The 244,109-nt window shown below is 41.8% G+C and overlaps 3 protein-coding genes and 2 long non-coding RNA genes across 9 annotated transcripts; 3 read left to right on the top strand and 2 right to left on the bottom strand.

Annotated features, from left to right (window-relative positions):
* Nucleotides 1–15,772: 15,772 nt before the first annotated feature.
* LOC308522680 lies at nt 15,773–32,240 on the bottom strand. Its single transcript, XR_013996251.1, has 3 exons — nt 31,852–32,240; nt 28,105–28,152; nt 15,773–16,054 (listed from the first exon to the last, which is right to left on the bottom strand). It is a non-coding gene; the product is annotated as an uncharacterized lncRNA (long non-coding RNA).
* Nucleotides 32,241–32,365: 125 nt separating this feature from the next.
* Nucleotides 32,366–62,732, top strand: TMEM33 (transmembrane protein 33). 4 transcript variants are annotated; one of them, XM_081096166.1, is made up of 9 exons: nt 32,366–32,508; nt 32,683–32,762; nt 36,683–36,777; nt 37,461–37,648; nt 38,320–38,387; nt 39,341–39,474; nt 41,084–41,167; nt 43,097–43,217; nt 44,071–50,861. In XM_081096166.1, exons 2-9 carry the CDS (start codon nt 32,718–32,720, stop codon nt 44,074–44,076), a joined length of 741 nt encoding a protein of 246 aa, XP_080952292.1. In that variant the 5' UTR covers nt 32,366–32,508; nt 32,683–32,717; the 3' UTR covers nt 44,077–50,861. The 4 variants fall into 4 exon arrangements, with proteins under 4 accessions (XP_080952292.1, XP_080952289.1, XP_080952290.1 ...); XM_081096163.1 differs by lacking the exons at nt 43,097–43,217; nt 44,071–50,861 and adding an exon at nt 60,953–62,732; XM_081096164.1 differs by lacking the exons at nt 43,097–43,217; nt 44,071–50,861 and adding an exon at nt 53,954–54,903.
* A 187-nt stretch (nt 62,733–62,919) lies between these two features.
* On the top strand, nt 62,920–140,391 carry SLC30A9 (solute carrier family 30 member 9). Of its 2 annotated transcripts, XM_081086549.1 has the most exons (18): nt 62,920–63,148; nt 77,197–77,364; nt 84,647–84,694; nt 87,282–87,381; nt 89,363–89,455; nt 89,840–89,922; nt 92,595–92,653; nt 95,833–95,900; nt 98,425–98,527; nt 103,583–103,638; nt 107,016–107,151; nt 112,065–112,104; nt 113,744–113,815; nt 114,244–114,351; nt 117,312–117,477; nt 123,540–123,669; nt 127,297–127,410; nt 139,263–140,391. In XM_081086549.1, exons 1-18 carry the CDS (start codon nt 63,037–63,039, stop codon nt 139,305–139,307), a joined length of 1,701 nt encoding a protein of 566 aa, XP_080942675.1. In that variant the 5' UTR covers nt 62,920–63,036; the 3' UTR covers nt 139,308–140,391. The 2 variants fall into 2 exon arrangements, with proteins under 2 accessions (XP_080942675.1, XP_080942676.1); XM_081086550.1 differs by lacking the exons at nt 98,425–98,527; nt 103,583–103,638.
* Nucleotides 140,392–178,543: 38,152 nt separating this feature from the next.
* BEND4 (BEN domain containing 4) lies at nt 178,544–212,922 on the bottom strand (the record flags this gene model as incomplete). Its single annotated transcript, XM_081100168.1, has 5 exons — nt 178,544–178,761; nt 182,280–182,520; nt 189,618–189,709; nt 203,960–204,526; nt 212,460–212,922. The coding sequence occupies 5 exons, from the start codon at nt 212,920–212,922 to the stop codon at nt 178,544–178,546; spliced, it is 1,581 nt and encodes a 526-aa protein (XP_080956294.1).
* Nucleotides 212,923–213,157: 235 nt separating this feature from the next.
* LOC308530270 lies at nt 213,158–229,645 on the top strand. Its single transcript, XR_013996834.1, has 3 exons — nt 213,158–213,197; nt 228,729–228,827; nt 229,459–229,645. It is a non-coding gene; the product is annotated as an uncharacterized lncRNA (long non-coding RNA).
* Nucleotides 229,646–244,109: the final 14,464 nt, after the last annotated feature.

Here is a 244,109-nt window from a genome sequence, read left to right as displayed (position 1 = left end):
GGTCCAAATGGTTCCAAAAGTTCACAGGGACTGGTGAGGTGGCTTTGGTGATACTTTGGTTTTCCTGAGCTTAACTTTCAACCTCAACAAGAAACAGTATTTAGCGGCAGGTAGCAGATCCTTCAGGGGGCTGGGCTTGCTGGTCCGTCTTATTTTTCAGGAAGACCGGCCTCAGTGACAGCCACACTCTACAAAACAGATTTGACTGGCCTCCTCTTTTTTAATAAATAAAGGACATTAAAGAGCCTGGCAGTTCTGGGAGGCAGGGTTTTATGAGCTAACCACACCCCTGGGGGGGATTCGGTGGTGTGCAGTGTAGTCTCACCCTAGGGGTGTGATTCCGCTGTGGTAACCACACCCACCCGTCATGCTTTATTTCTCAGCTAATAAATCACTACAAATGATGTGATCTGCGCAGCTCTATCCCGCGGACCTCTCCAGGCACACACACAGAGCCCCCTCCGGTGACACCAGCAGGGGGAAGCCATGTCCTCCAAACCTCTATTTCCCATCTTGCCCTATTAAAACAAGCATGTGTTTTAGGCATGCGAATTTTCCTCTTCTTCTATTATTCAGGCTTCTTTTAAAAGGTGGCTAATGAAGTGAGATTTTATCCTTTCATTTTATTTTATTTTTATTTTACTTCCCCCTACGCTCTCTTCAACTGCCTCTTCACCGCCCCCCCCCTAAAATCACCATACTGTTGTCCATACCCATGAGTTCTCTCTTTTTTTGCTCAATCCCTCCATCCCCCACCACCTCCACCCCCCAACACCAGAGCTGTCTGCCTGCTCTCTATATCTATGGGTCTGTCTCTATTTTGCTTGTTAGTTCAGTTTGTTCATTGAATCCTACATATGAGTGAGATCATATGGTACTTGTCTTTTTCATACTGGCTTCTTTCACTTAGCATAATGCTCTCCAGGTCCATCCCTGCTGTCGCAAAGGGTAAAAATTTCTTCTTTTTAAATTTTTTTATGGGCGAGTTGTATTTCATTGTGTGAATGTACCACAGCTGCTTTACCCACTCATCTCACTGCTGGACACTTGGACTGCTTCCAAATCTTGGCTATTGTAAATGACGCTGTATTATTCGGGCATTTAAAACAGTCATTGACTCCTTTTTTGCCACTTGAGATCCTATTAGATCAGGATTACTCCGGAAGAGAACCCAATCTGGATTCCTACTAGATTTAAATAAGAGGTTTCCCTCAGAATTCTGGTTATTTGCCATCCTGGGGTGAGCAGGCCAGGCTTTGTGTCCTTGCTCTTATTCAAGGCTCTGCGCGGATCTGCGGATCTGCACTGTGCTTTCAGAGTTCTTGCAGCACAATCGGTGTCACTCCCATTGTACGCGCACTCCTCCAGCCTCGCTCCTCTCCCTCCCCATGTTCCATCTTCCTCGGCACAGCATTCTTTCACTTTAGCTTCACCTTGTCTAATTGACAGGATCCATTGTTGTCTGCCTAACACTTTTGTGCTTCTTCTCTTTAATCCCCCCCCCCCCTAAAGTGGGGAATGCTGTGCCCATCTTTCTTTTTTTAAGATTTCTGGGCCAATTCTATACAGGGCAGCATTCTACATGAAAGGCAATGGTTAACCCAGGACAGAGAAACGTACAGATGCCAGAAGCCCAAGCTGGGGCTGGACACCAACCAGAAAAAGGGCCCCCCATCCAAGGTCGGGCAAGGGTCAAGAAAACATCCATAAGTTTACAGAGCGGCGTTTCTTCTTGGGGTTTTGCAAAGATCAAGAAAGAAATATAGTTAAACAGGAACAGAACTTGTACTCTACCTACTTGAGACAAATTTGAGAACTTGCTACCAAATCTGGAGGAATTACACTGGGGTAGGAGATTCGCCTCCAATGTAAGCCCTGAGGGGAGGTGATCATTGTGCCAGCATCAGTGGCCAGGACAGCTGGAAGATTTGCCTCGGAATCGCCACAATTGCCTTGGCAGTTGACCTGGGCTTCCTGGTAACGAATCTCCAGGCAGTGGTTCCGACCCCACTGCCCAGGAGCCACAGGGCCTGCTGTGTTTGGGCAGGAGGGATAAGGAGAGGGCTGGGTGAATTGTCCCTGGAAGATAATGAAAAGGGGCCTCCTCCAGTTTATGATTAGCTAGAGAATCTGATCTCCACTTCTCAGATTACTTCACATTAGGGACATGTCACTTTCTCAGAGGTGAATTTGGAGCTCAGGGGATATCCATTAGCGTGGCTAGTAAAATGTTTGGTTAATGGATTCTACTAGACATTCTAATTTAGATTTATTCTCTGTTCCATATTACACTCTTGCTAAGTACAAAAAATTTACCAAACTGTTCTCAGCCTCAGAGGCACACATCTCTGTCCAGCAGTAATTATCATCAAGGAAGTTTTACCCGAGAGCCGCCTGCCAGGCTGATTAATTTCGCTCCTCAGCTTCCACGGAGATATGGGGTAGTCAGACAGTGTGACTCTGTAGGGACCAGTTCTTCTTCGGTGTCTGGTCTAGGGGGTGCCTTATGCTGCCATACTTTTCCCCACGTCTGGAAAAGTGAACCATTCCATGCACTTGATGCTTTCTCTCTAGTTTGACTCCTCTTCAGCCTGTCTCCTAAACTTTACATTTTCCTGCCAGTCCACTTCTTCCATCTTTATCATTTTTTTTTTAACTTGTGCCCGGGTGAAACTGTGGCCTCCCTTCTGTAGACTGCGAGGGTTGACATGTGGCAGCAGAAAGAGCACTGTATGTGGAGTCAGAGGACCTGGCTTTGAGTTCCAGCTTCACACTTTCTCACCGAGGATGGAGAAGAGGAATAACTCTTACAGGGCATTCTCCTTTAATTAGACTGTTATAGACTCTGAGCCTCAGGACTTTTTACAACTCACCAGGGCATTCTTATGCAAACAGAAGGTTAAGAACTTCTGCTCACACCTTACACTTACACTACATTATATGTTAATGATATCTCAATAGAGCTGGAGTGCCGGGAGCTGGTCCATCCTTGCTGTTTCAAGGGACCTGGCATATATAGCATACTGTTGTTAATATGTTTGCTCCCCTTAGCGCTGTGTGTTTTAACCAAGGTCACCTCTCCGAGAAAGGTTGTTTCCCCAGGTAGGAATTTTTCCCTGAAGTTAGGGAGGGAATAAAACCCCTCAACTAAGTGCCAGGCGGGTAATTAATCACTTTAACTATGAACAATCATGCTTAAGCTACATAATCTTTACTCCCTGGAATGGAGATAAGAAACGCCCTAACCTTTGTAATAGAGATTGACAGGATTAAAATCAACTGGTATAAATACAGATGTAATAAGACAGCAAGACACAGAACTTAGGAGACAGAAAGAAGACAGCACCTACACAGAACCTACAGACAGAAGAACTTCGCTGGAGAGAACATGGCAAAAGATCCTGGACTGAACCTGACTACAGAAATTGGCAAGAGAACCTGACTAGAACCTGGTGACTGAACTTGGCTGGAGAACCTGGACAGAACCTGGCTGGAGAACCTAGCGAGGGAACATGGCTACAGAACCTGGCTGGAGAATCTGGAGAACCTGGCTGGAGAACCTAGCAAGAGAACATGGACACAGAACCTGGCTGGAGATCCTAGCCAGAACTTCGCTGGAGATCCAGACCAGAACTTGGCAGGAGACCCTGACAAGAGAACCCGGCTATGATGATCAACTGAACGCTGCCTCCGTGTCATTCCTTCTTCGCTGACTCCGTCCACATCTTTGGGGACCCCTGGACCCGCTGGGGTTGGACCCCAGCATATGGTGCCCGAACAGGGACCCCTAGGTAAGCACCCCACACTCGGGACGGATAGGACTCCACCGTAGGAAGAGGGTGGATAGTCTTCGCCGACTCCGTCCACACCTTTGGGAACTCCTGGAACAGGATTCCCCTAGGTAAGCCCTCCACCCCCATTGAAAACCCCACACTCGGGACGGATAGGACTCCACCAGGGTACTGCAGACCCCCCTACAGAGGATAAGTAGGGTAAGAAGGTGGATAGTACAGAACTCAGATTGAGAAGATGTGCCATACTGATTCCAAAGAAAGAAGACTCTGTATTGATCTTTAGATTAAGAAGATGTGCCATACTGAGTCTAAAGAAATAAGACTCTGTATTGATCTTTTAACACATATGCTTGCTAGCAGAGGAATTAAGGTTACTCCCAGTCAGAACGTTTTATACAAGAAATATGTCCATGCTTTTCTGAGGAAGGAAAGGTAAATGTAATGGCATGGGAGAAGGTAGGCCCAAGGAGCCTTATCCTTAACCCCACTGCAGCCTTTCCACCCTGGGAAAGTGCAGGATTGGCAAGCTCTCCCTGGGGTGATAGATCATGACTCAGGTAATAGCGGAAAGCGTCAATCCTACTCTTAAAATGGATACAAGAGAGCATTTGGGGTTTTTCTTTTTAATGCCTGCTTTTAAAAAATAAAAAAGGGGGAATTTGCCGGGAGCCGGTCCATCCTTGCTGTTTCAAGGGACCTGGCATATATAGCATACTGTTGTTAATATGTTTGCTCCCCTTAGCGCTGTGTGTTTTAACCAAGGTCACCTCTCCGAGAAAGGTTGTTTCCCCAGGTAGGAATTTTTCCCTGAAGTTAGGGAGGGAATAAAACCCCTCAACTAAGTGCCAGGCGGGTAATTAATCACTTTAACTATGAACAATCATGCTTAAGCTACATAATCTTTACTCCCTGGAATGGAGATAAGAAATGCCCTAACCTTTGTAATAGAGATTGACAGGATTAAAATCAACTGGTATAAATACAGATGTAATAAGACAGCAAGACACAGAACTTAGGAGACAGAAAGAAGACAGCACCTACACAGAACCTACAGACAGAAGAACTTCGCTGGAGAGAACATGGCAAAAGATCCTGGACTGAACCTGACTACAGAAATTGGCAAGAGAACCTGACTAGAACCTGGTGACTGAACTTGGCTGGAGAACCTGGACAGAACCTGGCTGGAGAACCTAGCGAGGGAACATGGCTACAGAACCTGGCTGGAGAATCTGGAGAACCTGGCTGGAGAACCTAGCAAGAGAACATGGACACAGAACCTGGCTGGAGATCCTAGCCAGAACTTCGCTGGAGATCCAGACCAGAACTTGGCAGGAGACCCTGACAAGAGAACCCGGCTATGATGATCAACTGAACGCTGCCTCCGTGTCATTCCTTCTTCGCCGACTCAGTCCACATCTTTGGGGACCCCTGGACCCGCTGGGGTTGGACCCCGGCACTGGAGAAACAGAAAAAAAAAACCTTCTATACTCTTGGACAGAGATGTGGGCCTGTGAGGCTGAGAACGGTTTGGTAAACTTTTTTGTACTTAATAAGAGTGTAATATGGAACCGGGAATACATCTAAATTAGAATGTCTAGTAGAATCCATTAACCGAAACATTTTACTAGTCACATTCATGGATTTGACTTTCCCTTTGCTCAAATGCATTGGCACGGCACTTGGGGCCCATGAATTCCACGGCCAGAAGGCTGGGAAAGCCAGTGGTGGGGCATCGGACTTGGACTCTCGCGTTGTTATATTCTTTAATGGGGAAAAACCTCTACGATATGTTCGTGTTTATTGTGAATGGTGTCTAGGAACATCCACTGAAAGAGGAGAAAGCGTGCATGCGCTCAAGTTCAGGCTCTGTGACCTTGGACACCCACTTATTTCTCTTGGACCCCAATTTTTCAAAATCTGGCCGCGTGGAGATGGCAGCCTCTAGTGCACAGGATTGTCAGAAGATCCAATTATAACAACAGCTGCCTCTCATTGCACGCTTGCTCTGATACCCAGGCACCCTCCGCGGGCTTCATGTGAATAATCTCTTTGGACTCTGGCAAGATCCCATCTGAGGAAGGTCTATGTATGGGGAGGCAGTGCATTGAAAAGTGCTTTGTAATTGGGAAAACTTTATGAATATATGATATGATCATGCTCCACATGGTAGGAAAACATACAGATCTGACTTGACTTTATTTCTTTTTTATGCCTTCAATTATTAGCCCTTCATCGTTTTCCAAAACTCTCTTACCTACCTATGCCCAAGTCTAACTGAGAAATAAAGACACTAGGATTTCCATTCGGCTCTTTTAACAGTGAGATCATTGCTATTTCCAGGATATTTGACTGGTTCCTGGTTCATTGCAAACTGTAGCATCTTTGAACCCAACTGTCCCTTAGTTCCTCGCTATGCAAAGGGTGATCCTTCGAGTTGCAGCACTGGCTTCGCCAAAATCCAGAGAAGGTTTAACGTTTAAAATGTTTAGTTTCGCCCTAGCCAATTTGGCTCAGTCAGCCTGCGGACTGAAGGGCCCCAGGCTCACCTCCGGTCAAGGGCACATGCCTGGGTTACAGCCTTGACCCCCAATAGGGGGTGTGCAGGAGGCAGCCAATCAATGATTCTCTCTCATCATCAATGTTTCTATCTCTCTCTCTCTCTCCCTTCCTCCCTGAAATTAATAAAAATATGTTTTTTAAAAAGGTTAAATAAAAATTTTAATTTCATTCTGACATTAAGTTTATTTTATGGTAGTGAGGCACATCTATTCCAGGCCTAAATGTCAATTCTGGGCAAACAGAAAATGGTCATTTCTTTGGATGCGAAGTCCTTCAGATTTGCCAAAATGTGTACCAGTTAAGGATGGATTTCTTAACTGAGATGCCCATCATTGTTCTGCTTTTACAGATACTGTTTTTCTCACCACGTTTTGGGGGAGGTAGGAGGCATAAAACGCCCCATGATGAACATGTATGTACTATAAGCCTTGATTGTCCCCCTGTCACTAGTTCTTTTGCATTGAAATCCTGTTCATTATAGTGAATTTAGCCTTGTTCCATTTCACTTCCTAGAGTACACCTTGGCCCCTCATTCATCCGCTGGGCTTTGAGACTGGGTTGCATATCAGTACCACCTCTTGTTTTCTCCTGACTCTTGATCGTCTATCTGCCAGGGAATATGAACAGAGACCAGTTCTGCTATGTGGTTGTAGCTCTAGTAAAAGGTTTATGGAAACAGACACTAATTTAAAATGTTATTTTAAAAAAAATTATGGATTTTAATTTATTGTCATTTCTGTCCTTGGTTTTAATGAATGGACTGCCCCCTGGTGGGCAAGAACTGTAAGCTCACATGAAAACTACTATTTTTGCTACTTGAGCTAATAATCTGAATTATTTCCCTTCAGTTACTATGGCTTCTAGTCACCTGAGCAGTAAGAATTGAATCAATAATATCTCCAATTCAATGAAACACAGAACTCTAAGATTCCTTCAGATAGTCTTGGAACACCCTCCAGCATAAGGACAGGGTCTTTCTTAATCTTTGCAAGTAAATTTCCAGTTTTCTGGATCAGTTGGGGAGTTGTGAGTTCCAATTAGTAGGTTATCCCAGAGTCGCTGATGTAGCTTACGTAAAATAATCATCTGCAAAAAAAAAAAAAAAAAATTAGTACACAGTTTGCAACAGAACACACGCACTGCTAAATATCCATTTCAGTAGTACTTGATAATAGCGAATACTTACATAACTCACACTGCTTGAGTATTTCATTCCTTACATTTCCCCTTTCCTATGAGATAGGTGTGGCTGCTACCTTATGCAGGGGAGGAACTGAGACCCGCCACACAGCTAGGAAGTGACAGAGCTGGGATTTAAAACCTTGGTAACTGGGCTCCAGAGAACATTGCCTTCTTCTTCTTTTTAAAAAACAAAATATATCTGGTATTTTTTGGTGACTTAACAAGTGCTAGGCATCGTGCTATTGGCTCCTCATGGCTGCCTGTGGAGGTGGGGACAGGAGCCCCATGTGACAGATGAGGAAGCGGAAGCGCAGAGAGGCGAAGTTCCTTGCAAGGTCACACAGCCACTCAGGTGGAACAGGGCCTGATTCCAGAGCCAGCCCTTCATCACACACTCTGATGCCTGGGGCATAGTTCCTCTGCAGCCAAGAGAGAATTTCGGTGGTGCCTACAGAGATCAGAACTGGAGAAAGCGAATGTGCTAATAATGTAACTCTGAGTATTAAGAGGCAAGGAGAGCTGATGCTCTGGGTACATCCTCCCGGCATTGCTCCGGGCAATTGCCAGGGAAAGATTGTGTGATGGGGGCCACAGAGCATCTCCTTAACCCTCTCACCCCCACAGCACACTGCAGGATGCCACAGGCCTCTTCGAGGTGCAGCTCGTCATGCTGGGCTATCGATGTAGGCGTTGCAGGAGGTTAGTATGAACCTATGGCCGACCTTCCTGCACCTCCCACTACCCTCACCACTGTGACGCGTACCAGAGGCATATATCAGAGGTGCAATAAATATCTCTTGTCAGTGAGCTTAGATTATTCAAAGTTTTGTGGGGGGTTTTTCAAAAATCTCAGCTCTCAGTGTGTCCTTCATTTCTACTTCACAAAACTATGGTGGGTCCTCTATAACTCAAATCTGGTAATTTGACTGTTTAATTAAAGATAACGGATTAGGTTCTTCCCACACGTTGGAATCCCATGTGGCACATCCAGGCCAAAGCAGGCCTTACCCAATGCGCCAAAGCAGGTTTCATCCTTTCGAGGCAATTTTTCTTGTTCAAGTCAGATAAACTAGGTCCGCACACAACAGCTTAAAGGGGATCTGTGACACCAGACCTCATTGAGGTCATAAAGGGTTTATTGAAAATCGCTGAAATCCGGAATGAGATCTATACAGCAAACTCTAATATCACGTGGTCCACTCTCCCAAGGGGGTGGCTGGGGAGCACGCCCAGCCCTGAATGCCATTCTGGGTGACCTTTTTTGGGTAGCCCATGTCAATTTTGTTGGAATATTTGCTTCTGGTTCCAGGCTCCTGTGACTTACTCTCTGTCCCTCCCTCCTGACTGCTCTGCAGCCTTGATCTTCGAAGGGGTTTGATCTCTCTTTTGGTAACAAGGGCCATGTCCTATTCAGAAAACCAATGACATCTTCCATTACACAGAAATATGGCCTCTCGGCATTTTCCAAGCCACAGTGCTTAATCCCTTGGTGTCTGACACGGCGTGGATACCCCTGCACACCGCTCAGTGTGCAATAGCATCCATAAATGATGTTGGCCTTCGCACATATCTGGGAGCACTCCACAAACCAATTGTTTTTTATAACCATTTTCCTAGGAATCAGTGAGGCTCTTGGAAACTGCTTCAGGACTCTGTATACAATCACATACTTCAAAGATATTTTTGAAGATACTAAGCAAAGGAATCTCTCTCAGTGGCCTAAGAAGAAGAACTTGGCTTCAGAATACTTCACAAAACCATGGTGGGTCCTATAAAACTCAAATCTGGTAATATTTCTAGTAACACAGGTGTGTCACCTTGCCTTTAAATCAGTGGTTCTCAACCTGGGCTGCACATTAGAATCACCTGGGAATCTTTTTAAAATCCTGATTTCTGGGCCTCATCCTCCGGAAATTCTGTTTCTTTGTTACTAATGTTGTGGCCCCACCCCATAACAAAGAAACAGAATTTCCGGAGGATGAGGCCCAGAAATCAGGATTTTAAAAAGATTCCCAGGTGATTCTAATGTGCAGCCCAGGTTGAGAACCACTGCTTTAAATTAAATATGAAGGGACCCAGAAATCCCCCTGTTTGTCCCTGCTTCTAATAAAGCTTATTTTTTATATGGTATTTTGCTGGGTTTTAGTAAGCCTAGAAAGAAAAACACACTTCCGTTAATGATGCAACTTTAAAATATTACATTTTCACACATACGAAAATGAAATGCTAATACTTCTCAAGCCTGAAGTATCGACATAATTAATATGGGCTTTAATTAAGTTTCCTTTTTTCCCCCTTAAAGAAAAAAAAAAATACTTAGCATCTGCATTCACCCAGAAGCACATTCATGGTTGAAATCAGACAGTCTGGGTGTTGTGGACACAAAAGAAACCTTTGAAAACTCTGATTTGAGCATATGAGTGTCAAGAACCCCCACAACAGAGCCAGGCCCAAACCTGCTACAGTGTTCCCATTCAGAGAGCATCAATGTGCTTCTTTAATGGTTTTTCAGAATCCCAGGAAATTGTGATTACATGGCATTAGCTTTCATTTTCTAAAGAATGGATGAAAAGCATGAAAGTCCTCTAAACAATGTGAAGAAAAGTATTTTTGGTTCTGGTCAACTTCTGCTGTTCTCCGATAAAACTACACAGAAAAACGCCTTTAAGATATCACATCATTATATATACAATTGTAGCTCGGTAGTGCGGGTGCTGGGGAAACTACAACCTTCTCCGGCCTGAAGGAAAAAGAAAACCCAAATGGCTATTGTTCTCCCTGAACAGTCACTTAGTCAAGGATGGTATTCATTCTAGCGATATCGTGAATTTGATTTTCTCTGTTGGATGTACTTACTTTTCCACGGACTTGAGGAGGAAATATTTCCAAGTAAATCACTGTAGGTTTTGGTAGAAATTCATTTCATCCAGCGGACTCTACATTTGCTACACCAAGGAGGAGAGTACTCCGTACTCCGTGATGTGAAGCTGTGGGAATGACATTGACCTGGCTGTATTATTTATGTACTAGTCGTATTTACTGAATGTCAACAAAAAGCACCAAGACCAGGACCAGATCATCAGTGACTTCTAAGGACATTTCCATGAACCCAGAGATTCCTTCAAGGTTTAGGTGAGAAACCACAGTCTAAATCCCGGAATATTTTAGGACAAGATAAGGATTGGGCCTACCACCACTCACACCATTATCAATTCAATGTACCGTTATCATCAAATGATACAAAGTCTTATCGGAAATCTCAAAGGCTCTAAATTCATGCCCCTTGAATTATATTGTGTTTGTTAACCCTCACCCGAGGATAGAGAGAAAGAAAAACATTGATGTGAGAGAGACACATTGATTGGTTGCCTTATGCACATGCCTTGACCGGAGCCAGGATTGAACCTGCAACCCACATACGTGCCCTTGACAGTGAATTGAACCCACATACAAGGGCCTATGCTCCAACCACTGAGCTATACCAGCCAGGGGTGTGCCACTTGAATTTTAATGTGTAATGATTCCTTGGATAGGCGTTTTCTTATTAGAAACTAGAGGCCCGGTGCATGAAATTCATGCATGGGGGCATCCCCTCAGCCCAGCCTGCACCCTCTCCAATCCAGGACCCCCATACTGCCCCCACCTGCCAGCCTGGTAGCCCCCAACTGCCCTCCCCACTGGCCTAGTTGCCCCTTACTGCCCCCCCCCACCAGCCTAATTGCCCCCAACTGCCCCCCTTGCTGGCCTGGTCACCCCTAACTGCCCCCCCCTCGCCGGCCTGGCCTCCCCCAACTGCACCCCCCTGCTGGCCAGGTTGCCCCACACAGCCTGCTGTTCAGTCGTTTGGTTGTCCCTCACTAACCCCCCTGCTAGCCTGGTCATAGGCAGTCATCTTGTGAGGGTGTGAGGGTTAATTTGCATATTACCTCTTTATTATTTAGGATGCATATTCTCAGCTCCCACTTCACCTCCCCACAAAGATTCTGGCTCATTATATCTGGGGTAGAATTCAGGCTCCAGATCTGAACCAACATACTAGGTGATTCTGATGCAGTGGTCAATGGTGGACTCTTAAAGAAATAAAGAAATTTCCGTAACCCTCTTTATAACCACTTTTCATATTCACCTAATCTGAACCTTCAGATTATGCCCACGTGTCAGCGTGCTTTTACTTATCTTGTTGAGATTAAGCTGCCTCAGAGGGTGGATAAGTAATTTTTATTTCCTCTCTACATAGTCATATAGTCAGAAATGGCCATTCCACTGTCACCCAGAAGGGGAGGCTAAGGGACAGATACTTGGTGGAGAAGTTCTACCACAGCCACAGGTAGCTTGGAACAATTCAGTTAGAATGGGCTTTCCTAGGCCTGCACCTCTGTTGTTTTGCAGTGATCTGGGGAAACGTTACATGTATTTTCCCATGTCGTATAATCTTGCTACTCAAAGTGCGGTCAGTGGACCACCATCAGCAGCAGCTGGAAGTTTATAGAAATACAGAATCCCACACCGATCCAGACCCACTGAGTCAGACTCTGCACTGGACCAAGATCCTAGGCTAGCCCTGTGCTCGTGAAAGATGCATATGATGGACAACAGCCACTTTCAGAAAGGAATGAATGGAGAGAATAGATTTCTTGGCAGCAAAGTCAAGCATGCCCTAAGTATTATCTCATCAAAATGGCCTGCCCGGCCGGCGTGGCTCAGTGGTTCAGCGTGGACCTATGAACCAGGAGGTCACGGTTCGATTCCCAGTCAGGGCACATGCCCAGCTGGCGGGCTCCATCCCCAGTAGTTTCTCTCATTGATGTTTCTCTCTCTCTCTCTCTCTCTCTCTCTCTCTCTCTCTCTCTCTCTCTCGCTCTCGCTCTCTCTTCCTCTCTAAATCAATAAAAACATATATATATATATATATATATATATATATATTTTTTTTTTTTTTTTTTTAAATGGCCAAATAAGTTCTATGGACTGAGGTGGACACTTTTTTCCTTCCAAGATCACTTATTTGACATATTGCAAATGGTCAGTCTGACCACCACCCCCCAGTTTTTTGCCCCTGAAGCCCAGAGAAAGCCCTGACATAGATTACCTCCAGTTTCCCATTGCTGGGACAGGATTTCACCGGGATGTGCTATCTGCCTCCCCCAGCCTCCGCCCAAATCCCTCCAGATGCCAAATCTCACTTCAGCAGACCTGACCGGCCTCTCCTATAAGCAAAGCCCTGGGAGAGGGGCTGGGCAGAGGGGAGTGCAAAGAGACCCAGAAGGCCTCTGCCCCCTGGAAGACTGTGCTAATAATAACTAACCTGGGGCTAAGGGCTGCTGGGCCTCATCGTTAGCTCCTTGCAAGTGTGAACACAGTCAGTCTCCACAACAACCTGTGGAGCATGAGAGCCTCACTGGCCAGACACCACCCAACCAGGGAGGTCACACATCTGGGCAGGGACAGAGGGCTGGCTGCGCGGCCCCACGTAAGAGGGCAGCAGAGCTGAAGGTCGCTGCTGCGGGGAAGGGGTACATTGCACTCCCACAAAACCTCCTTCATGATGAGATTCATTATGTCCAGTCTCATGCAAAGCCCCCCAAACTCCCAGCCCTACCCGGACTCCTGCACTAACTCTTCCTAGAGGAGGTTCTGGAATTCGCACTGAACATTGGGTGTGTTTGCAAACTACATCACTGCAGGGTGGGCAAGTGCCCTGGAGAGAAAAGCAGAGCATTGTGCAAGCCCAGGAAGTCCTAATGCCCGTGAGGGAATCAGGCCTTAAAGGATCTCCCTTGCACATTGATTTCCAGGCTTCCTGGAGGAAGCGGCATTTGAGTCAAGCCTGTGGGTCGTGCAGGCGGCTAAGGGGCAGGAGGCCTTCCAGGCGGTTGGGCACAGCATGGGTCGGGCGTGGGACTGGACATCTGTAAGTTCCATCTGATGTAACGAGCTGTGTCCAGGGGCTCGGAGGGACAGGGGAGGGGGCAGCAGGAAGCACAGCCGCCCTCTCCTCAGAGCCAGAGAACAGAAGTCTCAGGCCCACGTGCTTGTTCATCAAAGCCAGGTGACTCGGTCTTCAGGTTAGCCAGCGAGGGAGGTGGGAGCCCATCATCACAGCTCGGCCAGGCATGCGATGACATCACTGTCAGAAGAAAATGACGAAAGAAGTGGAATGGGCGGGGGAGGGGGCGGGGAATTCGTGCTAAAGAGAGTGGCAGCAGAGATGGCAGGTACACACGGCGGCGTGAAGAGCTGTCAGTGGCTGTGGTTTTAGCACGAGTGTTTCTTGTTCTGTGGGTGGTGGGGGTGGTTCAAGTGGCGGTATCTGAGCCCAGGATGGCGGCAGGGGTGGCCAGTCCCAGAGCATGATCTGGGCGCTACTCTAGCTGTGCCCTTCAGGTGAGCTGCTCAGTATCCTTTAATACATTTCTTTCCTCCTTAAAACAGCCAGATTTGATTTCTCTTGATTGCAACTAACAACCCTGACACTTTCGGGATGTTGGGAAATGGAGGGTATGACTATAAGCATTTCAGAATTGAGCCCTTCAAGATCTGTGATCTTGCACAGAAATTTGAATAGTCAGTCACTGTGTTGATTCCCCAAATCACTTGATGACAATGTTTGTGGAGAGCTGGGGCTGATGTTTGGGGGCCTGTCAGACAACTGTCAGGAGAAATGTAAAGAAAACGAGGCAATCCTTGTATGAGATGGCTCAGATCCAAGGTGTTCTCTCCCGTGGGCCTTTCATGGAACTGAAAGAGGAAGAGGAAGGGCTCAGACTCTTCGCTTCTGTGGTCGGAAAATGTATTGTGCAACTTGTGTCCCTTTAGTACCTTTTTTGGACGCCAAGATTTATCTACTCTCCACCAGCAGAACGGTCTGGACTGGTGTAAACAAGAGAAGCCCTGCACAGAAAGCCGGTGTTTACACTTGCTGTGGGTGGTGAGCACGTCAGTGTGATGAAAAGAATTCTCGAGAACATCCATGGCCGGTTCTTTTAGGTTAAGCTGCCGACTGAACCGCACCAGCAGTAAATGCCACCCATGACCGCCATCATCGCCCCCGAAGACAGAGACTTTAAAATATGGCTCTAAATTTACAAATGGGATGGAACCATCAAATTCACTTTCTCATGTGATGCAATTCATAATTTTAGTTGCAAAGGTTAAGTCCTTAAGCAATTGGATAGGACATAGAAGAGAACAATATACATTGTTTATCACCTCCAGTACCACGCAAGCTCCATGAAAAGAAGCCTTTCGTTGGTTGTTTCAATGCATATGCGTTCCAGCACATGGTAGGTGCTAGGTCAAACTGGGTTAGCAAGAAGAAGTCAGACATAATCCTTTAGAATTTGTGTATTATATTCGCTTACTATCCTGACCGTATCTTTGCAGCAAACTCTTATCAATGAATATTTTTACAGAGTAAAGCATGTTACTTTACAGCCTCCATTTCCCTCCATTTTCAGGTAAAGGGGTGCTAACCAGCAGGTCATACCTCAGTTAGGACTTGCTTATTCTGCACATCACTGCTCTCTTTAGGATTCTGTGCTTTCGGTATTGAACACAGAGATTACTTATACAAAAAGGAACGTGACTTGGCATTCTTGGATTTTTCCACACATGTCAATATGTTCTGCTTTGTGATGGGATGAAAGAATTTTTTTAACTTCAAAAATGATTCTGGTGAAGTGTGAGGCTGTAGAGACCTCTCTGAATCTCCAATATTCTCCTTGTATTTGAAGCAAGCAGTCCTTCAGAGACACCTCTTAGACTTTTCAGCGAGTAACTCCCAAATTGGCAGTTTATTTGTGAATCTGATATCCTCCTTCTACTTTGCATAATAAATACTGTAAATAATACTAAGAATGTTCTTTAATATTAGAGTTGGGAATGAAAATTTCATTTTAAATGTATTCCACAAATAACTTGATAGCTGATTCTGTAAATGTCATTTTTAATGTACTTACAACTGTTCTCCCAACAACTGCTCTGGCAAGAAACCACACTGTGCAGCGAATGCTCTTTATTTTCTTGGATTAAATAGCACATGTAGTTACCTTTGTCTTCATTTGGTTTTTACTTGCTGGGACTCATTTTGCCAGCTCTGAACATTAAAAATAAAAAGTAAATTTACCACCTTTTGTTTTCTTAGCATATTTGAAAAAGAAAGGATATGTACATACTCAAAATAAGAATATAAAATGCCTCTTACTATTCTATTACAACTCAATTGCAGAAGACAGACGACGTATTCATTTTGCAGGGCTCCCATAACAAAGTACTACACATAAGGTGGCTTAAAACAACCAAAATGTTTTGTCTCATAGTTCTGGAATCTAGTGAACCCAACACCCGGCCATCTGCCCTCAGAAACCTGTAGTAGAACCTTCTTTGCTTCTCCCTGGCTTCTGGTGGCTTGTCAGACTCTTTGGCATTTCTTGGCTTATAGATGCATCACTCCAGTCTTCTGTGTTCACATTCTCTTCTTGGCATTCTCCCTGAGTTTCTATCTTCACTCAGTCGTCTTCCTATAAGGACACCCGACATATTAGATTAGCCCTATACCCCACCCAGGTTGACCTTACTTAACTAAATACATCTGCGCCAATCCTACTTCCAAATAAGATCCCATTCTGAAATACTGGAGGTTAGGAATTCAACATATCTTTTTTATTTTCTTTGGGCGGGGCGGGGGGGGGGGCGGGGGTAGACCACAATTCAACCTGTAACAATAATTGTTTTGCTATTACAAATTAACAAATATGTGTATAGTTCTGTTACCACTAATTATATTATTAAGAGTATTTGTGAGTCAGAAGAAAAATTTGGTTTAGCAATTTGAGAGGAAAGCTTGAATGTGGCTCAGCAAAACCCCAAGAAGAGACAGTATCATGCCAGTCAATACATATGAAGGAGAGCTGAGGTTTAGGAGGCAGGTGAATGCATTCCTCTCCTCTCCGTTCGTGACCACGTCATCAGCTACAAGTATTTGGAAGGAAGTAAAATCTGGTACATGTGGGTTTATTGGTTTCTGTGGACTGAATGGTGTTGCCCCCAAATTCATGTAGAAGCCCTGACCTCCCATGAGACAGTATTTGGAGGTGGAGCCTTGGGGAGGTGATTAGGTTAGATGAGGTCCTGAGACTTCTGACTCGCTCTGCTATGCTGCCACATGGTAAAGTTCCATATTCAAAAATCAAACCACTAATCTCTAAGCAATAATAAGATACTTTTTCTCAGTAACATGATTCTCTTGGGTAATAATACAAATATCCTGGTATGTATTAGCTAAAAGATTTTGTGTAATTTCTATTATTACTCAAAAGAAGCATGTTCCTGAGAAAAAGGGGGGGGGGGAATAACCACAACCCCACATATCACCAGAAATCATCATAATTCAAACAACTATTTTGAACCACATCCAATTTATTTCAAATCAATGTCCTGAGAGTTTCCTTACATTATTGTCTGGACTTGGATGTACTGCAGGGTAACAAATACACTGACTTTCCTTTTTAGAAAAAGAGGGTCCGGGTTAGAAGAATAATTAAGTTAGAGTCTGTCACCAACACTGGACAAAAGATGGCTGTTGCAACAGTTGACGTTCTTTCACAATCTTGGATTATTCACATTAAACACACATCTTAGGTTGGATCATTTTTCCTTGGTATAATTGCCCTAAGGTTTAGTACTAGATGGTATAAAGTCTAAGAATTGACAACTGAACCTAACAGAAGCATTGATACATTTTTTACAAATACCTTGAAATATTGATAAGTAGCCAATTTGCCTTGATTTCTTTTCCAATACATTTAGCAGTGTTTATATTGTACATAGGTATGTTATTAATGCTGTTTAACTATTGATGATCTTTATGTATTAGATAATACATTAACATATTTTATATTTGTATAAAGGGTATCTCCACTAATAAAAGAGAAACATGCAAATTGGTGTCACTCTGCTACACTCACCAGCCAATCAGGATGAGTATGCAAATTAACCCAACAAAGATGGCGGTTAATTTGGATGTGCAGGAGCAGAGTAAAGACTGAAGACGACTGAAGACTGAAGAGGCTTGGCTTCTCTGCTGTGGTTGGAGCAGAGAAACCTCGAGGCTTGGTTTCTCCACAATGGCCAGACCAAAGGCCTGGGTCCCGGGTACTGGAGGAAAACCGGTACCGGTACCGGCAGCCAGAGGAAGGAAGATCTATTACATGAATCTCTTCATGCAATGGGCCTCTAGTATATTTATAACCATAAATGTGTGTGTGTACATGCACAGATTTGTATACACACATATTTATGACCATTTGTGTACCCATTAGAAGAGCCTGAGTTGTGCACACAAGTTTTTGAACTCTTTGGACTATGACCAAATAAATATACTCTGGCCGGGTAGCTCTGTTGGTTAGGGCATCCTCCCAGTACACCAAGGTTGTGGGTTCAATCCCCAGTCAGGGCACATACAAGGATCAACCAATCTTATATAAGAAAAGCCTAATAAGCAAATTGTCCCCTTGACCGGGAGTTCAACTCCTCACTATGACATGCACAGAACATGGCGGCGCAGAACATGGCGGGCACCGGTGACATGCTGTGACCTCTCCCCGACTACCTGGGGACGGAGGTGTGGTGATAATGCAGAGCTCACTCTCACTCCCCCTGCTACACTCCCCTGGGACAGGAGGGCTTGCATGCTGGGGAGCCCCCCCTCACCCCACAGTCAGGTGCTGGGCACCCGCTAGGAGCCTGCCCCGCACCTGTGCGGTGTCTTCCAGGTGAGCTGGGCTGCAGCCACTGGGACTGCAGGTGCCAGTCGGGCTCCCCATGGGTTTGCACAGAAGCTGGTCTGCGAGGCCAGCCAAAAGAGGGTGCGCTGCCCATCCAGCTTCCATGTGGCACCGCTGAGAGGCCCAGAGGCCCACACTGCACCCCGGCCGGTGGCATCCAGCTGTGCTCACTGCATCTCTGTGTGGGGAATCGGGCGCTATGACTCAGGCAGACAGGGGTGTGCGGGGGCCTGGGGGCCCAGGTGCTTCCCAGAACCCAGACATCAGCTGGGATCTGCCCTTCCACGCCAGACGCTTGTGCTTCGATCGCTGACCAGGCCTAGGGACCGCACCCATGCATGAATTTTGTGCACTGGGCCTCTAGGGAATGCATAAATAAGTGGAACAACAAATCGGTGTTTCTCTTTCTCTTCTTCTCTCTTTAAAAATCAATCAATAAATTAAAACAATTAATAATTAATAATTAAAATAATTAATAATTAAGTAACTGGTGAGCAAAGAATAAAAGTAGAAAAGAGGCATTTGGTAATTACTTGATATTCCAGCTATGTTTTAAGAATGTGTCCCTCTCGACAGCATGGGTAGACTTAGAGGGTATTATGCCAACTGAAATAAGTCAGTCAGAGAAATACAAAAACCATATGATTTCACTTACATATGGAATCTAAAGGACAATATAAACTAACAAACAAAACAGAAACAGACTCATAGATACAGAGAACAGACTGATGGTTACCAGACAGGAGGAGGTTGGGGAACTGGGTGAAAAAGGTGAAGGGTTTAAGAAATACAGATTGGCCCTAACTGGTCTGGTTCAGTGGATAGAGCGTCGGCCTGCAGACTGAAAGGTCCCAGGTTCGATTCCAGTCAAGGGCATGTACCTTAGTTGTGGGCACATTCCCAGTGGGAGGTGTGCAGGAGGCGGCTGATCGATGTTTCTAACTCTCTATCCCTCTCTCTTCCTCTCTGTAAAAAATCAATAAAATATGTTTAAAAAAAGGACAGAAATACAGATTAGTAGGTAAAACAACAACAACAACAACAACAACAACAACAACAGACCCGGTGGAGATCATGGTTCCATTCCTGTCATTGTGGGTTCCATCCCCAGAAGGGGGCATGTAGGAGGTAGCCCATCAATGATTCTCTCTCATCATTGATGTTTCTATCCCTCTCACCTTCTCTCTTCCTCTCTCTGAAATCAATAAAAATATATTCTCTCTCTCTTTTTTTTTAATGTGTCCCCCTCATGGAGTCAGGGAGCACTGCTGGTTGGAAGGACTTGCTTGACAGTGAGCTATGACTGTCAGATCACTTTGTGAGACTGAAGTCTTGACTCCTTACTTCTCTGGGCTGAAGCTGTCCCATCTGTAAAAGGTGATATTTGAGGACTCTTTTATCTCTAACATGCTATGAATTTTCAGCATTATTAACTATTGATACTTTTCATGACAGCAAGTAGTTGAATCCTAACTGCATTTTCTTTTCTGTGTTAGTGTGTTTCAACCTTCTGAGATTTTGTATTAGATAAGAAATATATTGGACTCTCTTCTTCCTGACATGAGGGAATGCAGCTGGCAGAGTAATTTGTGTCCCTTTTGGGGACTTAGATCAACTATTTCACGTTGTCGGGCTGCTTCTGAAGACATCAGGCGTCTGGAAGGAATAGCCCTAAAGCCACTGCTGGTAAAGACCAGACTTAGAGAAACATCCTCTGAATCTGCAAACTAGAACACACAGTGTTTTAGTGTTTAAGATGTTTAAACTCACTAAATTGGGTATGAGTGGTTTTCTTATTATCATATGGTATCTTATTTTGAAGCTTAGGATTCCTGAGAGACCTTCAAAGTCATCTCAGCATTCAGTGTGAATGTCTCCAGGATTCTTGCCATTCTGTTAAGAGTTCTCTGCCCAATCTCAACTCCCCTGTCTGCTCCCCTGACACATATACCACATGCTTCCAGATGGCTAACTTTTAAAAAATGTTTTTTTATTTTTATTAATTTCAGAGAGGAAAGGAGAAAGAGATAGAAACATCAATGATTAGACAGAATCACTGATCAGCTGCCTCCTGCACGCTCCCTACTGGGGATTGAGCCCTTAACCCAGGCATGTGCCCTAGACCAGAATCCAACCTGGGACCCTTTAGTCCACAGGTGGATACTCTATCCATTGAGGCAAACCAGCTAGGGCCCAGAAGGCTAACTCTAATTCAATTCAGTAAGTATTTATGGACTGCACATTGGGTGCCCAGAACTGTGGTAGATGTTAGGGATATAAGCATATCTAAAATAGGAACCTACCAACATGAATTAACCACAAAGCACTCATCTAGGTTAAGTGAACAAACTGAACTCCTGTGTACCTTCATTTAACATTGAACACTTAAAAATTAAATCAGATATTTAATTTAAATATTTTAAACTAGAGGCTCGGTGCACGATATTCATGCATGGGGAGGGGGGTCCCCTCAGCCCAGACTGCACCCTCTCGCAACCCAGGACCCCTCAGAGGGTGTCAGGCTGCCAGTTTAGGCCCAATCCCGTGGGTCTAAACTGGCAGTCGGACATCCTTCTTGCAATCTGGGACCACTGGCTCCTAACCACTTGCCTGCCTGCCTCATCACCCCTAATCGCTTGCCTTCTTGTCTCATCACCCCTAACTGTCTCTACCTTGGCCCCTGCCGCTGCGGCTTCATCCGGAAGGACATCCAGAATGACATCCGGAAGGTCATTCGGCTATCTGGTCTAATTAGCATATTACGCTTTTATTATTATAGATTTTTATTTTGTTAATATTATTTTTTGTTTTCTTTTTTTCACAGGTAATGAGGATCCCTTCATCTTGCTGATACTAGAAACTTTGTCTTGTAGTGCTATGGCTGATTCATGACAACAGAATAACTCCATCAGCGTCTTCAAGGACACTCCTATTTACTATTTCAAGAGAGAAGGTAAATGTTTCTATCCTTTCATCCAAAAGCGATACCAAACTATTAACATACATTTAAAGGAAGAGGTACTCAAGACACATTGTTTATAATCACACTTACAATAAGGTGCTCTGTCAAGAAGCCATTCCTGCCCGCCCTATTTCTGTAGATGGTATTAGAAGGTCGAGTCGACAGTAATATTAATACCAGGAATCCAAGTAAAGTTCATAAACTCTTGGCCCAGCTGGCTCCAGCTCACCAAATCAAAAGCTGGTGAAAGGTGAGTAAAAGTTGGGGGAAAGTTTTAATTTGCTTTGCTACATTTCTTTACGAGGTGAAAGAGGATATAGCTAAGTACCTCAATAGTAAAATAATTAAACGGACGTCTACTTACTTCTCCTGAAAAGTACTGACCCTGCATTTTACAAAGAAGAATGTTGACCTCTAGTTTTAAGAATCTATCTAGCAAATAATCGGTCTGTTTCTATGAGAATATTTAGAGGTTGGATTGTGTAGACATGCACAGTCTCATCCAATAGTCACTAGTTGCATGTAGTTAGTGAGCACTTAAAGTGTGAGTAGTCCAAACTAAGAGTTACTCTAAGTGTGCTTTAACACACTGGATTTTAAAGACTAATATGAAAAAAAATAATTTAAAATATCTGATTAATATTTTGTTATGTAGATTACATGACAAAAAGATAATGTTTTGAACATATTGGTTAAATAAATATATTAAAATTAATTTCATGTGTTACTTTATTTTAATTAAATATATTTTTATTGATTTCAGAGAGGAAGGGAGAGGGAGAGATGGAAACATCAATGATGAGAGAGAATCACTAATCGGCTGCCTCCTGCATGCCCCCCACGGGGGATCAAGCTCACAACCCAGAGCCCTTGACTGAAATTGAACCCAGGACTCTTCCGTCCACAGGCTGATGCTCTAGCTACTGAGCCAAACCAGCTATGCCTCATGTGTTACTTTTTACTTTATCAGGATATTTTAAATTACGTACCTGGCTTACATTATATTTTTATTGACAACTCTGATCTATAACCTACTTTAAAGCAGTAAGGACAATGTTATCACATATGTGTGTAATATGTAATATGTTAGTTTAATTACATCCTACAAATGGATATTTGAAAGCCAACATTCTGGAAAGGTATCTTACAAACATTTCAAATATCTTTATCTCTAATCTTTCTCTCTAATCAACCCCAGAAGGCTTATGAAGTAGACTGTATTATTGTTCTAAATGTGTACAGCCATATTTTTAGAGTCCTTCCTATTGGATAACTATAGTCCTGGCTTCAGGCTTGGTCATGCAACTTACCGTGGCCAATGAAATGCGAGTGACAATGACATATACCATCCTGAGCAGATGCTTTACCATCACATGATCTGCCAACTCTCTTTCTCCTGGGCCACAAGGGGCAGCTTCTGCAACCTGAGTAAAGATAACACAAGCAGGGCCACAGCTGACCCTTGAGGAATATGTTACCAGAGTGAGAAGAAAAACTTCTCCCAGAAGATGGTTAAATTTTTTTCCCGGAAGATGGCCAAAACATCTGCTTTCTCTTCTGCACCAAAACTAAGTTTAAGCATTTCCAGTTTGGCAGGTGTGGGCCAGAAATTGATGCAACTCTTCAGGAGAGACTCTAAGAAACTCTAGGTAGGAATTCAATGAAGCAGTCAGTATCTGATTGCTCATTGCTGTGTTCTCAGCACCACGCAGTGCCTGATACATAGCAGGTGACCTACCAATATTTGTTAAATAAATGAATGATGACTAGGTTTTAATGCGCTTGAAGCTCACATATATTTGGGGACATTTTGTAAGAAAAAAAAAAAGTCCCACATTACTAATACAAAGTTAGGTTACAAAAGTGAAAATTTATTTAGACTGAGAAAAAAATCTTAATATATTAAAAGATCTTAGGACAAAAATACTACAAATATCATGCAAACCTAGGAAAATAACATGGTATATTTACTAATTAATTGCTTGACTCACCTCTATATTAAATTTTTCCATAAATGTTTTGGCTGCAAACTCTTTAATCTTCTCTTTAGAAGACAACCATTTGCAAACTTATTTTCTATAGAAAGATCAGAAAGATCATTTAATCTTTCCTTTAGCATGATTGATTGAAAAAATTATTACCAGTAATTTAGAACATTTCCTTTAAGCCTCACACAACCTTATTGGTAATTAAACTTTTTTAATTATTGGCAAATTTGAGCAAACCTCAACCAAGTTTCTTTCATATATGACTGTAAGACCATATAAGGGCCTTTCAAATAAGTGTTCTTATGTGGTGAATACATAATCTTTGAACTGATGAGACTCATGGTAGTGGGATATTATGAGTTTTATGTTATTTTCATTGATGATTGTATTATATGTCAAGCAGAAAGAAATTTAAATTTAAATATTTTCCCAAAGCATTTATATGATTTACTAGAGGCCCGGTGCACAGATTCATGCACATTGAAAGGAAATTAATTAGAAGAAATATTTTAATATCTCTATTTGCCCTTTCTCTATGATAGAAGTGTCAACCAAATTCACAATCGACAATGACAGATCAAAACACATGTGTGCAATTGGCGCCAGTGAGAGCTTTATATGTATTGTGCATGCGTGAGTCAACTTAGCCATATATATATATATATATATATATATATATATATATATAATAAACTTGCTTAATTAAACGTGCTTTCTGATTTAGCTAAACTTTTTCCAGCCCAGTGAAGCACCCTAACTTCTCTTTCAGGTAATTGTCAGCAACACAGCAATAAATGTCAACAAGAAGCAGATTATTATTATAGATCACGCAGGGAGAACAAAAGGTAACATATTTAACTGTAGCAGTGTTTGTCTATATTCTGTGCAGTGAGAAAACCTGAAGTCATCTTTAAGGTTCACCATTTCTTGCTTCTTTCAGTTGGGTCAAGTTTCTAAACCTTCTAAATTTCTGTTTTCTGGCTAATGAAAAGAAAGTAGGATTCTACCAAGTCTCCTATCTAACTACTCCAGGACTTCTGTGAGGATCAAATGAAATTAGGCACATGAAAATGCTTCACAAACATTTGGTTAAAGTGTAAAATGTTTGCACCTGGCTATAAAGCAAGTCGTGTTACTGTGCTGAAGAAACTCCAAGGAGGCTAGTCGCTAGGGAGAGGAAGCTGAGTGTTGCTATGTGACATCATTACCCAGCGCCCACAGCGACCATTTCCAGGCTGGGCTGGGCTGTGGACCGCACTTTGCACCATGGGGTCTTGGCAGCATTGGCTGCAATTCGGTGGGCTATCGCTCTGGAGTGTGGCGGGGCCTGTGTCCCATTTGGGGGAAGCCAAGTGTTGCTTTGTGGGTGCCAGATCCATGGTGCTGTTTCTTTGTAAATGGCCAGTGCGCGTCACAGCAGCTCCTGTGTTAAGCATCTGCCCCCTGGTGGTCAGTGCACATCATAGCAACCGGTCAGACGGTCGGACAGACAATTAGCATTTTAGCCTTTTATATATAAACATTCCTCCTCATTAATTAGTTTATCAAGCAGTCTATAGTGGCACATTTTTAACTGCATATGCTGCATTATTGAGTATATTGCAGACAGAAGAGAAATTACATTTTGACTAAGCCTTAATGAAAACCCAATTCCTCACTTACAGTTTTACATGTGAGATGATGAGAACAATTTTCCACAGACCACCTTTCAGTTCATAGATTTTAGATGTTTTTTTCTCTACCAGATGCTGTAGGTTATGTCCAAAGTCATCTCTGAATGTCTTAATATAACTAACTTAACTATACATCAAAGTGAGTAGGAACTACTTAACCACATCCTACTAAACCCAGACAAAGTGTATTTGCAAACTGACTTCCCTTTGGCTGGATTGCCAAAATTCCTACAGCCTGGATATGAGGGGCAGCGTGTGCAGAGGAAGCTGAGGTAGGAAGAGATAGCAGCAACAGCTTTCATTGTGAACACAACCCTCAACCTTTCCCAGGGTCTTGGGAAGAGGCCGTGCAAGTAATAGAGAAACAAGCTTAAGCTTCCTTAACGTCACAGTAAACGCACCTCTGATGAAGGGAGAGCTGCTCTGCAAAGCTCAGTGACCAAGGGTCCAAAGCAGGCCGTTTTCCCCACCCCTGGTCACAACAGAGCACTGGCATCTGAGCACTGGGAAGGTTTGGGGAGGACTGGAGGTTTGGATGGATAACGTCCTGTGGCATGGACATCAATGTTTACATGAGGAGCAGTGTCCAGGGTGAGCCTTTACCAAAGGGGCTTTCAGGCAGAGATTGGGATGAGGGGCCGCTGCTGCCAGGCAGGAAGTCAGCCATGAGATGCCTAAAGCTGACAGACTGGTTTGATAATAATGCTAATGATCGCAGATATTATCTGAGTGTTTTTCCTCCCTCTTGGCAGACAAGGAAACGCAGTCATACAATGACTTTTTAAGCACAAGTGAAGTCCCCCTTGGAAGAACGAGTGGATCTACTGAAAGCAGGAATTTTAGGACACATGTGAAACATAAGCATAGAATAAAATTCTGGAAAAATCAAATCCAGTCTGTAATTAGGGTCTATGTCTGGATAGATTATGGTAGCTTTAATAATTATTATTGCTTATCTATATATGCTGAAATGCTTTACAAACAACATGTGCCCCTTTTGTATATTTTATGTTATTTTTAAAAATTTGCTAACTTTTATACATGTAAGAAGAAATACATGAGTTTCCCCAAAATATTTAGGGAGAACCTAGGGAAAGTTGTGAAGCCCTGTGGAAAACTGGGAGATGTACCCAGAAATAGCAAGGCTGACCCTTACTGTGGTATATGGGAGATCCAGACCAAGGACCTACAATCTGCACTTCGCTGTCTGTGGAAACCCATCCAGGCTTTGTTAAAGCTATACTGTCAGTTTCAGCCTCCTGGGGCAGCTGAGCCAGAACATGGGGCCTTGGACTCAAGAGGTGCTGCTAAACTAGCTTGGGGCCAGGGTATGCCCATATGATTGACCCTTCCTAAACCTACTGGGTCACAGTGAGACTATGGACCACAGGAATATATCCATGGTATAACGCCTAATAGCTGTGCATTTCCTATTCCTTTAATGAAATTTCATTTTGCAGGAGGGGATGTTTTTATTAGTTTACAAGCTGTCAAAAAGGATACATTTCTATTTCTGGCTGTAAATAGAAATGTTAACACCCCAGAAAGGTAACTAGGAACTGTTGTACTAGGGGTGTCTTGGGCTTAAACATTATCTGGTTTGTTCTCTCTCCTATGCATGCATCAGGCCTGTCTTTTTGGCTTTAATTCCTGCTCTTCCTTTACATGTGATAAACACTCTAGCCAAGGAATAACCACTAGTTCCATGCAAGGTCACAATATGTCCTCAGCGTGAAATGCCCTCCTACTCCATCTCTGTAGGTCCCCCTCTAAATATCCCTCAGGTGTTTGCTCAAATGCCTTCCTGGTCTGCCATCCTCTGACCCTCCCAGAAGCACTTGATTAGAACATTTTCACAGCACACATTCCTTTCTTCTTGGCATTAGTTTCTGGAGGTAGGGAAGTAGAGCTTTCTTTTTAAGAAGTAGATTGTAAGACTTCCAGCTAGGAGTAATAAACAGGTGATTTTAAACAATTCCTTTGAATTAATGGTGACACAAACTGAATTTCAAATGTAGGGGATGGGGGGAGGGGTAACCTGATCTCTGGCCTTCAACCAGTAGGCATTCATTCACAGCCAGGTCCATCTCCTGCACATGCTGAAATTTATAAGATGGAAGGGAATGGGGAATATGCTCATTTTCTGAAGCTCTAGAACATATTTCTAGTGTACCTATATATTTTTCTATCTTGAGTAGCTAAGTCTCTGATAAATTTTCAAAACAAGGTAAAATTGTGACATGTATAAGAAATACGTTATATTTATAAAATAAGAGATTATACCAGCATGGCTCAGTGGTTGAGTGTCAACCTATGAACTAGGAGGTCACGGTTTGATTCCCAGTCAGGGCACATGCCCAGGTTGTGGGCTTGCTCCCCAGTAGGGGGCGTGCAGGAGGCAGCCGATCAATGATTCTCTCTCATCACTGATGTTTCTATCTCTCCCTCTCCGTTTCTCTATGAAATAAATAAAAAACATGTTAAAAAATAAAAACTAAGAGATTATTTTATAGTATGTATAAAATAAACACATGTCAAAGATTTTTATGAAATTCATGAAATAATGAGAGAACTGGGGAATTTGTTAAAATCGATTCAAAGGAGGAGTCAAAGAACTACAAATTCACATAGAGTAAAGGAATGTTGAAATAAATTTATAAATAAAAGAAAAATTGAATTTTTCTACAGGAGTGAGTGGGTGATTAGAGAAGTCAATTCAACCTCCACCAGGTAGAACCTACCTGTGTGTCTATAGATATGAAAGACAGAACGATGCCTCCCTTCCTGCACCTCCAAGATGCCCACATCGTAATCCTCAGACCCTGTGGATCTGTTAGGTTACATGGCAAAGGGAATGGAGGTTGCAGAGGGGATTAAGATGGCCAATCAGCTGACCTGATCATAGAGAGATTATCCTGGATTATCCATCTGGGTCCAATGTAATCACAAGGGCCCTTGAACGTGGAAGAGAGTAAGCAGAAGAGAGTTAAAGGGAGCTGTGACCACTGAAGAAAGGCCAGAAGGATGCAAGATTGCTGGCTTTGAAGGTGGAAAAAGAGGTCCAAGAATCCAGGATGTTGTGGACTCTAAAAGCTGGAAAAGGCAAGAAAATGAATTTTTCCCTATAACCTCCAGAAAAAAAAAGTGGAGCTCTGCAGATACCTTGCTTAGTCCAGTGAGAGGCCTGCGTGGGACTTCTGGCCTCCAAACCTGTAAGACAGTAAAGCTGTGTTAAATTTTTAAAGGAGCAGTAGAAAATTAACATAGTAGACAAGAATTAGTGACATTGCTATCAGTTATCTACGAGTCAGAGTTTGAAAATAGCCTGGAAAAACAAAGGTGCGGCCGAAACCGGTTTGGCTCAGTGGATAGAGCGTCGGCCTGCGGACTGAAGGGTCCCAGGTTCGATTCCGGTCAAGGGCATGTACCTGGGTTGCGGGCACATCCCCAATAGGAGATGTGCAGGAGGCAGCTGATCGATGTTTCTCTCTCATCGATGTTTCTAACTCTCTATCTCTCTCCCTTCCTCTCTGTGAAAAATCAATAAAATATATTAAAAAAAAACACACACACAAAGGTGCACACGTTTTTGTTTTTGTTTTTTTGTGAGATTCATAGATCACACACACACACACACACACACACACACACAATTAAGACCTCATACTTAAGCTACATCAGCAGAGCTTATGGAGCTTACCTTCCAGGCAGCAAATAAAAGCTGGAATGCACTCCTAATGAGATGAATGACTCAGCACTTAGCAATTACAAAGATGCCCTATCCAACCACAGGATCATTAATCACTGATGGAAGCAGAAATGAGCAAATTGATGACTTGATGGTTCAGTAGATCTCCCTTGAAAACTGGGGAGAGCCAAATCATCAATAACTCTGGAAGCAATTCTTGCTCCATCAGCCAATTTCTAGCCAAAAGGAGTAATAGCCTCTTGGTATCCAACTGCTGCAGCTTCAGGGTTTATGTTACAGCAAAATTTTCTTTCCTTCAATTAAAATAAGCTGTGTAACACTTATGACTGGACTCTTATCCTATGGAAATTCTTATCAAGTAGAAATTGAATGACAGACACTGGAAAAAAACCCACAAAAATATAAAAAGCATCAGATAAAAAAAAAAAGAAGATTAAAGCAGAATCATGTGACTTTTGCTTTCCTGGCATCTATATCTCATTCTTTTCATAACAACACTTAAGAGTGTCAGAGGAAGCTGATCTCATACATATTCCTCTTACCACTCCATTCAGACAAGAGTGGGTGAATGATCCAAGCCTGGCCCATCTGTATCAATGATAGGTTTAAGAATTTATGAGCCTGGCCAGTGTGGCTCAGTGGTTGAGCATCGACCTATAAACCAGGAGGTCATGGTTCCATTCCCGGTCAGGGTATACGCCTGGGTTTCGGGCTTGGCCCCCAGTAGGGGGTGTGCAGGAGGCAGCTGATCAGTGATTCTCATCATTGATGTTTCTCTCTCTCTCCCTCGCCCTTCCTCTCTGAAATGAATAAAACTATGTTTAAAAACAAAAAGAATTTAGTGGACCAATCTGACCCACTAAGAATCAAGCCTGGATCATTATTTGAAAAGTATCAGGTAAGAGGCACTTTCTATGGTCTAGTCTTGCTAACGTGGTAGAATATGGACTTGAGTTGAGGGAGAATCAGCTTGACAATGAAGTCAACTCAGAGGGAAGCAGAAAGGAGAACACAGAGTCATTTGATATCATTTGTACTCTGTTGGGTTTTTTTTTAATGTTTTTATTGATTTGAGAAAGAGAGAGGAAGGGAGAATGATAGAGAGATAGAAACATAAATAGGCTGCCTTCTGCACTCCCCCTACTGGGGATCGAGCCCGAAACGCAGGCATGTGCCCTGACTGGGAATTGAACCAGGGACCCCAGGATTCATGAGTCGATGTTCAACCACTGAGCCACACTAGCCAGGCTCATTTGTACTCTTAATTCCAGTCATGTCTATTATAAGATCATCTACCTCTGGTTTTTCCAATGTAATCAATTATTTCGTCCCCTTTCCCTCATAAGTCTGTCTGGGCTTAATTTCTGTTACTTGCCATCAGGAGAGTCCTGGCTAAGACAACCATGTATATTTGATAAGTTATCTCACTACTGTTAAAAGATAACCCAAGGAAAATTAAAAATTTTAAGTTTATTTGAGCAAAAATTAATTCAAAGCAGGTAGTGCCAAACCATAAGTGGCTAGAAGCACTCCACTGACAGGAGATAGAGAAGACTTTTATATAGAAATGGCAGAAGCAAAGCAATGGAATTAGTTGATAGGCTATACTTTAAATACTTGCCTTATTTGAAAAAATAAGACCAGTTGGCTGTTTGTGGTTGGTTGCCCTTAAGTTTTGCCTTCTTAACCTTGAGGCATGTTTGGGCTTGTGTTTTGGATGGCTAAAGTATTAGAATTACCTTGGTCTAATGGCTTCCATATTTAATTAATTTAACACTACCAAACAGGCTGGTCAAGGAAGAAAGTAAATACACTGGGGTGGGGGTGGGTGGAGAAGACAAATTTCAATTGTTAAAAATAAATAAAAAAGGACCAAATATCATCTATTCATGATACTTCTTGATAATCACTGCATTTGATAGTTAACACTAACCACTAAAAGCTCTTACAGAAACCAATGCCTTGGCAAAGTGGCTTCAACTCCTACCATGATCACGATGTATTTTATACTGTTCCTAAATCGCCTGAAACACTGTCTTGGAATCCATATCAGCATCTAAAGCCTGGGGGAATGATACAGAAATGGAGAAAATATAGTCTGCCTGTCATATACTTATGCTCTAGGGAGAGATAACGGAAGAAAATCTAGCTGTTACTAAGAATGAGTGCTATTTGTAAGAATAACTATAGCACAGTTTGATAAATTGTTATCCCTTATTTTCATCCATTAAAAACAGATTATTTCTCCTTTGAAACCTTTTTAGAACCTCCATTGTAGGCCTATATCTGTGGTGCTTTTTAGTCTATCTTCAGCACATCTGAGAATGCAGAAGAAGCAAAGAGAATGAAATCAAAATAACTCAATTATTAGAATAATATGATTAAGGTGATTCACTCAGCAAAAATGAAGTCAAACTATTAAAAAGAGTTTTAATGGGGAGTATCATCTTTCATAAATCAAGAAAGCAAACCATGAACCATTTGGAAAGCCACCTGGTTTGTGTCCCCTTTCATTTATCTTAATTTAGCAGCTTCAGGGAGCATGGCCTGGCAGTTCAGTGTGAGGTCTAAGGTTGTAGAACAGAGTGTTCCTCCACCTTTCCCTCATATATAAACTTAGATTGTTGTCCCTCCCCCCCCCCCCCCAGCTTTGAAAGGGAAAGGAAAATTTTCAACTCATAACAAAAGACTAGCATCAAAACATAACTTTAACATTTAAGTAAACATTTTTTAAACGCTAACAAGCCAATAATAATGGAGAGTAATAAAAGGCAAATCTTGGATGGCCTCTTCAAGTCAGCTCTTCCCCCACAACATTGCCTCCGTTTAGAATTAATCCATCACTTCTCTCCTATATGTATGTAATGGCCTCCCAGTTGATCTCTGGGCTTTTAGTTTGCCCTACTGATCATCTTCTATCTGGTTGCCAGAATGACTTAAATTTCACGAGGTCACACTTCTGCTTAAAATTGTACCTGGATTTCAAGGTTAAATTCAGATTGTCTCCTTAGCACAGCTGCATGACTCTGTATGACTCTGTAGCTCACACCTTTCATCTGCCTCACTGGCACCTTCATTCTGGCCACACTGAACTAATCACCCGACTCCCGTTTGTTGCTTCCTGCACTTTGTTGCTGTCAGGAATCCCCTCCCCACTTAGCCAACTTCGCCTGCCCTGCAAAACTTAGGGCCAGTATTACCTTTTCCAGGAAACCTTTCCAGTTCCTTCGGACCTAGGTCCCCGCCTAAGTGCTCCCTGTGATTAATTAGGCTTCTGCTGGTATCACACAGCACTGTGCGTGATTTCGGTTTACTTGTCTGTCTCTCCTGCAGTCTACAATACTCATCTTTTTATCTTCTGTGCCAAGCTTCGGGCCTGTCACATAGCAGCCGCCTGAAGTGCCTGTTGAAAGAATTCATTTCAGAAGTAGAACCATGGGGCTGAATGAGCCCCCAGAGAAAAACATCAAAGAAGAGGTTGCTGAGCCTTCTATATTAGGGAGTAAAGAGATTTCGTGGTCTGGAAATGGCAGGAGGCGGGGGGCATCTGTGAGCTGGAGAAGAGAAAAAAATTGTTTCACCCGGCCTCGATTTTTAGCTTACTGAGCCAATAGGCGTGCAGGGCAGGTGGAGCCAAAACGAGAAAAACTACATTTCCCATTATGCCCCGGGGCACCGCTCGGGGTTTCCCCTCTTCAGCACCACCTCTTCCTCGCGGAAGTGAAAGGAGAACTTCCGGTCCCGGCAAAACCCCGCGCCGGCGGCGTTAGGTCAGCCCCGTAGGGCCTTGCTCGGAAGCTCCGCCTTCGCTCAGGTCTTTCTAGAAACCCAGCTTTGCTCCTGGCGGTGCCGGACAGGTACTTCCCGGCCACTACGGGGTCCCCGGGGCAGTCCGCCGCACTGGTGCTGGGGGGAACTTGTCTCTCTGGAGGGGGTTGGAGTTCTCGCGGGGCGCTCCCGGCTTGTGGCACCGGCAGAGAAGCCGGTTACGGGGGCCGGGGCCCCGCGCTGACATTTGTTTCTTTTCCTAGTTGCAGCGTCCCGGACGCGTGCGTGTGCCCCCTCCATGGCGGATACGACCCCGAACGGCCCCCAAGGGGCGGGCGCAGTGGTAAGTGAGCCGGCCAGGTGATCTGACTTGATTTGCAGGAGTTAGGAAGGAGCAGGAAGTGTTGCCAGTCGGTCCGAGGGCTCCAGAAGCTCTTTGCTTTCAGGACTGGGCTTAGTGATTGGGGAAGGGTTGACGGTGGGGCCGCGGGAGGTCGTGAGCGAAGATGTAGAGGCACCTGCACGTTTCTTTTTCAGAAACGACCTCAGGCTAGTTGTCGGGCCCGCCTGGAGCAGGTGGCCCACACCTGTATGCCCTGGAAGTTGGGCCTTCTTGCCTCTCCCGCCCCTCGGTCTCTATCCCAGGTCCCAAGGTTGAAGATGCCAAGTGGGATCGTGCCAGGACACGCCTCATTCTGCACATGCGTGCTGGCAGAGAATGTGTCTGCTCAGTTTATGCCATTATCTCTATTTATATATACCTCTTTCTTTTTTCTTTATTTTGCAGAACCTTTTGAGAGTTAGTTGCATACATCATGATGGCTAACCCATCAATAATTCCGTATTCTACATGACTACAGTACAATCATCACTGCAATTTTTGCAGTTAAATTTGGGAAATTTAACATTGATACGTGTTATAACGTAATATTCAGTCCATACCCAGACCCGTTCTGCAGAATACTCTTCAAATTGGAGTTGTCTGATAAGTGATATTCTATCCTCAGTATATTATATATATCAGGATTCATTTTATGTTGATTTTTCTCATCATCTGAGATACTAAGTTTGATTATCTGGTTAGGGTGGTATCCACCAGATTCTCCATTGTAAAGATATCTTTTTTTGCCTTTGTAATTAAGTAGTTTGTGAGCCCTGGCCTGTGTGGCTCAGTTGATTTGGCATCATCCGTGGGTCCACCTCAGTTCCCAGTCAGGGCACCTACCCCAGTTATGGGCTCCATCCCTGGTAGGGGGCATGCAAAGTGGTCAGTTGATGTTACACTCTCACATCAGTGTTTCTCTCTTTCCCCCTCCTGTCCTCTCTCTCTGAAAATCAATGAAAAAAAAAATTTTTTTAAGTAGTCTATGACATAGTAGTTTGACACTCTGTTAATACTTTTTCACCTTAATAGTTTTTCACTCAAAGATCCATTGATATTTTTTGCCTGAACTATTTATAACATGATTGGGCAGTTCACTCTTAAAATTTAAACCAATACACCTTTTTAAATCTTTGTTGTATAATAATGTTACATACACATAAAAAATGAACAAAATGGAATGCATAGCTCAATGATTTATCACAAAGTGAACACCCTAAACACAAATAGGTTTTAAGAAAATGTTCTAAAATTAGAACATTTGTAGAATCTGAATATTATATAGAAACAGCATAGTGAGCTAGATTCATCCTTTCACTTGGCTACTGATGATCATTTAAACTTAATGGCGTCAACAGTATAGTTGGATAGAATAAACTAGAGGCATATTTCCAGAGTTACTGGCATACTGTTTAAAAGACATGCAAAGCCAGCCAATAAGTCTGCTTACCTGAATGTGTTCTGCAAAAATTTAGAGAAAGCTGGCAATAGTAAAGCCATGTTACGAGCCTTAAAGACATTGAAGTCATTAAGGTCCCTGAAAATGGCTATAAGAAGTAAAAAAGACATGCAATAAAATGTCCTTGAATTTTAACATGTACTTGCATTTTTTCCAAAAGTTTTTTACTATATCTTCTCGCAAAAGATAATTATATTAGACTAGAGGACCAGTGCATGAATTCGTGCACCAGTGAGGTCCCTCAGCCTGGCCTGCAGGATCAAGCCGAAACCTGCTCTCCGACATCCCCTAAGGGGTCCCAGATTGCGAGAGCGTGCAAGCCAGGCCAAGGGACCCCACCGGTGCACGATCGGGCTGGGGAGAGACACAGGAGGTTGGCCAGCTGGGGAGGGACCAGAGGAGGGCTTCAGGGCATGTCCGGCCGATCTCACTCAGTCTCACTCAGTCCTTTTTGGCCAGACCCCAGCAGCAAGCTAACCTACCAGTTGGAGCGTCTGCCCCCTGGTGGTCAGTGCACATCATAGTGACTGGTCTACCAGTCAACTGTCTGCCCCCTGGTGGTCAGTGCACATCATAGCTAGCGGTTGAGTGGCCTTAGCATATCATTAGCATATTGTTCTTTAATTGGTTGAAGGGATGACTGGACACTTAGCATATTAGGCTTTTGTTATATAGGATTGCTTAGACTAGTGTTTCAGACTCCAGGTTAAGGTGCATTAGTGAGTTTTGATATCAGTGTCATGGAAACACTTTAAGTCTTTTTCTTTTTTAATGTTTTTATTGATTTCAGAGAGAGTAAGGGAGAGGGAGAGAGAAATGGAAACATCAATGATGAGAGAGAATCATTGATCAGCTACCTTCTGCACGCCCCCTACTGGGGATCTAGCTCGCAACCCTGGACATGTACCCTGACTGGGAATTGAACCATGACCTCCCCATTCATGGGTTGACACTCAACCAGTGAGCCACACCGACTGGGCAACACTTAAGTATTTTTTAAACATTAACTAGAAAGCAAAATACCAAAATCCATCACACATAGTATGGGTAAGTATTGTTTTGTGAAACTTTTTTTATATATTCACACATTTGTGTTGGATCTTAATGTAAAAATTACTTATGTAGATCCTATCAAAAATTTGAAAGCCACTTTAGAATTTGAATACAAGTTGATTTTTCAATGTAAAAAGAGATTCCAAGTTATTGAAGGGCACATCTATTTGCAAAAAGCAGCAAGAACAGAGAATGAGAAAAAAAACAGAGAAGAAAATGGTATATAGAAGCTTAATTAATCTAGAGCCACTGAAACCAGGGTAAGACCGGTAGGGGAGCTTCCTAGGGATGAGCAAGTTATAAAATCGAAGAGGCAGGTGCTGTTTAACACCAGACAGCCATATTTTGAGCACCTAGAGCAGTGGTTCTCAACCTTCCTAATGCCACAACCCTTTAATACACTTCCTCATGTTGTGGTAACCCCCAACCATAAAATTATTTTCATTGCTCCTTCATAACTGTAATTTTGCTACTGTAAACAATATGTAATTATATATGTGTTTTCCGATGGTCTTAGGCGACCCCTGTGAAAAGGTCATTCGACCCCCAGAGGGGTCGAGACCCACAGGTTGAGAACCGCTGACTTAGATTATGTCATGCCCTTGTGTGTACATCGGCGAATCACCCTCAGGCTGAGTTCAGTAGTGATTGACTGTTAGCATGTTTTACATTTCTACATTGTAAGGTTTACTTAATCTAGACTAGCTTTGTATACGTTTTTATTCAGATCTGAGACCGACCTATTTCAATTTGAGATTTTTGTAAGAATAGGCATTCTGGTTCTCTTGAGAGCAGTTCTTATTTAACAGTCTTAAAGTAGATGAAGTCAGTTTTCTAAGTTTAGAAAGAATACAGACAACTGTAGTTAAATCTCTGAACAAATTTTTCTTTCCTAATTAGTCTTTTTTTAAATCGATTTTAGAGAGAAAGGGAGAGGGAGAGAGAAACATGGGAGAGGGAGACATCAATTGGCTGCCTACTATGCACCCCCTACTGAGGATTGAGCCCACAACCAGGGCATGTGCCCCGACCACAGGGAATCGAACCAGCCACCTCTTGGTGCATGGAACAACGCTCAGCCACTGAGCCACACCGGCGGGGCTCCTGATTAATCTCTTTATTTTTTTATATGTCTACTGGTATTTTCCTATTTAAGTACTTTCTGTGCTTACCACATCAAAACAGTAGGGTGTTCAGACTTGTTAGGTGAAGTGATTGCTTTAAGAGGCTTCACCTAATGATCTTAAAAAAAAATGTATTATTATAGAATTGTTCAAACATTTTGAATAGGAATAAAACTACATAATTTTCATCTTTAAAAACATTTTGCAGCCTTAGTTTACTACAATATTTTTCTTTTTAAATTCAGCAATTCATGATGACCAATAAACTGGACACAGCAATGTGGCTTTCTCGCCTGTTCACAGTGTACTGTTCTGCTTTGTTTGTTCTGCCTCTTCTTGGGTATGTATTATATCTATTTCTGTCTTTGTTATTCAGTTGTTCAGTCAGTTTTTATGGAATATCTTAAGTGCAAGACTTGCTAAACTGCAAGGGATTCAGGGACAAATAGACAAGTCTTATCTTAAAGGCACTAATAACCTAATGTTCCTAACAGGAAGAATATTTTATATTATGTACTATGTGGAAACTGACATCACATTGAAATCTGAGAGAAAATAGATGTGTGGAAATGAGAAATTTTTTTTTTTTGCATTTTTTACTTAATAGGAAAAATGGCTGCTTTGTAAAATTCAGTAGGGCATATATATGAAATGATGCTTCTAATAGATTCTAGTAAATTCTAAAAATGTATTTTTATTGATTTCAGAGAGGGAGAGGGAGAGAAACATCAATGATGAGAGAGAATCATCAATCTGCTGCCTCCTGCACGCACGCACGCACGCAAACACACACCTTGGGGATCGAGTCTGAAACCCGGGCATGTGCCCTGATGGGGACTTGAACCGTAACCTCTTGGTTCATAGGTCAATACTCAGCCACCAAGCCACACCGGTGTAATTTTTTTCTGTTTATAATTAAGTAATAGATTTAGGTGTTGTGCAATTATGATGCAATTCACAAAGGAGGAAGAGGCATGGTAGTTGTTTATGTCTCATGATAACCTCTCCTCTGGTAATTTGCAGGTTGCACGAAGCAGCAAGCTTCTATCAACGTGCTTTGCTGGCAAATGCTCTTACCAGTGCTCTGAGGCTGCACCAAAGATTACCGCACTTCCAGTTAAGCCGAGCATTCCTGGCCCAAGCTTTGCTAGAGGACAGCTGCCACTACCTGCTGTATTCACTCATCTTTGTCAATTCCTACCCCGTTACAAGTATCCTTTGTACCTTTTGACAATGAAATTGCCCATTTCTATGGACAGAGTAGAAAATAAAGTCACTGGATAATCTCAGGAGCTAATGAGAATTAAAGAGCTCATTTGGAATTTGTGTGTTTACACATTTCAAAAGTGTTGTGGGATGATAATAGGTATTCTAAAAAATGAGGGGAAGGGATAAAGAAGGGGGTGTGCTGTTTAGTCTGGGAAGCACGAGGTTAACCCATAGGTTTCTTTACTGTAGGACCTTTGAAATGCTAATGTACTTTGTGAGACTAAAAGTTACTAGTGTTTCCTAAACTTAATTGTTATTTTCCTCCTGTGGATCATCTCTCAGGAAAGTGGTTTGTGCTTTGAGAAGTGCTGCTCTTAAGAGTTTTTGAGTAATTTATACAACTATACATAATGGAAGCACAATAAAATATACCTTTAAAACTAAATACTACCTTTTTAGATAATAAGTCTTAAAGGGAATAGGGGGGAAGTGAAATTTTTTCGCCAATGTATATGAATTTTACATATTTAATCCTTGCAACACTGAAAAAAATTGTCACTGCACTCATTTTAGCAGATGCCATTTCAGATGTGAATATTTGGACATAATACAATAGCCTGTTTTGCAAAGTACTTGATGAATTTAAAATGTTTTCCTTAATGGTTTTTTTCAGTGAGTATTTTCCCAGTGTTGTTATTCTCTTTGCTTCATGCTGCCACATACACAAAAAAGGTTCTTGATGTAAGTAAAAATATGCAGGGATTTTTTTTTTTTTTTTTTGGTTTTTGTTTTCTTTTTTACTCCTGACATGAATTTGAGCTAGTTGATGTGAATTTGAACACTAAGACATTTTGACGTTTGTTACAAAAAGCTCCTCTAATTCTTACAAACTTGTCCTAAATTATTTAATGATTTGAAAGTTTTAAGTTTGAAATATTTTATTTATATTTCATAATACAGTATATTTTGTAGATAAAATATTGCATTTAAAATTATCCCCCAGTTGCCAGAGGAATTTCTGAAGTTGAAATCTCTTCATTATTTAAAGGAATTGAATCTTTTAGGTTTGATAAGTTGTTAGAGAGCTCTTGTTCTGTCAGGGTTTAATTCTAACATATCAGGCAAGTAGAGTGTACTGAATTTCTTTTACTCTAATGTTCTGAACTGCTATTTTACTAAAATTTCTTATGTTTGGGTTGGAACATTAAGCCCAACGTAAGTATGCTGGGCAAATTGACTGCATATGCACCAGAATTTGAATTAAAATACCAAATTTGCCTGTGTTGGCCTTTTTCTTTATCCCTATTGTTCTTTGGTCACAGCAGTAATTGGACTCGGTGATTTCTACCTTTAGTTAGCTAAGGAGTCACAGATACTTTAACTATATTACTGGATAGTCAGGTTTTGTTATGGTTGGAGATAAATAACCACCATTTTTCTAATCTTAAGAAATGTAAAGGACTTGTATTAAAGTTGTTTTTATTTTTAAAATCTTCAAGTACATAAAATATAACAAAGCAGGAAAATACACTAACTTTTGTCCTTACATAGTTTCTATATTTTATGTCATCATTTCCAAATATTTGTCTTTTGCTCGTATGGCCTGTTGAATATGCTATTTATCTAAAGAAAGAAAATAATTGAGTGATCAGAAATGCTTTGTTATTTTTAATGTTTGTTTTCTTATGTTTTAGGCAAAGGGTTCAAATAGTTTACCTCTGCTGAGATCCCTCTTGGATAAATTAAGCGCTAATCAACAGAATATTCTGAAATTCATTGCTTGTAATGAAATACTCTTGATGCCTGCTACAGTTTTTATGCTTTTTAGGTAAGAATGAAAATACATTTGTTTTAGGAGGTTGATAACTAAGTGACTATAATAAATATATTAACTCAAATTTTATCCTGCTTCAATCTGTTGAAGTAGATCCTGATATGTAGAGCTAGATGGATCTTAGCAATTCTCTTTTCACTTTATAGTGGAGAACCTGAGACATTATAGTAAACCTGGGAACATGTCTTTTCATCATTCCTTGTCATGTATCATTTAACATTTGGAAAGTTAATTTCAGAATAACTACCTTTGAAAGAATCTTGGGAAGTGTAGTCCATTCTATTTTTAAGATGATTTTTCTTTGTACTAGAGAAAAATCTGGAATTAATTGTTGCCTATTGTTCTTCTCATTAATTATGGTCTAGAATTAATTGTTGCCTATTACAACCTCAATAGTTTATATCTTAATTGCGGAAGTAAGGCAGAAGAGAGAGAGAGAGAGTAAGAGATACAAATAATACATGAATAAAGAAAGTCTTCCTTTTAAAATTTAAGAAAAAATAGAGTATTGACCACTCCATCAATATTCTTTTTTTATATATATATTTTATTATTTTTCACAGAGAGGAAGGGAGAGAGATAGTCAGAAACATCGATGAGAGAGAAACATCGATCAGCTGCCTCCTGCACATCTCCTACTGGGGATATGCCCGCAACCCAGGTACATGCCCTTGACCGGAATCGAACTTGGGACCTTTCAGTCCGCAGGCCGACGCTCTATCCACTGAGCCAAACCGGTTAGGGCGACATATAGAGTTCTTATTTGTGGCTGTATAGTGTTCCATTATGTTAACATGGAACATTTTATTCTGCATTCCTTTATTCATGGACATGTTTCCAACTATTTACTTTTCCAAATATTGATGCAGTAAACATGTTTTTATTTGTCTGCTTACTAGTATACTTTTCTCTCAGTGTTATCTCTAACATAGATACCCAAATTGATTTTGCTGAGTTTAAGCTGGGTGCATTTTATATTTAATAGACCATGGTTTATGAAGTATTTTAATTTTCGTTGCCTGAGGTTTTTATGTACCTGACAGTTACTCCTTTCTTTAACACACTCTTTTCAAGGTAGTAAGAGTTTTATAAATTTTCTCATAAAGGCATCTGTTCCATTCCTTTAAGTTATGTTTTCCCCTGAAAAAAACAGAATCACCACATATTGCTTAAGTTGCTGGGTCCAAAATAGATAGTATAACCTAAATATAATTCTGGAATGATATAATGGATTTAGATATGATAGGTATTACTATGACCATCTATATATATGAAAGCCTAAGCAACCATCCCGACCATTCGCCCGGTAGCTATGACACGCAATGACCACCAGGGGGCAGACGCTTCAACCAGTTGAGGAGGGAGCCTGATTCCTTGTGGAATCGGCCATGGTGCTGTGGGGCACTGTCGGCTCCAAATCTGCTTCACCCGCACCCCAGATTGCAAGAGGGCACAGGCCAGTCTGAGGGACCTCACCGGTGCTCAGAGGGCCTCTAGTTTGATTAATAAAGACACACCCTCCAATTAAATTGCCTTTAAGTTTTGAGAGTATGTATATGAATTAATGGTGTATACTTATTACCTCTGTATTTGTTTCTTTTAGCGGTCAAGGAAGTTTGCTCCAGCCTTTTATATACTATAGATTTCTTACTCTCCGATACTCTTCTCGAAGAAATCCATATTGTCGGTAAGCTGGGGATTAGTTCAAATCTGTTTTATTTGTTAAGAGTATTGTGAAATACAGTATTTATAACGTTTAAGTTATTTTGCTTTTTTAAATATATATGTTTTTATTGATTTCAGAGAGGAAGAGATAGAAACATCAATGATGAGAGAGAATCACTGATTGGCTGCCTCTTGCACGTCCCCTACTGGGGAGTAAGCCCACAACCTGGGCATGTGCCCTGATCAGAAATTGAACCATGATATCCTGGTTCATCATAGGTCAAAGCTCAACCACTGAGTTAAGTTAGTTCAGTTTTATGTTAGAATTTAGAAGCAAACAATGTTTTTATACATTTAAACTCTAGGCCTTAGAACTGTCCAGGGTTGGTGAGAAGGTGGTTGTATTTTCTTTTTTAAAAAAATATACTTTTATTGATTGCAGAGAGAAAGTGAGAGTGAAAGACAGAAACATCAATGAGAGAGTATCATTGACTGGCTGCCTCCTGCACGCCCCACACTGGGGACTGAGCCCACAACCCAGCATGTGCCCTGACTGGGAATCTGTGACCTCCTGGTTCATAGGTTGATGTTCAACCACTGAGCCACGCCAGCCGGGTGGTGGTTGTATTTCTTTTTAAAAACTGAGATTGGCCCTAGCTGGTGTAGCTCAGTTGTTGGGCATTGTCTCATGCACCAAAAGGTTTCTGGTTCCATTCCCAGTCAGGGCGCAGCCTGTGTTGTGGGCTCCATCTTTGCTAGGGGCATGCTGGAGGCAGCCAATTGGTGTTTCTCTCACACATGGATATTTCCACATTTCCTTCTTGTCTTTGTGTGAGGGCATATAACATCCCCCTTTTTAAAAAATCTTCACCTGAGGATATGTTTTCATTGATTTGTTTGTTTTTTTGAGAGAGAGAGGAGAAACATCTATCAGTAGTCTCCCATACGTACCGTGACCAGGGATTGAACCCACAACCTTTTGGTGTATGGACAATGCTCTTAAGTAGCTGAGCCACCTGGCCAGGGCTCCTTTTTCATTTGTTAGTTTGAGCAGTAGCTTATTGCTTTTTCCTAACCATAAAAATAACATGGAAGATACAGAAAAGTATAGCAGGAGTTGTCTTTATACAGGATGAGTCAGCACATAAGGTGAAAATTATTACCGTTGATGATCGATTACGGTACAAGATACATGATATTGTGTCTGCTAGCCTGTACAATATATGTGTGATGTGTAGCGTGTGTAATAAAGAGTACTTTGTAGGCAACGAGCATAATTAATGCAAAGTCAAGTCTTCAACCTGTTTTGGGCACAAACATGCAACATAACTGGAACATGGGAGTCGTGGCAGAGAGTGGCAGGAGATGAAGAAAATTTGATTGAGACCAGATTCTGGAGGGCATTAGATGTTAAGGAGTTGGGCTTTAGTCTGAAGGAAGACAAGTGCCAGTTTGATCAGTGTAATGATCCAACTGGGAACTAACATCCATTGAACATCTTCCGTGTTATCTCATTTAAACTTCACTACAACTCCATAAAGTGCCTATTAGAGAAAACAGTATGTTTATTTAAGGAAATAGTAGGTGGGATTGCCCATGTTACATAATTTTCACTTTCTTGTTCTCTTTTTTAGAACTAGTTGAATTTGCCTAAGTATGAAAATGATAGGATTCTACTGTAAAGATATAAATCATCCCTAATCTCAGCCCTCAGAGGTAGCCATTTATTAAATGCTTTTGTTAAATGAACTTTTCTCCCCAAAAGGACAGGTGTTGATTTGAGAATTTTATTTTGTGTTTTCTAGGGGAAATTGTGGGCATTGCATTCTAGTTATTTTTTTTACTTCTTCAAATTCTTTAATGGCTGTGGGAAATTCCTTCATTAGCATTTGCCTTGCATTGCGTTGCTTCTTCCCTTGTGTTTCTGAAAGAAAACTATTTTATCTTGCAGGACCTTGTTTAATGAATTGAGGATTATTGTTGAACATATAATAATGAAACCTGCTTGCCCTCTGTTTGTGAGAAGACTTTGTCTCCAGAGCATTGCCTTTATAAGCAGATTGGCACCAACAGTTGCGTAGTTTAATATCCAGCTAAGTTATATATGATATAAGTAAGCATTATTAGCAGCTGGTACTTCTGCCAGGGGTTGTGAATTCCAGGTGTGAAACTGACCTCAATCCAACTTACATAATTTACATAAATGCATCTTAACGGAAAAATAATATTTTCCTGGCATGTTAAATCAAGCCTTTATAAAAAAAAGTTTCCAAGAAAATTCTGTGTTGTGTTGTTAATGGTTAAGGAAGTTTGTGTTTTGTAATAAATGTATCACTTTTTTTTTAGATGCTACTGTGCCTTTATCATGTACATTTATTTCTTTTGTGAAAATAGTTCTAAAATTTGTTTCAACCTAATTGGTAATCTGAATTTATTTATATCTGGCATTAGTTCATTATGGTAAATTTACATATTCAGTATATTTTGAGACAGTATTCTTTTGCCATTTATGAATTTTGGTTGATGATTTTAACAGAAGCATTTCCCACTGTATTTGGTTTCAAATTGTCATTAAATTGATTTTGTGCTGCTTTGTTAGGACAGATTTATTTTGGATGTGCCATTATAAGATGAGTTCTGTATGTGTCTTACACTATGACCTAAAATTTTATTTCCATAATTCTGTGGATTTGAATATTTTTTTAAAAGGCTCAACTATAAGCTTACTAGTCAATTAAGTAAATATCTGGAATTACCTAACCATTTTACATCAGAGAGCAGTAGTCCTACAACTTTCCTTTCAGACCCATTGAGTAACATTTCTCAGACAGGAAATCCTTTTACAGTGTGGACACGTAGGTTATTAGTATAGTTTTAGAATTGCCTAGATCAGATTCTTGACTACCAACTTTCTCTGTTTCTTAGGCTTGAATTTTCATGGACAGTTGCGGCAGTGCAGGTACCTTTTGAAAAGAATATAACTGAAGATCATATCACTGATACTTAGTGTCTGTTCTGAAATAATAATGAAGACTATCCCGTAGATTATATACCCAGCAAATCATATTGAAAGGTTAAATGGAAAGGTTTATGGGTAAGGTGATTGATTGGGAATGATGCCTGAGGAGGCATTTTGGGAGAATAGTGTACATTTCAGTTTCATGCTGGATAAATAAAATTGGGGGAATTAGATGTATTATGCAACTGTGACTTGAGTTGTGTAATATGTTAAATCCTACTTGTTGAGCTTCTATCAACTCTATAAAATTTATTTTGATCTTTACTGTTACATGATTAGAAATGTGTAAAATGTTGCAAAAATTTTAGTACAGAATAATGTAATGGTTTTTGTAACCAATTTTCTTCTGTCTGCATGTAATATGGATTCTTCAAATACATTCATTGGTAACTTATTAGTAACATCAGGTTTTTTGTTGTTCAACTTTCAGATCTATAGAAATGTGATATCTATTTGATAGCTCAACCATAACCAGCTCTTTTTGTAATATTTTTCTACTAAGTTAGAGAAGCAGCCTCATAATATACAGTTGATTTTGTGTGTATACGTGTTTGTGGCTAGCCTCGTTATCACTATATATGTAATCTGATGATTTCAAGAACTAAATTTTCTAGAGCAATAAAGTGACTCTAATGTTAAGTGAACAGTATATTATTGATTTCTAATGAGTTTTTAAAAATTATGTCTTGAATTAAATCAAGAAATTTTGGCAGTGAAGGCATATTTATTTTTAAGTTTAGTTCTTTTTTGTTTTTTGCAATTTTTTAAATCTTGAGATACTTTTAGATCTATAGAAGAATTGCAAAAATAATACAGAGAGTTCCTATATATCCTTTACTTCCCTTTATGTTAACATCTTATATAACTATACAACATTTTATCAAAATTATGAAATTAACCCTGGATAACATTGTTAACTAAAGTATAGAACCTATTCAGGTTTCACCAGTTTTTACATTTGTTAATATTCTTTTTGCTCTGTTTTTACCATGGTTATTATGGTTTACTTTTAATGCCCTTTAAGTGTGCCTCTTGTTTTGAGTTTTTCTTTTTTTTTTTATTTATTTGTATTGTTGAGGGTATTACAGATGTTCCCTAGTTTCTCCTCTTTTGTCCCTGAGTTTTTCTTTTGAAAATTACTGTTGGTCAAAAAGATTTTCTAAGGAAAAGAATTCATGTTGATTTTAACAAAAAGAAAGTGAACATTTAGACCCTTCAAGGCTTTCTATCAAAAACAGGATTGTATTTCTGACATGCTCATGTTTGACTTAAAGGAAGGCTTGATTTATAAATAAAACATTTCTATACTCATGCCAAAGTAAATTTTACAATTTGAACATTACCAGATGTTCAGTTTGCATGAAATTCTATGGTATGAAAACGTACAACCGGCTGATAACAGCATTTGAAATTAGAGTGTAACGTATACCTATTAAATCAAAATTAAGGAAACACAATAGCAGTATATAAAATGAATGCAGTAGAAAAAATAGCAGTATACCTGAACTTATTTCTACTAACAGGTTTTTAAAAAGTTGATTTAACATCCAAAATAGCGAATTCTTTAAGAGGTGGTACAGTGCTGCTGTTTTTCTAGCATTTTTAGATATCACATCCTTTCAGGCAGGTGGAAGCATCATACAAAACCTCCTTTATCTAGCAACAAGTCTACATTCCTTTTCTCTGCTTGATCCCTCATAAATTTAAACTCTAACATCATTCCAAAGAGAAATTTCTTAAATAACAATTTGTAGTTAAAGTTACTTGGAATAAAGTGACCAAGGTAGATGCTCCTGCAAGTAAGCAAGAATGAAAGCTAGCTTTTATTTTTTTATTTAGATATTTAAGAACCTCCCTTACAGGAAAAATCAAGGCATGTTAATATTAGACCAGAAGTTATTAAAGATTCATGAGGTCTTGTATAACAAAGAATTATAAAGCTGTCAGAATACTTCCTTTCTTCCTAAAAGTCAGGATCACAAATTCAAAATAAAGTTTGTAAATTCAGATTAAGTTTGTAAGTTTAGGACATAAATATTATTCATCTGGAAAAAGAAAATGAGTATATGTAATAAGATAAGTAAACTGGTTTAGTTTTTTTAAAGTTTGCTATCAGAACAAATGAAATTAATTTTGAGGGATTGTGGGACTTATTTTTATTAATATAGTTATTCTAAAGCGTCTTCCCTACCCAAATCCCCTTAAGATTTGCTAGCATCAATGCTATTACCCAGATTTAGATTAACTTTGCTACCTATTTTGTCCAAACCCTCAAGGGAGAAAATAATTACAGATAGGTATGAAAATAATTACAGACGGGTAATTACAGATCAGTAGGTGGCACTCTTTCCTCAAGTAGCCTCCGTTTCACAGGCCCTGTTGGAAGGTTAAAAGCCACTAAACGGGCCGAGTCAGCCATAAAACGAAGGATCTTAATCCCATGACCTTTTAAAATATGTAATTACTCAATATTCAACCAATATTTAGCAAGCATTTATTCTGAATACATTTTTTAAATATTGAAATACTCAAAAGCTGAAAGAAGTATCCTGCTAATACCTGCGTTCTAGGTAAATAGTAAAATAGGCCACAATTATGAGTGGTATTATGCAGATCATGGTCTCTCTTTTTTTAAAATTTCATTGTAAGTTTCTACATCACCTAAACACATCAGTTATAAAATTGTTCTTTCTCCTTCATTTTCAGGTGTGTAGAATAATGGTAAATAAATTTTTTTCATGATCATTTTGTAGGTACACAAGGTTATAGGCAGTTCAGTGTCTTAAAATTTAAACTTTCATAGAAATACAAATGCATATTGAAATATTTGGATATTGTATTAGGAATGGTACCTAGCCCTAGCTGGTTTAGCTTAGTGGATAGAGCGTGGGCCTGCGGATTGAAGGGTCCTGGGTTCGATTCCGGTAAAGGGTACATGCCTGGGTTGTGGGCTCAATCCCCAATGGGGGCCATGCAGAATGCAGCCAATCAATGATTCTCTCTCATCATTGATGTTTATCTCTCCCTCCCTCTCCCTCTCTGAAATCAATAAAAATATATTAAAAAAAAAATTTTTTTTTTAAAGGAATGGTACCGAGACTTGTAAATTCACTTTGAGTTGCAGAGACAACTGGTTTCTCTTAACACCTCATTGGAATTTCTCTAGGATTAGGAGAATTCTACAGAGGCTTAATGATAGGGTAGCTCAACAGATAGTATACAAAAACATGTTTATATCCAGGGGTTATTTTCAGAGATTGTTTTAATGAGCATTCCTCTTATAATATTCCAGGTGGGGAGTTGTTATGGGATCTGAAATTAAGGATAAGAAAGGAGCTGCTAAAATTTTGGGAGGTGACTTGGGGTGAACACTACAATATACAGATGATATATTATAGAATTGTACACCTGAAACCTATATAATTTTATTAACCAGTGTCACTCAAATAAATTCAGTTTAAAAAATTTGGGCAGGGGAGGTTTCCTGACAGTAGGAGTCATTCTAAGTAGGACATGTTTTCCTCCTAATGTGACATTCGAGTGGGTTCTTAAACACACTCCTGTGTGAGGGATTAACTTAAGTGGCCTTTCTCTCTTTGTGTAGTGCAAATAGGAAAACCGACCTGCGTTGACTTTTAGATAATGTGAGAAGAGTATTTTTTAAATCTAAAGTAGATTATTTTTCTTAGAAAGTGGTGGTAAAAAATTATTGATGGATATCTTTGCTGGAATCTAAAAAATAGCTCATATTCCAGGACAAAAGGGCCCCAAAATCATTTCACTTTTTCCTTCCTAGCCTTCTGAAGCTACTTTTTCGATGTGTTCAGCATTTTTTAAACATTTTTTTCTTGGTTCATGACAGTTTAGCTCCAAACTTGGACTATATTTTTATAACTTTAAAATAAAACAATTGCTTTTGACATGAATTTTTGCATACATACATAAGTTAGACCAAATGGGCAAAGTCTTGGGCAGGTAACATTTGTGATGTGTTATATTGGAAGAAATGTTAAAGGGTTGCAAAGATTAGAGTCATAAAAAAAACTGCTTGATTTATAAATGCATTACTTCTGGTGCTCTATATAATGGGATATATTGAACTAAAAATTTGTATAAATGATATGTCAGCATTTCTTAGTAACTTCTTGAATCCATTTTTAATATCTAATATTGTACAGGTTGGGGAGTTATACTTTTCAGGCCAATACTATCCAGACTGTATAAATTTATAAAATAAATTGAAAAATTCATCATTCCCTGGTATTCAAGACCAAAGCACATAAATGCTAATGTAGGGCTCAGAGGGGAAATATATTTCTCCTGAATATTTGAGAAAATGTGAAGTCCTTTCAGGAAAATCTAATAAACATAATAATCATAGCCTGCTGACACTAAGGAAAAAGGACCTCATTTGCTCATTCTTTTATGCAGCGATTTACTGGTCCCTACTGATTTCCAAATTGGATCACTGTAGTAAATTATCTATGCTGGTACCTGTGAAAGTAAGCCCTGGGATCCACATTTGTTGTGTGTTCTGCTTAAATCAGCAAGAATGATAAATTTGCTGGTGTGGAATTGGAAGTGTCAAGGGCTTTCTCTGGTGATTGAGCAAAATAATGTCTCCACTTGTAATTTATTGTGCCCCTTTTTCACTGTATGTTCTTTGTATATCTAATATTTATTTCAGTGCAAATTAAATTGTTGTTCCTTCATCTGTATTGTTATATCTAAGATTTTATTGATGTAAAAATCAAATTGTGTAATAAAAACCTCTCTGGATTTAAGCAGATTTGAAAATGTTACGTTGCAGAAAACATTTACAGTTAGAATTCAGCTTTCCATTGTGCTTCATTGCCTTATTGTTAGGATAAGGAGAATTTGAACATTTCTTTGTCCTCAGTTCATCACAAATAATAGAAATGGTAGAATTTTGTGGTCTAATATGAAACTGGAAAAAGAATTACAGTGGATCTCTCCGCAGCTTGCCTGCTTCCTTCTGTACTTTTTTTGTTAGTGAAATTCACAGCCTACTGTAAAAGTTTTTTATAACCATAAAGTGATTCACAATATACAATACATCCAAAGTCATAAGTCAATACAGGACAACACAAGAATATATTTTCCATCTAGGTGTTTATAGTTGGCAGATACTTACTTTTTGTGTCAATTTTTAACGTGTACTAAGCAAAACACAGTATAACCAAGTTAAACAAATCTTTGTCCATTTAGAGGTCATAATGTAAGAGACATTATGGAATTAGTTGTGCAAAGATCATTCTAACAGTTGAGTAAATACTAAATTAGTACATGAATTATCCACATAAGGGGAAACGAGTATTAGGAAAATTGATTTCCTAAAGATTTAATGGTGAAGAGTCTTCCCTAAGAGTCTTATACATTGTTGATTCATATGCTCTTCCCTTTATTGTGTGGGAATACATGGAGCTGTTTTATAACATAATTCTGTGCTTTGAGAAGGGAAGGGTCATCATTCCTCAAGGCTGGCTGAATGGAGAGACCCCTCAAAGAAGTGGCCCACCGAGATCCTTGAGAGTTGTCAGTCTAAGCAGGTGATTTGTCAAGTGTTTTAGTGTTTTTAAAAATTTATTATGGTGAGTTATGAACTTACATAAAAATAGAATGTTAATGAACCTCCCTTCTATTACCCAGCCTTAACCAGCCCTGCAACCCTGCCTTATCCTCACCTGTGATCACTTTCCCTTTTGATTTAAGTAATTTCACATTATTTTACACTACTTAATAAAATTTTCATTATATGCCTCAAAAATTCCTTTTTAATATCAATATAAAAAATAATTAACAGGTTTATTTAGACTGGATGACTAGAAGTGACTAAGAATAATGCCCTGGTGTGAAAAAGGCTTCCACAATTTTATAACAAGCAGGAGATGAAGGGAGAGGGAAAATTTGCTATTTTTCAGAAAAAGACTTTTCTCCCTATATTTGTGCCCTCAGAGAAAGGCCACCATCCTCTTGGCAAAATGATAGATTTTTGCCTTCCCACACTATACTATCCTCCCCTATAGGAGATAGTTGAAAACATGGAAGTGTGGGATTTTGGTGGTCTTACCAGAAACAGTGGGGCAGGTAAGTTCTTTAAAAAAAGCAAGTACTGTTAACCAAAGAAGGGGATAAGTAATTTGGGGCTGTGACACTAGATTAAGAAAGGGATTTAAGGTGGGAGAATGCATAACGGGGATAAATGGTGATGGAAAAAAATTTTTTTTAAAAGGATTTGCCGAAACCGGTTTGGCTCAGTGGATGGAGCGTCGGCCTGCGGACTGAGGGGTCCCGGGTTCGATTCCGGTCAAGGGCATGTGCCTGGGTTGCGGGCATATCCCCGGTGGGAGATGTGCAGGAGGCAGCTGATCGATGTTTCTCTCTCATCAATGTTTCTAACTCTCTATCTCTCTCCCTTCCTCTCTGTAAAAAATCAATAAAATATATTTAAAAAAAAAAAAAATAAATAAAAGGATTTAATATTAGAACCATTGTTCTTGTTAAATTTCCTTGTAAGTAGTTCCAAATAATTGTGAGATTTAGGTCAGTTCATTCCCAGTTTTATTTTTAAATTTATATCCTTTAAAAAATACCCAATAGTTTGTAGTTTGTGTTGTTTGTTTTTTCATTACATTCTTCAAATTTGGAGCTCTACAAACATTATTACTTACAGTTCCAAAAGTAATAGGACAATTCATTTAAGTAACAAATCAAAATCCCTGGAGACAAAAGAATGAAATTTGCAGTGATCCAGAATAAAGTGGATATATCTTTTTTTTCAACTCATAAAAGATACAGTTATATAAACAGGCTTCTCCAATCTGAAGTAACAATCTTTGACACTGAATTACCAGGTTCATGTTTCATAGTTCAATTTAGTAAAAGCATAATCTTTTTAAATGCTTAGAAATTACATTTTCGTCCCTTTACCTAAAAGGTTAAACTTCCTTTTTGGACTTACTGTACTATTGGGCTTATTTTGAATTAGTGTGGTTTTTTTAGGTCAACTTTTTTTATTTATCCTCACTGGAGGATATGTTTTCATTGGTTTTTAAAGAAAAGGGCAAGGAGAGAGAGAAAAACATCAGTTGGTTGCCTCCTGAGCAACCTAGGTATGTGCCCTGATCAGGAATCGAACCTGCAACCTTTTAGTGTATGGGATGACACTCCAACCAACTGAGCCATCCAGGCAAGGCTTGAATTAGTGTTTTTTATATGAACTTTATAGTTCCCTTTCCTGAGGACAATCCTCAATTTCAAAATAAAAACAGAACATTTCTTACAAAAATATTGGAACAATGTTTAGAAAAATATTTTAATTTGGGCCCTTTCACATTTTCAGTTATATGAATATATTTCTGGGAATAAAATATATTTCAAAGTGAGTAGTAATTAAACATCCTAATAATTAAACCTACCAGAGGGTTTTTTGTGTTTTTGTTTTGTTTTGCCTTTTTAATATTGTGGTAAAGTCAAAGGATATGTAAGGCTTATTGCAACTTTTTTTATGTTTGTTATGCTCAAAAGGTTTTGTGGAAGTTATAGTTAACTATAAGTGTTTATATTGTACTAAAGTGCTTTCAACAGCATCATAATCTTTTAATCCTTTGACATTAAGATGTACAAATAACCTTGAAGCAGGTTTATAGTCTTTCTTTGTCTATTCTCTATATACTATTATCAGATTCTCAGATTTTAAGACTGGTCTCAGATTTTAAGACCAGTCAACCAGTCGCTATGACGCGCACTGACCACCAGGGGGCAGTCAACTTGAACAGATGAAAAGAGAAACAGGTGATTGAGTCTATGAAAGATCACAAGCAGGTGGAGCCAAGCTGCAGTTCGCATTGGGAAGCCAGGCCATCAGCCCAAATTCCACCACTCCCAGGCACTGCTCCAGAGGCACAGCACCCCCGACCCCCATCAACCCCTCCAGCCACATCCTCCCCGGGCAGCCGGGACCAAGGGACGGAGGGAGGGAAAAAAGAGACCACAAACTCCGTCCCTAGTATCTGCCTCCTCCTATCAGACCGGAGCCACCCCAGGACTTGCAGGACAGCGTGTAAAGGCAGCCTTGCCACACAGCTACGGAGACTCCCTGGTCCACCTGGGGTGCCCCTCGGGCACTCACCCCACTTCTCCGAGCCTCAGTCTGCACCCCTAGAAAGGCTGTGGGAGCTCCACCCTAGGGACCCACTTCTCCATAGCTGTGTGTGGCAGACCAGGAGATGCAAGAGGCGGTGGGGGAAGACGGGCAGTTGCTCAGCTGACCAGGATGAGCAGGAGCAGCTCCTCCCTGGCCGCCTGCCGCTTCACACACTACTGCATCCCTTGGGGGATGTTGGATGCCACTTTCAGCCAGATACCCGCAGGCCATGCTGAGGGACCCCACCAGTGTACAAATCCATGCACTGGGCCTTTAGTTTTAATTATAAACAAACTGTCCCCTGGTGGCAACTTTTCTGCAAAATAATTCTAGTGCCTCTCATTTTGCATGTAATAATAACTATAGGGGTGGGGAGGAAAGGACCATTGCTTGGCTTTTGATTTTATTTCCAGTTGGTTTTTACATTAAACACCTAACCAAGGTTATGAGGGGCTTATTATGCTTTCAACCTTTAATGTTATAAAAGTTTTTAGACCATTATCACTGGTTAATACTTACTATTTGTTTTCAACATGCCTAAGTAAGCTAATAATTCTTCCCATTACATTTATGACAAGTATGCAGACTTTTTGTCTCTATTTTAAGAGTGAGAAACCCAAATTCCACAGATGAGTCAGTGGGAATTCCTGACTGATAATTCCTGACATAAATCATTACAGAGTACAACCCTCATTCAGGCCATGTTCACTGAGTATGCATTTTAGAGTCTAAGTGACAGTCTTAGGAAACAGCAGCCCTCGTGGATGTTCTTTGGTGTACTATCCTAATGGGTACTCATACAATTAGCTCATTCTTTTTTAAAATTTGTAGAATAAATGATTCAATACTTAGGAGATGCCTCCATCATATTTGCTGTTTGCCCAATCTCAGAAGGTCATCTTAGACATTTACATGTCTTCCAAGTTTTGAGCAAATTAGGATAAGTGGAGATACTCTTCTGTAAATGAACATTTTCTGGTTATCAATATTGGTTCTCTTATAAATGGATGTAAGTACCATGCCAAGAAAAAAAGTACTGCATAACCATTTACACCAAATATTCCAATTCTTTCATTGAGTTAGCATATTATCATTCCCAGACATCAGAAGAACTTAACACTGGTTATATTAATGTCATTTCTGTATAATATTTGGTTGGGTTTTGTTTTGATTGGCTTTTTCCATCCCATTTCCCCCCATACCGCCTACCATTTTGAAATTTATACACATTTGCTACTGTATTGTTTTCATTAAACTTTAGAAATTTGAACATGCATACTTAATAAAGTTTGAGGTTATAAAGATTTACAGCTGCTTCTGCCAGATGCCTGGGGCACTACCAAACTGGGAACACTTTAAACTAAATTTTTAGCTCTGGATATTATTTTTCTGTATAGGAATTATAAATTTGGGGCACAATGTTATGAATACTGGCTTGTGGTTATGACTTCTCAGGGGAGATTTTTCTTCACTACACCTGGCACACAGGTAGAAAAAGGCAACTTTCCTAGATGTCTCATTTGACTTCAAATACAGTGGTTATGCAAATGTCTATTAGATTTTCCTCCTTGGATGGGCCTTCTATATATATATATATAATATATTTTTTTTATTTATTTCAGGGAGGACTGGAGAGGGAGAGAGATGGAAACATTAATAATGAGAGAGAATAATCGATTGGCTGCCTCCTGCATACCTCTCACTGGAAACCGAGCTTGCAAGTGCCGTGATCAAACGAACTCCTGGTTTCATGTATTGATGCTCAACCACTAAGCCACATCAGCTGGGCTGGGCCTTCTTTATCTCCTGCATTCAGTGTCCCAGCCTTTACCCCACGTTCAGTAGGAGCTAGAATAGATTACCTGTGTGCATTCATGTATTCTGAAAATTCTTTACATTTTGCCTTCTTGGGAATTGCTTTTAAGGTGTGCATTTTCTATCTATCTATCTATCTATCTATCTATCTATCTATCTATCTATCTCTATCTCTATCTCCATCTATCTATCCAGAGATAGATAGATGGAGATAGAGATAGATCCTATCTAATAAAAGAGAAACATGGTAATTGGCATATGACCGCTACCCTTCCCATTGGCTAATCAGTGAGATATGCAAATTAACTGCCAGCCAAGATGGCGGCTGGCAGCCAGGCAGCTTGAAACTAACATGAGGCTTGCTTGCTTCAGTGACGGAGGACTCCAACATTCTCCGCCTGCCGTTGCAGGCCTCTGAGCTGCAACTCTAAGCAACTATGTAACAAATATAGAAGCTAAACAAACCTGCTTTAGTCCGCCGGGCTTCAGCCAGCAGGATCGCAACATTGTAAGGGAAGGCCAGAAACCTACTTTCTGCAGCGGAGGCCTAAGAGCTGGAGCCAAGCCTCAGAGCTAAAGCTGGCCCAGAATTAAAAAAAGAAAAAGAAAAAAAGGAGTGGTTGGGAGCTTCAGTCACCCCCAGCCTGAAAACAACCCTCAGCCCCTCACCCAGACTGGCCAGGCACCCCAGTGGGGACCCCCACCCTGAAGGGTGTGTGACCAGCTGCAAACAGCCATCATCCCCTCATCCAGGCTGGCCAGGCACCCCAGTGGGGACCCCCACCCTGATCCAGGACACCCTTCAGGGCAAACCAGCTAGCACCCACCCGTGCACCAGGCCTCTACCCTATATAGTAAAAGGGTAATATGCCTCCCAGCACCGGGATCAGAGTGACAGGGGGCAGCGCCCAAACCCCCTGATTGCCCTGCGGCTGTGTGTGACAGGGGGCGGGGCCACAACCTCCCTATCAGCCCTGCTCTGTTTCTGACAGGGGAAGGCGCCCCAACCCCCTGATCAGCCCTGCTCTGTGCCTGATAGGGGGGAGCTCCCCAAGCCCCTGATTGCCCTGTGGCTCTGTGTGTGACAGGGTGCGGCGCCCCAATCCCCCCACCCCACGGGCCCTGCTCTGTGTGTGACGGGGTGCGGCGCCCCAAACCACCCCCCCCCCGCACGGGCCCTGCTCTGTGTGTGACAGGGTGGAGCCATAACCTCCCCATCGGCCCTGCCCTGAGTGTGAGAGTGGCGGCGCCCCAACCCCCTGATCGGCCCTGCTCTGTGCGTGACAGGGGGCAGCGCCCCAACCCCCTGATTGGCCCTGCTCTGTGCGTGACAGGGGGTGGTGCCGCAACCTCCCCATCAACCCTGCCTTGAGTGTGACAGGGGCGGTGTCCCAACCCCCCAATCGGCCCTACCCTGAGCGTGACTGAGGGTGGCATCACAACCTCCCAATCCGCCCTGCTCTGTGCATGACAGGGGGTGGTGCCCCAACTCCCCAATTGGCCCTGCTCTGAGCTCGACCAGGGGCTGCACCTAGGGATTAGGCCTGCCCTCTGCCACCCAGGAGCAGGCCTAAGCCTGAGGGGTCCCAGACTGCGAGAGGGCACAGGCCTGGCTGAGGGACCCTCCTCCCCCCCAAGTGCACAAATTTTTGTGCACTGGGCCTCTAGTAGATATATAAAAGCCTAAGCGACCTTTACAACCAGATGACTGGCTGGTAGCTATGACATGCACTGGCACCAGGGGGCAGACGCTCAACGCAGGAGCTGCCCTCTGGTGGTCAGTGCGTTTCCACAGCCAACCTCCCGCAGCTGGACAACTCATGGTCCCTCCCCCCAGCCCGCCGACCCTGATAGCCCCGATTGGCCCTGATCGCCACCCAGGCTGAGGGACCCCACCTGTGCACGAATTCGTGCACCAAGCCTCTAGTTTAACATATTTTTGGTTGATTTTAGCTGAAAGATTATTTCTAGTGTGTCTAGTTCACCCTGCTAGTAGAAACAAATCAGTCCAAAGTTGGGCTTTGAGATTTGAGAATCAGTAAGCATACAGAGAAAGGTTTGTTGGGTAGGGTTTTATTCTGAAGAATCTGAAGTACTCAAAAGTTTCTCCAAAGATAGATAGCACCTGAATGATCCTTTATTGCCCATCAACACGGAGATGGGAACCTAATGGGAGACAGAGGGCAGGAAAAGATTTGGAAGATTGGATGAGTAGAGGGAAGAAGATGGTAGAAAGGCAAGGAGCCAAGAGAGAAAGGAAACTAATATCTATCTGAGGTAGACTCTGTGATCTGATAAGAGACTCCATGGGAAAAGTAAATAAATGTTTCACCACATTCTCTGGGCTCTTTTTAAATTCAGGATGTCTCAGCTCAAATGTTACAAATATAATATGGCATCAGGATAATGTCAGGAAGCCCACAGTGGTGCCTCCAACCTGTACACATTCTTTTTGTTTCATTGGCCTTCAATTTCTTCATTCATAGAATGTGGTCAGCATAGAATTATGTTGAGAATTGTTGAAGGTGAATAGCTACATTTTATAATATGCTTCTCATTTTACCTTAGGAAATTCTGAGACTCTTGAAATTTAAAGAACTTCCCTACTTGATGAATCAGTAGTGGTTTAAACTTATGTTGCTATGCTTTATGTCAACACTTTTCTGGGCAAAAAAGAAACTTTGGACCTGTTAAGAGAATTTTTTTCCCCCTTTCCCTCAGTAAAGTACACAACCTTGTGTTGACAGTTGCTTTTTTTTACTCTCAGGTAAATTCCAGGGACAGAAAGCAAAAGTGCTGTTATTTATTAATAGCAAAATCAGATCAGTTTCTGTAACAAGAGCTCTAACAGAAGTACATCTTCAAAATCAGTAACTGATTAAAAGTCCCCTTCGGTACATGCTTTTGTAAACTTCCCCAAATGAATGCATAAGATGCAAAAATAGTTTATAAAATGCTCAAAACTAAATTTATCTATAATGTGCACAGAATGAAGCCCAGAATTACAACTCTGTCTTCTTTAGGGAATCTGCCAAAAACGGGGAGTGACTTGATTCTTATCCCAAGTGAGACACCTAGGAAGTAGAGGAAATAAGAATATCATCAGGAAGGCACGGGAGCCTGGTCAAACTGCAGGGTTCCGTCACTTCTTAGCTGTGTGATCTCTGTTTCTCCTATAAAATGGTGATATTGCCGCATACATCGTGAGATGACAAAATGAGCCAACCATATAGAATTTTAAAATAGTGCTTCAGATAAAAGGGCTCAAAACATTTTGGCTGTTATGATCTGTCATTTAGAACAATTGTATGGAGTGCTTTACTGAATAAATTGAGTAGTTGTTATCATAATTTCCCAATTATTTATATCCCAAACAGTTAGAAAATAACAAATTATTTTCCAGGTACTGTTGAGTACTAATTGATATTTGTAGTGTTGACCATATCCCGTTTTCTCCCCTACCCAGGTGCTGTAAATTTTTTAATTGTCAAGGAAAGTTTAAATTTTGAAGATTACAGGATATCCTATAGAATAAAGAGGTAATATGCAAATGGTCATCACACCCTCATGCCATCACGCTGTAATGGCTCAGACACTAGACACTGGGGAGAGAGGAATGGGGACCAGCCAGGAACAAATGAGCTTGCGAGAGAGAGATGGGGACCAGCCAGGCTGCAGTCTGGTACAGGGACAAGCCGCCCGCCCCACAGTTCCAGGTGCCAGTGGCTGTGCCTGTGCCTGTGGCCGGGAAGGGGACAAGCTGCTCGCCCTGTGGTTCCAGACGCCAGAGGCTGGGGCTACGGCCTGGGAGAGGGACAAGCTGCATGCCCCGTGGACCCGGACATCAGCGCCTGCGCCTGTGTCTGCGTCCTGGGAAAGGGACAAGCCGCCCGTCCCACGGTCCCGGGCATCTGCAGCTATGGCCTGGGCGAAGCTGCCTGCCACGGTTCCCTGTGGCGGGCAGCCAGCCCGGGTGAAGCTGGCCTGGGTCCTGGGTACCTGTGGCTGGCCAGAGGGAGGGAAGCCCAGGTCCCGGGTACAGGGTGAGGCAGAGGCGGTTAGGGGCGATTAGGCTAGGAGGGGAGCAGTTAGGGGAGATCAGGCTGGTAGAGGAGCAGTTAGGGGCGATTAGGCCAGGCAGGCAGTGGTTAGGAGCCAGCAGTCCCGGATTGCGAGAGGCAGTCGGACATCCCCCAAGGGGCCCCGGATTAGAGAGGGTGCAGGCCGGGCTGAGGGACCCCCCTCCCCATGCACGAATTTCATACACTGGGTCTCTAGTTGTAATATAATGGTAAGAGCATAGAATAAGGGTCAGAACCAGATTTCAGTAGTTAACTACTTCATACAAATCTATGACCATGGGTAATACATTTAACCACTCTTCATGTCTGTTCATTCTTCTGAAAAATAGAGCAATATAAAATGAAAATTATTTATGTATGATGGGATGGGGTGTTCTTCCCAGCCATTCCTTTCCATTTTCTAGAACACTGAATTCTAGAGGCTACATTAATAGAAGGGTGTTTTTTTTGTTGTTGCTTTTTAAAAAATAGAAGTGTGGTACCTTCTCAGACCTGTCAGAATGGCTATTATCAACAAATCAACAAACGGCAAGTTCTGGCAAGGATGTGGAGAAAAAGGAACCCTCGTGCAATGCTAGTAGGAATGCAGATGAGTGCAGCCACTGTGGAAGACAGTATGGAGTTTCCTCAAAAAATTAAAAATGGAACTCCCATTTGACTCAATAATCCCACTTCTAGGAATATATCTCAAGAAACCAGAAACACCGATCAGAAAGGATATATGCACCCCTATGTTCATAGCAGCTCAATTCACCTTTGCTAAGATTTGGAAACAGCCTAAGTGCCCATCAGCAGATGAATGGATTAGAAAACTGTGGTACATCTACACGATGGAATACTATGCTGCTGTAAAAAAGAAGGAATTCTTACCATTTGCAACAGCATGGATGGAACTGGAGAGCATTACGCTAACCTTGGTTCTAGGCTTTATCAGCTGTGTATTTTCCCTTTTGACATCCTCACAAATAGCCAAAACCCACTGTCTAGAGTACAGTTTCCATCAGAGACCTGTACTTCTTGGCTGGGGGTGCAGTGACTAAATAATTTGATGCTTTCTTTACTTATGGAAAAGGAATAAGAGTACAAGCCCATTATCAGAAAAAAAATAGCGAGGGTGTAAAATATTGGACCGTCTCAGGGCTTCTCACTTGTTACCATAAAAACCACTGTTTTCAACAATGAGGTCAGTGAGCAGCTGCTGGCCAGTTTGAATGTACCAGTATACAGTATTAGATTCTATGACTAGTCGTGATACTATTTAACCACTTTTCCAATAAAATGTTTGGTTTTTTTTGCAAGTATGGAACAGGAATGACTGCTAAATGATTAGATACTTAAGTTTAGAATTCTAAGTCATTACTGCATAATTCAGTTGCTGAAATAACATGTAGCAGATGCTACAGTGCAAGTTAATGAGTAATTATTTTTTTTGTACTCTGGCCTTTCATTTGTCACAGCCATGTGGGTTAAGTAATTATTCTTTTGCTTCTTACTTTAAGATTTTCTTTTGTTTATTTAGTTCTTTTTTGTTTGTTAAATTCTCCCATTTACCCCAAATTCTTTGGAAAGTCTTATGGCTCTTAATAACCTACTTCTTTTTAAGTAAAAATAGAAATTTGAAATTCTTAATTGATTTACTCATTATTGTTAATAAGCCAAAACCACAGTCAAGCTTGTTTACTATTTCATGGGTATTGTGCGGGCCTCAGCTTTCAAGGGCATCTATATATTCAGCTTTTTACAAACCATGCTTTGGCTCCCCTTCTCCAAAGCTGGCTCCTTCTTAACCAGGAAACAAGGCAGGGACAAGCTTCTTCCCTCTCCCCCACCCCACCCCCTTGTCTCAAATTTCTCTGTAGCTGTTTGTGTCCAGAAGTAAATGTAACCAAAATTAATACCAGAATCAACTCAATTCAACCTACTTTTTAATTTAAAAAAAAAAAAACAAGCTATAAAATAAAGGCCTGGATATTTGGTGTAAACTTTCACAGAAATCTGATACATGTCAGATGAAAGTTTCCAGCAAGCTACCCAAGGACAAGGAATGTTGGAGGTGTCAGGAGAAAGTGTACTAGAGTTAGTGGGAACAATGAAACTCTAATGAAGATGTCCATGCTGTTGAAATATTTGGAAGATGGGTTCACAGAAGGTTGAAAATAAAATAGAGCAAGAGTCTAGGCCTGTCCTATCCCGCTTGTATAGATATTTGAGGCAAAAAGAGGAGGAAGCCCTGGCCAGTGTGTCTCAATTGAGTGTCGCCGCAAAAGGTCACCAGTTCAACCCTCAGTTAGGGGTGCGGGAGGCAGTAAATCGATGTTTCTCCCTCTCCTTCTCTCTTCCTCTCTCTCTGAAATCGATATAGTACATAATAGACTCTAAGAAGCTTTGATCAGTTTGATTAAAATGATAGTTGAAACCAGGGGCTATTTTTAAGAATTTAAAGCATTTAAATAGCATTATAGCAAAGGTTAGTGATATTTACATAGTTACCATAAAATTAAGAGTTAAGCCCTTATGTATTTTATATCATAAAGTTGAATTTCTGTTAAAGTCTATCTTAATAGTAATATTCAGATATTTGAGCCAATTTCAGATTATGAATATTTATGGGACAGCATTTTTTGGATATGTAATAAAGGTTAACTTTTATTTTCATTATTATTAGTAGTAACAGAAAACAGCAAAGGCCAGTTGTAATGTCTATTAATTTGCTTGTTTTACCAGAACAAACTATCAACAGACTGGGTGTTTTCAACAACAGAAAATGTATTTTCTCACAGTTCTGGAGGCTGAAAGTCCAAGATCAAGGTGTGGCAAGTTTGGTTTTGATGAGGCCTTCTCCTTGGCTGGTAGGTGGATGCCTTCTCACTGTGCCTTGGCATAGTCTTCCCGCTGTGTGTGTGCACATCCCTGGTGTTTCTTTGGATGTCCAAATCTCCTCTTCTGCTAAGGACACCAGTCAGATGGGATTAGGACCCACTCTAATGACCTCAGTTTAACTTAAATCACCACTGAAAAGGCCCTGTCTCCAAATACAGTCATATTCTGACGTGATGGCAGTTTGGGCTTCAACATATGAAGTTGGGGGGATAGCACATTTCAGCCCACAACAGAAGCCAATCTCAGGGCCAGGATCTCTGAGGGTCAGACAGAAAAGGCCCTCCTAGGGAGCCAGAAATAAAAGTGGGACCCAAGCATGTCTTTGGGAGCAGTGGGCCACACTGTGGCTGCCCAGGCAACTCATCCCCTTGGACCTTGCCCTGGTGCTAAGTGTAGTGCATTTAGTTTTACAGTCCATGGTGGGTTTGCCTGACCCCCGCCTGGCAGGTGTGGGTGAGATCAGCTCAAGGGGTAGCATGAGGAAGTGAGTATGGGAGATGCTGAAAGGAAAGAACACACATATGGTGGTGAACAGCACTTTTCAATGTTTGACCACTTAATGTTTAAACTATGTTTGCCTTAGGAAGTGAAATTTGCTTACCAATCTGTGGTAATTTAATCACCATGACTTCACTAATTTAGCTTTATCTCAGTCTGTATAAGACTGTTGATTCTTTTAAAATTAGGAATAGGCTCATTAGTTTCCCCTTGAAATAGCTATCGTGTAGTAATACAGTTAAGTGGCCGAGATTAATTTGAAAACAAACTACTGTGCATTCCATTCAACCACTTTATCTGTGCCACACATTGTTTTAACCCCTGGGAAACGGCAATGTACAAAACACAAGATTCCAGCATCATGACACTTTATTTTCTATTTTGAGACAGAAAATAAAATAGTTTCACACAACGATAAGTGTCTTGAAATGTATACAGGGCGACAAGGCAAAGAACAGCAAGGGTGGTGGAGGAAGGCCTCTCTTAAGTTTGAGCTAAGACCTGGAGAAGATAAACAGAGAGAAACATGTCGGAGAGAAACACGGTTAACGCCGCGGTGAATATGGGGCGGACTCTCTCTCTCTCTCTCTCTCTGGGCCCAGACTGATGCCTGCTGTCGATGTCTGCACATCTCGATTATGCAGACACATCTCGAATTTATAAAATTCTTACTCTGCTGTATTACAGACGAGAATCTGCGGTTCAAAGGTTAGTAGGACAGGTAACTGATTCCGAAGCCGGTCCCTGCCTCCGTGGTACTGGGTACGAAAAGGCATTACAGGCGAAGAACGACGGGCTCCGGTGAAGGTTCGGCAGCACCGAAGACACGCCGGCCTCCTCTGGGACTTACCCGGGAAGGCACGGGAGGGAGAATCAGAAGACAGCGTCCGTCCGTCCGTCCTTCCTTCCCACCTTCCTTCCCACCTACAACACCTGGCCCGGGTCTTGAGTTCGGAAAGAAGTAAAAAGGCAAGCAAAAGCCCCACAGGCTGCCACTTCTCTCCGGCTGCGACGATTTCAAGGCAAGGAGTGAACGTGCAGGCGCGGAGGAGACAAGAACACACCCGGGGGGCGGGTTAGCGGTGGAGGGGTCAATGGGCAGAAAAGGGACATCTGTGATACTTTCAACAATAAGATACCTTTAAAAAAAAAGGATACACACCCAAATTCACCTGCAGCCACGCCCTCCCCACACCCGCCCAGTCTAGGTGCCCCGACTCGGAACTTCGCGATTCGCGCTCCGCGTGACGTCACGTCCGCTGCGTCGCGCCGGCGTTAATAAATGACGTTGCCACTTCCGGGTCCCCGAGGCCGCCAGTGGCGGCGCAGGCGTCGTCGCTCGCCGGTACCCGGTCTATGGAGTCCGCTGGTGCCGGTGGTGGCGCGGCGGCAGGAGACGCAGTCCGAGTAGGGGCCTCTGCCCCGCCAGGATGTTGCCGGGCTTGGCCGCCGCCGCTGCGGCCCACGGACGGGGCTGGGCCTCCCTGTGCCGGCTCCGTCTGCGCGGCGGGGCGGCGGCCCGCGGCTCCGGCGGGCTCCCGGGTGAGTGTCGCGCCCCGGCGGCCGCCGGTTCCGCGGAAGCCGGGCCGAAGGAGCAGGCGGAGCTGGGCGCCTCTCCTCGGGCCGCGCGCCCGCGAGCCCTCCCCCAGCCCCCAGCCTTTCGGGTCTCCGCCTCTGCAGTGGGGCCCGCCCTCCAGGGGGCCTCCTGACCGGCCTTGGGGACCCTGGTGTCGTTTCGGTCCTAGCGCAGGTCAGGGCTCACAGAGCTTGCGGACAGGGTCGCCACCTTGAAGCCGCCCACTTTGTAGCTAATCGCGCATTGAGTGCACATCGCGGTGCCGGCAGTGACCCCTCTCCTCGCACCCCAGGCAGCCTCGTGGGAAGTGGCCGACTCCTCAGACTCCAGGGCTTTCGAGCTCCCCATCCACCTGCGTTGTAGCCGAGGAGGTTTTCCTGCCCTGCTCCTGCCTCGAATTCCCAGTTGTTTTCTTGCATTTCCTAAAAGGATGAAGGCGCGCGGGGTTGCAATTTGACATTTGCGAGTCATTCAGAAGTATGAGGCTATGGCCATCTCACCGTCATTGAACTGAGCCCAATTTTTGGCGGAAAAACAAAAGAACGCCTCAGTTCCGTTGAACAATCCTTTTGGTGAAAAAGTATCTACCGGAGCTGTTATTTTTATCCCTCTACTTCAACATTCGTTTCTAATGCAGATTGTCCGATCGTTTCCAAAATAGCTTTGAGCTTGTAAGTTTTAATCAGGCTTCCCTCGCTTTTGGCCATAGATTGGGCAGCCATAGCGTGACACTTGAAAACTGAGATAGAAACAGTGAGGGCAGAGAGTGAACCAAACCCACCCTTAATCTAATCCTCCAGATTCCCGAGGATGCAAAGAGTATTTGCAGAAACATTTTTCAAAAATTCATGTTTGAAACACTTGTAGGATGTTTGTGATCTGGCCATAGAATTTGTAGTCAAGTTATTCAAATCTATACTGATAAAAGGATAATATGCTAATTAGACTGGGAGACCTTCTGGATGTCCTTTTGGACAAAGCCATGGTGGCCGGGCAGAGGCAGAGGCGGTTAGGGGCAATCAAGCCAGGAGGGGAGGGCAGTTGGGGGCGATCAGGCCCTGGGGGGGGGGATGTTGAGGGCAATAAGGCCAGAGAGGGGGCAGTTGGGGGGCGAGCAGAGTGGCAGGCAGAGTGGTTAGGGGTGATCAGGCAGGCAGGTGAGCGGTTAGGAGCCAGCAGTCCCTGTGGGATCGGGCCTAAACCAGCAGTCGGACATCCCCTGAGGGGTCCCAGATTGGAGAGGGTGCAGGCTGGGCTGAGGGCCCCCCCCCCCATGCATGAATTTCGTGCACTGGGCCACTAGTGTATAATACAAGCTTTGGTAACGCCTATGCTGTGCAAAGAATACATTTGTATTTTTTTATTGGCAATAAATGTAAAAGTGGGCTCTTAAATTTTCAGAAATGTTCTTGAGGCTTTTTGGTGGTGATGGAAAGTATAATTGTTGAGTTTTTTATATTGGCAATATACCTGATTCTCTTATGAGCAGAATGAATCATTTGGTTATACTCACTTTAAAATACACAAATAAGCCCGAGCAGGTTTGGCTCAGTGGTTAGAGTATCGGCTGGCGGACTGAAGTGTCCCAGGTTGGATTCCAGTCAAGGGCACATAACTCAGTTGCAGGCTCAGTCCCCACCAGGCCCCTGCAGGAGGCAACCAATTGATGTGTCTTTCTCACATTGATGTTTCTCTTTCTGCCTCTCCCTCTCCCTTCCACTGTCTATAAGTTAATGGAAAAATATCCCCGGGTGAGGATGAACAACAACAAAAAATACCCAAGTAAACTTTGTAGCATTGCTTCTATTGACCACATAATTTATGTACTTGGCATTTAAATTAGCTGTAGTGGCTGTTGAATTTAGGCAAAACTGCCCTTTAAATGTTGGTTAAAAGGAGTTGAAATAGTGTAATATGTAATTCTAGTCTCTGTAACTGTCATGTCAAAAATTATGTTCTCTTATCATCTGGGAACCATAAATAATAATTTCCTATCTCACCAGTCAGAATGACTTGGCAGAGTTCTTTGGAATGTTTATTATTAAAAAATTAAAATGTGTTTTCACACTTAAAAACACTTAGTGGGTTTTAAAAATAACCTTGTTTGTGAAAATTTAGTTTCAGTAGTACTGAAACTGTTTTAAAAGGGCTACCATAATTATGGTAAAATTTAAAAATAATTTAGAAAAAGAGTACTGTTTAAGTGTAAGAAGAAAACAGTATTTGAAGAACTTTTGGGAAAAATTCTAAAAACATACTTTTTTGTCAAGAAATAAAGTTTAGTCTATGCTTATAAAATTCTTGTGTGGGAGAATATGGGGTTGGGAAAAACGTATGAAGAGTAAGGAGAGGAGGAAACCTTGAGGGAAACAATTGCTTCATTTGCATACTTAAAGTGAGAAATAACTGTTTGTCAAACTAACCTGGAAAATATTTAAAGGTGAAAGGAAAACAGTATTCTAGAGCAGTACTGTCCAAAAGAAATATGTGAGTCATGTATGTAATTTTCAGTTATCTGATAACCATATTTTAAAAAATAGAAGAAATTTATTTTATCCAGTATATTCAAAATATTTCAACATGTAATCAATATAAAAATTGAGATATTTTACATTATCTTTTAAAAAATATTTTTAATTGATTTCAGAGAGGAAGGGAGAGGAAGAGAGAGATAGAAACATCAATGATGAGCGGGAATCATTGATTGGCTGCCTTCTGCACACCCCTTACTGGGGACCGAGCCCACAACCCAGGCATGTGCCCTTGACGGGAATTGAACTGGAGACCCTTCAGTCCACAGGCCAATGCTCTATCCACTGAACCAAACCGGCTAGGGCTACATTATCTTTTTGTACTAAATTGTTGAAGTCCAGTGTGTATCTTACACTTACAGCACCTCTTAGTTCAGAGTAGCCACATTTCAAGTGCTCAATGAACAGTGACTACTCTATTGATAGTGCAGTTAGAGTTAGTATCCCTAATTTAAAAAGAATTTTTACAAACCAATGTACATTTCAGTAGAAAAGTGGGCAAAGAGTTCAAGTGGCCAAAAAAAATGCAAAAATGTTTTATACTCACTAATAAACATAGAACCATAAGTTTAAAGGATTTAGTACTCATTGCCTGGCTGTGTTGGCTAAGTTTTTCATAATGATGCCTCATATTGAGGGTGCAGGAAAGCAGGAACTCTCTTACTACTGATTGGGACATATAGTTGAACAGTGTTTTTTATGTCAGTTATTCTTTGTATAAAAATAACTTTAGCCCTAGCTGGTTTGGCTCAGTGGATAGAACGTCGGCCTGTGGACTGAAGGGTCCCAGGTTCAATTCTGGTTGGGGGCACATGCCTGGGTTGTGGGCTTGATCCCCAGTGTGGGATCTGCAGGAGGCAGCCAATCGATGGTTCTCTCTCATCATTGATGTTTCTATCTCTCCCTCTCCCTTCCTCTCTGAAATCAATAAAAATAGTTAAAAAAAAAAATAACTTTAAAGGTTTATGCCTTCTGACCCAGCAATTCTACTTAAAGGGATTTACTTTAATGGAATAATCAGGTATGTATTAAAATGTGTGCATAAGTTCATTATTCATAGTAATAAATTGGTAACATAGTTATAATTAGAAACGGAAATATTATTATAGTAAATTTATTATGGGCTGGTGATATATGCAACCATTTTTTAAAGTAATAATTTAGAATATTTAGTGACATAGAAAAATGCTCTTGTACTATTAGTTAAAATTAGAAAAAAAATTAGTAAGAAAATATACTGCGATGTTAACTGAGTTTCTCTAGAAAAATTTTTTAGCTTTGTGTTTTTCAAATGATCTACAATAAACATATACTTTTAAATAATAAGATGTTACTTAATTTCTATAGTGAATATATCCTTTTTATTTTAAGTTTCTTTGGCTTTGTATAGAGCACTTAACTTTTAAAAAAATATATCTTTATTAATTTCACAGAGGAAGGGAGAGGGAAAGAGATAGAAACATCAATGATGAGAGAGAATCATTGATTGGCTGCCTCTTGCACGTCTCCTACTAGGGATCAAGCCCACAACCCAGGCATGTGCCCTTGACCGGAATCGAACCTGAGATCCTTCAGTCCACAGGCTGACGCTCTATCCACTGAGACAAACCAGCTAGGGCTTATTTTTTCATATATTTATAAAAAATTTGACAAAAATTTGAGGTCAGAGGATGCTCCTTTAAGTACTGCATATCAAATGAACAGACACATGCTTTTGCTTAAAACTGAGATTAATGAAAGTTTTTAAATAAAAATATAGAAATTAAAGCTTTGTATTTTATTCCTATCTGTAATGTGCTCATATTTACTACCATAAGAAAAGTAGAGTAGGGATTTTAACAATTTAACTTTTGTCCCCAGAATTCACTCCCTTAAATAACTAATAGGAACATTGACAATTATAAAAGACCATTTTGGTAGACTGACAGCATGATTCTGTGTAGTTCAAGTTAATGATAGGACTTATAACTGTAAAATGAGTATGTTCTTCATAGAGTTTTTGTGAGTAAAAATTATTCAATAAAGAGGTGGTAGACATTATAGTTACTATGGTGTAATGCTGAATAAGAGACACAGTTTTCACCTTTATTGGGCAGACACTAGGAATGAGAAAACATAAGTGTTGTGTAAGAAAGTAGCCAGCAGGGACTGTTTCATTACATGTGCTGGTCTGGGACTCTAGCTTTCCTGTTACTGTTTTTACTTTTTTAAAGCAAATATTAACAAGAATAAAGCAAGGCAATAGAGATGTATGCCAAGAAGCAATGCAGGAAGTTGCCAGCATCTCATATACTTTACTTGAAAAAAAAAAAAAAAAGGATTTCCTATTGCTTACTCTATTTTGGAGAAAAATCAAATCAGCACTAGTCTTTTAGGTTGAGCTACCCGGTCAAAGTCACACTTTTGCTTGTTAGCTGATTAGGCATAAAAGAGATTTCTCTGCATTTTTGCCTGGCTGAAAGCATAAAAGTAAACTAGAGATAGTGTGTTAATATTAGCACTAATAATATTAAAAGTAATCGAGCAATGATAATATTTTTAGTTTTTAAAAATTTAGGCATTTTTTGAAAATACAGAAAAGTATGGAGAAAAAGTTATGCAGAATCCAAATATTTTACCAGTAACATTTGTAATAGTTGAATTCAGACTTTATTCTTTTGTCTCCTATAAATACATTATAGCATGAGTATTTTTACATGTTATTAAAAGGTTTTGATGAATACACAATGAAAATACAGGGACGTCTGATAATGTAATCATTCTCTTGGGGAACATTTAAGTTGTTTCTAGTTTTTGCTATAATAAATAATACCATGAAGAACAGCTTTTGCATTCTAAATAATAATAGTATGTTATATGGGCCTAGCAAGCTTTTGCTGTGCTGTTCTACTTATTGTCTTATTTTAAATTCACAATCACTGACCTCTTTGAAATTAAGTGATTTAGTAACCATGACTTAGTTTTCAGTATGTCAGTGCTTTAGAAATTTTGGGGGAAAACTACTGAAATCGTTTCTTAAATAATGAGACTGACCTCTGAAAGACAGGGTGCACATTTGACTCTGATTCTGTTTGTTTTTAGTTATTGTTACTCCCTAAGCAACATGTACAGTATGTCAGTTTACATGGGAGAAAAAGTGTTTCTTGTGTTGTTTGTTGTTGTAGTCTGAAAAAGAAGGCTAAACTTCCTCTGAAAGCCAGAGTAAGTGGTAGATGACAAACCAGGTTGGAGAGAGATGACAAGTGGTGATCAGTAGCAGTGGTCATTAGGAGCTACAGAGCTACAGTAAAATAAAAGCGGAGAAGAGTAATTGTTATGACCATACTGATAAAAATTCCAGTAGCTTGCAGTCTTGATGAAGAAACCACCCTTATTTGTACAGCAAAAAGAAGGTCCTTGCCTAGACCTGCAGAAGAGTGAGCACCAAACTTAAGACTGATCTTCTGTATGTAGCTTATTTTAGAAGTCACCTTGAAGAAAGGGTATTATGGTGGGTAATATTTTTCTGCCACCTAGAATTAATTAATGAACTCAATCATTTATTTGACAGATGTTTGTGTTTTTACTACTATGTGTGAGGTATTATATTTGCTTATTGACTCAAATGTGGTCCTGTGTATTTTTTAGAATATAAACTGTTAAAGGTAGTAATGCATTCTGTAAGTTTTGTGTAATTTTTTAATTGTGTAAAATTTTAATGCCACAAATTTTTAATGTTTTTATTGATGAGAGAGAGAGAGAAACATCAATGTGAAAGAGAAACATCGATTGGTTGCCTTCTGTACGCATCCCATCCAGGAATTGAACCCACAACCCGGGTATGTGCCCTGACCCGGAATCGAACCAGTGACCTTTCAGTGCACAGGACAATGCTCAACCAACTGAGCCACAGAAGCCAGAGTCCAAATGTGTACTTTTAAAGTTGCTGATACCTGAAATTTTCCTGAAGTTAAAAATTAAGGACTTTTCAAAACAGCTGGCAAGGAAGCTATCAAAGATTACTAGGATAGTGCCAAAAGAACACAGGTGTCAATTTGAAGAGAATACCAGCCAAAAATGGGACAGTTTGAGCATTAATCAGGATAATGACTAAAATGGATTAAAATACATCAAATAATTTTTAAATCTGTGAAATCATAACAGTACATGCACACACAGAAATTAATTGTCACTAACTACAGGATGGTAATGAACTCATTATTTTGAGAACTAAAAAATAAGGGGAAGAGTTAATTACTTAGCTTGATTTTCCTATATGAACTATACTGCTGAATAACCAAATAAATGAAGGGAACGTTCTCTTTGTAGAAGTATTTGAATAATAATGAAGAAGTGATAAAATTAAATTATCACCATTTTGTAACCACCTAATGAATAAATGGTTCTAGGCTTTGAACAACAGCATGCACTGTCACAGATAGACAGTCAAATATTTTGTGGCTCCTGATGAAAGAACTCCACCACCGAACAAGTAGTGTTGCCGTAATAAAAAGAACCAGAATTTGGATAAAGCCTTTATTTTTTTATTGATTTTTAGAGAGCGAGAGGGAGAGAAATATCGATTTGTTTTCCATTAATTTATGCATTCATTGGTTGTTTCCTGTATGTGCCCTGACGGGGATTGAACCAGCAACCTTGGTGTATCAGGATGATGCTTGAACTGAGATACCAGGCCTGGATAAAGCCTTTAGACAATTTATAGAATGTGATAAACTATACAGGGAATTAAATCAGCAAAATTTAGACTGGAAAACTACCAGAACAAAATTTTAGGGCAAACAACTTGGTCTCTTCAATATAAAAACTGCTCTTAAAAAAAAAAAAAAGATATCCGGTAGCTTAAAAGAGACTTAAAAGGTATCTGTCAGTCACACAGTTTGTGGACCTTGTTAGGATCTGTTCACACACACAAAAATTATAATACCTATAACAACTGGAAATTGGAAATTGATGGTATTTGATGATATTAAATTGTTACTAGTTTTTACTTTTAAAAGTTCTTGTTTCTAAGAATTCATATTGAAATGTTTATGAATGAAACTAGAGACCCGATGCACGAAATTCATGCAAGAGGCTTGACTCCTGCCACGGTGGCTGTCACTGCCTCTACCACCACTGTCTCGGCCCCCACCTCCACGGCTTCATTCAGAAGGACATCCAGAAGGATGTCTGGTCTAATTAGCATATTACACTTTTATTATTACAGATTATTTTATGTCTGAGTTTTGCATCAATTAAAATGGAGGTGAGGAGATACTGGTATAGATAGAGATGAGACAAGGTTGACTATGAGTTGATACTTATTGAAGGTGGGCATTAAGTATGTAGACATTTATTGTTCAGCTTTTTCTACCTTTGCATATGTTTGAAAATCTACACTAATAAAAGACAAACATGCAAATTGACCATACCTTCGCTACGCCTTAAGCCATGCCCACCAGCCAATCAGAGTGACTATATGCAAATTAACCCAACCAAGATGGCGGCTGGCAGCCACGGAGCTGGAGCGAGCAGGAGGCTTGGTTGCCCCAATGATGGAGGAAGCCAAGCTTTCCACCTGCCGCTGCCGGCTCTGAGCTCCACTCAAAGCAATAAAGTTTCAATTATAGAAGATAAATAAACCCCAGATACCTGCTTTCAGTGGGCCGTGGCCACGAAGCTGGAGCCTTGGGTTGCCCCTGGCGATGGAGGAAGCCAAGCTTCTTCCCTCGCGCTGGCCCTGGCCAGCTCTGAGCTCCACTCCAGGCTACAAAGTTTCAATTATAGAAGGTAAATAAATCCCAGAATAAAAAAAGAAAAAAAAAAGAAAGGAGAGGCTAGGAGCTTCTGTCGCCCAGGGAGCTTGGCCAGCCTGAAAATGGCCCTCAACCCCTTACCCAGACCTGCCAGGCAACTCAGTGGGGACCCCCCACCCTAAAGGGGGTGTGGCCAGCCTGAAAACAGCCATCAGCCCCTCACCCAGGCTGGCCAAACCTCCATGGGGTGAGGGTCCCCACTGGGGGTGCTTGACCAGCCTGCAAACAGCCATCAGCCCCTCACCCAGGCTGGCCAAACCTCCATGGGTTAAGGGTCCCCACTGGGGTGGGGGGGCTTGACCAGCCGGCAAACAGCCATCAGTCCCTCACCCAGGCTGGCCAGGCACCCCAGTGGGGACCCCCACCCTGAAGGGGATGTGACCAGCCTGCAAACACCCATCAGCCCCTCACCTAGGCTGGCCAGGCACCCCAGTGGGGACCCCCACCCTGATCTGGGACACCCTTCAGGGCAAACCAGCCGGCTCCCACCTGTGCACCAGGCCTCTATCCTATATAATAAAAGGGAAATGTGCAAATTGACCGTAACAGCAGAATGAATGGGAATGACTGGTAACTATGACACACACTGACCACCAGGGGCCAGACGCTCAATGCAGGAGATGCCCCCTGGTAGTCAGTGCGCTCCCACAGTGGGAGTTCTGCTCAGCCACAAGCCAGGCTGATGGCTGCCAGTACAGTGGTGGTGGTGGGAGCCTCTCCCGCCTCCTCAGCAGCACTAAGGATGTCCAACTGCAGCTTAGGTCTGCTCCCCGCTGGCAAGTGGACATCCCCTGAGGGCTTCTGGGCTGCCAGAGGGATGTCTGACTGCCAGCTTAGGCCCGATCACCCTGGGAGCGGGCCTAAGCCAGCAGGTGGTCATCCCCCGAGGGGTCCCAGACTGTTAGAGGGCACAGGCTGGGCTGAGGTACCCCCCTGAGTGCACAAATTTTTGTGCACCTGGCCTCTAGTTTCTATAATAAAATGTTTTAAAATGTAAGGAGGAAAAAATGCTCAAGGATCAAATCATGGAAATGTTATCTCCTGAAGAAGGATTTTAGACTGTGGAGTAATCCCTCTTTCAACACCTTAGTGCAGTCTCTATAAAAGCATTTCATCAGTGGGTGGGGAAAAAGGTGTTGTGGCTTATTATCTTTGTTGGTAATAATCACAAAGATATTTCTAATTGGGCTGACAAGACGACACTATTGGCCTGCTGTGAAGATGCTTTCCTGGAGGATGGGTTTCTTGGGAGGATTTGCTTTAGCCTTTGCTTCACTGATTTTTCTGGTAGCCTGCATATTTTAATGTGCAAGAAGATACACTGTTATATTTGCTTTTCCCAGCCTTTAAGAAATAGAGGCAAATGACCAAAACTATACTGAGCCTTCAACAGTTATTTGCCAAATGAAAAAAGTAAGTTGACATTAAGAAGTTTTTAAAGCATATAAGTTCCAAGCCTGAAACTTGAGTGAATGCTTATGCTGCCTCTGTTCCTCATACTTTTCAAATTATCTTCAACATTTACAGTAATTTATTGTGAGATGCCACGTCCCACATGGCTTAGGGTTTGGGATCTGGAGAAGGGCCGCGGGCAAATGACGAGACAAGACAAGAAATAATAATTTGGAAATAATGAGGGGCCAGGTGGAGAGTCCAATGCAAGGGGAAGGACTTCACTGGTGCCCAGGCCCTGCCAACCTTTTATTCAATTTTGGATACACATATTGGCCTTAGGCAGGCAATTCCGGTAACAGACTGACTATCTTAAAGGTCAGTAAATATTAGTAAACATTTACTTTTAGACTATTTGGTCAGGAAATTGCTTGAGCCACCATTGTCTCGACTAAACAATCAGTGCATAGCTCTGGCCCTTGCCAGAGCTCTAGGTTCACGAGCCTTCTGTGTTCCTTGTTTACACTTTTCTGATAGTGAAGACAATGGGTAGCTTCCAACAATTTATGTTCCTGATGAATTTGCTGAGTCATGAAGAAAATATTATTTTCGTTTCAGAAGGCATATATCTGCACATGCACATATATGAACTTACATTTTGTAAGATCATTATTAAGCATTTAGAAAAGTCTTAACTCTTAAATACTTAACCAGCCACTCTTGGAAAAACAATTATCTCATGATATAATTTCATTAATACACCTAAACCTTTAGAAAATACAGGGGGTCCCAAAAAAATGTATACACACTTTATCAACTGATAGCTCAATTTTGAAAACGAAATGTATTGTAATAAACACTGTCTTTATAATTATTCAAAGTGGCTCTAGCCAGTTTGACTCAGTGGATAAAGCATCGGCCTGCGGACCAAAAGGTCTCAGGTTCAAGTCCAATCAAGGGCACATACCTCGGTTGCAGGCTCCTCCCAGCCTGGGTTGCCTCCCAGATCAGGGCTCGTGCTGGAGGCAACCAATTGGTAGGTTTCTTTCACAACAATGTTTCTCTGTCTTTCCCTCTCTCTGCTGCTCTCCCTAAAAATCAGGGAACAAATATCCTCAGGTGAGGATTAACAAAACAATTATTCAAAGTGTGTGTATACATTTTCTGGGGACACCTGATATATGTTATAACTAGACAGGGTTTTGAATTCTTTTAGAAGGAATTATAAGTAGTCATCCTATCTAATAAAAGAGAAACATGGTAATTGGTGTACGACCGCTACCCTTCCCATTGGCTAATCAGCGAGATATGCAAATTAACTGCCAGCCAAGATGGCGGCCGACAGCCAGGCAGCTTGAAACTAACATGGGGCTTGCTTGCTTCAGTGACGGAGGACTCCAACGTTCCCCGCCTGCCTTGCTGGCCTCTGAGCCTGCAGTTTAAGAAACATTGTAGCCAAAACTGGTTTAGCTCAGTGGATAGAGCGTCGGCCTGCGGACTGAAGGGTCCCGGGTTCGATTCCGGTCAAGGGCATATACCTTGGTTGCGGGCACATCCCCAGTGGGAGGTTTGCAGGAGGCAGCTGGTCGATGTTTCTCTCTCATCGATCTTTCTAACTCTCTATCTCTCTCCCTTCCTCTCTGTAAAAAATCAATAAAAATATTAAAAAAAAAAAGAAAAGAAACATTGTAACAAATATAGAAGCTAAACAAAACCCCGGAAATCTGCTTTCAGTGAGCCGGGATCTCAGAGCTGGAGTTGATACAGAGTTTCGATTATAGAACCGAAACAAACCAGATACTTGCTTTCAGGAGCGGAGGCCTAAGAGCTGGAGCCTCAGAGCTAAAGCTGGCCCAGAATAAAAAAAAAAAGAAAAAAGGAGCGGTTGGGTGCTTCAGTCGGCCTGAAAACAGCCCTCAGCCCCTCACCTAGACTGGCCAGGCACCCCAGTGGGGACCCCCACCCTGAAGGGTGTGTGACCAGCTGCAAATAGCCATCATCCCCTAACCCAGGCTGGCCAGGCACCCCAGTGGGGACCCCCACCCTGAATGGTGTGTGACCAGCTGCAAACAGCCCTCAGCCTCTCACCCAGGCTGGCTCGGCACCCCAGTGGGGACCCCCACCCTGATCCAGGACACCCTTCAGGGCAAACCAGCCGGCCCCCACACATGCACCAGGCCTCCATCCTATATAGTAAAAGGGTAATATGCCTCCCAGCACCGGGATCAGTGTGACAGGGGGCAACGCCCAAACCCCCTGATTGCCCTGCGGCTCTGTGTGTGATGGGGGGGGGGGGCACAACCTCCCTATCGGCCCTGCTCTGTTCGTGACAGGGGAAGGCGCCCCAACCTCCTGATCAGCCCTACTCTGTGCCTGATAGGGGGGAGCTCCCCAACCCCCTGATCGCCCTGAGGCTCTGTGTGTGACAGGGTGCGGCACCCCAACCCCCCTTCCCCCCCCACGGGCCCTGCTGTGTGTGTGATGGGGTAGAGCCATAACCTCCCCATCAGCCCTGCCTTGAGTGTGACAGTGGTGGTGCCCCAACCCCCTGATTGGCCCTGCTCTGTGGGTGATAGAGGGTGGCGCCCCAACCCCCTGATCCGCCCTGCTCTGTGTGTGACAGGGGGCGGTGCCCCAACTCCCCTATCGGCCCTACTCTGTGAGTGACAGGGGGGAGCTCCTCAACCCCCTGATGGGCCCTGCTCTGTGCATGACGGGGGAGCTCCCCAACCCCCGATCATCCCTGCTCTGTGCGTGACAGGGGGAGCTTCCCAACCCCCTGATGGGCCCTGCTCTGTGCGTGACAGGGGGGAGCTCCCCAACCCCCTGATCAACCCTGCTCTGTGCGTGACAGGGGGCAGCGCCCCAACCCCCTGATCGGCCCTGCTGTGTGTGACAGGGGGTGGCCCCACAACCTCCCTATGGACCCTGCCTTGAGTGTGACAGGGGGCGGTGCCCCAACCCCCCAATCGGCCCTACCCTGAGCGTGACTGAGGGTGGCATCGCAACCTCCCAATCCGCCCTGCTCTGTGCATGACAGGGGGCGGCGCCCCAACTCCCCAATCGGCCCTGCTCTGAGTCCGACCAAGGGCTGCACCTAGGGATTGGGCCTGCCCTCTGCCACCCGGGAGCAGGCCTAAGCCAGCAGGTCGTTATCTCCCGAGGGGTCCCAGATTGCGAGAGGGCACAGGCCGGGCTGAGGGACCCCCCTTTCCCCGCTGAGTGCACAAATTTTTGTGCACCAGGCCTCTAGACTATATAATAAAAGCCTAAGTGACCGTTACGGCAGAACAACCGGTTGCTATGATGCGCACTGACCACCAGGGGCAGGCGCTCAACGCAGGAGTTGCCCCTGGTGGTCAGTGCACTCCCACAGGGAGAGCGCCTCTCAGCCAGAAGCTGGGCTCACGGTTGGCAAGCACAGCAGTGGTAGTGGTATCCTCCTGCCTCCGTGGCAGCACTAAGGAGCAGCGAGCCGAGCAGTAAGGAGCAGCGAGCAGGCGGGTAGTAAAGAGTGAGGGGTCCCAGACTGCGAGAGGGTGCAGGCCGGGCTGAGGGACCCCCCTAACCTCCCAGTGCACGAATTTCATGCACTGGGTCTCAAGTATAAAAATAAAAGAGAAGGGTCACATGAGCCTAGAGATAGACAGATTTGCTTTTCTACCACTTCAGGGCAAGTGTGGAATTTTTTTTTCCTTCTGTATTTTAGCCCTCTAAAGCTCATAGCCAACCCAGATGCAGCAGCTGAAATGCTTCATAATTAATATCCTGTTCCCTCAATTAAAATTCCCATAACTCACTTATTGATTATGAAATGAAAGGAATAAATCTGCAGCAAGTAGAAAGAGAACACTTTAATTTTGAGTAGTATAATATATGGGAATTTTGAGTAGGAAGCCCTCCTGATCTCCCACCTCAAGATTTCTATATCTGAAAAGTACATGCCTTTTTTTTTTTTTTTTAACATGTAACCAGCATATGAGTATTTCAGAATAGCTGAATAGTATGAATTTTTAAAATATATTTTAAAGGTTTTCATGTGATTAAGTTTACAAATGAGAGGAAATAGGAGTATTATCCTTTACTTTTTTCTTTACAGAATTGTATACCTAGGTGTCAGGGAAACACCTCCAGTGGAGAGAGTGGTTTGGCACTGTACATTTGGGTATCTTGCAGTATGAAAGTTTTATCGTTATTCTGTAAAACTGTTCTCATTCTAATCATAGTAGGCATGTTTTATTGGGTATAAAAATCCTTGTGAGTTTGTTTGAAATTAAAATAATTTTTTTCTTTTAGAATGGCAGAATTTGGTGACATTTGGAAGCTTTTCAAACATGGTTCCCTGTAGTCACTCATACTTTTGTACACTGAGTCAAGTAAAGTTGTACTCTACGAATGTTCAGAAAGAAGGGCAGGGATCAAAAACTCTCCAAGTGGAAAAAATACCATCACTTGATGAAGCAGGTATGTATAAATCTTTTAAAATAATTCTGTATTCTGGAATGGTTTAAGAATATTTGTTTCTTGAATATTTGATAGAACTTACCTATAAAAAATCTTATTGATATTTTTATACAGTTCTGGAATTCTGGAATTCTCTGTCATTGTCCCTTCAAATATTGTCTCTTTCCATTTCTCTGTTATCTCCTTTTGGAACTCTCATTAGAAATATGTTACCTTTTGCTTTATTTTCCATGACTCTAAGCCTGTCATATTTTCTATTACTGAATTTTGTATTTCTATTTCTGTCATTTTTATATTTCTATTCTGGCCTGAATTCTGTATTATTTTTTTAGGTCTGCCTAATTCACTAATTACCTCTTCAGTTACCTCTAATCTGCTGATTGATACATATGTTGGGCTTTTAATTATTATAGTTTTCATTTTTAGAAAGTAATTGTTTTTTGTTACCTTGCTTGGTTAGTCTCATGTTTCTTGCTGATATTTTCAAACTTTTATTAGCCACATTAAACATAATTTTTATATTCCGACAGAAAATTATACTATCTGAAATCTTTTGGTTCCAATTATATTATCTTTTTTCTTTGTTTCTTGCTTTCATTCATGATACCATATTTGTGTTTTTTAACCAAGAGTTGTTCATTTTCTATGCAGTTCTATATCTTGGAATTATTTGATGTCTCTGGATTGAAGATGTCCTATATTGAGAGTTTGCTTTTTGCCTTTTAGCTGCTAGAATACAACTTGGGACCATATTAAATTCTCTGCTTTACATTTTTAGACCACATTTGGTAGCATGAATTCAGAGTGCAAATTTGCATGAGGGCTGGTTTATTCTTAGGGTTTTCAGGGAATTCTCCCCGCCCCCCCCCCCGCCCCCCCCCCCCCGTCCCTCCCCGCTATGTTACAGGAAAGTAGAGGCAGGCATGCTTCCCTGTTGTTCCCTTCTGTGTGTATTATTTTAAATTCACGTTTATACCAGGTGTGTGGCTTTTTTCCTGAGTATTTTCTGTTAGCAGACACTTTTTTTCTGAGTGTCTCCATCTTGAGCAGAAATAGTCTTCTTCTCTGGTCTCCCATGCCCCTTGTAGCCATGAAGTTCTGTAGAAGCTCAAAAAGTATAAGCTCAACAGAAATCACTAAGGCAAAAACTGGCTTTGGTGTGCTCACTTATTCTATAGAGGCCCAGCTTTTCCTTTGTTTTGCCCTCTTAAGAAAACTTTTTGCTACTTTAGCAATGCATTTGAAAAGATTTTGTTCAGGCTGTCTAGTTTGCTGTGCAGCATTAAAAAGGAGTCCTTTATTCACGTTTTTGTTATTTTATTCAAGAAGTATTTATTGAGTACTTTTCATATGGCAGCAAGTAAGAATGACTCTTTGAGTTTATAGTCTATTGCTAAAACAGAAAATTAAGCAAAGAAATATAATACTGTATAGTAAGTCCTGTGGTAGGAGAAATACTGTGTGCTGCAGGAACATACTGGGAAGGACCCCTGAGCTTACTAGAAAGTGGTTAGGAAAGGTTTCCCATAAGGAAATATCTAATTAGGGAACTGAATGATATCTAATTAGGTATTGGTGTGATGAGCAGTGGAAAAAGAAGGTAAAATTCACCAGTAATATAGTGTGATTGAAGTAGTGAGTAGCAGTGATGGCGAACCTTTTGAGCTCTGTGTGCCAGCATTTTGAAAAACCCTAACTTAACTCTGGTGCCGTGTCACATATAGAAATTTTTTGATATTTGCAATCATAGTAAAACAAAGACATATATATATATATATATATATATATATATATATATATATATATGTATGTATTTTAAATATATTTTATTGATTTTTTACAGAGAGGAAGGGAGAGTGATAGAGAGCTAGAAGCATCGATGAGAGAGAAACATCAATCAGCTGCCCCCTGCACACCCCCTACTGGGAATGCACTCGCAACCAAGGTACATGCCCTTGACCGGAATCAAACCCAGGACCCTTCAGTCCGCAGGCCGATGCTCTATCCACTGAGCCAAACCGGTCAGGGCAAGACTTATATTTTTGATATTTATTTTATATATTTAAATGCCATTTAACAAAGAAAAATCAACCAAAAAAATGAGTTCGTGTGTCACCTCTGACACGCATGTCATAGGTTCGCCATCACTGGAGTAGAGGATCCTGGTGTTGAGGTTGGTAGGTTTGAAAAATTCAAGGGATGTAACTCAAGAGGTAAACAGAGTAATCAGATCAGGGTTTTGTTCAGGAGTTTGGACTTTGTAGGCAATGGGACTCTATTGATGTATTTTTAGTAGAGGAAATAATTGACCAGATTTAAGGTTTTAGAATGAACTAGTTGCAGACTGGAAAACAGATTGCAAAGGAGGCAGCAATACAAATGAGGATCTAGATCAGGCTAATGGCAGTGATTCTTTTAAAGGAGTAGATAAACTCAGGAGATTTAGGAGGTGGTATAATTAGGGCTTGGTGATTGAATTTGGGGGAATGAAGGAAGGGGTCAAGTAAAGGTCAATGCCTGGTTACTGCATTGGGCAGTTGTGTAGTGATTCCATTGGTTTCTAAAATTAGCAATACCAAAGCTAGATGGAGTGTATTTTGAGAAGATGATTTAATTTTGGTCATCTTCTAAATTGTAGGTGTCTCTGAGACATCTTAACAGATATCTAATAGGCAGTTGGGTATACTACAGACAATCCTCAGAAATATTGTGAGGTCAGTCCAGACCACCGCAATAAAGCAAATATTACAGTAAAGTGAGTTATAAACTTTTTGGTTTCCCAGTGCATATAAAAGATACGTGTACACTATATGTAGTCTATTAAGTGTACAATGGTATTACGCCTAAAAAAGGTTTGCACCTTAATTAAAAAATACTTTATTGCTAAAAAATGTTAAGTATCATCTGAGCCTGCAGTGAATTATAATCTTTTTGTTCATGTTGATGAAAACTCATTGTCTGTGAAGTGCAATAAAGCAAGGCACAGTAAAACAAGCTGTACCTGGTCTAGTCCACTGTGAGACATCATCATCTCTTGACTGGATTACTGCAATAACCGTTTCCCTGGGCTCCCTGCTTCCACTCTGACTTTCTTACTATGTTTCAGTCAAACCATCTCCTTTTCGTTTTTAGGAAACCAAGCTTTTTCTTATTTATAGGGCCTTTGCTCTAGTTGCTTTCTCTTTCCAAGGTGTATTTCACCTGGCTGACCTCTGCTGGTCATTACATTGGAGTTGAAACGGCATCTCTGCACATCATTCTTTAATCACTCAATCTAAAGTAGCCACCTAGTCAGTCTTTAATATTATCTTACTTTTAATTCTCTTTTAAATTGTACTCATTACTGACTAGTATTTTCAATATTTATTTACTTCCCACTTGTTTGCAAGCCTAATGACAGCAGGCACTTCATAGTGTAGAGCAGTGGTTTGCATATAGTAGGGGTTTAATAAATATTTGTAAATAAATGCATGTGTAGAATTCTAGCGTGGAGATACAGATTTAGGAGGTGTTAGCTATTCCTAGGTGGTGACTGAAGTCATTGGTATGTTTGATATAGTGCAGGGTGAGTGTTTGAAATGAGCTAAAAATCTTTTAGTACAAAACCCCCAGTGAGTAGGGACAAATGGAAGAAGAGGAGCTTGCAAAGAATTATTAGGAGGAGCAGCCCAGAGAGGTGGGAGAAAATCCAAGGAGAGTACACTGTTAGGAGAAGAGAACGTTTGAAGAAGAAACCTTTTAAGGCCATCTTTCCCTTTTGAATGTCTTTCACAGGGGAAGGTTTTACAGATTAATTGAGAAACATATATTCTTGTAATGATGTCTTTTTTTTCTTCCTTTTCCCTAAGTCTTACACTCCCTTTAGGCTTACTGTGCTATTTTAGCAATTTCTTTTCTTTTTCTTGTGGTGATGGAGAACTGCTGGGGTAAATATTGATTGAGAATTTTGATATTAAAGGATGAAGGAATAGAGAGTGTACTGAGTCCTTACGTTCCAGAAAGCCTATTTATTAGCTCATCAAAATGGAAGAAGAAACAAGGGATGAAATAATATAATTAAGGGTAGATTATGTTATAATGCTCTTCTGAGGTGAACTTAGACTCAGGCAAAAATACTTAATGTTGGTACCTCTATACAAAATGCTTGAAATTGAAATCTGTGAGTAGTTTCTTTCTTCTATGCTGACTGAAATAAAAATGTTAGTTTATTTTCTTATATTAGAAATAAATTGTTTGTGATGGTTTTATTTTGGGCTCAATATTTCAGAATTAGCTTAGGCCAGATTAGATTTTGTTAGCCATCAGGTAGACAGCAAGTAATTGCTTGATTGAAAGATAATTTGTATATTTAAGAGTTTGAGATTGACTTTTGAATAATTCAAATTGCATGATACAGTCAGGCACAGCTCATTAAAAGGCAGAGATTTGCTAAGGAATCCTTAAGTTTTTAAGGAGCATTCAGATGTTTTAAATTTTAGTAAAATTAGTTTTAATTTTGCTAATGACAGCAGATGTGTGGCAAACAGCCAGGACTTGAGCTTAAAACAAAATGTCTAGAAATATTCATGCATAAAATGTCTGGTTATTTATGAAATCATAAAGATTCTACTCCAGTGATACATGTAAGTTTATTAAGATGGCAGTGTGCAAAATAGGTATCAATACCTATTTTTGAGCCATTTGCTAGCATTTCTTGTTTGTAATTCTTAACACTACATAATTCGTGACATCTAGACAGTCTGTAGTGAGAATTATATCCAGAAATTCTTAGAGGACCTTATTTTCTGTGTTTGGTTGAGTGACTTTGGTCATTGTGGAAAGGAGGGCTAGTGAAATGTTTGACAGTAGATTTCAGTTGTTCAGATATTAGGTGAGTGTTGGAAGCTCATTATTCCACCACCCCATTCACTTTTCTTTGCCCTACTCTTTGTTCACCAAAGGAAAAATTTAAGAAATTGATATATAAATTCTAAAAAGATGCTTTAGAATTTGCTTGCTGCAAAGGTAGACAATAATAAAATCATAATAATCATTTAACTGTTAAATGTCAAATGTTAGAAGCTATAGTTATTAAGTAGAAGTGTTTTGAAGCCTATTTTAATTTATCAATATGCTATTGTAACCTACTTAGGATTTGGTGAATAGTTAAAGCCTTTTGGATGCCCTAGCTGGTTTGGCTCAGTGGATAGAGCATTGGCTTGTGGACTGAAGGGTCCCAGGCTCGATTCCGTTCAAGGGCACATGCTCGGGTTGTAGGCTCAATCCCCAGTATGGGGTGTGCAGGAGGCAGCCAGTCAATGATTCTCTCTCATCATTGATGCTTCTATCTCTCTTTCCCTCTTCCTTCCTCTCTGAAATCAATAAAAAAATATATATATATTTTAAAATCCTTTTGGAATTTTCTGTAAATGTTTTGGTTATCAAAACATAACAAATATACTATTTTAAGTCATTTGATCAGTGGCTTTCACTGAAAAATAATCAAGACATATACTGAAAGTTACATAAAAGATTTTTTACTTTTATTTCAAAGGGAGTTTTACCTTTGTTAGTGTCTAGTCTATTGATATTTAATTTATCCATAAAAGCCATGAAAGAAGATAAATCAGAAATTCTGATCAAGATGGCGTTGTAAACAGATGCTTTAGTACCTGTTTCACTTCTCACTCATTGGCGTCATAGATAAAATGTAAAAAGAGAAAATTGAAGGAACAACTGGATTTAAAAAAAAGACATGCTTATGTCCAAGAAATGGAACAGAAAATGCCAAACTCTGTGTCGCTAAGTAGGCACTTGCAACCAGGAAGGAGTTTGGCTTGTTTGGGGTAATGGATTTGCAGGTGCTGCATTCATAGTGAGGTACTGGAGGCAGACTCACTGTTTGAACTTATGCACATATCCTTATGCAGGAGGCTGAAAATAGTCTCTCTATTTGTTACCCAAGGCTGTGTCTTACTGGAGGTGGTAGGAGGGCAGGGTGGTAAGAGGGAACAGGGACCTGAAAACTGCCATTTGCTGGCTTGGAGACTTGATTGAGTGGTAGGAATTCTAACTGCCAGTCTGGTATCTGGTTCAGAACAGACTGAGTTCTGAGCCCTGAAGCTTGAGGAAGAGGGAAAGGATATAGCCTATTCAGAATAACATTGCAAATTCCCAAATTAAAAAATATAAGAAGGATCATATTGCAATATATAAATGTTTTTCTGTTCAATTTTGTTTTTGTCTTCTGCCTTTTTTTTCTAGTGAATTGTCTTTTATTGATCTGGAGGAATTCTTAAATAGTCTTGATACTTATCATTTGTTGATTTGAATTATTGGAAATATCTTCTCAGTCTGAGGCTTTTCTTTCTTTTTTAAATGGGACCTTTTGATGAACAGATGTTCTGAATTCTAAGCAGAATTTATCAATTTTTCCTTGTATTGTTTATACCTTGTTAAGAAATCTGACTCTACCATAAAAATAGGCTTTATTGTTTTGTTAGGCATGTAAATATTGTAACATTAAAGTCATTAATCTACCTGGAATTGGTTGTTGATGATGTGAGGTGGATTCCAATTTACTTTTTAAAATTTTTTTGGGGGGGCGGGGAGGTGATTATACAGTAGTTTTAGTAACTACTTCATTCTTTTTTTAAAAATATATATTTTATTGATTTCTTTACAGAGAGGAAGGGAGAAGGAGAGGGATAGAGAGTTAGAAACATCGATGAGAGAGAAATATCAATTCAGCTACTTCCTACACACTCCCCACTGGGGATGTGCCCGCAACCAAGGTACATGCCCTACATGCCCTTGACCGGAATCGAACCTGGGACCCTTGAGTCCGCAGGCTGATGCTCTATTCACTGAGCCTAACCAGTCAGGGCTTCATTCTTCATTGAATAATATTTCCAGGACAGTTTTAGGTAGAAGAATCAACAGTATGTCTGTCCCTGTTTTGTTCCTTATTTTAAAGGAATGCATCTAAGTTTCACCATTGAATACAATGTTTAGATTTGTTTTACCCTTTAAGGAAGTTTCTTTTTGTCCTAATTTTCAGAAAGGGTTTGAAAACTTGCTTGGGTGTTGAATTTTATTAAATGCTTTTTCTTTACCTCCTGAAATGATTCTGTAGTTTTTCTCCTTGAATCTGTTAACATTTAACTACTCTTAACATTCCTAGGATAAATCTAACTTGTCTATGATATATTATCTTTTTAACACATTGCCAGATTATTAGCTCATAAATTTATAGGTTTGTATGCAAGCCACTGCTTAATGTAAATTTTTTGAAACTTTACAGCAGAACTCAAAGGTCCACATACTAAGCAAGAACCTCTCCAAGTAAGAGGTAAATATATTTTAAATCCTATTTTTTGTTATGATGTTTTGAATTAAATATATAAAATTAGTTTATATAGAGGTCTTTATAGTTATTTTATCACTAGAGGCCCGGTGCACTGGTGGGGTCCCTCAGCCTGGCTTGCACCCTCTTGCAATCCAGGACCCCTTGGGGAATGTTGGACTGCCGGTTTTGGCCCAATCCCCACAGGCCAGGCTGAGGGACCCCATTGGTGCACGAATCTGTGCACCAGGTCTCTAGTATGCATATAACATACTAGGATAAATCTAACTTGTCTATGATATATTATCTTTTTAACACATTGCCAGATTAGTATGGTTAATCTCTATGGTTAACCATTAGTATGGTTAATCTAGTATGATTAATCTCTTCCCGTCCTCCCCACTTCCCTCTTCCCTCTGAGATTAATCAGTCTGTTCCATGTTTTCATGCCTGTGCATTGAGTGTCTGTCCCCTGTTGGTCAGTGCATGTAATAGCTACTGGTTGAAAGTTCGCTCAGGCTTTTATAGCTTCTTCTATATATATAAAAGGCTAATATGCAAAGTGCCCCCTTGGGAGGTCAACCAGGAGATCGGGAGTTTGCTCACTCGCTATGACATGCACTGACCACCAGGGGGCGGCACGGAAGGAAGGGAGGCCCTGGCTGGCAGCTGGAAGGCCCAGATCGGCCCTGATCGTGGCCAGGCCTAAGGAACCTACCCATGCACGAATTTTGTGCAACCAGGCCTCTATTACATAAATGAGGGCTAGGGTTAGGGTTATTGACCATAAGGATTTAGTATCTGATTTATAAGCTAATTTTCTACTGAAGTTTACTTTGCATTTTCGTCACAAATTTTGTGGTAATTGTTTTTTTCAAAAGCCCAAGGAAAAGAGTAATGGCAAATAAAGATTATCAATTACTTTACCATTTTAGAAAAGTAAGGTGATTAAAGAACAAAACAAGAGGTCAACACCTTTCAGCTTCAACTTTTTCAAATCTAGGTAGAGATTGGACATTTTTGTCTGACTTTCTTTTCTAGGAATAATTGCAGCTCTGTTCTTTATAATGAGCTATGACTCCCATTTCCAAATCAGTATGTTTCACTGAGGCAGTAACTCTGTGATTAGGAGCACTATGGCTTTGGAGTCAGACAAAACTGGATTCAATTTATGGCCCCAGCATGTGCCAACTGTATGGCTTTGGGCAATGTACCTGACTTCTCTAAGTCATAGTTTTCTCCTCTGTAATATGGTGCTAAAAATGGAATTTCTTTAATAGGATAATTTTGAAGGTGATACATACTAGTAGTGTGCAGTTACAAATAAGAATAATTAATATTATGATAGCAGTCATTATCATTAATAATCTGGGCCAGGACAGGCCAACAGGGATTTCTAGCTACTTTGAAGAAATTTTACAAAAGTAATTAAAAAAAACCCAACTAATCATTTAAAAGGGAGATGTAATTCCCCTCTCTGCTCCAGAGGACCTCATCTGGATTTTGAGTTTGAGGGTTATTGGAGAAAGGCAGTTCAGAGACTTGAACTCATTTAAAAAGAAACTTGAACTTCTTTATATATTGGTTTTTTCAAATAAGGTTTTGATTTTTATATTGAACTTTATTTTTGAAATGTTCTTAAGTATTTTTTGTACATTTGATTTTAAGAGTTCATGTGTTATTTTAAGAGTCTTTTTACCTACTGCAGTGATACATAGTTTTAGTCTTAATTTGCTCTTTGAACTTGAAAGTAGAACAGAAAATTTATGAATTAATAGATATAAGACTAGAATGTGAAGTGACTAGGTGACAATTTGTAACAGAACATACAAGTTTCTTCTGTTGTTTTTCTCTTGCTCTTTAGATATTTGCTTATATTATTTATATTGTGACCAAAAGTCCACTTTATAATAGGACTTATCAACATAGATCAATGTTATTGATGTGTCTGGCTTTTTTATGAACATTTGACCCTTGATAGGTAAATAATTTAATAGAAGGTAGTACTTTACTTATAATCTATAATAAACTTTATAATTTTTAACTGATAAAAATGTACCTTTTGTTTACTCAGCTTTGTTGCATTATGTGAAACAGTCCAGTGGCTTTCAAACATATAGAGATTATTTAACTGTAGCAAAAGTGTTCACAAAAAGTACTTGTTCTTAATTTTATGCAGTACTCTTTGATTGCTTCTTATTTTCATGTTTTATAAAGTGCTGGTTTTACTCCACAGTTTTAAAAACACTGAACTAGCCAGTAATTTTTAACTGAAGCTTAAAATCATTTTCATTTAGAACCTAAGCAATTTAAATTGTGTTAATACAATTTAAACCAACAAGTGATATATACAAGGTGTCCATTATGGCATTTTGGCATCAGTTATAGATGAACTATGGAAATAAAACCTAGATGGCTACAAATATTCCATTCTATTCTGCACTTGGAGAATATTTTTTTCTGATGTCATTCAGTGCATCAGGAAAAAGATTGATATTTTATGGAATTCATTAGTGAAGCCTCAGTTTATGTTAATATTTAAGTATGACTTTTGTTGTGCATACTTTTGTTTTCCTATGTTTTTTGGTTTTAGTCAAAGCAGTCCTTAAGAAGAGGGAGTATGGACCAAAGTATACTCAGAATAATTTCATCACTGGAGTCAGAGCAATAAATGAGTTCTGCCTTAAATCCAGGTACAGTTATTATTTTTAAAGAGTAGTTTTACCTATCTAATGTAAATAACCATTTATTTCTTAGAATGTGTTTCCTGTCACCTTCCATCCATGTGGAAACTTTCCCATAGCTTCTTCCTAAATTAAATATGTTTAGCCCTAGCTGGTTTGGCTCAGTGGATAGAGTGTCAGCCTGCAGACTTAAGGGTCCCAGGTTCAATTCTGGCCAAGGGCACATGCCTGGGCTGTGGGCTCAATCCCCCCCAGTAGGGGGCGTGCAGGAGGTATCCAATCAATGATTCTCTCTCATTATTGATGTTTCTATCTCTCTCTCTCTCTCTCTCTCTCCCTTCCTCTCTGAAATCAATAAAAAAGTATATATTAAAAAAACAAAAAAAGAAATATGTTTATTCAGTTAAAAAAAATGTTAAAATTATTTGTTAACAATATTGAATTCTGCTCCAGCATAAGCAATTTCAGGCTTTCTGGGCTTCTTAAATTCAAAAAGGCAAGTTTTTCAAAACCTCTGTGTCACACAAGATCATAGGAGTTTTATTGTTATGTTCACATGTGTCAGAATTATTAACAATATAAGATTATTTACTAATTTTCTTGCAGTCATTGAGATTTATGGAAATTATATTTGTCACATATTTTTAAATTTTCCCTCCCTTTATGTGTTTACCTAGAAAAGTCATATTTATATGGAAGATTTCTTGGCTTTTCAGAGCTATCAGATGTGATCTACTCTTTTTTCCCCCCTCTCCCTCATGGTCATTCTCTATGGTATAGTATCGAGAAATAGGGAATCCAACAATCTGCTTTATAACTTATACAACTAACAAAATAATAATCAATTATAACATTGTTATAAAAATATATTCTGTTTCACGTAGAGTATTTCATTTAGTTCTCCAAAAATTTTGGGAATTAAGTAGGTTAGGTATTGCTGTCTCCACATTATAGGCCAGGAAACATAATAAAGATGTTAGTGATGACCCAGCTTATTTAGTGAGTCAGTGACAGAGAGGAAACTAGAATAATCTTTTGGTAGCTGGTCCACACTGTCTTACCTATGTGTGATAGTTGGTTGTTGATATTTTTAAACTCCAGGTTAAGTTTCTAGAACTTAGTAATAGTCCATCGTCACCACATTTTAATTTATAGGTCTTTTCATTGCCATTACAGAATTTTCTTAGGAACACCAATAATCAAATATTGAATGACTATTTAGTTGTCACTTGATGAATATATAACCTTTTTGGAATATAAGAGAAGGGACAATTATTAAATAGCATGAAATTGACATATAAACCTTTGTGACTTGCTACCTTTGAATGGTACTAACACCTAGTATTAATCTGGATGTAAACAAATAGGGCTGTAAAATTTAAATTCTTAAATAAAGGGATGATACTCTAATCCATGTTCTTTCTAGTTTTCACATTTTTTTTTTTATGCATGAGACATTGCAGCGTTGCGTCCATAGCAGATAAAATCTAAGCACTTAGGAAGGAACTTAATCTCTACATTGAACATCAGGAATATTTCCCTTTCTTCCTCTCTCTCCTCTCTTTCCCCTCCCTGCAACCCCTCCCTCCCCCCTTCCTTCCACACTCAAGGATGTGTTTAGAAGGAGGGAGGGAGAGGCAGACACATCAGTTGGTTGCCTCCTGTTTGTGCCCTGACTGGGGATCAAACCCACAACCTAGGTATGTGCACTGGCCAGGAATTGAGCCTGAAACTTTTTGGTGCACAGGATGACGCTCCAACCAATTGAGTTACCCAGCCAGGGCAAAAATAATTGTTTCTTCACTGTCTCTAAACCAGTTTTTGTGTACAAAGTGCAATCTTTATAAACTGATCTTTAAATGCTATGCCGATCTATAGTCTTTTAAGATGAGGATCAATGTAGTGGTTTTTATCTGCTCTTAATAATTCCTTTAAGTACATAAACTGTATGAATATTGCCTGAATAAATTTAACATGTTTATTTCTTTAGTGATCTGGAACAACTTCGAAAAATCAGACAACGAAGTCCCCATGAAGATACTGAATCCTTTACTGTATACTTGAGATCAGATGTGGAGGCAAAGTAAGAACATAGTTCTTTTAGAATAAAAGTACAGGCTGAAATTGGGATTAATAAAAACACATCTTAGATTCAGAATTTTTTAAAGGATATATTTTATTTTTTTAAAGGTAGACTTTTTATATTTGTAAATTTTTCTGGGAATTACTAGTATATACTACTTAACTAAAAATATGTTGTAATTTATAAGAAAATTTGCTGTTGAATTTACTATTTTGTTTAGATTTAGTTTAGAAAAGTTTCTTAAGTGCTTTATATTTTTTTCTAAAGGACCTTATGTATTGCTGTAAGGTCCTCATATGTTATTTAGATGGTTCATCTAGATTTAAATATGATTACAATAAAGTCATTAAAATTGTTCATTGTTGGTTATATGTTCATGCATAGATCTTTGGAAGTTTGGGGAAGCCCTGAAGCTCTTGCCAGAGAGAAAAAACTGCGTAAAAAAGCAGAAATAGAATACAGAGAAAGTAAGTATATTCAATTTAAAGCTATTGCAGGTTCATTTCCAGACCACCACAGTATTTTTGCTGGTGGTGGTGAGGCGCGGGGTTGCCTTCAGTTTCTGAAATAAACCATTTGTGAAGCACAGTAAAGCAAAGTTCAATAAAACGAGATGTGCCTGTAACTGGTAGGTAAGAATAGTGCCTGTAATTATGTACTCCCTGATGGTTGCATAATTTTGGCTTTGGCTCTTTTGGTTGTAGCAAATAGCAATATCCACTTGGGATTCAATTATTTTATAAAAAAAAATACCTATTTTTTTTCTCCTCTGTAGCTTTTTAAAGATGATGAGAGGAAGTGAAGTTAATTTATGGTTTCCATAAGACATGAATATTAAAACCAATGGTCTAATTTGAAGATTATGCTTGTTTTAGAAGTGATAGAATAGATGGTGCTTTTGTAGAGAAAAGTCTGTTAATTCAGCTACCACATTTCTACTTTAATTAATTAAATCAGCAGATATTTATCGAACACCTATGAACTGGAAACTGCATGGTGCTTGAGATTTAGATGTACATAAGACTCTTAGGGAATTTAACAACCCAATGGTTTAGTGACAAAACCACCTTGATAGAATTTATATAATATAAAATAGATTTCAGATAATTATTTTATTTACATATATATGTACTTATAATGACGTGATGCATACCTGTGATTTTAAAAAGGATACAAAAACGTGAAGAGGTCACCTTTTATTTCTTCTAGTAGCTGTCATTTTTCTTCCTAGACATAACTGTTGTTGACATTTCTTTGTGTAAATAAACCATCAAATAAATATAAAGCATGTACATGATTCCAAAGTCACATCTTACAAAATATTTCAGAGAAATTTAGCTTCCATCTGAGACCTTTCCACCCTTTCTCTCACATAGGTAACCACTTAAAAAGTTAGTCTTAGGGTTATTTTTTTATTTTTAAACATATAAAATAGTATAGGTACATGCATATATTACATACAAAATATAATAAAATAACCACCTCCCTTTCATACATAAGACAACTAAACATACTTTCTGCCCTTGCTTTTTTTCATTTGAGAGTATGTCCCAGGGAGCATTCTATATTAATAAATAGAGACTTTTCTTTGTTTCTTTTATAGTACTCCATTTTGGTGGGTATACCATAAGTTTATTTAGTCATTCTCCTATAAGTTGTTTCTGGTCTTTTGATATTTCAAATAGTGATACCATGAATAGCTTTGTGCATATATTAAAGAAAATATTTAAAGTAACAAAATTTGAGGAAACACGCTAATAGAAAAATATTTCATCCTATATTTTTAAACTTGGAGTTAAAAGTGAACAATTGGTTCTTATATCAAGCTTAAATAACTCATTAATTTTAGGTAATTTTAAGAGCATCTTATCAGACTGCCTTTATCTCATTGCAAATCCAGATTTCTCCCTGCCTTTGTTTTTATTGTGATTAAAAAATGCAACATAGAATTCATCATTTTAACAATTTTTAAGTGTAAGTTCAGACGTGTTAAGTATATTCACATTGTTATAAAACAGATCTCCAGAAAGTTTTCTTTTCCAGAACTTTTTCATCTTACAAAACAAACTATACTTGTTAAACAAGAACTCCCCTTTTCCTCTCCCCCATCCCCTGATAGCCACTATTCTACTTTCTGTTTCTATGAATTTGACTACTGAAGATACCTCATATAAATGGAATCATACAGCATTTGTGTTTTTAAAAAATATGTTTTTATTAATTTCAGAGGTGAAGGGAGAGGGAGAGAGAGAAACATTAATGATGAGAGAGAATCATTGATCAGCTGCCTCCTGCACACCCCTTACTGGGGATCGAGCCTACAATCTGGGCATGTTCCCTGACCGGGAATTGAACCCTCACCTCCTGGTTCATGGATCGATGCTCAACCACTGAGCAACACTGGCTGAACAGCATTTGTATTTTTGACTGAGTTACTTCATATAGTGTCCTCAGGGTTCCTTTTTAAGTCTGGATTTCCTTTTTAAGTCTGAGTAATATTCCATTATATGTACATACCACATTTTGTTTGCCCATTCATCCATGGACATTTTGGTTGCTTTTACTTCCTGGCTATTGTGAATAGTGCTGCTATGAACATAGGTGTGTAAATATCTCTTTGAGACCCTGCTTTAATTTGTTTTGGATATATATCTACAAATGGGGTTGCTAGATTACATGGTCATTTTTAATTTTTTAGGAACTTCCATATTGTTTTCCATTGCAGTTGTACCATTTTACAATCCCACCAGTGTACATAAGGTTTTCAGTTTCTCCACATCTTCGCCAACATTAGTTATTTTCTGTTTTTATTTTTTAAGGATAGTAGCCATTTTGAAGGGTGTGAGGTGATACTTCATTGTGGTTTTGATTTGCGTTTCTCTGATGACTAGTGATATGAACATCTTTTTATGTGCTTGTTGGCCATTTGCATATTATCTTTGGAAAAAAGACTTCAAATCCTTTGCACATTTTTTAATTTGGTTGCAAATCCAGATTTTTTTATAATAACCTGATGTTTTTGCTGGTAGCTAATGGAGCATTTGTAACATAGTCGTAAAGAGAATACTTGTGTTAATCTAAAATGTGACTGATAAGAATATGTATGAGCTAAATGTGTTTTGTAATTCTTTGCTTATAGGGTTATTTAGAAACCAAAGCATATTAAGAGAATATAGAGACTTCCTGGGAAACACCAAGGTAAGGACATCTTTCTGATAATGATATGTAGGTGTTGCAAGTGAAATTCTAGTGTTAGTTCATTGCGAAATACTAGCACATCTGTGGACCTAATTCAAGATTTTCTTGAGCACATTGTAATTTACAATCTATTTTTGCTTCTGTCTGTTTATTGAAATTTTAATCATTGGGACGTAAGTTCTCTTTAAATTCAGGACTGTGTTGTAAGCCTAAGATATAGTTAAGAGAGAAAACTATTTTCTCAGGTTTTTAGCAAGATTTAGCTCTCTCATATCCACTTTTAATTTTCTTTTCTCTTTTTAAAATATCTTTTTATTGATTTCCGAGAGAGAAAGAAACATCAATGATGGGAATCATTGATCACCTGCCTCCTGCACGTCCCCTGTGGAGATCGTGCCCACAACCGGGGCATGTGCCCTGAACTGAAATCAAACTGTGACTTCCTGGTTCATAGGTAGATGCTCAACCACTGAGCCACACTAGCTGGGCCACGTTTAATTTTCTTTGTCCCCTGTCCTAGTCATAACATTTATTTATTGTCTTTAATTAAATTAATTTTTATTGCATTTATTGGGGTGACACTGGTTAAGAAAGTTACAGGTTTCAGATGCATAATTCTACAGCATATCATAGGTATACTGTATTGTGTGTTCACCACCCCAAGTCAAGTTTCCATTCATTGCTATTTATCTCTACTATACCCTCCTCTACCTGTCCCCACTCCCAGCTTCCTGCCCCCCTAGTTACACATTTAAACTGCCAGTTCTCTGCTTATACTGAAGTTCAGCCCCTGGAGGGGAAAATTACACAGCTATTTGGATTGTTCTTTCTTTATTATATTAGTGGGCACTCAATATTATTTGACAGCCTTACTAAATTTTCAGAGTATATTCCCTTTTCCACTCTGAGATAGCTATTGAATTTCTTTTCCTCTTTCCAAATGTCCTACAGCCTCACTCTTTATTCTTCAACTGATGCCCTTGCTTTGTATTTCATTGACAAAAATAGATGTAATCTGATAAAAGTATCTCACTTTTTATCACCAAAGTTATTAACTTATCTATATGTGTGCCAGAATACTGTGTTTTCCTTTCTACTAGGAGGAAATTAATATTGGCACCTGTATAGAAAGTTTGCCTTTACTATTCTACCTCTTATTCTCTCCTGAACCCTTTTCAGTTGGGCTTTCATCTCCACTACCACACTGAAATGGAGTCACCAGCACCGCCAAAATGCCAAGTAGTCATGTGCAAAGTCAACTTTGCATTTACACTTAGCTTGGAGATATCTCCTATCAAGAAGTGAAATTCACCCTGGCTGGTATGGCTCAGTTGGTTGAGCATCATCCCTTGCACCGAGAGGTCTCCGGTTCAGTTCTGGTCAGGGCATATGCCCGGGTTTTGGGCTTGATCCAGGGGGCATGTAGGATTTTTCCCCTCTCTTTCTCCCTCTTGCTTTCTCTCTCTCTAAAATAAATAAAACCGTATTTTTTAAAAATTGAAAATACTTATTTTTTAAAAAACAACAACACGTGGAAGTCATATCTGGAGAAAGGCTAACTGTGCCAATTGTTTTCTTTTTTCTGAGTTATATTTGAGACATTGCTCCCTTCTTGAAAAATTTTGAAATTGCCAGTGATGAAATGCTCCCTCCCTCCCCGCATTTGTTACATTCACAACTGATTTTTATTCCTTTCTGAGCCCTGTGTTTCTGGCACTCCAGTGCTGCACTGAAGGTGTGGACTCTCTTCAGTGGCAGAACCTTCTGTGAACCAGTGTTTTCACTTCTGGGCTGTGACAGCTGCTGCCACTGCATGTTGCTGTGGAATAACAGGCTGGTGAGACTTGATCCTAGGAAAGATTTACTCCTTTCCTCCTATCTGTTTCACATGGAGGATCATCTTCAACAAATATTTGACTAGTAGCCGTTGACTTCTGAAATCTGTGTCACTCGAGGCCTTTTGAAGATTAGTACTTGTCAGCCTTGAAATGTTCTAGGTTTTGAATCAAATTTCTATCTACTACACCCTTTTTTGTAGTAATAGGATAAGACTTTAGTATTTAATTTCCCTCTACTGTTCCAATATTCCTGTTAGGAACACTTGCCCTCCTACTGAAGGTGGTGACACTTGGCCAGGCATGGAAGAGGATGAGTAAAACTGGATAGATTGCAGTGGAAGATGATGGCATTCTAGGGAGAGGAAAGAGCAAGAGAAAAAAAACACAGAAAGTATATATTCACAGAACAGCTAAAGAACATTTAACTCAAAAATATTTTCTCTGAATATGTTTCTCTACTTATTTCCTTTTATTTTGGTCTGTTTTGGAATTAAACACTTTATTATCACTTGAGGTCTTTGGTTTTTAGTGAGGAGGTAAATTAGAGCAGCACACTTGTTGGTTTGGGTCATTCTGTGCTTAAAAGTTAAAAAATGCTCAAGAAATAGAAAAATTTTAGAGTTGATTTCCATTCAGTATACTTTTATCACTTTATCCCTAGTGTTTTTTAAGTCCTCACCCAAGGATTTATTGATTTTTAGAGAGAGAGGTAGGAGGGGAGAGATAGAGAAGAGAGGTCAGTTGCCTTCTGGATCAAACCCGCAACCTAAGTATGTGCCTGACTGGGAATTAAATCTGCAACCTTTGGTATATGGGATGACTCTCAGCCAGCTGAGCCACCTGGCAAGAGCTATTTCTAGTTTTTTAAAAAAATATATGGTTTTATTGACTTTAGAGACAGAGGAAGGGAAAGGAAGAGAGAGAAACATTAATATAGGAAACTTTGGTTGCCTCCCTCTTGGACCCCTATCGGAGAGTGAACCTGAAACCTGGATATGTGCCCTGACCGGGATTCGAACTAGTGACCTTTTGGCGGATGGGAGGATGCTCAACCAACTGAGCCGCACTGGCCAGGGTCCTTTCTGGAAGTAGGCAGGAAGTCAGTTACAAGGAAACAAAATAAATAAATAAGGTTCTGGAATAGGACCTAGATGTCCTTTAGATTTCCATCTTCCCACTTTTTATAGAGGAAATTATGGAGGAACTGAATTAAATAAGTAAACCTAGTTGTTTAGAGCTATTGATAGAGGAGATACTTTCTGGTGTGTCAGAATCACTTATAAGCATAAAAATGCTTCTATAAATTTTTGAGATTTATAAAACATTGTTTTTCTTTTATAGCCACGTTCCAGAATGACATCAGTTTTTCTTAAGGGGCCAGGAAAAGTGGTGATGGTTGCCATTTGCATGTAAGTACTGAAAAATACTGATTTTAAAATAGACATACATTATTTTATGTATATATTCTTTTTGTTGTTTTTCCTACTGGTTTCAGAGAGGAAGGGAGAGGGAGAGAGAGATAAAAACATCAATGATGAGAGAGAATCATTGATGCGCTATCTCCTGCATCCCGCCTATTGGGGATCGAGCCAGCAACCCAGGATGTGCCCTTGACTGGAATCAAACCCGGGACCCTTTTGTCCACAGGCCGACGCTCTATCCACTGAGCCAAATTGGCTAGGGCAGTATATATTCTTTATTAGTCGGTATCTTAATAAAGAGAGGCTTACATTGTTTTAGGAGGAAGTTGGATGTCTTTGTTTTTGTAAGTTGATGGGGGAAGAGTCTATATATATATATATACCCATGCTTGTACTGTGTATATTTTTGATGTGGTTAAGATCCAAGAACAGTTGCTATCTGAAAATTCTTACTTTGATTGAAGTTGATAAGTCTTTTTTTTTAAAAGTTGAGATAGCCAAGGTTATTTTAGAGTAATTAAATCAACTTGGGTTATAGCTATCAAAGAGTATCTGCACTATTATTTTTCTCCCACTTACCTTGGTGTAGAACATAATTGGTATTTTTGCCATCTTTTGTCCTCTGTCTTCTTGATTCCTATTGTTTTGTTTATCTTTTTTCCATTCTGTTGAATAACCTATTTTAAAATATTTAAAAGCATTAATTTCATAAATCATTAGTTTGTTCTTTTATTTCCAAAATATATATAATATGTGAGTCAAGAATTATGATAGGGTCTGAAAATACAAATTTCTTATCTTCAAGGATTAGAGGGGCACTAAACTAGAGGAAGTCATTTACAATTATACAGAAAAGAGATGATGTTACACTAAACTAAGATAGTGGTAGTATGCATGAAGGATGGGGAGGCTTGGTTAGGTTCAGAAAGTACTTAGGAGGTATGGAAAAAGATGTTGCCCGTATTTCTGAACAATTCGATAGGTATTGCACCGTCACTGAGAGAAGGACACTGGAAGGAGGAGCGGGGTGGGAGCAAAGGAAATGTTGAGTTTCGAATTGGAGTTTTTATAGGACTCCCAAGTGGAGTTGGTCAAAGGATTAAATTTTTCTTTTTTGTCAGTAAAACTCTGTTAGTAATTAAAGTTTTTTCATCAGAGGAATGTATGTAATATATGTAAACTGCTTAGCGTTGTACCTGGTACATAATAAGTACTTCATAATTACCGTTAATATTTATTGGTCTGAAGCTTAGGAGGGAGATTTGGATTAGAGATTTAGGGTTGAGAGTTATTAGTATATAGGTAATAATTAAAGCCATAGAAGAATGTGTATAGTGTCAGGAAGAAAAAGCCCTCAGGAAAAAAACTTGATGAATGCTTGGGTAGAAGGAAAAGAGCATACTGGAGAAGAATAAGGAGCAAGGTAGGAAGAAAACCGGGAGCTTCATGGAAGCCAAGGAAGGCAGTGATTTAAGGAAATAGTGGCAACCCTGGCCAGTTGGTTGGAGCACAGTCCCATACACTGAAGGGTGGTGGGTTTGATTCCTAATGAGGGCACATGCCCAGGTTTCGGGTTTGATCACCCTTGGGGGCCGGGGGGGTACATGCAGGAGGCGCTTGTCTCTCTCTTTCTCTCCCTCTCTCTTCCTCTCTCTAAAATCAATGAAAAATATATCCTCGGGTGAAGATTAAATAAAAGAAGAAGAAAATAGTAGCAGAAGCTTCTGTGAGATTAAGAAAAATACTAAAATGTTTCTAAGAACTTTATAGCAAGAAATGGTTGGAGGTATTAGAGGTAGAAGCCATTATTTAGTGCATTGAAGACTGTACAAAGTGGAGAGAATGGAGAAACAGGAGCAGATATGCTTCTTTCAAGACATTATTTGAAGTGGAGGAAGGGGATGTACACTTTTCTCATTTATGAAATGAGGATGATATTATTTGTATAAAAGAATTTTAATAAAACATGGTAAATGACTAGTATAGTGCCTGAGATAAATCATGCTAGTCATTACTGTTGGAATCTGAGCAGCAGGCTTGCTCAGAGCTAACCATATTTATTTTAACATCTGTGGTCTAGTATGACTCAGAGACTGCTTGGTCTAGATTTGTCTTCATCTATTTAAGTAAACAGACCTTCACCAAAGTCTTGCCTTTTACACTGCTCTACTGGACAGTATTGATGCAGATCTTTTACCTACCGAAGACACATAATATCCTTTCTAATTTTATTTTTTCCAAATGTAGAACATCCTCTTTTCTTATCAGTTCTTAAAATGCACTTAATTTGCTTACACGCGTCATGCCTCTTCATTTGAATATTTAATACAAATTTGTATTTTTGAAATTTGTACTCTTGTTACCAGAAACATAGTACGTTTTTGAAGGCTAGAGATTCTTTTTAATTTCCTTTGAAACAATCTAGTATAGAGGTATAGATGGGTAGTTAAATAAGTTTTAGATGAATATTTTGTCTAAACCAATGCTAAATTGCTTTCTCTTTCTCTCCTAGCAATGGATTAAATTGCTTCTTTAAATTTCTTGCTTGGATTTATACGGGTTCAGCAAGTATGTTCTCCGAAGCTATACATTCTTTATCTGATACTTGTAATCAGGTGAGGGATAAAAGCTTTACTCTTATTAATTTTAAAGTAATTTTTTACTGCTTTAATCTAAAAGTTGGCCTGTTTTAAAAACTGAATAATTCCTATAGTTGGCATGTGGAAGAAAAAGAAAATTGTTTTACTTTTGAACAATGAAGCACATAGAAATATGATCATGGTATTTTAAAGCAGGTTTTTAGGCTTTAAGGACTTCCAACAGTGGAATATGAAGTGTAAGATTATCATTCACTAAGTGTTTGGGCAGAAGTTTTTATAGAAGAGATTCTTACTTAAGGTGGAAATTTATATCTAAACGTAAGTTCTTATGGTCAACGAATTTAAGAGCCATTGAATTTAAGTATTTTGAATAACTATGTAAATTATTCCCATCTGATCGATCTAATTTCACATTAGACTTGTACTTTGAATTCCTTTCCTGAATTTTCAAATGAAGAAAGATTTTTATAAAATTAAAATACCTTCTTTAATCCAAATTTTGAATACTGTAAACTTAAGCCTTTTTAAAGAACACAATAAAACTTTCTGCTTGTGTTATTATTTCACATTTTAAAGAATGTGTTGTTTTAAGAGAGTACCTTTTCAGTATTTATTTATTTATTCCACTATTATGTAAGAATGAATTTGTGAGAACTTACAATAAAAGACAGCAGGTTCAATAAGAATATTTAAGACAAAGTTAAAAATAATAAAATGGTAGGGAGTAGGGAGAGCCATCTTAACTAAAAATTAAACCCAAGAACTTGCCTAACTCACTGTCAAATAGATTAAAACCCTTTGCAAAAGTAAGGAAACAAGTCAGACATTTGCTATCAGTACTCACAAATCTTTCCCTTGAATTAAATTTTTTTGCAGTAAATATTTAATAACTTGTATCAATATAATATTTTCCCAGTTGGTTGTGGAGTGGAGAGAGAGGAGAGTGGTTGGGGAGAGATACATACCACATAATGTCTATTTTCTTAAAAGCTTATTTGGACTTACGAAAATTGAAATGCAAAAATATTTGTACATATGGGCAAGGAGATATGTACAGATGATTAGTTTCATTATTAGCTGTTATTATTAAAACATTAAAGATAGTTTTTCAGTGTCCATACTCTGAAAGACTATTCAAGGGTTTAAAAGAATGTGGTAATTATAGTGATGTATGTACTGTTCTGAAATGATAACATGATAAATTAAGGAAAAAAATCAAATTGTAAACCATTATGTAAAGAACCTTTGCTTCCCGCTATGATGAACTAAGGGGAACTGAACTTAGTCTTTTTCTGTAAACAACTAAAAAACTACATAAAATATATGAAACAATATTTTTAAACTTTGGACAATAGTCCATGATCCTGGATAAGACCATGATCCTGGAGAGAAAGAAAACAAATGAGTTGAACTCTGATCTCTCTGGCTTTTGTTGGAGGCACATGTGGGATGGTGTGTATAGTCGGAGATAATGGTCTCATTAAGCTGAGAAGGCAGAAATTAGAGTTTATCCAGTCTGAGGAGGCCAGCAATGACAAGGCAGAGTTCCACAGAGGGTCAGAGCTCTAAAGGATCAAATTGTAACTTAATTACCTGCCAGAACAGAACCCCACACTCTAGAAGGAAGACAACAAAATCCAGAAACTCAATATAACATTCATGGCATTCAGCATTCAATTAAAAACAAAAAAGAATTTGACATCCAAGAAGCAGAACATTTGACTTATAACCAGGAGAAAAATCAGTCAATAGAAACAGACTTAAATGACATATGATAAGGATGTTAAATGGCTATTATTCATGTATTGAAAGGAAAACATGTATATATTGATAAGAGAAATGGAAGATATAAAAAAGAGTGAAATGGAGCTTTTAGAGCTGAAAAATATGTCTGATATGAAAAATTCACTGTGTAGAGTTAAAAGCAGACACTATAGAAAAAACAATAAATCAACTTAAATATATGGCAGTAGAAAACATTCATACTGAGGGAAAAAGATTGAAAAAAATGAAGGTAGCTTCAGTGACCTGTGAGACAATATCAAGAGAATACAGTGGGGCCTTGACTTATGAGTTTAATTCGTTCCGTGACGGAGCTCGTAACTCAAATTACTCGTATGTCAAATCTTAAAGTGAACAAGTGAGAAACGTGATACTGGGCTGATGTTGTGGCGTTCACTGTGACGCTCGCTGCGCCAACTAGCGGTGGGGTATCTGAAGCTGGCTCGTAACCCGAATTTTAGCTCGCAACTCAAAGCAAAAAAATCGGCCGAGAGACGACTTGTATCTCGAAAAACTCGTTAGTTGGGACACTCGTAAGTCAAGACCCCACTGTACTATCAAACATTTAAGGAATAGGTAATGCCAATGTACAGACTTTCAAATATAGAGAAGAAGGAAATGCTTTTTAACTCCTCTAATAAGGTCAGCATAACCCTGATATCAAAACCTTACAAAGACGTTACAAGAAAGAAAAATGCAGACTAATATCCCTCAAGGAAATTGATGCAAAAATCCTTAAAATATAATTAAATTGAATCTAGCAATATACAAAAATAATAATATATCATAATCAAGTGAATATTATCCTAGGAATATAAAGTTAATTTAACATTCAAAATCAATAGGAATAGAAGGTTAACATGCAAAAATCATTTGCATTTCTACTATCAGCAAACAAAAGGCAAATTAAATTTTTAACAAATTTTATTTAAAATCATAAAACTAAATACCTAGGAGTAAATTTAATGAAAGATGTGCTAAACTTTTACAGTGAAAATTTAAAATGTGTCTGGGAGAAATTAAAAAGACTTAAAGAAATGGAGAGATATACCATGTTCATGAATTGGATGACATGACGTAATATGTCAAATCTCCTTAAATTGATCTATAGATTTAATATAACTGCAATCATCCCAGAAGACTTTTTTTGATAGAAATTGAAAACTAAATAAAGTCTAGAACTTACAATGGAAATACAAAGAACTCAGAATATTCAAAGCAGTTTTAAAGAAGAGAATTTGAAGGACTTCAAAATTTATAAAACTATAGTAATTAAGACAGTGAGATATTGGCCTAAGGATTGATAGACCATTGTAACTTAATAGAGGATCCAGCAACAGAATCACAGTTACATGTGGTCAATTGATTTTTGATAAAGGCCTCAAGGAATTGAATGAAGAAAGGAAACTCTCTAACAAGTGGCACTAGAAAGGTTTGGATAGCCTTATGGGAAAAAATCAAAGTACCTTGATCCCTGCCACAGATCATATAAAATTTGAGGTAGGTCATAGGCCCAAAGATAACAGCAAAAACTATGAGGATTCTCCTAGATATTGATTTATATGAATTTTTTGCACACTTTAGTTTGCCATGTATTAAGTGTTTAGAAAAAGAAGACAGTCAGTCCTTGCTCTGCTGTAAGCAGGTCATACACACAAAACAGCTACTAGTAGAAAAATATTCTAAGACAACATTTAAATAGTTGCATGATAGTATGGGGAAAAGCTTAAAAGATAAAAATGATCACAGAAGGGGAAATATTAATAATGCTTCTTAACCACTAGGTGCTAATAATATTCATTAATGCTATAAACCAAATAAATGTAGGTTATATATGTAGCATATATATGCACATATATACATATGTTGTGAATGAGCAGAGAAAGGTCTGGAAGGACATATCAAACATAACTAATGCAACCTTGCCTCTGGGGAAGAACAGGATTAGAGGATCTGTGATATTTTTATAAGAACTAATAAATATGGTTCAAATTTAGTTTATAGAATACTTGATATTTCTCTACTTTATTGCAGAGTCAACCTTAATATTAAAGATTTTAAAAATAATTGAATCCTCATTGACTTTCATAAACATAAACACACATACATATATACATAGTGTGAATTAATGAATACTTCAGTTTTAATGTACAGGCTTAAAAATTATATGTTCTTTATTTTTATTTTCTTAGTTTAATTCATTGAAAAGCCATTTGTTTTTAGGTAGTTTTAACCTTCTTTTCCTTTGGAGTCCAGTAGAAAAAACCGAAATTGTAATAGTCTGTATATTTAGGGTGGAATTTCCAGTATCAAAACTTAAAAATTCATGGTGTCATTTTTGCCATATTTATGTTAGGTGTTTTTTGTTTGTTTGTTTTTTTGTAAAGAAGTAAAATCTTATTTATAACTAGTCCTCCATCTTTATTTCCACCTTCCACATCCCTGATAATCACTGCTCTGTATAATTGATATGTAAAATTCCTGTGCATGGTTTTGCAGTTTTACTAGCAATGTATGTGTCCATAGACAATATATACTGTTTTAAAATTTGACACTTTTATTTGTACAGTTATACAATTCTTTATATATAAAGAAAAGATATTACACACACCACTAATCCTGCTTTTCTCCTCAGAGGTAAAAATATAGTTAAACGTGCATTTTTCTAGACCAGGGGGCCATTTGGATATTTATAACATCATTCGCAGGCCATATAAAATTATCAATTTAAAAATTAGCCTGCTATACTTCATCAAACATTTAATTAACTCACCCCCAATGCCTTGGCAGGGCCAGACCAACTGATTTTGTAGGCTGGACTTTCCCCACCCCTGTTCTAGACCTTTCCTTATGCTATACATTATATGTAGTTTTAAAAAACTACAAAACATAAGTTCTGTACTGTAAATACTGTTTCTAAATTCGCTTCTCCCCCTCTCCCCTTACACCTAATGGTATGTGTAGGAGCTTTTAGCATTCAGTACATAAAGCTCTATCCCAAATCCATTCTTTTAACTGTTGTAGAAGTAATTTATGGTTTTATTTTGCCATTCCTCAGTGATGGATTTGAGGTTGCTTTCAGATTTTTCATCTTTATAAGCAGTGGTGTTCTGAACCCCTTTGTGTTCATTTTTATTTCTCTCGGGTAAGTATTAGAAACCAGGTAGCTGGGCTGCTGGACATTGTATTTGTGTTTGTCATTTTCAGATTGCATCCTCCAGATTGGCTTTACCATGTTATACTCCTCCTTTGCTAGTGATTATTTATCTTTCTGCTTCTTCTCCATAGGGTTTACTGGCATTGGGCATCAGCAAGTCTATTCAAACACCAGATCCTAGTCATCCGTAAGGACATTGCCTTTCTCTTTTTTGTTTGTTTTGTGGCAAGTCATTGAAATAAAAGCAACTTAATTTTAGAAGCCTGCTGTTTCTGTACCTGCAGTTCATGTTAAAGATTTGGTTATTTCTTCCACTGAAGTATACTCACTGCTGTGTCAAAGTAAATTTAAGATATAATTTGAAAATAGAGTTTAAACTATTCATATGCTTTGTAACATGGCATAGCGATCTTGTACTTTTTATATTTGATAATTAAAAACAAAGCTCATATTTTGATCTTAGAGTTCTCTTTTATTTGGTCAAAGGAAACATATTTCATATTTCATACTGAGACAAACAGACCACTCTATCTAAAATCTTAGTAATAGCCCTAGGCAGTTTTGCTCAGTGGCTAGAGCATTAGCCTGTGGACCAAAGGGTCCCAGGTTAAATTCTGGTCAAGGACACATACCTTGGTTGCAGGCTTCCCAGCCGGGGCCATGGTTGGGGCTCATGCAGGAGGCAACCAATCGATGTGTTTCTCTCACATCGATGTTTCTCTTTCCCTCTCTCTTCTACTCTCCCTAAAAATCATTGGAAAAAATATCCTCAGGTGAGGATTAACAACAAAATAAATAAATAAATAATTTCGTTGTCTACATATGTAAATGAGAATGCAAGGCCCATGAGGACTGAGCTTTAAAAAATATAAATAAAATCTTAGCAATAACTCTTACTAAATTCATACTTAATCTACTTTAATCCTCCTGTTGTGATTTGGAAATAGCATTGTTAATATTTAAGATTATTTATTTGTAAAATGAGTATGCTTTTTAGAATATATTATTTTGAATTCTACCAGTTATTTGATACAGAGATGTTTTTTGTTGCTTCTAACATAACCAGAAAAAATTTTGAATTCTACATGCATCATTTTTAAAAAACACTCTTCAGTAGTAGAATTCAATGAATCTTAAGACAAAAAAAAAAAGCACTTTTATTGCTGTAAAGGAGTCTACCTCTATCCTTTATATAAATGCCTTTCTTTACTTGAAAGCAAGACACTACTGTTTTCTTTTTTTTTTTTTTAATCCTCACCTGAGGATATTTTTCCATTGATTTTTAGAGAGCGTGGAAGAGAGAGGGAAAGATAGAGAAATATCCATGTGAGAGAAACACATTGTTTCCTTCTGCACAAGCCCTGACCATGACCAGGGCCAGGGAGGAGCCTGCAACTAATCTATGTGCCCTTGACCAGAATTTAACCTGGGCCTCTTTTTTTTTAAAAAAAATATATTTTATTGATTTTTTTACAGAGAGGAAGGGAGAGAGATAGAGAGTTAGAAACATCGATGAGAGAGAAACATCGATCAGCTGCCTCCTGCACATCTCCTACTGGGGATATGCCCGCAACCAAGGCACATGCCCTTGACCGGAATTGAACCTGGGACCTTTCAGTCCGCAGGCCGACGCTCTATCCACTGAGCCAAACCGGTTTCGGCTAACCTGGGCCTCTTTAGTACGCAGGCTAACTCTCTATCCACTGAGCCAAACTAGCTAGGGCGGAACACTACTGTTTGTTTGTTTTTTTACAAATAATAACATTTTAAAAATATTATACTTCCTGAACAGCTTTGTTCACCAAAATTTTAAAACAGGATAAAATTTTAAAATTGTAGGTTATGAAGATTTCTTCTTAAGGTATTTTCAATAACCTACATTATTGCTGCCCAGTAGAATTTTCTACAAAATCTGTTCATTATGATAGTCACTAGCGACATGTGGCTATGGAGCACCTGAAATGTGGCTAGTGCAATTAAAGAACTACATTTAAAATTTTACTTAGTTTTAATTAAATAGTCTTATGTGGCTAATTATTTATTTTGGACAGTGCAGATCTACTGAATTAAAAATTTTAATAAGAACCTACAGATTTCTTGAAAATACATAATGAAAGTAATGCTATTTAATTTAGATCTTCATTTACTGTAACTTATATTTATCTCCAATATTACTTTGGTGGGGGAAATTTTTAGAAGCAAATAAATTTTTTAAATCAAGCTTGTAGAACATTATTCCATCTATAAACTAAGAATTCTGTATGTCAAGATTATATACTTACAACAGGAATTTAAAAATTGGTTTTTAATAAGAATTCTTGTTTAAATTTTCATCTGCCAAAAGGGTGCCATAGCATTTGGGTTTGGGAGTAAATTTCCTAGGAAATATTTTTATTTATTGAGTGGTTATTTTCCTTTTATAGTATGTCATATTTTTAACTTAGTATTTTATTGGTACATATAGAAATACAAAAGAATGCACATAAAGACCAAATATGCTTGAAAAAATAATTTAGATTTTATTTTTATTTTTATTTATTTTTAAATATATTTTATTGATTTTTTTACAGAGAGGAAGGGAGAGGGATAGAAAGTTAGAAACATCGATGAGAGAGAAACATCAATCAGCTGCCTCCTGCACACCTCCCACTGGGGATGTGCCCGCAACCAAGGTACATGCCCTTGACTGGAATTGAACCTGGGACCCTTCAGTCCGCAAGCCAACGCTCTATCCGCTGAGCCAAACCAGTTAGGGCTAATTTAGATTTTAAAAATTGTCATTAAAAACACCCAGAAAACTGAAGCTGTTAGTACTAATAATAGTAGTCAGTTGCTCTGTGTTAAACTATATAGAACCAGAAGCAAGTTCCCAGCATCAAATATGGGTAATATAAATCATCCATTGACTGTACAAGAAGATAAAAATAACCCAATCGGAAGCTGCATTACAAGGAAATTTAAATAATATCCTGCTCATTAAACATCTGATTGCGCCGAAACCGGTTTGGCTCAGTGGATAGAGCGTCGGCCTGTGGACTGAAAGGTCCCAGGTTCGATTCCAGTCAAGGGCATGTACCTTGGTTGCAGACACATCCCCAGTGGGGGGTGTGCAGGAGGCAGCTGATCGATGTTTCTCTCTCATCGGTGTTTCTAATTCTCTATCTCTCTCCCTTCCTCTCTGTAAAAAAATCAAAATATATTTTAAAAAAAACAAAAACAACAACAAAAAAGCATCTGATTGCACTTTTTAAAAAGATTAATTTTACCAGCATTTGTTGTGGTACATGATAGTAAAGTTCTAAATCAAAACAGACTGTATGGAAAAGGAATTAGCAGATACTTATACTAAATTGTATTCATTATATTTATGTATTTTTAAATATAAGTTTTAAGTTTTTTCCACTTTACATGTTGATTTTCTGATTAGATTTGAGTTTGGCACTTAAATATAAAACCATAACACCTTAATATTGTAAGAAGCTTTTTATTTTCATTATAGACATGTATTTTAAAAGGAAACCATTTGCATTTCTTGTAAACTATATTACCATTTTTACTTTCCAGGTATGGATTTTCAAATATGCGTTATATTGCTTCACTAATTAGTGGTGTTGGTATTTTCATGATGGGCGCAGGATTATCTTGGTACCATGGAATTATGGGATTGCTTCATCCTCAACCAATGGAATCCCTGCTCTGGGTAATTATTCCCCCCACCACCCCCCACCCCTCAGTTTTGAAGTTATATGAAATAGTATTTAATTATCGTGGAATACCTTTGTGATCTTGATGTTAAAGAACGGGACTAATATACCTTCTTGACTGTGTTATATAGTGTTATGTATCTGTAGTTGTATTTTTTAGAATATGGTTGAGCATGACTTCTAAATACATGATTCAGTGATGTTGAACAGGATCATCTTTGTAGGTACAGTTATAATATTGAGCAGTCCCATTAATTTTTCTAATTTCTGTTGAAAAATAAGAAGAAAGACTCCTGTTCACTTTTAGTCCCAAGAACAATTACCTATCAGTACTTAAAATATCCAGTCCCATGTAATAGTCATATGTTGAAATTGTTATAAAGTTAAAGCTTCTCATTTCCCTCATCCTGGTAAGCTACCGGTATACTGGAGGAATGGGGCAAGGGGAGCATAGTCACTGTATATGTTCTCCCTCCCCTAGGTTGCCTTCCGGCAGCATTGAAAATAGGGGACAAGAAAGTACTACCTTTTGGCATCAATGTCATTTTGCATCAGTTTCCTTTGTAGAGATTTAAAGCTGTTTTTTGGTTTTTGTTTTCTTCTGTCATGGGCACTTCAAGGAAATTATCCTGCTTTGGCAGTGCCCTTGATGAGCACAGTTGTGTTTATGTGGGCTAGTGGGTTTGGAGCTAAGAGTTGTAAAATCAGGCATGGACTACCTATGCAAGGCTTGAATAAATGGTATTGGCGCCTCATTTTGGAATGTGGGGTGCTTGTAACCTACTTTGTTCTCAACTGGAGTGCATCTCATTTTAATATCTTGTTACACCTATATACCTACATAATAATCACCCTATTAAACTAGGCTTTTTCTATAGTTCTTACTGATTAGTCTCTTACTATAATACATTTCAGATAATTAAAATGAATAAGGGTATTTCCTCCATTCTGCAGAGGTTTGACCATGTTATAATTATCTTATTGTCTTAGCATTCATCTAATTTGTACAATATTATTTTATAGAGCAAAGAAGTTAATTGCTATGGAGTTAGGGATTGATTATTAAATTTTCAATTGTGTGTATAAGTTTTAAAGCTTCTAGAAGCTCTTCTTTTAGTAACTAAATGCGGTTCTCAACCTGTGGGTCGCGACCCCTTTGGGGGTCGAATGACCCTTTCACAGGGGTCGCCTAAGACCATCGGAAAACACATATATAATTACATATTGTTTTTGTGATTAATCATTATGCTTTAATTATGTTCAATTTGTAACAATGAAAATACATCCTGCATATCAGATATTTACATTACGATTCATAACAGTAGCAAAATTACAGTTATGAAGTAGCAACGAAAATAATTTTATGGTTGGGGGTCACCACAACATGAGGAACTGTATTAAAGGGTCGCGGCATTAGGAAGGTTGAGAACAACTGCATTAGACTGTGACTGTTTGTTATAAAAAATAGATCCAGCACACCATAAACCAGCTTATATTTATTAGGTATTATTTTGGAATCTTGGTGGACATATGGTGTCTCCCTTTATTAAATCCTTTCTGGAAAGAGATAGAAGGATTTAAAACAATTACAAGGAAGTTTAGTTACTATGTTTCAGATTGGCAGCATGATTGAGTGGAAAGACTCTAGAATTGAAACTAAGAAGTCTGTGTTCTAATATATTTTTTTTTTTGGTGTGTGTGTTCTAATTCTTACTGTGGTATCATTTTTGTGTTCTCAAACAAATCACATAGCCTTTGGAAATCTGTTTCCTTAACAGAATTATGAAAGTGTTGAACAGGGTTCAAAATTTTCAACCTCTATTTTAGGGAAGCTTAGGGGCCCAAAAAAGGTAATGTTAGAAATTGTATAGATGATTGATTTGAATTTCATTTAAAAATTTTAAAAGTTTGTGTTGCTAGTTTAATTCTTTCTATATACCTTGGATTACAGTTACTGAGATCTTTATTTAATTCCAAGAATGTCCTGGGACTATAAGGAAAGTAGTGTTACCAAAAAAAATTACTGCTTATAGTTATCTTTTGGAATCAGAATTCAGAAAGGATTCTCTTTATATTGGCATCCAAACAAATCCAGAAGTTATTTGAGCATGGGAGTGGACCTTACTGCTTCTGGTATTCACAACCCCAGATTTCAAATAATTTGTGTTAATTTTGAACTTCAAAAATTTTATACTAATTAATACTTTAACCTTTTATATCATTAATTGAGCTTAGGTCATGGTATACATTCTGTAATGGTATAGTGCCTCATTCTGGAATGTGGGGTACTTATAACCTAGGACTTATATTATATATAGGGGTGGGCATGTATGGAAAATTAAATAATAATCTACGCTAATAAAAGAGAAAAATGGTAATTGGCGTACGGCGCTACCCTTTTCATTGGCTAATCAGGGCTATATGCAAATTAACTGCCAACTAAGATTGCCAGTTAACTGCCAACTAAGATTGGCAGTTAACTGCCAACAAGATGGCGGTTACTTTGCATATGTAGGCACAATGCAGGTAGGCGAAAGGGAAAGCAGAAGCCCCCTGCCACTGACAGTGATCGGAAACCCAGGGGGGAGCTAAGAGCTGGGGGGGCAGGGCAAAGGTGGCCCTGGGGCCGCCTTTGCCCTGCCCCCGAGCCATGATCGGAGAATCAGGCGCCTTTGCCGCCCTGGCCAGTGATAGCAGGAAGTAGGGGTGGAGCCAGCGATGGGAGCTGGGCACGGTCGAAGCTGGCAGTCCCGGGAGCTAGGGGTCCCTTGCCTGGGCCTAAAGCGAAGCCCACGATTGCGGGGCCGCTGCAGCTGCGGGTCCCCGCTGCCCGGGCCGGACGCCTAGGCCAGAGGTGTCAGGCCTGGGCAGGGGCAGAGCCTGCAACCGCGGGAAGCTGGGGGTCCCCTGCCCAGGCCTGACACCTCTGCCGGAGGCCTCAGGCCTGGTCAAGGGGCCGATCCGGTGATTGGTGATCGGAGGGTGATGAGGGTAAACTCCTCTGGCCGAGGCATCAGGCCTGGGTGGGGGGCGGAGCCGGGGATTGGGGGGATATGATGGTCCCCTTGCCCAGGCCTGAAGCCTGGGTCAGAGGCGTCAGGCTTGGGCGGGGGGTGGAGCAAGCGATCAGAGGGAGATGGGGGTCCCCTGCCCAGGCATGATTCCTGGGCCAGAGGCCTCAGGCCTGGGCAGGGGTCAGAGCCAGTGATCGGGGGGAGATGGGGGTCCCCTGTCCAAGCCTGACACCTCTGGCGGAGGTGTCAGGCCTGGGCAAGGGGCCGATCAGGCGATCGGAGGGTGATGGGGGTCTACGCCTCTGGCCAAGGCATCAGGCCTGAGCAAGGGGCAAAGCCAGCAATCGGAGGGGTCTGGGGGTCCCCTGCCCAGGCCTGACGCCTGGGCCAGAGGCATCAGGCCTGGGCTGGGGAAAGAACCAGTGGGGGGGGGGGGAATGAGGGTCCCCTGCCCAGGCCTGACGCCTCTGTCAGAGGCGTCAGGCCTGGGCAAGGGGCCGATCCTGCAATTGGAGGGTGATGGGGGTCAACGCCTGAGGGCTCCCAGTATGCGAGAGGGGGCAGGCTGGGCTGAGGGACACTCCCCCCCCCCCACACACACACACCCAGTGCACGAATTTCGTGCACCGGGCCCCTAGTTAATAGATAATACAGGAATAAACTCTGTATAGTGTACTCACAAATGTAACCTTCTTTTGCCCACCCACGTATACATTTCTATATATATATAGAAGCCTAATCGAACGACCAGAATGACCGGTCGATCAGTCGCTATGATGCACACTGACCACCAGGGGCCAGATGCTCAACACAGGAGCTACCCCCTGGTGGTCAGTGTGCTCCCACAGCCAACATACCCCCCCCGTGACTCACCCCCCCCCACCTTCCCCAGCTGGCTGGCCAACCTCCTGCAGCCCCTGCCTCTCCCAACCCCCCACCAGGCCAGCCCCTGGATGGCCCTAATCGGGGGGCCAGCCGACCAACTTCCTGGGGTCCCTCCCCTCCCACGAGCCAGTCCCCCAATAGTGCCGGCCAGGCCAAGGGACCCCACCCGTACACGAATTCATGCAATGGGTCTCTACTCCTATATAATAAAAGCCTACTATGAAAATCGAACAGCGGAATGACCCGTGGAATGACTGGTTGCTATGATGTGCATTGACCACCAGGGGGCAGACGCTCAATGCAGAAGCTGCCCCTAGCCAGCAGGCCCCAGGCCAGCCAAGGCAGGTGCCAGCAGGGGCCCCCCAATCACCCCACCATTTGCCCTGCAGAGGGAGGTGATGGGCGGGGGGGGGCTGGCAAGTGACTGGCAGCGGGGGGAGGGGCCGGCTGGCAAGTGAGCCGGCACTGTCCCCTGATCACCCTGCCAGTCGCCTCCCACAGAGGGTGCGGGCTGGTGCTGCCCCCCCAATCGCAGAGGGAGGTGACCCACAGAGGGAGGTAACCTGGCACCACAGAGGGAGGCTACCAGCGGCAGTGGTGGGGGGCGGAGCTGCTGAGCGGGCAGTGCCAGGCTGGCCAAGGCAAGTGCAAGCGGGGGCCCCATGATCACCCTGCCGATTGCCCCGCAGATCAGCCCTGATCGCCAGTCAGGCCTAGGGACCCTACCCATGCATGAATTTCGTGCATCAGGCCTCTAGTAATATATATATCACTCTTCTAATTATTACAAAATGAGATGACCATAACATTTTTAAGCTTTTATCTGTTTTCTCATATGAAGATACCATCTATCTCATTTTCCTCATTTGAACTATTTCCCCATCAAGATCCTTATCTGGCATGAATTCAAATTCATGTTTCCGTTTTAAATATTACAAACTTTATGTATGAACAATTTTGATTTTTTGTGAAATATTCATTTATGCTTTATTTTAATATTTATTTTTCAGGCATATTGTATTTTAGCAGGATCCTTGTTATCTGAAGGAGGTATGTACTGTCATAGTATTTCTTTTAATTTAGTAAAATATATTTAGTTGTTCATTAAAAAAACTGGGAATAGGAATCTAAACTTTGTCTACTTTTAAGGAGTAAACTCTATATGATGTACTGTGGCTGTTTCTGTAAAGGGTGGGGGCAACAGAAAAGCTATTTCTTCTAGAGTATCCTCCTATATAATAAAAGGCTAATATGCAAATTGACCGAAAGGTGGAACAACTGGTCACTGTGATGCGCAGTGGCCACCAGGAGCAGACACTGCCTGCTGTCCAACTGCCGGCTTAGGGGAGTGGGCCTAAGCTGTCAGTCAGACATCCCCCAAGGGTTCCTGGATCCTGAGTGTATGAATTTCGTGCACCAGGCCTCTAGTCTATATATACAAAAACCCAGCAACCAAACGGTGGAATGACCAGAATGACTGTCGACCAGTTGTTATGACGCGCAGTGACCACCAGGGGGCACAGACGCTTAATGCAGGAGCTGCCCCCTGATGGTCAGTGCGCTCGGCTGACCAGGATGCAGCCTCTAGCAGGCCCAGGGTGAGTCCGAATTTCCACACCTATCAAATACCTGAGAGAATCCAAACTCTGGCCTGACCTCACCAGCTGATGTAGGCCCTCTAAGGTGTGTTCTAGAAAGAGCACGGGGAACTGGCATAGGCGGATTGCAAGAGGGGACGTGACTGTGGACCCCCTGGGTAGGCTGTCCTGATGGCTGAGGATCCTGGAGCGCAGCTGCCCTGAACATACCAATGGTGACTCTGACCTGGCATCATACATCAAGGACATTCACCTAGTGGCTTTGGGGTGCAAAGCTCTCTGCCAGGTTCCTCCAGGACACAGAACACACCTTTACCCAGGACATTACCCTGAAATACCAGCTCAGACTAATTTCCTCATTCAGCAGCTGCTCAGAGGGCGGGTCCACAGCCGCTTGGCTGACTGGGATGAGCGGCGCTCCCACAGCAGACCCATCCCCGCAGGCCACGCCCCCACCAGTGCACGAATCTGTGCACAGGTCCTCTAGTCATATCATAAAACTCAGAACATTTGAAATATAAAAATATAACTATATACGGAGTTCTAAAAAAATGAGGTTTTAGTATGTTAATCAAAGAAGGCTGTCATTTTTTGTAATACAAATACATCAGAGTTTCTGAAAGTTTCAGCTATAGCAGTATTATGACAGAGAAGTGCTACTATCATGTATGAAACTGCCTAATTCACTGCTTTACTCATAGTATGTTTACTTCTGAAACGTTGTCACTTTCTATGCATACTATTTCGTTCATCTTTGTCTATAAAATGGTGATAATACTACCTGCCTCAAAAGGTTGGGAGGATCAAGAATGACTATGCTTACTTAGTGTGGTGCCTGCCAAATAGTAACTGTCCAATAAATTACGTCTGTTATTGTGGTAATGATATTTAAGTTACTATGGTTTTGAAATACGGGATTCATTATGTTTGATGATTAATTGGGTCCTTGATAATGACTAGTTAATACAGAACTTTTTCTTAATTCCAACCATGGCATTAAAGTGTTATGCATATTTATCTTTTGAGATACCATCTTTAAAGTTGAGAGGCATGAAGTTTCTCCTATGCTGATATGAATGCTTTTCTTTCAGCAACACTTCTTGTTGCTGTAAATGAACTTCGTAGGAGTGCTGCAGCCAAAGGAATGTCATTTTACAAGTATGGTATGTGCTTTAGAAACCAGGTGTATTATTTTATCTCCATTATTTGCTTAAAATTGCCTAGTACTATTGCTTTGTTCCTTATAGATATGTACAAAATATATCTCAGTGTCTTCCCTATGTGTGGCTCTTATATATGTATCAGTTCATTAAAAAAGAGAAATGTAATGTAAATTGAACATGAATACTTTATATTTGCATTTAACTTACGTAAATTACAGCATTTATGTATATGCTTATATAACTTAAAAAAACAATTTGAACATGTAAGCCAAGAAATTGTTTGCTCTGAGCAGTGTTTTTAAAATCAGGATCTCACACATTTTTAATCTTCATTTATATCTTAATTTTAAATGGATACTTATTAAAATGTTATCTGAGAATATCGAGATTTCAGAAAGTTTCTTTTTTATCTCTCCCCAATGATTAAGTAATGGAAAGTCGTGATCCTAGTACAAATGTTATATTGTTGGAGGATACTGCAGCAGTCTTGGGAGTGACAATAGCAGCCACTTGTATGGGCCTTACTTCTATAACAGGTAAATATTCCTTATATTACAGGTGATTTATTTGTACTACTTAAATAATCCTATGTGGAAATTTTCTTTTACATCATTGAATAATTTTAAACTGATAGATTGTTAGATGCTAATTTTATACTACCCTAACTTATTAACTTATTTATATAAAACATTTGGTCAGTAAAAGTGTAAAATTTCTCTGAGTTAAGAATTTCTCTTAGAAATAAAGAAGGCTGTTAATAGTGCATTTCTGTAATACTCTAAACCTTTCTAATTGTGACTTAATGAATTACGCAATTATTCTTTACCATAAGTTACACAATTATTCTTTGCGTATAGAAGTATTGATATTTGTCCTAGTGACCTGACAAATTTATTAATATAATGCAAGAGAGAACTTCAATAAACTCTAGAGTGCTAAATAAATATATATTGTGACTGTTGTTAATTTGTCTTTTGCACTGTTAGTCCCAATGATAAGTACTATTGCTTTCCTATTTCCTTGACTCTCAAGTTGGTTCTACCCTCATTTCAGTAGCTAGTTAAGTGTTTTAAAGGCCAGTACAATACAAATGAATCAGAAGACAGAATGTAAATCAGAATCATTTAGTATGCAAAGACTCAAATTTCCGAGCCTTGGAATGGAACTCCTTCCATTCTTACCCATTTGTTTTTGCATATTTAAATAATTTGAGGTGATAAGCTCTCATAGTTCTGCAGTGTTTTTAAAATACTCTAAAATATGAACAGGTCTTTCTCATTTTGAATATACATTTTAAGTCTGAACCAGCATTCTTTAATGTTCACTGTGATCCAGAATATTTCTATAAGTTTTATTGTTTTTCTGGTTAACTTTATCATTTTAGACATAAATCATTACTTAGCAAAACTTCAGGCTTAAGAAAAGTGTGACTTGACAAGTAAGTCAACTTTTAATAGATTATTTTCTTTTATATTATAATGTTAACCAGTCAAATCAAACATAAAATTTTTGTTTTAAGAGTATTCACATGAATTAAATTTTAATTAGTTAAATTAATGCATTTAAATTTAAATAACATGCCAATAAATAAATAAAATATTTTTTAGCTAATATTTCTGTGACTTCTGTAGGATTATTTATATACATATATTTTTATTTTTATTTTTTTATTTTATTTTTTTTATAAAATATATTTCATTGATTTCCCACAGAGAGAAAGGGAGAAGGATAGAGAGCTAGAAACATCGATGAGAGAGAAACATCGATCAGCTGCCTCCTGCACCCCCCCCCCACACACACACACACTGGGGATGTGCCCGCAACCAAGGCACATGCCCCTGACCAGAATCGAACCTGGGACCCTTGAGTCTGCAGGCCGATGCTCTATCCACTGAGCCAAACCGGCCAGGGCTATTTTTAAATAAAAATGATGAAATTTGAGTTTCTAAAGTGCAATGCAATATATTTTATTTTAAACTCTATAATTATATGCCTCCTAGTACATTATACTGTATTCACAAGTGGATCATTTTTAAGACTTCAGTACAGATAAGTCAATTTACTTTTCAGTGTTATATTTTTGACTAAATATTAGTAAAACTAGTATGTAAATTCAGTTTTTTAGTAAAATATGTTTTATCAAGCATTAAGAGACTTAAATTTAATCTTTAGAATATAAAGATTTCTCTAATTATAAAAGCCACGTGTTGTAATATTTAATTGATGTCTGTTACATAAATACTAGAGGCCCAGTGCATGAATTCGTGCACGGGTGGGGGCGTCCCTCAATCCAGCCAGTGATTGGGGCCAATTGGGACTGTCTCACCCAGCCCTGATCAGGGCCGCCCGGCCAGGGGGAGGGACCATGGGAGGTTGGCCAGCCACAGAAGGTTGGCTGTGGGAGCGCACTAACCACCAGGGGGAAGCTCCTGCATTGAGCATCTGCCCTCTGGTGGTCAGTGCATGTCATAGCAACTGGTTGTTCAGTCAACCGGTCGTAATGGTCTATTAGGCTTTTGTATATATAGAATATATAGATTAATCTACACATTTATAGATGATAAATCATCTCATTGGTTTTGGAAGAGAATTAATTAAGCCCTAACAAATTTTAGAATCAGAATTGCCTGGAGGTTAGGAAGACACAGAATCCTAGACTCCACCTCCAGAGTTTTTGATTCAGAAGATATAGGGTAAGGCCTGAGAATTTTCATTTCTACTAAGTTGTCAAGTGATGCTGATGCTGATGGTCAAAGGACTATACTTTGAGAACCACTGCTCAAACATACCCAGAGCAGCAATGAATAAACTTTCTTTTTAGTATCCAGAATAGTATTACCTATGTATCACCCTTGGTTGAATGATAAAGGAGTGACCCATATAAGTTTTTGTATGGCTTTTATAATTTTCTCATAGAACCTTGGTAGGAATAAGACACAAAAATTGTTATTTCAGTTTTTGATCTTACAATTATTTTGTCAACCTGGGATAGGAAAAGTGCTACTGATACTGCTAACAGAAATGGACTCTTTATTATGTTATTAATTTATAATAAAAGCATAATATGCTAATTAGACTGGACATCCTTCCGGACGTCCTTCCTTCCAGACAAAGCCGCAGCGGGTGGGGCCCCCCAATCACGGTGGCGGAGGGCAGGGGCTGGGGCCAAGGCCCTTGCACGAATTTCGTGCATCAGGCCTCTAGTATGTATATAAATTCTCTAATCTGAAAATGCTCTGAAGCCTCACCCATATAATGGCCAGTTGCAAAAAACAGATCTTAAATAATTAAACCCCATTATACTCCCATGTAATATGAGGCAAGTTGTATCATTCCCATTTTGTAGTAAGGTAAATAAATCTATCAGGAGAAAGTCATTAAAGGAATCAGAATGAATTTGAAGTCCCTTGATTTATTGATTATGTTCTTTGCTCACTAAAGTTCATCGAAATAATAGAAAATGTTAATTTACTGACTTCTTATGTGCTTTATTTAGGCAATCCACTGTATGACAGCCTGGGTTCTTTGGGTGTGGGCACCTTATTAGGTGTTGTCTCAGCATTCCTCATTTACACTAACACAGAAGCACTGCTAGGGCGATCCATCCAGCCGGAACAAGTACAGCGGCTTACTGAACTCCTGGAGAATGACCCATCAGTAAGGTCAGTTTATTCCTATGCTGCTGCTGAGGTTCACAGAATCATTAAGAAATAGGTATGTTTGGTTTGTAAATACTTCCAGAAGAGGTTTTGGATTCCTAACCTTCAGAACTTTTTAATCTATTACTTTTCAGAGTTGCAACCTTACAACAATTAGCAAGTGAAAGCATTTAAGAAACTCCTTAAGTTTCCTTTTAAATTTTGTGTATCTTTAATTTTTAGAATAAGGAACAGAAGTTTGCAAAGTAGTTGCCTCCTTAATGTGGAACCACTTGGGTGGATCTTTCATATTTATATTTGCCTTATATTTGTATTATAAATTGAATATACTAAATTTAAGAAGATTTTTAATCATGGGGAAGTGATTACCAAATTTAAAATAATTTATATTCTCTTCAAAAATAAACTTATTTTAGTTTATTTTAAGTTTTTCCTTATAATCTTTATCTTTTAAATTATCTATACTAATAAAAGGGTAATATGCTAATTAGACCAGACAGACCAGATGTCTTCTGGACATCATTCTGGATGTCCTTCCTAACTAAGCCAGGGCCTGGGCCAAGCCACCCGGGGTCCCAGGTGCCTGTGGCCGGCCCAGGCGAAGCTTGCCCAGGGTCCTGGATGCCTGCTGGCAGCCGGAGGAGGGAAGCCTGGGTCCTGGGTGCCAGAGGAAAGCTGGTGCCAGCAGCCAGGGGAAGGAAGGCCTACTCTTGCACGAATTTTTGTGCATTGGGCCACTAGTATAAGAATAAAGAACAAAGACGGGAGAGAATCAGATACAGAGTTCTATTTTTTTTTTAAATATATTTTTATTGATTTCAGAGAGGAAGGGAGAGGGAGAGAGAGATAGAAACATCAATGATGAGAGAGACTCATTGATCAGCTGCCTCCTGCATGACCCCTACTGGGGATTGAGTCCACAACCTGGGCATGTGCCCTTGACCGGAATCAGTCTTGGGACCCTTCAGTCTTCAGGCCAACACTCTGTCCCCTGAGCCAAACTAGCTAGAGCGAGATACAGAGTTCTAATAGTATTTTTCAGTGAAATTCAGCCACAGTGTGATTTCAGAGTGAAGTGGAAGGAACAATCCTTTAAAATTCCAATTTTAAACTTTAAAATAAGAGTGTATTTTTCTTCTGGGTTATAATTAAACTCTTTGAGTTAAATCTTTTAAGAATGGCTTATATGTCTGAATTGGTAAAACAAATGAGTGATTAAGCCCTGTATGTTTAATCTTGAAAAATAGTTTCCTAGATGGATCAAGATTAGAAATTGGGCATTCTTTTTGTTGTTGTTAATTCTCACCTGAAGCTATTTTTTCATTGATTTTTAGAAAGAGTGGAAGGGAGGGGGAGAGAAAGAGAGAAAGAAACATCAATGTGAGAGTGACACTCCCTTGGTTGCCTCCTGCAAGCACCCTGACCAGGGCTGGGGATCAAGCCTGAACCAAGGAATGTGCCCTTGACCTGGATTGAACCTGGAACCCTTCAGCCCTCGTGCCAACACTATCTACTGAGCCAAACTAGCTAGAGCAGAAGTTGAGCATTCTGTGGACTAAAGGGTCCCAAGTTCAATTCCGGTCAAGGGCACATGCTTGGGTTGTGGGCTTGATCCCCAATAGGGGGCGTGCAGGAGGCAGGCAATCAATGATTCTCTCTCATCATTGATGTGTTTTTTCTTCTTCCTTATTTTAAATTTTATTGGGGTGACATTAGTTTCCATGAACATACAGGTTACGTGTGTGGGTTACTAATTTACAAAATCTGTATACAGGCCATGTGCCCACCACCCAAAGTCACTCTCATCATTGATGTTTCAATCTCTCTCTCCCTCTCCCTTCCTCTCTGAAATCAATAAAAATATATTAAAAAAAAGAAGTTGAGCATTCTTAAAATAAGTATTAGGCTTAGTAACTTAATGTAAGAAAATCCATATTAATGTCTTTTCCTTGTGATATCTTTGATTTTGGTATCAAGGTAATACCTTATAGAATAAGTTAGGGAATGTTTCCTTTTCTTATATTCTTTGGAAGAGTTTGTGAAGAATTGGTAGTATTTCTTCTTTAAATGTTTGGTAGAATTCAGCAGTGATGCCATCTGGGCATGGGCTTTTCTGTGTGACTAGTTTTTTTTTTATTACTAATTCTATCTCTACTTGTTATACATCTTTTCAGATTGTCTTTTTCTTCTTGAGTCAGTTCTGGTACTTTGTGTCTAAGAATTTGTCCACTACTTCTGAGTTATCTAAAAACAGTTCATAGTATTTCTTTGTAGTTCTTTTATTTCTTTAGGTTTAGTAGCAGTGTCTCTCCTTTCAATGCTGATTCTAGTAATTTGAGTCTTCTCTCGTTTTTCTTGGTTGGTCTAACTAAAGGTTTGTCAATTTGTTGATCTTTTTAGAAAACCATCTTTTGGTTGAATTCATTTTCTGTTATTTTTCTATTTTCTATTTCATGAATTTTTGCTCTAATCTATATTATTTTCTTTTTTCTGCTTGCTTTAGGTTTAGTTTGCTCTTTTTCCAAATTTCTTATCATGGTAGGTTAAGTTTTGATTTGCTGTCTTTCTTCTTAAGATAAGCTTTTACAGTTATAAATTTCCTTCCAAGCTCTACTTTTGCTGCATCCTATAAATTTTGGTATTTTGTGGCTTCATTTTCAATCATTTCAAATAATTTTCTAATCTCACTTTTGATTTCTTCTTTAGCATTGGTGATTTATAAGTGTCTTAATTTCCATGTATTTGTGAGTTTCCCAGATGTCTGTGTGTTATTGATTTCTTACTTTATTTCATTTTGGTCTGAGAACATGTTCTTTAAATTTACTGGCTTATGACGTAGCATATGCTCTATCTTGGATAATGTTGTATAGATGTCTGTTAGATTTAATTCATTTATAGTGTTTAAGTCTTCTATTTTCTAGTTAATCTTATTGTCTAGTTACTAGGTGTACTGGTTAATAATGGCAGATTTTGTAATCAAAGAAAACACGATAATTTCAAGAGAAACATCAAAAGTGCTTTATTCAAAGTAATGTCCATCGCTAGCTACACATTTCCCCCATCTTCCAGGTAATTTGTGGATACCGTCCCAATAGAACTTTTCTTGTTTTGAGGCAAACCATTCAGAGACCCAATTTTCCACTTATTCGTATGTTTTGAAGTGCTGCTCAGAAAGTGTGTGTGCCATCGATCAGAACAAGTGGTAATCTGAAGGAGCAAGGTCTGGCGAATACGGCGGGTGGGTTAATACTTCCCAGGCAAGATCTTTTAACGTGTCTTTAACTGGTTTTGAAGTGTGTGATGGTGCCTTATCATGAAGCAAAATTACTTTGCCGCATCTCTGGCCCATTCTGGACGTTTTACCATCAACGCATTGATGAGAGAGAGACATCGATCAGCTGCCTCCTGCACACCCTCTACTGGGGATGTGCCCGCAGCTAAGGTACATGCCCTTGACCGGAATCAAACCTGGGACCCTTCAGTCCACAGATCGACGCTCTATCCACTGAGCCAAACCGGTTAGGGCCATATGAAGTTTTAAAGCTTGCTGTCAATACAACAAAATAGCATACATATCAAATCGCATATATATCAACATATGTGTAACTCCATCTGTTGAAAAAAAAAATCTACATTATTAACTGGTACACCTACTAGTCTTTCCATTACTGCAAGTAGAATATTAGAAGACTCCGGCTGTTATTGTTGAATTGCCTATTTCTCCATTTATTTCTGTCAGTTATTTATGTATTTTAGTACCTTGTTGTTAGGTACATACATGTTTATAATTTTGCATATATTTATAATTAAAGTGTAAAAAAAGAGCTATAAGTGGAAAGACTGGCTGGCAAATTTGAACTTTTCTGCAAGAGTGAAGATCTGTATATTAAATTGTTGGAAAAAATAAATGCTGATAATCCAGAAAGTCTATATAGTTTTTAGATAATATATTAGTTATCTATTGCTATGTGACAAAATACCCCAAAATTCAGTGACTTAAAACAACATTTATTACCTCACAGTTTCTGTGGGTCAGGAATCTGGCCATGGTTTACCTAGGTCCTCTACTTCAGGATTTCTCACAGACTGTCATTAAGGTGTTAGCTGGGACAATAGTCATCTTCTGAGGATGGATCTGCTTCTAAGCTTACTCAGTTATTAATAAGATTAATTGTTTTGCCATGTGGTCTTCTCCAACATGGCAGCTTGATTAATCAAAGTATACAAGCTGAGAAGGCAATAGAGACTGAGGGTAAACAAGATAAAAGTGATGAAATAACATCTCATCACTTTGCCATGCTCTGTTGGATAGGAGCAAGTCACTAGGTCTAGCTCATATTCAAGAAGAGAGGCTTGAAAAACAGGAGGCAGGGATCATATGGAGCCATGACAGGTACTACCTATGACAGCTTAGTTTTATATAAGAACACAAGGAAAGTGTGTATTAGAATGTTTTCATTAGCTGCTACTCGTGTATTAGCCAAATATTCAAATTTATTAATATTTTGTAAGGACTGAGGTAGATATGCTTTTTTAAAAAGAATAAATTGTATAGCCTCTTGACAATCTGGATAAGTTTTATTTCAACTTGGAAACATATGACTTTATCAATATTAATTCCTTTTTTAAAAGAATAATTTATTGATTTTTAGAGAGAGAGGAAGGGAGTGGGAAAGAGAAATATCAATTTGAGAGTGAAAGAAACATCGATTGGCTGTCTCCTGCACACCCCCTACCAGAGATTGAGCCTAAAACCCAGGCATGTGCCCTTGACCGGGAATTGAACAGGCAACCTTTCGATGCATGGAATGACACCCAACAAACTGAGCCACACCAGCCAGGGTAATATTAATTATTCTTATTTTTATCCTAGATAGTTAATAAATATGTTTCTTTATATAGATAAGAATTTCAGACTCAGTATTTAGTAACTTGCTCAAGATTACTCAAATTAGAGTCAAATGTTTTAAGAGTACTTGTAGTCTCATTTAGACTTGTTTTCCCAATAGCTCTCTATGTCCCTAGGATTCAGTGTTTTCTTATTCTCTTATATATCCTGTATAGATGTTATAGTGATGATCATAGAAAGAAAATAATTTCTCAATAGTTCTTTTGGTGGGGAAGATTGATTCCAGAGGGTAAGGGCAGAAAGGATGAAACACAGTTATGTTTGAGCTTCTCTTTCTGGGAGGCAAAATGGTATACTGGAAAGACCACTGGGTTTGGCTATCTGAAGATATGGGTGAGTCCTGGCTCTGCTCTTGACTGGTTGAATTACCTTGAACAAGTCACATGTGCCTCTGTGGGGCTGTTTTATCATCTGTAAAATAAAAATACCATCATACCTACTTTGTAAAAGCCATTCAATAAATGTCTGCCATGGAATTGATAACTTTAGGCATTTTACATATGTGTTGACTCAGTTTGTTATATCTGTTTCATTAGGTATTTATGACTAAGCTGTTCTAATAGAGTACTTTAGAGCGTTGTTTGAAAACTTTTAAAGAAGTTATTTAGCCCTACCTGGTTTGGCTCAGAGCGTTGGCCTGCATACTGACAGGCCCAGGTTCGATTCCTGTCAAGGCACATGCCCGGGTTGCGGGCTCGATCCCCAGTAGGGGCCATGCAGGAGGCAGCCAGTCAGTGATTCTCTCTCTCCCTCTCCCTTTGTTTCTATCTCTGTCTCCCTCTCCCTTTGTTTCTGAAATGAATAAAAATATATATATATTTTAAAAAGCTATTTAAAAAAGAAAAAAGGGACTATGAGATAGAATGACCAGATTATAGGAAAGTAATTTAGAGTTGATTATTAAAAATCTATCAACTTTATAATTTATATTCAGATTACCATTAAATAATGTTTATTACGTTTACATCTTTGGCATTATGTAAAAATAGCTAAGTGGACATTTGTTTGGAAAATGATAGGTGCACGTAATGGTAAGCACTCTGAAAGCCATCTTAGTCCATTTTCATCACTGGTGGAAAAAATAATTCTAGACTATGTATGTGCCATTAAAATGTACATACGTGTAACCATTTGTAACCATTGTTATTGATTGCAGGGCAATTCATGATGTTAAAGCCACAGATTTGGGACTAGGTAAAGTAAGATTTAAGGCAGAAGTAGATTTTGATGGACGAGTTGTTACAAGATCATATTTGGAAAAACAAGATTTTGACCAAATGCTACAGGTAAGTGTATGTATTTATTGTTTTCTTATAAAGCCAATGGTTTAAAAAGTTACTTTTTAAGTAAATGAAATAAATCTTTTAAAAAAGGTTTTTTGAGACAGAAAACAAGAGAGGGACAGAGAGAGAAACATTGATGTGAGAGTGAAACACTGATGGGCTGCCTCCTGCACACCTCCTATGGGGATTGAGCCTGCAACCTGGGCATGTGCCCTGACCGCGAATTAAACCAGCAGCCTTTCAGTGCACAGATGACGCCCAATAAACTGAGCTACCTTGGCCAGGGCTAAAATAAAACTTTTTTTTTATAGCTCATAAAGTCACTTTAGCTTTCAACTTCTTAGGGTTTCAAAATTTGACAGAGATCCTTTTATTTACTATAAAGTGGACTAGAGGAGAGAGAAGTGCAAACGTATAAAGTGCTTGCCAGGCATCTACATATATAAAGGGGTAATATGCAAATTAGCCGGGACGCCATAACAGTCACGACTGCTCAGGAGGAGGCTGCGCACGCAGGTGGGTGGGAAGGGACTGCTGCGCAATGAGGCAAGCCATGGATGGCACAGGCCGCTGCCCGGAGAGAAGAGGCTGGGCCTGCCCGCAGCCACCACGGCCAAGGGCAGGCCTGGAGAGGGGAAGGTGGGGTCGGTCCTGCCCGCATCCTCCACAGCCAAGGACAGTCCTGGAGAGGAGAGGGCGGGCCTGCCCCCGCCTGCAGCCGATGTGGCTGAGAGCAGGCCCAGAGAGGAGAGGGCCTGCCATCCATGGCATGCCAGCAGTCCCACCTCTGCACATGAGCTGCAGAGGAAACACCTTTTCTGACCGCTCATTGGCTAAGCTCCTGGTACACCACTCACAGTGTTCTTGGTAACTTGGGTAATAAGAATCTAAGAAAGTGATGTATGGTTTTTCCACCTCACTACTGGAAGACAAAACGAAGGTCCGCTGCTGGAGGGGCTAAGAAATGTCATATCCTGCCCTAGCTGGTTTGGCTCAGTGGATAGAGCCTCAGCCTGTGGACCGCAGGGTCCAGGTTTGATTCTGGTCAAGGGCATGTACCTAGGTTGCAGGCTTCTCCCTGGCCGGGGCCCAGATCAGGGCTCATGCAGGAGGCAACCAATCGAGGTGTCCCTCTCACATTGATGTTTCTCTCTGTCTTTACCTCTTCCACAGTCTCTAAAAATCAATGGAAAAATATCCTCAGGTGAGGATAAAAAAAAGAGAGAAATGTGATATCCTATGAAAAAGATATCTTGAAAATGCCTAAAGAAAGTTGTCATTTTTTTGTGGTGAAGGGACTGGAGTCCATGTTGATGAAAACACCTTGGCAGCTGTGGCGGCCGGCAGTGGCAGCAGCAGCGGGGTGATGGGGGCAGTGCCTTCCCCTGATCAGCCTGGTCGCTTCCCACAGAGGAGCCGTCAGTAGGACATCCCCTGAGGGCTCCCAGACTGTGAGAGGTGATAGGCTGGGCTGAGGGACAACCCCCCATGCACGAATTTTCGTGCACCGGGCCTCTAATTTTATATACATTACCTAATGTACTTTTAACAACCCTGTGAGGTAAAGAAATAATATTTTTGTCCTGGCTGGTGTGGCTCAGTGGTTCGATTTCCCATCAAGGGCACGTACCTGGGTTGCAGGTTTAATCTCCTGGCCCCAGTGGTCAGGTGTGGGCAGGAGGCAACCGATCGCAGTGTCTCTCTCACATTGATGTCTCCCCCCTCCCCCCCTGCCATTCTTCCACTCTCTAAAAATTAACAGAAAAAATATTCTGAGGTGAGGATTAACAAAAAATAAAGTTTAAACAAAAGAAATTATATTTTCATTTTTATATATAGGCAAATAAAGACACAGCGAGATTAAGAAACTTGCCTAAAATTGGAGAGCCATATATGGGGTCACATGAATTTAGTTCTCTATGCCTCCAGAATCCATTGTTTCTTTTATTAAGAGTAGTTTAAAAGACGCTCTAACTGGTTTGGCTGAGGGGATAGAGCATTGGCCTGCTGTATAATATTCCATTATATGAGTATCTGAAATTTATTTACCCAGTCTCTAGTGGACATTTATATTGTTTCTCATGTTAAGCTATTAGAAACAGTGCTTTAGTGATATTCTCATACATGTTTCCTTGTTCACATGTATAAGAATTTCTTTAGGGTAATATATAGCTAAAAGTAGGTGGGCCTTTGGGTGAACATATCTTCAACTTCTCTAGATATTGGCAAACTTTTCTCCAAAGTGGGTCCATTTAATTTCCTATTAGTTTATCAAATTTGTTGCTTCACATTCTTACTAGATTGTATTGTCAGTGTTTTGAAATTTTTGTCATTATGGTAGGTGTGAAATAGTATCTTGTTTTTAATTTATATTTCCCTGGTAGTTGTAAAGTTAATAAACATTGAAATTCATTGATCATTGGGATTCCCTCTACTTGTTTCTTTTTTTAGTTAATTTCTCTTATTCTGACAGATTTGTAAACATTTTATTTTTAATATGCTTGATTGTAATTCTTTCTCAATTGAGTATATGCAAATATCTTTTTCTAGTTTGTGATTTACCACTTTGTTGTACAAAAGACTTAATGTGGTTTTTAATTTCAATGTCAAACTTATAATCTTCTCTGTGTGTTTTATAATCTTGCCCAAGTAATCCTTTTTATCCCGTTATCATAAACATACTTTTTTTATTCTCTAAAACAGTGGTTCTCAACCTTCCTAATGCCGCGACCCTTTAATACAGTTCCTCATGTTGTAGTGACCCCCCAACCATAAAATTATTTTTGTTGCTACTTCATAACTAATTTTGCTACTGTTATGAAATTATAATGTAAATATCTGATATGCAAGATGTATTTTCATTGTTACAAATTGAACATAATTAAAGCATAGTGATTAATCACAAAAACCATATGTAATTATATATGTGTTTTCCGATGGTCTTAGGTGACCCCTGTGAAAGGGTCATTCGACCCCCAAAGGGGTCGCAACCCACAGGTTGAGAACCGCTGCTCTAAAAGTTTTACAGTTTGATTTTTACTCTTAGGTTTTTAATCTACTTAGAATTGTTTTTGTTTTTTTTAATGGTCTGAGGTAGAGAGTTAATATTTTCTTTATAGAAAAATAATTGCCCTGGCACTATTTATTGAATAGTGTTTTTGTTTTTGTTTTGTTTTGTTTTGTTTTACCACTAATTTCTATGCTACCTAATGTGGCATTTTACTCAATTTTTCTTGAACATAAGTTTTTCAGAAATAGATTGTTTATTGCCTGTGGCTTGAAAGTTGTCTTTTATTTTTTTAATCCTCACCTGAGGACATGATTATTGATTTTTAGAGAGAGAGGCAAGAGGGGAGAAAGACAGAGAGACAGAGACAGACCCAGAAGCATTGATATGAGAGAGAAACATCAATGGTTGCCTTCTCGTAAGCTCCCTGACCCAGGATCGAAACCACAACCTTTTAGTATATGTGACGTCACTCCAACCACCTGAGCAGAGCTGGCTTGAAAAAGTTTTTTATTTTTCATTAAACTTAATGGTGTTATAACTTTTTTAAAGAAATCATCAACATATTACTATGATTTTATAAAATTTTTGTTTTTTGTTTTTCTGCTATCATTTCTTTATAGGAAATTCAAGAAGTAAAAACTCCTGAAGAACTAGAGATCTTTATGCTTAAACATGGAGAAAACATTATTGATACTTTAGGAGCTGAAGTAGATAGACTTGAGAAGGAACTAAAAGTAAGATATATTCATTATAATATAATATAATGTAATGTAATATAATATAATATAATATAATATAATATAATATAATATCTAATAATAGACAAACATGGTAATTGACCGTACCTTCGCTACGCTTCCCATAGGCTAATCAGGGCAATATGCAAATTAACTGCCAACAAAGATGGTGGTTAACCGCCAACAAAGATGGCAGTTATTTTGCATACGTAGGCGCAATGCTGGGAGGCGAAAGGGGAAGGATGGAGGAAGCCGCCTGCCGCTGACGGTGATCGGAAACCCAGGCGGCAGGCAAGAGCCCTGCCCCCCGGTCTGTGATCAGAGAACCGGGGCCACCTTTGCACGCCCCCCGGCCAGTGATCAGAGTAGCTGGGCGGGGCAGGGAAGAGGCTGGGCTACTAGTAACATAATATAATATACTATAATATAATTTATTTTTTGAGTATTTACTGTATGTCAGACACTATGCTAATTGCATCTTAAGTATATTCTCTCAGTAGCCCATAATGTATTGGTTGCTTTGGGTGAGAAAATGATTGGGTTGGAAAAATTAGATGATTTGTTGAAGTAAGTAGGGTAATTGGGATTTGAACCTATGGAGCTCAATTCTAACTTCTTTACTTCTATCACTGTTCTATACTGCTTGCTTAGTATTTAAAATAGTCAAATGTTTTAATTTGTTAAGTTAGGGAAAAATGGCGTGTGACCTGAAACATACACATGCATTTTACTTTTTTAGTCCATCTGATGTTATATTTTCTGTTTGTTTTGTTCATTTGGAGATCCTAACAAGCTATTGGTTATTTTACTGAAATATTACTTGATTAGACTTAAAAACTCTCCGTGTTCTCAGATTGTCATTTATTGACATTTGAGTTCTATTTGTTTGCAGTAAATAAAACTTGTGAATGATCTTTAACATAGCTTGTTGAAGGCCATGCATTTTTTTTCAGTTGATGTTGGCCAATCTTTAGTTTTGTTAAAAATTAAAGGGAAACAAAAGCAAAAATTGAGGGGAAACATATCACTGCTTTCTCTCTTTTCTTTTACAATTCAGATCTGATCAGATTAATAGAATTACTTCAATTAAGATAATTTTATTAATATTAATATTATAGTTCACAAACTTTGTCAGGCCGAATTTTTGAACTTTGTACATGAGCAATTCTCACATATTTTACATTCTTAAAAATTACTGAGGACCCAAAGAGCTTTTGTTTGTTTATAGTTGTTGTTATTTACCAATTCATAAATTAAAACTGAGAAATTGAAAAATATTTAAAAACATATATTGATTACATATTAATGTAAGTAACATTTTAACAAAAAGTAAGTTTTCCAAAATGAAAAAAATTAGCGAGAACAGTGGTATCCTATCTAATAAAGGACAAAAGGGTAATTAACCGTACCTCCGCTACGCTTCCCATTGGCTAATCAGGGCGATATGCAAATTACCTGCCAACAAAGATGGCGGCCAGCAGCCACGCAGCTGAAGCAAACATGAGGCTTGCTTGCTCCAGTGATGGAGGAAGCCAAGGTTCCCCCCCTGCTGTGGCCCAGCTCTGAGCTCCTGAAGCAACAATGTTTCAATTATAGAAGGTAAATAAATCCCAGAATAAAAAAAAAAGATAAAAAGGAGAGGCTGGGAGCTTCAGTTGCCAGCCAGCCTGAAAACAGCCCTCAGCCCCTCATCCAGGCTGGCCAGGCACCCCAGTGGTGACCCCCACCCTGAAGGGGGGTGTGACCAGCTGCAAACAGCCATCAGCCCCTCACCCAGGCTGGCCAGGCACCCAAGCGGGACCCCACCCTGATCCGGGACACTCTTCAAAGCAAACCAGCCAGCCCCCACCCGTGCACCAGGCCTCTATCCTATATAGTAAAAGGGTAATATGCAAACTGACCCTAACAGCAGAAAGACTGGGAATGACTGGTCACTATGACACACACTGACCCCCAGGGGGCAGACTCTCAATGCAGGAGCTGCCCTCTGGTGGTCAGTCGCTCCCACAGGGGGAGCTCTGTTCAGCCACAAGCCAGGCTGATGGCTGCCAGTACAGCAGTGGTGGTGGGAGCCTCTCCTGCCTCCTTAGCAGCGCTAAGGATGTCTGGCTGCAGCTTAGGTCTGCTCCCTGCTGGCAAGTGGACATCCCTCAAGGGCTGACCGGCTGCCAGAGGGATTTCTGATTGCCATCCCCCCCCAGGGGATCGGGCCTAAGCCAGCAAGTGGTCATCCTCTGAGGGGTCCCAGACTGCGAGAGGGCACAGGCTGGGCTGAGGTCCCCCACCCCCGAGTGCACAAATTTTTGTGCATTGGGCCTCTAGTTGTTTCATACTTTTGTAAAAATCAAAGACAGCTAGATTCCTATATCTGTTTCTACATTCAGTATGTTGCCATATATTGTTTTGGTTGAAGAATATGAAGAAAGGAAGCAGCTCTTAAGCGTATTCTTATGCCTTTTTAAATGATAGTGTTATTCTCTTTTGATACCAACGACTGACAACGGATAACCTCTTTTAAAAAAAAAATCCTATGTAATAGAAGCTTAATATGCAAATTGATTGAACGGCGGAACGACAGGTTGCTATGACGCGCACTGACCACTAGGGGGCAGACGCTCAATGCAGGAGCTTCCCCCAGCCTAGCCCAGGCGGGTGCCAGCGGGAGCCACCCGATTATCCCTCTGGTCACCCTGCAGAGGGAGGTGACCAGTGGCAGGGGGAGGGGGGCTGGGCTGGTGAGCGGGCGGTGCCAGGCCAGCCAAGGCAGGTGCCAGCGGGGATCCCCCCAATTGCCCCACCGGTCACCCCACAGATCAGCTCTGATCGCTGGCCAGGCCTACAGACCCTACCCATGCACAAATTTCATGCCCTGGGCCTCTAGTATATAGTTTATTCATTTCAGAGAGGAAAGAAGAGGGGGTTAGAAATAGAAACATTGATGATGAGAGAGAATCATTGATCAGCTGCCTCCTGCATGCCACTACTGGGGATCGAGCCCGCAACCCAGGCACGTGCCCTGACTGGGAATCGAACCCTGACCTCCTGGTTCATGAGTTGATGCTTAATCACTGAGCAACACCAGCCAGGCACAACTGGTAGCCTCTTAAAGCGTAGTTGCAATGTGGAATCTGAAACCATATCAATGAACTTTTTATATCTTTATGAAGTTATGGGGCACAGTCCATGGGACCACCCTCGTTTCTAACACTGTTGCAAAGTTTGAGGGGTTCCTTAAAAGCACCATCAGGTTAGATAATCCACTAGGAATTTCAGAACTCACTAAATGCTATTAAACTCACAGTTAGGTTTTATTACAATGAAGAGATACAGATTAAAACTAGCCAAGGGAAGAGAGGTGCATAGGTCTGAGTTCCAACATAGAGCTTCAGTTGTCCTCTCCCCATAGAGTCATGGACAGTATTTCTTTCCTAGCAACTGTTTGACAGTTTGCAAAGAATATTGCCAATCAGGGAAGCTTAACTAAGCCTTCGTATCAAGAGATTTTGTTATTCTTCATAGTTGACTGTCTAAGCAGCTGACCTTACATCTTCAGCTCCTTCTGGAGGTAGAGCAGACACTGTGTGGCTGGAGGTAAAGACATAATTAGCAGTCAGGACGTTCTAAGGGATTGGAGATCACCTCCCAGTAGCCAAGGACGAACCAGACCTCTCTTTGGGTATGATTAATTCTCTACTAGGTACTTTTATATTAAAATCTGTTGGCCTGTCTTGGTACTCTGAATGGATCTTTTACCCATGCGTGATTCTCTAGTATTATGCATTGGTCATTTGGAAAACAAGTGATTGCCTGAATCTATGCACATCTTTCAAATGTTACATTTTAAAGTAGAAGCTGTCAAGTTCACAGTGATGGTTATGAGTTTTCCAACATTCTGATTTTCACTTGAAAGCTTGCATTATTAGCAACAAATACTTTTAGCTGTTTTCTTTGAACACTCATTTTGTTTATTTTTTAGCAGATGCCTGCCAAATACCCAAATCTGAATAACTGTAGTTTTTTAGTTATTCTTTTAAGTAAAAATGGTGTTTAGATTTTTTAAAAAAGCATCTGACTCAGCTCATAACTGAATCAATCACAGAAGTGCTTTTCTTTGTGACATCAAACTGAAGTCTGATGATATACTTGCTGTTTGGTCATAGAATATTTTTTAAAGTGTATTTAGGAGTTCAGGTTTAATAAACCAGTACTTTAAAAAAAATGTTTATTGATTTCAAGAGAGGAAGGGAGAGGGGGAGAGAGAGAGAAACATCAATGATGAGAGAGAATCATTGATTGGCTGCCTCCTGCACACCACCTACTGGGGATCAAGCTTACAACCTGGGCATGTGCCCTTGACCGGAATCGAACCTGGGACCCTTCAGTCCACAAGCCGATGCTCTATCCACGGAGCCAAACCGGCTAGGGCTAAACCAGTACTTTTCACTACCTCGTGAAGGACAGTTTAAAGTGAAATTACCTTTTTTTTTTTTTTTTAATTGTGTCAGTAAAAGAACAAAATGACTGCCATTGTAGTTTGGTACCATTTGCCTTGAATTGTACAAAGGTGCCAGCAGTTTTATCCACCATTGCTTTTATGCCATCAGAGGAAAGGTCAGCATAGTGAAAAAGTTAAATTACATCTTAGTGTTATTATGAAAATAGTTTTACCTTGGAGTTCTCCTCAAAAGGTCTCAAAACCCCAGTGATCCTTGGAGCACATTTTGAGAACCACTTTTTAAATAAAATGTGAGATGATTATTTTTATGCAGGATGACACAAGCATGAATAAACTTTGCTTTTGCATTCTGTCTGTTCCAGAGAAAATAATGGACTTTTAAATTCAATATTTTAGCTTTACTCTTTAATAGAAACAAGAAGTCAGAAGCCAGATTTAAGAATAAATACAGCCGAAACCGGTTTGGCTCAGTGGATAGAGCGTCGGCCTGCGGACTGAAGGGTCCCGGGTTCGATTCCGGTCAAGGGCATGTACCTGGGTTGCGGGCATATCCCCAGTGGGAGATGTGCAGGAGGCAGCTGATCGATGTTTCTCTCTCATCGATGTTTCTAACTCTCTATCTCTCTCCCTTCCTCTCTGTAAAAAATCAATAAAATATATTTAAAAAAAAAAAAGAATAAATACAAAATTGAACATTCTCAACTATACTCTTATACTCTTATTATAATCAAATAAGCTTACTATTTCTTGCTAACTTTATGGTTTTTTTCAATTTCTTTATTGGTTAAGGTATTACAAATGTGTCCTCATTTCCCATTAACCCCCAACCTCCCCGGTCCCGCCCCCCCCCCCCCCCCCCCCGCCTCACTCATGCTCTCATCCCCCTGTTGTCCATGTCCATTGGTTTGGCTTATATGCATGCATACACGTCCTTTGGTTGATCTCTCCCCTTACCCCCACCCTCCCCTACTTTCCCTCTGGGGATTGATAGTCTGATCGCTCTTTCTCTGTCTTTGGATCTGTCCCTGTTCATCAGTCTATGTTGTTCTTTATATAACTTTATGTTTTAATAAGACTATTTAATCATTAATAGTTTGACTATCTCATACGTGTTTTTCAATTATGTAAGCCTTTCAAACTAGGAAGCCAAGTTTAACCCACATTTCCAGGTGAAAACATCTCAGACTAAGGTAATAAGGCATAAGTAATCTTAAGTCAAAGGAAGTTCTTTATAGTTAAGGCACAGACAGAAAATGCATGAATATAATTCTCCTTTCTTCTTATGAAAATAAACTGATTTTCTTTGAAAACAGAACTATTGTACACTGGCATATTCCCTCCTTTTTAGTATCTAAGAATGCTTGCCTTCTAAGTTTAAATTTTCCTAATTATTGAAGTACTTTGGAAGGTCACACTCAGTGAGAAAATTCTGCAGCAGAATAGTGATCTCTGTTGAGTAATGCCATTGATCCAACTACTAGAATAGGTGGTACTTTTAGCTTAAACTGTATAATTTGCATAGTTCTATGTAAAGATGTAAAAAATAATAGAAGCTAATTTATGAAGTCCCATATTATAAATGTGAGGTACATCTTGTTCTTATTTTGAAGTTCTTTGAACTGTTAACTTGAAAGATTTTTGTTGTTGTCCTGCCTCTATATTCCAGTCTGTTGGTCGACCCTTCTCTATACTTCCATGAAGTTTTTTGTGTTTGGAAGGAAATAATTCTGTTGGAAATGGGAAGATGCCATAGCATTTGCAAATTCCTAATAAGTAATGTTCCAGTTAAATACTCTGTACTTTTGTCGTTTGCTTCTCTAATTGCATTCTCCTATAGCATTTTCTTAACTTGAGACTGTATCATTTCAAAATAGATTACATAATTGGCTCTTTATTTCTACATAATATGAGTGTTGGAATAAAATCTGTGGTATGTAAAATGTTCCCATTTGCATTAAACAGTGCTTGGGACACAATAGATCAATAAGTGAAGGAAAATTAAAAGTTGGACACCAATTATTGATTTTCAATTCTATTTAACAAATATTTATTCAGTTTCTATTATGTATATGGCAGCTTGTTAGGTATTAAATATTAATATTAATATTAAATTAACATTTAAGGATATTAATCATACTCTTTTATTTATTCATTCATTCGGCAAACCCTTGTGTATCTGCTTTGTGTTGGTCACATTATATTTTAGGAATTTGATTAGTTTTTTCTCTGAAAATGATTTTTAAAACAGCAGAGTAAATTAACTTTTTGGTTTCTTTTACTCGAGACCAGATTTTTGTTAGTACATCTATCCTATATAATAAAAGGCTAGTATGCAAATCGAACGGTGGAACGACCAGTCGCTATGACGTGCACTGACCACCAGAAGGAAGTTGCTCAGCGCAGGAGCTGCCCCCTGGTGGTCATTGCGCTCCCACAGGGGGTGTGCCGCTCAACCAGAAGCTGGGCTCACGGCTGGCGAGCGCAGCGGCCGTGGCGGGAACTCTCCTGCCTCCATGGCAACTTGCAGGGAGCAGGCCTAAGCCATCAGTCAAACATCCTTCAAGGGTTCCTGGACTGCAAGAGGGCGCAGGATGGGCTGAGGGACACCCCCTACCCCCCCCCCCCAGTGCATGAATTTTGTGTACTGTGCCTCTAGTATATATATAAAGGCCTAAGCAACTGGCTGATCGTTTGACAGTCTGACCGGTAGCTATGATGTGCACTGCCCCCTGGTGGTCAGTGCGCGCCATAGCGACCGGTCGACCAGTCTTTCGGTCGCTTAGGCTTTTATATACATAGATTCCTTTAACATGAGTAATATGTAAATGTTCCCAGCATACCTTTTAAGTTAAGAATTATTGATCCTGACAGATTATCAGATCACTTAGAGCAGTGGTTGCCAACCTTTCGGACCTCATAAACCACCAGTGGTCCGCAGACCACCAGTTGGCAACTGCTGCTCCATAGGTTTCCTTAAACCAGCGGTCGCCAACTGTTTGGACCTCAAGGACCACCAGTGGTCTGTGGACCACCAGTTGGCAACCGCTGACTTAGAGGATCTCTTTTTCCTTTGCTGATGTATTTTTACAATTTTAACCAAATAGTATACAAAGTTTATAAAGTCAAACAGAACTGAAAAGCTTATAACAGAAATAAGTGTCACCAGCCTCACCCTCATTCCTTAATTCTATTTTTCAGAGATAATCATTTTTCATACTTCTCACATTTTTTATATTTACTGTTATATTTTTACTTAAAGTCTTATACTGCTCCTAATTTAAACATTATTTTGTCTTTAATAGGTATAGATTTAGTTATTTTATATACTCTCTTTTCCCCTCCGAGAATTCTCACAGTATCATTATATTACACTTTATTGTACTTTAAACTTTTTTATTTATTGATTGATTTTAGAGAGAGAGAGAAAGGAAGAGAGAAACATCAGTTTATTTTTCCACTTAATTATGCATTCATTGGTTGATTCTTCTTTGTGCCCTGAATGGGATTAAACCCGCATCCTTGGTGTATTGGAACAACATTCTAACCTACTGAATTACCTGGCCAGGGCTTTTTTTGCACTTTTAATTCCCTCCCAAATTGAGTTAGGTGTACTTTAATTATGTACCCATGGGGAAAAAATAAGCCAACACCTTTCCTTTGCTCTGTAGTGGCAAACTATTGTTATTGCCTGCTTATCCTTATTAGACATAAGTTCATCAAGGACAAGTAGTATTTGTTTCCTGTTCATTGTTGTACACCAAGCATGTCAAACTTGTGTCCCGCGGGCCACATGTGGCCCACAACAAATATTTCTGCGGCCTAGCCAATATAATCCTATCTAATAAAAGAGAAACATGGTAATTAGCGTACGACCGCTACCCTTCCCATTGGCTAATCAGGGCAATATGCAAATTAACTGCCAGCCAAGATGGCGGCTGGCAGCCAGGCAGCTTGAAACTAACATGAGGCTTGCTTGCTTCAGTGACGGAGGACTCCAACATTCCCCGCCTGCCGTTGCAGGCCTCTGAGCTGCAACTCTAAGCAACTATGTAACAAATATAGAAGCTAAACAAAACCCCAGGGGGGTTTAGTTCGCTGGGCTTCAGCCAGCAGGATCGCAACATTGTAAGCAAAGGCCAGAAACCTACTTTCAGCAGCAGAGGCCTAAGAGCTGGAGCCAAGCCTCAAAGCTAAAGCTGGCCCAGAATTAAAAAAAAAGAAAAGAAAAAAAGGAGCGGTTGGGAGCTTCAGTCACGCCCAGCCTGAAAACAGCCCTCAGCCCCTCACCCAGACTGGCCAGGCACCCCAGTGGGGACCCCCACCCTGAAGGGTGTGTGACCAGCTGCAAACAGCCATCATCCCCTCACCCAGGCTGGCCAGGCACCCCAGTGGGGACCCCACCCTGAAGGATGTGTGACCAGCTGCAAACAGCCATCATCCCCTCACCCAGGCTGGCCAGGCACCCCAGTGGGGACCCCCTACCCTGAAGGATGTGTGACGAGCTGCAAATAGCCATCATCCCCTCACCCAGGCTGGCCAGGCACCCCAGTGGGGACCCCCACCCTGATCCAGGACACCCTTCAGGGCAAACCAGCCGGCACCCACCCATGCACCAGGCCTCTACCCTATGTAGTAAAAGGGTAATATGCCTCCCAGCACTGGGATCCGTGGAGCCGCGAGGCCTCCAGGCACCTGGATCAGCATGACAGGGGGCAGCGCCCAAACCCCCTGATCGCCCTGCGGCTCTGTGTGTGACAGGGGGCAATGCCACAACCTCCCTATCCACCCTGCTCTGTTCGTGACAGGGGAAGGCGCCACAACCCCCTGATCAGCCCTGCTCTGTGCCTGATAGGGGGGAGCTCCCGAACCCCCTGACCGGCCCTGCTCTGTGGGTGATAGAGGGCGGCACCCCAACCCCCTGATGGGCCCTGCTCTGTGCGTTTCAGGGTACAGAGCCCCAACCCCCCTGATGGGCCCTGCTCTGTGAGTGACAGGGGGCAGTGCCCCAACCCCCTGATTGGCCCTGCTCTGTGTGTGACGGGGTGGCGCTGCAACCTCCCCATTGACCCTGCCTTGAGTGTGACGAGGCGGTGCCCCAACCCCCAAATCGGCCCTACCCTGAGCGTGACTGAGGGTGGCATCACAACCTCCCGATCGCCCTGCTCTGTGCATGACAGGGGGCGGCGCCCCAATTCCCCAATCAGCCCTGCTCTGAGCCCGACCAGGGGCTGCACCTAGGGATTGGGCCTGCCCTGTGCTACCCGGGAGCAGGCCTAAGCCAACAGGTCGTTATCTCCCGAGGGGTCCCAGACTGTGAGAGGGCACAGGCCGGGCTGAGGGACCCCCCTCCCCCTCCCGAGTGCACAAATTTTTGTGCACCGGGCCTCTAGTGGTATATAAGAAATGTTTTAATAAAAAATTTTTTACTTAATTTTTATAACAATATCTTGTTATACATATCAATAACGAACTACAATGTTCACTAATGACTGATTACTATAATTGTGTTGCATTCATTTCCCTTACGCATCTTACATGCAGGCACACCATTTCTCTCCACTAATACTAGCAGCGAATGTTTTAGCAGCTGATTGCCATGTCATTAGTCTTGGACTGACTTGTTTGGTGTGAACAACCGGAAATATTTTGCTTTCGGAGAACAAGAAAAATAGGTTTATTTGCGTTATGCTTAATTTGTGCTGTTATTCAGTGTCTTATAAGTTAGTGTTCAAGAAAAGATATTTTTATTAAAATGTTCTATTATTTTAATTATTACTCATTTATTTCAGCCCTTTGTATTCATCATATCTCTATCGAAATAAACCTACGTTTCTATGAGAATTGAAGCTTTTGTTTTTTTTGCCGCCCACATAAACTTAAACCTTGTTTATTTGGCCCATGTTAGCCTTCGAGCTTGAGTTGCTTGTTGTACATACTTCAATACCTGGTCCTGGGTAGGCATGTTTCAAAGATATTTTTGTTTTTACTGAGTTGAAAATTCCTGAGCTTAGCATTTAAGATTTTTCACAACCTGGCTTCTTGCCTACATTTTGGACTGACTTTGTTCATGCTGTTTCTTCTGTCTAGTAGACTCCCAGGGGTGGGCAAACTTTTTGACTCGAGGGCCACACTGGGTTCTTAAACTGGACCGGAGGGCCGGAACAAAAGCATGGATGGAGTGTTTGTGTGAACTAATATAAATTCAAAGTAAACATCATTACATAAAAGGGTACGGTCTTTTTTTTTTTTTTTTTTTAGTTTTATTCATTTCAAGCGGGCCGGATCCGGCCCTCGGGCCGTAGTTTGCCCATGGCTGCTCTAGACCCTCTTCATCCTTTGTCTGGAAAGTACCATGTTCAAACCTCGTATTATATCCTCAGTGAAGCCTTTCCGGATCTCATGAGCATATGTGATATATCTCACATTTTTGTTCCCAGAGTTATTACTTAGTATATTGTAATAGTTAGGAGCTTGAGGTCTGGAATCAGGCCTGGAATCCACGCTGACTGCATCACTAATTAGCCATGTGACTTTGGACAGGTTAGGTTATTTCTTCAAACTTAAATTTTCCCATATGTAAAACAGTTGGGTTATTATTATAGATTTAAAATTACATGTACATAAAACCGTTTACTAGCGCAGTACTTGACATGAGAGTAAGTGTTAATTAAATGTTAACTATTATTATTAACTATAGTGCTTAAGCTCATGGATGGTTATTGTTATACTTATCTCCCTGTCTAACCTGAGTTCCTCGGCATCTGAGTATTAAGTCTTATTTAATAATCATAGCTCCAGCCCTAGCTGGTTTGGCTCAGGGGATAGAGCGTCGACCTCTGGACTGAAGGGTCCCAGGTTCGATTCGTCAAGGGCACATGCCCAGGTTGCAGTCTCAATCCCCAGTGGGGGGTGTGCAGGAGGCAGCGGATCAGTGATTCTCTCAGCATTGATATTTCTATCTATCCTCCCTTCCTCTCTGAAATCAATAAAAATATATTTTTAAAAATAATCATAGCTCCATTTCCTGGCAAAATGCCTGGCCCAACACTATATGGATTGTTACTAAAGTAAATGAATATCAATGTATTTTTTTCTGATTATTGTTTTGCAGTGATTTTCCTTTTACCACAAATGAGCATATTTTCAGTGCTTTGTAATGCTTAGCACATGTGAACAAACTCATATTGGTGAGACTACTCACTATATCGTTTATAGTATGATTTATTCATCTATTGGTTTTATTTTTTTCCTTATCAAATCATTTCTCTTGCTAGTATGCTACAATGAAACAGTTTGACCAAATGTTTTCAGTGGCTTTAGTGATTTAAAGGAATAGAAGAAAGAGAAGATTCTGTGTTGCTCTGAATAACATGGTGGTGATTTTTCCTTCCAGAAACGAAATCCTGAAGTTCGACATGTTGATTTGGAGATACTATAGATTTGATGGAATGAATCACTTCAGAGGGACCTTGGAAACAAGTTTGTTGAGCCTTCTCTCCCACATTGAAGGAGTCAACGCCATTCAGAAGCCACTTTTTTTTAAGATGAAGGAAATATTTTATGTAAAGGGCAATTCAACAAACTACGGAACTAAAACTACTACTTATTTCTAAGAGACACATTACAATTTGAACCGGTTTGGAAATCATGTTTTTATGTTTTAGTAGGAAACATTTTAGTTAACTTAAATTGATCACAATTTCTCTTTTTGGCCTGTCAGAGTATATTGTACCTTCAGTCATCCATAGGGTTATTAATTTTATTTCCACTGAAGACTTCACTCCATCTAGACCTGCCAATACTGAACATGCGGGCTAAATCTTGGTTTGTGGTTTTTAAAGTCACTCCGTTTCCATCTGCCTTTATAGAATGTGGAAATTATTTTTACATACCTTATGATTTTGCCCTGAGCATGAAGAGGAGCACTCTCCTAACCTGGTTATCCATAAATGTTCATTCCAGAATGGCCTTGGTTACTGAATTGAAGGAAGGCATTTTAATACAGCCTTTGAGGTCATAGTAGTTGCCATTTTGTAAAATTTCTTATTTCTCCTTTTGCTTTTTTCTTATTTGGTTTAATTTTTCTGATGGGACATGTAATAACTGTTTTTTTTGCTTTTGTTTTTTAACTGGCTTCAGTGCCATCATGTGTATTTACTAGGACATAATGCATTTATAAGTATTTTGACATTCTATAAAATGGGCTAAAAATATTTATAATTTTATAGATAAGGTAACATTTTACTTTTAATTTATTTAAAAAGGCACTACTTATGTAAATCTGAACTGTGGGGTACTTCTTGCTTTAAAGAGAAAGGGAGAGAAGTAAATCTCTTATGCAGAACTTGTGTCCTTGATTTTTTATAACACTATAGTCTGTATCATGTCTGTAACCTGAGTTCCCCTTGGGCAGTTAGCATAAATATGGCTATAACATTCGGTGAGTAGCTTTCTGATGATCATACGGTATCAAGGTGAAAAGAAATACAATTGAGTAATTAAAAATCTAGTGCAAAACTGCAGCTCTGTCTCCTTTCATCAGAACAGTTCATGTGCACTGTAGAGGCTCAGGCAGCACTGAGCATTGTCCACACGAGTGATGGCTGCGTGATCTCCTTGCGGGTAAATGAGTGCCTGCAATAAGGACCTGACTACCTATATGAGGTCAGTGTCTAAAACTTCCTTAGATCGAAGTTAACGAATTAAAGCAAATTGTAATGCTGAAACAAACAACATTTGATTAAAGGGTTTATAATGATAATTTTTGATCCATAAATGTCATCTACTGGAAAATTGTGGAAGTGTACATTGTGGTACATTTATTTTTACCATTACAGAGCATTTTGCATGCTGTACATTTTAAATGAAATTACATTCCAGTTTTATTTTTTAAGATATAAAATTATTGTACATATACAATTTGATTCTCTGCTCTTATGGTTTCAAATTTTTCACTTATTTTTTTCTGAAACTGTTTTTCCCCCATTATAATTCACTCTGTACTTTGTGTTCTTCCTCTCTTCTCTTTTCCACCTGCCATTGGTTTTTCCATGTCACTGCCAAGATGGGAAAGTACCAAATTCTATCCAATTCCCTCCTTGTATAATTACTCTAAAAAATTTCACATAGTTAGACAAGAATAACTTAACTCATTAAAAAATATCCCAAAATTGATGGGTAGAAGTTATTCCAAATTTTTTAGGACTCCCTAAAAGAGGCCAATTCCTGATACTTGGTTTTCTAATCTGGTTTGATTGAGGTCATACCTATCTACACTAATAAAAGACAAACATGCGAATTGACTGTACCTTTGCTACGCCTTAAGCCACGCCCACCAGCCAGTAAGAGCGACTATATGCAAATTAACCCAACCAAGATGGCGGCCTGCAGCCACGGAGCTAGAGCAAGCAGGAGGCTTGGTTGCCCCAGTGATGGAGGAAGCCAAGCTTCCTGCCCACCCTAGCTGGCTCTGAGCTCCACTCAAGGCTACAAAGTTTCAATTATAGAAGGTAAATAAATCCCAGAATAATAAAAGAAAATAAAAAAAGGAGAGTCTGGGAGCTTCCGTTGCCAGGGGGGGCTTGGCCAGCCTGAAAACGGCCCTCAGCCCCTCACCCAGACTGGCCTGGCACCCCAGTGGGGACCCCCCACCCTGAAGGGTGTGTGACCAGCTGCAAACAGCCATCAGCCCCTCACCCAGGCTGGCCAGGTACCCCAGTGGGACCCCCACCCTGATCCGGGACACCCTTCAGGGCAAACCAGCCGGCCCCCATCTGTGCACCAGGCCCCTATCCTATATAATAAAAGGATAATATGCAAATTAACCCTAACAGCAGACCGACTGGTCACTATGACACACACTGACCCCCAGGGGGCAGACACTCAATGCAGGAGCTGTCCTCTGGTGGTCAGTGCACTCCCACAGGGGGAGCTCTGCTCAGCCACAAGCAAGGCTGATGGCTGCCAGCACAGTGGTGGTGGCGGGAGCCTCTCCCGCCTCAGCAGCACTAAGGATGTCCGACTACAGCTTAGGTTTGCTCCCCGCTGGTAAGTGGACATCCCCCGAGGGCTGCCGGGCTGCCAGAGGGATGTCTGACTGTCAGCTTGGGCTCGATCCCCCAGGGAGCGGGCCTAAGCCAGCAGGTGGACATCCTCCGAGGGGTCCCAGACTGCAAGAGAGCATAGGCTGAGGGACCCCCCGAGTGCACAAATTTCTATAAAAATTGATGTGTAGAAGTTATTCCAAATTTCTTAGGACTCCCTAAAAGAGGCCAATTCCCGATACTTGGTTTTCTAATCTGATTTAATTGAGGTCATACCTATTCTTAAATAAGAATTGAAGGCTTATGTTTCTGTCTTATTTTAGTGCTATTGTGCACTGGTATTTTACAGTTTGTTTGAGCAAAGTTGGATATGAAGAAGCATAGTACATATCAAGCAATTTGAATATTTCTGTGGGATTAGGTGCCGGGAGCCGGTCCATGCTTGCTGTTTCAAGGGACCTGGCATATATGGCATACTGTTCTTAATATGTTTGCTCACCTTCTAGGCACTATGTGTTTTAACCAAGGTCTCTGAGAAAGGTTGTTTCCCCAGGTAGGGATTTTCCCCTGAAGTTAGGGAGGGAATAAAACCTCTTAACTAAGTGCCAGGTGGGTAATTAATCACTTTAACTACGAACAGTCATGCTTAAGCTACATAATCTTTACTCCCTGGAATGGAGATAAGAAACGCCCTAACCTTTGAAATAGAGATTGATAGGATTGGAATCAACTGGTATAAATACAGATGTAAGAAGACAGAGAGAGAGACAGAACCTAGGCACAGAGCCTACACAGAACGTTCTCTAGAGACAGAAGAACTTCGCTGGAGAGAACATGGCAAAAGATCCTGGACAGAAACTGGCCTCAGAACCTAGAGACAGAACCTAGCGAGAGAACATGGCAAAAGATCCTGGACTGAACCTGACTATAGAACATGGCAAGAGAACCTGACTAGAACCTGGTGACTGAACCTGGCTGGAGAACCTAGCAAGACAACATGGACACAGAATCTGGCTCGAGATCCTAGACAGAACTTGGCTGGAGATCCTGGCTAGGCTGCTGATCAACTGAACGCTGTCTCCATGTCATACCTTCTTCGCCGACTCCGTCCACACCTTTGGGGACCCCTGGACCCGCTGGGGTTGGACCCTGGCAATTAGGAAATGTAAGACCTCTCTGGACCTTTTTCCTTTTAAACTAGAGTCAAATTTGAATTTGAAAACCAGGGAATTTGGGTCTCAAAGTAAGATATCTCATTCAGGTTTCGTGTGTGTGTGTGTGTGTGTGTGTGTGTGTGTGTGTTTCCAAATTAATACTTCTTAAGTCTTGTCCTCTTCCGTAGCATTTGAATATTTAAACATACAAATCTCAATACAGTGGGGCATTGACTTACGAGTGTCCTGACTAACGAGTTTTTCAATATACGAGCAGTCTCTCAGCCGATTTTTTGCTTTGAGTTGCGAGCTAAAATTCGGGTTACGAGCCAGCTTCAGATACCCCACTGCTAGTTGGCGCAGCGAACATCAGTGAATGCCACAACATTAGCCCAGCATCACGTGTCTCACTCGTTCACTTTTTGATTTGACATACGAGTAATTTGAGTTACGAGCTCCGTCCCGGAACGAATTAAATTCGTAAGTCAAGGCCCCGCTGTATTTTAAAGGAAAATAGCTCCTGTAGTAAGATAGTTGTAAGAATAATGTTGGACAGAAGAGGACGGTCAAGGGCCCATGACTCCTCTCTATACTAAGCTGAAATCTGGGAACTATCGGAGGTCAAGTGTGCTTGTTTTCAGCTTTGGCTGAGAATGGATCTCTAATCAGGTCCTGAACTAGGTAAGGTGGCACATTTTTTGAGACCGTGGCAGAGGGAGGGAGGATGAGGGATGGAAACCTATATTTAAGTGGACCATATTGGTGGCCAATAGTATCCAGTTCCAAAGAGGAAGATTTTTGAACATAGGAAACTGAGCTAGGATCAGATTGGAAATCCACCCCCCGCCACACACACACACACACCCAGAAACGTTAATCTCTGCATACATCATCCTACACAGACCCCACATAACCCAGAATAACAAAAGGCATAATAACACTTGAATTTTGGGTATATGATTTTAGTGTTACCTTAATTATCCTATAATTTGGATAATGTTTTTTGCTAAAATTGTACCATCTAAATAAAGGAAATGACATGTCTTAAATCTGATAACTTTTTGAGGTAGAATGCTAGAAACTACAGAAAACTGCACAGGCATTTGGAATTTATACTGTCTTTCTCAAATTGTATTTGTCAAGTTTTGGCATTTAAAAAATTTTCTGACCTCCAATTCGCCAAACTGTCAGAAGTCAGTGAAGCAAAGAATTGAATGTAAAATGTGGATTCAGAGATTGTCTCTCCTAACTCCCTCATCCCTGTCTCTGAAATGGGACTTTGGAAGGATTTATATAGAAAATTGGTCTTGCAGCCTTTACATTTGCACTTAAATTTACTAGTATTCCTAGACTTGGTTTTATGGAAAAAGAGAAATTTCATTTCTATTACATTGTGTTTCAGTTGTCTGATTTCACTGGCAGATTAAGATGGTCCTGGTCCCTAAAGATGCTTTTTTTTCTTAATAAATGTCTTACGTAAATAAGAGCAGTTCACTTATTAGTTTGGGATTTTCCCCCCTGATAAATAAATGGTTGGGGTTTTTTTTTTTTTGTAACATAAATCCTTTTTTACCTCATGTGTTAAGAGCTAAACTGTGTAATTGGATACATTTTACCTTAAAAATCATGCTTATGTTTTTTACAGAATTGAATTATTCATTGTGTATATTTGTTAGATTGTAGTTTCCTGGTTTCACAAAACTATCACACCTTTTTTTTTTTTTAATCCTCACCCAATGATATTTTTCCATTGATTTTTAGAGAGAAATATTGATGTGAGAGAAACACATTAATTGGTTGCCTCCTGCATAAGTCCCAACCAGGGCCTGGGCCAGCGAGTAACCTGCAACCGAGGTAGGTGCCCTTGAGTGGAATCGAACCCGGGACCCTTCAGTCCGCAGGCCAATGCTCTATACACTGAGCCAAACTGGCTAGGACTTCAACAATTCTTAATTCTAAAATCAGTTTTCAGTATAAAGAGAAATGTTATTAGTCTGCTATTAGGATGTCATGTGTTTGCTAAAGCACAAATCTAAGAAAATATATCCTTTAGTGATAGACAATATTACATTTTGATAAACGAGCAAAATACAGAATTGTGTGTTCATCTTTAAGGGCTATAGATGTTTAAAATGAGATTTTAAAGTAAAAACATACCTGTTTATATTATTACTAGAGGCCCGGTGCACGAATTCGTGCACCAGTGGAGTCCCTTAGCCTGGCCTGTGGGATCAGGCCGAAACCAGCTCTCCAATGTGCCCCAAGGAGTCCCAGATTGCGAGAGGGTGCAGGCCAGGCCGAGGGACCCCACTGGTGCACAATCAGGGCCTGGGAGGGACACAGGAGGTTGGCCAACCGGGGAGGGATCGCAGAAGGGCTCCAGGGCATGTCCAGCCCATCTCACTCAGTCCCAATTGTCCAGACCGCAGCAGTAAGCTAACCTACTGGTTGGAGCGTCTGCCCCCTGGTGGTCAGTGCACATCAGTGAGCAGTTGAGCAGCCTTAGCATATCATTAGCATATTATACTTTGATTGGTTGAATGTCCGACCAGGCACTTAGCATATTAGGCTTTTATTATATAGGACTAGTAGCTCGGTGCACGAAATTCGTGCACGGGGGTAAGGAGGAGGGGAAGGGCCCCTCAGTCTGGCCTTCACCCTCTCCAATCTGAGACCCCTCAGGATTATGTCCAACTACCTGTTTGTGCCCACACTTTTAACAGATAACAGCTCCATTGTTGTTTCTTTCTTATGCTTAAAACCATTGGAATTAGTAGGTATTCAAAGTGTGTATACATTTTGGGGGGACACCCTGTATATCTCTAGTCAGCGGTGAAAGAAACCAACAGCAGATTTGGAACCCCCAGACAGAGAACCTCGCTCACTCCCCACATCTCCCCACTTCACTTTCCACCTTCGTGAGCAGCAAGAGAATCAACGTTTTCTCTTATTTGGAAAAGCACGTCTTGTCACCCGCTGCCTGGCAGGAGTGCACTAGGCCCCAAGCAAGCGAGGCTCAGTCAGGGCAGCCTTCGCTCATGGGTGCTGGCACCCAAAGTGCGCATTGCTCCTCTACAGTCGCCCCGACTATCCCACTGTTTCACTGAGAGGATGGAATTCCTCTCTACCTCTGGGTTCTTGATCTTGAATACTGACCGAAGGCACCTCAGCGAGGGCCGCCCGCACCCACCAGGTGTGTCTGTCTGCATCTGCTCCTGCCTCAGCACCTGCATTAACCCCCTAGAGGTGATCTCGTAGCTGCACTGGCCTCCGTGGGAACAGGGCATCACCAGTCCACCCTCTCACTGTCATCTCACAGGCGCCCACCCTCAGCACCCAGAACACCCAGACACTCTCCAAAGGATGTGAGCGCATCAGAGGGGATGTGTGCACATCCTGTGGGGGTGTTAGGCATGCTGGGTTGATGGAAGTGCGGTGGAGAGGCCGGGGGGGAACTTGTGCACACCTTGGTTTGCAACTGTTGCAGGCACAGGAGGGTGACAATGTGCTGGGGGATGTTCGCATGCTGGGGCCTCTGGCTTTGCAGATCCACAAACCCCCGTGGTACAACCAGGAGGACATCAGTCTGGCCCACCACGGTGGCTGTCCCTGCGATCCTGTACCGTCTGGGCCAGGAGGCGGATCTTGAGCAGCCACTCCTGGGCGCTGATGGCCTGCAGGCGCTACTTCAGCTCAGCCTGCAGGCTCTGCTTGACGCGCTCACAGCTGTCACCACTGCCATGTGGGGAGTACAGGCCACCCTCCCGCCGGCCTGCCTCCCCTGTCCAGAGGCTCTCTGCGCTGCTCACCTGCCCAGAGTGACTGGGGCTGGGCGGAAGCCAGGCGTCCTGCCCTGCCCAACCCCGGTCGATCTGCCCCTGTGCGAGCTGCTGCCCCGCTGGGAAGGGTCACGGATCCGGGTCCCGGGACCACGGACAGCCTCAAGCACTCCCCCCCGCCCGGCAGGGTCACGGATCCAGGTCCCGGGACAGCAGACAGCCTCAAGCGCTGCCCCCGCCCGCCAGGTCATGGATCTGGGTCCCAGACCGCAGACAGCCTCAAGCGCTGCCCCCCATCCGGCAGGGTCACAGATCTGGTCTCGGACTGCGGACAGCCTTGCCCGCTGCCGCCCGCCTTCAGTATGCAAATTAGCCACCATCTTGTTGCTTCAGGGTGGGGGTCCCCACTGGGGTGCCTGGCCAGTCTGGGTGAGGGGCTGAGGGCCGTTTTCAGGCTGGCGGGCGACTGAAGCTCCCAACTTCTCCTTTTTTTCTTTTATTCTGGGATTTATTCACCTTCTGTGGCTGTCACTGGAGCTGAGAGCCAGCTTTAGCTCTGAGGCCCAGCTACAGCTCTGAGACCTCGGCTGCTGAAAGCAGGGATCTGGGTTTGTTTGGATTCTATAATTGAAACACTGTTGCAATCCTGCTGGCTGAAGCCTGGCTGGCCGAAAGCAGGTTTCTGGGTTTTGTTTAACTTTTATAATTGCAACATTGTTTCTTAGAGTGCAAGCTCAGAGGCCAGCAGTGGCAGGCAGGGAACCTTGGCTTCCTTCATCACTGGAGCAAGCAAGCCTCCTGTTCACTTCAGCTGCCTGGCTGCCGGCCGCCATCTTGGTTGGCAGTTAATTTGCATTTCGCCCTGATTAGCCAATGGGAAGCATGTCGGAGGTATGGTTAATTACCATGTTTGTCTATTATTAGATAGGATAGCTATCAACAGGATAATTTTAGCTAGTTATACCAGGTAACATTTTATATGCATTAAAACATTTAATCCTTACAAAGAGCCAGTGAAGGAGGGATCTTATTCAGTTTTGTATATGAGGAAACTGAGATACACAGCGAGTCTGAGGATACTCAGCTGGTAAGGAGCAGTTAGGATTTGAAATCAGATGGTCTAGCTCTGTAAGTCACTGCTGAGCAGAAGAGCCCAAGAGAAGTAACACTATATAGAAAGTAGAAACAAAATATTCATTGTGTTCTAAAATAAGCAAATGTATGCATTTTCAGTAGTCAGAACAACTAGCCAGATCTAACAGGGATTGCTTGCAACGGGGACGGCAGGATGGGTTGTGGTGGGATGTTGATATTATGGAAGCCAAGGAATTGTCTGTTACAGTGGAGATTTACTTGAAAACATTACTTACAGGCCACCTTATTATCCACAAGATAATATTTAGTTCAACTGCCAGTCATTGACTTGAACCACGTAGGAAAGAAATTTGGGGCAATGTGTGGAAGTTAGCATTAATCAGACTATTAAAATTTTAAAATTGTATTTGATCCCTAGCTACCCATTTATTTTTCCGAGGCATCTAATGTTATAAGCTTGTGATGTGTTCTTATATTTGATGTATCCATGCCCACAAACATAGAGTGTCCCTCAAAATGTATACACACTTTAACAGCTGGTAGCTCAATTGATGTTTCTTTCTTTTCAGATTTAGCCCATTGGAATTAAAAATTATTCAACGTGTGTATACATTTTGGGAGGACACCCCATAAGTTTGTAATATATACTTCCTCCGTTCTACACCAATGGTAAAATACATACACATTAATGGATCTGTACACAGCCAGTTTTCAGAGTTTTGTGTTCACTGAAAGTTTTTATATCAGGATATAACAATGTAGTACTGTGCTTTAATATGATAGTCACTTGCGACATAGGTCTATTAAATTAAAGAAAATTAAAAATTCAGTCCCCCAGTGGCTTTAGCACATTTTCACTTGCACAGTAGCTACATGTGACTGGCTGGTGGCTACCTGTTGGACAGGGCAGGTATGGGACATTTCCATTATTACAGAAAGTTCTTTTGCACAGCATTAATATGGCAGATTAAAGTAATCCTAACCTCTTTAATATTTGAGAGCATCTTTATAGTGTATAATAGAATAGTGCCTAGTTTTTATTGGAGTCAAAGGTAAATTCTAGCTTGGCACTTATAAATGTATTGATATATAATTAGCTCTTGGGCTAAAACTTGAAGCTACCAACTAGTATTACTTAGAACAAGTAAATTTCTCATCTTCATGCCCTGACCGGTTTGGCTCAGTGGATAGAGCGTCAGCCTACAGACTGAAGGGTCCCAGGTTCGATTCCGGTCAAGGGCATGTACCTTGGTTGCGGGCACATCCCCAGTGGGGGGTGTGCAGGAGGCAGCTGATCAATGTTTCTCTCTCATCAATGTTTCTAACTCTCTATCCCTTTCCATTCCTCTCTGTAAAAAATCAATGAAATATATTAAAAGAAAATTCTCATCTTCAAAATAGTTTGAACTTGACTTTAACTCTCATTCAAATGCACAATCAACATTCTGAATGTTAAGTAACAAGTCAACCCTAAGGTGTTCTTGAGCCATTCAAAGTTCTTGCCCATGGTTATTACGTAATGATGAAGGATAATATTGATATACATGGTGTTCCAGCAAGGTGCTGTCATTATCACACCATTCCTCACCTGATGATGATGAACTGAGGACTGGTGCGCCCAAATGATAAGGAGAGAAGTTACAAGTTTACCACACTTTATGTAAGAAATAAGTTCCTGGAAGTTGTGTAAATTAAATATTTTTAAATCTTTATTTTTAAAAGCACCTAAAGATCATGATTTAAAGAAATCCTTTTGCCATGTGAATCCTATTATCTCTGTTTTGTGTAATCCTGTTTAAAGGTGATTGACTAGATTGCTCCTGGAACTATAGCAGGTCAGGTGAGTTAGAAGGACATTAAAGAATTGGGTGATAGATGGTCTAATACCAATAGTATTGGAATTTCCAAGAAGTTGCTTGGATTGGTTTAATTTCTTTATGATACTTTTTGTATGGATTGGCCCATGTCAAAATTTATTGAGCGCTTACTATATACTATGGTGTGTGTGTGTGTGTGTGTGAGAGAGGGGGGGTGGGGACTGACTAGAAGAAGGAAGATAATGCAGTGTTAACAACCCAGTCACTCCTGCTGGTCTAGGGCAGTGGATGTCTCATCCAGATGATCCCCTCCTCCGTGAACCAGAACAGTGAAATTACTCCTGGCTGTGGCCTCTGGCTTTCTTAGCTTCAGTGAGGTCTGCCTGGATCAGAAACAAGCACTTGGGAATTGTGGGCCAGTGATGGCCAGGCTATTTCAAGTATAGACTATGTTGTGATCCTAATATGAATTCACTGAATGGGAGGTATTCTGAGCTATGCCAATAAAGAATTTATTTGTGGCTCTGGCTGGTTTGGCTCAGTGGATAGAATGTTGGCCCTCAGACTGAAGTGTCCCAGGTTCAATTCTGGTCAAGGGCATGTACCTCCGTTGCAGGCTCCATCCCCAGCCCTGGTTGGACACAAAATTCCTGGATTTTTATAAGCATGCTGTTATTTCTGCCATCTTAGAAAAACAGACTAAAACAATAACACACTAAAAAACCCTTCAACTACTTTCCTATTTCCCTTTACAGCAAAACTCACAGGAGTCATCTATTCTTGTAGTTCTTCCATTTTCTCAGAAGCCCACTCCAATCAGGCTTTTGTCAGTATCTCCACTCACCCTGTCCTTGACCTCCATCCCACTCAGTACAGTGGTCCATCATATATATATATATATATATATATTAGAGGCCTGATGCACGAAAACTCATGCCAAAGTAGGCCTTCCTGACCCCAGCTGCCAGCACCAGCTTCCCTCCGGCATCCGGGTCCTGGGCTTTCCCTCCTCCGGCCACCTGCAGGCATCCAGGACCGGGCCGGCTTCCCTTGGGCCCTGGCTTTGTCAGGAAGGATGTTTGGACATCTGGAAGGTGGTTTAGGTGTCCAGTCTAATAACCACATTACCCTTTTATTATTATAGATATTTTTAATTGATTTTAGAGAAGGGAGAGAGAGAAACATCAATGAGAGAGAAACATCAACATTGATTGACTACCTCCTATACCAGCACACCTCCTGCTGGGGATCGGGCCCACAACGCGGGCATATGCCCTGACTGGGAACCTAACTGATGACCTCTTGGTGCATGAGTCCATGCTCAACCACTGAGCCACACCAGCCAGGCACAGTGATCAATCTTAAATTCTCATCTTACTTGATCTCTTAGCAGCATTTGACACTGAGTTCTTTGGCTTCCAGAACTCCACTCTCTGAGTTCTCCACCTACCCCACTGGCCACTCTTCAGGGCTTTTTGCAAGTTCCTCCTCATTTCTCTTACCTCCAAGCATTGGAGTGTCCCAGGGCTACACTTTTCAGTCCACATTCCTTCTCTGAGTAAGTCAATTCTATTACTTCAAAAACCATTGTTGGCACCTGAACCTTGAACCCTAGATTCAAATCCAGTTGCCTTCTTGACATCTCCACTTGGCTGAGGTGGTAGATTATATGGTTGTCCCCATTATTCACTGCCCTTATGTAAGAGTACTATACATCTCAGGTGAATAAACCTCCCATTGCCATGTGACTTGCAGTACCTCCCATTGACAGTAGACTCCACCGTGAAACAGGCTTTGGCCAATAAGATGTGAGCGTAAGTGGCATATGCCATGTTTGAGCAGGTATTTCACGAGCTAGCGCACTATCCTGCCATAGTTGTTTTCCCTCTTCCCTGAGAATGGTATGTTTCAGAGAGGGGCTGTTTTTCTACCTAGATTTTTTTTAATGGAAAAGATATGGGACAGAAAGGCAACCAACCAATGTGTTCTGAGCACCACTGAAATTTGGGAGATGACTAATATTTCAAACTCAACATACCCAAAAGCAAAATCCCCAATTTTTTCACTGTCAAAAAAAAAAAAAATCTCTTGCAGTCTTGTTCTTACCAATAAGTGGTATTTTCATAATTTCAATTGCCCAAAACCTTGGACTCATGCCTAACTCTTCCATTTCTTATACAATGGACATTCAACACCTGAGCAAGATTCACTGCTGTATATTTGGAACCCATTTATCATCATCTCAATTATTATCTAATGTCGGCCATCATCCTATCTTGCTTGAATTTTCAAAATAGCCTCTTAACTGGTTTCCCCCGCAATCCTAGCCCACACATTCTATTTCAGCGCAGCAGCTTGTCATGTTTTGAAAATATGTCAGATCATGTAATTTCTTTTCTCAGAGCCCTCCTATGGCTTTTCATCTCACACAGAATAACAAAGTCCTAAAGAAGCTAACAAGTCCTCCCTGAGTTCTCTCTCTCTCTCTCTCTCTCTCTCTCTCCTCTCTCTCCATTTCCTACTGTTCTCTCCCTCACTGTTCCAGCCTGGCCTTTCTGCTTTTCATACACCCTAAGCATGTGCTCAACTCCAGGCCTTTCCAGCGCCTGAAGTATTCATCCCATCACTACCTGCACAGCATGCTGCTTCAAATATCTGCTCCAAAGCCACCTGGTCAGTGAGGCCTTTCTCTGCTGCCCCTTATAAAATGGCAAACCCTGTATTTCTCCCTCTTCCCTCTAATTTTTCCCTGATTTGATTTTGACCAGAGCACTTATTACCTGACATATTATAATTTTACCCTTGTTCACTCTCCCCCTATCTCTGCTACAGCACAACAACCATTAGAGCTGGGTCTCTAGAAGCTAGAATGGCATCTGACACATAGTAGGCATTCAGTAATTATTTGTTGAATAAGTGAGTGTTTCATGTATGATCCTAGTCTCTAGGGGTATAAAGATCAAAAAGACTTAGACCGAGTTTGTGAGACAGGCATGCTGATGTGCTGCTGGTGGAGTGTGAATTGGGGCCACCCGTCTGGAGGGTACTTTTGTAGTAGGCGTCAAGGGTCTGGAAAATGTTCCTATCTTTTGACCTAGTCATTCCACTTCTAGGAATACACTCTAAGGAAATAGTTGCTTCTGTAGGAAAAACTGGGAAAATGGTTAAAGAAATATGGCATACTTTTAAGTAGAATATAATGCAGACTTTGGAAGCATTTTGTGCAGAATATTTAATAATATGGCAAAATGCTTATAATAGTAAAAAAGGAATACACACCTAGCACTTCAAGTTGTTACTGCTACATTTGGGTTTGGGGTGGGAGATGTCCTTTTCTTTTTATTGTGCACTCTAAAAACATTTTTATGAGCAACTATTAGTTTTATTAATTTTAGAAAACACCTAAGACTCTTTAGGGGCAAAATAAGAACAGGATGCATGGCTATATTGAGAATAATTTCCATTTTATACACATAGAAAAAGGACTGAACAGAAGTACACTAAATAAATATTAACAATGCTAAAAAATGAATACTTTTTTCTCTTGTTATTTACAGACTTCCTACAATGAGCTTGTCTTTTGTAATAAAAAGATAGTTAAAAGTGTGAACAGCCCTGGCGGGGTAGCTTAGCTGGTTAATGCATCCTCTCGATATGCCAAGGTTACGGGTTCAATCCCGTTCAGGACACATACAAGAATCAACCAATGAATGCATAATAAATGGAACAACAAATCAATGTTTCTCTCTCTCTCTAAAAATTAATAAATAAAATTTAATTTGAAAGGATGAATAAGCCCAGCGGGCGTGGCTCAGTGGTTGAGCGTTGACCTATGAGCCAGGAGGTCACGGTTCGATTCCCGGTCAGAGCACATGCCTGGGTTGCGGGCTCTATCCCCAGTGTGGGGAGTGCAGGAGGCAGCCGATCAATGATTCTCTCTCATCATTGATGTTTCTATCTCTCCCTTTCCCTTCCTCTCTGAAATCAATAAAAATATTTTAAAAAACATTTCGTGTCAAACTAAAGTGTGAGAATCCTTGAATTAGAATTTTATTTGTAGTGCCTCCTTTCAAAAGGAGGCAAGAACCAAAAATTTTAAAGGGAAAAGACAGAAGATAGCTAATTTCTTGTTTTTAACTTGGGTTAAATTTAACATCATGAGATTTCAAAAGTTTCCCATAGGGATTTCCACACCCAGTGATGGGGCATATACTGTTAGAACTCAACATGGTGGTGTGCTTAACTCTGTTTATATACTCTCAGATCTCACTACTGGTCATTGTAAAACAGTGTCAGAGAAGACTGAAAAATGAAATTTAAAAACAGCCTTTAATCATTATATTCACTTAACAAATATTTTTTAAAAAATATATTTTATTGATTTTTTTACAGAGAGGAAGGGAGAGAGATAGTTAGAAACATCGACAAGAGAGAAACATCAATCAGCTGCCTCCTGCACACCCCCTATTGGGGATGTGCCCGCAACCAAGGTACATGCCCTTGACCAGAATCGAACCTGAGACCCTTCAGTCTGTAGGCTGACGCTCTATCCACTGAGCCAAACTGGTCAGGGCAACAAATATTTTTTGAGTGCCTTGTGTCACTAGGCTCTGCACGACCCCGTAACTACCTGGGCAGCGTGGGTAGGAAAGCCTCCTCCAGGAAGAGCCCTTCAAGGCCAGGCACACAGTGAGTGGGGGTGGAGCGTGTTCTAGACGAGGGACAGATATGTGCAGAATATGTCCATTGCTCTTCAATGGATAGTATGTCCAATCAGGCTAACCCAGTCTTATTCTAACAAGAATTTCAGCGTGCATCTTCATTCCCTGAGTGTTGATACGGATGGTCTATAGCCTTCAGTACTGAGTGAATTCCACTTTGCTACATTTCTGCAGGATCTGGAGAATCATAATGGATAAGAGTCTCGTGCCTGTTTTGAAATGGTATATATACTGTCTCTTGTGGTTCTGTGTATCTAATGTGTTTCCTCCTAAGTGTAGCTTCAAGGTATTGTTTCCTGCTGTACTTCTGAATTGTGGGTTACCCATTCTCAGTAGAGATATTAAATAAACCTGAGAAAACTCTAAAACCCATTTTTATTGTAATTTTTCTTATTGAATTCTAGATATAGCCTTAGATGATTTAGTAAGAGATGAAAGGAGAGGTGGCTGTTAAACTCAGATTGAAGCAATTTAACATTTTATGGGCAGTGTATATTTGATATAGAATTTCTGTTTCTTCTAAATGTAAAAAAGTCTGGACCTCCAGAAGGAAAGAAATATATGTCATAGTTGTTTCCACCTCATTTGATCCATGGGACTTCTTTTCTGCCCAGCCCTGGCGTTCCTCCTGGGGGAGGGTCTCAGCTACCGTCACTTCTCTGAGGCCTTGCTGTGTCCTGAAGACAGGCCTAGTGTTGCAACAGGACCACCCCTTAAAGCTTGGCAGTGTTTTCAGATTAAAGGAATTCAATTTTTCTTATTAGTTATTTACTTCATTTATTTTTTTGAGGTATAACGGACATACAACATTATAATAGTTTCAGGGGTACAGCATAGTGATTTAATATTTGCATATATTACAAAATGATGGCCACAATAAGTCTAGTTAAGGCCTGTCACCATACTTAGTTACCAAATGTTCCCCTTGTGATGAGAACTTTTGAGATCTATTCTCTTAAAAACTTTCTTTTTAAAAGAATATATTTATTGATTTTTTTGTTTGAGAGAGAGAGAGAGAGAGAGAGAGAGAGAGAGAGAGAGAGAGAGAGAAATATCAACTTGTTATTCCACTTATTTGTGCATAGGTCAACACTCAGTCACTGAGTCATACTGGCCAGGCATGGCTACATTAAGACATGATAGTAGTTATTAGGGTTGTAATATTTAAAGAAAGATCACTATAAATTCTCTTATAAAAGAATATTTTTTACCTAATTAACTGGGGGGAGGTGTCTAAATTTGGAATTGTACCCAAAATATGACCATAAAATAATGTCAATAGTATTTTTAGTAAACATTAAAGTTCAACTCTTATTCTAACAATGCTGCCCTCTTCAGGATATGTTTGGAACACCTGCTTGGGAGTTAACTAGAGTATATGTGACCCATTTGTAAAAATAGGTTTGACGGAATGTCACTATTTCACCTGTTGAGGATAAATTTGATTTTTAGGAAGCAGTCAAACCTAATTAGACCCAAGACTGATGAAGATGGTGGATGGCTAAGCTGGGTTATTGATTGAAAAAAAGGAACACTATTACAAAATCTATTTTGTGTTTGTGAATCATCAATTCATTTTGTAGGAGGAAACCTAACCATTCTATGAACATTGTTAAAATAAGTTCCTGTCTTTTTGTTGTAGACAAAAGGCACCTGGGATCAGCAACCTTGGTACATGGGTTCTGGCCAGGAAAGAATTCAGAGCCAAGACCCAAACTATAAGAGAACATCTCTATATATAAAAGCCTAACCGACCATTATGACCGAACTACCAGAACGACCACTTGACTGGTTACTATGACGCGCACTAACCACCAGGGGGCAGTCCCTCAATGCAGGAACTGACCCCTGGTGGTCAGTGCGCTCCCACAGTGGAAGCGCCGCTCAGCCAGAAGCCAGGCTCATGGCTGGCGAGCACAGCTGTGGCGGCAGGCGCAGTGGGTCCGGGATGAGTGGCAGCAGAGTTGTGCCTGGCCCTGGCTGGGGCTCCTCCCCAGCTGCTTGCTGCTTCAGCACTGCTACACCCCTCGGGGGGATGTCAGACTGCCAGTTTCGGCCCAGTCCTGGATTGTGAGAGGGTGCAGGCCAGGCTAAGGAACCCCACTCATGCATGAATCTGTGCACTGGGCCTCTAGTACTAGTATAAAAGCCTAAGTGACCGGACGACTGGACAACCGGCTGGTAGCTATGATGCACACTGACCACCAGGGGGCAGGCGCTTAATGCAGGAGCTGCCCCCTAGTGGTCAGTGTGCTCCCATAGCAGGAGCGCCGCTCAGCTGACAGATGGCACCAGACACCAGGCTCACAGCTGGCGAGTGCAGCTGCAGGGGTACAAACCTCTCCTGTGGACACTCTCCCTGCGTGCCCAAGTGGCGGTAGGCACAGTGGGCCAGGATGAGTGGAAGCAGTGCGGCACCCAGCCGGGGCCCAGGCTCCTCCCCGGCCACCTGCTGCTTTCCTCATTACTTTGTGCTGTGTGGGATTGACATGGAAAGGGAGCTGCTGGGGCCTGATGAGCTGGCAGATAAGGTCGGGCTGCAGCGGCATGGAGGTCCACTGATCCCCACAGGCCAGGCCAAGGGACCCCACCGGTGCACAAGTCCATGCACCGGGCCTCTAGTACGAACAGCTGAATGACCTCCGGAAGTCCTTCCGGACAACCTTCCAGACTAAGCCAGGGCTGCGAGGGTTGGGGCAAGTCGCTGTGGCTGCGAGGGCTGAGCCCCATGCATGAATTTTGTGCATTAGGCCTCTAGTTTATAAAATCACAGAGATAGGAAAAATAATTTCTAGAAGAAATGGGCTTAGGATACAAGTTATAGAATTAAAGGAAGGGCCCTAGTTGCTTGGGAGTGAGGAAGGTAATGGTAATCTGCCTTGGGGGAGGGGAAGGAAACGGGAGAGGACCTAGGAGGGAGAGAGCGCTGGGTCCTCTGTCCCAATGGTTTTAAGGTGGAGTTTTTAGGAGAGGTCCCAGGGGAAGATCTTAATCCAGGGGTGGGCAAACTTTTTGACTCGAGGGCCACAATGGGGTCTTAAACTGGACCGGAGGGCCGGAACAAAAGCATGGATGGAGTGTTTGTGTGAACTAATACATGTTAACACTGCTGCTGGTGAAGGAGCGGAGGGGAGAGCAAGAGAACCCTCCGCTCTTTCGGCTCCGCGGGCCGGATAGAACAGCTGAACGGGCCAGAACCGGCCCGCAGGCCGCAGTTTACCCACGGCTGTCGGCTGTCTTAATCAGTGGTTCTCAACCTTCCTAATGCCGCGACCCTTCAATACAGTTCCTGATGTTATGGTGACCCCCAATTTCATTGTTACAAATTGAACATAATTAAAGCATAGTGATTAATCACAAAAACAGTATGTAATTATATATGTGTTTTCCGATGGTCTTAGGCGACCCCTGTGAAAGGGTCATTTGACCCCCAAAGGGGTCGCGACCCACAGGTTGAGAACCGCTGATCTTAATAGAATGTTCAGCAGTTTTCCAGGTGTGTCCTTTCAGGGTTGTGGTCTCCACTGACTGATTGACCGGCACCAGGGCAGGGGGTCATTATTCAATGCAGCTGGTCCTGAGGTCAGCCAGGGGGTCACTAGTTTGGTTTTGTTGCCCTTTGGGACCTAGAGCTGAAATACAACTGTGGCCTAAATGTTGTCTCTAGGGAGTAAAGGTCAGGGGGCCCAAACCGCAAGACCAGGGATATGCTAGGGGAGGAAAAGCCACCCTGGGGGTGAGGTTCCACCCAGCAACTGTCCTTTGCTGGGCACCTGGGCTTCCCACACTGCTGACCTTCTGTACCTGGCCTGCTTTACCCCAGCTTCAGTTTTCTTAAATGGAGAGAACAGAATCACCCAACCTCAGATGGATTAAATAAGACACCAGATGTAAAATATTATCCTGTTTCATGCCTAGTAAGAGACTGATATTATCACTATCATCCTCGAAGGTAATTCAAATAGAAGTGGCCTTGACTATTGCCCCAGCTTACTGCCTCGAGCAGTTTCTAGGCTGCAGCACAGATGAAGATAACCCAAACGGCCTGGAGATCTCTGAGGTGGAACTGGAGTTCAAGGAAGATAGAATTTGTTGAGCATAGTATAAGAGAGAAGGGAAGTACACTGAGAGAAAGCTCTGGATATCTGTAAAGACATTCCCTTGAGTGTGGTTAAGTACCGATCAGTGCATAGAAATGCCTCAAAACTGGGAAAACTTGGAAGTCAGTAGGTCTAACAATTCCCAGAGCTCACACAAAGCTGGGAATAGTTTGTTTTACCATCAGCCAGAAGGGAGAGAAACCTTATATGCAGAACATTCGGTAGAGTCTTTGGCAGGGTCACACCTTAGTGAGGTTAAGTTAGTAAAGGCTCCTCTGACCTGCCCTACAAAGCATAAATGCAAACCTCAAAAGAAGCAAACTGACCTGCAAGTATTCCATCCTAGAACAAAATCAACACTTCGTAAAATAATACAACAAAATCCACCGGTCAACAACCTAGGATCCACAATATTTAGCATCTAATCAATAATTCCTAGCAGGAAAAGACAACCCTTAACTGGGAGAAAAAGCAATCAATAGATACAGACCCAGAAAGGATAGAGATGAAGAGATCAGCTGACAGGAACTTAAATACAGGTATATAAATATAGATTTCCTCGGGATCATAAATGAAAACACTGTGGGTGAAAAGGGGTTCTATGGGAAGTAACCTCACAGGGTGACCTGCTTTTAAATTCCTAACTGGGCAGGTCATAGAGGGTAGTCACGCCCCAGGCATGTAACTGCTTTACTTAAAGGCTTCTCTCTGTCGTAAGCACGCCCTGTCCATTGTTTCTGTGCATCTAGGTTAACACCCGCTTCTAAAGCATGACCTTCCTCAAAGGAGTTTAGAATCTTAAGTAGCTGGTGATCTGATCCCTGCCTTGCTTTCTCCCACCCTCATGCAATCTTCCTTACATTCGCTCTTTAATTTTAGATGTATAAAAGAAACTGCAAAACTGTTATTCTCTGGAGCCTTTGAATCTTGCTCCCTGGCATATGTCATCAGTTTGGCTCAAATACACTCATAAAAATTCTCTACAGGTTTGTATGCTTCTTTATGTTGACAATATGAACATAATAAGGACAGATGTGAATGAATATATATATATTTTCATATATATTTGTAACAGATGGAAACTTTAAGAAATAAGTAATACCATATTTGAAAAGAAAAATACATTAGATGGGATTAGTAGCAGATTGGGCACTGAGAAAGACAGAGTTAATGAACTTCAAGCAACAAACACTATCCAAAATAAAGCGCAAGCAGAAAAAAAAGAGCCCATGTGACCTGTGAGACAATATCACGCAGTCTAATATATGTGTGTATTCGTTTGCAATTCTATTATAACAGCTTAACACACATTGATGGCTTGAGACAACACAAATGCATTACCTTTTAATTCTGAAGACTCTGTTCAACGAGGGCCTCACAGTGGTGAGGGGGATGATTTCCTTCTGGAGGCCCCAGAGAGGAATCCTCTTCCAGCTGCTAGAGGCACTGCATCTGGCTCGAGGCTTCCTCCATCTCCCTCAACACCAGCAACAGTGAGTCAGGTCCTCACGTTCATCACTCTGACTTCCTCGTATGCTTCTTTCTCTCACTTTTAATAACTCTTGTGATTATACTGGCCCACCCAGATAATCCCGGGTAATCTCCCTGTTTTAAGGTCCCCTTTGCCATGTGACCCGACATATTCACAAATTCTGGGGGTTAGGGCACAGGTGCCTTTGAGGAGTCATTATTCTGTTTCCCAGAACATGCAATTAGAGTGCCGGAAGGAGAGGAGAGAGCAGTAAGGACAGAAAATATATTTGAAGAAATGAGTGAAAAAATTTCCCCATATAATTAAAAAGCTAAACCCACAGATCCAAGAAGTTCAACACCTTTCAAGCAGAAATATAAAGAAATAAATATAAAGAAAGCCATACCAAGGTACATCACAGTCAAATCTGAAGATGTGATAATCTACAGCAGCCAGAGAAAAAAAGGACATATAGTTACAAAGATACTTAGAGATACTTAGATAAGAAATATAGGAAACGTAACATTAGAAACTATGCAAACCAGAAGAAAATGGACTGGCATCTTAAAGTGCTAAAAGAGAAAAATGCTCAACCTAGAATTTTATAGGTGAAAATATCTCACAAAATATCTTAGTGAAAATATCTCACAAAAGTGAAGGTGAAATAAAGAATTTTTCTGACATTGTGAAATGGAAGAATTAATCACCAGGAGGCCTCGACTACAAGAGGCATTAAAGCAAGTTCTTTAGGCAGAAGGAAAATGAAATCAGATAAAAATCTGGACCTACACAAAGGAATGAAAAGCTCTGAAGTAAGTGATTAAATATAAAAATGTTTTTTTTATTTTTTAAACAATGGATAGTTAAGGAATTAGCCAAAGAAGATATATACATAACCCACAGAACACAGACAACAGTGGATGATAGCCAGGGGGTAGGAAGAAGTGGGCAAAGTGGGGGAACATGGGGATGGAAAGAGAATTTGCTTGGGGTGATGGGCACATGATGCAGTGTGCAGATGATGTTTTATTATTGAGTTCTACACGTGAAAGCTGTAGGGTTCTGCAAACCAATGTCACCCCAATAAACTCAATAAAAAAGACTGACAATATCCAAACAAATGAATAAAACTAAAAAAGATAAAATGGATGATTTACTGTTTAAAGCAAAAAATAATATAGTATATTATGTGGTATATTTTAAATGCAGAACTGAAATGTATACAACAATAGCACAGACACTAGCAGAGAAAAAATACTATGCTGTTATCAGGTTCCTATATCTGCAGGGGTATGATATTGCTTGAGGGCAGATTGTGAAAAGTTGAAGATATATATTTTAACCAGTAAAGCAAACCCTAGAAACAAGAAAAAAAAAGAAAGAAAAGAGATACAATAAGCCTACAAGACATAAAATTGGATCATAAAAATATACAACCTAAAACAAGGCCAAAAAAGAGTAAAAAGGAATAAGAAATGGGACTAGAAAACACATAGCAATATGGTAGATTTAAAATAAACTATATTAATCAAAGTAAATGGAAAATGGTCTAAACACTGCAACTAAAAGGCAGAGAAAGAACCAACTATAGGATGCCTATAAGAAATCCACTGTGATGATAAAGATTCACATAGATCAAGCATGATAGCATGGAATGAGATATACCATACCAACACCACTCAAAAGAAAGTTGGAGTAGATATATTAATAGCAGACAAAGTAGATTTCAGAATGAAAAGTAGTACCAGGGATAAAAAATGCTATTGCATAATGATAAAGGGGCTAATTCTTCAAGAGGTCAAAACTATCCTAAGATTTATTTATTTATTTAAAAACAAATAAATACATTTGTGGCTCGGTGGTTGAGCGCCAACCTATGAACCAAGAGGTTGCGGTTCTACTCCAGGTCCAGGATATGCCTGGGTTGTGGGCTCGATCCCCACTCTGGGGTGTGTGGGAGGTGGCCAATCAATGATTCTCATCACTGATGTTTCTATTTCTCCACCCCCCACCCCTGAAATCAATAAAAATAAATAAATAAATAAATAAATAAATAAATAACAGAGCTTCAAAATACATGGAGCAAAAGTTGACAGAACTGAAAGGAGAAATAGATAAATCTACATAACAGCCCTCTCACAATGATCAATAGAAATGGACTGAAAAATCAGTAGGAATGTAGATTATGAACAAGATATCAACTAATTAGACCTATTTCATATGGATAGATATTCCACCCCCAAACAAAAATGCACTTTTTTTTTTGTAATCCTCATCTGATGATATTTTCCATTGATTATTTTTAGATAGAGTGGAAGGGAGGGGGAGAGACAGAGAGAAACATCGAGGTGAGAGAGACAGCGATTGGTTGCCTCCAGCACGCACCCCCACTAGGGCCAGGACCGAGCCTGCAACTGAGGTAAGTGCCCTTGACTGGAACCGAACCTGGGACCCTTCATTCCACGGACCAACACTCCATCCACTGAGCCAAATCAGCTAGTGCAGAAATGCACATTCTTTTGAAGGGCACTCAAAATATTTACCAATAAAGACCATATGCTTGGCCATAAAACATGTATCATTAAAGTTTAAAAGATTTAAATCACACAAAATATGTTCTCCAACCAAAACAGAATTGAATTAAAAAACCATAAAATGTAGAATTAAAATATATGATAGCAATAGCACCAAGGACAGGAAGGGAGAAATGGAAGTGCACTGTTGTAAGATTCTTACACTACTCATGAAGTGATGTGACTTCATTTCAAGGCAGACTGTGATAGGTTAAAGATGCACAATTGTAAATCGTAGAGCAACCTCTACAACACACATGCACACATACAAAGAGGAGTAGCTACTAAGCCAACAGTGGAGATACAATGGAATCAATACTCAACTAATCTAAAACAAGGCAGCAAACAAGGAACACAGAAAACATGAGAAAAAATAAAAAATAGCAAGATGTTAGCTTTAATTAAAGGGGGGGGGGAGAGAGAAACATCAATTTGTTGTTCCACTTATTTATACATTCATTGATTCATTCTTCTATCTGTCCTGATGAGAGATCGAACCTGAAAACTTGGCATACAAGGACAACGCTCTAACCAACTGAGCTACCTGGCCAGGGCTTTGAATAGTAAATATAATATAGTAAAACACTGCTGCAGTTAAATATTTTACCCTTTGTTCTCCCTGCGTGATCTACAATAATAATCTACTTCGTGTTGATATTTACTGCTGTATTGCTGACAATTACCTGAAAGAGAAGTTGGGGTGGTTCACTGGGCTGGAAAAAGTTAGCTAAATCAGGAAGCAGGTCTAATTAAGCAAGTTTATTCTGTATTTATAAAAGGCGAAGTTAACTCATGCATGCGTGATATTTATAAAGCTCTCACTGGCACCAATCGCATGCGTGTGTTTCGATTTGTCATTGTCGATCGTGAATTTGGGTGACACTTCTATTATAGAGAAAGGGCGAATAGCAATATTAAAATATTCCTTCTAATTAATTTCCTTTCAATGTGCACAAATTTGTGCACCGGGTCACTAGTACAAAATAATCCTGAATGTAAACTGTATTTCAAAAATAAAGTTCAGAAAAATAGAAAGATATAAAAAGGTGAAAAAAATTGTCCCCTGACATCACAGAGCTAAAAGTATCACGAGGCATACACATTTAATGATAATATTGTCATAGTGCTATGAAAGCAACAGAACACCATGACAGATAACAGGAGAACCTACTGGGAGCAACTGGAGGAGAAAGTGCGGAACCGCTCTGGAGTCCCCTGAGGATTATCACTGTGGTAATGTTGCCTGTTTTCCTTTCAGATTTCCAGGGTATGCCTGTGCCTACCCACAATTTCAGTGGGAAGAGCCATTTTCTTCCTTTACCAAACATGTTGAAGACTTTGAAACTATCACAAAACCACCAAGCCCAACGCTGACAATAAGGAATACAGTTTAGTAATAAAACAATCTTTCCACTTCCGCACATTTGGGCCCAAGCTATTTCTTTTTCACAAGGCATTTCTAGCGTACTCTCTTGAATAGGAAGGACTGTCGCCTGCAATTATTTGGAAAGTTACTCATCCTTTCTACTCTACTAAAAGAATGATGGTTTTTAGGAATAAAGATTTAACTAGGGATTTTGGGCTATAACACAGGCTTTAACCATGGGAATCCGGGAGAAAACTCCTCACTTTTGGCACCCCATTTAAAAATGGGTGTGGACGATTTTTAAAAAGCTGCAAGGTAAGCTGTAACCTATGTGACCTAAGAAGTATAGGGGACCCGCCCAGATCCATGTGTTCATTACAGACTGTGTCCTGGGAGAAACTGAGCCAGGCATGGTACCTGCAGGAGCTCACTGCCCTTTCTCAAAACTGTCAGCTCTCGGAGGGGCTATTTCTGATTCTCTCCAACTAGGGCCCACTGTTTGGATGGAGTCCAGTGACAGCTCAGCTGGTATGAAAGGTGCCCCAGTGTCTTCCTGAAAAAGATCGTAACACTCTTCCTCCATATCCCGTCTTTTCTCAGGAGATAGGAAACTGGAGAGCCAAGGGCAGGGCCAGGAATGACCATCGTGCCTCGCATCTCCTAACCACTCAATAAACGCTTAAAAAAAAGGCCCTCGCTGGGTGGCTCAGTTGGTTAGAGCATCATCTTGATATGCCAAGGTTGTGGGTTTGATGCCCAGTCAAGGCACAAACAAGAACCAACTAAGGAATAAGTGGAACAACAAAAATCGATGTTTCTCTCTCTGTCTCTCTCTCTCAAATTGGTAAAATGACAAAAAAATTTTTTTAAGGAAAAAGAAGAGAAATATAAAATAAAATGAGTGTTCAGCTTTGACAGTACAAAAGGGAGATGGAACTAAAGTTGATTTTTGTTAGTTGCTGGGTAAGAACCAGAACAGGAAGAGAGAAGAAACAATGATTTTAAAGGTACTTGGCAAAAGCATTGGATCCTTATCTGGTTACTTGTTTGTAAAAGTAGCTTCATTTTAGGAGCAACTTTAAGTGGCCAGATTTCCAATATTCTCCCCAAGTACTTCCACGGCAAGGCACTTAGTACCTAGGCAATCGGAACATCTGCGTGCTGGGCAGATACCACCGCACAGTAAAGGCACTCAAACAATTCCCCTTGCTTTTCTGATTAGAGCACGGGGAGGGCGGGGAGGGCAGGAACGCGCAGGGAATGGCGTGGGTGGCTCAGTCTGCAGGGCGTCCTGCCTGCGAAATAAATGGGCAGGCTTGTCTGTCTAACAAAACGGGAAGGACTGTTTCCAGCACGGAATAATTGTTCTTAAAAATGTTCCCTGTATAGCCCTGACTGGTTTGGCTCAGTGGATAGAGCGTCGGCCTGCAGACTGAAGGGTCCCAGGTTTGATTCCAATCAAGGGCACGTACTTTGGTTGTGGGCACATTGATGTTTCTAACTCTTTGTCTCTCTCCCTTCCTCTCTGTAAAAAAATCAATAAAATATGTTTTTTAAAAAATGTTCCCTGTACATATTTTTAGTAGTATACCATAACATTTTTAAACAAAAATTTAAATTGATTTTAGAGAGAGGAAGGGAGACACTATAACCAGCTAAGCAGTTGTTCCAAATTATGCATCTGGCCAGGGAAGTTACACCATAAAGTTTTTCATATTAAAGCACCCATCGGATTAAGGCTTGGCATAGCTTTGAGAAGTACACGCATTAATGGTTAGGGTATTTTGGGGAGTGAAGCTGCTTTGCCTCAATAATGATCGTAGCACAATGCTTTTTTACGAGTGGAATTTTCACTTTGGGAACAGGCTCATCTGTTTGCCTTTCTAGTACTCTCTTTCTAGACTAATAGTTTGAGCAATTCATTTAACATTTTACAGCAGTATCAGTATATTTTACTCCAAAGCCTTTCAATGCAGCCAACAAGTGCTGTAAGAAGCAGCAAAGTGTAAGACAAGCTGGCAGGGAAAAGTGATTCTGAGCAGAGAATAAGGTTCCCGACTAGGAGTTCCTAACATGGGGGCCATGGACAAGCTTTAGGGGATTCAAGAAGTCCCTGAAATTTCCTGGGAAATCCCGAGTCCATGCTCATCTAGGTACAGAGTGCCTCGTTTTTATGAGATTCTCAGAATGGTCTTCTCTACCCAAACGAGTTAGAATCACTCTTGTAATAAGTCAAGATAGACTAAGTTATGCTGCAGTAACAAATTAACCCTGAGGCCTCTGTGATTTAAACCATCGTTGCTTCTTAAGTTACCTCCCCTTCCAACTCTTTGTCAGACAACAGATATGTGTTCAGAGCCAGTTCTGCTTAATGGCTCCTACCTAGGACCCCAGAGAGGAAGTGATCAGGAGCCTTGGCGTCTCATGACTTCCCTCCAGGCAAAACCCTTACTTTTTCTTTATCCGTCAGATTTTTATCCTCACTGTAGACAAAGAGGGGACAGAACCCTGGAAGTCCAGTGACAACAAGGTTGTGAAGATAGACTCCAGGTGCATAATTTGGAACAGTTTTAAATGTTTTTGTTGGTGTGGGGATGTGGGGAGTAGACGGCCAAGAGGGGCGAAGGAGATGTCCGATTTCTCAGGTTAGTTTCTGAACACCATTTATGTTCCAGGAAGCATTCTAATACACATCACCTACTTCCAGGTAGAAATAGGCAGCTTTTAATAATAAAGCACTGTTGTAATTTTCAAAGATTAATGCAAAGACAGGAATAGAAAAAAACGGTCTATGGTGGTAGAGAATATGCGTATCAGAAAAGTTGAGCTAAGGGAAGCATCAACTGAGATACAACCTAACGCTGAGTCTCCTGGCAACCAAGGCAAAAAGAGAGACACACCCAAATAAGGAATGTGGACAAGTGGTTGTAAAAAACCTCGTGGTTCTAGGGGACCAAATTAAATTGATATTCATTGAGACATTGATTGCCGGGGTCCAACCCCAGCAGGTCCAGGGGTTCCCAAAGGCGTAGACAGAGTCGGCGAAGAAGGAATGACCCGGGGACAGTGTTCAGTTGATCAGCAGCCTAGCCAGGATCTCCAGCCAAGTTCTGGTCTGGATCTCCAGCGAAGTTCTGTTTAGGATCTCCAGCCAGGTTCTGTGTCCATGGTCTCTTGCTAGGTTCTCCAGCCAGGTTCTCCAGGTTCTCCAGCCAGGTTCTGTAGCCATGTTCCCTCGCTAGGTTCTCCAGCCAGGTTTAGTCACCAGGTTCTAGTCAGGTTCTCTTGCCAATTTCTGTAGTCAGGTTCAGTCCAGGATCTTTTGCCATGTTCTCTCCAGCGAAGTTCTTCTGTCTGTAGGTTCTGTGTAGGTTCTGTCTTCTAAGTTCTGTGTCTTGCTGTCTTGTTACATCTGTATTTATACCAGTTGATTCAATCCTATCAATCTCTATTACAAAGGTTAGGGCGTTTCTTATCTCCATTCCAGGGAGTAAAGATTATGTAGCTTAAGCATGATTGTTCATAGTTAAAGTGATTAATTACCCGCCTGGCACTTAGTTGAGGGGTTTTATTCCCTCCCTAACTTCAGGGGAAAATCCCTACCTGGGGAAACAACCTTTCTCAGAGACCTTGGTTAAAACACATAGTGCCTAGAAGGTGAGCAAACATATTAAGAACAGTATGCCATATATGCCAGGTCCTTTGAAACAGCAAGGATGGACCGGCTCCCGGCAATTGATAATAACTGCATGAACTTGAGCAAGTGAGAATGTTCTGGGCCTTACTTTTCCATAAGTGATGGGAACTGCCTGCTGAATCAGAAGATTTATAAACTCCTTCTAGCCATAGAAGGAATGGATTGACACTTCAAAGAATGGGCTTCCTTCACACTTTTCACCAGGATTACATATGTCTTCATTAGAGAAATGTTTATAGTTCCCTATAGATGCATGAGATTCCCCTTAGTATGCATCCATAGAGACATGTGACAGAGTTCTTCACTCTTTACCAATTTTAAAGCTATCATGTATTTCACACGTCATGAGCCTAGCTTTGGCTTTGACATTCTTCTGTAGTCACAGAAAAAGCAGTCTATCTAAAAATACACCAGAAACGTAAAGGGTAATTATTTAGCACAAAGTGTTAATAGAAAACACAACAAAAGCCACAATTAAACACAATTATTATGGTTTTTTTTTCGAATAAATTAAAAATGCTTCTGTGTTGCCAGGAAGGAGAAAAAAAATCATAATTGGCATAAAATATGAGACAGACTAGGAGACGTTTTCATATCCCTGTTCCTCACATATAGACAGAGCCTGGATTTCTTCCTGGAATCTGTGGAGAGTGAAGAGTGTCGGTGTTAAATCTCACTGCTGGAAAATGGACTTTGGGTTTTAAAAAATATCTTTAAAAAAATTATTGATCTTAGAAAGAGGAAAAGAGAGAGATGAACATTGATTTACTGTTCCACTTGTTTATGCATTCACTGGTTGATCCTTTTTTTTAAAAAAAATATTTTATTGATTTTTTACAGAGAGGGAGAGGGATAGAGAGTTAGAAACATTGATAGCTGCCTCCTGCACACCCCCTACTGGGGATGTGCCTGCAACCAAGGTACATGCCCTTGACCCGAATCGAACCTGGGGCCCTTGAGTCCACAGGCTGACACTCTATCTACTGAGCCAAACCGGTTATGGGGTCACTGGTTGATTCTTGTATGTGCCCCGACTGGGGGTTGAATCTGCAACCTCAGAGTATTGGGACAATGAGCCAACCAACGAAGCTTCCAGGCCAGGACTAAAAACATGTTTTTATTTTTGGTTACATTTTCTGGCCCCCCTGCTTCTATTTCACTACGCAGCCTACTGTTAATTATATTTCATTTTTATTAGCAGTATTCTTACACATTCTTGTGGCTTGATGAGTCCCCCCCCCACCTTTTTTTTTCCTTTTTGGCTTGATGAGTTTTGACATTTAATAGTAAAGATGGTAAAAAAGAAAAAAAAGGATTGATCTGGTCCACATTTTTATGAAATGAGAATGATTATCATAAAGCTGTACTTCAAAACCATGGTTGAATACAATATATTAAAATTTGACAATTGATAAGTACAAAGACCAAGATATTCTACTTTATCATTTATTCATTCACTTGTTCATTCATTCATAGAAGCAAGCATGTTTCTTCAAATCAGGAGCAGTGAATACTGCTTGGCGGAGGCACTTAGGCTGAGTCTCTGTGGAGCATTAGGACTGAATCAGAACCAAGACTCACCTGGAACCCAGGAACAGCACCTACCTGTATTCATCCGTGCATTTTTTCCAGGGTTTTGAGCAGCAGTCTTCTCAGGCCAGATTGAGAGATGGATTATAGTTTGATCAGCCAGAGCTGGGTAGTCTTAAGAGGTAGTTACTGTTTTATCAGCCTCACTGTCACAACTTTTTCCTCTCAGTCTTGAAAGTCTTATAGATCTTAACTTCGAGGATCAGTTTTACTGGAGTTAAAACATGGGATTCTCACCTGGAGTTGGCCCACCTGGATTAGTAACTTGGCTTCACCACTATGAGCTCTTGACCTTGGGGACTTGTTGCTCAGCATGTTTTCTCACCTTTAGAGTGGGAGGTAATATTAGAATTTACCGCATGGGCTTGTTAAGAAGATTCAATGCAATAATGATAGTAAAGCACTTATCTACTGACTTAATAAATGTTAACTATTCAAATTATTAAGAATTAAGGTCATTTATGTAAAGAACTCTAGGTTTCAATGAGGTGGAACCAGAGGTACCTTTGAACTGTCTGACTTATCTCCATTATCAATGGTGCCTAATATCTTCCCTTTAGCCCTTCTGCACCTTGTTCATGAGCGAGCGGGCTCACCTGTATGGACGCCAATGGGTGCTCCTGCCCCAGGTCTTAGCGGCTCTCAGCTGGAGTGGAGCCTCAGAGGAGATGGCAGGGAGGAGGGGTATTGGTTCCCCTGGATTCATCCCAGCAGACTCTTCACATGAGACCACATTTCCTCTCTTATTGTAGAGCCACCAACCAGTCACTTATCCGCTATACGATTTGCAAATACTTTCTCCCCTTCTGTGGGTTATTTTTTGTGGTGTTCTTTGAAGCACAAAATTTTTTCATTTTGATGAAGTCTAATTTACCTACTGCCTTCTTTTGTCGTTTGTGTGTCATATTGAACAAACCACTGTTTAAATCAAGATCATGAAGATGTACCCTTGTTTTACTAGTTTTATAATTCTAGCTCTTCCATTTAGGTCTATCATCTAGTTTGAGTTATTTTTTGTACATGGTGTGAGGTAGGGGGCTTCACCATTCTTTTGGATGCGGATATCCTATTGTCCCAGCACCATCTTTTAAAAGGACCATTCTTTCCCCATTAAGTTGTTTAGGCACCTTTGTTAAAAATCAATTGATTGCAAATGTAAGGCTTTATTTTTGTTGACCATCTGGGTTTCTTACATTTTCATTTTTGGTTAGCCTGCCAATTTCTAGAGAAGTCGGCTGAGATTTGGATAGGAACTGCAATAAAGCTGTAGATCAATTTGGGGAGTATTACCACCTTAACAATGTGAATTCTTCCACTCCTTTATCATGGGATGTCTTGCCATTATTTTCAGATCTTTTAAATTTTCTTCTAATGATGTAGTCTTCACAGTATACAGAGCCTGGCCCTTATTTTGTTAAGTTTATTTCTAAATATTTTATTCTTTCCAATGTTATTGAAAATTAAATTGTTTTCTTAGTTACTTATTGCTGGTGTCTAGAAATACAATTGATTTTTATATATTGATCTTGTATCCTACAGAATTTGTTCCTAATACTTTTTTGATCTATAGCTTTACCTTGTGCAACCTACCATAAAACATCCAAAATCCCAAGTCATTTAAGCCTTTTACAGTTTTAGAAAAAAATAATTTTAATTGTGGTCCCAATTCAAACTCAGATTATTTGGACTAAATTCTTGCTCTTCCATTCAAAACTATGGGTTAAAACATTGCATCTTCTAGTGCAAAAATAAAACATCTTTATATTTTCCCTAAAATGAAACAATGTGTGTTTTTTAAAAAACATATATTTTATTGATTTTTTTACAGAGAGGAAGGGAGAGGACTAGAGAGTTAGGAACATCGATGAGAGAGAAACATCGATCAGCTGCTTCCTACACACCCCCTACTGGAGATGTGCCCGCAACCAAGGTACATGCCCTTGAATGGAATTGAATCTGGGTCCCTTCAGTCTGCAGGCCGATGCCCTATCCACTGAACGAAACCCGTTAGGGCTGAAACAATGTGTTTTATCTTAGTGCTCACTTAGTCTGATTTATGAAACAACACTTCAATGCTGTTCTACAGTAGTTGATATGTCAGATTTGTATTTTATGCATTAACTCAAAGTGAGAAGACACAATCATGCCACTTTAGCCATAGCTACTTGGCTTTTGCACTCAGATCACTATTTAAAAACCATAAGCATCCTAGCTGGAGTGGCTCAGTTGGTTGAGCGTTGCCCTGTGCACCAAAAGGTTGCTAGTTCAACCCCCGAACTTAAACACAGCCATACCCGGGTTGTGGGTTTGATCCCTGGTCGGGGAGTGTTCGGAAGGCAACAGATCCAGGTTTCTCTCTCATATCAATGTTTTTTTCTCTCTCCCCCTTTCCTCTAAGCATGTCCTTGGGTGAGGATTAAAAATAAAGTTAATTAATTAATTAATTAATTAAATAAAAGCCATATATAATCAGCATCTGTTCATTGTTCAAGGTCATGAGTAGCAGCTGCAGGCTTTTTGCCCCCTCCTGATAGAAAGATACTGTGAGTAGGTAAGATGTGTTTGAGGTATGAATGTACAAAATACTGGAAGGAAATCTTGGATTCCGTTTCACTCCTAGATAGATCATCACTGGTTGTCCCTTCCATTCACCGGATAACATGGAATTTTTTGGATGAATTTTGGTCAGTTCCCTGACATCACTGAGAGCTTTTACTTGGGTATTAAGTATTTAACATTTGCTTGGCATTCAGAGACAAGGAGAAAAGCCTTAGCATCAGGGAGAAAAACGTACTCTTTTCAAAAAAAACCCATAAAAGTGACTTGAAAGAATTGAAGAAAGATACAAAAAAGCAAGTTAAAACAGTTAACAGAGACTTGACATTTATTGTGCAATTTTATCTCCAACAGAACATGTGGCATTCTAGAGGTATATGAGGTAATAAAATCAATACTCCAATTAGAACACCTGAAATAACTGGCTCTAGTAACAAATGTTTCTTATAATTAAAAATATTAAATGCTTAAAAAACTCTTATTACATTTTAATTTCCTAAAAGAAATGCGCCTAACACTTAAAAAACAACTTACTCTTCTATATAAATTGTTCACAAAAAAATCTTGCTATTCTATATTACACTATGCATTTATAGTTTTATTAACTTGTCCCTAGTGGGCGTTAACTCTACACAGTACAATCAAATAGAAGTGATTCATAGAGAATCAACCAAGACTCCAACAATAAAAATATCAGGATCAATGGATTTGTCACAGTTTCTCCACAAGTGTTCATCATAGAAAACAAGAGTAAAGGCAAGTTGGCCCCAGTGTCTGGCTGCTACATGAAAGTCCAGAGGAGAGACATAAAGGCAATGCTTAAACGGGGCAGGGGCAGGGGCAGGCCAGGCCAGAGACTTGGAACGCTTCAGGGCCCACCTCTGGGTGTGGCATGCCCTGTTTCCAAGAAACACACGCCACGCCTTTCTGGCCTTGACATGCTCTTGAACTTAAACACAGACAGAGATGTTAAAGCCACAACCACAGGAAAGAATCAACAGGTTACTGTATTTTCCTACGAAATCTTCACAACAGTTTCCACAGTGACATCAAAAATGAAAACCCTCTTTTCCGACCAGACTCATCAGTTCTAAGGCGACAACACATGTGAGAAGCAAACGGAACATTGGCTAACTGAAGCCGTTTCTAACATCTAGGAGTTCACCCCCAAAATATCACTTTGCTCAGCTTAAATTTCTGCTTTTATATCCCTGCATTTTTATACTGGGAAAGTACAGAATAAATCTGAACAAATAAAAGATTTAAATGTATTCACTGCTTTTTAAAAAGACTTTTTACTCTCCATCATAGGATCTTAAGTAAGTGAACCCTTATGCAGAAACCTTGGCAGTTCCCAGAGGATATATGGTTATGTGCTCCCACTTAAGCGTCAGCAGACTTTAAAAGGTGGTTTTTAAATAATAACACATATCAACTTTCCCTCAGTGGCCTAAACAAAAGAACAAATCCATTCCAAAGGGTGGGGCTTTGAGAACTTTGACTACGGGGAACACTGAACTAGGCATTCTGCTGAATGAGCCCAAATTGATCCTTTTATTAGCTGAGCGTCCCAGGCAGTGTCCTTATCAATAAAATGGCGATAACAGCAACAGCCTGAGCAAAGCACCTGGCACACAGAGCTCAGTGAACATCAGCGACAGTCATTGCTGCTGTCAGCGGTTCTGGATGGCCTCTGTTTCCAACAAGGCAGAGACCCCTGGGGCCACCTGCACTGGTGCAGCTATTCTGAGAATGACCTGGTGTTCGAACAAGTCTCATGAGCAGATGTATTTTCATTGCAATCTGGGGAAGTGTGATTCAGTGGAAATCTAGCCCTTATATTACCAGCTATGGATGGTTACGAGAAAAATTAAACTGGTCACTTTTACCACAAATATTGGTAATTTAGAGGTTTCAATAGCCAAACTGATCAAGCTAGTCATTAGATGAGCAAAGTCCTTCCTTTCAATATCTTTTACAAATGAATATACAGTGGAGGGTAAAAATGGTCTCTCACTTGCAGATATATGTTACAACTAAAAATTTTACATATGAGGAGGCAAATATGGATGGGTTATTATTTTTGCACTCCACGTTGTCTGGTATCAATTCCTCATTCTCCTCTAAAAAACAACACAAACAGAAGAGCCAGTGCCACTGGCTGACAATGCAAGAGGGCCATCAGCTGGGTGACATTTTCCTAATTATTCCAAGCAAAGTGGTTATTTTTATCCAGTACTTATACCACTGCAAGAAGCATGTTTACAAAAATATATCATAATGATACACACTGCTGTTTAGACACATTTTACATTAGAATTCTGACTCAAGCATTCCGTTTGACATGTTCTGCCAGCCAGTTTTGGTTAAGTGTTGCCACATTAAACAGACATCAGCCAGACTTGCACCATATGTGCAAAATCATTTTCTATTACATTTCTAAAAATTTGTATCTGAGCTGTCAAATATCACACAGCTCTGTACTGTGAAACGACACAGTACTGAATGAGAAGTTATACATTTAAATATTTTCTACAAACAAAGTTACCTAAGAATGAGGTTTTTTAAAATGATTAAGATCTAAGGAAAAACTAAGGAGGTAGTCAGTGGGTGTTAGGTTCAAGTTCTGGAGCAAAGAGTAAATGACAGAACCGAAATAAAGGCTAGGTTATGTTTGCTTTTCTGAAACTAGTGCACCTTTCATCTTATTTGATGCTTCATCCATATTCTGACAGCAACAAAAGGGAGGGAAAGCCATTAAAGGTGGCAGAAAAATGTAGAAATCATGAATGTGCAGACTCCTAAGCTTGGAGTACTGTCCAAATTTGGGGAAAGCATCTGACATTTACTGGACTGAAGAAACCATTCTACTGATATTGGACTCATGGAGTAGTTAGATCAAATATATTGTAATAATTAAACCTCCCTCTAATCCTAATGAAGGTATCTCTAAGGTCAACGTTTTTATGACTTGGGAAGGGCTAAGCAAGACCCAGACTATACAAGCATCCACATCGACAGCTGTGAAGCAGCTCCATGTACCTCTGATCCCCCTACCGAAGCGGGTGACGGCAATTTTCTGCAGATGCTCTACTATTATCCGCTACGTCCCTAGCGACCCCTATGAAACACCGACAGTGACAATAACCTAAACGCTGTGGTGCACGTGAGGAACGAGAGTGATGCCAGGGTTCGAGGGCTGGATGAAATATTTTCAGGCAGAAAGGGATGGTGTGAACTTTAATGTTTAGCGTTTATCTCCAAAGCACTTGGCATTGAGGTTAACCGTTAAAATTCTGAACAGTGCACCTTCCAAGAGACAGTGAGAAATGTGACTTCAGCAACTCTGCGCAGACTACAGTTCCCACAAGGTCCTGGCCCACGTCCTCCAATCCGGACACTGAACTATTGTCCCGAGCCCAGCGGGACTACAGGTCACTGCGAAAGCAGGTACGCTTTGTGACAGCTTTTAATTTGCAAAAACTCGGGACACGTCAAGACGCTGCCACTGTTGGAAGGTACGGGCACTTCCGACAGCTGGGTGATGGCCCACACTCGGCCACTGACAAAAACATCACGTTCGTCGTCGGTGTCAGGCCAGTCCTGCAGGCCCCCCTCTCGCCAATGCAGTGGAGCCCAGCTGCACCCGGAGCTGTGTTAACTCGATCTGTTTTATACTCATGCTCCACCGACTCAAGGAAGATTCTAAAAGCCGAGTCTACGTTTCTTGTCATGAGAACAATTTGTCCAATTCCAGACAAAGATGCAGAAAATTAAATCAAGAAAACAGGCAACATCTCCAGGCCTCCAAAGAGATCAATGGGAAGGCTGACAGCAGGGACAGCGAGCTTTTACCCGTCCTACATAGCGGCCATGCTGATCCTGCAGAAAAGTAGGTGAGCCATCTCTACAAGCCCTGATTTAAAAATCAGGTGCCCACGCAGGCAACCACCATGAACCAGCTACGACATTAGCCTTAAAGGGGAAGCCTAGAGGATGGCATGGGACACGGACCAAGGAGCCAGCAGAATATCTAAGCAGATCCTGTGTCATATAGCCCAAGCGTGCTGTAGCCCCTGGGTGGGCTGGGCTAAAGGAATAGGAATACACGGGCAGTGAAGAACATAACAGAACATCTGACCAGGGGCAGGGGGTAGCAGGTCCTAGTTCCAGGAGAGGCATCAGAATGGGCTGTCTGATGCTCAGTCATCTTTCTGGGCCAACATGAAGTTCCCGCATTTTGCAATCTGTGAAATATTGGAGAACAGCTGATACAGAAATAATTCACCTGGAAAGGGGATGAGAGGCAAGAGACCAGGTGAGCCTTTGGAGCAAAGATGTGTGCAACCAGGTGGCTGGGGAGCAGAGCCTTCCCAGGCGCCTTCTTCAGGGGATGGTAACGGGAGTGGGGCCAGCACTTCATCAGTAGCACGCTGGCACATAAGGCCATGGAGAGTGCAGACATGCTCTCAGCGTCGCCATCAGCGAAGACCAGCACAGCACAGGTGAGCACACACCAGGTGATGATGAGAGGTGAAGCTGTGTGCAATTCTCAAGATTGCAGAAAATGGTAAGAGCTGATAGCGTTTAAAAGCAGTGGGCAGCCCTAGAAGGTTTGGCTCAGTGGATAGAGCGTCAGCCTGAGGACTGCAGGACCCCAGAGTGTGATTCCAGTCAAAGGCACCTGCCTTGGTTGCCGGTTCCCTGGCCCTGGTGGGGGCTCCTGCAGGAGGCAACCAATAGATGTGCCTCTCTCACATCGATGTTTCTCTCTGTCTCTCCCTCTCCCTTCCACTCTCTCTCTAAAAAATAAAAGCAGTGGTCAAATATTGCTGCTATACAAAAAAAAAGGGGGAGAGGGGACATGTACTCAGCAGTATGGATAACAAAATCCAATGCAAAAAAAAGAAAAAGAAAGATGGATTGACAGATGAGGTTATGGTGGTTATTTTTCTTCTGGCCAAGATTTCATGTCACCAAAGAATCTTACAAAATATTGATTTCCTAGACCTTTAAAACTCTTCAAGAAGTACCTTTTTCTTTGTATAGCCCAATATTAGTCGCATGGTTCCCATAAACAACATCCCATTTGCCCTTATCATTTCTTAAAAACAAACAAACAAAAAAAACCTCTCAAAATTTTAGGTAACTTTTTCAATATAGGATCAAAATATTAGTTCTCCCCCCACAACTTTACAGGTCTGATAAATGACCATTTCTATAAACATTAAACTTTTCAGAGCTTGAAACTATTTAAAAAGCTAAAGACGGACCTATTTCTAGGCCTTTGCAATTTAGTTGATACAAATTATTGAACATAAAGGAATCTTATTTTACTTTAACAAAAAAATGGGAAAAATAACTACTTTATAAATGGATGCTCATAAACTTTAAATGAATTTCCAAAATCTTTATAGTCCCGTCTGTAGATGACATTAACAGCCTTCAACAATGCTGTCCACTCAGCCCTTTGCTTACAAAGGATGTGGCATTAGCATTAGTCTGAGGTCCAAACCTCTCCTGAGGTCCAAACCCGAGGCTCTCAGAACTGGTCCTAGTTTCTCTGCAGCATTTGGGTAAGAAATGGCTCCAGACACTATGATTTCACAAGTGAGACTCAACCAATCAGCTCAGGGGAATATTGCGGGAAGCAGGCACTCACAGTTGGGAAGAAACAATTTTCATCAGTGACAACGAGAAACAGAAGTTTTATGCAAATTCTAAAGATCAACTGAGCACAGAAAGACCCTCAAGTTTCAGAGAAATTAGACAAGCCCATTGCATAGTTGTCAGAATGGCCTTGAAGCTGTGTGGACGCAATTCCAGAACATCTGGTCAACTCAGTCAATACCATCAGTCACACCACTTGTTTGGTCTTCAGTGCACCAAAGGGCTGGCTGGAATTCTCATTGTTTAACCCACCACTCTGGCATTGTGTCAACAGAGCCTGACTTTAGGTTACTGGAACCTACAAAATCAAGCATTTAACAATGGTTGGGATCTTTGGATGTTTCTTGACTGACATAATGAAAACTATTACTCTCTGTAAACTCCAGAGATCACCTAGTGCCTTCCTGATCAACATGGTAGGACTTTTTTGGTAAAAATAATCGAGAAAAATAGCTGACTTTCAACTAATCACTGTCTACAGATGGCTGCTGTTCTCTGGTTTCTATTTAATAATAGGCTCTGTCAATGGAGACACAGCATATTATGTCACCTATCTGATGTCTTTGCTGAGAAGCATGAATTCAAGTCTTTGGAAAACATAAAAATGACTTATTTGAATTAAAGAGAATGCTTGTTCCATAGTAACCCATGTCTCTACCTTCCCTCATGGGCAGGAACGCAGCCCAATCTCCCATAAGGACCAGCTCTGCGCAGGAAGCAGAACTTACGTGAAGATTTCAGACAGGTGACCAGGAGTTTGTCTCCACCCCCTCATCCTCACCATGTAATCTTTTAAAATCAATGGTAGCTTTTACTTTTTACAATATAGTATTCTGAAAATCTGTGGTAGGCTGCACAGACTTTGCCAACAACCCTAAAATGGATTTCGATCTGGGAACTGCGGCAGAAGGTCAAGAGAGTTAAGACTGAGGCTGTGCATTCTGACAGATGCCATGCTGTGGGCTCTACAGTGATGGAGACAGGACAGTCACAATGGCGACTCTGGAGAGGACCGGCTGCTGCAATGGGAAGGTTTTGTCCACTAATCCCCGGACCCATCCTGGGAATTCTTACTGAAGACTTCATCCTGGGAGGCCTGGTGATCGATCCCTTCATAAAACGAGCCACCATTGTGCAGGAAAGTCCCCACTGCGCGCCCCTGCCGGGCGTGACCCACAGCATCGCTGAACACTTTGTTTATCTGCTCCTCCGAGGGCATCCACCAGTCAGGGTTGGAGGTACAGTGCATCCTAATGAATTCTGTGGGAATATACACAACAAAGAGAAACAGCTGGTTTTTGCAGAAGATGGTAGAAGAGGCTGCTTATACGTTAACAGAAGCTCTTGAGAAAAGCTTTATGAGAACTCCAATGCAATGCCATGATGATGTCACTCATTAAACCGTAAGTTTCCTACTCATGCGCAAGAGCAAAGTCCCGTAAGCAAGAGGGTGATCCTTCTAAGGAACATTTGCTATTGAAATTGAAAGTAAACTCGATTTGTAAGACATGGTAGGCACCATGCCTGGTAAAAGTTAGTGAGTCCCATTTTCAAAACCCCTGTTGTTACTGCCTCACATGTTTAGGATGTTAACTATCTCCAGAAGGAGAGCAAATTGTTCACATGGTATTCTTCAGTCAGCTACTCATTTGTAGATTAAGTGCAATAAAATCACAAAATCTCAAGGAGTGAGAAATGGCCTAAGTTTCTAGAAGAGCTTTGCACATTCTTAAAATGTTATAGGTTATACTGATTTCTCTAATTGCCTATATATGCACTGACAAATATTTTTAAAATGAGGTTTCCTCTGAATACTCAATTTCACCAGAAAGCAATTAGCATGCCTGGAAGAGTAAATACATAAAAAATAGCTAAGCTCCCAATGAAACCAACGTGGCCTCCTATAGAAGAGCCCAAATGAACCCCTTCTGTTTCCTCAGGGGCTGAGGGCTCCTCATCATGCCTACATCGCTATTTCAATGGGACCATTGTAAAACGCTTTGAACATTCTGGGAAAGTTTTAAGTCCGCCTGTGTTTTTTGCCCAGCTGACTGGAAGTTCAGGATGCCTGCCTGCTGTTTACACATCGTTTCCTTTCCAGAATGCTCCCTCGGCGGGGCGATAGTTCTTACTGTCCAACTGGGTTGGTCTGAAATTGCTTTGTGAAATCCACACTCTTATCTGCCCTGGGGAGAAGCTAACGCCTTGAGTTCCTGGACCAGCGAACTCTCTCGCCCTGAACTATGCCCAGTGGACTCCAGCTGAGAAGGCGGAGGTCAGGGGTGGGTGGGAGGGGGAGGGTCTACCCAGGTTGCTGGCTTGGCACACCCTTTGATTCTGCCTGAGGTGAGATACTCACTTGCCTCCCTCAGTCCCAGCCCTGGACGCCTTCCTTGGGGAAAGCATTCTGTTAATTCAGCTCCTCACTCCACAACTGCTGGGAGCCTAACGGCCTATCCTGGGGTGCGAGCCTGGGAAACACTGAAGGGCAATTCTAAAGTCCAGGTCATGACAGTGCTGGGCAGAGAAAGGAGGTATTCTGGGACCTCAAGGACTCAAATATCTGCACCTTGTTATCTCACCACTGTCCTCCAATCATCTCCAGCCGGACTACTTATTGGCTCCAGAAGCCGGGACTGTTTCCTATTCCTCCTCTGTCCTCCTCAAGTCTCTTCTGTATTCAGTGAGCATTCGACAACTGTTTAAATAACTCCCCTATCTGTTCAGATCCCCCTCTCACATGAACCCAAGGAAATGAGAGACTCAAAGCATCAGCGAGAGGAAAGCGAGGCTAATGGATGAGGACGCGCTGCTGTGACGCTCCCCCCATCTACCGCTGTGACAGGACTGTCCCTGAAACGGACAGACTATTAAAAGCTAAAGGTAGGGCTCATTCTGTGACACAGATGGGACGCATTTGGGAGCAGGCCAGCCCAGGCTGATTCTATTCCGAGCTCCCTGCTTTCCATCACTGAAAGTGGCCCTGGTCTGAGGCTTCCTTGGCCATTGCAATCCTGTTCACCACCCCCGGGAGTCACCAGGCCCGAAGCTTTAGGGAGGGAATCCCATCTAGGTCACAGGAGGGCCCTAGGATTGCAGCTTCTGGGGCAGACATATAAAGGCTCTAACCAGCTGCCCTGGGCAGACAACTACCGTTCCGTGCCCACACATTCTCCAGTGGAGGCCTGTGGGTCATGTCCCCACGCGGGCACGGGCTGGACCAGGCAGCGCTGCTCAGGCAGCCTCTCTGGCGTTAGTGTCGCAGTGGGTGTGGCAGCATCCCCAGGGCACGGGCACTGGCGCTTTGGGACGTATGCTAATCCCTGTTTCACATACTTGCTAGTTAACATGTAAAATGTTTAATAAGGATTTCTGCAAAGGGACACCACTTGAGGCCCCTTATTCTGAGTCCCTTAGCCCCAGGGCAGCTTCCGCAGCACACACGGAGCCTACATTCAGGGGAGTCCCAGGCCTGCCCCTGCCTCTGGTCCTCTTGGTGAGGATCCCATCAGCTCTGATGATGTTGGAAAATACAGGACATCATGGGCAGTTGGCTCAGAAAGATCCTGAACATTTCCATCGTACCCACTCTGAGCAAGTGGAATTTCCAGAATGGCCAACAGGGGGTGCTCTGGAGCACCTGTGCCTGGTTAATATGGGTGTATTCATGCCCGTGGTATTCGGAAGGGCCACGAGGGCCATGGGCATTAGGATCACCCGGGAAGGTCCTGAGGCACAGCAATGCAGCCTCCCTATGCCCACACCAGACCAGTTGAATCAGACACTCAGGATGGGCGTGGGGAACCCGGCTGCTAACAAATACTACACAGGCGTTTAGCACACTAACAGTCCCTGTGGGCACCCAGCAGGAGTGTGTGCTGGGTGGTAACCGAGGCCTGGTCAGCGCTCAGGTTTGCCCCCGTGGCTTCCTCGTCAGGAAACATTTGATCCGTGTCCAGGGTAAGTCACTGTTAAATCTTTCCAACCAATAAACTTACTACTGACCTATCCATGTGAACATTGAGCTTTTTAATACGACATTTTTCAGGTGTGAACAGTGTATTTGTTGGCTCTATAATGCTCCTAGTTGGCTAATATCTGTCTGTTTATTTGAACCTGCTACATGAATGGTGTATCTCTTGATTTTTCCTCCTCAACCCCTGCCTGGCTTACCAAGTATGGATCAGATGCAAAGTAACCAGTTATTAATACAGATGAAGCAGTGTCTTCATTTTTAATACAGTAACTTTTTTTTGAAACTAATAGAATAACGTTTGATAGGGCCAAGTAATACTGTAGGCACTGAGGAAAATGAATTCTACATAAATTTAAGGCGCTTGGGGGCATGTATTCTAGAGAGGGCAGCTAGATGGGGAGGGGGTGGGCCACAGGCTGCAAATGAAAATGGGCTCTACCTACCACCTGACTAATTAAAACAAACCACTCCACGTCTCCCCTTCCTCTGTGCCTGGCCCAAGGCTCCAGTGTGGCCGGAAAGGGCCTCCTCTGGCAGCAGAGCAAGTCGGAACTTAAAGCGTGAAACAGGAAGTGCTATGCAATGCTACGGGCCGTTGTTCAGGGAGAACAGCAAGGCTAAAGCAGACTAGGAGTGTCTAAAGAGAACTTGTCGATACCCAGTAGATGGGCCACAGGCAGCCTATGAGGTCTCAGTGGGAAAAAAACCAAGGAAATAGGAAGGGCTACACTTGCACGCGAGCCACAGCCAATGCGGTGAAATGAGATCACAGATGGCGACGCTGAGCGGAAGGATGCAGTACCTCGGAGGCATGTTACTTTAACTGGATCCAGAGGGCGTCTTTCGGGACCTGTCTCTCCTGACTGCACTGACCTTTTCCTTTTCCCAAGGCCGCATGAGTACTTAAGCTCATCGGTCGTGAAAACAAATCTGATGAGGTATCGCAGGAGCCGTCGCCCATCTTTCTTTGAAGAATTCACAGCCTCGTCCCACTGTTTGCTCGTTATGTAGACAGGATAGTTGTTCAACAGCTGCTTGCTTCCCTGGAAGAGCGAAATATTTTCTTATTACCCACTTAGCCAGCCAGCCAGACGCCGAGGCGATCTCCATTTCAAAGGCAAACGTGCTTTCTCACCAAGTGGCTGTGGGCTGACAATGAACCAGGTATTGAAGAGCACAGGTAATTGCTCACACTCAGAACGGGCACTTTTCAAATTACATTTGCATTTTCTGTAACAAGAGCCAATGAGGTATAATGAACACCTTTGAAAGAGGAGCTATTTATAACTTGCATTTTAACAGGTAGGTTAAAATGTGTCAAGATCCAGTGACAGGGAACACTATTTAAAAAGAATCCATAACTTTCCTTTTCAACCCATTAAAATATGCAGAAATGGCTTTGAAGAGTGTGATCAAATAGGCCCCTTCCTCCTGGGGTTGGCAGTGACGTACTTTTGGAAATGATGCTGGGGGTCTATTTTCATGAGGTATCACTTGTGCTTATGCACCTAACACCTGATAGCCATTGATGACATTATAGTGGAAACAACATTAAAAAGTAAATTTAAAAAAGGGGGAATTGTGGAAACTGAAAAAAAAATTAATAATAGTACAAAACAGGTGTTTTTTTTCCCCCCAAATTATAGCTTTTGCAAATGCCACTATGTCAATTCAAAATTTTTCGTACTTTTCACCTTTGTAATTTATGTCTGCTATAAAATTCCCAAGCTAAATAGCTGCAGTGGGACTAATTATGGGAATTTCTGTAACATTTATAAGCCATGTTTAGTCAACTGCTCCTACACAACCATTACTTTAGTTCTGGCTGTCCATAAAATTCTACAGTCCAGGACAATTAATTAACCCATGATCTCAGTTTTAATGTACTCCTTCCCCAGTAATTAAGGTGTACCAAATAACGAAGGGAAAACGCATTCCATTTTACAGCTCTGCAAATTTACTACAGGTTATAAATTTGACAATGTTTGGGTCTATTAGGGTTTTATTTCAAAAGTGTTCTGTGCAGTTAAGTGCTGAGAAGGGCAAACGGCATAGACACCAACAGGAAGGGGACGACCAGATTTGGCTATGAAACCGTCACTGAATTATACACTCATCTCTAAAGGATTCATCCTTTCGTGTATGAGCAGTAGTGTGACTCAGTTTCCTTTTTAAGGGAGGATGTTGCACATGGTTTGTATCTGAATTTAAAGTCACCTTGCTCTTTTTTGGTTAATCCTCACCCGAGGATATTTTTCTACTAGAGGCCCGGTGCATGAAATTCATGCGTGGGGGGTGGGAGGGAGGGGCAGGAGGTCCCCTCAGCCCAGCCTGCACCCTCTCCAATCCAGGGCTCCTCGGGGGATGTCTGACTGCTGTTTAGGCCTGATCCTCAGACCGTTGGACATCCCTCTCACAATCCGGGACTGCTGGCTTCTAACTGCTCACCTGCCTGCCAGCCTGATCACCCCTAACCACCTCTGCCTGCCAGCCTGGTCACCCCCAACTGCCCCCCCTGCCAGCCTGGTCACCCCCAACTGCCCCCCCTGCCAACCTGGTTGCCCCCAACTGCCCCCCCCTGCCGGCTTGGTCGCCCTTCATGGCTTCCCCTGATGGCCTGGTCACCCCCAAAAGCACCCCCTGTCGGCCTGGTTGCCGCCAACAGTGCCCCCTGCTGGCCTGGTCATCCTTCACTGCCCTCCCCTGCTGGCCTGGTCACCCCACACAGCCTGCTGTTCAGTTGTTTGGTCATCACTCACTAAACCCCCTGCCAGCCTGGTCGCCAGCCTGTTTGGTCGTCCGTTTGGTTGCCATGGCCCCCGGCTCTTTATATATATAGATTGCTTTTAGATAGTTGAAGGGGGCAGGCATTGATGTAAGAGAGACATCGACTGGTTGCCTCTCGCACATGCCCCGATTGGGGGGCAGGGAACAGACCTGCAACTCAGCTACGTTTCTTTATTTTTTTAAAAAAATATATTTTATTGATTTTTCACAGAGAGGAAGGGAGATAGAGAGTTAGAAACATCGATGAGAGAGAAACATCGATCAGCTGCCTCCTGCACATCTCCCACTGGGGATGTGCCCGCAACCCAGGCACATGCCCCTGACCAGAATCGAACCTGGGACCCTTAAGTCTGCAGGCCGACGCTCTATCCACTGAGCCAAACTGGTTTCGGCTCAGCTATGTTTCTTGACCAAGAACTGAACCCATGGGCCACGTGCTGACGCTCTAGTCACTTAGCAACACTGGCCAGGGTTCCATTTGGGCTTTAATTGAATCTTGGCTCTGGGTCTTACTTGTTGTGTTTCTTAAGCAAGTTATTACTTCAACTTGTTGGAACCAAGTTTCCCTAACCATAAAATGGAAGCAATTAACTAAGTTATCATAGGTTTAAGGTTTAAGATACGAGTATTTGGGAGCATAAATCAATCCTGGCCTTGTGTATTACCACAAATGATCAAGTGATGGGCAGGAGCCCAGACTCCCAAAGGGCACCTCAGCCAAGGCTGCCGTCTCATGGGGGACATGATGGAGGTGGAGGAATGACTCGAGTCTGTGGCAGTGTAGATGCAGCAGCCAGCATGAAAGATGTAGAATCAAGGGGCTCAGGCAAGCAATTCAGAGAGCCACAGTATGGGAGCCCAGGGAGTCCAGATGATTCCCAGGAGAAATGGGTGCCCTTCACAAAGATAAGGGTCAGAGGGTATATCCGGGAGGAGACAGAGGCAGGTAGCAAGGAAGAGAATTCCACTGCTTCCCATGCACAGGGAGGGAAGGGTCACAGGGTTCTGATTGGCTGACCCCTCAGCCAGGAGCGCAGCCCACTGGGGCCTGGGGAAGGTGGGATCCAGGGCTCGCTGCCTCAGACCACGAATTGTGTCAAAAGCGTTCCTGTGGAAGAGCCTCCCTAATAACCGTCACCATGTATCGAGCCACGGATGAGCAGCCCGAGGCTGCCACATGCACCCTGTACCCCTGGCCACAGGCTGAGATGCTGGTGCAAGCACAGTGGTGGGCTCTGGTGCAGGCCCCGGCCAGGTGACACGTGCTCTAAACGTAAGCTGTCTTCTGTCCCAATAAGGATAACAATCCCAGCCTGCAGGTGTGGGGAGGAGTCCACCAATCTCCCCACCAGGAGATAAGCCCACGGGGGCTGGGATGATTATCTGCTTTAGTCTGTGTCTTCTTCCAGGGCCTAGAACAGTGAACGAGAGAGCAGGTGCGACGAACATCTGTGACTGGCGACGCGGTGTACGCCACCGCCACCAGCACGTGGCAGACACTCAGTAACGCGCGGCAATGCAGGCTTCTTGCCTTGTTTTCAATCCCTGCGGCACTGGGTCACTTGAAGAGCTTCTGACTCTAATAAACTGGCGAAGTTAAAGAACTTTAAGGAGACCATCAAAGCCAGAGGGCCACTGAAAAGGACGATGAAGACAGAGCACTCCCACCTTCCTTAAGCGAAAACCAGCTCCTCAGGTACGGTCCCTGTGAGCACCTGTCAGCCTGGGAAAAGGAGACCGTGCAACTGGTTTTAAACCTTGTGGTCATTCAACACTGCACAAGTTTTAAAAGGGCTTTCCCTTGGGTGTGTGAGCTCATCCGACAAGCTAGGATTCCCACAGCTGTTTGGCTAAGGAGGTTAAGTCCTTTCCCAAGGTCTCCTAAGCCAAAAGGCAGAGCTGGGAACCCAGCCCCCAATTTCAGAGTTCCTCTCTCGGGCCAGAGTTGAGTCTATTTCAAGACGGGCGGTACTTGAGATTAGGGAGCGACAATACCGGGAAGGAGCTTTCTCAAATCCTTACAAAATATACTCAGACACCTTTCCATGAAATGTAGCACTCATAAAATATAGAAATAGCATCCGGAGGCAGTTTTCTTAAGAAAGAAAAAGAAAGTAATATACAGCTTAAAACAACTCAGAATGCTCTGTGTTGTGGATGAGATTTACCGTACAGGGTTAATAGAAATAAAATGTAGTAAATAATACCTATGAGAAAATGCTCATATGTCTGACATGACAATAAAAATAATATAGTAGTAATGATGATGGGTCAAGTTTAATAGTCCTATGCAGAGGAAATGTAGGCATTTTCCCTACTTTTATGTTTTCATAGAATTCTGATCGCATACTCTCCTCAACTCGCCACCAAAAGGTTATTAAAGTCTGACCTACTGTTGAGACAACTTTGAAAAAACCAAGATGAACAGTGAGTGCTCTATGTCTTCATAGACTCAACCAAACGGAAGACTCAGGTGGACGCTGACTTTTCAGTAAGTGCAGAATTCATCTTATAAACAATGTCCTGGCGAGCAGGGAGGGTCTGGCAATCAGGGAGGGCTTCTTGGAGAAAGCGAGCTTTTCAGATGTGCTTTCTGTATAATAGAAATGTTAAGCTAGGAAACCGTGGGCCCTGTCCTAAGGAGAAATCCAGTATGTGACATTCATTTTGTATCCACACTTTAGGAAAGTAAGTTCGGTGTGGAAAATGGAGAAGACAGAATCTACTGTCACAGCCCAGGTGAAAAATGATGAGCGTGAACCAGAGACAAGAGAGAGACTATTCAACATGGCTGTCAGACACGTGGGTGCCAGGAACGAGGACGAGGAGAGTCAGCGATGCCTCAGGAATTTCTGCCTGGGGTTGGTGCCTCGTTACATTTTTTAAAATATATTTTTGTTGATTTCAGAGAGGAAGGGAGAGGGAGAGAGAAATAGAAATATCAATAATGAGAGAGAATCACTGATCCGCTGCCTCCTGCATGTCCCCTACTGGGGATCGAGCCTGCGACCTGGTCATGTGCCCTGACTGTGACTTTCTACTTCACAGGTCGACCGTCAACCACTGAGCCACACCGGCCGGGCAGTGCTGCTTTTCGTGTAGATCAAACAGGAGTCCAGATGGGCATTCAAAGGTGTCTTGAGTTCGGGGTGCATGGCATTCCACTGCTGGTCAGGCTCTGGACCCCCTGGTCCAGAGTTGAGCCCTGGAGACTGGTGGTTTGGAGCTGGATTAGGGACTCGTTAACCTATAGGAGGCTGATGTTCAGCGAGAGAGTGAGAGAACATGACTGACCAGGAAAGGGCGTGGAGAGCAAGAGAATGATGCAGACCCGGCTGCGTGGCTCAGTGGTTGAGCGTCGACCTATGAACCAGGAGGTCACAGTTCGATTCCCTGTCAGGGCACAGGCCTGGGTTGTGGGCTTGATCCCCAGTGTGGGGCGTGCAGGAGGCAGCTAATCAATGATTCTTTCCCATAACTGGTATTTTTTCTTCTCTCCCCCCCCCCCCGGTTCCTCTCTGAAATTAATAAAAAATATATTAAAAAAAGAAAGTAAAATTTTTTTAAAAAGAGAGAACAATGCAAAATGAAACTCTGGTGAACACCAGATGGAAAAGGCTAGAAACCAGGAGAATGTCCTGGTGTGAAGGCCGCAGAGATCATGGAGGAGGGTGAAGTTCTGAGGCTTCTTACAGGGCATTCTGACACACAGTGGAGCTGGAGACAGATTCCAGGTGGTGGGAGAGCAAGTGGAAATTCAGAGGGTGGAGATGACGAACAGGGACCCACCTTTTGAATGTTTAATCGCTTTTAGAAAATGAGGTCACCATTTGGCAAGTGCTTTCCATGGCAGGCACTAGGGAGGCTAATGGGGATGAGATCGGGGCTAGGCTTCGAGGAGGGAGATGTGCTGTGGTGCAGAAGGAAGGTGCTGCCAGAGGATTCTTTGGGTGACGGAAGGAGAAAGAAAAGATAATAATTGGTGGAGAGAAGGAGGAAGAAAAGGAAGGCTTATTTTCAGGGTGGGAAGACTTGAGTGTGTTTGATACTCAGGAGAAGGACCCAGAAACAAGAGAGAAATCAGTGCACAAGACAAAGCATAAAGGCTAGCACTACGCCTTAGGAGGAGGCGGTGGTGCTGGGTAAACTAGACGTGGACCAGCCGGCACTGGCAAGGGCACTGCCCTTGAGGGGGGTGTGGGGTGTGCGCGAAGGCTGATGGAAGTGTGGCAGAAGTCAGTACACGGAATTCAACTAGGGTATCTGACTATCTTGCTGAATTCGAGAGGGGGTGTGGTGGGACCAAGGATAGGCTGTGGCTGCCGCAAAGGACCAGGCCTTTGAAAGCCCTCCTCCAAAGTCAGGGGAAGGGAGCGTCTCAGGTCACAGGGCACTGAGCCTCCGTCTGCACGAGATGACGCCACCCTTTCATCCCGTCTCTCACAGCGCGGGGGCCGGACCACCGTGTGGCCGTGTATTTCCTCAGCAGAGGCACAGGGGTCGGGGGGACAGGTGTGCGGCAGGATCTACTAAACGGTAAGCACAGGGACAGCACTTCCATATTATTTAACTGGACGCGGGGAATGCCGATGGGTGTATGACCACGAGATGACAGAGTGGGTCAGCAACGTACTGTTACTGACTTGGACAACCCGCCCTGCCACATGGAAAAACGGAGCTACTGCAGCCTCCTGTTACCAATCCTAGACACTGGTAACCCCGTAAGGTACCGTGCAGTGGCCTCTCCCACTGGATTTAGGTTCTGAGGTCCCTAAGATGGAAAGCACACACCCAGCAAACTGAGCCTTAGGTCCTGCACCGATGTACTGGTTTAACAGGTACAGCCATTACCATCAGAACAGACCGCTTCTCCTACACGATGAAGAGATCGTGGTTTCTCCCACTGAGGTCCAGAGGAACAAAATGCTCCCGTTCAGGGGCCCTGATGGTCGGGAAATATCTATCTAAACACTGGAGAACCTCAGCTTGGGTGACGTCTCACAGAAAGAGGCGTTCGGGACCCCTGGCTCTGCCTGAGGAATGACAGGTGGGGACTCCCATCTCCAGCCCCCTGTGCCAAAAGAATGGTGGAAAAACTTCCCACATTATTTAAACGGCTATTTCTCTCTTATTGCCCCCAGAGTGCAGATGGACTCTTTGGGAGTTAAATACATGCATCATCTTTTGCCACAGGCTGCATCCTCACAGGTGGTAGATGCCTAAGCCTCAGCGAGTCAGAAATGAATTTTGTTAGCCAACCTGTTCTGGGATATGTGGGTAAGCCATCAAGATGCTTCATTTTAAGGAAATTCCCAATTGAACAACATTTACCTTATTACAAAGGGAGACCTACCTCGGAGGGCTGCTCAACTGGCTGTGGGATCATGAGTTGGTTGTGATGCTGTAGCACCGTCTTCAAGTAATCTAGAACAGTCTGGCAGGGCACTGGTGGGAGAAATTGCAATGATTATACATTAGCTATCCTGACACAAGGAAACAGAACACTTTTAAGGTCTAAAAAGACTTTTGACGTAAACTTGTAAAAAAAACCAAAAACCTGTCTAAAGCAGCGGTTCTCAACCTGTGGGTCGTGACCCCTTTGGCGGTCAAACGACCCTTTCACAGGGGTTGCCTAAGACCATCCTGCATATCAGATATTTACATTACAATTCATAACAATAGCAACAAAAATAATTTTATGGTTGGGTCACAACATGAGGAACTGTATTTAAAGGGCCAGAAAGTTTCTTGGGATATATTCCTAGAAGTGGGATCACTGGGTCGAATGGGAGTTCCATTTTTAACTTTTTGAGGAAACTCCATACTATCTTCCATAGTGGCTGCACCAGTCTGCATTCCCACCAGCAGTGCATGAGTGTTCCCTTTTCTCCGCATCCTCTCCAGCACAAACACCAATCAGAAAGGATATATGCACCCCTATGTTCACAGCAGCACAATTCACCATAGGTAAGATCTGGAAACAGCCTAAGTGCCCATCAGCAGGTGAATGGATTAGAAAACTGTGGTACATCTACACGATGGAATACTATGCTGCTGTAAAAAAGAAGGAACTCTTACCATTTGTAACAGCATGGATGGAACTGGAGAGCATTATGCTAAGTGAAATAAGCCAGTCAATGAAAGAAAAATACCACATGATCTCACTTATTTATGGATAACGAAGACCATTATAAACTGATGAACAAAAATAGATACAGAGGCAGAGCAGCATTGAACAGACTGTCAAACTACAGCGGGAAGGCTGGGGAAGGTTGGGAGGGGGGGTAAGAGATCAACCAAAGGACTTGTATGCATGCATATAAGCATAACCAATGGACACAAGACACTGTGGGGCGGGGGTAGGGGAGCCGGGGGAATGTCAAGGGGAAAAAAAAAAGGAGACCATATGTAATACTCTTTGTAATACTTTAAGCAATAAAACAATTTAAAAAAAATAAATGAAATAAAGGGCCAGAAGGTTGAGAACCACTGGTCTAAAAGGAAATAGAATCTTCTTGCATTTGACATGTAGTTATTTCCATTTGTGAATACAGAACAGATGCTAAGGTTTGGGGGGAATTTTTAGGCTCAGCACAATTCCCTGAAAACTTTCCAGTCAAAATTAATCTAAGATGAATTTAAGGAACGTCTCACTGAAGGAACATGATTTGTTTCACTCAAGTTGTAACAGTTGTACCCAATGATGTCCTTTGAAATTAAAATACTGGAAGCTAATACTCTACTACTTTTTAATCAATAACATAACACTCATTTTTTTAATGACAGATTTATACCTAGTTCTTCAGAGAGCAGGACTGCCATGCGATTTAGTCCTGTTTCCAACCGGAATTACACCTGCCACACAGTTCCCATTAGGTTTCCTATTCTCTCTCCTCTCAAGAAACCCAACTGACCTGGCCCGATTCAGATTTGGTTATTGTGTAGGTCATTAACTGCTCATTATTTTTTTGAGGCTTAGTCTTATAGAATCACTGAGTAATTACAATAAAACTGACCAGACAGCAATCCAACATAGAGCCTGGCATTTTCTGTAGCATTGCATAAGCAATTCCTACATCTTAAGATTTATCTCAGAAGCCTTTCAGGAGTGCTAAGTAATTGTTTTTAACGGCCTTGGTAGCTCAGGTAAGAGCCTAATTTATACGAATTATTGCCACTATGTCTTAGCTGGGTGTTTTCTTAAGATGGTTTTGTCACATTAAAGAAAATAAGAAATATTTAACCTAAGCCCCAATTTTAAAGTACCGCTACTGGGCTTTCTTTACTTTTTCTCACCACTTTTTTTTTTTTTTAAAGAAAGCGAACAGAAATGATCATCTTTATCCACTGCTAACAGCTTTGGGATTTTTAGGCAATATCACATTGACACTACAAATCAAAAACCCCATCAACACCCTTTGAAGAATTTGAATGACAGGAAGTAGGAGTGGGTTAGGAAATGTTTCTTCTTGCCGAAAAATTATTTTCTTAAATAACCATCTTTATAGGCTGCTGCCTTACAGTCCTGGGTCACAGGCCACTCTTGGATCATCATTTAAATATATTCTTCAAAAGTCAACAAAAAGAAGGCGTACCTGGCCAAGTCTGAAGTAGGACTTTCCTTAAACCAAAGTTTAATAAGACCAGTCAAGTACCCACAATGTCACCTGCCTATTCAAAGTCTAATCCACTTAACGGATTCCATAGTGAGTGAGAACCAATCTCTCGAAATGGGCATTAATTACGGGAGAAAAAGCAGCAGCCTGGAGAAGCTAATGGAGGCAGAACGCAGGTTTGTGTCCGAGTTCTGGTTTTCACTGACTGGGAGCCTCCTTTGGGATCCACTTGACTCCCTGGGTTGAAGTCTGCGCTGCACAGGCTGAGCGGGAGGACCCCAGGAGCAGCACTCTGTCCTCAGCGTTTGTGGTTAGAATCGAACGCAACTGGACAGATGTCACTGCTTTGCCAAGTAACACGGGAAAGGTACTGGATCTAGTTTGAAAGTTTCAGTAAAATTTGTCAATACTGATGAATGGATTAGGATTTGAATGGAAACTTCTTTTGATCCCTTACTCATATTTGAAATCCTGCCATTTGAACAATAGGATGGCTCCTGTGAGTATCATGCTAAGCAAAATAAGTCTGACAGAAAAGGACAAGAAACACGTGATTTCACTCATATGTGGAATAAAAACAGAAGGCAACAGACCAACAAATGCATGAACACGGACCACAGTGTGGTGCTCCCAGAGGCAGAGAGGGCTGGGGGGAGGCTGAAGAGGGTAAGAAGGGAGTCAAATGTATGGTTATAGCAGGAGACTAGACTTTGGGTGGTGAGCACATGACACAATAAACAGATGATGTATCACAGAAGTGTACACTCAAAGCTCATATAATCTTATTAATCAATGTTGCCCTAATACATCTAATAAAATAAAATAAATTCTGAATATTCAGTATGACTTCCGCCTTGTTAAAGTAATTATGTGTCTAGAGAAAGAGACTGGAAAGAAATAAGCCAAAGTGTTAATAATTAGTAATTAACCATGATTATATTTTAGTAGCAGGATTCGTGTAGTTATTACATTCATCCTTTATCGCGCTTGCAAACATCAGTTTTAAACAATTTCTACAGTGGGCATGTGTTAGAAGAATCTGAAAGGTGTTTGAGGGATGTCTCCATTCCTTGGCTCTGTTACCCTCAGGGCTGATCACAGGCCCTGGAAGGGCTCGGAGGTCGACTCTCCCATTCTGTACACCCCAAATGCTAGTATTTGGGCAGCAGTGCGAAGAGCTGTGAGCAAGGTCAGCTGCTTCAGACATGTTGCACTTAAGGGGGTCCCCTTAGCCGAGTGGGTCCTGTCGGTTGGTGCCTGGCACGAGGCTGAAGGCCAGGAAGATAAGGCTCAGATTCAGCCAACTGCTAAAAACCGGAAATAACCACTGCCCGGCCCCGGAGCAGCCCCGCCCCTTTGCCCCCCATGGCAAACTCCCAGCCCTGGTCCTCAGGAGGCAGAGGCCTCAGGACCCTCTCCCCAGGGCCCCTGCCCTCACGGATCTGGGACATCACCCCCGATTGAGGGCTCTTGGGAGAGTTGCCTAGATTTACACAGGGAAGCTATAAAACCAAGTGAAATGTTTTCTGTGGAAAAAAATAAAATAAACCAGTCAGCCTGGAAAGTGGAGGTCGTTGTGTCCCTTACAGCAGAGAGGAAGGGGGAAGCCCATCCTGACCCGCAGCTACCCCATGCTGCCTGCCCGGGGCACACAGGGCACTGAGCAGGAGCGGTGGAAAACCCGCGGTCTTCTTGCCCTTTTGCTCTGTTACCGACAGCTCTGTGGACACACTGGGTTTTGTGAGTGAGGACGTGGGGCCCTCACGGATGGGGGGTGAGGGGCCAGGGCTTCCCGTGTGGTTTTGTGCAGCCCCGGCCTGACCCTGTTCCTTTGGCCTCTAAGGAGAGAGAGGTCAGGGCTTACGGCAGCCGAAAGATCACAGAATTCCCAAGGAGCTGACGGATGCTCCGGAGGCCTTCACATCTAATTGTCTCCTGGTGCACGTGATGAATCCTAAGCGAGTCATGGCTGATGGAGAAGCCACCCGCCCCAGCCCCATCGGGCAGGGCTCGCTCCCTCACGCATTCTGACAGAGTCAGGTCCATCTAGAACAGGGGTCCTCAAACTTTTTAAACAGGGGGCCAGTTCACTGTCCCTCAGACTGTTGGAGGGCCGGACTATAGTTTAAAAAAAAACTATGAACAAATTCCTATGCACACTGTTCTTTTTGAAGTAAAAAAACAAAACGGGAACAAATACAATATTTGTATTAGCATGTGGCCCGCGGGCTGTAGTTTGAGGACCCCTGATCTAGAAAGGTGAATAAAAAAATAAATGAGGAACCAAAACTGTAGCAACTTCTGACTAATGAGAAGCGAGGATATGAAGGTACCCAAAATGTCCCTACTGCCTGTCCTGATATTGACATTTACCATTTTTTCCCCTCCTCTATGCAGTGACATTTTAAAATGTATATTTGACAATTCTGGGAAAAGTATCAAATACCTGGGAGGGAGAAAGCAAAGTAGGAAGATCTTTTGCATCAATCAAGCCCAAACTGAGAGGAGTCGGTTGCCAATATCAGGTTGCAAATACCTGAGCTACCCAGATGAATGTGCTGCGCTCACAACGAAGATGCCCTGGCCTGGGTGGATGACTCACGTCGTCATCAGGGAAAGTTAGTTAAACCCACACAGACAGGGTCTTCGAGACAGTCTGAGACCCAGCTGGTGTGGCTCAGAGGCTGAGCATCGACCTGTGAAGAAGGAGGTCGTAGTTCGATTCCCAATCAGAGCACATGGACGGGTTGTGGGCTCAGTCCCGGGTAGGGGGCATGCAGGAGGCAGCCGGTCAATGATTCTCTCTCATCATTGATGTTTCCATCTCTCCCTCTCCCTCCCTCTCTGAAATCAATACAAATATATTTTAAAAAAGAAGCTGGTCTAAGAGAATACTAGTATATAACAGTTCACTGACAGAAAGGCTGGGGAATTGGTCCAAAGGTAATTGGTGGATACTATTTTTTTCCCTTCATGCACTGACTCTGGTACTTTTGAGCTGTGTGATCCCGGGCAAGCTACTTAGCCATTTGTACACCATAAGCGTCTATAGATGCGAGTGGTGGACCTTTTTAAATTAAATGTAAAATATCGTCACAGTTAACTGGTTAACCTCTCTTAACCTCTGTTATCTCATCTGTAAAACAAGAATATTATGCCTGGCCTGGTGGCTCAGTTGGTTGAGCGTCATCCCATACACATAATAAAAGACTGTGGGCTTCATTACTAGTCAGGGCACATACCTAGGTTGGGGGTTTGATCCCCGGGAGGCAATAGATTGTTTCTTTCCCTCTCTCTATAAAAAAAAATCAATGGAGCCCTGGCCAGTATGTGTTAGTTGGTTGAGAGTCCTCCCATGCACCTAAAGGTTGCTGGTTCGATTCCTGGGTACATGCCCAGGTTGTGCGTGTGGTCCCCAGTCAGGGTGTGTGCTGGAGGCAGGCAACCGAACCATGTTTCTCTCTTACATAGATGTTTCTCTCCCTTCCTCTCTCTAAAATCAAAAAAACATATTAAAAAAACAAATCAATGGAAAATACTGAGGATTTAAAAAAAAAAAGGGATATTACTTGCTACATACATGAATTAACTGAAATGCATGTAAAGCAGAAGGCACCCAGCACATACTGCCTCTGCTGACTGGGCTGCTGTCTAGTCTGAGTGACAACTGTGAGGTATGGCTCTTCCAAGGAGCTGCTGCAATTCTCTTTTTGCCTGTTCTAAGGGCACTTGGGTTTCAAGGGCCTGATTTTCATTGCAGATTATTGTGTTAAAATCTTGATCAGAGTTTCTCTTCTCATTCCTCAAGCGTTATGTAAGCTACCTTGCTCTATAATTGTTTGTAAATCTCAAAACTCGATCTCAAAATACATGACGTACAATTTCACAGGGAGACCGACATCCTTCACGGTCTTCGAGGACCAGGCCATCTGCGCTGGAAACATCTCTGAGTGTCCTACTTACATCGTCGCTGTAAAGTATGAGCTCCTGAACTGTAAATAGCTAGAAATAAACAATGAGCTTTAAGCATTACTCAGCCAACAGATGCATGGTTATGCTTTTGATAATGACAACATTCTGTGTAACCTAATTGACGTGTGGATGCTACATGCCTGACGCTGGGCTGGAGAGTAGGGATACAAAGGTGACAGGTCTCTGTCCTCAAGGACCTTAATGGCCTGCCTCTCCCGTTTCAGGCCATCAGGAGAGAGACACATACAAAAAGTAAGACCTTCCCCTGATACGGACTTTAACAGAAATAGGCTTGATGGGAAGTGGTTGATTTTGCCTGGGAACCGTGGGAGAGGTTTGTTAACACTAGATTGCCCAAGGAAGTCATTTTGACTGCTTTATAATTTCAATTAGAAAAACAATTATGTATATAAGGACACAATGTCTTAGAATTTTGTGACTTTTTGTACAACATATAAATGTGTTTATTAATAATTGTAGTTACCTCCCTCTCCTTCATTTCCGGTATATATATATATATATATATATGTGTGTGTGTTATACCTATATTGCCCAAAAGCAGTCATTTTGACTGCTTGGGAAATTATGACTCTTATTATTGAATTGAGTAAATTTCTTATATGACCAGTTCGGCTCTGTATTGAAATAACAGTTTTCATTTTTTTTCGATTACCGTCACATGATAACATACAAGTACATGATAAATTGTCAATACCTGATAAGTTGCAGTTGCTCAATAAGCTAAAGTAGTACTTGTTATTCGAATCTTTATGCAGTGATGCTTGTTCTAATGTTGTTTATTTTATTTCTTTTGCGCCCTAAATTCATGAAAGAAATGTCGAATAGAAGTGAGTTATTGGAAAAGCTAAGGAACATAAGTGAAGAGTGCTCCGATATTATTCTTTCACAATGCAGTCATTTTGACTGCTTTTGGGCAATATAGGTATATACTAAATTTCAGTCTTTCTAGTGTTAAAGAGGAGTGTCCCCTGAACCGAACACTGAAAGGCGAGGTGGAGTTTCTCAAGTGGGAAAAAGGACGCTGTGTTCTTAGAAGGGATAGCAGGCATAAGGGGAGACCAGAAGCAGAAAGTGTATGGCTCCTCAGGAATGGCACTGTCCAGTGGGGCTGGGACACTTGGTGTATGGCGGGAAGTGAGATTCAAGTCTACAGAGACAGGCAGGGAAAGCCCAGGCAGCAGAGGATTGCGCGTGCTGCACGGAGGGTGCTGGGCTTGATTCCACGGACGTGTGAAGCCTTCAGAGGCTTTTCAGCAGTGGCAGAGCCTGGCGTCCGGGAGGGGAGCTGAGTGGCGACTGCAGCAGCCCGTGCTGTGAGATAAGCCCCGATGAAAGCGGAGGGTGAGAGGAGGGAGCCACTGATGGGGATGTCTGAGCTGGAATCCACAGGAGAAGAGGCTGAGGACAGCGGAGAGAGATGCTGCATGGATAGATCTGAGGTTTCTCACCTGGGGAACTAACTGAACGGTGCCTCTTTACAAGGTAAGAATGCCACTTCTAATCTAAGAAACCCACTTAAGACAGGGGTCCTCAAACGACGGCCCGCAGGCCACATGCAAACACAAATATTGTATTTGTTCCCGTTTTGTTTTTTTACTTCAAAATAAGATATGTGCAGTGTGCACAGGAATTTGTTCATAGTGTTTTTTTTAAACTATAGTCCGGCCGTCCAACGGTCTAAGGACAGTGAACTGGCCCCCTGTTTAAAAAGTTTGAGGACCCCTGACTTAAGATTTCTGTCTTACTAGGCAACAAGTTTCCCTCTCTGGTTCTTCAAGTCACCATTTACTGAGTGCCTACCGGGACACCTCATTGCTACTTAATGAACACATTACTTCCAACCTTCCTATAGTGTTATTCACCTCACTTTACAGAAAGAGGAATCTGCGGCTCAGAATCATTAAGTGATTTGCCGGAAATCACAGCCTGCAAATAGCAGGAGCAGGAATCCAAACTCCGGTTTGACTTGAAATCCTTTCTCTTCACCTCATGTTGTTCCGTGTCCTTCAATCTCACCTGCGGCTGTAACAAGAGTTGTGATGACTTTTACCAAATTCTAAGTAAAAAAACTTGATTCTCTGTTCATACCATTTGCTCTAACTTTTAAAAAAATATGTTTTTAATGATTTCAGAGAGGAAGGGAGAAGTGAGGGAGAGATAGAAGCATCAATGATGAGAGAATCATTGATCAGCTGCCTCCTGCATGCCCAACACTGGGGATAGAGCCTGCAACCTGGGCATGTGCCTAGCCTGGGAATCAAACCATGACCTCCTACTTCATAGGTTGACGCTCAACCACTGAGCCACACTGGCTAGCCTCTAATTTTTTTACAATGAAAAATTTACATGTATTCATTGTCTCCCACCCCCCCCCCCCGCCCCCCAACACACACACATTAAATATGATCACAGTGTGTTTCTCGGGCCCAGAAGTCGGCCCGAGCATTCTTCTGCAAGCACTTCTGGGCACATGTGAGTTTGCAGCGCGGTGTGAGCAGTCTGGAGGTACTGGTGAATCCACACTGCATTAACTCCAAGGGCTTTTTATTCTGGCTAAATTACTATTACCCCAAAGCTGACATGGATTTACTTTTAAGAATCTTAGAAAATGACAGCTGTGGACTACTAGGATCAGAACTGCGGAATCCAAGGTTCGTTCTCCAGTTTGTAGCAGGCGATCCCCTTTATTTGCGGCTTCTGTATTTGCAAATTTGCCTGCTCTCTAATGGTCAAATCAACACTCAAGGGGCTCGTGGGGTCGTTTGCAGGTCACTGGAAAGTTTGAGCCGCCCATGCACACATTCCCAGCTGAGGCGGAGCAAGGTAACGCTCCGCCTATTTCAGCTCTCACACTACAAACAAGAGTCCTTTTCATGGTCTCTTCGATGCCACATGATGCACATTTTTGCGCTTACTGTTGGTGATTGCGCAGTTTAAAATGTACTCCAATGCACAGCTGAGTGCCGTCTAGTGTTGCCAAGTGCAAGAAGGCTGTGCTGTGCCTCACGGAGATGATCTGTGTCACATCAGTTTCATTCAGGCACGAGTTATAGTGCTGCTGGCTGTGAGTTCAATGTTAATCAGTCAACACTATATATTAAATAAGGTCTCTCTAAACAAAAACAAACATAAAATAAGGTATTACCCAGCTGATAAAAATGCTGTGACCAAAGGCTCACAGGAACCTAGCTCTGCATTTCCCCTAGGACAGGGTCGGCAAACTCATTAGTCAACAGAGCCAAATATCAACAGTACAACGACTGAAATTTCTTTTGAGAGCCAAATTTTTTAAATTTAAACTATATAGGTAGGTACATTGTTATTAACTTAATTAGGGTACTCCTAAGGCTTAGGAAGAGCCACACTCAAGGGGCCAAAGAGCCGCACGTGGCTCGCAAGCCGCAGTTTGCCGACCACGGCCCTAGGAGAGTGGTTGGCAAACTGTGGCCCCTTGAGTGTGGCTCTTCCACAAAATACCACGTGCGGGCACGCACGTACAGTGCGACTGAAACTTCACGGCCACACTCAAGGGGCCAAAGAGCCACATGTGGCTCGCGAGCCGCAGTTTGCCAACCACTTCCCTAGGAGCAATGGTTCAGTGTTCAGTGCCCACAGCAACTTTAGAGAAGATAACTACCATGAAAATGAGATTGACTGTTTGGAGGGTGGAAGCTGCTAATAACCTAGATCTGGAGCAGAGGCCTGGAGTACATTCCCAGGTCTGCACAGAGATCACCTGTCCAGGTTTCAATTGGAAATACTGGAGTTACGAGGATAACCTGAAATGATATTAAGTGTATTTTTTAAAAAGTAGAAAGTTCTTTAAAAATATCAACAAGTATTTCTGTCCTATAATGTATCATAATAATTTTACTTAGGAAATTATTTTTAAATGACCATATCTTATGGTTCTGACACCTGTATTTTCATATTTTAAAATCTCTGAACTTGGTGTTTGAAGATAATTATAATCTATTGCAGAGTTTTTCTTCTTTCTTTGTGGAACACAAAGTATTGGTGTGCCTTACATTCACCGGGGTCTTAATTTACATGAAAAAATGATATCTGATATCCATCCTCTCTTATGACTTTTTGTCACCTAGTGCTGATGGTAAGCTTTTTAAATAAATGTCAGTACTCTAAGCTGACGCCCTCTCCACGAAAGGTTTCCCCAGCATTTTCCTTCATTTTTTATTTATTTTTTAATCCTCACCCAAGGATATTTTTCCATTGATTTTTAGAGAGAGTGGAAGTGAGAGGGTAAGACAGAGAAATATTGATGTAAGAGAAACAATTCAATTGGTGCCTCCTGCACGAGTCCCTATCGAAGGCCCGGGCCGGGGAGGAACCTGCAACCAAGGTATGTGCCCTTTACCAGAATCGAACCCAGGACCTTTGGTCCACAGGCTGATGCTGTATTCATTGAGCCAAACTGGCTAGGGCCCATTTTCCTTCCTTTAATAACCTCGCAGCTCTTTCTATTCCTGACCCAAACATCTTTTCCTTTTGTGCCTTTTTTCTTTTAACCTGTTTTCACTTTACTTTAAAAAATTTAAACTTTTAAACAGACTGTCTAATTTCTAGTGTGATCATCTAACACAGAAGAAAATGTGCTAATACGTCTTTGGGATAAAATATTTAATTGCCTACATGTGCAAGTTAACTTTGGAAAGTAAGTTAGCGAGTATTGTCCAGAGCCCTTTGCTTGCAGGTAGTTGATAATTAGTAAGACTTTGTTGAATGTTTCACAAATAATACAGTAACACAGACCCTCTCAAGTAGTGCTGGAAAGAACACCTCTCCCCGCCTTTCCTTTTAGTAAGATCTACCTTTCTTTCCCCCTTTGATAGCTACCCAAGCACAATCTTTTCTTCCTGTAAACTAATAGGCTCATGTCTTTTGAACGTTCACATCAAGAATTGCTCTCAGGTACTAAAGCTTTATTTCAGGAAAAACAAGAACAACAACAACAAAACAAGAATCTCAGTGCTGCTCACCAGCATGACTGTGGGGAGGCAGAGAAGTGGCTGAGGCAAGTGTCTTGGCTCAGACCTGGAGCAGGTGCCCCATCTCCCTGTTAACCTTATTTCCTCTGCTAACTGCGGGATGCTACCATCTCCTTTATAACCATCCATCCTGCTGGGCTGTAACTAGGTTCCACCAGCGGAAAGTCCCAGGTCCTTCCATGCAAATGTACTGGCCTCCAGGACAACAGAGGTTTACTGGGGCCAGTGGGAAGCTGACAATGATTAGAGAAAATCGATCCCACATGACACTGGAAAGTTACTACTTGCAAAATACTCTTGATACATGCAAACCCAGAGTGCTACTTGCTGCACTTTTCTTCAAGTGGGTATCTAAAAATAACAGATTCCCCCCCTCAAAACAGATAGCTAATGGAGTGAAAAGTGGATTCTTGGGTGATCACCAGTCTGGTTGGTTGTTTAGTCAAAACAGAAGTTGGGAGATGAAGGCAAGAGGGCAATAATGTCTCTTTTTGAGTCGAGTTTTCAGCTCCAGGTGACACATTCAACCTGATGCCCAATGCTAAGGTGTCCCCAGGTAGTGAGGACATGTATAAAGTGATCACAAATAAATTATTTCCTGCGCTTTATAGTAATTTTTTTTCTATCCATAACAGTCAAACTGATTTTCATCTTTATAGCTGGGTTTCAGTATAGATTATTAACACAACCATTGTTCTCCATGTAAAATGTCTGTTGGTTCAAGTTCAAGGTTATCAACAGGGCTGAAATGCTTACAGTAATAGTAATTAGCTAATATCAACCTGTGCTATTCAATGTCTGAGCGCCAAGAGGGGGTCAAGAAATTGCAGCATTTCTGTCTTCCCGGGAAGTAGACAAGGACAGTGATTAGTGGCAGGTCTGTGATGCATTATCCCCAACATAGACATTTCATCTGGGACAGATTCAGGAAATGAGAGGTGGGCTGAAACCCCCTATTTGCATAGAACTTACCAAGGACAGATGGTTTGCCAAATATTTAGGATTAGGAATTAGGCAATAATACCCTGGACATTTATGTCACCTGTCCTTGCACTCTAGAACTCTTACCCACAGCTCTGAATAGCTGATTTAAGTATCACAATTGGTTGGTCTTGATTTTCTCCCTCAATGAAAGAGAAGGAGTGGGGAGTAAAATGGGAAATACTGCTTTGGAGGTAAAATCCCATAGTTAATTGACCATCATTTATGGAACTGTGAAAGTTGTAAAATCCCACAATGTGTTAGCTGCACCCATATCTCTCTGACTTGGAAGTGCTCTAGTTCCATTATAGTTTTGCAGGTTCTACCCAGTCTCTCTCCTGCAGTCAGTGCCAACCTGGTGGAATACGTGGCAACCTGGCAGAAGACACCGTGACTCTGTATCTAACCCCAAGGCTCAAACACAAAAGAAGGAATGGATTTACTTTACCTCTTGCTTCCCTCCCATAAAACTACTGTATGAAATCTAATTCCAAAATATTCTGAACCAAACCTTAGGTCTACTTGGAAAATTCTTTTAAATAAAAAGAAAGGAAATAAATTTCTGATTTGGCAATTCTTCACAATTGTTTTTGCTTCCCACGTGGGTGACTTCTTTCAACATGCCCTTTCTAGATTCAGCCGCCTAATTGGGTGGCACAAAGACACCGAGTTAGGAAAAAAAAGTGACTTCTGTTTATATTTATGTATCAGCTTTCAAAAATTTAAACGTAGCCCTGGTTGGGTGGCTCCACTGTCCTGTACCACTAACAGGTTGCAGGTTTGATCCCTTACCCAGGTTGTGGGTTCCATCCTAGACGGGGTGTATATGGGGAGCAACCATCAATGTTTTTATCTCACATCCATGTCTCTCTCCCTGCCCCCCCTAAAACAACCAATAAAACATATCCTCAAGTGAGGATTTTAAAAGATTTAAGTTTATTATGTATGCTTTATTTTGAACATAACGTATTAGTATAGTAGAACATGTACTATGTAATTAACCAATAAATGTGTACATTGGTGCTCAAAATTTTTTATCAATGGCTGTGTAATTAAAGAGGTTTGAAGATACTGCTCTAGATAATGATCTTAATATTTTTTAAGAAAACATGTGTGTGTGTGTGTGTGTACATATATATATTCCTTTTTTTAGGGAGAGAGGGGAGAGGAGAGAGAGGGGAGAGGAACAACCGGTTGCCTCCCATATGCACCCTGACTGAAGGCACCCTGACGGAGAATTAAACCAGCAACCTTTGGGTGCACAGGACAACACTCCAACCAACTGAGCCACACTGGCCAGGGCTTAATATCTTTTGTCAGCCACAGACATGCAGGCATGAATTCAAATACATAAGCATAATCAGTACCTTGCCATAATGATGACTTTTACTTTTCTGCAAATCTAGTGTCTCTAAGAGGCAGAAAATGCCTCATATTTTGCCAGGGGCACAAATAGTTTGGGATCAGCCTAATTACTGGTCTGTCTTCGATCTATTCCTTTTAGTTTACAGCTGCTTATTAACTGTACGGAGGAGTTTGCATGCTAAAAAGACACCCTGCCTGTTGAAACTTAACAGGAAAGGTGAGAAACTAATGGACTAGAAGAGTTCATCTGTTCATTACTACTCAAGCCCTGTCCCTCTGAAGGTATCGTTTCATTTTAATTTCTATCTCTGATTAATAAAACACATATATCAATGTCTGTAAAAATACAAAAGGCGTTTTAAAGGAACAGGGTCATTTTTTTAAGGAAACTCAGGCTCACAGTGCTTGGCCTATTCTGATCTCACTGTACCACACTTAGGGATCACTTTTATATCAACAGAGGCATCTTTCAATGTGACTATGGCCTTCAGGCCTATACCCAAGAATTATGTGGCTTAAACACAGACAGGACAAGGCTAGTGGCTCATCCTGAAGTTTCTGTTTGGCACAGGCAGGCTAAGGGTACCCCGTGCATACTTGTTTTTCCAACTCTTCTACATCGCTGGCCAAAAACAAACAAATAAGCAACATATACACGCATGCATACACACACACAGATGAGACAATGGAAAGAAGGAAGCTGCAGTTGTCCTGCAAGTAACATGACAGGGTACCTGGGATGCTCTCTAATTTCCTTCTGAGCTCTTCATTTTCTTGTTGCAGTGAAATGACCTCGTGCTCCAGCTCTTGGCATCTGGGACAGTAGCCTTCCTCCTCCTCCTCCTCTTCGTCTTCGGGCAGCGTAGAAGACGACGGGTGACCATGGGATTCAGACGTTGCCGGGGAGGTCCAGCCTCCGAGTGTATGCACGGGGGAGGTTGACAGAGGGTCCACGTCGGCCAGGTGGCCGTACTCGCTGACCGATGAGGTGTTTGGAGTTGGAAAGCTCCCCGAGAGCAGGTAATTTTGTAGGGAGTCAGTGAAAACTCTCAAAAAGGCAGAAGTTTGTTGTTTCCTTTGCATATATTGCATCTCTATGTCTACACTGTCTGAAGTCTGACTGTGGACCCCTTTCCCCATGTGACACGGGTCCTGTCTTTCAGTGTAACTTGAGCCCTCCTGCTTGACGTAAGAAATCATGGACTGAGAATGGTTGGAGTCCAGAAGTTTGCCTCCACAATTGAGGAGGCTAAGAACTCGACTGCACTGCTGGGCAAAGGCATCCAAGATCATGCGACTCTCTGAAACACAGGAAAAGGCACGTTAGAGACCAGCAGCCAAAGACAAGAGATAAGCCAAGTCCCCAATTTTGAGTTTAACATTAAAAAATGTTAGAAATATGCATTTCTACCATCGAGTATCAAGGTGGCATGGAGAATGCACTTTTAACAAGATGCGCAGCTTCCTGCTGTTCTGGCTGGTAGGGTGCCTGATGAGTCGTCCCCAGCGCCTTCCTCTGGACTGTGTGCCTTTGGGCCCCGTAGAGAGATTCCCCTCCCTGTGGCATTAACTGGCCTGCACAGGTCTGAACTCGCACCTACGGCTTCATTAATGTCGTTACTCTAATGAATCGAGCCAGCCACTGCAGACTCGATTTCTCATTGATAGGAGGGCTTAGAGCAATCATTACTTCTATTTCTGGAGTGCCCTCTCGCCCTTGCTATTAATCAGCTGGTACAATCCCTGCCGAGAGTACGTTGCTCCCAGATACAAATGGAGAAGAAAGATAAGTCTTTTTGAAGAGCTCACTAGACATCTAAGATAAAACAAAGAGTGGGCCCATCAGGCACACCATGAGGAGCCCCAGAGCAACACTGTACGTGCTATCCAGTATCTGTGCCCACTACTCCTTCTTTTAATTTATCTGCCAACTTGGATTTCTCGTCAAGGCCAACGTTTAGGCTGATCTCTGTCAGCGTCATCTGAAAAGCAGCAGTGCCTCTTCTGTCAGGGTGCCACACCTCCTAAAATGGCATGAGAATGCCAGTTCACATACACGAATTCTAAAGCTTATTAACTGTTAATTGGCAAAAGCAAAGAGCAAAGAGAAAGCAATCAATGCACTGAAAAAAACAAAGGGGAAAAAAAACACCCCGAAACGGTGGAAATGTGATTTAATATTGTCAGTCTAAACGCCTGGAAAATTCATCCTAAATGTCACCAGGTAGAGTCCCTTCTTTCCTGACCACCACCCAGCATGGATGAGCTACTTTTAAGTCAAGAGAGAGAGAGAGAGAGAGAGAGAGAGAGAGAGAGAGAGAGACCCCCACCCCCAAATAATGGCAACAAACAAAATATTGTAGATTTTTGGTGTCAATAACTGCTGTTTATGATAGTGTGTAACCAGCTACTTGCTGTCTCTGAAAATGCTGACTAGCTATATTTTCCCCCTTGAAAACAAACAAGAAAACAAAACCCCCACAACTTTTAAAATGAAAAATGGTGAGATCCTCCAGGGCTTCTATGGGAACAAGGAACCATAAGAGTTGTGATTAGAAATTGATTTCTCCAGAAATCCAGGATATATGACCAATGAAACCACCCTTCGGAAACCTCCATGCTCCACTTTGCTTTTTTCTTTAAATTTTATTTATTTATTTATTGTTAATCCTCACCTGGGGATATTTTCCACTGATTTCGTTTTCAGAGAGTGGAAGGGAGGGGGAGAGACAGAGAGAGAGAAACTTTGATGTGAGAGAGACTCATCCATCCATTGAACTGGTTGCCTCCGCACGTGCCCTGACCAGGGCCGGGGATCGAACCTGCAACCAGGTACATGCTCTTGCCAGAATCAAACCCAGGACCCTCCAGTCCACAGGCTGATGCTCTATCCACTGAGCCAAACCAGCTAGGGTGCTTTTTCTTACTATTCTTTCCTGAAGTAATTAAGGTACTGGGAGAATTGGAGGGGGGTCCACATCTCCTATTTCAAGATACCTGGCATACAGGAAGCACCCCTCATATCTCCCAAATCCATACAATGCTACCGTTCCCAGATCCCCCTGAAACAATCAGAAGTCAGCACACAGAGACCGGCGCTCTTAGGTTCAGGAGAGGAAGAGAGACTACTTCCCATGAGCACAGTGGGATGGAGTGCACTGGGGTCCGAGGGCCGGCATGGTACCTCAAGAAACATTTACTGAATGCATGAGGGACTCCTGTATACAAACAGAGGATCTCAGTTCATAGCAGTTTCAGCTTTACTTGGGTGGGGGTGGCAAGACCCCTCCCTCTAAGCGGGCTGGGAGGCCACAGTAGCATTTTCTTCTTGGCTTGTGCTTCCTCACTCTTAGGAGTAGTACTGCCCTAGACAGGGCAGGAGGGCCCCTGCCTAGACCCTCCCCCTCTAGCCCACACTCTCCCCACAGCGAGGAATGGAATTCCCGAGTCAAACTGCTTCCAAGGGCTGGTCTCTTCCCTGAGCCATCTTCCCAAAGACAGACCATGGCGCCAGAGCTTGGAAGTTTGAACTGGGGCAGCCATACGTGTGTGCATAGGAGGTCCCTGCTACAGGAAGATGACGCTGGGGGTGGCAACAGAAGGCCACAGGCTGGCTGAAAGTCAAACGTGGTCATGATGATGGTGTCTTTGCCAGGGTAGGCAGATAGAACATACTTTTGTTTGTTAGCTTGAGTAGGTCTTTTAATTATTTAGATCTATGATATGTGGGCTTGCATTTGTACCCCTGTCCTGAATCCCACACATAGACAAAGGTCTGTTGTTTTACACCACTAGTTTGAGGGCTAAAGAAGGAACCAGATGCCAGGCATAGTTTCAAGCCAGAATGGATTGATGGGCTGGGAACTTGGCTGAAGAAGCTACCAAGGTAGTCTGTTTCCTGCCTTGGAGAAAAAGGGATATAGACATGGCAAGCATCTCCACACACCAACCACTGAAATTGACGGTGCTCTGCCCCCTGCCAGGTGGAGTGAAGAATTGAGCCCATGATTTAAATAAAAACTTAATGGGGGAAAGACCTCAAATATTTGGGTATCATTTCTTCACTATGACCAAAAACAAGATAGTAAACAGCTGAACCATTTAACTGGGGTGGGTTAAGATGTTGCCTCTTCATTTCTTTACTTGCGGGTTTTTGTTCTTTTATTAGTAAAATCAAAGGATGATATTGATTGGGAATTTTCAATTCTAGCACACTAGCAGTTTTCATTCATTTTAATCCTATAATCCCATTCTAGACCTGAAGTTGTATTTACTGTTTGCATTTTAATCAGCATAGTCCCAATTGATTTACAGCCTATACACTGTTAACATAACCTTGATGAAAGGAACAAAATATGAAAGGGAAGGCTAAAATAGAATTGTCTAGAAAAAATTGCTCAATATATTTGTTCACTATCCTAAATAAGACTCAGTAGTTTTAATCATATTGATAAATCACATTAGGGTAAAGATTTAAGGGAAAAGAATCTGACTTAGGGACAAGTATGATTTGTTTTCTTAATTGAAGGATAAACTCATAATATGCTGAAAAAGGAATCATTATGTAATACCCTACATTATGAAGATAATGTATTAAAGTGCACTCATAATATCAGAGAATAGCTACAACCATAAATAAGTTTTTGCCTGCAGTTTTTTTAAATGCTGCATTCTCAGACTTGACATATGCAAAAACAGCAACTATAAGTGTTAAAATGGAATTTCTTCTCTTTTCAGTATATTAAAATATTTGAATAGTTTTACTATCAATACATTGAAGAGTGTGATGAAAAATATTACTATTACACTTGGTAGAAAACAGTAAATCTTTCCACTTAATACATTCTGCAGCCAGCAATACTTCAGCTTTCCAGACAGAATATAATTAGAAATGCAAGTGTTGTACTATGCCCGTTATCGCTAAGAAATGGAGAAAAGTTGTTTTCATATGCACACATTTGAATGGCCACTGATCCATGATTCTTAATTGTGCAAAGTGTGAACGTGTATTTTGAATTTTTAAACTGTTTTTCCCCTCTAGTCACAGAATGCTCCACTCAGATGATGGCCGAGAAGTACAAAGTCATCAGTTTACAAAGGGACTTTAAAACTACTTATTTTATCCCTACCTTCTCTGATAGACACATAAAATGTTAGTCACAAACCACCCTACAATGACCACTTCTATCTAACTTATTTTGCTTTACTGTGCAGACTGTTGGGAGATATCAGGGGGCAAATTGCACCTAATCTGATTCCAGAGTCTGAACCCATGGTTATTTTTTTAATTAAAAATTTTCATTTCTAGAAATTTTTCTGAATTTAAGTGGTTTAATCCATCTTAAATCTGTAAGTGAATAAGACAGATAGGAAGTCAGCAATCAAACACAGGGTCCCTACTTTGTGCTTCTTTGTAAGCAAAGCCTTGGGTGGAATTTGTCCATCACAGCATATCCCCAAGAGTATTCTGTTTCTATGAAGGAGATCACAGTAGTTGAGATTAGTGGTAACCTTTTGATTTTAGCCCAGCGAAGGGTGAAATCTATTAATATTAAAAATGCAGAAGCCAAAAAAATTTTTGTGACTTACTATTATGTATTTATATAGTATATCTACCCAAAGGATTTCCAGCTAGTTCAAAATATATTAATTTCCTTAAAACAGTAATATACCTTCTTTTTAAGAAAGGACGTCATGGCATAGAAAGTTAGAGAATGAATGCCTCTTTGGAAGCATCCCCCTTGTCTTAAATCAATGAACTATGTCTTTTAAAAAAAATGTCATCCTATTTTTTTTTCGTAATGGCAAACATCAACACAGCAAAACAGGATGCAATTTTTCTAAATAAATAAATCAATGATGTGTCAAAAATTAACAGATGAGTTAATATACTTGGTGCTATCAAAACCAGATGGTGCTCCCTAATACTCATCCTGCTCAGTCAATCCCTGAATATTTTCTGGACCATCGGTATATAAAATAGGATGCTGCTATTTGTGATGGCAAACAAAAGCAATCATGCCTGCCAAGCACATACTATAACAGGCAGCATTTCAGCTCTGCTAGACAGAAAGTAATTAGAATGCTTTTAATGTCCAAAAGAATGATGCTGATAGGCTGCCACAGATGTGTAGATTTATGAATATTTATATGGTGGTTTATAGCTGACACTTTTATCAGTTGAAGAAGATAAAATATCTGCCTGACTCAAAAGCTTGACAGTCAGGTTAATAAAATCTCATTAAAGAGAATGACCTATGCAATTATATAGGATTTATTGTAATTCATTTTTGATTGTACTCTGCTTAAAGATGCAATTTCCCATTTCCTGATGCCAAATTTAGGCTGCATATCAAGATCTACGTGGGTTTTAACTCTAAGCCTCCCGCAGAGGAAAAACATGCTTTTAAAACCATGGTATATTCACCCCTTTTAAGGAAAATTACTAGTACACTCTTCATGATATTTTATAAGAATGTTGAAAAAAATCTATTTTTAATCACGTATTTCTCTTCTCAATGGTTTATGGCCCTCAATGACAAACGAGATTCACTTCAAGCCTTTCATCTCCTCACTGCATTTGCTCTGGACACTCTTATTCCCCTTCTTCTATACTTGACTCATTTAAGCATGTTCTGACTATTTCCAGTTTTCTTTACTAGGTGGTTTGAGAGAACTGGAATAACACTTTTGTTAGGGGGCAACAAATAAATGACCACCCCCACCCCCACTCAGTATGCTTAAATGGTCATCCCTCTGAGCACACATGCTCATTGGTTCAAAGTGGAACCACTAGTTCATCAACGAGCCAATCAACACTTCAGGTGACTGTCCCTCTGATGGTCACTCACATCACTGTGCCTGTTAGGAGATGGCCTTGTCCATCAGTGACTAATAGGACCACAATTCATGATGTCTAGTACCATGGGCTATTTTTCCCCCCAGACCAAGCACGTGGTATCCTGACCTTCAGTGTTATCAAACTTACCACTCTATGACCTCTCTCTAAAAAAAAAAAAAAAAAAAAAAAAAAGAAAAGAAAAGAAAGAAAGAAAAAAGAAGCCTTGACAATAAAAGAAAGGGGTCATCGACAAGCCCCTTTTCACTTCTTTAGATTCAGTGATGTGATTTCCACCTGGGGACAGAGACAAAGTAGACTAAATAGGTTATTAGAAGAAACACTAAAAGAGAGCATTTAGAACACAATGAGAAAGGCAAAAAAGAAAAAGGAAACTACTTGTGAAAGAAAGCAGCAGGGAAAGTGCCAGAGTAGGAAAGACTACGGGCAGGAGAGCAAGTGACTAGTGCAGAGAAAAGAAGGGAAAAGCAAGGTAAAATAAAACTATGGGTAAAAGTGGAAATGAGAGGGGCAGATTTATTGTGTATAAAAGGAAGTAACAGACTGAAAGCCAGCAACCACTGACAAGAGAAAGCAAGATGAGAGTAAAGACTAAACTGGACCGGAAAAGGAGAGGGGGGAAAACCCAATGAACACGGTGGAACTGAGGTTATGCAAATGAGTTAAGCAAAACACAGAAAACAGGAAAAGGACTCACTTCTGAAAAACAAAATAAAAATATAGAAAGATAAAGCAGCGCTGGGGTTAAAAATGGGCATGAACAAATCAAATCAAGTCCGGGGAGGAAGAATACAAACCTCTTACTGGGGATAAAACAGAAGAATAAGGAGGAAAATAAAAGTGGGCAAGTGACCTGGAGAATGAATATAAAAACACAACAGAATACTGGGCCAAGAGCAACTGAAACAAACAAACAAAACACAGTGAACAATACGGGCACCCACATAAGAACCCCATTCAAAGCAGTCCAACGTCTCCAAATCAGTGAGGTATGCAAAAAAACCCAAGTCTTCACTATAACCTGTAATTAGGTTTTCTTGCTCAAAACCCATCCTTCATGTGTCAAAATATTGACAAACAACAGAACACTGGCATCGGCACCTATAACTCATTTAGAGACAATGCTCGTATTTTCATTAGAAATAAAAGCCCTGGATTCACGGAGATGCAGAATTTGGGGCAGGGGGCCTCTGAAGTGTCATCAAAGGCCTGAGCAGGAACTTTTAGTTCTCATGAGCCAGGAAAACGCGGTTGCGTGTCCTCAGGGAGCAGCGAGGGCCCTGGGACGCAGGCCCCGGGCTATGTGTGCACTGGCCCACCTTCCTTCCGCTGCAGGCAGGAGGGCTGGCCTTTTCCCAGCCCCAGTCCTCCCCACCCCCCGCCCCCCAGGCTCCAGGTGAGGGAGAGGAACCGGGTACCCTGGGGTGCACCCGCTCCACGAGGCATTTCTGCAGGCTCTGGCCCAGACGCTCCGGGGCGGGAGACCCCGCGGCGCAGCAGGGCCCCCCCTCCCCCGCACCCCCGCACCCGGCGGGGAAGCGGGCGGGGTGGGGGTTTGTGTGCCAGGGCCGGAGCGCCCGGGCTCTCGGGGCTGGGGCGAGCGGCGGGATGCCTTCCTCCGGGAGGTGGGCCGCGGGGTCGAGCGCCGGGTCCACCTGGTGGCGGGGACGGAGGAGCCCACGGGCTGGGCTGAGACTCTGGGGGGCGGGTGGGGAGAGACACAGAAGCGGAGACCAAGCGCGCACTAGAGCCAGCCGCGCAGACCGCGACACTGAGCGCATCAAAGAGGAGGAGAAAAATAGGACCAGAAGGCAAAGGAGGAGAGAGAGAGACGGAAAAACAAATGGAGAGAGGGAGGCGAAGGGAAGAAGTGGAAGGGAAAACGTCGCGGCGGCGGAGGATCTCCAGGGAGGGCGTCCCTCAGGTCGCCGGAGCAGCTCGAGAGTGTCGGGGCGCGGCCGCGGCTGTCACCCTGGAGCGTCCGGTCTCCACTCCGCCTGCGGCCTCGGCGCCACGGCTGCCCCCGCGTCCCCGCCCGGTCCCCGCCGCCGACGGGCCGCCCGGGCATTTCCTGGGCGCCACGCGGGATCTGAGCGGCGGAGCCACCTGTTAAGAGGCGCGCGCCGTCGGAAGCCCGGGTCCAGGCGGCGGCCACGCGGCGGAGCCCCCCACAACTTGCTGCCCGCGCGGGGAGGCCTCCGGGGCGCGCTCGGACGCCGCGACGCCCAGCTGGGGGCTCATCCCCCAGCCCCCCCGCCCCGCCGGCCAGGCCCGGGGCGCGGGAGGGTGTCCGCCGTCCCCAGCGGCCCCGTCCCCGGTCCCCACCCCGCCCCCCGGCCGGAGCGGGAAGGAAAGTTGCGCGGAAGAGTTGGCACCTGCGCTGAGCTCCAGGCTCGCCCCGTCACTGCCGGCGCTGCTGCTGCCCGCGGCGGCCGCCGGCCCCGAGCCGTACCGGACGACGGCGGCGAAAGACGAAGATGAGGATGCGGCGGGGGCGGCGGGAGTCCGCAGGTGGCCCTGGGAGGCGGCGGAAGGCGATGACGAAGAGGGGGCGGCGGCGGCGGCCGCCCGGCCGGGCCCCGGGGGGTAGGTGCTCTGCGCCGGGAACGGCGGCGGCGGCGGCGGCTCGCTGCTGCTGATGGAGACGGCGGCGCGCGTCGCGAAGGGCGGCGGGGGCGGCCGGACGTGCGGCAGCTCCACCAGGGTGGGTCTCTCGTAGCGCTTGGCCAGCGCCGGTCTCTTGCCGGGGAACGTCTTGAGGACGCTGTAGGGGCTGCGCTGCTTGTAGATTTTGGGGACGCTGGGCCCCTCCTCCGCGGGCTGCATGTCTTCCTCCATGCGGCGCCTCGGGGCCGGTCCGCGGCCGCACGCCCCCTCCCCGCCCCGCGCCGGGCTCCGCGGGTGCCTCCGCCGCCCGTCCGCCGGCGCTGCCCGAGCGCGCGCGTGCGGGAGGGTGTGTGTCTGTGCCGTGGCCGCCGCCGCCGTCACTGCCGCCTGTCGCCAAGCCTGGCATCGCTGAGCCCCCGCGCGGGGGGCTGCCGCCCGAGAGCTGATTGACAGGCCGCCTCGCCAATGCCTGGAGGGAGAAAGGAAGTCAAGAGCAAGTGTTTAGGGTAATAGCTGCTAATGATCATGGGGGAGGGGCGGGGCCTGGCGCCGCCGCCGCCCGCGGGGGGCGCCTTCGACGGGGTGGAGGGGAGGGGGGAGGGGACAGTTGGGACCCGGAGGGCGACCTGGTGGCGGGGAGGTTTCAGCCTCGGAGAGACTTCGGAGTCCCAGGTGGAGAGGCGAGGCTGGGGCTGCTGGCGGCGTCCAGTTTTGGAAAGTAGCTCCTGGCACCCCCTGCACCACCCTAAACTCCTGGCGTTGCCCGGCGTGGCTGGTGGTAGTTGGGACGGACGGGGCGGGGTGGCTAGAGTGCGTGTGTGCGTGCGTGCGTGCCTGGGGCAGGTATTACAGCCCGTTCCCAGGGTCGGGAATGAGCCCCCTCCCCCCAGGCTTCAGCGCGTTTAAGGTCTTGACCCAGGTTGCTGCGCGTGGTTTGCACGCCCAGGGTTCTGCCCACACCCAGCAAGGGGCCATGGAGTTCATGCTCATCCTAAGAGTGCGCAGGGCGTTGCATTTTCACATGATTTCGTTAGTTCTCGGTAGGGGCCCTGAGAGTGCATAGCAGAATCATTTTCCCCATTCTACAGATGGGAAAACCGAGACCCCTCAAGGAAAAAGCTCAAAGCCACACAAGGGCAGCTAGATCGTTTGAATGCAAATCCTCACTTCTTTCCACAGCAGATAGACTCTCTGTGCAATTGAGGGTAAAAGATGACCTGACACTTCCCTTTGGGATGGTGATTAGATACTTTCAAAAATGTTATTTGATATACAGGGTGTCGTGTCACCCCCCCCCCCCATGTATACACACTTTAACAGCTGATACTCTCCCTTTTTGAAAATGAAATGTATTTTAATAAAACATTACCTTTATAATTATTCCCAAAGTGCGTGTATACATTTTGGGGGACACCCTATAGATGTATATGTGCTTGTTGGGCCAAGCTGGCCCGAGAGCTCTCGCTCTGCATTTCGCAGGCAGTTCCTCTCTGCATCTGGGGCCACCAGGCCACGGTTTCTGGAGGACACCAATGAGAGAAGGGCCTCTGTGGTTTGGAGGGGGATCCCATGGGACTAGAGATGTCTCACAGCCACTTTTCAGAGCAAATGCCCCTTCCCCTAGTCAACTCCAATGCCAGCATACCCTCCCCCAGGTTTGTTTTCCCAGCCTTCGATCTTCATTCTCCAGGTTGGAATTTTGGGCACATCTCCTTGATGTATGACACGCATCTTTCCACTGGGAAGTTAGGTTGGTTTTCATAGCTTTCCTTTTAGTCTTGGGGAATGACCGGTTTTCTCTTTCTGGGGGTTCAGGTCTTTGGCTTCCCATTTCCCACAGCTCCTCCCTTGTTTGGAAGCCTTCTCTCTTTCCTGACTCAGCCTCTGTGTGCCTCCACCCTGGATAGACTCCCTTTCTCCTGCAGCCTCAGATCGTGCTGTGCTTCCTACCCAACCTCCATTTATTAGAGATGAAATAAATAATGCCATAAATAAAAGTATTTGGGAGTCCAGGAACTGTCAGGGCTGATTAGGGCATAGAGGACATTTTCTTTCTCATTATGCAAAAGCATTTCATGGGGAAATAAAAGAGGTTTCATTGTAACTCATGCATGTCATATTTCAAGGAATTCAAGATATTAATCATATTTAACATTATTTGCAACGTTTCTCCCTGGCTTCTGAAATCTGCTAAATGAGGACACGTGGATCACTGGGAAAAAGGGAGACAAGCATGAGAGGGACAGCTAAAAAAATAATGAAATGCTGGTGAAAGACAGGGAGAGAGAATGAGATGCCAGGAAGATGTTTCTTAGGCACATAAGTGAGAAATGGGGGAGCTGCTTCTGAGATGTGAGACAGCTGAAATTGAATGATGTACTGGAGGAAATAAATGATAACAAACCTCCCCACACACTTCTTTCTATAAAGCAGTTCTGAATTTTGCATTGAAATGTTTCCCTCCCACTTTACTCCCAGATAATTTGCCAGTAAGTCCAGGGTTTTGAAAAGAAATCAGGGTAGTGGCAGTGTGTGTGTGTGTGTGGGGGGGGGGGGGGGCGGGGAGGGGCGGAGTGGGGGGGGGGAATGTTAGAATTTTTACTGAAGAAGTAATTTCCTATCCCTGGAGCTTCCTCTTTTGCTTATGCATTTTTAACTTATATCATCTTCATCACTTAAATCACCGTAAGAGATTGGGAATAATACTTCTGTTGTTGTCTTTTTCCAACTGAAAGGACCTGCCATCCTGTATATCAAAAAGTGGTTGTTTCTATAAAACTAAATGCTAAAATTAGTGATCTAGCTTTTTAAAAAAGTGTGGGGGTGGGAGGGCGGGTGACGGGCTCCTAGAAGAAAAAATATATAAGAAATTTAAAAATGATCAGCTGTCAGATCCTCATGCTAGCAGTCATTTATGTCTGGGCCCATAGAAGAATGAAGTGCTTAATAATCACTCTTTTGAAAAGAAAATGGGTATTTATTCCAAGTGTGGAGTTGAACTCAATTAAAAAAATGTAACTGATTTACCAATTCCTGCCTGGGATTGTACTTAGTTGAGTATTATACATAAATGCTATGTATTAAAATGATTATAAAATCACTGGTAGCACTTTGCAAGCTTATAGTCTAAATCAGTGATTTTCAACCTTTTTCATGGCATACATAAATTACTAAAATTCTGCAGCACACCAAAAAGTATATTTTTTGCCGATCTGACAAAAATATAGGCATAATTTTGATTCATTCATACCGGATGGCTATTGTTGTGTTGGCTGTTGTCATTTTTTAAATTTGACAATCTAAGGGAAAAGAAGTCAGTGCATCTGACTAAACAGTCAGGTATTGCATATTTTAAAAAGACTGGTTGAAAATCGCTGGTCTACATGATCAGAGGGTGACTTTACTGATATCTTCTCTTTAGGGTCTCATAGGGGCTGATACAATAGTAATTGTACTCATGCCTTAAATCCTTGTAGATATTTACTCTTTATTTCAGAAAAAAGATAGTAAACTTTTAAAACTGAAGTGGCTATTTATGGACAGGGTGATTTTTTGATTGGCAGCATGTCAATTTCTTGAGCCATCCAGAATATGGCTTTTAAATAATGTCAGCCATGGGAAATGCTTTTTATTGCACCAATTTCAATGATATTTAATGAGCTTCTGATTGACTGTTTGATCTCTCAATGTTTTGTGCTACTTTTAATTCATTTCATAAAATAAGAAAAAAAGTAATTGGAATAAAATTTTGTGACAAGATAATGACCTTCTACTTTGAAATTAAATGTCTGATTAGCTTCAACATTTTAATGCTGAGATGATACTGCAGCAGGAACAGGGGTGCACATACTGTCATTTGGTGGAAAATGACTGAGGAATGCTCCTTTGCGTTTCCCAGTGCATAGCAGAAAGGGGTGGTGGCCATGAAATCATAGATTGATAGTGCAAACAAGGGACCTTAACAGTCTTTTCGTCTTGTGATGAGCTTATGCCTACAGCTTTTCTATGACCCTGTCAGATGCTTAGAAACCTCCAGTGATGGGGACCACGCTGCTTCCAGAAGCATCATTTACTCAGGGAGTTATTCAACAAATATTTATTCACTGTCCACCATATGCTAGGTACCTTTCTAAGCACGGGGTGTATAATGGAGCCAGATTCCCAAATCCTACTATTATGGAATTGGGGTGGGCAGATAATAAAGAAATAAACTAGTAACTAACTGAACACTATTAATATACAGGGTGTCCCCCCCAAAATGTATACACACTGTCACAGCTGATAGCTCAATTTTGAAAATGAAATCTATTTTAATAAACACTGCCTTTATAGTAATTCAAAATGTGTATATACATTTTTGGGACACCCTATATTTATTAATACATAATAAATATATTCATATAATTTATAAGAACTATAATGTAGTATACTTATATAATCCTATATAATAAAGATGTAATATGCAAATGTTCGTTACACCGTGAAGCGTAACAACTGACTGAGTAATGACCGGATCACGGATCAGCAGGAGGGTGGGGCAGCGAGCTACAGGCGGGTGGTGGAGAGCTACAGGAGGGGGCAGGGCAGCAAGCTATGAGTGGGGGGGAGAGGGGAGCTACAGGAGGGGGGGGGCAGCGGGCAGAGAGCCACTGGCGCACAGATTCATGTGCAGGGCTACTAGTAAATATAATAATACATGAATATACAACATAGGACTGCTATTATTTCAGATAGAAATAACTGATGAAGAAATAGGGTGGGGATGTTCCTTTTGAAAGCGTGGTTTGGGAAGACCTCACTGAGGTGGAACAATTGAGCTGAGAGTTACTTATGATTATGAAGAAAAGCCATCCATGAGATGAGCAGCCCGAGCTGAGGGACAGCAGGTGCGCATCCATAAGCAGGAACAAACTTGATGTTCTCAGGGCTGAGAGAAGGGTGAATGGTCAGCGTGTCCTGGCCGGGGGCAGAGTGGAGGAGATGAGGCCCGAGGGCAGGCTGGGGCCAGGGCGTGCAGGGTCTTGTACACCGGGGAAATGTTTGGGGTTTCTTCTAAATCCAGCTGGAAGCTTGCAACACTGGGGAGTGAAATGACCAGATTTATGTTCTCAGAAGATAATTTTCAGAAACGGTACAATCATGGCTCTCATACAGACATAGAAATGAATAGATTTTGAAAATGTTATTTAACTTGTTCCATGTCCTCATATTATTCAAAGGGAGAGTCAAAAAAGCACAAACTGATAAAAAATAAAGGAATGTTCACTTGAATGCATGCATGGTTTTTGCATGTGTAAACAGTTTTTTTCACGGGTATTGGGGGTGAAAGGGGGAAGGGAATCCCTACCAGACAGAAAGTCGGCATGTTTATCAGTTACCATCTAAACTTTCAAAGTTGTAAAAATAGTTCAAAGACAATGAAGGAGTAGAATCAGATAACTGGGCACCGTATGCTGTGTGTAGACAATGCATACTTTTCCAGTGAAACAATTTCTTTTCTTTTTTTAAAAAAAAATATTTCTTTATTGATTTCAGAGAGGAAGGGAGAAGGGGAGAGAGAGATAGAAACATCAATGATGAGAGAGAATCGTTGATCGACTGCCTCCTGCACGCCCCACACTGGGGATTGAGCCCGAAACCCAGGCATGTGCCCTTGGCCGGAACCGAACCTGGGACCCTTCAGTCCGCAGGCCGACACCCTATCCACTGAGCCAAGCTGGCTAGGGCAACAATTTCTTTTTCTTTTTCTTTTTTAATATATTTTATTGATTTTTTTACAGTGAGGAAGGGAGAGAGATAGAGAGTTAGAAACATCGATGAGAGAGAAACATCGATCAGCTGCCTCCTGCACATCTCCTACTGGGGATGTGCCCGCAACCCAGGTACATGCCCTTGACCGGAATCGAACCTGGGACCTCTCAGTCCGCAGGCTGACTCTCTATCCACTGAGCCAAACTGGTTTCGGCAACAATTTATTTTCTACGACGCTTTCTTTAAACAACACTTTTTATTTAGAAAAAATTACAGATTCACTGGAAATTACATAGTGCAGAGAATTCCCATTACCTTTCATCCATTTTCTCCAATGGGTCCATTTTTTTTGTAACTATCTATATGTATAAAACCCTAATATGCAAATAGATGGAATGGTGGAACAACCGAACAACCAGTCACTATGTGGTGTGACCCAACCACCAGGGGGCGCACACAGAACTTGGCAGGGGTTGGCCGTGGCGTGATGGTGGAGCAGGTGAGCAGGGGTGCCAGACCTAGGCCGGGCCCTGGTCGCTGTCATCAGGGTGAGCCTCTGGTGGTTACTGAAAATTCTTTGCTCCCATACACCATGGTCCCGCCCAGCGCTTGCACCTGCTGCCGGTGCCCGATGCTGGCCCCGATTGCTTGATGCCATCAGCAGGTGTCAGCGACAGCTGCCAGCCCTGATCACCTCTCAGGGCTTCTCCACCTCCCCCTACTTCAGAGGGGTAATTAGGACCGCAGCCGCTGCTCGCACCTGCTGATGGCGCAGACCCCGCTTACACCTGCTGCTGGAGCTGGCCCCAGTTGCTCCGCACCATCAGTGCGTGGGAGTGGTGGTAGTCTGAGCGGGGCTGCCAGCAGACAGGGGACTGGGGGCTGCGGTGGGAGGGGCCGGGCGGAGGCAAGGAGGATGGGCCAAGATCCGCCCCTGTGCCCACCGCAGCCTCGTGGTCCACAGTTTCTTTCAAGATGCACAAATTCATGCACTGGGCCCCTAGTAGTTATATAAATGGAATCATGCAATGTGTGATCATTTGAACTTTCCCACTTAGTTTAATGCCCCTGAGATCCGTCCATATTGTGTGTATCAATAGTTTATTCCTTTTTCTTGCTGAATAGTATTCCATGGCAGGGGTGTCCCACAGTTTGCTTGACCATTCACCTGTTGTAGGACATTGGGGTGGTTTTTAGTTTGGGGCTATGACATGTATTATGCAGTGGTGTTTTATTTGTCTGGAAGTAAAGGCCCAGGAGTAGATTGCTGGGCTGTTCTATGGTGTTTTAAAAGATTCATTCATCTTTGTGGACAATGAATGGACTGCAGAGGATCAGATTCTTAGCAGAGAGACTATTTTCTAGTAACTGAGTGACCCTTTTAAAATATCATTATGTGTCTTACGTTCCCACACCTTGGCTCTCACGGATTCCGGAATCTGGTGCCACTGGCTGTGCCCCTGCTGTGGGCAGAGATGAGGAAGAGCCACTGCCTCTAGGCTTTGGAGGAAGCGAAGCCCTCTCCCAGGGACATCCTTAGAGAGGTTGGGCACAGAGGGGCGCTGGGCGCATGTCCCGCCGCCTCCACCCCGACCCCTATGTATCCAGCCTCCCCCATCCTGTCCCATTTGTCTCTAAGCTCACCTACATGTTCAACAGTGGGAAGGTTTTTATAATTTTATTTTATTTATTTATTTATTTTAAATATATTTTATTGATTTTTTACAGAGAGGAAGGGAGAGAGATAGAGAGTTAGAAACATCGATGAGAGAGAATCATCGATCAGCTGCCTCCTGCACATCTCCCACTGGGGATATGCCAGCAACCCAGGTGCATGCCCTTGACCGGAATCGAACCTGGGACCTGTCAGTCCGCAGGCCGACACTCTATCCACTGAGCCAAACCGGTTTCGGCGGTTTTTATAATTTTAAATCATTACTGCTTTGACATAAATGGACATAAAAAATAAAATATAATCATATCTCTCCATGGTGCTCCATTGTCTCCCTCGTTCTTAGAGTAAAATCCAGAGTCCATACAATTGCTTACTTCAGGCCCCTCATGGTCTACCACCACCCCTGCCTCTGGGAGCTCATTCCTCCTCCCCCCTCCCTCCTCACTCCACTCCAGCCTCTCTGGTCTTGAACAGGCCCCAAGTGTACTGCCTCAGGATTCTTACTCTCAGTATTCCTTCTGCTTAAAATGTTCTTTCCCCAGTTGTCTGTGTAACTTCCTACTTTATCTCCTATTCTTAGGTGTAGTATCTTTTTTTCAGTGAGGTCTTCACTGATTACCCTATGTACAGTTGCACTCCACCCTCCCATATAGCAAGTCATTCAACCTCATTTCATTATAGCGTTGATGAGGGGAAAAGATTGATTTCAGGGGGGTGCACTGTTGTGTAAAATTTGTACATTCCCCATCTCTGCATGGGTTTTCTCAGGGTACTTCTTGTCTTCCCACATCCTAAAGATGTGCACATGAGGTTAACTTGAGTGTCTGCATTGTTTCAGTCTGAGAGTATGTGTGTGTGTGTGTGTGTGTGTGTGTGTGGCCTTGTAATAGAAGGGCGTTCTGTCCAGGATGGGTGCCAGCCTTGCTCCCTGAGCTGCTGGGGGAGGCTCCAGCCATTTGCAACCCTGAACTGGAATAAGTGGGGTGGAAAATAATGATTTTACTTGTTTTTATTTATCTTTGTTAAATATATGTATAGCTTACATTTATTTCAATGTTTAATATTAGAAGTGTTTTGGGTCTTTATTTAGAAGTTTGATGATGCTTTTGTGACCAGAAATAGTCTATAGTAGTTCTCGTTTATATTAGTCTATGGTAAAATTGGTTTCCTTGTACATCATTTTGCTTAAAGTCACAGTTTCCAAGGACCTATCCACGATGTGCTTCCTTCTCCTTTCCTATCTAGAATTTACATTTCTTTTTTTGTTTGTTTGTTAATCCTCACCCAAGGATATTATTCCATTGATTTTTTTTTTTTTTTTTTTTTTTTTTAGAGAGAGCGAAAGGGAGAGAGACAGAGAGAGAAACATTGATGTGAGAGAGATACATCTGTTGGTTGTAGGCTTGATCCCTGGGCTGGGGATCAAGCCTGCAACCAAGGTATGTGCCCTTGACCGGAATTGAACTTGCGACTCTTCAGTCCACAAGCCAATGCTCTATCCACTGAGCCAAACCGTCCAGGGCAGAATGTACATTGCTTGAGGGCAGGGATTTTTGTCTGTTCTGTTCCCTATGAGTCCTCAGCATTTAGAATAGTGCCTAGGGAAGCGTAAAGGCTAACAAACATTTGTTGAATGCATGAATGATTATAGGAGGCTCTGGTAGATCACAATAGAACTGGGACTGCTTAGACCAGTGTAGCTGTAGTGACAGTTATGTAGAATGTATTCAAGAGGTGTTCCCTTCTATTTCCTCTGCCGGGAGCCGGTCCATCCTTGCTGTTTCAAGGGACCTGGCATATATGGCATACTGTTCTTAATATGTTTGCTCACCTTCTTGGCACTATGTGTTTTAACCAAGGTCTCTGAGAAAGGTTGTTTCCCCAGGTAGGGATTTTCCCCTGAAGTTAGGGAGGGAATAAAACCTCTTAACTAAGTGCCAGGTGGGTAATTAATCACTTTAACTACGAACAATCATGCTTAAGCTACATAATCTTTACTCCCTGGAATGGAGATAAGAAACGCCCTAACCTTTGAAATAGAGATTGATAGGATTGGAATCAACTGGTATAAATACAGATGTAAGAAGACAGAATGAAGAGAGACAGAACCTAGGCACAGAACCTACACAGAACGTTCTCTAGAGACAGAAGAACTTCGCTGGAGAGAACATGGCAAAAGATCCTGGACAGAAACTGGCCTCAGAACCTAGAGACAGAACCTAGCGAGAGAACATGGCAAAAGATCCTGGACTGAACCTGACTATAGAACATGGCAAGAGAACCTGACTAGAACCTGGTGACTGAACCTGGCTGGAGAACCTGGACAGAACCTGGCTGGAGAACCTAGCGAGGGAACATGGCCACAGAACCTGGCTGGAGATCCTAACCAGAACTTCGCTGGAGATCCTAGGCAGAACCTCTCTGGAGATCCAGACCAGAACTTGGCTGGAGATCCTGGCTGGAGATCCTGGCTAGGCTGCTGATCAACTGAACGCTGTCTCCGTGTCATTCCTTCTTCGCCGACTCCGTCCACACCTTTGGGGACCCCTGGACCCGCTGGGGTTGGACCCCGGCATTCCTCTTCGGTCCATTCCATTTTATACAACTCTCAACAGAGGAAAGATTTTCCTTGCCTTAAACCCAAATTGGCTTCTTTGCTTCCCAACTCTTGACCCTTGGGGCTATTCAGAGGAAGTTAATCCCCTTCCCCAGCCTCTTTTTAGAATAGATCTACAAGTTTTTTCTTTCCTTCCAGTCATGGTTTCTAGAACATTTTTGGATTGGATGCATCCTTTTAAAGAGTAGAAAAGGACAGTCATCTTTGATTAATTACTGTTTATCTCACTAATAGGGTTCTATATTCATTGGAGCTCTTTCAGTAGCAAGTGACAGTGACAACACAAATGAATTAAGCATAAAGGTGCTGATAGCTCACAGGACCCTGAAGACTAGAAGTGTATCTGGTGTAGAGCAGCTATGGAGGCTCATGGTGTTATTAGGAATCCACCTTTCTCCATTTTTTGTCACCAATTTTCTTTGTATTCATTCATTCTCTGGCAGACTCTTCCTTTGTAGTACTCCCCTGGCCACCAGCAGTTTGCCACCTCTGTCAAAAGGGAACACCTCTTTCCTATAAGCTCCAGTAAAAGCACCAGAATTGACCATCATTGACTAATTGGCTCTTGATAATGGATTAGTTTATTTGTTCATTGACCCGTCCAGTGTTATGATGTGGGAACTGTTTCCCTTAAAGCTAAAAGAACTTTAAAAAAAATACATTTTTATTGATTTTAGAGAGGAAGGGAGGGGAAGAGAGAGATAGAAACATCAATGATGTGAGAGAATCATTCATTGGCTGCCTCCTGCATGCCTCACACTGGGGATTGAGTCTGCAACTCAGGTATGTGCCCTGACCGGAAATTGAACCGTGACTTCCTGGCTCATAGGTCGATGCTCAAGCACTGAACCACACCAGCTGGACAATCCTAAAAGAACTTAACAAAAAGGAATTGAAGAAAATTGAACTCATATCAAGAAATATTCTTTGTCAAGCTTAGTAAACTTAATATTTTATTCTCTATTTTCCACTTTCCTTCAATTTCTAAAAGAATATTTCTCCCAATGAGCTGAAAGCATTCTGGACAGAAGTATGCGCTTTAGATGTTTATGAGAATAAAGTTGAATATAAAGTTGGAGGGGGAAATAATTCAGAGCAAGTTGAGGAAATGTAGTAACAAGTCAAACTGTGGGTGATTCAGTTTCTAAGAAGAGTATGCAGTCTCCACCAGCAGGATCAATTTCCATTCTTCCCTCTCCAATTTTTTCTCTATGAGTGTTATATTGCAATAGGAAATTATCAGCCCATAATGTTAATTAGTGGTTAAGCCAACATTTTATTCCATAGAACCACAGGAGGATCGACTTCCATGGAGAAGGTTCTGAATTGAGCCAGTGAAATACAATCTTAAATATTGGCAACTTGAGATTTTGTAAGATCACGCATTATATGCTTTACTGGAATTTTTACAAATTAATCCACCCTGTAAGTATCCAAACAACAAAGCAACTGGATTTGTCTGGTGCCCGGAGGATTTCATGGTTTGCTAACAAAGCTTCTGTGAGTACCCATTTTTGAAAACCAATAGACATATGTTTTTGCTGCAAAAATTGTGACAATTTTCTAACTGCTATAATGTCTAGGCAGCTGGGCTTTTTGGATTCTGTTTCCTAGGCTAGGAAGAGGGAAGTTTTGTTATTTTTCTCTTTTTGTATTTAAAAAGCAGCTGGTAATAAACCTCATGTGTTGCATGATGATCAGCAGTGACCCTTTAACTTGTTCAGGTTATTCAAACTTTTGGGTCTTCTCCCCAACACTACAGACAGCATCAAAGGTGAATGATTAAGGAATCATAGACTTTTCTGTAAGGGTCTGTATTAGTTTCCTAGAGCTGTTATAACAAAGCATGGCAAACTGGGTGGCTTACACCACAGAAATGTATTGTCTCATAGTTCTGGTGGCTAGAAGTCAGAGATCAATATGTCAGCCAGATTGGTTCCTTCTGAGGGCTGTGAGGAAGAATCTGTTTCCTGACTCTCCCCTGGCTTCAGGTGGTTGGTTTGCTGGAAATCTCTGGGGTTCCTTGGCTTGTAGAAGTATCCTCTCCACCTCTGCCTTCATCTTCACATGGTGTTCTCCCTGTGTGCCTGTCTCTGTGTCCAAATTTTTCTTTGTGGTATTTTCTTACTGTAGCCCTAGCAAACTGAAACATATGTCATATAAGTAGGTTAGAAAATTTCTATTAACCAAAATGAGTTATGTCATAAAAGGTCAAGTATTTGATATTTTAAAAACAAGTCTGCCAGAATTGTATGGATTAGTATATATAGACAGAGACTTAAATGCACACAACAGAGAGACTCACTTGGGCACAAACAGTGGGTTCCCATGAGGCTACAGACCACAAGGCCAATTTGTAAGTGATGTTAAGAACAGGGACTTTAGGTAATTTCCATCACACCCCTGGAGATATCCAATATGCTTTAATGAATTCAAGCGTAGCCCAGGAAATGCTGAAGGAAAGTTACATAGGGGTAACACCTCCATGCCTTCTCTAGCCCCTCCCCCCAAATCATGGTCAGACAACAAGTTATTCTGGATGAATCAAACATAAAAATTACTTAAAATGTGGATAAATATATTTTTAGTCAGCCAATCGTAATCTTGGCTGACTTAACCTTGGCTGGGTGAAATTTGAAAAATGTTGATACCCAGGTCCTTCCCCAGATCATTGAAAACAGAATCTCTGGGGCGAGACCTTTCATTGGTGTTTTTAAAATCTCTTCGGGTGATCAGAATATACAGCTCTCTTGAACACCACTGCTTGAAGTAATGGCAGTGTGACTGGAATAAACACATCATGGTATCAAGGTAACCACTTGGAAGACCAGTCCACATTGGGATGTCTGAGCCTTTTGATATTTATGAGCAAAATAGGGTCCCTCCAGGTCTCCTCAAGGACAATTACTGCAGTTAGAGAGCAATCACATCTGCTTGAAGTCCAGGCTAGGTGGGGAGTGAAAGAGAAATAAATGGATTGAATCCAGAAGACAGTGGAGACTAGCAAGATGACAAGTTTGTTGGGTATAAAACTCAGTCTTTTGTAAGAGGGAAGTACCTTCAGCTCAGGTGGACACCTTCTGTGAGTGGTCAAGGCAGCGATTTAAACTTTTAGTCTTTTATAGTATGACTCTATATGTTGCATGAGACAGAAATTCAACTCAAACCAGGTTAAGTACAAAGAGAAATTTATTGGCTCATTCAACTCAGAAGGTTGCTAAGGTATCTCATAGGAAGGAAAAAAGGACTGCAAGAATTAGAGAAAAAGGGGCTCACTGGTTCCAGGATTTTCTCTCTGTCCACCTAACTCTCCTCTCTCCATGTTGGAGGAAAGGTAGCTAGCAGACACAAAGTGTTATCTTCCCAGCTTAAAATCCACAATAGAAAGACAGCTGTCCTGCGCTATCCTTGGATCAATTTGTTGTTGTTGTTGTTAATCCTCACCTGAGGATTAGAGATAGTTGGAGAGAGAGAAACATGGAAGGGAGAGAGAGAGAAACATCGATGCGCGCGCGCGCGAGAGAGAGAGAGAGAGAGAGAGAGAGAGATCCATTGGTTGCCTCGTGCACACACCCCTACCAGGGCTGGGGATCCAGCTTGCAACCGAGGTACATGCCCTTGACCGGAACTGAACCTGGGACCCTTCTGTCAGCAGGCTGATGCTCTCTCCACTGAGCCAAACCCATAGGGCCTTGCACCCATTTTTATTGCTTGGGAGAGAGAGTTCTGTTATGAGCGAGGCCTAGGTCACAGGCCCACCCACTGGTACCACATGGGGGAGTGGTTCCCTAAGGATAGGATGCTAGATAGACAGAAGCAACTGCTTTCAACTGCATCTTTGAGCATGAACTAACAAGCTTCTCTTTCAACCCTTAACAAAAACCACTGTGGGTAAACATGCTCATCAAGGCAAGGAAAAAGCCTTTGGAATTGTAAGAGAAAAATGAAATGGCAAAGGAAGACATCATTGAATGTCAAAAGCAAGGGTCAGATGGTTTTGTGCTTTGCTATCTCTTTTCTAGTTGGTGAAAGTTAAGAGGATTGATCTGGACATGTTTGTTCATAGACAGATACCCCTCTTCAAACTGGACTTACTCTGGACACGTTCTGCTCTGGAAAGCAAGTACTGTATTATCTGTAATATGTATGACAACGTCTGTTACTTGAGCTACTTTCCCTTTAATTAAAGAGCCTAGTGGTTTTGTTTTTGTTGTTTTTTTTTCCAAGTGGGACGCCAGGCTTCATAAGAAAGGTCATCCACAAATCCAGAAGATAAGAACAGACACATGGGTGCGAGTCCTGCCTTGTGGAGCCTCCATCTTGAACCTGTGGGGGCAACGTGGTTTCAGCCTTTGAAACTATCATAGGTGTGCTGGGTGTGAGCCCTGCTTTGGGGAGCTCAAATATAGATTTGTTTTCCTTCAAGTATAGGTTTGTTTTTCTATGGAGTAAAGTTGAAAGAGAACCTATTTTTTTCTTCAAAACATGTAAGCTGCTCTATGTCCCCAAGTGTCTCATTTTTGCCAGTAGAAGGGTAGCATGAATGTTATTCTGAGTAAAAGTCTGAGTGGCACAATGTGGAATTATGCAGTTGGAGGCTGTGTTAACTAACCATTATCTGTGTGTCTGAGAAGCAGGAGAGCATAGAAATTAGGAGTGTGAGCTCTGGAGCCAGTCCCTTGGGTTTTATGTTGGCTATTCCACTTCGCAGCTCTGTGTCCCTGCACTGGGTTTAACTCTCAGTACTTGGTTTCCCCATCTATAGAATGGGGATAATAATAGTGCCCACTTGGCAGCATTGTTCTGAGGATGAAAGAAATTAATATGTGCTACACAGACAGAACCCGGTACACAAAAAGCACTCCGTAAAGTTTAACTCTTATTGTCTTCATCATCATTAGATAATTAAATGAAATCCTTTGTGTGTATCTTAATCCAGCGGTTCTCAACCTGTGGGTCGCGACCCCTTTGGCGGTTGAACGACCCTTTCACAGGGGTCGCCTTAGACCAGCCGTGGGCAAACTACGGCCTGTGGGCCGGATCTGGCCCCTTTGAAATGAATAAAACTAAAAAAAAAAAAAAAAGGCCGTACCCTTTTATGTAATGATGTTTACTTTGAATTTATATTAGTTCACACAAACACTCCATATTCTTTTGTTCCGGCCCTCCGTTCCAGTTTAAGAACCCATTGTGGCCCTCGAGTCAAAAAGTTTGCCCACCCCTGCCTTAGACCATCCTGCATATCAGATATTTACATTACGATTCATAACAGTAGCAACATTGCAGTTATGAAGTAGCAACGAAAATAATTTTATGGTTGGGTCACAACATGAGGAACTGTATTTAAAGGTCCAGAAGGTTGAGAACCACTGTCTTAATCCCAAGTGAACAGTGGCCCAGGAGAGGGATCTTTGTAGCTTAGGCTCCTCTCCTGGCCTCACTGTAAGCCATGTGAAGAGCACAGACCTTGGAACCTGCAGCCCTGGACCCACATTTAGGCTCCACCACTTACTGGCTCTGAGATGGTGGACAAGTTGTACTGATACCATAAAGTAATTAACTGCTTTCCCTTTTCTGGGTCAGACTGAAAAGGCCCATAGTTTCTCATGGGGAAAATCTTAGAATATTTACCTTAATTTAATTTAGGTGGACATAAGGGCTTCAGACAGGTGTGACACACCTGCCCAAGGAAGCCACTCTTCCAACCTAATCGGGGACACTGTAAGTTAATCTTTCCATTTATCACATGGGTTTTTACCTCTCACTAGACCTTTAGTTGTTATGAGTTTCCTCACTTTTGAATTATGCTTTTTAACTTTTTTCTCAAGTTTGTCATTTCCAGAATACAACAAGGATGCCAACTTGTCCAATGCATCATTCCCCTGGACATCACCCATATCACCTCCCAGGAACACATGACTGACCTGGACTGTGCAGAATCCCTCTTCCCTACATGAGACTCCTTCCCTTTTTTGCTTCCCCTTCCTCTTTCAGACAGGGAGAACCTGCAGACCTTGGAATAGGGAGATCTACACCCTTCTGACAGCTCAAAGCAGTTACAAGAAGATAGAGACTTTCTTCTGTTTCTCCTTGGTAAGATTACAAGAGGTTCCTTTTTTCTCAGGAGGGAATAATTAACCCAGTTATGAATAACTCGAAAGAAACAAAGGGAAGGCCAAATATTATGGGCATGGCCAGTAAAGTCTGAGTGAAATAGAGAAGGTACTTGTCTGTCTTACCTGTAAGAAGGTACTTACCTGGGAGCAGGTCATTGGCCAGAGTAGGTGTGGCCACGGCAAGGGTGGGAAAATTTGAGATACTTAAGCTTCTAAACAAAGGAGTTCACTCTCTTGCCTCCTGTGCTTGACTCCTGGCATGCAGGGGCTCTCACGCTCCTGCATTCGCCTGCATGGCCCACAGCCTTGTGGGTCCCACACGATGACCGATGGACCACAATTAGCCTCATGCTAAACTGGACCCAGTTCCACCATGGAAAGGAAACTTTGGACACTGGCTTTGCTTCTAGCTCTACTAAATCTCTGGCTGCAGGATTAAGGGAATTGGGATTCTGGGAACCCAAGGATATAATTCTATGCAAATTAAGCTTTTTACAACATCTCATCATCTCATGAGAGTGTCCAGAAATTTTTATTCCAGCAGTACCCAAGTACCCTACTCCCACTAACAACAGAGAAAGGTTATCCACTTATTTCTCCAATAACAGTATGACTCGGAGTACCATTGGGAAACCAAGATAATGACACTGACCTCACTCCTCTGCTGAGTGGGCACATCAAAGGGACCACGTTTACCAGCTGCCCCAGGCTCAGCATCCATGAGCAGCCATCGGCTCAGATACACTTCAGCCTCTCTTTTCTCCCCCCACTGGTAATGTTTCAATAAACGGAAGATGCCCTAAAATGCATTGTGACTTGTTTTTAATAATCTCACATTTTGTCCCTTTCTTGCTTTCAAGTTTTTGCTATTCCAGATTTCAGAAAATAGTTCAGTCACCAGAATTGATTGGATAAGCTACTTTTAAAGTTAGTCAATTGATACAAAGTTCTGTTTTGCAGAAGAGTCCTAGCAATTTTCCTTTCATAGAACCATCCTATTAAAGCGTTTTGACAAAAAAGGAGGATTTATAAAATTCACATTATGAGAACTCTTACCATCCACACCCAGGAAAATCCTTATGCCATATACATCTCTTCCCTTCCTCTTGATTTATCAGAACATCAAGATAAATCAAGACATTGATTGTCATCAAATAATCTAACATGGAGGAATCCAAAGATAGGAAATTTTAATGATTTATTATTACCCACTTCAATAGTGAATTCCTTGCCAAACTGGTTTGGCTCAGTGAATAGTGAATTCCTTTCTTGGGCTACTGGCTTAGTGCTATCTGGTGGCCTTAAGTTTTAACTTTAACTATTTAATTTAAACTCAGTTCAGTTGCTCATGTTTATGGATAAATGAGCAAAACAATGAAGATCAAAAGCAAAAAATAAAATTACTATGGAATATAATATGTCAGAAAGCAGAGTCTGGTAAATGTTAGGGAAGTGTGGCTGTTCAGAAAGAAAGGCCAGCACTTATGATGATGAGGCTAACAAGGAAATGAGATTGACACAGCAATTCTCTGTTTTTGTCCCCTGAGGTTAGAGATTATGCAGTGCATGTTTCTGCTTTTAGCTTCTTTGGTAATTCCTTTGGTGAGAGACTACACTCTGCATATTTGTCAAGGTTGCACTCCTGTTAGGTCCTGAGTATTTGAGGTAACACATTAAACACTGCTCTCATAGGAGCTTTGAGCTCCATCCCTCCCCACTGCCCCACGATGCCCCCTTCCCGTGGCTGATTTCTTTACTTTTGCTCAGTTACCAGGGAATTCCACAGAGGTAACCTAAGTCTATCTCAACAATTGTTGCTGTGAGAAATGTTGAAATGGTTGGCCTGATGACAAAACGTTTACATTCTCTATTTGATGTGTCATTGTAATCCTGAGGCCTTTTAACACCAATTGAAGGTAGACTAAGAACAGGAAACTGTGGAAGATCAACATGGATTTAAATGAAAAATAAACTAGTTAGGCTTCTTTTGTGACAAAGAAACCTCGGTTTGGGTCCAGTGCCTCTTTGATAATAGTTATTGTAGCTGAATGCTAGGGTAGAGGTGTCATCAATAAACCCAAATCAGGCCATTGAAGGAGCAAAGGGCTATGCTGACTGACTTCCTGGGAAGGTTACAGGGGTAACAGAGTCACTGTGGAAGTCACGGCTGCGGCGACTGGAACCAAGTTCTCAGTGCTGGCAGGACTTCTTCCTTCCCATCCACTCCTTAGCCCTGCTTATCTCAGTTTCTCTTTGTGTTGTCCTCATTCTCTCCTACTGAAGAGCCACTCTGTCCACCTGTCAGCACACAGCCACCCTCAGTCTCAGCTGAGTACCCAGGCAAAGAGAGCTGCTTTCATTCAGTGCTTGTATAGAAATCCCAGGCTAGGCTCTACTTTGAGACATATGCCCACCTCTTGGGCCAATCAGTCTCTGCCAGCCAAAGGATGGATATAGTGATTGGTTGATCTGGGTGTGATGCTTACCTCTATAGCCAGAAGCAAGAGTGTGTTCCCAGGAGAAGAGGGATGAGGTAGTTTTCATTGTGTTATTGGGGGAACTTGGGTTCTTGGAGTACCGCTGCAATGGGCATTTCTGGAGGCCCCCGTGGGAGGATGAGATATGGTGGAAAGCTTTATTTCTATGGAATTACATCTGTGCAGTAAAGCTAAAATCAGAGCCAGTGTCCAAAGTTTTCTTTCCATGTTGGAACTGGGTTCAGTACAGCATTAGGCTATAGTCCATTAGTCATCATGTGTGGGGTCCACATGGCTATGGGCCATGAGGGCGAGTGCAGGGGAGCCCCACAAACCAGAGTCACACAAGCCAAGAGTCCCAAGAGCATCAAGAGAGCTAGCTCCTTTGTTCAGGGGATTAAATATCCCAAATTTCTCAGTACTTGCTGTGGCCACGCCCATTCTGGCCAACCATCTCTTTTCCCAGGTGTGACTGACAGTAAGCACCTTCCCTAGTCATCCCAAATTTACTGGGCATGCTTCTGTCTTTCCTTAGTTCAGGTCCCTGGGGAGGTAAAGTTGTAACTTCCTGGGGAAGTTGTCCAAATGACATACCTATAATGGCTGGCTTCTCCCTTTTCTCATTTCCTGTTATTAATAATTAGGTTAATTACAACAGTATCAATTGGAGTTACCAAGGAGTTCTATGATATCAGTCCATGCCTTGACTGCCATATATATATATATATATATATATATATATATATATATATAGTCTCATACAGTCACAAGAATGTATTCATTTATCATAACTGTCCCATATTTAGCCAAAACACAATCACATACTCCCTATGAGAGAAACTTGCTATGCAGATGGCTTTCGCAGGGGGTTGGGGCAAGGGGTTGGGTGCTGGCCCTGCCTGGGCACAGCCTGGTCCCGGACCTTTCCCATGTCAGGTGACCTCCAGGTTCTTGATTCGTGCAGGAAAAATTTCAAGACAGGAGTCCAGGTGAAAGAGAGAACAAAGCAAGTTTTTTTCAGAGAGAAAGGAAGAGGCCAGTGTGTGGGCGCTATATGAAAGAAATGAGAACTACGCATCTGAGTGGACGTGGGCCATCTCAGAGTGAGTTGTGCACCTGGTCAGTTCTTGGGATTTTATGTGTTTCCAAGGGGAAGGGTTGTCCCAAGTTTAATGGCGCCAAATTCTGACTCTGCCTTCTAGTGGGGAGGTGGGTCTTGTTCCTAATATGGTCGTTCCTGAAGTGTCATGGCGTTTGTCCCCCTGTTCCTCCCGTGGACTCATGTTATCCATTTTTATTGGAATGATGGTATAATGAGCTTTGGGATTGTTCTCTGGTTAGTTTCACCTGTCTCTTGGATTAGTCTGGATCTAATTGGTGTTTGTTATCAACCTTCCGACTATGGTGATTTAAGCCATCTGCTCTACTAGTAGGCATCTTCAGCTAGGGAGGATAGGGGCTTGTGATTTATTAGCTGGCTGTTAATTGCTCAGCTGGTCCGGCCATTTGTTTAGTCCTTTGTCTGTTTCCTCATTCCACCTGCCAGGGAATTTTCCTAGTTTCTTACTAACCTGCATCAAAATAACCTAATATCACATCCAGTTATTACATGTAGTTCTAAGGGTAGCATTTCTGGGCAATGCCTTTTCCTCTAGGTCAAGTTCAAGCATGGTTCTTTACAGACTGGCAACCGAAAACTAATCATCTCCAAAATACCCAGCATGTAATAATGGAGGCAGAAGAAGATGAATGTAGTAAAAACTCCCAGTGAGAAAAAAGTGAACACGGAAAGCAAAATGCAGCAATCACCGATGTTTCCCTACATTGCTAGACAAGTTGGCGGATGGATAGGAGCTCTTTGGGAGTTCAAGTCTTAATCTTCTTTGGGGGCTTCAGGTCAAATATATCCTGCACTTGTGTGCTGCTGCCAGAGCGATGCTTTTTATTTATTTTTATTTAAAAAAATATATATATTATTGATTTTTTACAGAGAGGAAGAGAGAGGGATAGAGAGTTAGAAACATCAATGAGAGAGAAACATTGATCAGCTGCCTCCTGCACACCCCCCACTGGGGATGGGCCCACAATCAAGGTACATGCCATTGACCGGAATCGAACCTGGGACCCTTCAGTCTGTAGGCCGACGCTCTATCCACTGAGCCAAACTGGTCAGGGCCACAGTGAAGCTTTTTAAAAAAGCAAAGTTGGGTCATGTCATTTCTCTGCTCAGATCCACAGTGGTTTCCCCTGTCACTCAGGCCACAGCCCACACAAGGCCTGCAAAGACCCTTATTGTCCCCACCCACCTTATCCCTGCTCTCTGATCTCACCCTCCTGCGCTCACCCCACTCCATCCACACCAGCCTTGCTTTTTCTGGGGCACGTGTGAGTTCCATCCCTCTGCCTGGAACTCTCTTCCCTCTGGAACCACAATGATTTGCTCCTTAAGCTCCTTTAAATCTTGGGTCAAATTTTCAGTGCGAGTTAGCACATCCCTGAGCGAGATATCAAAATCTCACCTTCTCAGCGAGACCTGTGCTGCCCACACGCTCACTCACCTCCCTGATTTCTCTCCAAAGACTGTCACACATACCTCTTCCTGCTTCCTTCCTTTGTTGATGGTCTACCTCTCCTCACTAGGATGTGAACCCCATGGAGGCAGAGACTTTTATTCGCCACAGTATCCCCAGCATCTAAAACAGTGCCTGGCTCAGTAAGCATTTGGCAAATGAATGAAGCAGTTTCCTCAGAGGCTAAATGATCGTCGTCTAGAACTCCTCCTTTTTATCAATACAGGTGTCCACTCATTAATGGAATAGATATCTTTTTGTAAGTTGGCTATAAAATCAAATCTGTTTGCCTCTTGATTTCCATTATAAAATTAAAGATGCATTTCTATGGAGGGGAAATATCTTCCAGGAGATTAAACAAAGATTAGGAAAACTTCCAAGCCTTTGACATTCCAGGCGTCATTGTCATGCTATGCTACTTGCTGCTTTGGCAACTCGTCACTTCTTGCTCCTTTGTAACATTTGCAGCCCATAGTGGTGATTCTAATGCTCTCTCTCTCTCTCTCCGAAGAGGGAATTTTTTAAAATGCCAGAGTGCCCTCACACTATACTCATAATATTCTGAACTCTTTTCCTTCTCTTTATGCCTAAAGTGTAATGATATTATCCAAAGGTTACCAAGCACACCACCTTACAGTTACCAACAAAGTCCCAACAGCATCAGTTTAGATTTCCTGTCCTTGCTCTTATTTACAGTGCAGAGTCATTTCCAGAGCCAAGTCCTTTACTTAAGCTGCGGGACTTCGTGTTCTCTAGGCATGTTTTGTGCTTTGGTAGGCTGGATCCGCCCATGGAACGCCCCTAAGAGTACATACATATTAGGGAAATCCCTGGATCCTGAGGTGCAGATGAAGAAAAAGAAAAGAAAAAGACATTGGTGTAGCAAGAATTTCAGTATTGAGAACTTGGACCTCAGGCCTGGCTGTTGCAGCTTGATGATAAGCACAGTTAATGTCCTATTTACAGGAATAAACTGTTCTCTGGGAACGGACATGACTTTTCTGGAAGGAGGGGGAAGTTAGAAGCAAGAAGCCAAGGATCCCTCCCCCACTTGGTGTGGAGATCTTTGGATCTGGTGGATGGTTCACGCATCAGCATCATGGACTACAACCCTGGTGGACACCAGAAATAAACATCCAACAATAGCCTTTGTTTCTGTCATTCTCATATCCTGTTTGATATTCCATGAAGCTTTGAGTAAAAATAATCAGCATTCATGAGATTCATTTCCATCAGTCACAAACCCATCCTGAGTCTAAGAACAAAAAAACAGAATTTGGATGTCCAAACAACTTGTACTTTTGGGTGTTGATGTTTGTGACACCTTCAGTGTTTCTTTTTTTATGCCATTTTTAAACAGTTCCCACATTTGTCTATAGCAGCCGTGGGCAAACTACGGCCCGCGGGCCGGATCCAGCCCATTTGAAATGAATAAAACTAAAAAAAAAAAAAAAAAAAAAAAAAGACCGTACCCTTTTATGTAATGATGTTTACTTTGAATTTATATTAGTTCACACAAACACTCCATCCATGCTTTTGTTCCGGCCCTCCGGTCCAGTTTAAGAACCCATTGTGGCCCTCGAGTCAAAAAGTTTGCCCACCCCTGGTGTATTTACTTACACATCACAGAAGTTTAAAACTGCCTTGTGAACCATGCATAGGCATCTGGTTCGTTTACTCAATCAGCACATTTATTGAGCGCCTACTATGGATCAGGTGTTATTTTATGAACTGGTGGTGAACAAAACAAATTTCTTATCTGAATGAGCTCAAATTTAGTTGAGAGACAGAGGCAATAAATGAGTACATACATCAATAATGTAAGTGCTAAGAAGAAGAAAAATGATAGGGAATTGAGAACAATACAGGTGGGAAAGTATCACTTTGTACAGACAGCCAAGAAGATCTCTCTGAGGAGGTAACTTTTAACAGAGACCTGTGGTTTTGTGGGGGAACAGCATTTTGTACAGAGGGAACAGCAAATGTGAGGAGCAAGTGTGATGGGCTTGTTCAAGGAATAGTAAAGATAGTAGTGGTAGTGGAGTGGACATTGAGACGGTCGTAGTAGTGGGATAGTGGTGGGTAGGAAGCAAAATCTTTTAGGACATAAATGACGGAGACGTGGTCAGAGACCAGAACAAGTCAGGCAAGCGATGGACTGCAGGTTTTAATCTCTGTGCGAGGAGCAGCCATTGGAGGGTCTTGAGCATCATCTATGACATGATCTGACTTGTGTTTTGGCAGACACCATGGTTGCTGGGCTGGAGTGGTTGTTCCTTGAAGGGCTCCTCATCTCCCACCTCCCTTCAGCCAGGGCGACCCGCCTTGATCTGTCTTACCCATCGGGCTTCTGGATAGACCTTTTGTGTGTGTTTAAAGAAAGGTTGTTATGGTTTTAAAAACTTCTAATATTATTGTCTTACATTGCCTAGATATTTATAAAAATGAGTGGCAAGTTGTGTCGAGCCAGCACGGCCACGGGTGAACCTGAGAGGGGGCGGTGAAGGATTGAGAAAAGACAGACAAGAGAATAAAGCTAAGTCTAGGTGGGGCACTGCCTTTCTGATGGAGAGACAGCGCCACGGCCTGTAAGCCGAGTCTTTATTTTATAGCCAGGTTCCATGAGGCAAAGTAAGGGCGTGGATACAACGTTCTCGCGGGTTTCGAATCTACTCAATTACATGCACCTGATCAAGCTTTGTTTCCTTGTTGCACCTCCCACAGCCCTTATCACTCAGCCATGTGGGACCACAGGTTCGGACCATAAGGTCAAGCTTACAACGCTAGCTTTTGGCTATAATTGTGCTGGGACTTGCATGTGGCTGTACCACGAGAGGATTGTGCCCTCTCGTTAGTCCCAGGCTTGAACCTATCCAAACGCTGTAGCCGTTCTCCACAGCAAGTGGCAAAATGAAAGTGAGAGCAAGTGAGTACCTCATAAACATTCCTTAACTAAGCAAAGGTGGAACCCACCCTGCGGCAGGTGGCGGTCGTCCTTCACCTCAGCTGGACCACCCGCTTTTCCGCCGCTTTTCAGCCGGTTGAATCATTCCGTGGTGTTTACTACAAAGGAAATGGCAAAATTAGAGGCGAGGATTATATACGGGATTTAGGATACTTTTTAGTTGCGTGGGCATAGAAGTCTGTCCAAACGGGTGGGTTGTTCACATCTATCTTTAGGCACATGCACTGCAAATTAACATTACTTTTAATAAAACTTGTTAGTTTTGCTTCTTTTCCTTTGTATTACATTGTGAATGGCGTGGGGGGAAATCTGTTTGAATTTTTAAAAATTGATATTGTAAGAAATTTTCATGAATTTTTAAATTCATTACCCTGGAGAGGTATTGCCTTATTAAATTGTTGCCTGACATTTATTGAGTGACGACACTGTGTTAGGGCCTGCATTTTTAATATGATTGATATACAAAGGCAAACCCTTTAAAACTCAAAACCGAGGTATGTCATTCCTTATAGGAAGCCTGCTTCCTGCTAGGCTCTGTGTGAAATGGACATTTTTTACGCATTAACTCTTTTAATCTCCACAACTACTCAACACTCAGCATGAATATATCCATGTTACAGATAAGGAAACTGAATCGAAGAAAATAAAGCTGTTGACCCAGCAGCATAAGCGAAGGAGTGGTAGAGGGGAGCGCGGGAGGTGGGCTCTTCACTGCTGAGCGGAGCATCTCCCAGGTGGGACAGGTGGCTTTTCTGGAAGGCTCTGGATCAAATCTAGATCTGGGTGGCAGAGAGGCCCATCCTGCGAGCCTTCTGTGGAACTTGTCTTCATTGGAGCCCATCAGCCAATGAAGACACATAGAAACTTGTTCCTAATGCTCTGAGTGATGGAACTTTAACTTATCAGCCATTTTATGTTCTTTAGGGAATAGATATTTATGGTTTGAAATAGAGTTTTAAAATTACTAATAAAAATCTCAGAACTTTGATATCCATAAAATTTTATATATATATACTAGAAGCCCAGTGCACAAAAATTTATGCACTCGGGGGGGGGGTCCCCTCAGCCTGGCCTGTGCCCTCTCGCAGTCTGGGACCCCTTGGGGGATGACCACCTGCTGGCATAGGCCTGCTCCCCGGGGGATTGGGCCTAAGCTGGCAATCAGACATCCCTCTGGCAGTCCAGCAGTCCTCGGGGGATGTCCACTTGCCAGTGGGGAGCAGGCCTAAGCTGCAGTCGGAAATCCTTAGCACTGCTGAGGAGGCAGGAGAGGCTCCCACCACCACCGCTGTACTGGCAGCCATCAGCCTGGCTTGTGGCTGAGCAGAGTTCCTCCATGTGGGAGCGCACTGACCATCAGAGGGCAGCTCCTGCATTGAGCATTTGCCCCCTCGTGGTCAGTGTGTGTCATAGTGACCAGACATTCCCAGTCTTTCTGCTGTTAGGGTCAGTTTGCATATTACCCTTTTACTATATAGGATAGAGGCCTGGTGCACGGGTGGGGGCCGGCTGGTTTGCCCTGAAGGGTGTCCCGGATCAGGGTGGGGGTCCCGCTTGGGTGCCTGGCCAACCTGGGTGAGGGGCTGATGGCTGTTTGCAGCTGGTCACACCGCCTTCAGGGTGGGGGTCCCCACTGGGGTGCCTGGCCAGTCTGGGCGAGGGGCTGAGGGCCGTTTTCAGGCTGGCCTGCGACTGAAGCTCCCAGCCTCTCCTTTTTTTCTTTTTTTTTTTTTTTAATTCTGGGATTTATTTACCTTCTATAATTGAAACTCTGTTGCCTTCACTGGTGCTCCCAGCTCTGAGGCTGCGGCTGGCTGAAAGCAGGTATCTGGGGTTTGTTTAGCTTCTATAATTGAAACATTGTTGCTTAGAGTGTAGCTCAGAGCCGGGCCGCGGCAGGCAGGGAACCTTGGCTTCCTCCATCACTGGAGCAAGCAAACCTCCTGCTCGCTTCAGCTGCATGGCTGCCAGCTGCTATCTTAGTTGGCAGTTAATTTGCATATCTCGCTGATTAGCCAATGGGAAGCGTAGCGGAGGTACGGTTAATTACCCTTTTTGTCTTTTATTAGATAGGATATGTATATATGTGTGTGTATGTGCGTGTGTGTGTGTGTGTGTGTGTGTATGTTTTAATCCTTACCCGAGGATATTTTTCCATTGATTTTAGGAGAGTGGGAGAGGGAAAGACAGAGAGAAACATTGATGTGAGAGAAACACATTGGTTGCTTCCTGCGCATGCCCTGACCAGGACCCCGAGTCAGGGAGGAGCCTACACCAAGGTACATGCCCTTGACCAGAATCGAACCTGGGACCCTTTGGTCCGTAGGCCGATGCTCTATCACTGAGACAAACTGGCCAGGGCTCCATAAAATAATACTAATGGTTCTTGTCAGCAAGCTGTGTACCTGGATGTCAGTCCCTCATACTGAGATTCATTGGTTAAACCTCAAAAAATTGAGACATCTAGGAATATCGGTCCTTAGAATGTTCACCACTCTAATAAATTTATTCCATGGTCCTGAAAACATAAAAGCCTTGTCTGTATTATTTGGACTTTAAAATATAACAAAGAAAAGAAAATGAAATTGATTGAAAGTTAGATATTGACACGAAGGGGGAAGGAACTGACGTAATTTATATGAATATGCTTAGGTCATAATGCATTCATTAAAGGCTGATGGAATCTGAATTTCTTCTGCTGGAGAAAATCCGACTGAGGCGGGACTAAAGTAGCCCTAGAGGCACCTCATCTTCAGTGTTCCTTTTCCCTTCTCTTTCTCTATCGCTGTTGGCCTCCCTTCATCTGAAAGAAAAATGTATGAGGCTAACCAACAACATTTCAAAAGAGCAGGATAAAACATGGGAGCCTGCCCGGCAGATTTAAAGACATATTGTAAGTGTACAAATATTGAAACAGTGCTTGGCCAGGAATCAAGCAGCAGATGATGAATCGGAGAAGAAGGTCAAGAAACAGACTCACTTCCAGTTTAGTAAAGGAAAACAGGATCAATGAGGGAGCGACTGGATGGATTATTTAAAAATAATTTTTGTAATTTTTTAATTCCTTAGGAAAGAGAATGGCAAAGTATTTTCTCACTGCTTACAACAAAAGAAGTCCCATTTGGAGAAGATTTTAATGTAAAAACAAACCTCCATAAAATATTAGAAAGAAAAGACATATCTTAGGATGGTAAAGGGATTTTCAAGCATAACTCTAAAGCAGAAACTAGAACAGTTGATTTATTTTGTTAAATTTTAACTAAGAACTTCTATATGATTAAAAATATAATAGCCAATTGAAAAGCATATAAACTAGAACCAAAATGTGCAGTCTTATAAAAGTTAGTATCTTTACTATATTGAGAGGCCTTTTAAGTAGAAAAGATCATCACCCCAATATCATAATTTAAGTTCATGAATAGAAATTTCACTTAAGGTACAACTAACTGTTTAGTAAGTGTTTAAAAAATACCTTCAGCCCTAGCTGGTGTGGCTCAGTGGATAGGACCTCAGCCTGCGGACTGAAGGGTCCTGGATTTGATTCCAGTCAAGGGCAGGTACCTCGGTTGCAGGCTCCATCCCCCACCCTGGCCTCCTGACCTGGGCGTGTCCGAGAGGCAACCAACCCATGTGTCCTTCTCACATCAGTGTTTCTCTCTGTCTCTCCCGCCTCCCTTCCACTGTCTCTAAAAATCAATGGAAAAATATCCTCAGGTATAGATTAATAACAACAACAAAAATACCTTTAATGTCATGAGTAATTAAATGTCTGCACACTGAAACAAAAAATCCCAGTTTTTGCATATCAGGCTCTCCGAGACCTCAAAGCTATACCTAGTCCTGCCTGGGGTACAAGGAAATTGGCACCATACAATATTTGTGGCAAAATATTGGGTAATGTGCATCAGAAACTTTGAAAACGTTTATAGCTTTCGATTCAGTAATGTCACTTAACATATTTATCCTAAGGAAATAATTAGAAATGTGGACAAAACTTTTTTTTGCAAAAATATTAATTATGTCATTAAAAACACAAATATTTAATGCTATAGGAAATTTCTCATGGTAAAGCTATAAGTAAAAACAGATTGTCTCATTTTTTATTAAAAACAAACATATACACACGGTTACTGGAAAAAAATACATCAGATTATTTGAAGTAATCATTCTGGCATTATAGGTGACTTTTATATCTATCTTGTGAGTTCTCTAATTTCAACAATGCTCATGTATCTCCTCTACACTTAAAAGTGTATGTGTGTGTATTTATATATCTATATATCTATATATCTATATATCTATATAGCTATATAGCTATATAGCTATATAGCTATATAGCTATATAGCTATATAGCTATATATCTACATATCTATCTATCTATCATCTATCTATCTATCTATCTATCTATCTCAGAGGCCCGGTGCATGAAATTTGTGCATGTGGGGGGCGGTACCTCAGCCCAGCCTGCACCCTCTCACAGTCTGGGAGCCCTAGGAAGATGTCCAACTGCCGCGGAGGCGGGAGAGGCTCCTGCCTCTGCTGCTGTGCTTGCCAGCTGTGAGCCCAGCTTCTTGCTGAGTGGCGCTCCCCCTGTGGGAGCACACTGACCACCAGGGGGCAGCTCCTGCATTGAGTGTCTCCCCTGGTGGTCAGTGGGTGTCATTGCGAATGGTCATTCTCCCGTTGGGCTGAAACTGGCTCTCAGACATCCCTTGAGGGGTCCTGGATTGTGAGAGGGCGCAGGCCAGGCTGAGGGACCCCGCTGGTGCATGATCAGGGCTGGGTAGGGACAGGGGAGGTTGGCCAGCCAGGGAGGGCCTGCGGGAGGGCTCTAGGGCATGTTCGGCTCATCTCGCTCAGTCCCAATGGGCCAGACCCCAGCAGCAAGCTAACCTACCAGTTGGAGCGTTTGCCCCCTGGTGGTCAGTGAACATCGTAGCGAGCGGTCGAGTGGCCTTAGCATATCATTAGCATATTACACTTTGATTGGTGTATACACACACACACACACACACATACACATACACACACACAGCCTATATAATAAAAGCCTAATAGGCCAAGTGTCTGGTCATCTGGTTGTCCATTCAACCAATCAAAGTGTAATATGCTAATGATATGCTAAGGCTTCCCAACTGCTCGCTATGACATTCACTGACCACCAGGGGGCAGACGCTCCAACCAATAGGTTAGCTTGCTGCTGGGGTCTGGCCAATAGGGACTGAGCGAGACAGGCTGGACATGCCCTAGAGCCCTCCTGCGGTCCCTCCCTAGCCCCAATCATGGACCAGTGGGGTCCATTGGCCTGGCCTGCGTCCTATCACAATCCAGGACCTCTTGGGGGATGTTGGAGAGCTGGTTTTGTCCAGATTCCTCAGGCCAGGCCGAGGGACTCCACTGGTACACAAATTCATGCACTGGGCCTCTAGTCTTACCTAATAACAGACAAACATGTAAGTTGACCGTCCCTCTGCTACACTCATCAGCCAATCAGGAGAGTATGCAAATTAACCCAACAAAGATGATGGTTAATTTGCATAGGTAGGTGCAAAGCGGTGGAGCGAAGAGTAAAGGCTCCAGCTGGAGCAGCGAAGGCCTGGGTCCCGGGTGCCGGAGGAAAACCGGTGCTGGCAGCCAGGGGAAGGGAAGGCCTATTGCACGAATCTCTTCGTGCAACAGGCCTCTAGTATATATATATTTCTGTTGTTAATCCTCACCAGAGGATATTTTTTCCATTGATTATTTTTAGAGAGAGTGGAAGGGGGGGGAGAGAGAGAGAGGGGGAGAGAGAGAGAGAGAGAGAGAGGGAGAAAGGGAGAGAAATGAGAAATGTGGATGTGAGAGAGACACATCGATTGCCTCCCACACGTGTCTGACTGGGACCAGGGATCGAACCTGCACCCCATTATGTGCCCTTGACTTGGAATTGAATCTGAGACTCTTGGGTGAGCAGGCCGAAGCTCTATCACTGAGCTACACTGGCCAGGGCTAAATGTATATTTTTTAACGTTCCTTTTCTTTGCCTTCAGACATATTTGAAGCAATCTTCCTTGGATGGCTACCCAGTTAAATGATCAATCTTTGCTGCTGCAGTGTGAATTAATTTATGTATCTTTTCCTTTGTAGCTAAGAGAAGGGCCCTTGGTGAGGTAGATAATCAGAGAAGGAGGGCAGGCCAAGGGAGGCTGTTTTATGCCCAAAGCACTTTTGCTTCTGTGGGCCCCTTCTTCCTTAAAAAAGAAAACAATCAAAATACTTGTTTTATCATAGTGTTAATATATACATGAATATAACTCAGGGTGGATTGCATTCATTTTTGTTTTCTAATTTTAAAAGAAATGAGATTAAAACATTTTTGTAGGCTCCTATAAGGATCATGGCTCCGGACACTGTGCTGTGTCTAATGGTGGAGTAAACCCTGGGCCCAGGTTGGAGGCTCAGGGGCACAGTAGCTGGGATTGGGTGGGGAGTGTCGTATGGAGGAGTAGGATTCTAAAAGGCAAGATGGAACAATCCCCTCTGCTTCACGGAGTGGCCTCTAGCAGTTCAAATTTCTTGTTTGTCCTGTGAGAACAATGTAAATTTCAGGCTTTCTGGGAGTCCTCTCAGGCCTGTTCTGAATTGTGCATTTCACTTCCCAAGCCTTTTATGGGAAGGCATGCTAGAATCCACGTGAATTCTGTTTGCAGATAAGAGTGGTTACCAAGAGGCAGGTGACTCCCAGATTTCTGACCAGGACACCTGGCTCAGCGGTAGTGACATTCTTCAACATAGAGGCCAGAGGATGAGAAAGATTTCTATTTAGATATGTTGAATTTTAGGTGACTTGGAAGATGTGCTAGGTTGGCGGGCTTGAGACATCAGTTGACAGACAGGAGGTGGATGGTGATACACACAGGATGAGCCACCTGAAGGGTGGTGGGAAGACAGGTGGCCTGAGGACAGAATGCCAGCAGTGCTTCCAGAGGGCGTAGCAGAGGGCACCTGGGAGCAGGGAAGAGGGGATCTCAAGACAGGAATGTTGGCATCAAGAAAGGATACAGTTCCCGAAGGAAGACGTGACTTGCAGTTCCAAAAGCCAGAGAGAGGTTGTTCAGGATCAGGATTAAAAAGTAAGATGATTTAAAAATATTTTTATTGATTTCAGAGAGGAAGGGATAGGGAGAGAGAGATAGAAACATCAATGTTGAGAAAGAAACATTGATCAGCTGCCTCCTGTACATCCCCTACTGGGGATTGCCCTGAC

The sequence above is a fragment of the Myotis nattereri genome (assembly GCF_964212035.1).
Source record: "Myotis nattereri genome assembly, chromosome: 1".
Lineage (NCBI taxonomy): Eukaryota > Metazoa > Chordata > Mammalia > Chiroptera > Vespertilionidae > Myotis > Myotis nattereri.
The sequence above is the reverse complement of the archived record's forward strand: the minus strand, read 5'-3'. Positions and strand labels throughout refer to the sequence as shown.

What these genes read in the sequence shown, in the direction of transcription:
- TMEM33 (XM_081096163.1), top strand. Translation starts at nt 32,718, where the DNA reads ATGGCGGATACGACCCCGAACGGCCCCCAAGGGGCGGGCGCAGTG. An exon ending in TTTGTTCTGCCTCTTCTTGG is followed by an intron (nt 36,778 to 37,460) that starts GTATGTATTATA and finishes GGTAATTTGCAG; the next exon opens with GTTGCACGAAGCAGCAAGCT. An exon ending in CGAAGAAATCCATATTGTCG is followed by an intron (nt 41,168 to 60,952) that starts GTAAGCTGGGGA and finishes TTGTTTTACCAG; the next exon opens with AACAAACTATCAACAGACTG.
- SLC30A9 (XM_081086549.1), top strand. Translation starts at nt 63,037, where the DNA reads ATGTTGCCGGGCTTGGCCGCCGCCGCTGCGGCCCACGGACGGGGCTGG. An exon ending in ACCATCACTTGATGAAGCAG is followed by an intron (nt 77,365 to 84,646) that starts GTATGTATAAAT and finishes GAAACTTTACAG; the next exon opens with CAGAACTCAAAGGTCCACAT. An exon ending in ATCCTTGTTATCTGAAGGAG is followed by an intron (nt 112,105 to 113,743) that starts GTATGTACTGTC and finishes CTTTTCTTTCAG; the next exon opens with CAACACTTCTTGTTGCTGTA.